Below are 288,358 nucleotides of genomic sequence, written 5' to 3'. Positions count from 1 at the left end.
TCATTTTCTCTGTCGTGAACCATCTTTACAAATTAGGTTCTTAGAAAATCATAACCCTTTGTAAGTTATAGGTCAAATCTATAGATCTACTACCCCACAACCAAATTCACTTAGGTTTCTACATGATCCAATCACCACAAGGATGAACCTTAGCTTTGATATCACTAACGCAAGGAGATGTGAGTAACTAAGGCCAATTGGCACCCTCAACTACCCAAACCACCATGCAAGAGTTAACACAAGCAAACACAAAAGAGAACAACACCATAGAGAGAGAGAGAGAGAGAGAGAGAGAGAGAGAGAGAGAGAGAGACAGCAATATTATTTATTGATTCATGAAAATATCATCATACATGCTCAACTATAATGCCTTCTAGGTTACTGCCAGATACAAAATACATTCAAATCAAAGATCCAGCTTCAAGTTTGGATTTCCAAACACATGTCCTTTCAATTTCCTATCCTCCTCCTATCATCTCCTATCAAAATTATGATTAAGACTCTACCCAAGATCCTCTACTTATAGAAATCTAAGCAACAAGTCAGCCTAGAATGCTGAAAACTAAATATACCTAGCATTAAATACATGAAGAGCCACAAGTTGGCCTCCAACAAAAATTAAATGTCCAAAAATTGATATCCAAGAAATGTTGTGATATCTCCTAGCTCCTATTGAATTAGAACTTTTTCTTCAAACTAAAGATAGAAATTTAGGTCCTCTACCACCCCTTAAGCTTTCTAAGCCTAATTCATTAAGGATATCTTTGGATTCATCTTAGAAGCCACACACAGAAACCCATTGCACAAACTACCAAAAATTGATACTCTAGGAGAATTTCTATATCTCCCAACTTATAATGAATATGGACTTGAAACCTCAATCAAAGATATTACTATAGGCCCTCTTCAATTCATAAACTTTCAATCTTCTAAATCATTGCATAAAATTAGTTACACGGCCCACAACAGGCACCCAAAAACCAAAAAATGTAGTTCCAACAGCAAGGGAAGACAACTCAAACTTCAACTCAATCCATCCAATCTCTATGAAATCATTAGGGAAAGGTTCTCTAGTGTGTCTCCAATGCTTGTTAATGCAATACATTACAACTCAAAAAAACAAGGAAAGAAAATATGCTCAAACATGCAGGATAGCAGTGCAACCCAAGATGCTCCTACATCAAAATTTGTGACAAAATTTTTTTGTCTGAAAAATACAAAAATTATTTATAGGATTTAATTAAACATTTTGACACCTTTTCAATCACTTGGATAGATAGAGGTAATAATTATCTAGCTAATTTTATGGCTAATATAGTTGTTAAACAAAATGATATATCATTACAAGATAGAATCTAGGTGGAAATAAAAAATGGGCCATTTGTACCAAATAATATTCATAATTGAAAAGTTTTTGAAGATGACAAGGACGTGTTAAATTTTTTGACATGTCAAGAAAATTTCCAAGATTTTGAAATTGACTAGAATGGATTAGTTTGAAATTAAGGATGGAAAAGATGTTGATCTCTAAGCCTATGTTGTCTATTAGTGTTTAAACACATAGTCATTTACTAGGGAAGTATGAACAATCATCATTGTGACCAAGTAATCTAATAAAGGCCAAGCATAATGAAGGACTTGTTTAATTTGCATTACATGCCAAACAAGTTAGTGGTTGCCAAGCACCCCTATTAAGATCGAGCATATAAGTAAGTTGAGTTATTTTATTAGATATCGAGTAGATTGGAAAGATAATTTTTGTCAAGCAAATAGATAAGAATATTCATATAGAAGTCAAGTTCTAGTATCAATATCAATGATGATTGAGTGTTAGCATATTTAGATGCTTAGTAGTTCATTTTTGTTATATGAGTTTGTAATTGAAAAAAAACTATGTAAAGCATTTTAGCCAAATTCTAGATGATATTTAATATTTGTAGATATAGTTAAGATGGAGATTACATGTATTACATAAGGTAATGATCGAAAGGAATGCAAATCAACCAATCAAAAAATTAGAAAGAAATGACAAAAGATGGTGAATTATAAACCATCAATTGGGGTCTAGAATTTTCATAGAACATCTATTTAAGGAGGATTGTAACCTTGGACTCAAGGAGAGCAAGTGAGAAAGTGGAAAAAGGGTGTATGAATTCACAAGTGAAGAAACAAACAAGGAAAGAAAATAGTAGAAATGTTGAGTCTAGAATCAGTTCAGACAAGGGCAGTCAAGTACTGAAGGACTAAAAAGAGACATCAAATTAAGAGATCAAATAAGACATTGTATAGAGGAGATCCAAAAATAGCTCATAGAAAAAATTGAGGGTTAGGTAACAAATCTCTTAATCAAGTGATCCTAATAGGTCTATGTAAACCTCCTAACAAAGTCCTTACTTAATTGTAATTGTAATGGGGTAGACCCCTCACAGGGTGGATCATATATTATGATCAAACATTGTAACCCTAATAGGTTAACTTTATTGTTGCAATAATGAAGATTTGTGGGTTTCAACCCCACGCTAGTTTTACCTTTACATTAAAGTGTTTTTGGATAACCAAATAATTTGTGCTATGTGTTGAATCTTTCATGGATGTGATGTATGCATTTATATTTCAGCATTACATTTTTTATATTAGATCTAAGATATGAGATGAATTAGGTGTTAATTTGGTTTTTAAGTTAAATTTTAAGATCTTTCTTCACTCCCCCCACCTTCTTAGTATCTTGTTTCCCAATAATCCTTCCAACAAAAGATACTATTTTGGGTGAGGAAATAGTTTAACTTAATTCCAACAAGATACCTAAAGGATTGGTCACACTAGAAAGAGTTTTTAGTGAGCATAAAATGCTCAAGACATATACTCCTATGATGAAAAAAGATCAAGTTTAGTAGATCAATTTAGGTAATGAATGTTCACCAAGAGAGGTGTTTATCGCTAAAAGATTTCTTGAGAAAATTAGGATGGATTTGATTTCCTTACTAAGAAAATATAGACATGTCTTTGTCTAGTCATATGATGACTTTAAGGCATATAGGTAGGATCATGAAATCCTTCTAAAACTAGATGCAAAACCATTTAGGAAAAAGCAACATCCCATAAACCCAATGTTGGCACCAAAAATGAAAGAAGAACTGATTAAAATGAGGGATGCTAGATTCATAAACAATCAGATATTCTACATAGGTCTCTAACTTGGTTTCAATAAGAAAAAAGAATGGTGATATAAGGTTATGTGATAATTTTAGGAATTTAAATATATCTTCATTGAAAGAAAACTATTCTTTTCAAAACATGGAGGCTCTATTACAAGAGGTTATGGGAAATGAATTGCTATCTATGATGGATGGTTTCTCTAACTATAATCAAGTGAAAGTTAAAGAAACTAAATAATATAAAGCAAAATTCACTACCCTTTGGGGGGCATATGTGTATGCTAAGATGCCTTTTGTATTAACCAGTGTAGGAGGAATTTTTTAGAGGGCTATGGATGTCATATTTGATGGTCTAATTGACCACATTTTGGCTATCTATCAAAATGACTTGATAGCTTATTCAAAACAAGTAGGAGATCATTGTAATCACTTAGAAAAAATCTTCAAGATAGCTCTTGAATATGAAATATCTCTCAATCCAAAAAAGTGTCAATTTGGAGTTACATAAGGTAAATTATTAGGCCACATAGTTTCTAGAGGAGGAGTCAGAATAGACCTTGATAGAGCGAAGGCTATTGACAATATTAAAATTCCAAAGATAGTTAAAATAATACAATTATTCTTTGATCAGATTAACTTTGTCAGAAGATTTGTACCTAATTTTGTTGAGATCATTAAGTTGATGTCAAAAATGTTAAAAGAGGGGGCTAACTTAGTTTGGGATGATGAGGCCTTACAAGAATTTTCAAATATAAAAAGAGCTATCAAAGAAGCACCTGTACTTAAAGCTCCAAATTTCAGTAAACCATTTCAAGTTTTTTCTATTGCATCTTATCATAAAATTGTTGTTATTATGCTTCAAAATAACAAATGACATGAGAAACCTATTTCTTTCTTTAGTAGAAGCTTACAAAATTCAGAGTTAAATTATGATATCAATGAGAAGAAAGCTTATTCTTTGGTTAAAGTAGTCAAAGATTTTGACCATATTTAGTTGGTGCTAGTGTTATTGCCTATGTTCCCAATGCTGAAGTCAAAGACATATTAAGACAAACCAAAACTACTAGAAGGAGATGCAGGTGGATTAATCAGATCCAACAATTTGACATTGACATCTAGATAACCAAACTAGTCTAAGGACAAGGATTAGCAAAACTTATATATGATAGATGTTAATCTAGAAGCATCACAAATTAATCAAGTGGAAGCAGACTATACTATAGTTATCATAGAGAAATGCCCATGGTATATAGATGTTGTTTATTATTTAAAAAACATGAAAGGTCATGATAATTAGAGTGAAAGTAAAAAAAGGATAGTCAAATTATATGTAGTAGAATATGTTCTTATTGAAGGAGATTTATATTTGAAAAATAGAGATGACATATTACATTTCTTTCTTGACACTCATCAGGCACTAATCATTCTAAAACAATTGCATGAAGGATTTTGTGGAGCACATTTTTGTGCCCAAACTACTACATACAAAATCCTAAGAGCTTGATATTATTGGCCTCATCTCTTTAGCAATTGTTGCAACTATGTAAGAAAATGTGAAGCATGCCAAAGGTTTTAAGGTAAATTGAAATATGATGGAGTTTTTCCCCTTAGGAAATTACAAGCACAAGAACCATTTTAGATGTGGATAATAGACTTCATAAGTGAAATTACTAAGTCAAGTAGTGGATTGAGTTGGATTTTAGTTACTATGGATTATTTCTTTAAATAGGTTGAAGCCATCCCAACTAGAAGGACCACTAGTACAATTGTTATAGGATTTTTTATGATTAATATATTAACAAGATTTGGTGTTCCTAAAAATTTTATTATTGACAATGAGATGTGTTTTAGATAAGAAGAGTTTACAAACTTTTGCACAAAATATGGGATAACAATGTTATACTCATCCCCTTACCATCCACAAGGAAATGGTCAAATAGAATCAAGTAATAAGAGTATCCTCAAAATTATAAAAAGGACATTGGATAATAATAAAAGAGTTTGGGATTCAAAGCTATATTTGGTTTTCTGGAAAGATAAAATAATAAGAAAGAAGTCAATTGGTTCTCACTATTTGAACTTGTATATGGTCAAGAAGAAAGAATCCCCAAAAATCATTTATTACCAATGTATAGATTCATCAAAACTAAATAGTTTGAGGATATTGATTTTATGGATGAAATTATTATGGCTTTAGTAGAATTAGATCACAAAAGGAGATCAGTATTAGAACACAACATTGAAAGACAAAAGGATGTGAAATACTTACATGACAAGAATGCCACAATAAGAATCTTCAAGGTAGGAGATTAGGTGTTAAAATGGAATGTTAAGAACCAAGAAAAAAGGAAAACATTAAAAACTTGATCCTTTATGATTAGGGCCTTATATTATATCTAATAAACTCAAAGAACATTCCTTTCTTCTTCAAGAAACTAATGAGCACATTTTGGAAATTCCTATTCATGGACAATACCTTAAACCTTTTTTTCTCTTAGATGTTTATCCATTCGTTGTTGCTTGTTATGTAGGACTAATGTTTTATGTTTTATGTTCTCTTGTCTATATTTTTTTCCTAGAGATAGTTGGATTCTTTCTACATCCTAGAGGAATATGTATCCCCATAAAGATCCACTGATAGAACCTCAAAATGTAAGAGTTGCTAAATTTTGCAAATCCAAAGAGCAGTTTTTAGCCACATTTAGATTTCGTGATTTTGGGATATATGGAACTCTCAATCTCTAATTTTGTGATTTTGGAAGTAAGCCTTCTATTGCATTTCAATTTCACAATTTTTGAACTAGAGATTAGTTGTGTTCCAATTTTATGGTTTTGGTGGATGAGACATCTTTGTTTAGCAATTTCATGATGATGATTCAATTCTAGTTTTTTGACATTCCACAGTTCCAAGAATCATTAAGGGTCATCAATCTCATTAATTTATTGATAGAAGAGGTTATTTTAAGGATTTTTTCTATTCATCCAATTTCCTTCCAATATGGCATTCACCGAGGATGGCTTGTCCTAAGGATTTGAAGGAAATTTGGTCACTTAATACATTCTACGTCATTCATAGATATAAAGACACATGATAGGTTTCTTCATTTCATAGAAAAAACATTCTTTTTCATTTTTCTATGTTATTTTTTGTAGATTAGGAGATATTGGTTTTCTAGTGCAATCACATGATGAAAATGAAGTGCCACAACTAGTTATGCAAGTAGGATTGGCACTAGCTCAAGATTATCAATTTGATATCATCAAAAATATGTATGCAACTGCATGGGATTTGTGGATAACATATGCCCAGTACTAAAGAAACTACAAAAATCTTGATGGACAAAGAAATTGGGGAGGCCCTGGACATGCTAATGGGAGTGTTAGATGAAGAAATTTCTAAGTGTTTGAAGGAAATTCTTGATATGATTCAATAATTGTGATTTTCTCTTATTTTCTCTTTTTTTTATTGTAATTATTTGTAACATGTTGCAGTTAGTTTCTAGGTAGTTAGGATGGAAAGGTCTGAAGTTTTTTGCATCCTTCCATGTTTTGTAAGGAAGGGTACCAGGTCTTATACAAAGATACAAAAATATAAAACAAAAAAAATATTATAGATACTCATATTTATAGTGAATGTTAGATACTACAACTTGTTACATCTCAATTGTACTTCATTTTTGAATTAATAATATATATTGTGTTCTTTTCTAGAAGATTAGGAATCAGTCATTGATTTTGTTGGATCAAAGTCAAAAAATTTATCAACACTATTTGCAAAGTGAAATTGGGGCTAGCCATTGAAAGAAAAACTCACAATCTTATATATGTTTTGTATAATTAGTCTTCATCTAGAAGTTAAATTCAATTATTCAAGGTTTGTTAAATTCTCTCAATTTGTCTACTCATTAGTTAATGGCGGTGCACCTATCTCCAAGAAATTAAATTTATTTAGGAATTATCAAAGTTGATTCTCTTCTCTATTTCTTAAGGCACTGGTCTAATTATAATTTGAAGATTAAGAGAAAATTTGTGGAAGGTGAACAATCAATATAATCCCACTTTCATGTGTTATAGTATATAGTTATATATTTTGTTTAAAATAGTCCCCCATTTTACAAATATTTTTTATTAAAATCAATTTAGACTTGAGAACTTTTGCTAATTCAAGAGTATTATCAAGTCTACATATTATAAATCATTAATCAAAGGTACAACCACCTAGGTATTGTAGAGCCTGAAGTGTGGAGGTTGAAGGAGTAAAGATTCAACCTCCTTTGTTGACCAAAATTGTGTTGAGTTTCCCAACATAAAGTAGGAAAGCTTGTAGGAAGTCAACCAAAAATTTTGTGCACCAACACTTGCTAGAAAGAAGAATGGAGATATAAAATTGTTCTGATTTTAGAAATCTGAATATATCATCATTCAAAGATAATTGTGCTTTTCCAAACATGGAGCTTTTATTACAAAAAGTTGCATGAAATGGACTTTTATTTATGATGGATGGTTTTTCTAGTTACAACCAAGTTAAATTCAAGGAAGTAGAACAATATAAAATGTCATTTACTAGTCCATGGGGAACATATATTTATGCCAGAATGTCATTTGGATTCACAAATATTGGAGAAATGTTTCAAATAGCAATGGATGCCCTATTTGAAGGAATTATTAATTACATCTTGGTGGTCTATCAAGATGACTCTACAAAATATTCAAAGAAGGCAAAAGATCACTTTGATCATTTAGAAAAAATATTTAGGAGAGCCATTGAATATGAGACATCACTTAACCCAAAAAGGTGTCAGTCTAGAGCCATAGAAGGAAAATTATTGGGACATATTGTATCCAAAGAAAGTGTAAGAATAGATCTTGATAGAGTTGCTGCTATTGATAACATAAAAATTCCTAAAACTACTAAAGCTATTCAATCATTTTTTTAGCAGATTAATTTTGTAAGGAGATATGTATCTAATTTTACAAAGAATATCAATCCCATGTCCAAAAAGTTAAAGAAAGGAGCTCATTTGGTTTGGGATGATAAAGCTTCACAAGCCTTTGTAAATAGAAAGAAATAAATAAAAGAAGCTTCAGTTCTGAATGCACCAAATTTCAAGAAACCTTTTCAAATATTCTCCTTTGCATCATACCATACAATTAGTTAGTCATGTTCCAGAAAAATGGACATGAACAACAAATTGCCTTTTTAAGTAGAAGTTTGCAAAACTCAAAGTTGAACTATGACATCAATGAGAAACAAGCATATGCTTTGGTAAAGGTAGTTAAAGATTCCAAACTTTTTTTAGGTGTTGGTGTTGTAACATTTGTACCTAATATAGTAGTTGAAGATAACTTTAAACAAACAAAGACTATGAGAAGAAGGTGTTGATGGATTAATAAAATCCAAGAATTAAATATCAATATTCAAATAACTAAGTTAGTAAGAGGTCAAAGATTAACTAAGATCATGGATGATTATAACTTGGAAGCAACAAAAATAAATCAAGTGGAAGAAGAAAACTTTCAAGTAAGTATTAAAAGAAACCCTTGATGCTTTGATATTTTATATTATCTAAGGTGTATAAATTATCATGAGGTTTTGAATGAGAATAATAATAGAACTATATTAAAGTTGCAAGCAAAAAAATACACCATTATCCAAGGAGATCTTTATTGGGAAAAAAAGAGATGGAATATTACAATTTTTTTCCTAGATATTGATCAAGCATTTATATTCCTACAAGAAATGCATGAAGGATCATGGTGGATATCTTTCTACCAAAAAAACTACTCACAAGATTCTACAATTGGGCTATTACTGGCCACATCTTTTTTAGTGACTTTTATGCTTATATTAGAAGGTGTACAACACAGAAGAAATTTTTAGGAAAATTGAGATACAATGGATCTTTTCCTCTTAGAAACTTGCAAGAAAAAGAACCATTCCAAATATGGGGGATTGAATTTATAGGGTAGATCAATAATAAATCAAGTAGTAGGCATAGGTGGATCCTGGTTGCCACCGATTATTTCACTAAATGAGTAGAAGCTTATACCAACTAGATGTTTCACTAGCATGGTTGTTACAAACTTTGTAGTAAATATGGTATATCTATTTCCTAATCTTCTCCTTATCATTCAAGGGAATGGCTAGGCTGAATCTAGTAATAAGATTGTACTTAAGATCATCAAAAGAATGGTGGGTAATAATAAAAGGGCCAAGGATTCAAAGTTGTATCTTGTCATATGTACAAATAGGATTACAAGACAAAAGGCCAATGGATTCACACCATTTGAACTTGTATATAGAAAAGAAGGTAGGATTCTTGAGAATAATCTATTACCATTGTATAGATTCATTAAGAAAGAGAAAATTTAAGATATTAAATTTATGGGTGAAAGGACTAGTGCATTGGAAAAATTAGATGAGAATTGGAGAACAACATTAGAGCATAACATTGAAAAGAAGAAAAGGGTCAAATATCTTTACGAAAAAAGATCAATGGACATAACATTTAATGTTGATGATTGAGTACTAAAATGGAATGTAAAATATGAAGATAAAGGAAAACATGGAAAATTTGATATTTTTTGGATAGGTCCTTTTATTATATCTAAGAAAGAAAGAGAGCACTCATTCTTTTTATATGATACCAATGGAACATACATGAATTTTTTGTTCATGCCCAATATCTTAAAGCCTATTTCTTTTAATATGACATGTTCATTACTTATAAATTATTAGAATTTGACTGATTTTTTAAATTTTATTTTATAGAGATAACTAGATTCCCATCATATTCTATCGAAGTAAAATGCATCCCTAGGAAGAGCCACTAATGGTACTCAATAAAGGTTTCCTTCATGATGAGTGATTTCTCATTTTTGGAGGTTAGAACTAAACAAGGTTATCAAATAATGATTTTTTTTCTATTTCACAAATACAACATTTATAGGATATTAAAAAATTGAAAAATTTAGAATATCGGGCAAGTGATATAAAGTTGTCCCCAATTTTACGATTTTAGAGTTGGCATAATCTTCTCTATCTAATTTTGTGGTTTTGTTGAGCATTGAATTGCAATCATCTAATTTTGTGATTTCATACAAGGCACAATATTGATTGTCTAATTTCAAGATTCTATAGCTTATGATTTCCTAATAGCCTGATTTTACAATTTCTTGAGTTATGAAATGGTGTTGCCTCGATTTTGTGTTTTCATTGATTCTTCAAGGTTGTAATTGTGAAAATCAGCGTTAAAGGAAAATATGCATACTATCTCTTCAAATTCATGATAGGAATAGTGTGCAAAATAGCTATGTATATTTTTTGGTCTTAAATTTTCACTAAATTAGATATGATAAAAACTTTATGTTGGTGCATGTGGAAGGATGGTTGAAGTTAATGCACTTATGACCATTGTTAAAAGGACACTACGAGGTCACTCATCAGAAACATTCTTATAATATATAATTTATTTTTTATTTGTAGGTTCCAAAGATACATATCTATGGGATTACCAATTCAAGATTACAATGTTAAGGATGACCCAAGGCCTTTTATGCAACCAGATTTGACTTTATTTAAAGATGACCTATTGAAAGAACTTATCAATAGTGTATACACTACTGCTTGGGAATTGTGAACCAATTATGCAATATTTACTTTTGACAACCATGAATTGGATCTCAAGGAGGATAAGGCCAAGGTTCATTTCATTCTTGTAGATTTTCAAGATCTTTAGGGGAACCAACACTTTGATGAAATCCTCAACATGATACGACAATTATGATTTTCTTAAACTATTTAATTTTTATTATTGTAAATTTTGGTGAATGGAAATACTATTTATTTGTTAGTTTATCTTTGTGAATATTTGAAGATTTTGAACCCTTTTTTATCAGAAAGGGTACTAGGACCTTAGGATAGAGATAAAGTAAGAGATAAATAGAAATAGTGATAAATATATTTGTATGCAACATATGATAGATATTGAAACCAATCACAACCCAATTATACTTTTCTTTCTAGAATTAATAAAAATACTCTATTTCTATTTCAAATCTAGGGAATTTATCATAATATTATTATATATGAATTATCTCTTGGACTAATATTTTTGTTGATAGATTGAAATTTGGGCAAACCCTCGAATAAGAAAAGCTCATATGCTTGTGTGTGTTTTGTGTAATTGGTCTTCATCTTGTGAAGTTAAATACAATTAATCATGATTTTATGACTTCAAGTGATTTTTCTAGTAATTGATGCTAGTGTGCCCATCTCCAAGAAGTTTGATATTTTTTGTCAATATTTAAGTTGACTCTGTAGGTGGTTTTTTTTTTCTAGAAATAAGTACAATTTTGTGGAAGGTGATATTACTTATCATATCTTCCTATATACATCATATAAATATTTTATTACTTGATAAAATTCATTCACATTTAAAGAATTCACATATTTGATTTCTCCTTGAGAAGATTCTTTCCAACTCAAGAGTATTAGTCATAAAGTCCGCAATAGAAAACTTCAATCTCATTTCAAGGGTTGAGATCAAGGTACAACTACCTAGGTCTATGGAGGTTAAAGTGTGGAGATTGAATCATTAAGTTTCTATATCCAAATTTGGCCAAGATTTTTTTGAGATTCCTAGCATTAAGCAGGGAAGGCTTGTAGAGATTAACCAACTATTTTGAGAACCAACAAACTGAATACCTTTTCTTAAAATCTCTTGACTTCTCGCTAAAGAAATATATAAGCGATCCTATTTGAATCAAAATAGTTCCAATGGCACTTCTACTATTATTACAGTCAACTTGAAAAACTTTATCAAAATCAGGTAAAGAAAGCATAGGTAATTTTGTAACCTTTTTTTTTTTAATATTTTAAAACTCTTATTAACTCCAAGCATCTACTTGAAATCCTTTTGATATCCTCTCATAGTTTTAGTCATGTAATTACATAATGAACTGAAATTTTTGATGAACTTCCTATAAAAACTTGAAAATCCATTAAATTCTCTAACTTCTCAACTATTTTTAAGTGTAAGATAATCAAGAATAACTTTATCCTTTTCATCCATATTCAAACCCATGAGCTAAAATCATAAAACCAAGGCACACAATTTCCTCTTTCAAGAATGAATATTTCTTCAACTTAATTAGCAATTTTTCTTTCTTCAATCTTTGCAATAGTTGTCTAATATGCTCAAGGTATTCTTCCTTTGTCTTACTAAATATCAAAAAGTCATCAAGATATACAATAAAAAACTTACCCGAGAATTTCTTCAAAACCTCATTCATCAACCTCGTGAAACTGCTAGGTGTATTAGTTAAACCAAAAGCAATAACCTATTACTCATACAAACCTTCATTAGTTTTATAAGAAACTTTCCATTCATCTCCTCCTTTGATTTTGATATGATTATAGTCACTTTTCAAATCAATATGGTAAAATACTTCTCTCCACTTAGATAATCCATTATGTCATCCATCCTAGAAAGAGGAAACACATACTTCATTGTCATCCTATTTATAGCTCTAGAATCACTACACATTCTCTATCATCCCTTCTTCTAAGTTGCTAATACAACATATACAACACAAGAACTCAAAAATTCTTTGATCAGGCCCCTCTCAAGAAATTCTTGCACTTCTCTATTTAATTCAACATTTTAAGTGGGTGCCAACCTATGTGGTTCTTTATTAAGAAAACTAGCTCTATCTATCATATCTATACAATGAATTATACTTCTCATGGGAGGTAAACCATCATGTATCTTCTCAAAAATGAAATATTTAAATTCAACAAACCAAGATTCAATCTTAGGTCCATGCTCAATTTCATCTCATATCTAAGTCTTTCTAGGAATCAAGGCAAAAAAACATTCTACTCCTTTACATCTTTAACAAAATGATTTCCTCCAACCAAACATACCCTTACTATGGTACAATTATTCTCATCAATTTTTTTTTATCAAAGGCAACAAAACTTGTTTCTTCCCATCAACCCAAATAGTATACTAATTGAATCTACCATCATGCAAAGCTTGTCTATCATACTGTCAAGGTCTCTACCCAAAAGAATGAGACAATAATACATAGGAATAATATCATACAAGACTTCATCATAATAATTTCTTGTAATTCCACACCAAGGAACCCAAAAGAAATTAACCTATTATGTCACCAAATTTTTAATTTTTATTTTTTGAAAGATTACAATGACAAGAGATAAAATAGTAGAAAAAATAACTCACATGCATAAATAAGAAATACATTAAAAATTACATCTCTTAAGGGTTTCATGACATCAAATCATATACATAAGTTTTATTAAGATTAAATTTGATACATAACAAAGTCCACACCATAGGATAACCATAAGTACAAAATCAAATGAAATAAAATACAAGTACATAAGATACCGCATGACATAATCAAAATGCATAATCATCCTCTATACAAGTCATAGGGTATGAAATGTTAAAAGAATATACACCATGATAAGATACACCATCGAATAGGATCTTGGATAATCAAAGTACAATATACTAGAATATGACCATAGAACATAATCACAAGACAAGTAGAATAGAACAATTGTATAAGGCATATCTATCATTGACATCCAACTTTTGGGTCTTAATGATATAATAACACTACCACTCGACCTCATGGAATCTAAATGGCCCACTCCCAATGTGATGAGGAAATAGCCTGAAGTCCCAAATAGATAAAATCCAAAAGTTATAATAAGGATCTAATTCAAGGATCCTATATAGCAATTTATCTCAAAGGTACCAAGTACACAAGTAACATCTAATCCTAGAGGCAACAAAGAGACGTAGGAAACCTAATATTCATGTGGGAAAGTGTCATTGCATGATTTAACTCTAAGGTTACCTTGGTAGTCTCTCTAGACTCTAGTGCCCTAGTGACTCTATGCAGCATTGATATCCTTTCTTACAGAAAAGGCATACTAATGAGGCAAGGTCACAACCAAGCATCCTCTCCACTCCTATCCTAGCCTGTACTAGCACTCAAGGCATGGGAAAGGTAAAACACTTGTCACTAACTCTTGTTAATTTATTTTAACCTGTTAAATGAAATGTTATCACTTATTAATAAAACTTACAATGGGTTACTGAGGTAGCATCTTTAGGGCTCTGACCTCCATTATAAGCCACTTCCTAGCATACACATAGATAACCTACCCTAAGCTCATAAAAGTATATCTTATAAAACTACAATATTCACCTTAGTCCTATACAAACAACTAGAAAGCAACAATATATAAATCACAATATTCACCTCAATCCTATATAGGCAACTAGAAAGTGCCAATAAATAACTAACCAAAAATCTCATAGGTTACACCAAGAAAATTATAATGCATGAGCTTACAGAAAAGAACTTGATCTCATCACACAAACATCTGAATATAGTACATGGGTTGAGAATAAAATAGTCATGACAAAACAACATTACATAAAAGCATCACAAAAAAATCACTTCCCAAGCCTCTGGTAAACATGCCTATGTAGTCAAACTACTAGGTTTCCCCCAAACTCACCACAAAATAAAACATGACATCTCAAAATGCATTTAAGACAAGTGTAGTTATTTAGTATTAAATTTTTTTGTATTTATAATTCTATAAAAATTATTTTGCGTCAAATTTAAGTTTACATTTCATAATTGTATCACAATTGGATAAAGGTTATCAATCATGCAATATTATCATGTTATTAATTAAAATAATCTTGAATCATGAATGATTTAATTAATAACATAAATATATATTATTAGATTAAATATTAATATCAATTTCATTTCCAAAATACTAATTTGACTTTTATTTAAGTCTAATATTAATATTTATTTTTCCTTTAATTCATAATGCAACTCAAGATAACTCAAACTTGAAATTATAATTATAATTAAACTATTTACAACTTCTCTCATAATATTTAAATATTCATAACTAGATGATTATAAAGTTAACTCAACTATAACTCTTCCTAAAATATAGCCACATCACAAATATATATTTATTAACTTATAACTCAACTTGCATTAATAAAAATATAACAAGTTATAACCCACTTAGAGTTTTTAAAAAGAATTCATATTAAAACCCCACTTATAAGAAAATAAGTAGTATTTACTTATTTAATTTCTAAAATATTTTTTTAAATAAAATTAATAAAAAATAATTTTTTAAATAAAATTAATAAAAATCATTTTTTAAATAAAATTAATAAAAATATTTTTTTAAAAATTAATAATTAATCATAAAAAAGTTTTTTTTTTAAATAAATAAATCCAAAAATTAAATTAGTATTTTTGCATGAATTTGAACTCTCAAATCATGCAACCATAATATACTTAGTTTTCTATATTTAGTATATTTGTTTTCACATGCATGTATAAGTTTAGCTACAACATGCTTTTTTCTCAATTAATCTTTTGCTTTTCCAATAAATTTTGCAATTATATAAGAAGAATGTTTATCTTTATTTAGAAAATTTATAATAATCACATGACAAATTTAAAATTCAAACCCTACCTATTTAATTTGTTGTTTTCTTCCAATTTTCTATAATCAAAAGTTCCCTATATTAGAAAATGTTTTAAAACAATACAATAATAGTAATTTTATAAAAAAAATTACAGTTTTCTTCAGTCACATTTTCTTGATTGATAAATTTTTCTTTTCAAAATCTATAACATAATTTATCCATAATTAATTTTTTTTGAAAAAAGGGGGTAAAACCTTTATTGAAGATCATAAAGCATTATTACAAAGAAAGCAAGGACCTAACGTCTTGAGAAAACCAAAGCACTGCCTCACATAGAGATAAAACAACCATCACCATCATCTGTCACCATTCTCAACCCCATCCACATCCAAAATATTCATTAAATGAAGATGGATCTCTTAAGGGACCAACTCCCACTCCTCAATTCTCCATCCCTCAGCATGCTCAGAAGCCCATTTCACCAAACAATCAGCTACCCTATTCCACTCCCTTGGAATATGGACAAAAGTCACCATTTCCATTAAAGAGATAATCCATAGAATTTGTTGCACAATCATAGCCAACTACCAGCTAACATTAGCCACTTTTTGTTCAATAAGAAGATTGATCAAAACCTAGGAGTTAGATTCACAAACTATCCTTCTCCACCCTAAAGCATGAGCTCTCTCAAGAGCAACAAGAATAGCCAGGCCTTCCACCAAGTTGATGGTCTGTACCCCTTCATAGATCAAAAAAATAAAGATCACTAAGCCCAGAGAATCTTAACCAATCCTGCCAATACCGGTTGGACCTAGATTGCCGCTTGAAGATCCATCAGTGTTGATCTTCAAAGCTCCAAAGGAAAAAGCCTTCCATTTGACAACCTTGTCAATTTTTTTCTTCTCATGATGTCATCTCTTAGCCCTAGTCAAGGCCATAGAAGACCCTAGAATTCCTAATATTTCAACCAACTTTGTTTCTCTCTTCCCCAAAGGGAATTCCACTTCACACTTAGCCTCTACTATCTTTTGAACCATGCCCAATATCCTCTGCCAAATTTGTTGCACTAGTCTCTGTTCCCCACAAAATATCCTTTGATTGTGCTCCAGCCAAATCTGCCACAATAAGAAGATAGGCCCCACAAACCACACCTCCTATAGAAAGGGAACCACAAAAGGGGGGTCAAACAAACCATCCTCTGCCAAAACTCAATCAAGGAAGAAGCGTGCACACAAAGAGTTAACCAAACACCCCACCAAAAGTGCCAAAGTTGAAGGGCAAAAGAGCATTGAAAGAACAAGTGGGCTAAATCCTTCTCATTAGCCCCACACATAACACACATAGGAGGCCCAAGAAATCCTCTCTTCCAAATATTATCCCAAGTCAAACACTTATTCCAAGCCAACATCAAAACAAAATAATTATATTTTGGCCAAGAAATCTTGTTCCAAACCTTTTTCCACCACTCCATTTCAAGCCCAACTAACTTATGAGACAACAACCTGCTATAACAGGAGGCTACAATATAGGTCCCATTAGGATTGGGAAACTAGGCAAGCATGTCATCTTCCTGAAGAGAGTAACATCTTCTACTCGAGAGGATATTTTGAAACACATCGCATTCCTCCTGTGACCCAACAACTGACCATTCATCTAAGGCCTTCCATTTAGCCATCTCCATCTAATCACTGAGGAAGAATGACTTAAAGTCCCTCACCTATGACCAACCAGCCTCCTGAAATTGCTAACAAAGAATCCCTAGATTGGGAAACTAAGAAGTGATGGGAAGATAACCATTCCAAGAATTTGACCAGAATTGGGCTTCCTCCCTTCTCTTGCAAATCCAAAATAATCCATCCTTGATAAGCATAACCCCTTTCTTAAGGGTGTCCTAGATCATAGATCCCTTTCCCACAAGGGGGTACCTAGAGATATCGAGAGGAGGGATCCGTGGAAGACACTTCTAAGAAAGAACCTTGGCCCAACTCTTATCTTGCTCATTACACCACCTCTAGTAAAGTTTAGCAGCAAAAGCTTCCCTAGTCAAACTCGACTACCTCAAGCCTAATCCACCATATTGTTTTAGACTACACACCACTTACCATCTAACCAAACTCCATTTGGAGGACTCCAAGAAACCAACCCATAAAAATTGATGCACCACAGAATCAAGATCCTTAAGAAAGCTCATAGGAGCAAGTTGGAGCATGCATCTATAAATGGGCAAAGCCTACACAAATGACTTAATCATCTGGACACAACTAGAAAAGGATAGCTAGTGATGAGTCCAATGATTAACTTTTCCCCCTAAATTTATCCAAAATAATATGCCAAGAATCTTTGGGAAGTCTACTCACCGAGATGGGAACACCTAGATACGTCAGTGGAAGAATCTTGATCTAAAATCTCAAAGTTTGAGCAATCCTTTACTGAATAGGGGCCAAAGTGTTGAAGAAGAAAATAGAAGATTTTCCTTCATTAATCTACTGACCAAAAATAGCTAGGTACACATTTAAGACTCTTCATAGCTTAGAGGCCTCCCTCATAGTAGCCATCCCCATCAAAGCAGTGTCATCTACAAATTACAGGTGAGTTTGCAGAGGTAAGGCACCACCCCACTTCCAACCCTGAATAAGACTAGATTCCACATTTTGTTTAATCAACCTCCCCAAGCCTTCAGCTAGAAGAATGAATAAATAAGGGGAGAGAGGATCTCCCTAATGAAGCCCCCTCAAAGCCCCAAAGAGCTCAGACTAACTCCCATTGATGAGCATTAAGAAATAAACTAAAGTAACACAACTCCAAACCCATTGAATCCAATCTTTTGCAAAGCCAAAAGCACTAAGAACCCACTAAAGGTAGGGCCACCTATCTCTATCATAAGCCTTAGCCGTATCTAGTTTGATAAACATCGCTTTTTCTTTTGATCTGGCCATAGAATGGATGACCTTAGTTGCAATGACAATCCCATCCAAATTTTCCTACTAGCAACATAAAAACCACTTTTCTCTTCAGAGATCAAATCCACAAGCCCCCTCTTCAACTTTTCAACTATAAGTTTAGAGATAATTTTATAGATAACATTGCATAAAGAGATGGGCTAAAATTGGCTCAATAGATTAACCCCCTCAATTTTGGGGATAAGAGCAAGAAAAGTAGCATTTAGAGCCCTTAACATCTGCTTATTATGTTGAGACTCATGAACCACTTCCAAGAGATCAAATTTGATGATTTCCCAAAATTCTTGAAAAAACTCAATGGGGAAACCATCTTGACCTAGTGCCTTCCCCTTCTTTATATTGAACACAATCCCTTCAAGCTCTTCTGGCAAGATATCTCTCATGAGCTGCTGATTCATATCTTCAAAAACAAGAGAAGGGGCACAAGAAAGCATTTTCACTTCTTTAGGAGACCCCCCTTGTGAGTCCTCATGAAAGAGAGATTCAAAGTACTGCACTGCCTCACTGGAGATCTTCGAGAAGGAAGAAAGATGGTCTCCCCTATCATTTACCAATCTAGAAATAAAATTGCCTTGGTATCTAGCTTTCACAGAGTTAAAGAAAAAAATAGTGTTTTTGTCCCCTTTCTGGAGCCACTCAATCCGAGCCTTTTTTTTTCAGTACAATTCCTCCCACAATTCCCATTCTTCCAACATTTTCACAGCCTAAGCCTCATCCTGAAGTAAATCAGCTATGAGCCCCTCTTGCCTTATTCTCCTTATAATGTCATCTAGATCTACCTGGGCCAACACCTTTTCCTAGAAGATATTCCCAAAATATAGACAATTCTACTATTTGAGCTTAAACTTAACATATTGAAGTAGTTTAGCAAAGACATACATTGATGTGTCGTATGTAGGTCTCCCCTTCCTCAACCAATCAGAAACCAAATCCTTCAATGATGGGTCCTATAACCACATGAGTTGGAACTTAAAAGAAGGCTTACGAAGCACACAAGTTGACTCCATAATCAACTTTATAGGCAAATGGTCCAAACATCTCCAATCCAAGATCTTAGAGCAAGATGACCACATCCCTGCAACCCAATAACATGAAACCAAAACCAAACTAACCTTTCTGCAATACAAGCCTCACCAACCCAACAGTTGTTCCAAGTAAACCGTCTATTGTTTGGTTTGATATCAACAAGATTCAAGGTATTGATATTGTCTCTAAACAACACTATAGAGGGCTCCAACCTTCTAGTACCACCTCGCTTCTTAGCCAACTCACAAATAGCATTGAATTCTCCATCCAAAATCCAAGGATGGAAAGGCATCATACTACAAACCAATCTAATGTGAAACCACAAACCTTTTTTACCCTAGAAATCAGTAGGAGCACAAATATTGGAAAATAATATGACTTCCCCTATCTCAAGGCTAGTAGCAATCATAGACATGTAGGACTTAGAGGAAATCCACCAAAGAGGCTAGACTCTTCGAGGATTCCATAAACAAGCCAAAGCCCTAGAAGTGCCATGAGCTCCAATGCACTAGCTCTCTCCATTTCTCCACAACTAAGGCATCAAACCTTCCATACTCTCAATAGATAACTTAGTTTCCTGTAAAAATATGACATCAGGACCTTGCCTTTTGATTAACTCCTGAACCACTTTTTGTCTAGGGTTGATGTTCGAGCCCCTTACATTCCATGATAGGAAAATCATTTCAAGGGGCTTGAATAAATAGAATCCAAAGGCATAACTACCCCTGACTCTACCAAATTCTCACCAGCTAGTTTAATCTTTTCCATATCCTTTTTTCTGCCAGGTTTACCAAATTTCTCTATCCCACCCTTCTTAATGTCTCTTTGCAAAATGCCCAATTTAGGTGAAGGCTTAGGCTTTGTGGTCAAGTTTGAACCATTTTTCCCCTTGCATAGATGAATAATCCACTCTTGTTGTTGTAGTAGTGGCCAAGGGTTCTTATATCTTAGGAACTCCTCTTTGCTGATCTATTTACAAGTGCTGACAAGCATTCCCTTGCAGGTCCATAGAAGCATCAAGAATAGGATCCTCCTAGACTAAGTCCACAAGCCCTTGATCCAAGTTGATCAAACCTAGGTTTACCTCCTATTGGCTAAGCTCATCCAAAACCTCAAACTTGTTGAATGTACCATCATCATGCTTTTCATTAAAAGGCCTCTTTTGACCCCTATTCTGATTTTGAGACTTGAATGGTACAAAACCATCAGAAGCTCTTGCCTCCTCTGGAGAAATAATTTTTCCCTTATCTGATACAAGAAGGTTATTCATGGGTTGTGAAGGTTGGGACTCCCTAGACTTGTACCTTGTCCATTTCTACTATAAATAGCCATATTCTTGGTAGAGCCGACATTAGAAAGGAAGGGTTTCATAGTCCAATTGTTGCACCCAAGAATAAGAACCCATACACATCTCTATTGCATCTGGTAAAGGCCTCCTTAGATCAATTTCAACACAAATGCATGCAAAATTCATTATCTTTTTGCCCAAGGTTTGCAATGACGTCCCTATAGGGTTACCAAGCACAGAGGCCAAAAGATGCAATACATCCTCTCGACAGCATTCCACCAGGAATCGTGGTAAACAAACCCATACTGGGACACGATTTGGAAGCTCCTCTATAGGGTTAAATCTAGCATGTCATGGCTTGATAAATAGTAGTACAGTTAAAGGTAACCATGAAATAATTGTTTGCCAGTAACATAATCTCCATTTCCCCCTCCATCTCCCAAGTCCTTTGAGCCTAAACCTCCAAAAATTGCAAGGACACCCTCATCCCTAAAAACTTATAGTATAAGGAGTGATGCAAAAAATACTCAACATCTTCAACAATCATCGCAACTGGGATAACTAGTTTTGGCCTCTCGTTGTACCTCTCGAGACATCCATTAGTCTTCATAATCCTTAAGCCATTAGATGGCTCCAAATCAGCATTCCCAGAGTTTGGTGCAAATAAAATATTATCAAAGGTTTTCATCCCTTGATTCAAAGATTTTGAGCCTATCGCTACCCAAAAGTCCAAGTGAGTGTTCCTCACCGACATGTCTCATCCTTAGACTCTGCCATTATGCCAGGACAATAAGCAATCACCAAGGAGAAGAAGAGGAAATCCTCCCCTCACCCTAAATCAGGACCCACCAAACCCTCACTAGCCATCCTCCTTCTCCACACAACAGAGAAGACCATACAAAGAAGACACATAGGCCACCAATAGCAAAAATCTCTCACCTCCTATACGTAGCAACCGATATTGCACCTAGAGCAGGCCGCACCTCGTGCACCCTCCAAAATCTCACACTCTCATAGCTCAGTCAGATTCCAAGTGTAAAAGAATGAGTTGACCCAACTCTCAACCCCACAACCTCCAAACATCCACCAAAGCAGTGCCCAGAAGATCAAAGAGAAAATGGAGCTAGGGCACAAATGCCCTAGCTCAGGATGCAGAGCCTAGCCATCGCCAATCAATCTACCCATAATTTATCCATAAATTAATATAATAAATTAATAAGCATTATGCAAGCACCCAATAAGACATAGAGTAGACAAATCTTTCAATAAAATTCAAAAATGGGGTTTCAAAACCTACCTCAAAACAACAGTTAAAATCTGAGACAACCTGTGAATGCATGCACATCCAAACCCTTTGAAACATTCAATAATTCTTTTGCTCCAAGTAAAATTTTTCTCCCCAAGACCTATTTGTCTAGGAATGAGCTCAAATCTTTTAATAACCTAGGGTTTCAATTTTATGAACATGCAAAAGTCTTCTCTTTTATTATTTTAATATATTTAATTATTTGTGCATACTTTTGTGTTTTAATTAAAATAAAGTTTATTTAAATTATTCTCATTTTCTTTTTATTAAATAATAAGATGTATTTAGAAAGTATATTTATTAATTTAACTAATAATAATATTTATTGTTCATTATTAAAATGAAACTTCTAAATTAATCATTATTAAATTAAATAAATATAATTACACCAAATTTGGACTTTAAATTTATTTCCTCTACTTAATTAATTAAATATAATTAAAATTTTATTTTTCTTTATAAATGTTTTGTTAAACTAAATCATTTCATAATATCTTTATTTGATTTAATTATAACTAAAAATCACAGTAGACCCACAAACTTAATAATAAATCTCATTTAAAAGACAAAGTACAAATTCAAACTCAAGGGTCAAAATCTTGAATTTATGTCACTTAACGAATTCAGAAGGGTACATATCTCAAATATACTTATCCTATATTCTAGGACAATTGCCTCATATTTAGGATTTGAACTCAAGAACTATCTCCCATCTTTACCATTGAGATACTACAATAGGGCATGCTCATCCTGGCAATTCAGGGAAGTCAATGATCGGTACCTGCAATATGCATAAAAGCCAAAAATATACATATGCATATAAATATAAACTAAACATGCAATGGCAGGTAGTGGTACATCGTGTAGGTCCTAACTAGTAGGTGACTATGACTGCCTCCTCAACCACACTAGAAATGCCAAACATAAATGTACACCATACACATGCAAGTATAGGGTAAGTAACCATAAAAACACATATAAATCACTCATATAATTATAATTTCAAAAGCAACTCAAATCACTATATGCAACATACAATGCATTATCATTGAAAGAATAACCATGAACATGTGAAATAATTGAGTATCAAGTAGCTCATCAAATATATTAAATAAGTATGAAATAACATCAATCAAATATGTAACCAAGTATCACTAAATCATAACACATAACCATGAAAACTAGCCTAAAAGAATTTGGCAATATATTTATTTATAAATTTTTTTTAAAAACTAGGGGTAGGCACTACATCCCCCCCCCCCCCCCCCAGACTTAGGCTTACTTCTAGAAGCCGATTATTGCTACTAAGTTAACAAAAAATGAAATATACAATCACAAAATAACATTTGAAACACCAAGTGTTATGAATCCAAGTTTTATTTTCACAGTTCTATTGTTTCCAATTTTTTTGTTTATAATTTTGGTTGATAGGTTTTGTTGTTTAATTTTGTTGCAAATTTAACTATTTTTTAACTGATGGCACACAATATGCCTAGAGTTTCCAATGTTGAAACTTGAGTTTTCATACTAGATGTAAGTATCACAAAAATAACCACTTCCCAAGCCTCTAAGATTAGATGTTACTGGTGTACTAGGTACACCTTTGAGATAGATTGCTATTGGGATTCCTTGACCTAGATTCTTATTATGAGTTTTGGATTGTTATCCATCATGGACTTTAGATTATCTCCTCAACACAGTGGGAGTGTGCTAGTTAGGTTCCATGAGGTCACATGATAGTGTTTCTTATACCATTGAGATCTGACAGCTAGACATGAATGTTGGATATTTTTGTGCAGTTGTTCTATTCTTTTGATCTTGTGATTATGTTCTATGGTCATATTTTTATTTATTGTACTTTGATTATTTGGGATCCTATGAGACGTTGTATCTTATCATTATGTATATGCTTTTAGCATTTCATACATGTGACTTGTACAAAGAATGATTTTTCATTTTGGGTAATGCCATGTGACATCTTATGTACTTGTATATTATATTATTTTATTTTGTACTTATGGTTATTCTATGATGTAGACTTTGTTATGTATCTAATTTAATCTTAATAAAACTTATGTATGTGATTCAACGTCATGGAACCCTTAAGAGATGTAACTGTTAATGTATTGCTTATTTATGTATATATGTGAGTTATTACTTCTGCTTTGTTATCTTTTATTATTTTAATCTTTCAAAAAAAATGTTTAGCAAACTTAGTGGAGCATTACATTTCCAATCTTGAATTTAACAAGGCATTTCTCACTAACTAGTAACTTATGCTCCTTCTAGATCTAAGAAACATGATAAAGCTTAGGATGTCTCAATATCTACAACTGCAACTTATTAACCAACTCCTTTGATTCATAGTTACCTAAATTCCCACTATTAATTACTACTTTGCAATATTTTCCAATGATCTTACACTTAGTCTTGAACAAAATCTTTCTCAAAATATTTGCTTCACCAATACCCTCATTCCACAAGATTCTTCATAACATTAAGTTCTCATCATGCTCAGGTTCATTAAGAGATTCAAAATCTTCTTCACAAGCCAAAGTATTTTTGCTACTATCTCCAATATTTTTCCAAAATAAATAATTTAAAGTTTGTATGTCCTTCTTACTCGCACTTGAAATAAGTGCACTTAAACCAAAACCTTTCTTCTCTCTTACCACAACTATTGTTCGCGGAGTAACCAATATAGATACCTCTAGTATAGTTACATCTTGTACCAGTACATTCTTCTTTCCATTTGGCCTTCCCCTTATCATACATTGCATTGTTAGATCTACTACTTTCTCTATAGGTTTTACCTCTACTTCTTTTAAATCTGCCACCTCTTCCTCTTTGTCTTTGATCAAGTTTCTTTGTCAATCTTTCTTCAACCTTCAAAGAATATTGATATTCTTCTTCCACACTATCCATCTTAACATATCTAGTCTCATCTTGAATTGATTTCCTCAAGCCATTAAATTATTTAGCCACCTTCTCAAATTCATCATCTACATGTCTAGATCTAATATATAACTTGTATTATTCCTCACTACATTCTTTCATAGTTATGTTTTTTTATCTCATATTTTGCATTCTCCTCAATAGATTAACATAGTAATATACAAGAAAAAAATTTGTCTTCATCTTGGCAATCATCTTTTCCCCTGTACTGATCTTTTCATTTCCTATTTTCTACCTTTTAATCTACAAATAATCCCACCAAATTAAAACATGACCTTTCAACTTAGTGATTTCTATCTTGAGATTTTTAATTATTAGGGGCACTCTCATACTCATAGTACTCATCCATCTCATATATCCAATCCAATCCACTATTAATTTCAAGTCTTCCATCATAACAAGAAACTTCAATAGGAGCTCTAGAGCTAGCCCTAGATAAAACTCTTAGAAGCCTTTCCTCATCTTATTCTACCTTAGGTTTAAGATTAGGATTAGGTACTACTTCTTCATCATCACTAATATCTTGAAGATGTACACCTCTTCTATGGGTTATCTCGATAACTTCAAGTCTTGTTGCAATCTTCCTCAATATATCCATTATAGAATTATCTGCATTCCCTCTACCTCAAACTATATTAACAATAGTTCTTGCAAGATCATAACCTTCTACAAGTTATACGTTAGATTCTAGATTTTCCACCCTACAACTAATCCAATTAAGGTTCTCCATGATATCAACTTACAAGGAAATAAAATTTGGCTCTGATACCATCTGTTGAAAGGATAGTTGGGAAAAGGAAGCCAATTAAAGACTAGATGCAATCACCTAATAGCTAAGAGTGCACATAAAATAAAAAAGAAAATAATTATAGAAAAGATATCATAGAATTCATAGATTTACTAATGATAAAATATGCCTTCAACAAGAAACCAACATGCCTCATTGTAAGGCCTTCTAGGTTGCATCCATAACAATGAATTTAAAACACCAAAGTTTAAAGTTTGTAATCTCAAACTTTTTCTATCTCTTTATATAATCATCATCATCATGCTCCTTCCTGCATCAAATCCAAGTTCCTATATAGCCAGCTAGACCACAAGTCAATATGTCAAGCATACAATAATTATATAGGTCCTACCTTGGATGGGTAAACAAAAAAATCAAACAATGGACATAAATTCTTCCTGTGCTCTTAAAGGTAGCTCCAAACACAATCAAGGATTCAACACCTAACAATGCAAGGTTCTATGTTAAAATAGAAAATTTTTCCAAAAGAAATATTATGTCACGTTGGATAAAATCACATGAAACAATGAGTGAAGAGAATGGTCCATAGCTTAAAGTGCATGACACATAAACTTATGCACTCATAGGATAAGGATATTAAAAAAGCTCAATATGATGTCAACCACACTCAACTCAAAACAAAAAGTAGAAATAGTTATACCATGAACAACAAACTAGTACAAAAACAAAGCAATATCTTTGGTTGATGCAAGATTTTTCATTAACCCGAAATGCTCCTACATAATTTTCATAAACTCCTAGGAAATCCATTTAATCATCATCATTAGGAAAGAAATCCATTTTACCTTTTTTATTGTCAAAATCCAAAAGATCTTGGTTAATTAGTTTGAGACGTCCATTGCAAATGTGATTATCATTTATAGGAAATTGTGAATATTTTTTATCATCATTAGATCCCAATCCAAATATATGTTCACAAAATCCACTATCCAAAGGAACTCCTATTCCTTTATCAAAATTTTCACAACCTTTACCATTAAATCTTTTTTTTTTTATTAAAGCATATCTAGGACCATAAAAATCATCCATGTCCTTAGGAGCTAAATGTGCTCCAAAGGTTTGTATGTCATATAAATCAAGCTTAATAGGTTCCATAGTTTTTGATGTAGAAGCATGCACAACATCTTTCTCAAATCACTTCAAAGTAGAGAGGAGACGATTTCTTTTTAGGTTTATCTTTTTTTTTTTGTAAAGTTTAAATTAGACATTTTGTATTCTCCAATGAATGTAGGATTAAAATCTAGAGTACCCCAATAATCTTTAGAAAGAGAAGAATGATTTTCATTCTTTTTGGGTTCTTTAGTTTTAGTTTTTCTATAATCTTATGTAGAATAAGTTTTAACATATTCTACATTTAAACAAGGGTGGAGTGGATTATCTACATGAAGTGTACACATGAGACTATTGTAAAAAAAATCACCTTCCTATAAAAAGTATAAGGAATAACATGGATATTATTAAACTAAGGTCTTCCTAAAAGAAGATTGTAATTCAAAGGACCAGACATAATATGCATAAAAGTATCCAAGATGATAGATCCAACCTTAAAGGGTAATGCAATAATCCCCAAAGTGTGTTTTGAAATGTTATCAAATCCATGAATAGGTACATAATCAAGTTGAATAGTTGATAGATCGACTCTTATAGCTTTTTTAACATATCCATGATACAAACATTCAAGCTCAAGCCATTAACAACTAAAGTATGATGTATGGTGTTCATATTAATAAACATAGCTACCATAAGAGAATCATCTATTCTCACTTCTAGAGGAGGAAGATCATCTTTAGTGAACAATAGGAGGAATAAATGGAACTTTATATATATAATATAAAAAGGAATTATTAGTATCTCTATTAGGTGAAGGAATTCAAAGAGTAGATAAAGCCTTTTGTAAAGCTTCATGATATTTAGGTGAAGTTTAAAGAAAATCCTAAGAAAAAATACTAGCAGGACTAGCTTGTAATTCCTCCACCAAATCATACTCATTCAAATAAGTAGTTGGTAATCGAGGTGATTAAAGAAGCATGGGTTGAGAAGTTGGTAAAGAAATTAGAATAGTTGGTTGAGGGTTATTCTAAGTGCAATAAGAATGAGAAACTTAATCTAGATATATGAAATAGTTCAAAGGGTCTATAGGTTTATCCTTAACAGTAAGATTAGGATTATTCTTAATAGTCATCAAAGTTTTTTCACACTATATATCAATAGAACAAATAGTAGCAAAAAGAGGTAACCATACACACAAGTTATCATAAATATTGGTTAAAAAAGAGGTAGAAAAGTGTGGAAGTGTATCATGAGACAATGCCTCCAACACATCCATCTTCTTTACAAGGAAGATCACCATCTAGAGTACTATCCATAAATTTATTAACAAAGCATTCATAAAAGAAGTCAAAGATCTTGAAAGCTACATAAAATACAATGATTTTTTTGTATTTTTGTAATAAGGAAATATAAGAACATATAAGAAAATAATATACATGAAATATGTACTATGGAATACAATATTAAATCTAATATCATAAAATAAATAATTATAAAGTAAGATCTAATACCAAGATCAAAGGAATATCTTAATGACTTTCGATTGGAGTATGTCTGCACTGGGTGTCTACGTGTGGTCGATGAGCTAGGGCAGCCATGCCCTAGCTCCTTTCAGTGATTTCTATGTGTGCACCAGAGTGGGGAGGTGTTTCATCCTACGTGGGGGAAGGCGTCTTGTCTTAAACATTTTTTTCGCAGGTAGATCTCTGCTGTTGAGTAGGTCTGTAGGCAGTGGGGTTGGTGGTCTGTGTGATGCTTGGTGAGTGGTCCCCTGCGGTGATCACTCCAGGCCAATGGAAGAATGTCGAGGGGTGAGCCGTCAGGGGTTACACCTGATATCATTTTGCATGATGTGGAGGACACGCATCTGCCAAATCAAGGGGTGAGGGTGTTTGATAATGCCCTTTTTTCTTAGAGCTCAAGAGTTACAGCATCAAATCCATCAGCAGTTCTCGGATCACAAAGATTAACGGGTGCTTGGAGCAATGCAAAGAAAGACCTAAATTGGTAATCCCTTACGAGATGATTGCTGAGGATGTGGAATACTATTCAAAGCATTCGTTGTACTGTAAATTTTTGGGTTTAAGAGTGTCCCTTCAATTTCTAGAATGTTGGGCTCATAGAATTTGGGAGCCAGAGGGAGAAATGGAAGTCACGTTGCTTGCAAACAACTTCTTCATGGTTACGTTCACTTGCATGGAAGATTGTAATAGGGTATTTGAGGGCGGGCCCTATTTTTACAACCAAGTAGGGCTATTTGTTAAGTCATGGCATGCAAGATTTAACCCCTCTAAGGAGCTTCCAAATCGGGTCCCAGTGTGGGTTCGACTACCCAGATTTCCAATAGAGTGTTGTCGGGAGGATGTTTTCCATATGCTCACTTCGATGTTGGGGAAATCGGTAGGGTCCTCAACCCAAACCCTTGGTAAGAGGGTTATGACTTTTGCTCAAATTTGTGTGGAGCTTGATTTGAGTAGACCACTACCAGATGAAGTTGAAATGTGTGCAAGACCACATTCTTGGGTGCAGCAACTCGATTATGAGACTCTTCCCTTCCGGTGTTGACTTTGTCATGAATATGGCCACTTGTTACGTAGGTTCCTGAAGGCCAAGTCAGTGGATCAACAGCCTCCACCCCCTTCTCATAACAGTCTTGGTGCTAATAAAGGGAAGAAGCCAAATTCAAGAGAGGAAAAGGATGCTGAGGGCTTTGTACAAGTCAAGGCTCGCAATCGTAATAGAGGTCAAAAGAGGACTTTGATGGAGAGACAAGAGGAGGATACCTTTAATAGATTTGAAGTCCTAGATGAACTAGGGTAGCAAGAAGTTATTCCAGGATTTAGTAGCATGGATCAATTGGTTGCGGAGCCCGATCAAGAGATTGTCTCTTCCAACCCTCCTCCTGCTCCACAGGTTAAACCTGCTATGCCTATGGTCACTGATGGGCAAGCAGGGGCTCAGGTGACTTTGGGGTTAAATGCTGATCAGGGATAGGAAGCAGTGGGTGCTGCCCTTCCTGCACAAAGTGTTGTTTTAGATATGGATAAGCATGGCAAGTCTTCTCCTCACTTGGGTATTCTTCAGAAGGATGGCAAGAAGGGGGTCTTTGAGAAAAATGGTAAAAGTAGGCGTAAGAAGGACATAGAGAAGATTAAGATGATTGGGGAGATTTTGGTGGAGTCAGGAGCTGTCAAGACCTTGGATTCTCATTTCTCAGCTCCCCAAAAATGATCATTATTTCATGGAATGCAAGGGGCTTGAACAGCGGCCCTAGACAAAAAGTTGTTTGAGAACTGGTTAGAATTCATTCTCCTGATGTTCTTTTTCTTCAGGAGACCAAAGTTTCTATTGAGAGTATGATGATTATAGCTCCTAAATTATGGAAGAATGGTCAATGTCAGTGCATTGGAACTCAGGGATCTTCACGGGGGGTAGCATGCCCCTGGAACCCATGAAAGATCCAACCTATGTGGTGGATATCCTTTAGATCATCTATTTCCCTGGTCTCTCTATGCTATGAGTCGGGAGAGTCTATTCTTCTCTCCAACATCTATGCCCCTATTGAGCTCCAAGGTAAGATCCTTAAGGGAAAAATATTCATTTTGTTCGTGGATTATTTCCTTATTTGCCATGGATTATTGCTAGAGACTTTGATGCTATTTTAGATCTCTCTAACAAATGGGGGGGTATTCCAAGACTTGAGCCCTCCTCTGAGCTTCTTCAGGATAACATTTCGGCATTCAATCTTGTAGATATCAAGCCTTATAATGGCCAATTCACCTAGAATAATAGAAGAATAGGAGACAATCGCATTGCTGAAAGATTAGATCATTTCATGGTATCCTATTTTTGGGTGGGTGGATTGTGGTCATCCAAGTCTGAGATATTAGACTGGAGAGGATTGGATCACTGGCCCATTAAGTTAGTTATCTCCTCCAACCAGTTGCCTCAGAAGCCACCTTTTAAATTCTATCTTATGTGGTTAAGGGACCTAGATCTATACGGCTATGTTGCTGAGTGGTGGAAGGATGGTAGACCTGCCTTTGGTAAAACTATGCATATTTTTGCTAAACTCCTACAATATGTTAAATATCAGCTTAAAAGATGGAACAGGTATTGCTTTGGTAATATTTTCCAAGAAAAATATGCAACCCAGGCTGAGTTGAATGATATTACCAGGTTGTTAAGGGAAGGTGAGGTGTCAGAATATTTGTTGCAGGAGGAAGCTAGGGCTCTGAAAAATTTGGAGGAGTGGGAACTGAGAGAGGAAATCTATTGGAAACAAAAAGCTCGAATTGAATGGCTTCAAGAGGGTGATAAGAATACTACTTTCTTCTTGAATTCAGTTAAGGCCAAACAACATGGTAACTCCATATCAACCTTGGTGAATGGTAGGGGGGAGACACTCTCTTCTTCTCAAGATATTTTCAGTGAAGCCGTACAATATTTTGAGTCTTTATTTGGGGAGGTTTCACAGGGAGACTCGATTGAAGAGGCCCAGGTCCTCTCTTGTATTCCTTCTTTAGTCTCTTTGGAAATGAAAGAGCATCTTATGAGTGCCATCTCTATGGAGGAATTAGAGGGGACTATTTTCTAGATGAAAAAAGGAAAAGCTCCAGGTTCAGACGGCTTTTCGATTGAGTTCTTCCAAGAATTTTGGGATATTATCAACATAGATTTACTGGCAGTTGTTTAAGAATCTTAGAGGAACAAGTAAATGCTTCAAGCTCTGAATTCTACTTTCCTTGCTCTCATCCCCAAGGGGGAAGGGGCTGACCGGTTAAGTCAATTTCACCCTATCTCTCTTTGCAATGTTATTTATAAAATCATATCTAAGTTGATAGCTAACAAGTTAAAAAAGTGGCTTCCAATGTTAATTTCTGAAGAACAGAGTGGCTTTGTGATGGGGTGCCAAATCCTGGATGGGGTGGTTGTGGTGACTGAGACTATTCATTCTATGGCCAATTCTAAAGACAAGGCTATGTTCATTAAGTTGGATATGGCTAAGGCATATGACAGAGTTCGTTGGTCATTTCTCCAAAGGGTTTTGGGTACCTTTGGTTTTGAGGAGGAATGGATTCGGTGGGTTATGAGTTGTGTGAATTTGACTTCTTTCTCAGTCTTGATTAATGGGGAACACTCTAATCTCTTTGGTGCTTCTCGGGGATTACGGCAAGGCGATCCCCTATCTCCTTATTTGTTTCTTCTTTTGGCAAAAGGTCTGGGGCAGTTGATAAAAAATAATGGTGAAGGGGGCTTTATTTAGGGCTGGCAATGGGGAGGAGGTCTTCTTGTGCAATCTCACCTACAGTTTGTGGATGATACAGCTTTGATGGGCATGGCTACTATTCAGGAGGCTTCTAATATATGCAAAGTGTTGGATGTTTATCTTGCTGCTTCAAGTCAGTTGATTAATGAGGACAAATCTTCCATTTTTTTCTTAATACTCCACCTTCTATTTAGAGGAGAATCGCTCGTATTCTCAGATTCCAAATTGGAAGTCTTCCTGTGTTCTACCTCACCATTCCTATCTTTGGGGGTAGGCAGTCTAAGGAATCATGGCAGGTCATTCTTGACAAGTTTCGGGCCAAAGTTACTCATTGGACCCACTATTGGCTATCCTTTGCTGGTCGGGTCCAACTGATTCAATCTGTGGTTCAAGCTCTTCCTCTCTATAGGAGTATGGTTCAGGTGGTGCCGTTGAGCTTTGTTAGGGAACTAGACTTCTTAGCAAGACAATTTTTATGGGCTAGTAATCTATCTTCTACCAAGTGGAGTCTTGTCAAATGGGAGGTTGTTTGTAGCCCAAAATAGTTTGGTGGTCTTGGTTTACGGCAATCAGTGCTAACTGGTACTGCTTTGGCTGCCAAATTGTATTGGCGTTGGTGTGTGGAAAAGGATCAGGTTTGGGCTAGAATTTTGTTTCTAAAGTACCTTCCAAGGATCCCCCATATTGATATCCCTCAGTATAGCTTGTGCGAGAAGGGCTCTGTGATTTGGAGTACTCTCAAGAAAGGGGTTGCACTCAGTAAGGGTGGCTTACATTGGATCTGCAAAAGTGGCTCAGAGGCTCAGTTCTAGCATGATGCTTGGGATGGGTATCCTCCCCTGGTTGTTCAGTATCCTCATTTGCACATGTTGGCCCAGAGTTTCTATGATGCTGTATGGTCAAGAGTGTGCGACTTTAAATCCTTTTCCCCTCAAGGTCAGCTAGTGGAGGCAAGGTGGAAGAATCCGGAGGAATGGCCTATTTTTGGTTCAGAAGTGGAGTGGGCTAAGCTCCAGTTCATTCTTTTAGGGCAGAACTGTAATGCCCTTAGGGGTGATGATGTGTTGGCCTAGTCCCCTAATCCCAAGGGCATTTATACTATTTCCTCTGGTTATCAGGAGTTGCTCTCCCAACAACTGGTGGGAGGGGAGGTTCAATGGTGGAAGAAAGTTTGGAGTCAGTTTTCTTGGCCAAAATGTAACTGCTTTACTTGGACCTTGGTTTGGAACAGGTGCCTGACTTGGGACAATATTCAAAAGAGGGGTTTTTTTGGCCCATCGAGATGTATCCTTTGTAGTAGTGAGGAGAAAGACTTTGTGCATTTGTTCTTCCATTGCTCTTTCACTCTACAGTTATGGCATTTCTAGTGGGATGTTTGGAAATGCCCGTGCACTCACACTTCCTCTCTGGCAAATTTTTGGTTAAGACTGGGGAGGCCACCATCCTTGGCTCCCTTCTTGCAGGATGTCTGGTATGCTAGACCTACCTTTTTGCTATGGCAAGTCTGGCTGGAACGAAATCTAAGAATATTCTGGGGAGAAGCTTTGGGGATTCAGCAGGTTTGGATTAGAATTTTGGGAATGATTCAGGACACTGTCTTAGCTAAGAGTGAGGTGGTGATGCCTCTTGAGAGGGATGATGCTGTAATGGTTGACAGGTTTGGAATACAAGAAATTTCTCTAGACTCTGCCTATGCTAGGAGAGGTAGAAGGGCGAAACATAAAGTCCAAAGGATAGGGAAATGGATGACCCCTCCGGCTGGCATTTTAAAAGTTAATACTGATGGTTCGTCTAGGGGAAATCCAGGGCCTACTGGTATAGGTGGGATTAGTAGGGACTCTTCTGGAAAGGTGGTTTTTATTTTCTCAGTCAATAAAGGGATGCAAACTATTAATAGGATGGAAGGGTTGGTTATTCTTTATGTTTTTGCAGAGGGCATATGCTCTTGGGTGGCATAAGGTGATTTGTGAATCTGACTCTCAGGTTATTATGAATCTTCTCCTTGAGAGAAAGTGTTCAGATGTTAGCTGGGAGTTGTCTTTGATAGTGCAATAGATTTTATAGGTTAGTTCTATGATGGATTCAGTGTCTTATACCCATATTCCAAGGGAGTGGAATAGGGCTACTGATAGTTTGGCAAAATGGGCATCTGGAAATATAGATGGTTGGTGAATTGATGAGTGGGAACAGCTACCAGGTGAGTTACATCAAGACTTGGAGAGGACGTTGACAGAGGATGTAGGTGGAATCAGGGAGAGTTGATTTTGCTTCTTCAATTTTTCTGTGGTTTCTAGTGTCTCCTGGGGTTTAGGCCCTATTCTGTTTTGTACTACTTTGCTCTCTTTTTCAAGAAAGTTTTGACCCCTCTTTTTTCAAAAAAAAAAAACCAAGATCAAAAGTGGAAATTTCATAGGTTGGCTTCACCAAAAATGTGCAGGGAGAAATGTGAATCAAAGAAACTATCCCTAAGTTCATTGTATAACCATGCACACCTCAAATAGATTGACTTGAAGTGAAGATATTCTTTCAAATCAACCCTAAAAGATGTTAAACCTTAGTAGGATAATGCAATCAAGGTGATAAATGAGCATTGACACAAACCAAGATCTAAAAATTATGAAGGTGAGTAAAAGAATACACAGTTCCCTTGATATCCTAGTTAATTATTTTTACATTTATATAAGATATGCAATGTAAAGTAGAGAAATGTGATAGTGCTTAATATATGAGATATAAAAAATGACCAAGAGAAATAAAGAAACTTATTTTAGAAAATTAAATCTCAATTTCCATGTGATGTGTTACTTCCAGGGATGAACAGAGTTGGACCTATGCATAAAACTATGAGATAGACAAAACTCACAAATTGTTCAGTGATTTATTAGGGCCAAACTAAATGATCAAGGCTGATGTGGTCAACCTTGTGTGTCAAGGGTGACCTGGTTGACCTTACAAGAATGAGTGTGATGTTGATTTAGATTTAGAAGTTTTGATAAATGATGAAAATAGTATTTTGAAATGTGACTAATTATTTATTTCAATATCTATTGATATCTAAATGTTAGTTTTTTAGATGGCTATGTAGGGGCTTCCTTAGTCAACCCCACATATTTGTGGTTTCCACCTCCATGAATAATTATTATGTCAATTATAATATGTATTGATGTTCGTGTATGATCTTTTAATTTTCAATGCAAGGATCCAAATCCTTAGATCCAAACCCTAGCACGTAGTTTTATGCTTGCATGTAGATGAAGCCAGTTCATTTATTTAAGGATGTCGTGCCCAAAATACAAGACAAAAATACACGTAATTTTTTTTTAAAAAGATTAATTAAATTGCTATGTTAAAATTGGTTGACTAAAAGACATACATAAGTCACATTAAGTTTGATATAATATGATAGGTCGAATTCACAAGTTAAACTATGGTATGTTACACTGCAGAACATATGTTTCCCGCTACACATTACCTTAATACTGCAACTCAATTTATAATCAATGTGTAGGAATAGGTTGTTAAATTGAACTTTTGTTATTAATCAATTATTTATATTAAACAACCCAAATACGATTAATTTAAAGACCCAATCATTAGACTTATGAATAATTTGGAATTTAAGCATACTAACTCATCCCCTTAAAATCAGCCTTAGATTTCACTATGTTAATAATAATTAAATCTATTATGGAAAAAGAATATATATATTTTAATTAACTTAAATTGATCTAAAACAATATATTATTTTTAATTACTTTTCAAATAATCCATATGAAACTCAGTATTATACTATAGCTACTAGTAAAACATAAGTTTAAAACTAAACTAATTTAAAACAATATCAACATAACCAAATCACTCTAGTGACCATTTTAAAAAAAATTAAATCTAATTAATCAAAATATTAAAATTTCAACATAATAACCAACTACACTAATATTCACATTTAAAATACAACTTATCTTGAAATTTTAACATAATAAAAATAAATAAAACAAATAATTCTAACATTAATATTTAACAACTTTCTTTAACTTACTAATTTTTAAAAAAATAGATAAAATAATAAAGCTATCTAACTTTAATTACTTAAACAAATTAAAAGTTAATTATTAGCTCACTAACTAAATTTAACTAATACTAAATAAAATCTATTACATAATATGCAACTAACTTTAAGTTTTACTAAAATATTTTAAATAACAACAAAAAACACACTATCTAATTTCTAAAATCATTACATTCTAACCTATTCTAACTCTAACTAAAACTTTTTTAAAAATATAATATTATAAAACAATTTAACTTTTACTAACACCTAACATGAACTAATCTAACCTTTATCATCTACCCCACAATAAACTCCACGCCTAACTACCTGCCCCCATGCTACCCACGTTAAATGCTGACCCAAAAAGGTGGGTCTGAAAAAACATTGCAAGAGATGGAAAAAGAGGTTTTTTTAAATTTATTTCATTGACTTTGTAAAAAGGTAAATCATGGCTTAGTACTTGGCCGCCTATCCCATGCACGTTTTGAAGATAGGGAAAGAAAAAGAATAACAAACTTTATTGTACTTGTCATAGGCAATGTACTATTGCATTCAGTTCAACTCAATTAATCAATAGTTTTGCACTTCTCGATCAATCATAGATAAACATGTGTTTCTTATTTACATATTTCTAAAGTTTCTATAAATATTTATTAATTAGAAGTATTATATAAATGACTTATTTGAATTATGATTGGCTTAATCAATTTGGTCTTATAAGACCCCTTTTTTCAGAGTCATACTCCTTATTCATTTTTTTTGGCAAGATTTTAGGATTATAATCTTAAGATCAAATTTAAATATTTTACAAACTATTTATCTAATTTTTTCATCAATGTTTCAATTAATATGGGCTTTATTTTAATTTCAAGATATTTAATTCTTCTCAATGACACAAATTCTATTATATTTTTAAGTTTTATTTCTCTATTTCAATTTTACAATTTAATGAATATAATCTATTTCTTAAATTCATTTATAATTTTAATTTTATTTTACAAAAAAATCACAACTCAATTCAAATTAAATTTAAAATAAAATATTATTTTATAATTTATTCTTTTATAATCCATTTTATAATATTAAAATTATATATTATATAATGGAAAAATTATTATTATTCCTCTAATTAATTACTACAATATTTAACAACTATTTCTATTACAATTATTTTACACCAAGTACATGCCACTATGTGGCACTTGTTTAATGTGAATTCAAAACAACTATTCCCTCTTGTCATGTCACGTGAGGTGAGATGAGATTTTTTTCAGGGGGGAAGGGTAGTTATTTCAAAAGTTTTATTGGTAGGATATTTTGGAATTATATTTTTATGTAATTTTTTTATTGTTTATTTAATTTTTTTGATATTAAATAAATGAAATAAAGGATTTTAAATAGGATATCAAACAAAGAATATTCTCTATCATCATTAGGGAATTATTTATTTTTCCCATACAAGTTCCAGAGAGTTTTTTGCTCTAGGGAGGTTAATTTTTTTTTTACAAATCCATTTTTTTTTGTCTTAGTATAGATTTTCAAAATTTATTAAATTAGCCAAAGAGGATTTTTTCCCCTAAGTATTAGATTGTGCAATATATATCTATTTAACCAAGGGGATTTTTTTTTTTTAAGTCAATTCTATCATAGGTTTAAATGTAATGCTTGATACAATATCGTAGGAATGTTTTTCTTTCTAATAATCATGAAAATATCAATGGAGTACCAATCGTAACATCAAATTTCTTAACGTAATTTGGTATTGAATTACATAACTTTATACATTATTAATTTGTCTAATTTACGATTTGATCCATAAATATGATTTTGAACTTTAAGAATGTCACAAAAAGGGTAGAACATTATTGCATTCATTTTCCATTAACATGTGCATATAAATCAAATTACAAGAAAGATCATATGAGAGGAAGGTACCCCATTTTTTTTCTTTCATCTGATTCAAGGACTCCCTCAAGAAAGAACTAGGGAAGAAAACCTGAGATCATAATCATTTCAACAATACATTTAACAATAACATTTTTACAATAGGATCTTAATCTTGAGAAGAAAACTCCCAAACACATTTGAACTTAAGTAACAACTCTAAATTTCCTGCTTGGCTCCAAAACAAGGTAGTCATAACGAAATCTGCAACACTTCAAGGTAATCATGGAGATAACGAAACTAATCAGGGGACAAACATATTTAACACAAAGATACATTCAACCCATTTACTCCCATCTCAAGTTTGCACAGTAAGTTCATTCATCAAACTAGACTAGGGAGAAGGTGGATTTTTTCAGGTAGGAGAAGTCACTCACAACACCATAACAAATACTCTTTGTATGGGAAAATCAATTAATTCTTTTGTGAATAGAGCATCTCCTTCAAGATTCTTTTTAAAATTCCTTTTATTTATTTTATAAGTGACATAAAGTACATTGAAACAAAAAATAATAAATATCTAACTATCCTATGTCTATCTTAAGATTTCACCTAAACTTTACTACCATAACTTTACTCATAGTCAAGGCATTGAAGAAGGTGATGTCATCACATGTGGAGGTGGAAATTATTACTCTCTTTTTTTATTGATTTAAAAATGTCAACTTCAAGAGTTATGTCTAAAGTTTTATGGGTGAGGATTTTTGTATAGAGGAGAAATTAAAATAGAAGGTATTTATATTTACTTTTATTTTATTAATATTTTTAGTAATGAGTGGTAGTTAATTGTAGTAAATGATAAAATAAGAAATCTGGAAATATCTTAGAATTAGATTGTTAGTTGTTATTTATTTAATTTAATTGTGGTGTCAAATTAGTATTTTCTTGATTAATATTGTTTTAGGTAATAAAATTAAAATATAATGATACCATTAAATAGATTTAGTAATTTATTAAGAATATTTTATTTTATTTTTATTGTTTCTTCTATCATTAATATGCAAAGTATAAATTTTTTAGTTAGTTTTTAGTTAGTTGTTTGTTAGATTTAGTAAATTAAGTAAATAAAGTTAAGTTAGAAATAGTTTAGTTTAATTTAGATTTAGGTTTAATTTATGTTTTTAGTAGTTCGTTTGTTAGTAGATATAGTATATTGTTGTTTATGGGTATAATATTTATAAAGGTAAATAAAAATAATATTATTTTAGATTAATTTAATTTAATTAAAATATATTTTTTTTTGTCATGAAAGATTTAATTAATATTAGTAATGTTTAGAAAACAATTGATAAACATTAAATTAATTGATATTAAGATAGTGAGATTTAAGATTGATTTTTTAAAAATGAGATAGTATGTTAGTTGAGTATTAATTGGATTAGTTAATGTTTGATTTGTAGTTAGTATTACTTAATGTCATTTCTTTATATATATAAAAAGGTGGTAATATTGTTCCTTTATAGTTATTAATGTTTTAACAAAGAGGTAAATAACAACTTTAATTAAATAGGAATTTTAATTTCTATGACTAGATAGATTTGATAACATTAAATTTAAAACTAGGAAGACTAATCTATTAGAATAAGACAAAGTCATATTTATATTCATACGTTGATTTAACCTATGAAATGGAAGCCATCAATAATTTATTATTCAAATGGTTAATGATTTTAATTAGTTAAGAAGTCCTTTTTAATATTGGGAACAAGTAACATGGTATCTTAACAAACATTTTGAAATGTTATAATGTGGCTCAACTAGGAGATTGAACCAAGACACGAAATGAAATATGGAACCTTAGAAAACCTAATGTGTCTTGTGTGTCTTCAGTCAAACATGTATTAACTTAGTGGATTAATTAACTTTGAAAAAAAAAATCCGTGTGTTTTTGCCCTGTTATTTTGGGTATGACAAAGGATAAATTAGAAAGAATACTAAGCCCCTAAGGCTAAAGTACTCTAAGACATACTCATGATCCATATTTTCTAATCTATGATTGGATATTGACTACTTGATTGATAGATAAGAAGAAGAAGATGAAGAACTCTCTTACTTTAAAGGATATTTCTAAGCCTCCTTGCTTCCACCTTACAGATGTACTTAAATTCGGATTTCCATAATGGATTTTTCACATGAGGTATGATTGTGCTTTCTTGCTTGATCTTACTTAAGCATTCTTGGATATGTTTACTTGATTCATTCATTCATGCCAAATGAAGCAATTGATGGTGTTTATAAAGGATTCTAAATCAACTTTCTTGTGTAGGTTGACCAAGCTCAAAAACCTAGTTCTAGACTAGACCCCAAGAGAAACCAATGCTTGGGACCCAAAATGAGACCTCTAGAGGTATGCATTACATCCCTAGTTGGTCATGTAGAGACACAATACATCCCTAATCAGGCAAGGATGCACTATGTCCCTAACAACCAGGTGCAAAAAGCCATGGAGTAGTCTTGGAACCCTAAAATAGGTCTCAAAATCTAGAAATCAAGTCCATATTCTAAGGAAATTCCATTTTAGTGTAGACAAAGAGTTATGTCGATTAAATAAAAGGAAATGGGATGACCTAAGGAAATAAATTCTACCTTGATTTTTGCATTGTAAGACAAGATTGTCAAGGAGGACTTATTAGGTCCTACCTAGATCTCATTTAAGAAGAAGACAAGAGAGAGGTGCAAATAAATCTAAAATGGAAATTTAATCTTAAATTACATTGTAGGTGCTAAAAAATCATAAATCAAAGTGCTTCTAATTTAGGATGGAAGATTGTACAATCAAAACCATAGTCAACACAAATAAGAAGATTTGTAAAAAGTTCACCTTTTGTAGTAGCAAGTTCACCTACAATGAATTTGTAAGAAAGATTATGGAAGAAAAAATAGAGGAAGAACCTAATAAATATAAGATAGTAAAGGGAAATGGCTCAAGGACTAGGTGTAGGAATAGAAAAAGAGTGAGAATGCATAAATGAGAGAACCAAAAATCTCATAAAAGAATATGCAAACCTTTTGATCCCTAAGTCATGTTGTCTGTTAGTTTCAAACACTTAGACATCCACAAGGTAGGGTTGTTCTATCATCACTCTAACTGAGAAACCCTATATAGGCCAAGATAAGTATTGAAGATTTGTATCTATCTTAAGTTATGCATTAAGTAGTAGTTACTCCCAAGCAAGGTAAAGGTAGCTGAGTACTGTAATGATTGTCAAGTTTATAGGGAAAATAGTTAATGCTGAGTGATTTAGACAATGACTAATTTAGTTTATCCTGAGGATAGTTAAGGTTGAGGGACATCATGATGAATAGTTATGTTGAGCATTAGTTTGGTGTAAATGTCTAGTAACACAGTTTCATATATTTGTTTGGAATGACACAAAATCTATGTAAACCATTTTATTTAATCTGGAAGCATGGTTTGAATATTTTGGAGGTAATCAAGGAGTTTATTATTACCCATTAAATGGATGGTCATCAATCCATATGTGAGGCAATCCACCAAATATAAAATTGCAAGGAGTAAGCAGAAAAAAATGAATCTAGATCGTTGGTTGGAATCTAGAAGGTTTACCCAAACAATTGTGTGTGTGACTATGTAAGGATGAAGAGTGAAATTTTGGAATTGAATAAGAGGGTTAAAGATAGAAGAGACTAAGAAGTGAAATGAATAACATTGAGTAGAGATATAGAAGATCAATCATAGTAAGGTGATAATACATTGCATAGAGGAGATATATTATCAAGCATTGAGTGATAACCAAAGGGATAGATACTAAACATTCTAACATGTAATTTAGGATTTAAATCTATTAACATAGTAGCTTTAACTTGGTTTTGTAAATATATTAGTAGAGTAGTCACTTAGCTATGATGTAAAATCCTTTAATCAAGGTAAAACCTAGTAGTTTCTTTAGCATCTAACAAGGAAGACCCCTCATTGGGTAGATCATCATAAGTGATCAAATCATTTTAGTCTTAATAGGTACAACTTTATTTTTGTAGTAGTAAAGATTTCATGAGTTTCATCCCCACTATAGTTTTACCTTCACCTTGGAGGGCTTCTACATTACCAAGTTAGTGTGTTAATGTGTTATGTGTTTATGAGATTTCATTCATGTAGTTAGAAGGTAGATATAATATTATATTGATGTGAATGTTTACATTGATAAGAAATAAATGTTCAAATGAGGGTATATCTGATGATATCAAATATGTTTCATGTTTGAAGTGTTAATTTTTTATAGATCCTGATTCACTCCCTCCCCCACCTCAGTATCTCACTTTCCCTATTAGATTTTCAATAATTAGTATCAGAGTATATAGTCTTGGTAGAAGTCTAACCACTTGGGAGTTAAAGATCATGAAGATGGAAGCCTACAAACTAGGAAAGATCATTAAGAACTAGAAGATTTATGTTCAACCTTGCATACGAATAAGTCAAGGGTGCAAAGGTGACCTTAAGGAAATCCTTGAAGAGAACGAAGGAGATGGAAGTTCAAAAAAATGATACACAATACAAAAAAGAGACTCTTGAAGAACTATTTGAAGAAGTTCCAACTAATCTAATGCAACAATAGTAGATATGTTAGAGAGGAACAAAATTTGAATGAGGAAGTCAAAGAATTGAAAAGAGAACAAGAGATACAAGTAGTAAGGCTATGTGAAGTGACTAAACAAAACAAAAAAGATGAGGAAGACAAAGAAAATGTTGAACAAGACAAAGTAATGATAAAAGAAGACAAAAGATAGATGGCTACAAGGATTGATGAAAGGATAAAAGAAGTACAAAATCCAATCCACAATCAATTTGACATGGTTAATCAGTTACTAAGTAAAAATCATTAGATTGAAAGAAAGGAGTTAGAGATTGTAAATTTGAAATCTGAGAATGACATATTGGTGAATGAATTGAAAGCTGAAAAGGAATTCATTGTGAGGTTTTTTCAACCTAAAGAGGCTATAAATGAATAGATGAATGTACCACAGAGACCTCATGACATGTCTAGACTAGGTTATGTCAAGTTCATATCAAGTGTCGAGTAAGGAGAATCATCAAAGCAAAGAGAGAAAAGGAATGTGAATGGAAAACCAAAGAACAAGAAACCTACATGCTAAGTACTATGGAGAACTAGGCCATACAAAAAATATTTGCAAGAGAAAGATTGGTAACTCAAATCCTAAACCTAAATTCAATGGTTATTGGTTTACTTGCAATAAACAAGGTCAGCAAGAACATGAGTGTAGATCAAAAGGAAACCAGATAGAAATTACTTCTATATTTGAAGATTAGTGCTATATATGTCAAAAGTATAGTCATAATGCATAGGATTGCAGGTCCAAGGAAAAACCTGATTGAACACCTAAAAGTCAAGCCAAAGCACCTAAGCAAGATAATACCATAAATTGGGATTATAATACTTGGGAAAAATTCAGTATTGTGGAAAATATGGACATATTGTAACAAATTGTGCTAGGATACATTTTAGAGAAAGATCTGGAAATTGGATTTTTTTTTGGACCAGTATGTTTCAATTGTTAGAAGGTCAATCACCTAAGCAAGGATTATATGAACCGAGCATAAACACTCAATATTAAGGAGAACAATAGAAAAAAAAAGGTCAATGTTGAAGAAGTAAGAAATGAAATGAATTAAACATGGAGGAAGAAGTCTGATGGAAGCAACATTTCTGATGGTGAAGTTGTGATCATTGAATCCAATAAATTATGTGGTCCCCTCACCTTGAACTAAATCAAATAAGTGTGTATGGAAGTATGTTTCAAATTTATATATCATACACTAGTTCCTAATATTATATACACATAAGTCCAAATAAGCATAACGATAGATCTATAAGGGAAGAAATGAATTGTGATAATAAAATTAAAAATTAACATGGCATGACCAAGCTATGGCATGAACCAAGCTACTATATGACTGAGTGAATATTAGAGTGACAAGTAGAAGTCTAGTACAAACTAAGTCAAGGTAATGACCAAGGAAAAGGAGTGGTAATGTGAGTGTCAAATTTCATAGAATTGGTCGAGACAGTTGTATGTCATCTACTATTTGTATAGAGTATTTACTAGTTATATGTCATCTAGTATTGAATTTCTTAGGTATATAGTAATTTTTTGAAATCATTTTGAGAACCAAACAATCAAGTTTTTAGAGCACATAGTGAATTCAAGCATCTATTGAGCTTTTAACAAAGATTGCAAAGAGATCCAAAGCATGTTATTGACAATTATTTTGAAGTGTGAGGAAGTTGTAGTTTGTCAAGCTATGCAGGAATTCAAAGTTCAAACCCTAAATTGAGAAATGACATCGTCTACATCTACAAGTGAGAAGAAAGTTGTGTTGAAGGGAAGCAATGATCAAATTGTTCAGAATGAAGCTTTCCCTCTACCAAAATTTAATGCATACCTTGACATCGCATTGAAAGGTGATTCATTAGGTGCATTATCTTTGATTCTACCTATGAATAATTATGGTACATGATGTAAGGTCATGTTATATGTGCAAGATAGGAGAAATTATTGACTTTAATATACTCAATGCATATGACAAATTATGTAAAAATGGTAGACTAAAAGATGAATATAAGGTAGTGGCCAAGAAAGGGTTAACACATGCCCTATATTTTTTGAGGAATTTCAAAGTGGAATGGATCAAGATTTTTATGAGTTGTATTCATGATATGAAGTTATGTCTTGAGAATTGACTAATAAATATCACCAAGATAGTTGTGCAATATGTACAAGATACCCTATTAAAGATAGGGTTAAAACTATTTGATGCCAAGGAAAATATGTAATTCAAGTTGATACAAATGTGAAGTGGAATGACAAGGGAATGTGATGTAAGGGAAGATGAACACCTAAGGATAAATGCACACCCAACTATCCAACCACCTCACTAGGTAAACACAATGGAAGAAAAACATAGAGAGCAACACCAAGGAGAGATGAAAATAAATACTTCTATCGATTCATTAATTATACATCATAAATATATTTAGTTGTAAGGCCTTCTAGGTTACAACTAGATACAACACATAACCTCAAGATCTATAATCTGGCTCCTAATCATCACAATTCTAGAACATTTCTTTTCTCCTCTAAGTCCCTCTACTCTCTCTCCCTCTCTAACCTAAGCTTAAGAACCCTATTTATACTTGCCAAAATAGCTTACAAAAGATTTTAGATCATTACATAATAGAAAAGGCTGACCTTAAAATTTTCTACACATGTCCCAAGACAAGATATAAACATAAATTCATCATAAAAATTAAATACACCAATCAGCTCAAACTAAGACCAATCATGACAAACTTAGTCAAAGAAGGAATCTGGTGCAGGAGCACCTAGGTAGGCTAGTTTGTACCTAGTGCTTCTTTCTTGTCATTTTGGCTTGTATTGATGCTAGCCACATCACTAGTGGTTTAATAAGACCTAATAGGTCCTTAGGTAAGGTTTCATTAGTTGCTAAGTGGGTTTTTGCTCCTAAGTTGTTGTTATGCCAAAAAGTTGCTCAATAGGGGTTAGGTTGACCAAATTGGTAGGAAAGTTGAACAAGGGTCAAAAACCATCTTGGAATGTCTAAATAAACCTAATATTAACCCTTACCAATTTTGGTGAACTCATTTGTTAAGAATTTTAAGTTATGGCAAAAATTGCTCAAAATTGCAAAAGTTGCAAAATTGCAATTTTGCAACTTTTCGCAACTTTTCTTGCAAAGTTGAAAATGAGTGAAAAGAGTTAGTTAGGGGTTTTAGCATGACCAAAATAGGTTGGAAACACCTATATAAGTCCATTCTTGATCAGTTTTAGGGGTTGGCAAGTTTAGTGGCCATACATGTACGGATTTTGTGAGCATTTTTTCATGGCAACCACTTGGTAAATGAGCATTTTGGTGTTGAATATGGTTGGAAGTCTGATTTTTATTCTTTGGAATAGTTATATGCATTAGTTTTAATATTTTTCACGTGCTCAAGTTGATAGTACAAGCTTTGTTAATACTGTACATAAGTTTTTTGAAGTTTTTGCCAGTTTTCTAGTTTATAGCAGTAGTTTGAATTAAATGGACTCTTTCTCCATTTTCCACCATTGAAACCTCATGATGCTGTGGGATTTGGAGGAATATACAATTTATATTATGTTACAAAAATAAGGGCTCTTAAATATGAAGGAAAACAATTGTTTGTTGATGCCCTAGGCAAGAAAAGTGTCTTGGCTAGTGGAAATATCGTTGTAACCAGAAACATATCACGTGTTGGGTGATTGAAAATGTGAAACCAAGTATGGGAAGTTGTAGGTAATGTTCCCACAGTACTCTTGGTGCAATTGGAGGTGATGGTGTGCTCTAGAAAGAAAGTTATGCAAGATTTTGCAAAACCGGGTTCAAAAACTACTTCTAGCTTTAGTTTTTAGCATTTTTGTGTTTTGGGTGTTTGGCATATGGTGGAGGCCTAAAAGTGGTGGAATAATCTCTATTTTTGAAAAGGGTATTCATATCCCTAATTTTTTTTAGGATTTTTATGTAGGTTTTGTGAGCAGCACACAATTTTAAGTGTTGAAACCCTCTTTTCTTGGTTGTATGACAGCAGCATTTGTAAAGGTCTTTGTGTGAAATTGTAAGATCTTCTATTGAAAGTTGTTTCTTGGCTTGATAATGTCAATATGAACATGTTAAGGTAGTAGAAAGGTCTTCAAAGATGAAGGAAGTTGGAAAAACACAAGGTCTATGTTCTAGCCTTGTTTTGGCAACATTATAGCAACACTTTGCCAACTTGTTTGTAAAGTTAGAAAATCTTTCTAAAGTGTTTTATTTTGGTTTTAAAATGATTAAAAAAATCTTGATGAAGCATGGGAAGACCACCAAGAACCTCAAGAAAGGCTGGAGAGCATATTGTGGCCAGTTACCTAGGAAGCACCTGGCAAGCCATGTGGTGAATGAAAATTTCAGTCACCTATGAAGTTGTACTTTGTTTCAATTGGTGTCACAAGGTGAATGGAGTGGATCTTGGATTGATCCAAGGTTGGTGAGTGGGTAATCACCATCAAGGTCAAAAGAATGACCTATAAGCCCTAGGAAAGGACTACGTAGCAACAGCAAACCTTGTGGTTACATCAGAATCAAGCATCAACAAATAATGGGTTCACTTGGCACATGAAGGAATGCTCGGCCAACACTAGATAACTTAGCCAACACTCAAAAAATTGTCCAACAATGGATAGCTCGACCAATACTAAACAATTACTGGCACTCGACAATGATTGCAACTCAACAATGACTCCAACTCAGTAGTAACTTGCAAAATGAACAAAGATGAGTAGACTAACACGTTAACCTAGGATGCTCCTACATCAAACAACTAGGGTAGAAAGAAATGATTCTCCTAAATCATGCAAGTGGCACAACTTGATATGAATCCAACTCTGATTGAGAAATCCATGTAGCATCTTTAGTTGGTCTATTCTTCCACTTCACTAAATACTCATAATAATCTTTTCCTCATGTGCTCTTACCAAATCTCCACTCTAGTACCTATTCAACCTCTTTAATTTTATTCTTAGAATAATCATTTGATACAATAAATTCATCATCTAATTCATGATACTTATACAAATCAGCAACATTGAATATAGGAGATATATCCATGTTATTAGGTAACTCAACCTCATAAGCATTTCCACTGTCAAACTTCCTCAAGATCTTACAAGGTCCAAACTTCTTCATCTTCAACTTACTGTATGTTCCAATAGAAAATCTTCCTTTCTTCAAATGAATCATCTTATCATCACCAACTATGATGTCTTCTACACTTATCAAATTTCTCCTTATACTTATGATTACTTTGTTCCAATCTCAACTTCACTTCCTTATGTAAAGACTCCATAAAGCTAGCAAATTCTTCCCCTACGACACTTCTCTTCTCTTCACTAGAAATATCCCTAAAATCTGATATTGCTCTAAGTTGCATTCCAGTAACAATCTCAAAAGGTATTTTCCCTGTACTCTTATTCTCACAATTATTATATGCAAACTCAGCTTGTGCCAATACCATCTCCCAATTATTTGGTTTGTCTCCAACTAAGCATCTCAACAAATTACCCAAACTTTTATTGACAACCTCTGTCTATCCATCTATCTATGGATGGAATGTAGAACTAAATCTCAATTTAGTACCCATATTCTTCCACAAAATCCTCAAAAATAACCAAAAAACTTATTGTCTCTATCAAGAATAACATATCTTGGTAATCCATGCAATCTAATCATCTCTTTGAAAAAAAACTTAGCAACATTCTTAGCATCTAAAGTCTTCTTACATGGTATGAAATGAGCCATTTTAGAAAATCTATCCACAACAACAAATATAGAATCATACCCTTTTACTATCTTAGGTAATCCAAGAACAAAATTCATATTGATGTCACTCCAAGGTTTCTCAAGAACATAAATGGAAGTATACAATCCAATATTCTAGCTTACTCCTTTTGCAACTTGACAAATTCTACAACTCTCACAAACTTTTGAGCATCCTTATATATATGTGGCCAGTAATACTTTTCCTTTAGTAAACTCAATGTCTTATCAATTCCAAAATGTCCAACCAATCCTTCACAATGCTTCGCCTTAATCAAATTAATTCTCATAAAACTTTTTGGTATACATAATTGAATTCCTTTGAGCATCATACCTTCTTGAATAAAATACTCATCATACTTACTCATGTGATCTAATAGATTTTGTTCTCTACACTCTCCTCGCACCTTAGAAAAATCATGGTCAGTATCATACAACTCTTATATTTCATCAAAACCAATAAATTCAACCTTCATCTTGATCAACAAAGAACATCTTCTGCTTAGTGCATTAGAAACTCAATTAGTAACTCCACTATTATGCTTAATCACAAATTTGAAACTCTACAAGTACTTAATCCATTTCATATGTCTCTAATTCAATTTATGTTAAATTCTTAAGTACTCTAAAGATTTATGATTAGTATACAACACAAAATCTTTAGGAATCAAATAATGTCTCCACTTCTTCAAGGCTTAAACAATAGCATAAAACTCTTGATCATACAAAAAATACTTCCTTTAAGCATAATTCAAATTCTCACTAAAGAAAGCAATAGGTTTACCTTCTTGACTCAATATAGCTCCTATTGCACTACCACTTGCATCACATTCAACTTGAAATACCTTATTGAAATCAAGCAAAGCTAATATAGGTAACTCAACAACCTTTTGTTTAAAAGTCTCAAAACTCTTATTAGATCCATGTGTCCACTTAAAATCATTTTTATCTCTTCTCATTGTCTTAGTCATAGCATAACAAAAATAATTGAAATTTTTTATAAAGTTTTTGTAGAAACTAGGAAAACCATGAAATGATCTTACCTCACCCACATTCTTAGGTGTAAGCCATTCCAAAATTTCTTTAACCTTCTTAGGATATATCTTCATACCATCATTTGAAATCACAAATCCTAAATACACAATCTCCTCTTGCATAAAAGAATATTTTTTCAAGTTAATCATCAACTTCTCCTCTTTCAACCTCCTTAATGCTTTTCTTACATGCTCAATATATTCTTCCGTAGTCTTACTGAATATCAGGATATCATCCAAATAAACAATCACAAATTGTTGGTGTAAATAAGTATTTACTATTTACACTTTACTTAAGTTTAATTAGGTTAATGAATTATTATATTATTTATTTAGGGGAGACACTTAAGATTTTGTGCACTCTTATGAGTTGTCATGTTGACAACACTAGGGTAAGAAACTCTAATTCAGCACATGGTGTCTACAACATTATTTTGCATGCTACACCATCATAGGCTTATCCTCTTTTCATTGCACTTACTTTCATGCTTAATAGAGGATAACCCATATCTGGTGGAGATGTGCCTAGTTGTATGACTTATCATGATGTTGACTTCTATGCATTTGAGAAACTTTCCAGAGGCCTTTATATACAAGCACTCCTAGTGTACTTTCAATCAATATTAAATGAATATATTATCATTTTGATCATACTCTTTTTGGTTTACTATTGTGCTTGTGTTTGACTTCCTTGGTCTTGGGTGAATTTTTCCCTAAGAAAAATTCTTACATGGTATCAGAGCCACGAGAGATTCTCTTCACATGGCCATTCAAGACCATTCTTGCTTCAACACCTTGACCTAAATCTAGAGAATATGCAAAAATTAAGAGCGTCGAGGGCCAAATTAGACCTTGCCATTGCATCTAAAACATCAATTTGGTGAAAATTGACTATAAATTTGCTTATGCTAGGCCAAAGTTGATCGTGAGGCAAAAAAAATTTGCAAACGTACACTTGAAAGCCCGATTTGCAAACAAGGTATGGTCATTTAATTAATCTGGTAATCAATTGTTCAAATATGCAATTAATTTATTCTCTATTATTTTTTGATTTTATAATTATTTTAAGAATTTTTTTAGCCCTACAGGCCCTTGCAGAGAATTTTTTTTTGCAGAACTAGGTAGTGAGACCCTGGCCCTACAAAGAATATTTGACAAAATATTCTTTTAAATCTAGTAGTTTCAATTCATTTGGTGGACAACAATATCTTGTGCACAAAATTCCAAATCTAGTGATTCAAAATCTGACCCTCACATAAACTTTTGGGAAAACACAAATCTGGCATGTACCCTCATAGCTGGCAGCTTTGTTATTTACTCTATGTGGCCAAAGGTTTAAATCCACATTGAGACTCACCACTCCCACCAATGTGGGATAAATGGTAAAGTTCCCAGCACTCGAAAATCCCTTTTTCAGCACTGACTTTTATAAAACTAGCACTTGTAGTTAACCTTTCGGTGCCAAATTATAGGCCACACAGACAAGTCACGTGGTGTCATTTCATTTGATGCCCTCCACATCACTAGGTGCATAGTCACCACAGGATAGTTGTTATGCCACATCCGTATACAATCAACTGACATGTCAGCTTCTACATTAGCCAATTTGTACCTACCTCATCAGTGTCATCTGTACACATCTATAAAAATTTGTACTGCTAATGTCATCATTATATCATTGCTGACATCATCACAGGGCTTGGCTATGCTGATGTGTTTAGTTCACAAGCCTAAATTTGATGGCCATATGACCATCATTCAAGGGAAAAATAGAATTACTACAATTCTAGTATGATCGTCAAATTTAACCTCGTCTTTTGCTAATCCAATCTCTCTCCAGGTTGATTTTTGATTTTGCAATCCAACTTTAGGAGGCCATATCTCAGTCATTCGAACTCCAAATTAGGTGCAATTTTTTTTGATTTTGGGTAGATTTTCCTAAAATTTTCAATAGTGTAGCTCTTTTCTAGTTTTAGTGCACAAATTTGTCAAAAATTATATCTTTTGGTGATTCTACCTATCCAATCCTGCATTTTGCAACTTCAAATGCTTTGTACGGGCTCATCTGGACACAAAAATAGGTTCTATTTTTTTTTAAGTGCTTTATTTTTCATCTGCTTTCTGGATCTACAATTAGATTATTGGGTTGTGTGGACAAAAGTGTCACTTTCATAATTAGGTCCTTTTCTGTATTGTAATACTTTGATATTTCTTCAGAATTGTTGAATATCTAAGACACATTGTAATGATTAAATTTTGAACTCCATAAGGAGGTTGTAAAAAGAAAAATTAGAAGTCTACTAAGGCCAAAATTAGCAAGTGGCCATTGTAAACACACTACATATAAAGTGCCAAAAGCATCTTTTTTGGGGGGTTTTTTGATTGAGTGAAAAGGGTGGGGACGGGGGGGGGGGGGGGTGGGGTTGTTCTTGGTGTTGTGTTCCTCTCTTTTTTACAGTTTTCTTTCATTTTCTACATTATGGGAAATTTTAAGTTTCCAAAATTAACTCCACAAAACTATGCTACATGGTCCATTAAAATGTGGTGTCATTTAATGCATAAAGGAGTTTCTTAATATGTAGACAGTACCCTTCCTAAACCAATAGGTGATCAAGTATCTGCCAGTGAAATCATTGATTGGAAAATAATGGATAGGAAAGCCTTAGGTGATATTTGTTTGGGGGTTGAAGACAAGATCATATATTAGATTCAAAAGTCTTGTACATCCAAGCAAGCTTGGGATACCCTCCAAAACCTATATGGTGAAGTGTTTGAGGAAGATGTTTTCAAAATTGAAGATGGGCTTGTATCCTTAGATCCTAAGGCATTTGATTCCATACAGGATTTTATCATAAAGGTGAATGAATTAAGAATGAAACTAGATGATTGTGGGAGTCTTATTAAATATGATAAATTAATCTATCTCATTCATAATAAGTTTCCATCTCCAGGGTATATTTTAGTGGCTAATATTCGTAAATTGGCTAATTTTAGATTTTTTTGGTTAGTTATTCAGCTAATAATTTAAGATTTGATACAACCTAAATCACCATAGTTTTATAAAATTTAGTTCCTGAATATTTAAAATTGCTCAATAATTTATTTTATTGAAAATTTTTAACTCAAATATTCGCCACAATATTCATTACTTGATTAGATTTGAGTCACCTAAATATAATATATTATTAGAGAAAATAAATTGAACTAGACAATAATTATCGTAATTATTAGTTATTTTAGGGATATATCACCAATATTTAGTTTTCACTATTGATTTAAAGTCTATTAACGGTCCTCATATATTCCATTAGGTAAAAAAATGTTCAATTTTGATTTGTAATATTCCATGGTGATTAATGAACTTTCTATTATTATTGAGATTCGTCAATATTTTATATAAAAAAATTATGATTTGAAAATAATAGCCAATATTAATCATATTTAGAATAAAAAATTGAGAGATTTGCTAATGAAAATAATTTTTTTTTTTCAACATAATGAAAAATTCGCCAATATTTTATATCTTCTTTTGGAGGCAACTTTCTTAAAGTTTACCCTGTCCATCTCTATCACTATGCCAAACTATTGGATAAAGAAGAAAAGAAGTTGAAATCAATGGGGATTCTCAATTCACCAAAGTCTAAGGCATTCGTAGCAAATAATGAGAGTTCTCAAAATTTAGCTACTCAATCTTCAAATAAAGGAAAGGGCAAGAATAAGAAATGGAAGAATAACAAATCAAAGGATGTAGAAAAGGCAACACCACAATCAAATCAACAAGGCAAGTCTTTCTCCTATTCAAGTAAGAAGGGGGATAATAATAAGGACACAAAAAAGTGTGCTCATTGTAAGAAATTGGGTCATGAAGAACATGAGTGTTATCATAAAAAGATTGATGAGTTGATGACTATCATGAAGAAACATAATGTTCCACTACCTAATGCTTACAAAATAGAAAGGATCTTCTTCAGATTCAAAGGGAAAAGGGCAAGCACTCATGGAAAATTCAAATTCTTCATTGAAATAGATTCTTGACTTAGGTGCCTCATATCATATGGGTTCTTCAAAAGGAGATTTTTTTTCATTGAAGCAATCTAAGGTACCACACATCTTTGTGGGAGATGATACAAAAATGGAAGTTGAAGGGAAAGGAAATGTGGAGATGGAAAATGGAGAGTTCAAAGATGTTCTCTATGTTCCAAACCTAAGTTCTAATCTCCTCTCAATTTACCAAATCACTCACCTTGGAGATGGCCATAAAGTTGAGTTCCTTCCTAACTTAGTAAAGTTACACAATCTAAAAGATGATTCCTTGATTGTAGTGGGCAAAGTTAAACATGAAAAAAGGTTATATTCTTTCTCCCACTTTGTGCCCAAGTCTCCTTCACAAGCCTTGTTGACACAATCCAATTCACAAATCAAATTATGGCATAAGTAGTATGGCCATCTTGCCTTCCACTATCTTTAGCAACTTTGCTCAATCAATATGGTCAAAGGTCTACCTACAATCAACTTTTCCACAAGTGAATGTTCAACATATTTAATGGATATGCATCTAGAGGAGAAGTTACATAAAGGAAAGTCTTCAAGAGCACTAGTTGTGCTTCAGTTGGTTCATATGGTACTAGCAGGTCCTTTTGCAATGACATCAGTCAACTAGGGTCACTACATACTTACTTTCATTGATGACTTTTCACATTACACATGGATCTACTTTCTTCATCACAAGAATGAAGTGTTGGATAAATTTCTAGCCTTCAAGACTCATGTTGAACAAAAATCAAGGAAAGCCATCAAAGTTCTAAGGATGGACAATGAAAGAAAATATTTAAACAAAAGACTTAAAGACTTTTGCAAACTTGAGGGTATTGATCTTCAAAATCAATGGAAAGTTGCATGATACAAGCCAAGTCTCTAGATCCATCACTTGAAGTTGAAGCAATCAGTAGTGTCAATCACATACTTAACAAGTCTCCTCATCCTGCCTTAGATGGCAAAACTCCTTTTGAGGTATGGTGTGGCAGAAAACCAATTGTGACACACTTTAGAGTCTTTGGTTGTCCAGCATGGGCAAACATATCTTCCAGGAGATGCAAGACACCATCACCTAGGCTTTGTACTTTCATCAAATATGAAGATGGTGTGAAGGCATGTAGACTTATGGATCCAGAGAGACATGAGATCTTTGTGGAGAAGGATGTTCACTTTGAGGAAAGTTCACCCAACTTATCCTCTCATCCTCTCCGCACTTCATACATTGTGGAAACTGATAGTGACACCAATTATAGTGCTTTAATAGATTTAGATATGTGGGGTTCTATCAAAAGTTGTAGCAAGAAGTCATGGCATTAGTATAGTCCACATGCTTACATTGCCATAGTGATAGGTCTAGCACACTAGGGTACACCTTGTCTTCCAGCTATAGCAACAAGGGATGACTACATGGTAGACATTGCAAGTTTGTTCATGGAGTCACACATAGAAGACTTGGGAGACATCCTTGATAATTTACATCTTCTCTTTGATGAAGATAATCCTTCTATAGTTGTTGCAATGGCTCACTTTGATCCTCATGTCCATTCTCTACATGATTGATCTTTATAGGTTGACATGATTGTGGATACTTATGTACAGTAGTTGTAGGAGGTATCTTTATCATTTAAGGAGACAGTAGGCTCTTTCAGATAGGTTCTACATTCATCCTTGATAGGGATGGTTGAATAGGTTTCAGATGCATCGATGATCATTGGGATTCTTTCCACATACAATAGAACCATCTCACTTGTACCTATGGTATTGTTTCTTCCAAAGGGGAGGAACATTATTTTGCAATCTTGAATCAGCTTCTACATCAGAGTAGCTATTATTGATCAGCATTCTTCATTTTAGAGGGGGGTGGGGGGGGAGGCTACCTTGTCTCTCTTCTTCTTCTTTGTTGTGGGGGGCACCTTTTCCTTTTTGGGATAGTGTTCTGCTCACATTTCTCTATTGCATATACTTGATGTATGTCGTATAGGGGGTCTTGATTACTCCATCCATCCATGCATCTAGTTTTTTCATCTCTCTTTTTGGGGGAGGGTTTTTCCCATGAGGTTTTCCCTCTTTCTCCACTTTATGAGAGATTGCATTTCATTCTGTACATGGGTATCTAACATGGTGTAGTGGTCGGAACCCATCATGCATTTCATCCTAGATTTTGTGAACTTAAGTGCATTCCCCTATGTTGCACTTAAGGGGGGGTGTTGGTGTAAATAAGTATTTACTATTTACACTTTACTTAAGTTTACTTAGGTTAATGCATTATTTTATTATTTATTTAGGTGAGACACTTAGGAGTTTGTGCACTTTTATGAGTTGTCATGTTGACAATACTGGAGTTTGCATCATTAACTAAGTTGTCATGTAGAAAATTTAGTTATTCACACTCCTAATTTAGCACATGATGTCTACAATATTATTTTGTGTGCTACACCATTATAAGCTTATCCTCTCATCATTGCACTTACTCTCGTGCTTAATGGAGGATAACCCATATTTGGTGGACATGTGCCTAGTTGCATGACTTATCATGATGCTAACTTCTATGCATTCTAGAAGCTTTCCAAAGGCCTTTATATATAGGCACTCCTAGTGTACTTTCAATAAATATTAAATGAATATATCATCATTCTAATCATACTCTTTCTAGTCTACTATTGTGCTTGTCTTTGAGTTCCTTGGTCTTAGGTGAATGTTTCCCTAAGGAAAATTCTTACACAAACTTATCCAAGAATCTCTTGAGAACTTCATTCATCAACCTCATGAAAGTACTAGGTGCATTAGTCAAACCAAAAGGCATAACCAACCATTCATACAAACCATATTTTTTCTTTAAAGTAGTCTCTCATTCATCACCTTCTCTTCTTTTGATGTGATGATAACAACTCTTTAAATCAATCTTGGTAAAATAATTTGCTCCACTCAAACAATCCCTTATGTCATTAATCCTCATCATAGGAAACCTATACTTCACTATATCTTGTTAATATCTCTAGAATAAATACACATCCTCCCTTCTCCATTCTTCTTAGGTGCTAATACAATAGGTACAACACATGGACTCCCTTGTACAAAAATTCATGTTTTTGTCTATTAAGTTCTTCATTCTCTATAGGTGTCAATCTATACAAATCTTTATTTGGAAAACTAGCTCCATGAATTAGGTTCATACAATGGCTTATACTCTACACTAATGTTAAACCATTCAATATATCCTCTACAACAATGTCTTTATACTCATTCAGAAAACTTGCAATTTCTTCTGGTACTCGATCAATACTATTAGCTTTTGTTGTCACTCGATTGCCACTATTGTCTATCACTCGATAATTACTAGCATAACTTGGTCTCCTAGGAATTATGGAAAAAAAAACTTGGTTCTTTTTTATTTATTTTTCAAATTTCTTTCCATTAACCATGCAAATTCTTATAGTAGTACAATTGACCTCATCTTAACTTTCAATCAAAGGCAACAATATCTGCTTTCTCCTATTCACCCAAAGAGTATATTAATTCAATCTTCCATCATCTATAGAATATCTATCATATTTCCAAGGTCTTCCCAACAAAATATGACAATAATCCATAGGCATAATATCACATAGAACTTCATCAAAGTAATGTCTAATCTTGAACTTCACAATACATTGTTCACTTACCAATACCTTATGCTTATCTTTGATCCATGGATCATGATAGGGCTTAGGATGCTTTATCCTTTGCAACTAAAAATTTATAACTAGCTACTCTGATGCCAAATTTTTTGAACTTTCACTATAAATGATCACTTTGCAACATTTTTTATCTATCTTACATCTAGTTTTGAAAAGACTTCTCTTTAGAACAAGTTCCTCATCAATTCCCTTGTTACAAGAAATTCTTCTCACCATCAGATTTTCTACAACCTTAGGTTCACTTTGTGAACCCTCAATGTCTCTTTGAATCACAAAATTTTTGTTACCTTGATCATTCTTAGAGGACCTACACTCAAAGGACATCTAAAACAATTACCACAAAAATCAGCTCTAGAATAAGAATTACCTCTTCCTTGATAAGAACTAGTACCACCTTGGTAAGAATTACCACCTTTCCATCTAGTATTACTTTTTTTTATCACCTTTGCATTTAGATTTCCCTTTATCTTGCATAGAATTGTCAAATGTGCCACCTTCTCCATAAGGTCTACCTCTGCCTCTCTAGAATTTACCACTTCTACCTCTTTGTCTTTGTTCATTCTCCTTTGTCAAGATCTCCTCAACTTTCAAGGAATTTTAATATGCTTCTTCCACACTTTCGAATTTCACATAATATATCTCATCTTGAATTTTATATCTCAATCCATTTAGATGCCTTAAAAGTTTCTCAACATCATCATCTACATGTTTAGATATGATGTCCAATTAATAGAATTCCTCAGTATACTCCTTCACAATCATGTCTCTTTGCCTCAAATTTTGCATCTTTCTCAAGAAGCTAACTTGGTAATAAGTTGGAAGGAACTTGTTCTTCACCTTGTTCACCATTTTCAACCAAGTCCTAATCTTCTCCTTTCCTTTGCTTTGTCTATTAGTTTGCAAATGCTCCCATGACAGTGAGGCATGACCTTTCAACCTAGTAATTGCAATTTTCACCTTCCTATTATCAGGACTATTTTCAAACTCAAAGAACTTCTCCATATCAGAGATATAATCCAACACAACATTGGTGTCCAATTTTCCATCATAAGGAATAAATTCTATAGAAGACTTTGAATGTGCCCTAGACCATACTCTCAACAATCATTCCTCATCTTGATCTTATTCAGGTTTTGGATTAGGATTTGGTGCTATTTCTTCATCATCACTCACATCATCAAGATTTTCTCCTCTCCGCTAAGGTGTCTCCACAACATCTAATCTAGCTGAAATTTATCTCAATGTATCCAATATGGCATTGTCAACACTTCCTCTACCTTGAACCATCTTAATAATCATGTTCCTAAAAGATCGTAGCCCTCTACAAGTTATACATCAAATTCTTAGACTTACCACCCTAAAACCAAATTCAACTTAGGGTTCTACACGATCCATCTCCACAAGGATAAACCTTAATGCTCTGATACCACCTGATGCAAGGGAAGATGAACACCTAGGGCCAAAGGCACACCCAACTGTCCAACTACCTCGCTAAGTAAACATCGAGGAAGAAAAACACATAGAACAACACCAAGGAGAGATGAAAAAAAAAACTTTTATTGATTCATCAAATATTCAACATACATGCCCAACTTTAAGGCCTTCTAGGTTATGACTGGATACAAAACATAACCTCAAGATCTATAATCCATCTTCTAATAATCAAAATTCCAAAAAATTGTTTCTCTTCTCTAAGTCACTTTAATCTCTCTCTCACTCTAACCTTATCCTAAGAACCCTATTTATACTTGCCAAAATGGATTACAAAAGATTCTAGATTATTTTTTAATAGAAAAATTAGACCATAGAGTGGTTTGCGCACATCCCAAGACAAGATCCAAACATAAATTCACAATCAAAATTAAAAACATCAATCAACTCAAAATAAGAACCAATCATGACAAACTTGGTCAAAGAAGGAATTGAGCATCAAAAAATAATGGGTTCACTCAGCACATGAAGGAACACTCGACCAACACTGGATAAATTGGCCAACACTAGAAAACTTAGCCAACATTAGATAGCTCAGCCAATACTGAATAATTATTGGCACTCAAAAATGACTACAACTCAGTAATAACTAGAAGAATGAACAAAAATGAGTAGGCTAATATGTCAACCCAAGATGCTCCTACATCAGAATGTCAATAAATACCATTAAAGGTCATGTGATTGAGTTTACTTTAAGATTCATTGTACATAAGTTCTACCACTCAAGTCAACTGAATAGTCATGTGTTGTGTGTTGTAATTAATGTAGGATACAAGTTGGTAAAGAAGGATCACAACTATGATTTGACAGATCTTCAACTAAATCAACTTTCAAAGAACCTAGAAGCAATAAGAAAGGTTAAAAATAACTCTTGTAAGTTTGATTCCCTAATTGTTTATATTTTCTCTTATGTACAAAATTCATTCCCAACCATAGGAGATGTTTCATGGGATAGAAAAAGGTTAATAACCTAGAAAAAAAGTGAATATATCTATCAAATGGATGAAAATTGTGAAATCATTAAGGATAGTTATTTTGACAACTCCAAACAGAAGATGAGAAACATATTTTGAATCCCTCTAATATACCTCCTTTTTTATCATTGTAGACTTCATTGTTAAATTTCTATATGAATCTTTTATAGATGTGTAACCCCTTAGTTGATATTTGAAATGGAATATTTTGATATGTTGAGTAATTTTATTATATCAAGTTGTAACAATTTCGTACTAGTAGTGATGATACTTTAATTTCTCTTAGTTAGTTAATGAAATTACTTTAATGATGATGTCATATGGTGTGTCTTAGAAAGATGCTTAGCATTTCCTCACAAGAATGAGATATTCATGTGTCTCTATTTTACATTTATGTTTGATGTTCTTGATATGGTTGGGTGAGGGAGTCATAGTCACTTGCTAGTCGACATCTACATGATGTACCACTGCCTACCATTATCTATTTATCTTAGATAAATATACACATGTACATGTGTTTATTTTTATACAAATTTGCAAGTATCAAGCATCAACTTCCCTGAATTACCAGGATGAGAATGCCCTATTACAACAACTAAATGGTAAGAATGGGGAGATCATGTTTAGGCCCAATCCTAACCATAGCCTAGTTCCTTGTCCTAAGAAGGGGAACATGTATTTGATTTTTCACCCTTTTTAAACCCGTGAGTTTATCTTTGTTTGTGTTGTTTAATTTTGAGTTTTGGTTAGTTTTGTTAATTTTTCTTTTATGTGCTTTTGACTATGTGATTTATTTGATAAATTATTTAATTATAATATTTGGGTTCCTGAGTGGGGCACTACAATCCCTTAGTTGATTGTTGATCAATATTATGATCACATGTATTTTTTGGTCGACACTAATTACACTTATGTTCAAGGTGTGATTCCAATAATGCCAAGGTTAAGACCTCTTCAACATGAAGTGAATATCAATGAAGTATTAGCTACTATAACAATATTGTTAGCAAAGGAGATAGATAGGAGTGTCAAACCTTTCAACACATATGAGCCAAAAAAGATTAAAATAATGATGCAAAAAAAGGTTCCTAACATGGATAGGAAAAATAAGAAAATGATTCAAGACTTAGAAGGTAAACTTGGTGATGCACAATAGATGATATTAGAAGGAAAAGGAGAATATTTTAGCAATAATAAAAATGAATATGAAGATGAAAAAGACGAAGAAGAAGAAAGTAAAGGTAAAGAGCTAGTCATTGATGAGCCCAAGGAAACCAATGGAAAAGAAATTATTATTATTGACCTAAAGGTGAAGAGAAATCTAAAGAAGATGAATTAATCAAGCCTACTCCTACACCACCAAGGGTACCTAGATAGAGAACTAGGGCTACCATCACTCCATTTTCTAAGCCACCAAAGAAATGGGTTGTAAAAACTATAAGGCCCAATAAAGGAAAAAGTCCTAGGAAGAGGACATCTAATACAACAGGGGACAAGTACAACCAACAGAAGAAGAAATTGAAAGGAATATTGATAGTAAATATCAATGATGATCATGAGGTAGAATGAACCAAGTCTAAGGACTTTAGTAAATTCTATATTTTTCCACAAAAAGAGAAAAGTATGTGAAAATTTGAGAAGTTTAGTAGGTTTCAAGTATATTAAATATTATAACTTGGACAAGATTGATAAAGAAAAGGTAGAATGGGTTGTTATTGAGATGATAGTGAATTTAAAGTGTACACCAATTGATTAGGCCAAGGATTCCCTAAAGAACTATATAATAAGGTTTATGTTAAATGAAAATGGGCATTAAAAATAGAAAGATAGATGAAGTAAGCTAAATTAGCCCAAGTAATGCATGATTTAGGAAAACAACATATGTCAATAGCATTAAAGGATCATGCTAAAAAATTTTTTCAGGAAAAAGAATACCATATATGATTTTTAAAAATAAAATAAAGAAGTTGTATAGGAGAGTGAGATGACATCGAAGAAGCTTTTTGGTCTTATCCCTGCTGATGAGGAGAAGGAAGATAAGGAAGAGAACGATGCAAGGGAAATAGAATTGGATAATAAAGAAGATATTTATGATGATGTCAAGAAATTAGTGGAGACCATACATCAAATGACATGTGATAATGAGAAGAAAAAAAATGTAGTCACTATAGAGGATGAAACATGAGAAAATTCAGTGTCAATTGTGACTATTATTGAACAAGAGTCAGAAAATATTAGAAAGGTTGACAAAGGAAAGGAGAAAGATCCTAATTCTAAATCAAAAAAAAAAGAATTGATGGAAACCAACCCAACATTTGTGCAAATCAAAGAATATCCTAAGATCAGTGAGAAACAACAATATTAATAAGTGATAGTGAGTATAACTGATACATCTACAGTTACTGTTGATTATAATGTACAAATTTTAGGAGTAAAAGATGATGTTGTTATTATTAGGCAATAGAGTGTGCAAACAAATGAAGGGATAGATGCACAAGAACTTGATCAAATAGATAATGCCAAAAAGGGAAACCAAGATGACAATAAGGAGGAATAAAGACATAATGTACAAATAGAGAAATCTACTACTAGCAATGATAGGAAAAATGTCTCAAGACTTCATATTTAGGGGAAGAAGGAGACATTTTAGTTGAGTTCTACTATTGAACTCAAACCAACCGACAAGAAGAAATCAATAGAAGAGACAAATGGTATTTTCCAAGAACCTTTTGATATGGAAAACCTTAATGTGCAAGCACCTATGGCTAAATTATTTTAGATTTTAGAGAAGATAAATGACTCAGATATTGATGAAAATGAAAAATTGATACAATGTTTAGAAAATAAATTTGAGAAAAGAGTCATGGAAAAGGTAGCAGTAAGAATTGTTGTAAGACAGGTTTTAAATAATTTGGAACAAGTTTTAAATAATGCACATATAATTTTTATAAATTTATGTGATAGTTAAACATATATTAAGGACATAAAATAAAGGATGTATAAGTTGGAAGTTGATTTTGAATATAGTACCAATGCACTAACTATGGATGCTAGTTCAAGTGAAGTTCACTTATCCAAGTTCAAATTTAGCAACCAAGGCTTACAAAGTTGAATGTAGAATACAATAGAGTAAGAGAAAAAATTATTTCAATTCAAGCCTTGATGATACCTCCTCTTAAGCTAATGAAGATGCATTTGAAGATTGCAAATGAGTTAGTCCAAGTAGATCCAAAAATATTATTTGTTGATAGTTTGGTGGATCTTGCAGCAAAATTAGAAATAGGGATTCATGCCAATGAATCCATACAAACTAACTATGATAATACATTGAGAATTTTTTGGAAAATACACAAACCTTTTTAAGATAAGTATGGTTTTTTTGGATACAATTTATTAATTGTGTATTGTCCTTGATGTTACACAAATGTCATATCATTATTCGTTAGTGCATACTGAGCTCATTTTGGCAGTGAAGACAATTTTTTGTGTCTACCAAGCATTCATGTGTTTACTTGGCTCAAAAGGTAGTGTTTACTAAGTTCACTCAGGTGTCAAAGGAAAGGTTGCAGAAGATGAGTGCTAACCAATCTCACTCAGTTAATGAAGGAAATGTTGCATGGAACTAGTGTTAATCAAACAAGTTTTAAATAATGTACAATTTGGAACAAGTTTTAAGCTAATGAAGATGCATTTGAAGATTGCAAATGAGTTATTCCAAGTAGATCCAAATTTTTCATTTGTTAATAGTTTGGTGGATCTTGTAGAAAAATTAGAAATAGAGATTCATGCCATTGAATCCATACAAATTAACTATGATAATAAATTGAGAAATTTATTGCAAATACACAAACCATTTTAAGATAACTATAGTTTTGTTAGATACAATTGATTAATAGTGTATTTTCCTTGATGTAACACAAATGTCATATCATTATCAATCAATGCATGCTGAGCTCACTCGGGCAATGAATATAGTTTTTTGTGTCTATTGAGTGTTCCTGTGTTTGCCTAGCTTAAAAGGTAGTGTCTACCAAGTTCACCTGGGCATCAAAGGTAAGTCTACAGAAGATGAGTGTTAACTGAGCTCACTTAGTTACAAAAGGAACTTTATGAATATGTAGTGTTAACTGAGTTCACTTGGTTAACATAGGAAAATCATTTCTGAGTTAGTGTCTACCGAGTTGGGTCAGCTATCAAAGGGTTTTCTTATTTTGGCATATTGAGTTTAATTGATTTATCTATTAGTTCTAGCCAACTGAGGAGATGAATATTAATTATTCTAAATTGTATATGAGTTGACTTGAAAATATGAATGATATAAGTATAAGGTCAAGTTGAGAATTTGAAAGTGTGTGTAAGAATGTGAATGCATGGAAAATTTTGAAGATCTAATATTGCAATAAGGAAGCGAATCAAAAACATAAGCAGAATAGCTGAAAAGATATATTCAATCAAGAAGGATCAAGTACAAGCTAGAATAGAGATATGTAATTAGCAATTTAGTAACATCATAAATTAGGTCATCTCATTGTTACTCTATAACAATTGTAGCAGTGATCTAAATCTCTTAACAAAGTTGGCTTAATAGCTATTTGTAAAACCTCTAACAAGGTGGCAATTCTATTGAATTGTATAAAGACCTCTAATAAGGTCACTCCTAATAGGGTGATTAAATCCTTTAACAAGGTCACACCTAATAGTGTTTTTTGTAACTTTTAATAGGGTTGACTCCTAACAGGGCTCACTTCAAAAGAGTGAAAATAGTAACTAGTTGCAATTGGTGGTTTTCCCAAATTAGGATTCCACTTTAAATCTTGGTGTCAAATGTGTTCATGTTATTTTCTTTTATATTCTTGCATCTAAGTTAAGATAATGGTAATCAAAAATGACGTCTCAGATTTTCATATCCAGTATTTACTGAGTTACAACATTTTATGTGTGTTTGTTGAGAATCAGTAGTATTCAATTTTCAGAGTTTATTTTGTATTGACATCTAAGGGATCTATGATATATTTTTGTGGTAACTAATTCACCCCTCCACTATCCTCTTATATTTCCAACAATTGGCATCAGAGCTTTTGGTGCTTGCAGAGAAGGTTTCAAGGACCTAAGTTAAAGATTAGGATGTCTTACAGAAGAGAAATTCCCAAGTTGAATAGAGATAATTTCGTAGCATGGCATGGACTTATGAGGTTACATTTTACTATCATCAATGATTCAAGTTGCAAATATCTTGATGTTGAATATAAGACTCCCACTGGAACATTATTAGTTAAAGATATTGCTGAAAAGAAAAATCATAACATCATGATGATTGATATTGCATCTTCTCTCAGTTATGTTGAATTTGATGAAGTAAAAGATTGTAAAACTTATCATGAAATGTGTACCAAGCTAAAAGACATATATGGAGGAGATGAAAATGTAAGAAGAGCTAAGGCTAAAAGTCTAAGAGGTCATTTTGATTAGATGAAAATGAGAAAAGATGAGAACATTGTAAAATATGTGGAAAAAATCAAAGCAGGTGTGAGCACAATCAAAGCATATGGAGGAGACATTGAAGAAAAGATAGTTGTAACCAAGGTACTTAGAACTCTTCTTCATATTTATGAAATTAGAGTATCTACTATTCAAGAGATGATATGTGATCCAAATAATAAAATATCTTTGGATGCTCTAGTTGGAAGATTGATAGCTTTTGAGTTATACAACTTTGATAACTATGTTCCTAGCTCAAAAGGTATTGAGTTTGCATTTGAAGCTAAACTCACACTCAAAAAAAAGAAAAAGAAATCAGAGTCTAGTCAAATAGGAAGTGAAGAAGAAGAAATAGAAGAAATCTTAGACAACAATCTTGAAGTTGTTGAAGCCCTACTTGCAAGAAAGTATTCCAAAGGTAGAGGAAAGTACAAAGGTAAAGTTCCTCTAATCTATTTTTCTTGTAAAGAAGTTGGTCAAATTTCCATAAGATGTCCAAACAAAGAAAAAAAAAAGATGAAAAGAAAATAAATAAGCACAAAGGAAAGAAGGATTCCAAAAACTACAAGAACTACAAGTTCAAAGGTAAGAAATCTTGTTTTATAGCTAAAGATTCTGATAACAGTGAAAGTTCATATTTTATTGCTCAAGTAGAAGAAGTTTGGTTATGGCACAAAATATTATATTATGTAAACTTTGATAATCTGGTTAAGATAAGCAAACATAAAAGAGTAAGAGGTATTCCTAGTTTGAAGAAGACTGATATGGGTCTATGCAAAAATTGCCAAACTGGTAAGATGGGAAATACTAGTTTTAAAAGAAAAACTATTAGTCAGGAGAAGTCTTAGAACTTGTGCATACAAACTTATGTGGACCTATTAGAATCGAGTGTTATAGTGGAGAAAATTTTTTCATTCTTTTTCTTGATGATTATTCTATAATGATGACTATAATGTGTCTAAAAGAAAATTTGAAGCTTTTCAAAAATTCAAGTGGTATCTGGCAAGAGTAAAAAAAGAAACTGGAAATAGATTGAAATGTTTAAGATCAAACAAAGGTGGTGAATTCATCTCTAATGAATTCAATAATTTCTATATTTAAAGAGGGATCAAGAGACAAGTATCAACCCCTAGTACTCCATAGCAAAATGGTATAGCTAAAAGAAGAAACAAATCCATCATAGATTGCACAAGAACCCTAATGATTGAAAATAATGTTGATATCTGTTGGCATTATGTTGTATTTTTCATTAGTGACAACACTTATTCAATTTTGAATGCTTACCAAGCTCATCACTCAGTATACAGTTTATACCCAACATTCAGTGGTTACCTTGTAAGTTCACCAGTTAATTAGTTCACATCAAGCATTCCTGAAGCTACCAAGTAAATGGGCAATTCAGCAGTGTATACCAAGCTTACAATATTCATCAAGTAGGCAGTGGTCACCAAGCTTCATAGTGTCTACCGAGTTATCAGTTTGTGTGATATGAAGTCAGTTTCTACTAAGTGATGGATGCATAGTGTTTACCAAGTGACAGTAAGGTAAATGAAGGTTTCAGTATTTATCGCGTGACACTATATCTATCGAGTCTCCAACAGTTACCGAGTTCCCAACTACATTGTGTGATTAGTATGGACTGTGCTTCTACCTCTACCAAGTGCATGATGATGCCAAGTAATGCAGTGGATGCCAAGTATCAGAAGGTCACCAAGTCAGCTTGAAGAGCTCGAGTTTTCTACTGTTTGGGCAACTCAATAATGCTTTTTTTACTTGTGTTTTAGTCGACCTTGCAATTTTAATTATTAAAATGGTATATATGTAATGTATTGTATCATTTGGAAGAAGATAATAATAAGTATATTAAGGAATGGAGATGTAATGTTTGAGAAGAGTGAATGCGAATCAATAGCAAAGCAGAGTATTCAACAAGGTCATTAAGGAGCAACAAAGACATATCAGTCACAAGAGGTGATCTATACTTCAAGATCTATTCAACAATCAAGTTGTAAGTTAGATCTATTGTTTCATCCTGATAGGTGAATCAATTTTCTAAACCCTTTAATAGGGTAGACTTAACAGTCTTTATGTAAATCTCCTAATAGAGTGCATACTTCATTGTATGTTTATAAAACCTCTAACAAGGTGGACCTAGTAGTCCAAATTGCTCTTAACAGGGTAGATCATCATAAGTGATCAATGTAAGCCCTAACAGGCCAAATTTATACTGTAATAGTGAAGTTTTGTGGGTATCATCCCCACCCTAGTTTTACTTTCTATTTGGAAGGTTTTTGGGTCACCAAAATACTATGTTCATGTGTTATGTATGTTTATCTTTTCTCATGCATGCAGTAGATTAGAAGAATGAATGGTGAATGATTTATATGGTTAAGTGCTAAATTAATTTAAAACTTTTTGAGGTTACTAATTCACCCCTCCCATCCCAATAACCTAGCTAGTTTTTATTATTTCCAACAATTGGTATTAGAGATTTGTGGTTCTTAGGATAAAGTTTGATAGCTTGAGCAAAGATCAAGGACAATGGAGATATTTAGACTTGACAAAGCTATTGAGAATGAGAAGTTAGATCCAAAAATGGCCATAGCTCAACTCAAGGAAGCAAAAGAGCATCTTTCCCAATCCCTAAAAAGAAGGAAGGAACTTGCAAGAAAAATGAATGACCATTAGTATGTTGAAGAAAAGATTGAAGACTTTTTTCCATCAAGCAGTTCAGATGAAGCTAATGAGGTAATCAAAGAACTCCTAGCAAAGAATGGCTCTCTACAAGAAGAGGTAAGAAAATTGAAAAGAGAACAAGAAGTTCAATCAATAAGAATGTGTGAAATCTTGGAGCAAAGGAATAAGGCAAGTGAAGACTTGGAGGCAAGGAACAATGCAAATCAAAACCAATCCCTTCAGCAAGAAAGTCTTACCAATCAACTCTCCAATGCAAATGAGGAAATCATGAATTTGAGATCTAAAAATGAAAGTTTAAGGAATAATCTAAACATTGAAAGACAAATCAATGAAAGATTGAAAGTTGATCTAATCTCTAAAAAGAAACTCAATGAAAGGATGATGAAATCCCAAGAAGACATGGATCAATTGACTCAACAAAATGAGCAAAATCTTCATAGGCAAAAAGGTAAAGCAAGACTTGGTTACAAAGAAGAAGGTGAATCTTCCAAACAAGGTGCCCAAAGGATTCAAAGACCTACTTGCAATCATTGTGGTAAGTTGGGTCATACATCAAACAAATGTTGGAGCAATGGAAAAAAAAATTCAATAGAAAATGTTAAAATTGCAGTAAACATGGTCATAAAGCTAATGAGTGCAAGGAGAAACCAAAATTTGAAGGTAAATTTCACAAATGCAAGAAACAAGGCTACAAGGCATCTGAATGCAGATCCAAACCATTCAATTGAGCTGAACAAATTGTCAAAGAAATATTTGGTTGGGATTAAAATACTTAGTGTAGATGTCACTATTGTGGAGAATATGGACACATTGGCATAGACTGCACAAGGCATCACTTAAGAAAGAGAGATTCAATAGTAAGATGTTGTACATGCACTAAAATTGGTCACATAGCTAAAAACTGCATGAACATAGGAAAAGTTGAAGATGAAAAGAAAGCTAAAGCTGATAATATTAGGAAGTAGATGATATAATAGTGGATTCCTAAATCTACCAAGAAAAATGGTATAAACGATGGAAATGTCACTCAAGAAGTGGGTGACTCCACCATTTCCAATTAGATTCTTCAAGAAGGGACTGGAATTGTATCTTCAAGCTAAATCTTGAGTAGTTCCAAATGGAAGAAGGTAGAAGATCCAAATTAGTATATCAGATATAAAAGGATCACATGAGTTTAGTTCATACCGAGCAAGGTTAGCCACAGATTCAACCGAGCTAGGTTGGGAGAAGTAAAGTTTTGTTTGATCGTCAAGTCATAAATTTTTATCAAGCTAGTGAGTGGATGATGGTTTGTCATGCACTACGTCAGTATGGTACCTAGCATTAATGGTGAATTTTCATCAAAAAGGGTAGAATTTGACTCCATTTTTCATCGCATCTTTAGTATTCACAGAGTAAAGAGATTTCCAGGTGCACTCAAGCAATTCCAAGTGATTTTGAGAAAATTTGTAGCTAACCAATTTGTTTAAAATTTTATTTCACTTACCAAGCAGCGATGGCATCTGAAGGCACCAGCAGTAGCAAAGTGAAGAGTGGTTCAGAGACGTTGGTTAAGGGTGTGGAGTGTAAAATGTTAAATTTCAAGCTAGTTCTAGCAGTGGCAGAGGCACTCGACCCTAATGGTGTGCAATCTCAAATTCCACTAAAGGTACTATTAATAAATGATATCTACACTCATTTTAAGTGTTCTATTCAAGAGATACGAACCCTAGAAATGGATAGTGCTTTAGAGGAAATGCATGTTGATGGCTCATCGAAACTTGAGCATAAGCACTTAGAAACAAAAGGTTTGACACATATCTCAAACCTGCCAGGGAGTTTTTAGATAAAATGGATTAGGTATATTCTTAGTCAAGTACACAATGGCCAATTATGGTTAGAACAGCCTATGTTGATTATCAAAAAGATGATTCACAAGATTATTGGCCTTCTCATGCTAAGAAAAGAAAAATCTACCAAAACCCTAGGTCAGGTTGAACTCCAGAAGAAAACCCTAGTCGAGTGGGATGGTAGAGGTTTGAAAATTAGCATTATTTCTGATGTGGACTTAAGATTTGGTATTCATGTAATCGCTCGCAAGATTTATAACTCTAGTTGATTGAACAATGTGCCATGTGAGGTAGTGAACTTAGCATTTAGAGTTGTGAAGAAAAACATGGAATTTGACCTATTAGAGTTACTGCTCAAACAATTAAACAAGAATATGGATAGCATCCGAACATCAAAGAACACCCCTTGCAAATTTGGTTCTTTTTTGATGTGTCTGCTCTTCTATGTGCAAAAATTCTTTCCATCCAAAGGTTCTATTGTGTGGAGAAAGGATGTTCCCATTTTATACCAGATAAATGAGTTTATTGCAAAAATAGGTGCAAATTTTGACAGTATAATGGACAATTATTTTGAAGATTTTAAGGAAAGAATGAACAATAGGTTGAGTATTCCTCCTACAATTGTTGAGGATTATAAAGATGATGTGTGTTTTATGGTAGACTATGATAGAGTATACATTCAGCCAGTTAGGCCTCGAGTTGCATGGGTAAAACCTCTTCCTTATGAGGTCAATATTGATGAAACCAAGGACATCATTGAAGTACTGGTAAATGAACCTGTAGACCCTAAGCAACCAATTTTTGGCACTTATGATGAGGCAAAAGCTAGAATTGAACTAGAGATAAAGCTAACCCAAGGGATCAGCAAAGGCAAGAGGAAAGTTGCAAAGATGAAAACTTCTACTAGCCCTCTAATGCTTACCAAGGGAAAAGGAGAGGATGAAGAAGAAGAAGAAGAAGGAGAAGGAGAAGAGCAAGAATCAGAGAAGGAGGTAGAATTAGCCAAGAAGAAAGGGAGGGTTATCATTACAAAACCTCCAAAGGCCTCCACAACTATTTTCACTAGGAGAGTCAAAGGCAAAGGCAAAGGTGAAGTTATGTTCAGCAAGCCCCAACTTACCTTTTAGGAAAGGCTAAAACAAATGGAAGAAGGAGTTGGCATTACAAACTTCAAGGCTCTAAAGTTTGAAACAAGAATTGATGCCAAGAAGATGTAGATTGAGGAACTGGTACTCACCAAAATGGGAAAGTGGAAGTATTCCCCAGACTAGATTGCTACCCAAATCTCAAAAGAATTGTTAGTGATGTAGCCAAGATGGGAGTCAGCTACACAAAAAACCAAGGATATTTATGAACAATCCTTGAAGAAATTATTGCCTAACCTTACTAATGCAGAAGTGAAGACAACCATGAAGAAAAATGAAGGTAAAATGATGATCAGATTCCACACATGTTTGATTTTAATCAAAGATATTGAGCATGCTGTAAGAGATGTAACAAACATGTGGAGAAACATCTATCATTTGCATAAGCCTATTGATGATCTAGTTGAGATCAAGGTTGATGATGGTGATAGTGATGATGAAGAAGATGATAACACTCCATGTGCTACTGTTGATGTTGAAGACTATCAAGAACTAAGGGCTGATGATGAAGAGAAATAGGAATAAGCTGATGAGGAAGATAAGGAAGAAAATGAAGAAGATAATCCAATGAAAATTGTAGCAGAAGTCATTGCTTCCCTTCCTCACTCTCCACTTAAGCTAGTAACATCATTAGGGTTGGAGTTAGCTTCAACGGGAATGATTGCAACTACATCAGAAATATCACCTACACCTGCTACCTCACACCTCTAGTTATCTTCAATGGAATTGTTAGACACTTCATCTATGGAGTTGTAGCCCTCTTCATCAACTCCTGAGAAATCTACTTCAGCAATATGCATAGCTACCAGTTCACAAATTGTGTCAACTTTTTCTGCTCCTTGTTCAATAAATTTTCCAGTTTGTTCTACAATTTTATCTTCTATAGCTTTATTAGCACCAATTTTTTCTAGTTAGCTCTTCAGTTGTAAATATTCTAGTTTGTACATTACCTATTGGTACATCATTTTTGGGAAGCACATCAATTTTGGACTCAGTTGGTACTTCTTTTAGTTTTCCTTTAGTCGGACCCATTCAAGTCTTTTATGCTAGTCCAGCTACTTCAACTATTATTTCTATTTCTAAGTCTAAGGAAGAAAGCATAGAAGTAAAACCAAAGACTCCTCTAAAACTTCTACCTACTAGCAAGACAATTGATGAAGACATAGATTTGGACAAAGAAATTGTTATTCCCAAGATAGATCTGGACACTGCCACAGCTAATGAAATGAGATTAGTCAGTCAACTTTTAGAGCAAAAAGCAAGGCAGAAGTAGCTTAGAGAAGAGAGAGACAAAGAATTTACTATAATTGAGAATGCTAAAAATATAATCACTGAGGCTATAGATGTTGATGTTGACTCCTCTCAACACATTTTTTTACAATTAGAAGAGGCTATGAATAAGTTCAATGAGGACACTTCTAGCCAAGAGAAGGTCATTGAGAAGGCAGAGAAGAAATTTGATGATAAGGTGCTTGAGCACATTGCTCAGCACATTGCAGTAAATCAAGTAGAATTATCTACAATTTTGAGGAACCTTGATCAGTCCTTCACAAATGTAACATCACTTTTTGGCAAGCTTTGTGATGTTACCAAGTACACCAAGGATATAAAAGAGAAATTGAATAAGATTGATGTAGACATGAAGGCTAGTGCTCAAAGGTTACAGCTTGACCCAAATTCAAGCTTAGCACATCACATGAAGGTGAAATTTTTGTGAGAAATGTAGGTAGAGTTACTTAGAGAGGAAGCTAGGATCAGGTCTACACTAATTGGCATCCAAAATATGATCCTTCCAGTTATGGAACCAATGCAGAAACATATTGCATATTCAAAAACATTGGTCCAAGATAACAATTTTTCGATAGTAGATCATATGATTAAACTTTTTGCAAAAGTTCAAGTGACCTCTCCGCCTATAAAATTCTGCAAGATAATTAGGATAAGAAATTGGCTCTTATTCTCAATGTATAGTCCAAATTTCTCTCACATTTTGATGTCTCTATTTGAATATATTGTAAATACCCTTTGGCATTATTGTCAAAAAGGGGGAGTATGAGATGAACAAGGGGAGAGAACAGGGGGAGTAAAGAGACTTGTGGAGAAATCAAGGAAGAAAATAGATTGATATATGTATAGATAAAAGCTATGTATACATTATGCCATATGTATGAGGGAGATATGTAAGATATGTATATACAATAGCTTTACAAAGATCAATTTTGAAAAATTAAAAATCAGTATGTCAGTGTACATAAGTTTTGGCTCATAAGTGTTTTTGTCACTAATGTCAAAGGGGGAGATTGTTGGCATTATGTTGTATTTTCCATTAGTGAAAACACTTATTCGATTCTGAATGCTTACTGAGCTCATCACTCAGTATATAGTTTATACCGAGCATTCAATGGTTACCTTGTAAGTTCAACAGTTAAGCAGTTCACACCGGGCATTCTTGAAGCTACCGAGTGAATGGGCAATTTAGTAGTGTATACCAAGCTTATAGTCTTAATCAAATAGGTAGTGGTCACTGAGCTTCATAGTGTCTACTGAGTTATCTATTTGTGTGATATGAAGTCAGTTTCTACCGAGTGATGGATGTGTAGTGTTTACTAAGTGATAGTAAGGTAAATGAAGGTTTCAATATTTATCGAGTGACACTATATCTACCAAGTCTCCAATGGTTACTGAGTTCCAAACTATGTTGTTTAATTAGTATGGACCATGCTTCTACCTCTACCGAGTGCATGATGATGCCAAGTAATGCAGTGGATGCTGAGTATTAGAAGGTCACCAAGTCAGCTTGAAGAGCCCGAGTTTTCTACTATTTGGTTGACTCAGTAATGTTTTGTTTACTTGTGTTTTAGTTGACCTTGCAATTGTAATTATTGAAATGGTATATATGTAATGTATTATATCATTTGCAAGAAGATAATAAGAAGTATGTTAAGGAATGGAGATGTAATGTTTGAGAAGAGTGAATGTGAATCAGCAATAGAGTAGAGTATTCAACAAGGTCATTAAGGAGCAGCAAAGACATATCAGTCACAAGAGGTGATCTGTACTTCAAGATCTATTCAGCAATCAAGTTGTAAGTTAGATCTACTATTTCATCCTAACAGGTGAATCAGTTTTCCAAATCTTTTAATAGGGTAGACTTAACAGTCTTTGTGTAAATCTCCTAATAGAGGGCATACTTCATTGTATGTTTATAAAACCTCTAACAAGGTGGACCTAGTAGTCCAAATTGCTCTTAACAAGGTAGATTGTGAAAAAGTGATCAATGTAAGCCCTAACAAGCCAACTTTATACTATAGTAGTGAAGTTTTCTAGGTATCATCCCACCCTAGTTTTAATTTCTATTTTGAAGGTTTCTGGGTCACCAAAATATTGTGTCCATGTGTTATGTATGTTTATCTTTTCTCATGCATGCAATAGATTAGAAGAATGAATGGTGAATGATTTATATGGTTAAGTTCTGAATTGATTTAAAAGTTTTTGAGGTTACTGATTCACCCCTCCCCTCTCAATAACCTAGCTAGTTTTGATTATTTCCAATAGATATCAAATACTGGAAGAAAACTACTAGCACTATAGTTCATACCTTGAACAGAGTACAGTTGAAGAAAGATTCAAAATAAACTTCTTATTAACTACGGTATGGCTACAAACCTAATGTAAGTTACTTGAAAATATTTGGAAGCAGATGTTATATCTTGAAAGAATCTAGAAAAGGAAAATTTGATGTCAAGCGTGATGAAGGCATATTCTTAGGATACTCTTTCAGAAGTAAACCATACAAATGTTTGAATCTATCTACTCATAAAATCATAGAAAGTGCACATGTGAGAATTGACGAGTTTGCAGAAAAGAGTGAAGAAGAAAGTAGCAAGGACCTAGAGGATTACAAAAGATTTGTTTACTATGAACCTGATACCTTTCCAAATCTATCTAAAAGAAACCAAGCTTCACCCCTTGAGTCCCCAAAATTTCCAATAGTTACTAAGTTGCAGACAATGCAACCTAAGTCATAGTTTGAAGAACCCGATTCACAATTAGAGGCTATTGAGCTAGTTCAAACCAAGTCTAATAGACCTAAGTCATAGATAGTGGGACTTAAGCTTGATATTCAAGATGAAATAAGTGGAACTCATTCTAAATCCAAATAATCTATGTTAGAAAGATATGTCAGAAGGCATCATACACCTGATCAGATTTGTTGGTGTTTGAAAACATTACCAATTTCCAATTACCCTGGTGAGAAAAAAACACATCTAGGGGAAACTAACTCCCATTTTCAACATGCCCATTCAGACACCAAGCCAACTATAAGGCTAGACCCTTCTTCTTCTTTGGGCTTTGCAAAACCTAGGTGGGTGGACCTATAAATTCTTTATATGGTACCAGTTATCAAAGCATACACTAAATCTAATATAAAGTAGATAAAACCCTTATTTCTCCTATTAGCTCATGTAATAACACAGATCTATAGTAGCAAATTGAAACTCTATGGTATTCACAAGCTGAGTGAGGGCATCACATTTAGGTTCCTCAACATGAAAGGGAAATACAATTGATTATTGATGTTGATTTTCAACAAATCCTCAAACATGCAGCAATAAGAACGAATTGATCCTACAAATGATCAATGCCTAATCCATTGGGCAATTCCATGAATTGAATACATACATCTATGATATCTAGGACATATTTCATACACCAAGATATCAAATCCATCCTATCACTTTGTGATTCAGACATCAGTGTTCATTTAGACCTCATTCTTATGAAATATCCTTCTCAAAATAACTAGCAACCCTGTCAAACACATCAAGCATTTACTTGGACCTTTGTTCCAACAGCAAAACATATGTGACATAAAACTTTAAAGGGATGCAAATGGGTCTCAGCTCTTTGTTCCTAGACCACATAAGACTGCAAATTACTGAGATAGGAGATGAGAATCAAAATGAAACTAAAGAAATTCTAGCTCACTTGTATTCATTTCCTTAAAATTATACATTCAAATGCATGAAGTTCAAAACACACAAACACCTAACAGATCTGAAACTAACTGAATTAACTTCACTACTAATGTTCATACAAAAGAGAAATTGTTGAATGAATGGTGTCTCAATATTGGGAATACATCAAAATTGGAACCAGAATATGGTCTCACAGTAATGTGCAATTTTTTTTTCAAAGAACTAGAACCTATACAATGAGAAAGAAAGGGAATGATATAGGAAGAAGTGAATTCTCAGATCTATTCTACAACTGACAAGTGTCCACTCAAAATTCCTTCCCAAGAAGATGAAAAAACCTCTTTCTACCCTCTCTCTTCAACTGCATATCAAATCCCATCATTTGGCCTCTACAAGGTAGAAGTATCTCAGAAATCTCATGATAAAAGAATGTAACTAATTCTGATGTTAAAATGAATTCAACGTAAAAAGTGAAAATTAGTTGAACATAACCTTCAGAATGTAATATTTTCTTTTCCAGCTTATTTTTACCAGAATCAGGCTTCAAAAGGTCTTCAAATATGCTCTTTAACAAACTTTGATGCTCAGTGATCAAATTTGCTTGTTTTACCACCAATGCCCCAAATTTTACAAATTGGCCTACAGTGCGAACCGGTGAGGACCTATGCAAAAACTAAGTTCAAATTTGAAAAGTTCATCTTGTTCTAGTTCTGGTGATATATAACATTGCTATATTTGCCTACCAGAAACCCCTCCAAAGTCAATTTGAAAAAATATCCCTCTCTGGTATGAAACTCAGGTCTACAACTTAATTTGCAAAAATTTTAAAATTCTATAAAGTTTGATTTTAGAAAATACCCACTTATGCATAAAAAAAAATGCACGGGAGCCCTTAATATAAATAAAATATTAAAAATTAATATTTCATTTAAAATCCTCTTCCTCACTGGGCTCACTAGGTGCCACATGGCAGCTCCTAATAGGCCAGCCTCTACCATATACTCACCTGCATGGTGCCACATAATCACCACCTTTGCATCCACTCACTACCACCTAAGTGCCACCTATCATTGCCACCTTAGTGTCGCTACCTCACTATGGTTATCCCATGAGCATCTTCGCTTGGCAAGATAATGAGGACCGTCGGTTGTGCCACATGTCATGATCTCCTCATTCAGTCTGTGATCTTGCCATCATGTTATTGACCAAAGACCTCAACCTTGGTGCCATGTGTCACGATCTTAGCAACCCTCGCTATGTCACTATGGTTATCTCATGAGAATTTTTTCTTGGTGAGATAGCGATGATCATTAGATCATCCACGTGGTGCCATCTTGATGTTCCATCGCCACATCAGCGTATGTATTTGTTTGTTCAAAATTAAGCCTCCATCACCATCCAGCTAATGTCATCCACGGGCCCCCACACATCCAGCTTGCGGCTTCTAAAAAGCTCATGCCTTTATTACAAAATGACCTCTATGTGTTTGAGTACTTAAAGAACTCAAAAGTTTGCGATGGCATCAATGTGGGATATTTGTATTTTGTTTTCTCCCCATACTCTACGTTGTGTGGCTTCCTCCTCAGACCAGAGATTTTCCTTGGTTGCTGCAGCTTTCAACCTTCATGTCCCTCCTTTACATGCTGATGACTAGACCATTCATGGCATCTTTTCCTTGCAATAGGCTTCCTCCTTATTTTAGTGTATAATATTCTTCTAGCGTGGATTTTTGAAGTCTTATTTGATGTCTTTGAATGTATTTTCTACAATTTTTCCTGTCACCAAGAATCTTTCCCTCTTATGCTGCATTTATGTTGTCTTCCTACTTGTTGGAAAATTCTTCCTCTTTGTTTCAACGGCTTCCATGACTTCTCCATCTTAGTAGCAAGCCCATTCACAATAAGCCTATACTTTGGCTCATATTTCTTAGCACTCTCGAGGCTATCATAGATCAAGCTAAATCTAGTAGATTTTTCATCTCCAAATTGGGTTCTGAACCCAAACACAAATATTGTCTACAGATCTCTCACTTTATACAACTTTGCAAGTTTATCCTTGAGCTCAACCTTAGAGACATTGGGTCTTCCAGAGTGAAGAACACAGATTACAAACTGCTTCCCTTTTTATTTAGCACTGAGCTTCTTCATCCCTCTTATTGCGTCATGTGTCCTTTTACAACATTTCCTTACATTTTGAAAATCACCCCATTTTCCCATGCATGGTCAGGGTTGGTTTTGGATTGCTTCATCAGTTCAAAAAGACTGAAGGCATCCTTGCTAAAGTTGTGCATTGCATATCTAGCAATCATCACAGTCCACAAGAACACAGTTTGGTTATGCATTTCATCGAATAATTTATGTGCCTTCTATATGCATCCACATTTAGCTTACATATCCATCAGGGAATTTGCAATTACATCATCTAACAGGAATCCATTTTCAATTATTTTTAGATGGATCTCTATGCCCTGTTCCAAAGCTCCAAGTTCAGCATAAGCAGGAAAGATACTAACAAAGGTCACTGATGTTGGCTTTACACCTATAAGTTGTATTTGCTTAAAGTTCTCCAAAGCTTTTTCAACGAATCCATTTTGTGTATATCCAATGATTATTGTATTCAGTGAGACTGCATTGCGTTATGTCAGTGTTTCAGACAATGCGCATGCCTTATTTATTCTCTCACATTTTGCATTCATGTCTAGTAGAGCAGTCACAACTACAACAATCCACTTTCAGTTATTTTTTCATGGATCTCTACACTCTTGTCCAAAGCTCCAAGTTTGGCACAAGTTGGGAGGAGGCTGGTAAAGGTTGATGAATCTGCCTTTATACCTTCCACATGCATGTGGTTAAATAATAACAAAGCTTATAAAACACATCCATTTTGTGCTTATCTAGCAATTATTGCAGTCCATGAGACTACATTTTGTCCATTTATTTCCTTGAAAAGCTTCATGCTCTCAATTTCGTGGTAGAACTTGTAAATATCCTCCACATACTCAACCACTGCAAGCTGATTCCCAAGGTCTCCTTCATCAATGTTTTGGCAAGAAGTTTTCTAGAGTCTGTTCAGCATCCCTAATGCCACAAAATGCCTGTGGTACTTCTCATGGTGCAACATTTGCTTGGGTTATCACTATGGCATTTGACATTGAAGCCTCCTGTGACAAAAAGAAGAGAAAAGGTCTTTCTCTTTCTCCATAAAGTTAATGCACATCAATCCCCCTGTCTCAATTTCCCAAGTAAACATCTCCATTTTTTGAATATACTACTTAGGCCCCTTTGGCACTCCTTGATTCTATGAACCTTTATAACAATCCCAATTTGGATACTTTTCTTCTCCAATTCATTTTTTGACATTCAAACTCTAGTTGTGAAAACTATAATAGGCACATTGATGGTATATTTAAAAGTTTCTTCAAGGTAGTTAGCATGGCCAATAAGATCAACCCTCTTAGCAATTTGTTGTAGATTAGTCAAAATTAGTTGGGCCCCAAAGTGGGTCCAGCTAAAAAAATTTGTTTTCGGACAATTGAAACCTCAAATTGATCTATTCATTATCTCAAACTAATTAGAATCATATTTGACCACTGAAAACAACTTTTAAAACGCATTTTACCACTTATCTACAAACTGTGAATTTGGTGCCAAGAAGTCCTTTGACTAGCCTTAAAAACTAATCCAAACTTATGACCAAGCTCTAAAAATTGGGGCATTGGTTCTTTGTCATGAGGATATCTGCGATTTGGGCTCATGACAAATAATAGGATGCATATGGTGGGCGGTCAAAGTGGGCTACTTAGAATTTTGCAGATTGCAATAATGGTAGAAAAGGATTTTTTGCAAATGGAATTGACCTGGAAAAGTGTGCAATGGATTTTTCATGACTTGCAAATTGGCACACAATAAGTATTTTTAGAGGAAAACATAGTAGTACAATCCATTCGATCTTATCAATCATAGATCTCAAGATATAACATCATAAATAGGGGTACCAAACAATCTGCAAATATTGACATAGTAAAAAGATAGAAATTACGTTTGGAATTGTGTTTGAAAACTGATCAAACAGATTCATCATAAGTTGAAACTTGAAATATAATAAGTCTCTAACGTCTATAATGCAACACAAAAGGAATTTCAACATTTGGGTCAACTGGTCAAAAGTTATAACTCATCAAACAAGGCTTCCTAGAATTATGTGCAATGTGCATCGACATGAAATATTTAAATGACCAACTTTGAGGGATTCAAAACCTAGTCAAACGAACTCAAAACAACTCAAAATCTGAAACATAAGCTCTCAAGTATGGACACTAGACACTCCCAAAGAAGAAAATCACAAAACATTTCTGGGTGCAAGATATTCAGATGCAAACAAAGCCTCCTGTCACTATTTGACACTTAGGGTAAAATGTAGATTTACAACTAGCTCAAAAAGAGACTTTACGAAATGGCTCAGAATCTCAATTTAACTTCATGGAATAGGTAGGCACACTAAATGGAAGGTGTTAGAAGCATTGAACACCTCTTAAGCCTCAAATGGGTAGCCAAGTACATATGCACTTAAAAGCATTTATAGGGGTTGATTTTCTCAACGGTGCTCAAAATCAGGGCTACAATTTTGAGCACCAATAGTGGCTCTATCTGGGGATGCATGCCCCTTGTGGGCATGGCAAGATTTCAAATATTTGGAAGAAGTAGACCACACACCTGACTTCAAAAACTCTCTCGAATAGCTTTATTGAAAACAAGAAACTACTACAACTACTATGTACACACGATGATCTCAGGCCACTGAAACCTTTACAAAACTTCTTACCTCTGTCAAAAACTTGATTCTCATTTACATCTCTCTGAGGTAAGCTGGAATTATCTTTCTCAATTTTACCAATCAGATTAGCATCTTGGATCATATCACTTGGAAAAATGAAATATTTCTCTTTATTCTCATAGTGCATATACAAATCAGCATTAACTCCTACATCATGCTCACTATGAAAATGTATATCAGCATGCTCTTGATTATACAAACTAAACTAAGGATCAAAATCCAACAATGATTCATGCATGCTGATTGGAAACACAAAAACTTCATAATCTACACCATTCCCAAAGTTGCATGTACTAAAAACTTGCAACTCACCTTGTGTCTCCAGCTATGAAAAGTATGTGAAATCTAATTGTTGCCTACTCACAATCATATCATTCACTAAATTAGATTTATTCTCTGCTAAAACCTCTTCACACTCAAACAACTGATTAGTCACCAAAATTGAAAACTCATTCTAAAAGTGTTGGTCTAACCTATGCTAATCATAATCATTTTATTCATCTAACCGAAAGTTGGAATAAACCTTGAACTTATCTCTACAAGAATTATTAGCATATGAAGAAAATCCATATTCAGATTGACAATATTCATTGTTTTCCTCTTCATCACATGAAACATCAAAACAAATTTCTGCAAGATCAGCATGATAAGAATTTGAAATAGTATTAAACTTCCCTTCACTAACATGCTCCACATCCAAAAATTCATCATATGCAAAGACATTTGAGGTACTGTCATCTACACCTACAAAATTAGATAAGGATTGTTCGAATTCCACATCTCTTTCTACATCAAACTTTGGGGAAGTAACTTGAATGAATGAAGAAGCATTATGATGGAAAATATGAAGATCCTTAGATACACTTACTTTCTTTTCAAAATCATGAGCCAAAAAAACAAAGATTTCATCAATGCTCAAGAAGACTACCTCACAAATCTTCTCCCGGCTGTGATTATCATTCGGATAACATGAAGAACTTACAACAACAAGATCATTAGTATAACCATCTGGACAATCAAAATTGTTACAACATTCATTCTTATCATAGCAATCACTACCTTTACTACTGTTACATAATTCCTCAACTTCATATTTACTGTAACTAAGTTTATTTTCACTTTCAGATCCATCTTCCTTATATTGATTACAATTACCTGATTCAGTTGCATTTGAATCCTTCTCTTCACATTCGAAAGATAGATTATCTTTATATACAGATTCATTTTATTCATTACTACCTTGACTTTCAGCATACTCATTATGATAATTAGGAGATATATCATGAACTTTATAATCACTACTTTCCATCTCTTCAATGAATCTTTCAATTTGTAAAAACCTTTGTAATCTTATGGGTGCTAACCAATTGACTAAATCAGGTACTAGAACATCAAGGAAAACACTAGGTAGGGAAGATTCCTTAGGTCTACAATGAAAAGGCATCTTACTGATTATTGATTTAAGCCTTAAATAACATTGTTCGACACTTAAACCTTGAGTACTTCCTACTTCAATTCTTATAAGATTGACAATCCTTTTGTAGACCAGTCTATTCAACATAGCAATTTTATTATTCACAGTTTCTAAACTCTCAAAATTTGGGAAACAAATCTTAGATCTAAGATTTGACTCCATTATAAGGAAAAAATTTTACCTCTTCTTTCTAGTGTTGAAAATCACTAAATAGAGGCACTGATTCTAACATTTGACTTCCATGAAAAGAAAACATGAAAACCAAAATACCTCAAGTGTTGATGCAAACTTTGATTTGCTGATTTGGTACAGGTGCAAGACTAAAATTCTTTCACACCACTGATCAAACTTTGTAGAGTGGCCACCTCCTTTCAAGAGGATAAAGAAATCACAACTGTGATTTACTTTTTACAATTCACTTTCTTATAACAGAAGATTGCAAACAACACTTAAAAACTTATCAAGAAGTTAAAACTTCCTTTTCAAAAAACTACCAAAAGCTTCAGATCTGCCCATACAACTGAAAATCTTACAAAATTTTGCAGTGAAATCAACTAGGAACAAACTGGTATAGAGATGTGAGAGTCACCACTCACTCATATGAGAAATAAAAAAAATCCATTTTGTGCTTATCCAACAATTATTGTAGTCCATGAGACTACATTTCATCCATTTATTTCCTTGAAAAGCTTCGTGCTCTCAATTTTGTGGTAGAACTTGTAAATATCCTCCACATACTCAACCATTGCAAGTTGATTCCCAAGGTCTCCTTCATCAATGTTTTGGCAAGAATTTTTCTAGAGTCTATTCAACATCCCTAATGCCACAAAATGCCTATGGTACTTCTCATGGTGCAACAGTTGCTTGGGTTATCACTATGGCATTTGACATTGAAGCCTCTTGCAACAAAAAGAAGAGAAAAGGTCTTTCTCTTTCTCCATAAAGTTAATGCACATCAATCCCCCCGTCTCAATTTCCCAAGTAAACATCTCCATTTTTTGAATATACTACTCAAGCCCCTTTGGCACTCCTTGATTCTATGAACCTTTATAACAATCCCAATTTGGATACTTTTCTTCTCCAATTCATTTTTTGACATTCAAACTCCAGTTGTGAAAACTATAATAGGCACATTGATGGTATATTTAAAATTTTCTTCAAGGTAGTTAGCATGGCCAATAAGATCAACCCTCTTAGCAATCTGATGTAGATTAGTCAAAATTAGTTGGGCCCCAAAGTGGGTCCAGCTAAAAAAATTTGTTTTTGGACAACTGAAACCTCAAATTGATCTATTCATTATCTCAAACTGATTAGAATCAAATTTGACCACTAAAAAAAACTTTTAAAACTCATTTTACCTCTTATCTGCAAACTGTGAATTTGGTGCCAAGAAGTCCTTTGACTGGCCTTAAAAACTAAGCCAAACTTATGACCAAGCTCTGAAAATTGGGGCATTGGTTCTTTGTCACGAGGATATTATGGATATATGATTTGGGCTCATGACAAATAACAAGATGCATATGGTGGGCCGTCAAAGTGGGCTACTCAAAATTTTGCAAATTGCAATAATGGCAGAAAAGGATTTTTTGCAAATGGAATTGGCCTAGAAAAGTGTGCAAATGGATTTTTCATGACTTGCAAACTGGAAAGCTTAAAGTATTTTCAGAGGAAAACACAGTGGTACAATCCATTTGATCTTACCAATCACAGATCTCAAGATATAACATCACGAACAGGGGTACCAAACAATCTACAAATATTGACACCAATAAAAAGATAGAAATTGTGTTTGGAATCGCATTTGAAAACTGATCAAACGGATTTGTCATAAGTTGAAACTTGAAACATATTAAGCCTTTGACATCTATAATGCAACACAAAAGAAATTTCAACATTTGGGTCAACTGGTCAAAAGTTATAACTCGTCAAACAAGGCTTCCCATAATTATTTGCAATGTGCATTAGCATGAAAAATTTAAATGACCAACTTTGAGGGATTCAAAACCTAGTCAAATAGACTCGAAATGACTCAAAATCTAAAACAAAATCTCTCAGGTATGGACACTAGACAGTCCCAAAGTGAAAAATAACAAAAAAAATTTGGGTGCGAGATATTCAAATGCAAACAAGGCCTCCTATCACTATTTGACACATAGGGGAAAATGCAAATTTGCAACTAGCTCAAAACTAGACTTCACAAAATGGCTCGTAATCTCAATTTAACTTCATGAAATAGGTAAGCGCACTAAATGGAAGGTGTTAGAAGAATTGAACACCTCTTAAGCCTCAAAGGGATAGCCAGGTACATATGCACTTAAAAGCATTCATAGGGGTTGATTTTCTCAACGGTGCTCAAAATCAGGGCTATAATTTTGAGCGCCAACAAGATCATTGGAGACAAATCTGATGGAACAATGAAAAGAATCAAATTAAAAGGTACATGTTTACCTACTAAATTTGAACCTAGAAATGTTAAAGATGATCTAAATAATGAAAGTTGGGTTGAAGAAATGAATGAAGAAATAGAACAAATATAGAAGAACAAAACCTAAACCCCATTCCTAGACCTAAGGATAAAAATGTAACTAGCACAAAATGGGTGTTTAGAAGAAAACTAAATGAAGATGGAAATGTTACCAGAAATAAAGCAAGATTAGTTTGAAAAGGCTATTCTCAAGAAGAAAGTATTGATTATGGTGAGACTTTTGCTCCTATTGCAAGATTAGAAGGTGTTAGAACTCTACTAGCATATGCAGCACACAAAAGATTTAAAGTGTATCAAATGGATGTTAAATATGCATTCTTAAATGGAATTATTGATGAGGAAGTCTACATTGAACAACTAGAAGGTTTTGTAGATCTTAACAAAAGAGTCATGGTTTGCAAATTACAAAAAGCATTATATGGTGTCAAACAAGCTCCCAAAGCTTGGTATGAAAGACTTCATAATTACTTGATGCAGATTGACTTTCAAAGAACAAATGATAACACTAGTCTATATATCAAAGAAGGACTAGACAAGAAGATTGTGTTAGCAAAAATATTTGTTGATGATACCTTATCCATAGGAAATGATGACTTATGCAAAGCATTCTCAAAAGAAATGAGTAAAGAATTTGAGATGTCTATGTTTGGAGAGATAAAATTCTTTGTTGGATTATAGATTCAACAGAACAAAAATGGTATATATATCACTCAATCCAAATATATCAAGGAGATACTAAAGAAATGTGGAATGAAAGATTCAAGACTAGTTGGAACCCCTATGTCTATTGGACATAAGATTTTTAAAAATGATGAGTCAAAAGAGGTAGATCAGACCACATACAAATCAATGATTGGAAAATTGTAGTATGTAGTGCATACAAGGCCTAATATTGCATTAGCAATTGGTATGGTGGCAAGATTCTTAGCAAATCCTAGAGAAAATCATATGATGTAAATCAAGAGAATCATGAGATACCTGAAAGGTACTAAAGACTATGGCTTATGGTATAAACTTGGAGGCAATCTAGACTTAAAAGTGTTCACTGACACTGATTGGGCAGGAAGTATTGATGATAGAAAAAACACTAGTGGTGGAGCATTATTTCTTGGTAAAAGACTATTGTCTTGGATAAGCAAGAAACAAAATTGCATCTCTCAATCCACGGCAGAAGCAAAATATGTGGTAGTAGTAGTTAATTGTTCTAACATTGTTTGGTTCAAACAACTGTTGGAATGAATGAAGATAGAGATCAAAGATCTGGTAGTCATATACCGTGAGAACACTAGTGCAATCAATATATCAAAGAACCCAATGATGCATACCAAAATAAAGCACATTGCTATAAAATATCACTTCTTAAGAGAATTGGTGCAAGATAAAGAAGTCAGATTGGAATATGTAAATACAAAAGAACAAATTGCAGACATATTCACCAAGCCATTACCTAAGGATGCATTTATGTATCTAAGAGGTAAGGTAGGGTTCATTCCTCTATCTGAAGCTCAGTAAATGAAGTTTAGTGATGCATCAACTAGAACCTATTGAAGATCAATCAGTTGGTGTAGTATTGACAAGGGCATATTGGAAATGAATCAGTACTTAAGGTACATTGATATTAATAGAATTGTTGTCTTTGGCATGTGCTACTGAAGAGAGAGAATTTTATTGTCATATCTCAAAATAAAATTTTAACTAGAAGAAATTTGTTGTAAGACAGAGAAGCATGCTATCATAGAGATGTCTAAGAGGTAGAATGAACTTGGCAGAGGTTTTTGTAGATATAAGTTTCCTGATAGAGGGAGAAACCAAAGGCAGAAAGAATTCATACTAACAGAGAAAGTTCTCATAGATGTGAATCAAAATGAAAGGATATGTTCCTTACTTTATTCTTGTTCCAAAATTTCATTATGTTATGACATGTTGTTTTTCCATCAATGCCAAAGAGGGATATTGTTGGATAGAATTGATTAATTGTGAATTGTCCTTGATGTTACGCAAATGTCATATCATTATTAGTTAGTGCATGTTGAACTCACTCAAGTAGTGAAGACAATTTTTTTGTGTCTACTGAGCATTCCTATGTTTGCTTAGTTCAAAAGGCAATGTCTGCCAAGCTCACTCAGGCATCAAAGGAAAGTCTGCAGAAGATGAGTGTTAACTGAGCTCACTTAGTTAATGAAGGAAATGTTGCATGGAACCAATGTTAACCAAGTTAACTTAGTTACCAAAGGATCTTCACAAATATGCAATGTTAACCGAGTTCACTTGGTTTGCAAAGGAAAATCGTTTCTAAGTTAGTGTCTACCAAGTTGGGTTAGCTACGGAAGGATTTTCTTTTTTTGACATATTGAGTTTAATTGATTTATCTATTGGTTCTAGCTGACTGAGGAGATGAATATTAATTATTTTAATTTTTATATGAGCCAACTTGACAATATGAATGATATGAGTATAAGGTCAAGTTGAGAATTTGAAAGTGTGTGTAAGAATGTGAATGCATGGAAGATTTTGAAGATCTAATGAAGTAGTGAGGAAGAAAATCAAAAGGATAAGAAAAATATCCTTGTGAAGCTGAAAAGATATATTCGATCAGGAAGGATCAAGTACAATCCAAAATAGAGATCTATAATCAGTGATTCAGTTTTATTAAAAATCATGTCATCTCATTGTTACTCTCTAACCATTTTAGCAGTGATCTAAATCTCTTAATAGAGTTGGTTTAATGATGCAGGAGCATCCAGAGGTATAAGGGCAATCCTATGTCACCCAAAAAAATGTACTTAGACTTAGTTTCTATTTCATGTCTTTTCATTTTTGGATACCCATTTGGGTCAAATAAAGGTTCCAACTCTCACAGTTCCACTATCGGTGCGTTTGAAAATCCCAAAAAAATAGGAGCATGTAATTGGGCCATCATTTTGGTAAACTAGAAGGTGTGAATTGGCCAAATGGATGTAATCATGATTTAGAGCATTCCAAAAAAAGAATCAGGTCAATAGGCCCCACGGTTTGAAAGTTATTGCAGTTTTTCAGGTTTTGGAGACCTCCTAAGAATGCTTCAAAGTTAGGTTAGGGGCTTTAAATGACCTCAAAAAGAGTCAAAAAATGGGAGACAAGCAAAGCTTGTCCATAGGGCTATAGAGCGCTTCCAGAGCTTTTCAAAAATGTAAATGGTTCGTCAATCGGAGCTACGATTCAAAAGTTACGCCTCTCGAAAGTTCGGTTATCGTTTATGGATTCTTCTAAATTTGTGTCGACTTCTAGCACAGCTTCTGGAACCTTCTATTTGGTCGGTGGATGCCTACTAACACTTTCTAGAATGTACTCCTAGTCCTTAACCCTTTGAGGTCTATTTAAGGAGATTTTTGGCGTTGTAAAAGGCAGTTCGGAGTGGAGTTTGAGAGGAGGTACTGAAAGGAGAAATTATCTCTAGATTTATGCTATTGTAAGCCCTTAGGGCATGTTTTGAAGTTTATTTTCTCTGTACTTTTATGCCCATTCTGTTCTTGGGTTGTGTCCCCATCAAGTGGTATCAGAGCGAGTTTTCCTGAGTGTGTAGACAGAGCGCTGACTGTGAGGCAGTTTGCACCAGGACTATGTGGTTGTGGGTTCAAGTTAGAAGATGCCTCCATGAAGAGAGTGTGGTGGAAGGGCCAGAGCTATTAATCCTGAGGAGGTTAGAGCCCTCCAAAGGCAGGTGCAAGCATTGTAAGAGGAGCTTCGTAGAGGAGCAAATGTTGCCGCAGGTGACAATAGTGAGGATGACAATGAAGAAGAAGTAATGGGACCAGAAGAGGAATTTGACGGGAAAGTTCTAAATCATGCAAAGGAAAGGCTTTTTAGGGCCATTACTAAGTTTGGGAAAAGACCCACAATTGAAGTGGGTGTATTTTCAGGAAATCTGAAACCAGATGAGTTGATCGATTGGATCAATGAACTGGAAGAATACTTTGAGTATGAGGATATCAGGGACCTAGATAGGGTTAAGTTTGCAAAGGCCAAACTGAAAGGCCATGCCAAAATTTGGTGGCAAGAGGTTCAATTGGAAAGAAACAGAAGAGGAAAGGAGAAGATCACAAGATGGGATCGCATGGTGGACAAATTGAAGAAGCAGTTCATTCTTGTGGACTACGAGCTTGATTTGTTTAAGAAGATGCATGGGTTAAAGAAAGCAGGAAGATCAGTCCAAGAATATATAGAGGAATTTATTGACTCTTGATTAGAGCGAGTCATGTAGAAGCAAATAAGGAGAAGTTTGCTCGTTATATCAATGGGTTGCGACCTAGCATACAGGAGGAATTAAGTCTGGTAAGAATGACTAGCATTGAAGAGGTGTACCAGTTTTCCCTACGAGTTGAAGAGAAGCTAAATAAAATGTTTGAAGGAAGACAAAGAGGGCGCGGTCAAGGAGGAAGGGGAAGCGGTAGGTCATCTGGAGGCTACAATGAAACCCAAAAGAAAAATGAAGATGAGGGTACTAGCAGGAACCAGAGGAATGAGGGTTTCAACCGCTCCCTTGACCAAGACTTTGGAAATAAGAGAGGAAGAGGTAGAGGATGTGGACAAGGAAGAGGAGGCTTTCGTGGTACCTGTTTCCATTGCAATGAAGAAGGTCATCATTCCTTTGAATGCCCTCAACGACAAGGAAGGACAGATAGGAGAGTTGAGGGCCAAGATAGGGTTGCTCATGTGGATGAGGATGCAGAATCATCACATTCAGAGGATGCAGAAAGAGGAGAGACCTTGGTAAATGAAGAGTCCTACTAAGTGGTGAGATTGAACCAGGACAATGAAGGAGTTTGTTCTGTACCAGATGCAAGTGTGAGGATAAGTGTTGTGATGTGATCATTGATGGAGGTAGCACTGATAACTTGGTATCAGAAGAGATGGTCTCTAAGCTGAAGCTCAAGAGGGAGAAACATCCCCAGCCCTATCGGATTGCTTGGGTAAAAGATGATCATAAGGTCCTGGTAAGTGAACAATGTTTAGTGAAATTTAAAATTGGGAGTTACCATGATGAAGTTCTCTGTGATGTTATTTCGATGGATGTTTGCCATCTATTGTTGGGTAGACCATGCCAATTTGATAGACATGCAGTGCATGATGGACATGCAAACACATACTCTCTAAAAAAGGATGGAGTTCGCCAAAAATTGAAGCCCATGAAAAAGGAAGGTGAAAAGGTATGTAGCAGTGCTAGGATTTTTCTTGTTGATGGAAGAAAGTTTTTAGAAGGCATGAAACATCAGCATATGTGCTATGCTTTGATTCCTAGGAAAGATAAAGAAGGTAGTAGTGAAATACCACTTGAAGTTTCAGATTTACTAGGGGAGTTTGGAGATATTATCTCTGATAATGTTCCAAATGGATTTCCACCAATAAGGCAAATCAGTCATCAGATAGATCTGATTCTAGGAGCTAGTTTGCCTAACAAGGCTGCTCACAGGATGACTCCTACTGAAACAGAGGAGCTAAATAGACAGGTTCAAGAGCTGTTGAGGAAGGGCTTTATTCGAGAGAGCCTGAGTCCATGTGCAGTACCTGCAGTACTCACACCAAAGAAGGATGGAGAGTGGAGGATGTGTACAGATTCTCAAGCTATAAATAGGATAACCATCAAGTACCGGTCTCCTTTGCCAAGGATGGATGATCTTATGGACTGCTTGAGTGGAGCTCAGTACTTCACAAAGATAGATCTGAAGAGTGGTTATCATCAGATATGGATTCAAGAAGGAGATGAGTGGAAAATAGCCTTCAAGACCAAGGAGGGTCTTTATGAGTGGTTAGTCATGCCCTTTGGATTGACGAACGCCCCAAGCACCTTCATGTGGCTCATGAATGAGGTACTTAAGAAGTTCTTGGGAAAATTTGTTATTGTTTATTTGGATGATATTTTAATTTTCAGCAAGATTTTGGAAGAACATTTACTACATATTCGTAGTATCCTTGAAAGGCTAAGGGAAGAGAAATTGTTAATTAATCTGAAGAAGTGTATCTTTGCAAAAAGGGAGTTAGTCTATTTGGGGTTTGTTATATCACCTGAAGGTCTCAAAATGGATCCAGAGAAGGTAAAAGCCATCTTGGAATGGCCTACTCTGAGGTCTGCTACTGAGGTAAGATCATTTCATGGTCTGGTTAGTTTTTATAGGAAGTTTATTAAGAATTTCAGTGGCATATGTGCACCCCTAACTGATACAATAAGAGGGGATAGAAAAAAGTTCAAATGGACTGCAGCAGCTGCGAGAAGTTTTGAATTGCTAAAGAAGAAGGTGAAAGAACAGCCTGTGTTGGCACTTCCAGATTTTAGAAAGGTTTTCCAGGTGGATTGTGATGCCAGTGGCAGTGCTATTGGGGCTGTATTAAGCCAAGAAGTAAGCCTATTGCATATTTTAGTGAAAAAATGAATGATGCAAAGAAGAAGTATTCTGTTTATGATCAAGAGTTCTATGCAATAGTTCAGGCCTTAAAGAAATGGAGGCATTATTTATTGCCAAAGGAATTTTTTTTGTATACCAATCATTAGGCATTACAGTACCTAAATAGCCAAGGTAAATTGAATCAGAGGCATATGAAGTGGGTAGAATTCTTGCAGAGTTATACATTTGTGTTGAAGCATAGAAGTGGAAAATCTAACAGGGTTGCAGATGCACTAAGTAGGAGATAGTCATTGCTTACAGTAATGCAAGTTGAAGTAGTTGGGTTTGATGAACTCAAGAATTTGTACCCCAAGGATCCTAATTTTGTTGAAGCATGGAAAGCTTGTAAAGAACCTGTTGTTGTAGATAGAACCAAGTGGTTAGACTATTTGATTTAGGATGGCATGTTGTTCAAGGGTAGTCAATTGTGCATTCCAAGGAGTTCCATGAGGGAAAATCTGATTAAGGAGAAACACAGTGGAGGGATGGCAGGACATTTTGGTCGAGATAAGACCATCGCCATTCTTAGAGAACATTATTTTTGGCCTAAAATTTCATAGGATGTGAAGAAGTTTGTACAGAGTTGCCAGATTTGTCAAGTTGCCAAGGGGTTTAGTCACAATACTGGCCTATATCAGCCATTGCCTGTTCCATCAAGGCCATGGGAGGACATAAGTATGGATTTTGTTCTTGGATTGCCAAGGACACAAAGGGGTAATGATTCAGTATTCGTGGTGGTTGACAAGTTCTCCAAAATGGCACATTTCATTCCATGCCACAAAACTCATGATGTTGTCCATATTGCAGACTTGGTTTTCAAAGAGGTGGTAAGACTACATGGTCTTCCAAGGAGTATAGTTTCTGACAGAGATACTAAATTTGTGGGGTATTTTTGGAGGACATTGTGGAAGAAGTTGAGAACGGACCTAAAATTTAGTTCCACGCATCACCCACAGACTGATGGCCAAACAGAAGTGGTAAATGGAAGTCTGGGCAATTTGCTGAGATGTTTAGTTGGGGATAAGCCCAAGGGATGGGATTTGATTCTACCACAGGTAGAGTTTGCTTATAATAACTCTATAAATAGGAGTACTGGAAAATCACCATTCCAAATTGTATATGGGAGTAGCCCAAGGACTGCACCAGAGCTGAGGAAGATAGAACAAGGGGAGAGGACAAGTGCCAAAGCTGAGGAATTTGTGGAACATATCAGGTGTCTACATGAGGAGGTTCACGCACACATTACTAAGATGAATCAAGAGTATAAAGCTAGGGCTGATCAAAGGAGAAGACATAAGGAATTTCAAGTAGGAGATCTAGTCATGGTGCACTTACGAAAAGAAATATTTCCAGCCGGTACTTACAACAAGCTGAAAATGAAGAAATTTGGCCCTTTCAAAATTTTGAAGAAACATGACTCAGGAAATGCATATGAGGTGGAGTTTCCAGATGGTATTCACATTTCTCCCATTTTCAACATTGCAGATTTAACAGAGTATCATGATGATGGTGCAAATGAGGAGCTGGTGTTAGAGCCATGTCCGATTCCTACTTTTTAGAAGGAGGAGATAGAAGACATTCTAGATCATCGTGTGGGTAGGAGTACCAAAAACAGGCAGTATGAAGAGTATTTGGTCAAGTGGAAAGGACGGCCGATCAAGGACTCAACTTGGATTTCAGCAGCAGAGGTTTTCCATTTGGGATTTCCTCTACCATCCAGAAAGTGACAGGGTCACTTTTCAATCTACCCTGGGTGTCTGATGTAGGAGCATCCAGAGGTATAAGGGCAATCCTATGTCACCCAAAAAAATGTACTTAGACTTAGTTTCTATTTCATGTCTTTTCATTTTTGGATACCCATTTGGGTCAAATAAAGGTTCTAACTCTCACAGTTCCACTATCGATGCGTTTGAAAATCTTGAAAAAATAGGAGCATGTAATTGGGCCATCATTTTGGTAAACTAGAAGGTGTGAATTGGCTAGATGGATGTAATCATGATTTAGAGCATTCCAAAAAAAGAATCAGGTCAATAGGCCCCACGGTTTGAAAGTTATTGCAATTTTTTGAGTTTTGGAGACCTCCTAAGAATGCTTCAAAGTCAAGTTAGGGGCATTAAATGACCTCAAAAAGGGTCAAAAAATGGGGGAGGATCAAATCTCATCCATAGGGCTATAGAGTTCTTCAAGAGCTTTCCAAAAATGTAAACGGTTCGTCAATCAGAGCTACAGCTCAAAAGTTATGCCTCTCGAAAGTTCGATTGTCGTTTTTGGATTCTTCTAAATTTGTGCCAACTTCTAACGCAGCTTCTAGAACCTTCTTTTTGGTCGGTGGATTCCTACTAACACTTTCTAGAATTTACTCCTAGTCCTTAACCCTCTGAGGTCTATTTAAGGAGATTTTTGGCATTGTAAAAGGCAGTTTGAAGTGGAGTTTGAGAGGAGGTACTGAAAGGAGAAATTATCTCTAGATTTATGCTATTGTAAGCCCTTAGGGCATGTTTTGAAGTTTATTTTCTCTGTACTATTGTACTAGCTTATTTTCTCAATTAATATATTTTCCCCTTTTTTCTGTTGTGTCTATTCTGTTCTTGGGTTGTGTCCCCATCATTTAACAACTATTTATAAAACTTCTAACAAGGTGGCAATTCTATTGAATTTTTTAAAGACCTTTAACAAGGTCACTCCTAATAGGGTGATTAAATCTTTTAATAGGGTCACACCTAAAAGTGTTCTTGGGTTGTGTCCCCATCATTTAACAACTATTTATAAAACTTCTAACAAGGTGGCAATTCTATTGAATTTTGTAAAGACCTTTAACAAGGTCACTCCTAATAGGGTGATTAAATATTTTAATAGGGTCACAACCTTTAATAGGATTGGCTCCTAACAGGGCTCACTTCAGAAGAGTAAAAGTAGTAACTAGTTGCAATTGGTGGTTTTTTCAAAATTGGGTTTCCACATTAAATTCTGATTTCAAATGTGTTCATATTATTTTCTTTTATGTTCTTGCATTAAGTTAAGATAATGGTAATCATAGATAACATCTAAGATTTTCATATTCAATGTTTACTGAGTTACAACATTTTATGTGTATTTGTTGAGCATCAGCAGTAATCAATTTTTAGAGTTTATTTTGTACTGATATCTAAGGGATTTGGAATTTATTTTTGCGATAACTGATTCACCCCTCCCCTCTCAATTACTCCTCTTATATTTCCAATAGGTTTGATCCCTACACCCTAGTATCCATGAGTGACAAAAACAAGAGATAAATGTATGTATGTATACAAGGGGGATAGATGGTGATAGATAATGGATATGATCAAGGATGAAAAAACTTTCTTTATATGTACTGAGTGTAGCGTTAGACCATGTATAATGTATATGGGTTAAGATATATGGATTATATTGTAAGTGAGAGTACTTGTAGTTCATTTTTGTAATGATTTTGTTTTATCATCACAAAGTATTTTTGACACTAATGTCAAAGTGGGAGATTGTCAATCCCTAGGTCATGTTGTCTATTAGTAACACTTAGTCATTCACAAGGCTCATCATAGTGACCAAGAAACCCTATATAGGTCAATCTAAGTATTGAATACTTGTATATATTTCAATTAATGTGCTGAGAAGTAGTGATTATTGAGAAAGATACAAGTCACTGAATCAAAATATTTTTGGAGGTGAATCAAAATATTAAAGATAGAAGAGACTGAGTAGTGCAATGAATAGTATTGAGAAGAGCTATGAAAGATCAATCATAGTAAGGTGATAATATATTGCATGGAGGAGATACATTATCAAGAATTGAAGTGCTAACTGAAGGTTCAGGTACTAAAGATTCTAATAGGTGTTTCATGGTTCAAATATCTTAACAGGGTAGCTTTAACATGCTTTTTTAAATCTCTTAATAGATAGTCACTTAGCTATGATGTAAAATGCTTTAATCAAGATAGAACCTAGCAGATATTTTAGTGTTTAACATGATAGATCCCTCACAAGGTAGATAATATGAAGTGGTCAAATCATCATAACCTTAATATGTAACACTTTATTACTACATCATTAAATATTTTATGGGTTTCATCCCCACCATAGTTTTTTCTTCACGTTGGAGGGTTTATGCATTACCAAATAAGTGTGTTGATGTGTTATGTGTTAATGAGATTTCATTCATGTAATTAGAAGGTAGATCTAATATTATGTTGATGTGAATATTTACATAGATATGAGATAAATGTTCAAATGAGGATTTATGTGATGATATCAAATATGTTTCATGTTTGAAGTGTTAATTTTTAAGATTCTAATTCACCCCCCATCCCCAGTATCTCAGTTTCCCTATTAGATTATCCAACAAAACTATCCTAGTCTACTATGAAATCCATTTGAAATTAAAAAAAAATTCAAACACAAAACTCCCTTTAAATTTAGCTACCATGCTCTCCTTTCTTCTCAAAGATTTAAAGTTGATGTAGCTCTTGATGTTGACAAGATGTACCTATAAAATGATAGCAAGATGATAATGATAAAATGACAAGATACTAATAATATTAGGAGAATGTAGTTAACTAAACAAGTACAAAGGGGCTCAATCTATAGGATTTGAGAGCCAAAATGCATAATTTGGAAGGAAAGTGTGCCATTAGAAATTTTTCATAGTTAAATTTCACAAATTGGAAAATTGCTATGATTTGATTTAAATTAGAAAAAAAGTGTCATAAAATAGCACATTATGACAAATTGTAAGAGATGTGCATAGAAACATGTAAAAACATTTGGTAGAAATAGAGAATAAAAGGGAAGGTGTAAGAAAATGAATGGAAAGTGTAAGAGTTTGAAAAAAGGAAGGTATAAGAGTGGAAGCTAGAAGTAGAAGCATGATTAGTGGGAATGTAAGCGTTAAGATTTTGGAATTTAAAAACTCATAAATCCCTCACAAAATGGAAATTAGAATTTAGGAAATTAAAATAATCTCCAAAATTATGAGAAATGAAACAATTAATTAATAAATATTAATTAATTAAGAATAATTAATAAAAAAGAATGAATTAATAAGATGGGATGAAATTAAATGATTAAGACATAGGAATAGACCATGGGTTATCTAATCCCATTGGGAGAAATCAATAAATTGATTGGCCAATATGATGAAATAAATTAGACCATATTGATTAATAAAAAATGATGACTAGTCAAGAACACATGACAAGGATTGATGAAACATGACATTTAAAGGACTCTGCAAATGCCATAGGTTGACCAAAATTGATTGACAAAATTTATCATAATAACATCAATAGGCATAGTCAATACTATTAAAATGATCAAATAAGGACATGATAAGACACTGAAGGAATCAACAATGTCAAGGTTCAAATATTAAAAAATAATGAAAAGTCATTGAGGAACATGACAATACCAAATATTGTATTGATAAAATGATGATATGCCAAGGACACATGATATGAAGTGATGAATTTTGATAAGACACTAAAGGATGTAACAATGCCTAAAAGAAATGATGATGATAAGATGATGGCATTGACATAGTTTTGAATTGACTTGGAAATAATATGCATTTGACTAAAAAAGGTTACAAATGATGAAAAATGTATTAAAAGATGTTGAAGAATGAGTCGAAATGATGATCAAGTTGGCCAAAAAATCAAAGTTAGTGAAATGAGAAAATGGGACAAGTTAGGATGCAAAAGTGATGAAAGAATAGGAAAAAACTATTTTTTAGTGTCTACATTTTCCCCCTCTCTGATACAATGTAATTATGAGTGTTGTGTCAAAGAAAATTAATAAATGCCCCAATAGAATTGAAAGAAGAGAGATAGGATGCCCCTTCAAAAAAATGGGCAAGAAATTGACTCAATGATAAAACTTTTAAAAGACAAAATGATGAGAAATATTGATGGATAGAGGAAATATTAGTAGGAAGAGAGAATAAGAATGAAAAGAGGTAGTAAATGGAAAATCTCGATTTCATAAGTACACTTTATGTCATGAGAGCTTTATTTTGTTATGGAAAATAGAATGAAACACATCATTTCATAGAGAGCCAAAGCAATAATGCAATCCTTTTGCGTTAAAAATAACACATTGTTGACAAGGAATATTTTCATCCATCCTGAAACATAGAGTCATGCCTTAGGTAATCAAAGGAACATTTAAGAAATTGACAAAAAATGACAATGAACCATCCTTACCACTCATAAATCAGTTTATATCATTGAGTAGCATAGGAACATAATGAAAAAAAAAGCAAAAATAAAACACTCACTAAACTACGCGAGCCAATACACATTATGTTCTATTATTACTTGCTTTATCAAGTGTTGTTGGTATTTCAAAGTGTGCTTGATTGATGTTTTAACAAGGTGATTGTTAAAGGTGTTGTTATCATAGTGTGAAATCAAAGTGATTGTTGGTTCAAGTGGTTCAATGTGTATTAGGTCAAAGCATGATTTCATTGAAGAGCAATGTTTAAGTTTGAGTTTCCATACACTAGTGTTTAACAAAAGGAGTGATTATTTACAATAATTATATACAAGATTTATTAAAAGTTTTTGGTGGGTTTTGGTAATTTTTTTTGTTTTTTTTTCAAGTTCATATTTGACTTTTAGGGTTTTTTTTAAAGATATTTTATGATTTTTATTGATTTTTTTAGGATTTTTTTTTTTTATCAAGCATTTCAAGATATTTTATGATCTATATTGAGTTTTTCAAGATATTTTATTTTTTTTACTATTTTTTTAAAGTTTTTAAATGTTGTTTCAAGATCATATGTGATTTTTTGGATTTTTTCAAGATCATATTTGATTTTTTTTTCAAGATCATATGCGATTTTTGTATTTTTTTAGGATCATATTTAATTTTTTTTTTTAAATTAGGATTCAATATGATTTATTTTTATTTTTGAAGATCATATTTGACTTTTTTTTTGAAATTTCTGAAGTCTTAAAGTATGTACAAAGAAAATTTTGCCCCTAGTGTCAAGCAAGGCAAACGAATTATCTATAGAATGGGAGGACATGTTTATGGAAGCTCAAGGAATGGACATGAAAATTATAGGCTATTGAAACTCTTTTGTCCTTAATTTCATTAATTTCATTAAGACCAAGAGTGATAGAAAATTATGGACATGATTTTGCACTCTTTTGTCCTTAATTTCATTAAGACCAAGAGTGATAGAAAAATGATAGGATATGAAGGGGATACAAAAGATCAATAATGGAAATGGGAGTAGGGACTAGAGGTTACAATAGGATAGGAAAATATGAACCAAAGGGATTAGGATAATAGAAGGTCAATAGGACATAAGGTTCTTCTAAGGGAGATCTATATCCTTATCAATATTAAAGTGCAAAAAAGAAATGTGCAAGCTGATGGGATAAGGGTATAAGGGACATGGGATATTGGAGGAAATAATAGGGGTATGATAGGATGGCAATGATAGGGTAATATTGATAAAAATTACCCCCAAGTACAAAATACAATATGTTCATAGACTACACATGGCACATGTTTGTTAGGTTTTCATCGTGGTACTTTCCCAAAGTGCCTATTTTCTAGGTTTTCACTATTAGATGAAATAATTTCTCTTTATTCTTTTTTTTCATGCCAAGACACCTATTTGTTAGGTTTTCATCAAGGGAAATATATTTTTTTACATTCTCTTGACTTTTTAGACACTTTTCAAAAGATAATAGACAAAACATAATATGGATGAAGGACTCAAGCACTTGGTTTTTTGAATTATTATTTTGAAAGGTATGCAAGGATGGACCAAAACTATGATAGTAGGCTTAGAGACATTGGGAGGGGTATGAATGATTGAGATAAAATAGATTAGGAAATAGATTGGATAGGTTCAATGAAAGGATTGGAAAAGTATGTAGGAGGATGGGTGTGGAAGAAGGATTGATGTTTGGTAGATGGAAAGGGATGCAAGAACAACAATGAAACACATTGAAGGAGCCCAAAAAAAATTTCCTTCATTTATGAAATAATATTGGAGATATAAATTTAATCGTAGATGTCAAAGAATTCTTTACAGCATGAAGGGGCAGAGCTTGAAGTCATGTATATATGTTATTAGAGTATATCAATAAGAAGAGTTCACCTTATAGTTGGAGATGTTCTAAAAGAAATGTACAAAACATGTTTTAGAGTTTGTCATTATAATAAATTTGTGATGACTTGATCTATGCAAAGGTGGTATTTATGTGATGCTTATTTCCTTCTCTTAATCGAGCCTGGTAGTGAAAAGTCTTCAATACTCTCAGTATTCCACATGAAGCAATACTATCAATTTGTATCAGTTGAAGTCCATCTCCTTGTCCCACACATGAAGAAATTGAGACAACTCATCACTAGTAATTGCCATTGATTCATATCCCATGTCAACATGTGTCATCCATGGCTAAGAATGAAGTTTTTCCTAATTAAAGAAGCATTGTTGATGTTGTGCAACAAGCACTTCTTCCTACACATTGAAATTAATGACATTGTTTTAAATATTAATTCTTGGGAACCTGATAAACATAAAACTCCAAAATGTCAAAAATCTTCGTATACAATTAGTCAAGTGTATTAGGACCATCTGTGAAGGATATAGAAGTTGTATCAATGAGGAAATTTAGCGATTCCAATATTCACAAACAACACCAGATATCATTCGTAAATGATATTATTAAGAGTCTTGATCATATTACATTGGCGTATATTGGTATAAATAAATTTTGAGTTAAAGTTATCACCAAAAAACAAATATCAAAGATATGATAATAATATTGTCTTATGAGAAAAGGTATAATTTGTTGAGGAAATGATGAACTAAAGAAAAGGACATGTCATTTGAAATAAGGGGATATGCCTTTTCATATTAGGGCATGGTATAAAAGTAATATCAAACTTTGCTATAAAAAAAAGACATATTCTAAGCAATTAGAAGAAGAACATGGGTAAGGAGCTTTGTAATATGAATTCAAATATTTTATAATAAAATAAAAGATATTTTATTTATTTTAAAGGCATGGAGATTTAAATTGCAGTTGATTCATCCTTTGTAATTATTTTTTAAATTTTGTAAAAAAAATTATGTTAGATAAGTGGGTGAGGTCTTCTATGACATTTAAACTTGATCATTGCAGATACTGTGAAATATTTAATTGTTTCAAAATTTGTGTCATGTTTGTCTCCTCGACCTTAGGAGTTAAAGTGCAATTTGGACTAGTTTAGAATTGTGTATATATATTTGATCTATCCCATCTTGATTATTAAATTTTTTATAGTTTATGTGCATAGAACATTATAATTTTGTACATTATAATCTTTATTGTAGTTGACTCTATTGCCCGAATAAGCTAAACCACTGGTATTTTATAATTCAAGTATTTGATTCATATTTGAAGTCAAAAAATCTATAACTTCCTTCTTACAAACTTCAAATCCATTGTTGAAATCTTATACAAAAAATTTGATTATTTCAAATACTCAACATTTAGTTTGATTTCATTTTGATTGATTTCAAAGACCTTGCCAATTGAGAACTCCCAAGCTTAAATTTTCTATAGAAAAACTTTGAACTAGGTAGACAACATTTGAGATGAAGGTATACCCACCTAGGTATAGAAAAGCCTAAAGTGCAGGAGAATCAAGACAATTCTTGTTTGTTGACCAAAACTAATTGTGAAATCCTATTAGAGAAGTGGCAGGCTCTTGGATTTCTAATTTGTAATTTTGGGAACCAACAGATTGGCGAATCTACTAGAGAGAATTTCTCACTATATATATATATATATATATATATATATATATATATATATATATACACACACACATATATATATACATATAGATGTATGTATATATATATATATGTATATGTATATATGTATGTATATATGTATATATGTATATATACATATATACATATATACATACATATACATACATATATACATATACATATATATATATACACATATATAGATATATATATACATATATACATATATACATACATATACATATATACATACATATGTACATATATACATATACATATATATTATATATATATACATATATAATATATATATGTATATATATATATATGTATATGTATATATATATATGTATATATGTACATATGTATGTATATATGTATATATGTATATATATGTATATATATGTATATATGTATATATGTATACATATGTATGTATATATGTATACATATGTATGTATATATATATATACATGTATATACATATGTATATACATGTATATACATATGTATATACATGTATATACATATGTATATACATGTATATACATATGTATATATATATATATATATATATATATATATATATATATATATATATATATATATATATACATATATATGTGTGTGTGTGTGTGTGTGTGTGTGTGTTGGAAGTAAGAACTCAAAGGATCAACAAGTTTAATACATTCCTTGAAAGAGGTGGCAACTCTATTTAAAATGATTTCAATTGGTAGCTTTGATGAGGGAGAAGATTCAAAAGAAAATCATTTGATTACCTAAATGTACTATGATCAGGAAGCATATCTATGTTACACCATGGAGGAAGCACACATACATCCCTTTGATGCATTTTCAATTTGGAAAGATATAAAGGTGAGACATTGACACTTTTATTCATAAGGATGGTGAATTTTTTTGGGAAGTACATTAAGAAATCATGCCACCACACAAGGATTTGATAAGAAATTTTCATGAGTTGGGAATATTGCCATATGACCCTGATTTGAAGCTTCTCTTTCAAATATTAGAAGAAGATGATGAAAGCCCAAGTTTTATATCTCCTTTGGGTACATTTTTTAACTTAGAAAAGTAATAAGAAGAAACTACAGTACAATTCTTCACGAGGATATTTAATGCCTATCAAGAAATACCTTTAAAATGTAGACCTCCATCCTCTAAAATTCTCAACAAAATATGAGAACTAGATCTCTTATATGATCAACGTTTTGTTATATTTTAAACTTATGGATAATGAACTTGTTTTAGAAGAGAATGAATGCAAGATTAAAGTAACATATGAGTGAGACGATCTTTTAGACTTGAATGGAGAATAAATTTGTGGACACTCTAAGGAGGAATCCAATTATGATGATGTTTGTATGACAACAAATGACAACAAATTTAGAAATGAAGAAAATGATTCTCTTAATGTGGAAGAAATTTCATCCTTGTTAGATCTAGAATATTAGAAATATGTTGAAAGAAGTGGTTCAAATTTTTTCTCAATTCACCATGGTGAGAAAGTTGATGGATCACTACATTCTCAAGGGGTAGGAGATGAAAGAGATATAAATTCATAGGAATCATATAGTGAAGATGAAATATAATTGCATACAATGTATGTCCATAAAGAAGTTTTAGGAGATAAAGAAGATATTAGTCTTGTTGATGAACATCTGATGATCTGGATGAAAGCTCTCATAAAGGCGTGCCTAAATTCTCTATGTTCTTGAACCCATTATTCAAAGAGGAATAAAATGGAGATATACACGAGTTCTCTATGTTCTTGAATCCATTGTTTGAATAATATCTTCTATCTAATCAAATATATCAGCATCACGATGAAGATAACAGGCTTAATTTTGAAGTTGATGAAACTCATGAAGTTTACTCAGAAGGTAAGGTGTCTTTCAGTTTGTCCTATGAGTAGGATTTGTGTAATGAGATGGAATCATCCAAGCATGGTGAGGAAGATAGATCAAAGGATAGTTTTGATGATTTCTCATCCTATCATACCCTTAAAATATATGAAGTGGCATCTTTTAAATGTGGATCATTGTCAAAGTCAAACTACATAAAGGATGTGCATTCAGAGTGTGGAAATGTAATAGATTGTGCACATGAAGTACTCAAGAAGAATAGTTTAATCTAGATGCTAATATGATTAATCAAATGCAAAAGGACCATAGTACACATTATGATTTCTCAAAGGCGAAACATGAGATGAACACCAAAGAAAATATTGATGAAGTGATGCGCATTATCTATAAGAATAATGTGACTAATACATAAATATTAAAAGTTTTGTATGATCAGAATCAAGTATTTGATAGAGGAAAGAATCAATGTTCAATTTTTTGGGGGCTTGGGGCCACCCAATTTCACCATGCATCATGTTAAGCATGGATACTTGGTCTTCTTGGATTCTCATTATGCCCAAAAGGATCACATGTCCCCAAAAAAAGCCACTAATGGAGCCTAAAATTCTTGCCTCCATTTATGAAATAATATTGGAGATAGAAATATAATCATAGATATCGAATAATGCTTTACAACATGAAGGGGCAAAGCTTGAAGTCATGTATAGATGTTATTAGAGTATATAGATAAAGAGATTTCAACTAATATTACTATTGGAGATGTTCTAAAAGAAATTTAGAAAACATGTGTTACAGTTTTTCATTACAAAAAAAATTGTGATGACTTCATCTATACAAAGGTGGTATGTATGTGATGCCTATTTTGAGCGATACATGTTTCCTTCTCATAATTAAACATGGAAGTAAAAAGTCTTCAATACTCTTGTGGCTACTGAGTTGGTTCTTCATATGCAATACCAGCAATGTTCATTAGTTGGCATCCATCTCCCTATCCCACATTGAAGACATGAAGAAATTGAGAAAACTCGTCACTAGTAATTACCATCAATTCATATCCCATGTCAACATGTGTTGTCCATGGCTAAGAATTTAGATTTTTAGAATCAAAGAAGCACCGTTGATATTTTATGATGAACAATTCTTCCTACACATTGTCATCAAAGCCACTATTTTAAATATCAATTCCTAGGAACCTGATAGACATAAATTTCAAAAATGGAAAAAAATCTACATATATAGACCATCTATAATTATTAGTCAAGTGTATCAGGACCATCAGTAAAGGATATAGAGGTTGTATCAGTGAGGAAATTTAGCAATTCCAATATTCACAAACAACACCAGATATCACCATAAATGATATTATTAATAGGCTCAATCATATTAAATTAGTGTATATTGGTATAACAAAATTTATTGAGCTTATTTTTTGAGTTAAAGTTATCGCTAAAAAACAAATATCAAAGATATGATAATAATATCATCTTAAGTGAAAAGGTGTGATTTTTTTATGGAAAGGATGGACCAAAGAAAATTACATATCATTTGAAATAAGGGGATATGTCTTTTCGTATTAGGGCATGGTATAAAAGTAATATCAAACTTTGATATAGAAAATAACAAGACATTAAAAATAAGCAATTAGAAGAAGAACATTTGTGAGGAATAAAGAGTTTTAAATTATGGCTTTGTAATATGAATTCAAATATTTTATAATAAAATAAAATTCCCTTTGTTTATTTTAAAGGCATGGAGATTTAAACTACAGTTGATTTGTCCTTTGTAATTATTTTTTAAATTCTATAAATAATTTATGTTAGATAAGTGGACGAGGTCATCTATGACTTTTTAAACTCGATTATCACAGATATTGTGAAATATTTAATTGTTTCCAAATTTGTGTTTAGTTTGTCTCCCCAACTTAGCTATTAAAGTGCAATCTAGCTAGTGACTTGATTATTAAATTGTTTATAGTTTATGTGCATATTACATTATAAAGTTTTATGTTTTAATCTTCATTGTAGTTGACTTTGTTGCCTGAATAAGCTAAAGCATTGGTCTTTTATCATTTAAGTATTGAATTCATATTTGAAGTCAGAAAATATATAACTTCCTTCTTACAAACCTCAAATCCATTGTTACAACCATATACAAAATATTCAATTATTTCAAATACTCACCATTTAGTTTGATTTTATTTTGATCGAGTTCAAAGACCTTGCTAGTCAGAGTACTCCCAAGCTTAAATTTTCTATAGAAAAAGTCTTGAACTAGACACTCAACATTTGAGGTGAAGATATACTTGCCTAGGTATAGTGAAGCCTAAAGTGTAGGGTAAATAAGGTGATTTTTGTTCATTGGCCAAAATTAATTATTGAATCCTATTGGAGAAGTGGAAAGCTCTTGGATTTCCAATCTGTAGTTTTTGGAACCAACACTCACCTTGAACGGTGATGTAATGATGGATAAAAATGAGGTGTTGAAGAAAAGGATGGGGGTTTTGGGACACAAAGACCCAAAATGGATATGGAAAATGGAAGGTTTTTAGGAGGGATAGAAAGTTTGGATTCTATCTTTGATCTTTCTTTAGGACTTTGTGCTTCAAGAAGCTTCTTAGGATTCCACATGTATTTTGATTTTTCATTCCTTTGTGGGTCTTTTGATTGCATTGTTTGAAAAAGAAATTTTGGATACCATATTGCATTTGACTTTACTTTTTGATAAATGGGCTATTATGGTATTTTTAATATTTTTTTTTTCTTTTGGCTCTTATTTTGTTGTGTCTTCATGTTGTTGGTAAATAATGTGTAGCCGATGAGTTGATGTTGTCAGTAAATACTGTGTAGCCGATGGCCCCTTCGAGAAGGTTCTTGTTATATAGCTGACAAACCCCTTTAGGAAGGTTCTTTGAAAAGTATATATACACCCTTCGAGATCATTGTAATCATCATAAGCATAATGTAATGTCTTTAGCATATGTAAATAATAAAAGGAGTACTGTTGTTACATATTCTTGTTTCATTGTATGCATGCATTAATCTATTTACCCATACAATAAACATTTGGCACTGTTGCATTAATCTATTTACTAAGATCTTCATAGGTTTTGGAGAGTGTATAAGCTCAACGGCTTAAGGTGAGCACTGAAACTCTGTTTGGAGTTAGTATTCCAAGGCATTCATTCTAGAAATCATTTGGAGGAAGAATTGTGTTTGCACACACAAGAAGGTTTGTGTTCGTATGCACAGAAGGTCATGCATTAGGCCATACCAAACAAGGGAAAATATATGTATGATGCTCCTAATAGCAAACAAGCAAGGATAACCGTATGATCATACGACGTATAGGGAAGGGAATTTTTGTAGTAGATAACTATATGATAAAAGTAACTAACCTAACGATAATCTATCCAAAAAATTGACAAAGGAGTAATAGGTCTGTAGTCATCCGAAAAAAGGGCTCGGAGGAAGAAACTTGATCACAATTCACCCATGAGTCAAAATACACAAACAAGGCCTTCAAGAGTGCAGCCAGCCAAAAAAGACAAGGGAAAACAAAGGGCCATAGTGTAGAACTACCTAGATGTATAGATAACACCATAGAATGTAGCATTCAAAGGGTTGAATGAGCTAGAATGCAAGAAATGGTGGAATGAAAATCTGGATGATCACCTTGTCAAAGCAAGCATATGAAAGGCACAAGTAAAGTGGGCAATCTAGATGCCAATTTTTTGTATCTAGGATTTCAAAGGTGTTTTTCATATCATGATTGAGGCATACGACAGGCACTTCTGTAAAAGTTTAGTTCCATACTTGTGGCATGATGTGGTGATATCATTCTGGCAAACAGATTTTACTAGGGTATTCGACATACCAAGAATGGCACAAGGAGGAAAGAAAATTGATAGTAAGCCAAGAATGATGGACAAGGAAATAAAATTGAAGCTAGTGGAATTAGTGTGCAAGGATCAAGTACAGCAGAAGAAAGATGCCCTTACTGACACCTTGAAGGGAATAGGGTTGCAAAAATTTGACATCAGAGAAGGTCATTGGAGGTGCCTCATGGACATAATAAAGAGTCGACTTATAGGGTCTAGTAGGGTGTCAGACATCTTCTTTTCATTGGTCAGTATGATGAACAAACTCATGAATGGGAGGGTTTATGACTGGGCTTCTATATTGGCCACACACATGGATGAGTTCATGACATTGTAGCATTAAACATTTTACATGTCACACTATGCCATCAAATTCTTTTTGGAGGCAACTATGAGGATGATACACAAAGAAAAGTTGGAAATCCATCTAAGTTTGACAGTACCTAGGGAGAATCCAATAATGTAGTGGAGGCATTTAGACACACCTGGAGGATAGAAACGTGTTGGCCAAAAGAGGATACGACAAGAGATGAAAGAATCCAAAAACATAGATAGTGGCCAGTAGGATACATCTTGTGAGGAGGATGACTTAGAAGAAATGGAGGAGACGGAGTAGGATGAGGAGGAAGATGATGAGGAAGATGGGGTGATTTCAGCTACCCCACTTTGCTTTCCTTGGAAACTAATGACTGCACCGGTAACAACTACACCATCTTTTTCAGCACTGCATGTACACACTATGGTAGATGTTCATATCCTAGGGTTTGGGTAGTTTAGATAGCTAGTGGTGATGACCCCAATCACCCTAAACCCTAGATCATGGATGATAGCAAGAGTAATAGGATGAGTTTCACATTCAGTGGCTACCCAACCTTTAGGAAGCTGAAGGACAGCATCACCAACGGACACACCTATGAGAACGCAACCTCAGCTAGTAGTTCAAGGGGCAAAGAATTGACCTTCATACCTCAAAAGTAGGGATCACTTCAGTTAGTAGTAGTAAGTCTACCTAAGCCACATCCAGTAGCAGAGTTGATAGCCATGGAGGGAGGAGATAGTCAAGGAAGGGCACTGGAGCAAGTTTGATTAGAGGTGATTAGGATGGATGCAGTAGTCATGATAGTCGACACACTGTTGGATGATGGAGTCAATCAAGGTGCTGATTTGGGCATGCTAGAAGCTAAACAATGAGGGCTAGTAGCTACATAGATTAACTCAGTGAGTCAAGTGAGTGAGTATCTAAGATGAAGACTACTTGCCCCTATTACTAGAGGTCATTCCATTTAGTCTCCCCATGTGAGAGGATCTTTAGCTAGAAGTGATTTGGTTGAATAGCGAGGTTGTTGAGGTCCCCACAGTACCAAAAGTAGGAGATTAGAGTGCAGTGGCACAAAAAAAGGTAGAAGGAAGGGTACAGACACAAGATCCTATACCAATAGTGGAAGAAAAGGATAAGGATATCCATTCATGCCTTAGTGACATCATCGAAAGAAGAAATTTCATGGTAGAGTTGGCGCTCACAGAGAGATGACGAGAAGAGGCTAGGAAAGAAGCTCAAGAGGCTCCAGAGAAGGCTCAGGAGGAGATGGCTGATTGAATTGCCACCTAGTAGATTGCATGGGAAACAGGGCAGATAACATTGTTAGCACAACTCAAGGAAATTGCATGAGGGAAGTAAGAGGTAGATCAGTAACTTACAACAGCACTATAGGAGAAGGAAACAGAAAAGAAAGCACATGATTAGAAATAAGTTGAATGCCATGAGGTCACATTGATGCTGAAGGAGCTAGTGGAAGAGAACTCACAGATCAAGCTAATTTAAAGGTCTAGAAGGATCAAGTGTATCAGCTACGACAGAACTAGTCTACACAATCAGAGACATGACCTTCAAGTTCATGATGTTTATGTTTCTTTTTATCTATGCATTAATGTAATTAGTTGTTTTTTATTTTGGTTGTGTGTCATCCATATACAACTTTTCTTTTTGAGGGGATGATGTCATCGGTAAATATTGTGTAGCCGATAGGTTGATATCGTCGGTAAATAGCATGTAGCCAACAACCCCTTCAGGAAGGTTCTTGTTATGTAGCTAACGAATCCCTTCGGGAAGGTTCTTCAGAAAGTATATATACACCCTCTAAGATCATTTTAATCATCATAAGCATAATGTAATGTCTTTGGCATATGCAAATAATAAAAGGAGTACTATTGTTACATATTCTTGTTCTATTGTCTGTATGCATTCATCTATTTACCCATACAATAAATGCCTCACATATCAATTGGACTCTACATATTTATCCTTTTGTGCATGTGGATTGATTAACTTATACACCTTATGCTTGGAATCTAAATTACTTGGAAAGGAAATGAAATTAAAGGATGGAGGGTAATGACATGGAGGAGTTTTGAATGGGTGGAAGGTTCACCAAGATGTGTCTTTGTTGACTTGAATATGGGAAAGGGTAAGTAGATTGTGAACTAGTGGATGGAGGAACATATGGACCTAAAATGGATGGATGGGGTGATGGAGGAGGTATATCTTTGGATTTAGATTTGGAAGGGATACCAATACCTTGAGAGAAAACTTTAGGATTAAGATCATGACCTTTAATAATTTTCTTTATTATGAGAGGGTTTTGATGTACTTTTCTCTTTAATGTTGGACCCTTTGACTTGATAACGCTTATGACTAGGGTGATACTTGCTCCTAGATGTGATTCTATGTTTAGGTGTATATAATATAGAATATTTCATAGGACCATTATTTGGACTATACTTGATAGAAATAAGGGAAACCATTTGAAGTGTAAGGGGTTAATGAGAATCTTGCATAAATGTGTTTAAATAATTAGAGGACTCGAGAAGAATAATGGGATCCTATAATGGAATAAGAGAAATGATAGGATCATTTAGTAGGATAGTGTCTTGTAGAGGATCTAAAGGGATGGTGGGATCTTGTGGTGGATTAGAAGGGATAATAGGATCTTTTGGGGGATCTAGGAGAGAAGGGATAATGTGATCTTGACTTGGATTTGGTTTATTAGGAGATATGGTAGGGTAATCTTAATCTTTCAGGAAGTGAAAGGTCCATAGGACATGGAAGGAAAGTTTGGTCTTGATATGGAAGGATATCATCATGTATAAAGGTAATGGGGTCACCATGAGTCTCAATAGAAATAACATCTTGGTCAAATATTGGATGGGATTTTTCATTCATAGGATCTTGATATTGATTTATTTTAGGACTCATTTCTATGCTTATTAAATCATCATCTTGACATAAGGTATGAAAGTTTGAAAAGGGGTTAGTGTTTGGATATGATGGATCTAGATTTTGAGTTGGACACATTGAAATGAGATTGCATGGATATGGAGGACATAATTTTATTGGATCTAGCATTTTGGACTCATAAAGTGGACTTGTTTCAAGAATGGGACTAGTTAGAATTTTTTTATGGATAGCCCTTGGGAGGTTTCATCACTGGAAGTGAAACTAGAGGGCACATGAAGGAAAATGCTCTTGTGTAGGTTTGGGTGATGAGGGTTAGGAGGGAGACATGGATTTTTCTTGAAGCTACATTTCATGAATAGAAATATGTATTGCATCACTGTGAATATTTTGGGATGAGCCATTACTAGACATGGGCAAATCATTATCCTTTTCAAATAACCTTTGAAAGATTTGCTTCAAAGTATATGAATTGGATTTCCTTTTCTTGGTTGATTATTTTAGTGATGTAGAATTGATATTTACATGTTTTAAAAGTTTGTCGGGTTCAACTTGTTCCTCAAAAGGATTCTCATTGATCATGTTTGTTTGATGTGGAAAAGTTGACATATTTCATTTGGAGTTTGTTTGAGACAAACTTATTGGATTTGTCAACATAAAGTGTTCTTGATTTATTTACAATGTTGTTGAAATCCAAGTTGTTTGTGGTTGAGTTATTTGGACAAGAGGTTATTGCATTATTGGAGGTTCTCTTGATTCTAATGGAATAGGATTGCATTGAAAATATTTATGGTCTTTGTTGAGAAGTATTTTGTTGAATTTCTTCTTTGCCTCTATGAGTTGTGCAATAAGTTTTGAAATTTTTTATGTGTCCATGAGGTATTTTATGTGAGCTTCATAAAAATCATGTACTAGATAGTTATAAAGTTTAGCCATGTCATAGTCTTGTTTCAAAATGGATTCAATTGGTTTTTGAACCTTTTTGGCTTCCTTATCCAATTTATTTTGCAGCCTTTCGATAAGGAGTATGTGAGATTCAAGTGATTGACCATAATTTTTTGTAGGTGTTTTTTGTCTTGAGTCAAAATAGCTAACACCATGTGAAGTGTATGTCATATTGGGGTCAAAGTAAGGTATTGAATCAAAAGGTGTTTGTGAAGTATCCATGACATTTGATTCAAAGACTTTTTGTTGCAAAGGCATTCACTATGTTGGTTCAAAGAATTTTTGTGGGTTATTATTGGTTGAAAGATACATGGAATGATATGAGTCTTGTTTCCTTGTGGAAGTTTGCAACCTTGAAAGGATTGGAATGATGTATAAATCAAAATTCACTGAAGTATGATCGGTGTATGCAAAATGCAATTTTTTAATTGTATTTTTGAAATACAAGTACAAAAAATGCACACAAAGGTTTTATGTATGCAAATATGCAAGGGGTTAATGATGTTTAGGACATGTAAGGTTTGAAGTGCAATGTAAGGGTATGCAAATATTAACTAGGTAAAGAAATATTGGGTTCACAAAATATTGGTAGACTTGTACAAAGTTTGTGTTTGATAGTACTCCTTAGAATTTGGAGTCTTTTGGTGTTTGGGAAATATTTTTGGACTATGATGAAAATTGTTTGGCATATAATATACAAATGTTTGAAAATGATAATGCAAAATCCAACTATTGTTTTTGGATTTTTGGGATAAATTAATGATATGAAAATCAAGGTAATGCAACTATGGTTTATACGAACTAGGATCATGCAAGGACAAGGTTATCTAACCTAGTGTTATGAAAAATGAGGATTGTAAGGACATTCAAAAGGATGTTTGAAATTTGAGAAAAATCAATGGAAAATACAAGGCTAAGAGTCTAACCTTACAAGGATGAATATTGGATCTTGACCAAGATAGAAAAAGGACAAATTTGATATCTTTAAAAAGACTAAGTCAAATCCATCAAGACATAGATAAAATTTGACTCAAAGAATTTGATAAAAGTACAAAGGACAAAAAGACCAAGGTCAAGATCCTTTATTCATCTAAATAATGGAATACTCTAAGACTCATTTTTTTTTTGGGTTTTCAACTAAACTAAAGGGTTATAAGTTCAAAATGATGGTTAGGATAGGATCAAAATGAGGATTAGGATATACAAAATGAGGATAATGTAATGTATGCTAAGTGCAAATCGAGTATAATGTAGGGATAAGGACAAGGACTTGGGAATATGCAAAAAAGATCTTAACTGCAAAATGACAATTATGCAAGGACTATGATATGAAAAATGCAAGATGGATATGCAAAATTATTTCTAAGAGACATGCCATAAGATCCTAACACAAAAAGTTTGACAAGTGTATGTTTTGCAAATATTGTGAAGGTTTTTATAAGTATTTGACAGTTTGTCAATTTGCATGAAAGGATTGAATCCACTAAATTTTCACTTGAACTGAAGTTCACGTGTGCTTATCTAGAGAGGAAAACCTAGAATCTTGGTAGCACAGACTCCCCCTTATAGTGCACTCACTTCTTGAGCATACAAAGATCCACTTTCTAAGGGGAATCACTTCCCAAGGAACTATTTTCTCTACTAAGGACCAAAAAAGTGTGGGATATCTTCATGGGCATGGTCTACCCTTGAGCCACTAGATAGAATGTTTTTGGTTGCTAAAACATGAATTTTAGTATGGGAGACTCTATTGAGGAGGTGGATGATAAACTCCCAAGGGAGGTCTCCCAACCCTAAGAACTAGGGTTTGACACACCTCTAAGGGTACTAGAGGAGAGATATCACCCAACCATGTCACTAACTGGACATTACCCACAATCAATCCTTCATATGGAGATTATAGTGAGGACCTGGCTTTGGCCTATTACTGCTCTAAATGTTTCCCTTGGTGCACCCAATATTGGATACCTTGGTCCAAGGGAGGCTTCTATAAAATAATTACATGGATTTATCTTACACCCAAGATCTAGGAAGGTGAGGGGAGAGGATACATTGGTATAATCCTTTGGGATTTAAACACTATAGACACACCAAGAAGAATCAAAAAAGTTCATTTTAAGTACCAAACAAAGTGCTTGCTAATTTACTAAAACACACACATAGAGTTATGACAAACACACAAGGTCTTCATCAAACGTCCTACATGAAACTCATTAGTAGTTTTTAGTAATTTTTCTTGTCCTTGTAATTTTTACAATCTAAAAAGAAACCATTAGTAACAAAAAAATGTCACTCCAAAATAACACCATAGGTTTCACTTCACCCAAGTTCCACAAATGTGAGGACAGACAATACGTCTATGTAGCCTTTTGAGATTACAAATGATAAGACACACCAAACACTCGAAAAAAAAAATGTTTCATGGTTCTTTATCTAATTAGAAATGAAATATGATCAAAAACATGATTTATATTTCTTTTACTTCATAATTAAATTTGCATGATATTTGTTGTTCATTAAGCCATTAAGAAAGGAAATTTGATGACATATGGAAAAAAAAAATTGTTCTTTCCTTCCTAATCAAATCTAAGTGATAATTATAGAGTTCTTTGGTCCTCCTAATTAGGCTATGTGATATTTGTTGTTCAATCACCTTCAATTAGACTATGTGACTTTGTTGTTTATTTTATACCAAGTACAAGAAATTGGAAAATGAACAAAATTAGACTCTAAAATTTCTACAAGATTCCTCTTTACACCTACAAGCACACAAGAAAAAGAAATCACATTAGTATAGCATATTCATTTTAGGTTCACCAAATGTAGGACTAGAACAATATTGAGAATACATAAATGAGACAACCACAAATCTCATAAAATATTATGCAAACTATCCTAGTCTACCATGAAATCCATTTGAAATAAAAGAATTCAAATAGAAAACACCCTTCAAATGTAACTCTCATGCTCTCCTTTCTTCTCAAAGATTTGAAGTTGATGTAGTTCTTGATCTTGACAAGATGTGCGTACAAAATAATAGAAAGATGACAATGATATGATAATAACAAATTGAAAAGATAATGAGAATACTAGGAGAATGGGTTAACAAAACAAGTGCAAAGACACTCAAGTTATAGGATTTGAGAGCCAAAATGAAAAATTGGAAGGAAAATGTGCAATTAGAAAATTTTCATAGTTAAATTGTACAATTCAAAAATTTCTATGGTTGAAAGATTTAAATTAGAAAAGAGTGTCATAAAATGGGACATTATGACAAATTATAAGAGATGTGCATAGAAACATGTAAAAACATTTGGTAGAAAAGGAAAATGAAAATGGAAGGTGTAAGAAAAGGAATGGGAACTATAGGAGTTGGAATAAATGAAGGTGTAAGAGTGGAAGCTAGAAAATAGGAAGTGGAAGCACAATTAGTGGGAATGTGTAAGAGTTAGGATTTTTGAATTTAAAAATGCATAAATCCCTCACAAAATGGAAATTAGTATTTAGGAAATTAAAATAATCTCCAAATTCATGAGAAATAGATTAATTAGTTAATTAATTAATATTAATTAGAAATAATTAATAAAAGATCATTAATTAATTAATGAGATTAAATCAAATGATTAAGACATAGGAATAGACCATAGATTATCTAATTCCTATGGGAGAAATTATTAAATTGATTGGCCAAGATGATGAAATAAACTCAAAAATTATCCCTTTTGAAATATTGTGATTAAAATGCAAATCAAATGTGATGGCATTGGAAAGGATCAAGGACATGATTGAATTGATGAAATAAATGACACAAGATCAATTGACAAAAATTAAGGACTTGTCAAGGACACATGATAAGGATTGATAACACATGAAATTTAAAGGATTCTACAAATGTCATGCAGGTTGATAGAAACCTATTGAAAAAATTTATCATAATACATACATAGCCAATGCTATTAAATTGATCAGATAAGGACATGATCAGACACTAAAGGAATCAACAATATCAAGGATCAAATTGATGAAAAATGATGAAAAGGCATTAAGGGACATGATAATGCCGAAGGTCAAATTGATATAATTATGACATGCAAAGGATATATGACATGAACTAATCAATGTTGATAAGGAATTGAAGGATGTAACAATGCCTAAAAGTAATGATGGTGATAAGATGATGACAATGAAATGGTTTTAAATTAACATGGAATTGATATGCATTTAACTGAAAAGGGTTACAATTGATGAAAATATATAAAAATATATTGAGAAACAATTCAAAATGGTAATCAAGTTGTCCAAAAGATCAAAGTTAGTGACATTATAAAATGAGACAAGTTAGAATGTAAAAGTGATGAAAGAGTAGGTGCAAACAATTTTTGAGCATCTACACTAGACCCTACAAAATTCTAAAATTGTGATTTTTTACAAAGGTAGAAAGAATAAAAGTGAATCCAAGGTTGTAACCATGGAGAAGCTTAACATGAGAGGGAAGATAACAAAACCACAAGATAATCCTGAATGTAATAGTGGGAAGAAGAGAAAAAGTTGGAGGCCTAAAATTGACAAAATGAATAACATGATTATGATGATGGTAATCTTGAGCAATTGAAGAAATATTATGATAACTATGATCTGAATCAAAAAATGAATCTTGATATTTAAATTGTAAAGTATATGTTAAAACTTAAGAAATACCTTAGTAACATGCATGGTACTTTACTAGATTAAATGTACAATAGATTAAATAACTAAAGACTTGGAGTAATTGAAGAAGATAAGATGTTCAGAGAGGCAACAATGCATAAATATTTTGCAATTGAGAATAAAGAGAAGATGAATGATATTCTTAAAAGGGTAGAACCACTTTTGAAGAAGAATATGAGAGAAATATAGATTATGGGTGGATTGTATAAAGAGGTTAAAGCTAAAACAAAGGAAGCAATACAAAAATTACTAAATGAACCTTGTATTTTGACTAAATCATCAAAAGACACATAAGTTGAAGATAATACCACTTTGTCTACTAATGATACCATTACACAATAGTATGCACCTTCACAAAAGATTAATAACACTTTTATGTGTATAGATGGAATTTAGATTATATTTGACACATAAAAGGACCCTTTCAATGATCAACCAGATCTCATTGTTGGCAATTTGGTAATATTATCAATAATAGGGATGATGAAAAAGAGAAAGAAAGAGAAGTTCACTAGGACCTAGACATTTAGTAGGGTAAGAAAACACCTATAGGAATTCTATTGGCTTGAATACACCCAAGTATATCTACCTTGCCACCTAGTTTTAAGAGTGTGGACTCTAGTTTATTAGGACAAAGGAAAGAGGAGAAGCTAAAATATATCACAATTACTAAATAGAGGTCTAGTTTAGAATTATTAGTGCAACCATTATAGATAGAGGCAAAAAAAGGATAAAATAAATGGGAGAGGGAAGATGTAGCCATAGAATAGAGTCATGAAATAGGGTAGAGGATAAATAAGGCCATCCAAGATATACAAATATAAATCTTGCAAACCCTTGCAAAGGAGATTAGAAACGATACTCCAAGCATTTCAAAATCACCATTTGAAGCCTTATTTTCTAGTATGAAAAGTGACATGGAAAGCTTTAAAAAAGAGGACATAGAATTGGATAAATACATTCATATAACATATTTTTTAATCTCCATGATAGTAGAGAAGTCTGGCGAATTGAGTCAAAATGCTCAAAATGTGTTAGAGAAAGAAACATTCAGCTAAAAGAGAAAGACATTGAGAAGAATAAGAAAGATTCATTAAGGAATTTGATAATCATTTTTTAACTCTTGAGGATGTATAAAATATCAAAGTGAAAACCACACATGATGCAAAAAAAATCAGAATAGTATGTAACAACATAAGAAATGATTTAGGAGCATTGGATGTTTGCATTCAAGATATGAGAAAGTGTATTTTAGAGAGTAAGAACTTATATGTTTAATGTGCCTTAGCACACAAGCATACCCATGCCATTTCTAAATCCATTGAGAGAAAAATGAATGAACTTGAAAAGTTAGAAGAAGAATTAAAGAAGAAAGATGCCAAGATTATTGAAATGGATCAAAGGATTAGTAAGGAATATGATGAGTTAAGGATGTTGAAGAATGGAAAAGAGATAATCTTGGAAAGATTCAATATACTTAGAGACCATTTAAGTCTAAAAATAGTATTGGAAGATAGTTCATCATATAATAAATTTGGTTTTACTAATCTTAGTTCAACATAGTTAGCATCTTATGCATTATGCAAATTTTTTAGTATTGTAGAAGCAGTTAGAACTTCATGGGACGTTGAATTTGCAAACTTGAAGCATAATTTTTTGATTGTATGAAACTATTGGGAAAATATTCACCTTGAGGGAAGAATAATAAGACACCAAATTTTTGGCTTGTATATAGATTTTGACTCATATTTTTCATTTATGTCAAAGGGAGAGTAATGGGCAAAAAAATTGTAAGTACTATATAGTAAATATATATAATGAATCTATTGTAAGGGGGGTCAACACCAGATAGAGACAAAAACTAATATAAAGGAGAGCATAGTAGATATGAATGATTTTATAATTATAATAATCATCCACAAATTTTGACAAGGCCATTGTGAATGCTTCACAAATTTTGAATACATAGCTAATTTTTCCCCTATGAGGCCTTCAGTGCCAAAGGTGGGGATTGTTAGTGATTTTGGCTATGGGTAGTTGTTAGGGTTGTAATTTATGGAAAAAAATTACCTAATTTGAGATAGAAAAACATAAGGATAAGTTTGAATTTGGCATACTTAGAAAATTGTCTAAGTATAATTCTAGAAAACTAGGAACATGTAGATAGTTGTATTTAGTGAGCTTCACTAGAAGCATATCATCTTATGTGGGCCTAGAAGAAGATAGTATAGAATATGTGGTTAAGACCTTTGAATGTTTTTTTGAGTTTTGGATAAGTTTTGAAGGGATTTTCAAAATTAGGTATGACAATGCAAAATAGGATAACTAATAGTATATTACATTTTTTGTTAAGAAATTATTTTGGCTTTACAAGATAATTACTTAATAAGGTAGTGATGACATCCTAGATATTAATCCTCACATGGAATAAATTAATTTGAAAATATGGTAATGTGCAAGGAAGCACAAAGTTGATAAAATAAAGTTTTGAGCATAAAAAAGAATTGTTTTGTTTAGTGAAGTGTGGCATTATATCTTAATGGTATAATGTTTATATGTGCTCTTTGTATGATCAATATAGATGTGAACTTATATGCTAGAGAAGAGTAGAGATTTTGTGATGCATGAATAAGAACTATAAGGACATATCAAATATTGAAGATATCAACACGATCAAATTTTTATATCAATTACATATAACTAGTGAAGTAACCAGGTCTATAGATAGTTAGGGGCTTATCATGCATGCCTACCCCTTCAAAATAGTAGGGGGCATTCAATAAAGATGGTTCTAATATATATATGCACGTTTAGGAAGTGAGCACAAGTTTTGTTTTGTATTGTAATAACAACTCATAGGCCTAGTCCTCAAACAAGGATAGATACACTATACACTTGTAATAGACTCCTAACAGGATCAATATCTTTTACAAGATACTTTTGATTAGTTGACCATTTTTTGGGTGCCATCCCAACCGAGATTTTTCCTCGGCCAAGGTTTCCTTAATAAAATATGGTGTTATGAGTTCCTTTGTATTGCACGTGGTTTTACTTTTATGTTTATTAGAATTCACAATCTTAAAATGTGTAATTGATATCCATAGTAGGGCAGAAAGTTCAAAGAATATAACATATTCAATACTATCCCCCCCTCTCTAAGTTACATTGGAAGACTTTACTTCCTAACATACATGTATACCTTAATGAGGTCCTATAGAATCATTATTTATTGGATAACCCTTAACAAGATAACCTAATTATTTAGTTTTTTGGATAGGGTACAAAGGAAAGATATTTTCCTTGGATCTTATAATCACATTGTGTTATATTAATATGGATGTGATTTTTGGATGTGAATTTGATCAAAGTAGAGCATTGACATAGTTAAATGTTGGATTTGGAGTTCAAAGAAAATGTATTGACAATTGAGTTTGAATTTCAAAATTAGTTTAGCTATTAAATTTGTTATCCAATAGATATACTTATTATTGTTGATTGAAGAAATTTGAACAATGGGTTCAGTTGTCTTATTACAAGTCTTTAACATGGCTGAACCTTATAAAAAGGGTTTAAGGTCTCCTAGTAGGGATCTTTCCTTTAACCAAAACTCTTCTATTGATTGATTTATATTTGGCTCCTAAAAAAGCCACATCCTTTCACAAGGAACATATATATTAGTAAACTATCTTGGGGTACCATCCCCACTAGGGTTTTCCTCTGATCAAGGGTTTCCCTGATCATTAGTGTGTTACTATGTATGGTTCATCTCTTGTTATGGTCCACTATTTTGGTTATTAAAGTTAGATTTAATAAGTTTGATGTAAGTTTAATTTTCTCACAACTGACTCACCCCCTCCCTCTAGTTGTGTGGATTTTCTCTAATAGAAAGATAATGAATACATTGAGACAATTTCAACTTAGAAGGAAAAACCTAATGACATTTAAAATAAGGAGGAAATTTTGGGTCAAGAATCCCTATGTAATGAGAATTATATTGAAATAGATATCGATAGATTTGATGATAAGAATAATGTATTTTTAGTATAGAATGAATTTTAGTTTTTTAGATAAGGAATATCAAATACATATACTAATACAAATGGTCAATTTTTTTCTTGAAGGATAAATAGAGTAATGTCTCAATAAATTAAATTCAAGAGTTATTTTTTGGTTAGGAGGAAATTCTAGAAAATTATTCTCAAGAGGATGAAGGGCTTAGAGGTGATCTCAAATATTTTATAAATCCCTTGTATAATGGAATATCATAAGAGTCAAAGGAAAGGTTGTGTCGAGCTATGTATGAATTTTTTGTGTTTGTGAATCGATTATTCAAGGAGGTTATAGAGAGTGCATTTTAGTAATTAACTTCATTTTTTTTTTCAAACCTACTATATAATAAAAATGTAAAAGAAAACAATGTTAATTTTTATAAAATATCCACCTTTTGATATAGTCAAAAAGGAAGATAAAATACAAATATATGATGTTGTGAGAAAAAATGACTATCATGAATGCTCTAATCAACTACATAAGAATAACAAAGTATTCTCAAAAAATTACAAGATGAAATAAATAAATAATACACAATATGATTTGGAAGGAGTTAATGATGTGCAATAGAATAGAAGGGGTTATGTGGAGCCCTCTTTAAAAAATATGGTTAAGGACATGAAAATCATAAGAGAAAAGATTTTTGAGAAAAAAATTGGCAAATTATTTTTTTTCCAAAAGTAATGCACAAATGAATTGTAAAAAACAAGGCGAAAAGAATCATGAAAGTGATATTAAAAAATTTTAAATGTCTCTATGAGGTAAAAAATTTATGTGACACTAAAGTTTATTTTTCGAAAATATGCAATGAAAATTAAAGGTTTCTAAGTGATGATGAGAAATAAATACAAATAACTAATCCATCACAAAGGTTGATAAAAGGTTTTGGAGCCATGGGTGAAGGAGAATGAAAACATAAGAATTTGTTTTAATGATTTACATGTTCAAAAGGCAATTAGTTAATTAAGAGAGGAAAGATGGGAAACCAAATTATGGTGTCATATGGAATATTCAAGGTGCTTTATGATTAGAACAAAAAGATGATAGATGCAAGGAATAATTTTCATTTTGGGAGTCTAGAACACAAAATGAAATTTTTATAGTGATTTGAAAAGAGGTAAAACATCATGTGATCTACTTCTCCAGAGATAACTATGAGCTTTCTATTCTCACAAGGAGCATACATCCCTAGAAAAAGCCACTATTGGAACTCTACTTTTTTCAAAACTATGAGTTCTAGATCCATTCTCAAAAGGGGATTTATCTATAAAATCATGCACTTCACCCATGATCAATATTTCTCTTACATTACCAACCTCCAAGAACTCATTCTAATACATGTTTCAAGTCATCGAGATTTATGTGTTTTACAATGTAGAACAACTCTAGATAGGTAATTTTGGATCTATAAATTTCTTCACATAAGAGAATTCTTCTATCAATATGATTGTTCATATGCATTGTATGTTCATACACTTTGGTACCAATTTATAGGTACCTATAATATAATTTTCTATTTTTCATATAGATAATTCGCATGCATTCTCTTAAAGTATATCATCAGAAGTAAAATTTTATTAAAATGGTCATATATGGGCAATAATAGATTTTTCCCATCATGACCATACATCAAAAAATTTGTGTCAAAATGATTCATTATACCAAATCTTATGACTTTGAGGCTACACTCGTTATATTTATGAGGTCTAATCCATTTGCAATATTCTTAATTTTCTATTTGTTCTATGGAATTTGGGTTAAAGTGGACATTTATTAGCAATAATAAATTTTTCATATGGAGGTCCTATATAAAATTGATTGCCCGTGATTTTTTTTACCATAATGATTCTTAGTGTCAATTTTTGGAACCACGAGATTTCATTTACTATTTTTAGTTAAGAAATTCTATTTGCATTTTTGGATTTCTCCTACATTGTAAAATTTTCCTAAATAGCCCCTTTTCATTGGTGAATTTTTGCACTTCAAAAACAAATCGTACGATAAAATAATTTATCCTTTCATTTTTCGTGTCATACAGACACCCTATGCAATATTTTTGGATGACTAATAAAAATTATAGGTTTAATAAGTTTGTAGTTGAAAAATTAATAAAGTAATAGGGGAATCTCTTTGATGGTGAATATCTTACACTTCATTATGAGTTTCACACCTCTAATAATTCTCCATATTCACATATTAGAAAATTACACGTCTCAATTTTCACAATCTTGTGAGATGATTTGATCAATATTTTAGGCTTATTCTAGGTAAGATTTATTTAATTTGATTAGTTTCCTAATAGTATTGAAAGTTGCATTATTTTATTCTTTAAATAAAATAAAATAAATGTTAGAAATTAAAGCCCACCAAGATAACTAGGGGGGGGGGGGTGTGTATGAATCAGTTATACATTCAAAACATCTCTCAATATCTTTATTAATTCTAAAATATGTAAATAGTAGATGCAACAACCATAGAAAGATAACCATATATAAGAACATCAGATATGTTAACTAGGGAAGCCCTTGATCAAAGGGAAAACCCCAATGGGGATGAAGCCCAAAAGATGATGTACTAATATAAAATTTCCTTGTAAAAGGATAGACCCTATTAGGAGTTAATGAAATAAAATCAGCTCATAGAGTCCCTATCAGGAGACTTTGAATCCCTGTTACGAGATTCCAACCCTATTAGGAGTTATATCAGCCTTGTTAGGAGTTGTAAGGAGGGAAACCAAACTCACTGTTAGGACATTTAGAATAATAATTACCAAGTTCTTTACATGTCCAACAAACAAGAATTTTGCTACCTATAGGTTCTCTCTTCATAAGAAAGGCAAGTCCTTCATTAATCTTCTTGTCTTCAACTTCTTTTTCTTAGTTCCTACTAGAATAATCTCCACTTGTATTCACACTTCTTGTGAACATAGGTTTGTCCACCTATGTACTGAAATCTATTTCTACTCTATGAAGTTCATTATTCTATTTCATCCATGATTCAAATTGTTGCAATCTCATAAAAAGAGTCTCCTTTACAAAGTTTTGGTGTATAGGGAATAACTTGTTCAATCATTTGTTTCCTTTGAAGATCAAAAGGTGTCAAATTTTTCAATATTTTGTATAGAATTTTATCTTCTATTTTAGATCCTCCATAATTTTTTATTCCAACAAAAATCTCTAATATTATAGAAAAATAACCTCTTATAGTTTCATCTTCCACCATTTTAGCATCTTAAAACATACATATCCAACTTTGCAATCTAGCCCTATTGGCATGTTCATTTCCTTCAAATGTACTTTCTAAAGAAAGTCAAATTTCATTTACAAGTCTTAAATATTTTACCTTTGTTCCCTTGAGTTTTTGGGACAACGACAAAAGGGAACAACAAAATAAGTTTCTAGGACAACAAATTTTTTTGGCAATTTTGGGGATGGGGGAGGGATGACAAATGGGGATGACTGTGTGTGTGTGTGTGTGTGTGTGTGTGTGTAGGAAAAATTGTAAACATACTCTAAAATTTGTAAATATATAGGTCATTCATATGAAACTAAGCACAAATCTTCTCATTGAAATATTATAGAACCTTAACATACACCATTGGAATTCCATCTAGGAAACAATAAATGATTTCAATACTCAATTGTTAGTATACTTATCAATATGTGAACAAAAATATTTAAATATAAGTTTAGCACCAAACAATATCATAAAAATTTGGAAACCTAAATATGCCCAAAGGCTATAGGTTGTCATAAAGTTTCATCATAATGTTCAAGTTCAACTATTCAACCTAGAAAATGAAATATAGAAAAATGAAGCAAGTTGCAACATACTCCAACTTCACACGAAAAACCAAAAAAATTCCAAACCAACCATGATGTGGTCATTTTCGACATTTTAGGGCATTTGGAGGGGTGGGGCCCACTGGATCACCATGTTGGGACAAATTAACTAATTTTTTTGTTTTAATTTTTTTTAAGACTTAGAAAAAAGGGTACGGCCATCCATCCCTGGTATAGTTGGAGGACATCTAGACATCGCCTTTTCGTACCAAGGCTGGCTAGTTGCCCCATGTTGTTTGTTGAATGTCCCCAAGTACTGGGGAAGTCTCCTACACTTTTTGCAAATATAGGGATAGTGGGGGAACATCCCGTACCCGTCCCCCCATCCTGAGGGTGTTTTCATCTTGGAAACCTTGGAATTTTTGGTGGGGATGCATCCCTAAGGTATGTAGGATTTTACCTCTCCATATTCTATCTTAGGAAGAGTTTTTAGTGGTGGTTCTCTAGCAAAATAAAGCTTTCTGAGCTTCTTCAAACTTGTCTTCTTCAATCACATCCTTCTTTTTCATTATAACCAACTAAAAATTTGGATCCATTCATAGCATATGTGTCTTAATCATTTCCTTCCAACTATCATAGTTAATTCCATCAAACTTTGAGATTTATTTTCTAAAATGCACCATAGATCTTCCAAGCTATTAAATTTTTCCTTCTAGTGCATGATGCTCTAATTTTAATTGTTAGAAAGTAAAGTCTACTCTGATAACTAATAACTTGGGGGAGGGTGTGGAGAAGGGAGGGTGGTGGATATTGATTTTGAAACATGTAAATAGTAGATAAAACAACCATAGAAAAGTAACCATACACAACAACACCAGACAAGTTAACTAGGGAAACCCTTGATCAAAGGGAAAACCTTAGTGGGAATGATGACCACAAGATGATGTACTAATATAAAAGCTCCTTGTGAAAGGATATACCATGTTAAGAGTCAATGAAATACAATCAATACATAGAGTCCCTATTAAGAAAATTTGAATCCATGTTGAGAGATTCCAACCATGTTAGGAGTTGTAAAGAGGGAATCTAAACTCATTATCAAAATAGCCATAGCCTTCACTAGACAACCTTTAGGATATGTTTATACAAGATCTTTTCAACTAACTAGATAATAACTCCTTTTCCAATACAGTTCCTTTGAAGATCATAATACATCCTCAACATCAATCTCTACTTTGATCAAAAGATATTTGTATTCAAGATATCTCAATCAAACATCATAGTGCATATGACCACATATAATCACCACTACATCTTACAACTAAGGAAACAATATTTCCTTTATACTAGGTCCCAAAAGTGAGTATTTAGCCCAAAGGATTTCCCAATTTATAATTATAGTATAAGACATCATTAAGATATTACAATATATGTTACATCATAATTAAACTCTTTTTTCCAAGAATATACACTAATTGTCATCTCACAATTCTCATAACTTCTCACACACCAATCATCTAATTATGCCTTTTAAACATAGGCATATCTAACATGTCTTCAACCCCCATCTAAGATCACTCAAACCAATTCCATCCCAATGAATACATAGAATCAAAACATTAGTACTTTCTTTCTAGAAATGTTGTCTGAAAGATGCCTTTAGTAAATCCTTCATAACTCAACCAATCTTCATATTTCCATATGCACTCTCAATTGTAGCATCTAGATATATAGTTGAATGTATCCTAAAGTAAGCATAAGTTGATCTTCAATCTTGGAACTACATTGAACACTTCTTCCTCTGTAACTTTGTCAGTCTTCATAGAATAAATTGTATGTTGACATCAATGACAAAATCTACCATAAATGCAACATATAAGCTCTAAATTATTTCTCCAAAAATGTTAATATACTCCCCCATAGTAATACCATCAACATCCATACTAATAGAAAGGATGATAATACTAACATCTATTTTTTTTATGAAAAATGCAAGAGGGTAAGTGCACCAAGTTGTGGTGCCAAAAGGGGGGTATAAGTGGACACCTTTTTCCTAAAATCAGCAAATTCTAGAATTCAACAAGAATTTGAAGATAGTTATGCTCAAAATTTTAAGATATGACAAAAACAAAAGTTGTAGTCCTTTGAATCTAGTTTCTAAACTACTAATTTTTTTTCAAAATGGTTTAGTTTTAGGTCCTCAAAAAAGGGGGCCACAGAAAGTGGTACTGTTTATTCCAAAAAAACATAACATAGTACAAAGTGTGGCCCCCATAAAATTTTAACTTTTTTTTTGAAATTCTTTAATCGCTCTAGTCAAAAGTTACCTAACACTATGTAGTTTATCCTAGATTTTTCGGGTAATTTTATAATGTGTATTTTTTTTAAATGAATTTCTAAATTAGACCCATCCCAAAAATATGAAATATCTGTGTGCTCCCCCTAGAAATGATTGAAAACTAATCTAAAATCAAAACTTCTTTTTTCAAAGTGTGTAGAATGGAGTCTAGTTTTTAAAAAACTAAGTTGTTACAAAATTCGATGAATGAGCTAAAATCTACAACCCAATTAGTACATGGTGGTTTCTGACAAAAAATGAACATACATTCAAAAGAAATTATAGATGAAAGACTTAAAATAGTTCAAATTAAAAATAAATTATATGGTTAGATAGCTAACACACAAACCTATAATGTTATGTAACCTGATCTTATCGATACCCAACCACGAGGAATCTTGAAGGGAAGCACACAAGAAAAATCAATCATTTTTTGTATGTTTGCTGGAAAACATGTCTCAGACCTGTTTATAAACTCCAAACCTTTGGGTTGGATCTCCAAGGCAAAACCAAGCCTTAGGCTTGGTTTTAATGCAAAGCTTTGAATAGCGTGTGCGCCCTATAGCGCGCACACGCTATTAAAATGCTAGTGAATTCGAGGTAGTGCGCACGTACTATTGAGACCTAAATTGCAAACCAAAACCAAGAGAGAGCTAGGGGGGTGGGGCAAGGGAATGGCTATTTGTGTGTGAGAGAGAGATAGAGAGAAAGTAGGGGATGGGAGAGGGGAGAGAGGAAATGAGAAAGAGTAGGGGTGGCAGAGAGAGTATAAGATGGGAGATAGAGGAAATGTGAGAGAGTAGGGGTGGCAAAGAGAGTACAAGATGAAAGAGAGAGGAAGTGTGAGAGAGAGAGAGTAGAGGTGGAAAAGAGAGAGTACGGGATGGGGGAGAGAGATTGAAAGTAGGGGATGGGAGAGAGAGGAAGTGTGAGAGAGAGTACAAGTTGGGAGAGAGAGATTGAGAGTAGGGGATGGGGGAGAGAGAGAGTAGGTGGTGGGAGACAGAGTGGGAGAGGAAGAGCGAGAGAGAGGAGGATGAGAGTGCATGTGTGTGAAAGAGAGAGAGTAGGGAATGGGAGAGGGGGAAGATAGAGTAGCTTGAGAGAGAGTAGGGGATGGAAGAGAGAGTAGGTGATGGGAGAGGGAGTGGGAGAGGGAGAGAGAGAGGGGGGATGGAAATGTGTGTAAGAGAGAAAGAGAGAGAGTGTGTGAAAATGTGAGAGAGGGTAGGGGGTAGCAGAGAGAGAGTAGAGAGGGAGAGAGAGAGAGAGTGTGTGTGTGTGTGAGAGAGAGTGAGAGTAGGCAGTGGGAGAGGGAGAGTGAGTGAGAGAAAAAGAAGAGGATGGGAGAGGAGAGAGGGGGGATGGGTGTGTGTGAAAGAGAGAGAGTAGGGAATGAGAGAGGGGAGAGAGAGATAGAGAGAGTAGGGGATGGGATAGAAAGAGAGTAGGAAATGGCAAAGGGAGTGGGAGAGGGAGAGAGAGGGTGGATGGAAGAGAAAGAGATTAGGCAATGGTAGAGGGAGTGGGAGAGGGAGAGAGAGGGGGGATGGAAGTGTGTGTAAGAGAGAAAGTATGGGATGGGAGAGAGTGTAAGAGTGTGAGAGAGAGTAGGGGTGGCAAAGAGAGAGACTGAGAGTAGGGGATGGGAGAGAGAGGGAGAGAGAGAGAGAGAGAGAGAGATAGTAGGCGATGGGAGAGGGAGTGGGAGGGAGAGAGAGAGGGGGAATGGAAGTTTGTAAGAGAGATAGAGTTGGGGATGGGAGAGAGTAGGCAATGGGAGAGGGAGTGTGAGAGAGAGAGAGGGGGGGAATGGGAATGTGTATAAGAGAGATAGAGTAGGGGATGGGAGAGAGTGTGAGAGTTTGAGAGAGAGTAGGGGGTGGTAGAGAGAGCTTGTACAGGATGGGGGTGAGAGAGAGAGAGAGAGAGAGTAGGGGATGGAAGAGAGCGAGTGAGAGTAGGGGATGGGAGAGAGAAAGTAAAGAGGGAAAGAGAGTACTTGAGAGAGAGAGAGAGATAGTAGGTGGTGCAAGAGGGAGTGGGAGAGGGAGAGAGAGGGGGGATGGGAGTGTGTGCGAAAAATCTAGAGAGTAGGGGATGGGAGAGGAGAGAGAGAGGGGGGGGGATGGGAGTGTGTGTCTATGAAAGAGAGAGTAGGGGATGGGAGAGGGGAGAGAGAGAGCAGGGGATGGGGGAGAGAAAGTAGGCAGTGGGAGAGGGAGTGGGAGAGGGAGAGAGAGAGAGGGGGAATGGGAATGTGTGTAAGAGAGACAGAGTAGGGGATGGGAGAGAGTGAGAGTGTGAGAGAGAGTAGGTGGTGGCGGAGAGAGCTCATACGGGATGGGAGAGAGAGAGTGAGATTAGGGGATGGGAGTGTGAGAGAGAGTATGGGATGGGAGAGAGAGAGAGTGAGAGTAAGGGATGGGATGGGAGAGAGAGAGAGTGGAGAGGGAGAGAGAGAACTTGAGAGAGAGAGATCTAGTAGGCAGTAGGAGAGGGAGAGGGAGAGAGATAGGGGGGATGGGAGTGTGCGTGACAGATGTAGAGAGTAGGGGATGGGAGAGAAGAGAGTGGGGGGATAAGAGTGTGTGTGTCTATGAAAGAGAGAGAGTAGGGGATGGGAGAGAGTGTGAGAGAGAGTAGGGGGTGGTAGAGAGAGAGTACGGGATGGGAGAGACAGAGTGAAAGGATGGGAGAGATAGAGTGAAAGGATGGGAGAGAGTGAGAGAGAGAGTAGGGGGTGGCAGAGAGAGAGAGAGTACGGGATGGGAGAGACAGAGTGAAAGGATGGGAGAGAGTGTGAGAGAGAGTAGGGGATGGGAGAGAGTGTGACAGAGAGTTGGGAATGGGAGAGACAGAGAGTAAGAGTAGGGGATGGGAGAGAGAGAGTAGAGAGAGAGAACTTGAGAGAGAGAAATAGTAGGTGACCTGGGAGAGGGAGTGGGAGAGGAAGAGAGAGAGGGATGGGAGTGTGTGTGAAAAATCTAGAGAGTAGGGGATGGGAAAGAAGAGAGAGGGGGGATGGGAGTGTGTGTGTGTGTGTGTGTGTCTATGAAAGAGAGAGAGTAGGGGATAGGAGAGAGTGTGAGAGTGTGAGAGAGAGTAGGGGGTGGCAAAGAGAGAGTACGAGATGGGAGAGACAGAGTGAAAGGATAGGAAAGAGTGTGAGAGAGAGTAGGAGGTGGCAGAGAGAGAGAGAGTACGAGATGAGAGAGACAGAGTGAAAGGATGAGAGAGAGTGTCAGAGAGAGTAGGGGATGGGAGAGAGTTTGAGAGAGAATTGGGGATTGGAGAGAGAGAAAGAGTAAGAGTAGGGGATGGGAGAGAGAGAGAGAGAGAGAGTAGAGAGGGAGAGAGAGAGAGATATTAGGTGGTGGGAGAGGGAGTGGGAGAGGAGGAGAGAGAGGGATGGGAGTGCATGTGAGCAATCTAGAGAGTAAGGGATGGGAGAGGGGAGAGAGAGAGAGAGAGGCGAATGGGAGTGTGTATCTGTAAAAGAGAGAGTTTAGGGGATGGGAGAGGGGAGAGAGAGAGTATCCCAAGAGAGAGAGAGAGTAGCGGATGGGAGAGAGGGGCGGATGGGAGTGTGTGTAAGAGAGAGTAGGGGATGGGAGAGAGTGTGAGAGAGAGTAGGAGGTGGCAGAGAGAGAGAGAGTAAGAAGTGGGAGAGGGAGGATGGGAGTGTGTGTGAGAGATCTAAAGAGTAGGGGATGGGAGAGGAGAGAGGGTGAGAGAGATAGAGAGAGTAGGCGGTGGGAGAGGGAGAGCGAGAGAGAGTAAAGGATGGGAGAGGGGAGAGAGAGAGAGTGTAGGGGATGGGAGAGGGGAGAGAGAGTAGGAAGAGAGAGAGAGTACGGAGGATGGAGAGTGATGTGTTCTCATATAGTGTGTACAAGCTATAGCACGTACACACTATGTGAAATCACCTAAAAATGGTCAAAAAGCAACTTTGGGGCCCGTTTCATTCATTCTCTGCTTTTGTTCTATTCTGCACTTTGTTATCCCGACAGAAATTGCAAGTTTCAACACAGCAAACACTCTTTCAAGGTGGCAAACACTATTTCAAGCTAACAAAAACTATTTCAAGGTGGCAAACACTTTTGGAAGCTAGCAAACACCAAATTCAATCATTGGATACACGATTTGAAGACTTTTTGAATATTCCTTGTATAGAAAAGGTTAGTGCAATCTATTTTAAATTTTTTTGTTGATATATAGATACAAATTTGATTATAATTTGACATATTGTTTAATATATAGTGAATTCATTGAAATTTGTATGTTTCAATGAAATGTTATTTCAAAATGGTTAAAAATTTGACAAGCCATTTTATATATATATTGTGTATTCATTCAAATAATTATAATTTTTATATGTATTTGAATAATTTGTAATTTACACATTTTAAGTAATTCAAATGTTTGAATAATTTGACATGTAGAAATCATCATCATGCCAAGGAAGAAACCAAAAAATTAAACAAATGAAGATAGGGAGAGAGATTTGGCAATTAAAAGAGATAAAATAAAATTACTACGTGAGCAAAGAAAATTGCAAAGCAATAATGAAGAATTGACTTTTGAAGAGGATCAAGAACCACCGGTACCAAGAAACAAAGAGGAAGAATTGGAAAGACAAAGAGAACGAATGAGACTATTACGCTCAAGAAGACAATTGAATTGTGAAGCTACACCATCTTCTAATGTTGGAGTCATATCGTCCGCTACACCATCTTCCAATGTTGAAGTCATATCGTCCTCTCATGTTGAAGAGATGTCGATTTGTAGATACGACAATATACACACTCCATCATGTCATGTTGAAGGCACAACATCAACACATCAAGTAGGTGATATTCCATCTTTTGCATCTTATTGCCAAGGCACATCATCTTTGGTTCAAGGTACGCAATACACTCAACCTTATGTTGATGTTCAAAATGTTGAGAGAATTGAAGAGATTATAACACCTTCTAGAATTCATTTTAGAAGACCAAAATATTTGATTGATATTGATAGTAACATTTTGAAATCAATGCCTAACAAGATTAGCAAGCGTACTTGTCAAAGAAAAGTTAATCGTATGTGGAGATTATTTTTTGATGAATTAAATATTACAAGTCAATGCCAATTATTTGTTGAAATGATGAGGAATTTAAAATTTAGGCCTATCATGAAGATTCTTGGGCTAAGAACGATGGATGATTCAAATGAAAAAAACATTGTAAAGAATCTAATGAATTCTTATGACAAAGTGGGTTCTAAATCATGCACCAAAGATAGTAATATTGCAAGACAAGTACTTACATTGACAATAGTAAGTAGCCAAATGAAGAAAGCTCGACTCATGAGAAAGACAAGCAAAACATTAAAAATTGGTAGAGGTACTCTAAGGAGAGCCATGCTAAGGCGTGAGAGATTGGAAGATCCAACAAAAATTGAGTTATGGACATTTAGCAGTAGACTACTGCAAAAGGATAAAGAAATTAGTGAACCCTTGAAATCATTGATCGAAAATTTTTGAAAAAATAACACACGTGTTTCCCCTAATCAAAGAGATGTTGTAAGAAGGAGGATTGGTAGCCAAAATCGCGAGCCACATGCGAAACATTTTTGGGACACAACTCAAACACAATTTTTTGCAAAATTTATTGGTATGTATCCTCAAATTTGAATAAGTCAAAGAGTTTTTGAGATGGGTAAACCTTTTTATGTGAAGATAAATCACACACACACAACTTGTTGTTGTAGGATACATATTGAATTTTCTAACCATTTTGATGTTTTTAGGCATATATGCGTAATTTTGCATTCTCAATTTGTTTTGCAGGATTGTGACATAAATGAGCCACCAAGATCTTCAAGGGAATTCATATCCAACATTTTATGTGAAATAAGGGACGGCCAACAATTTTACAAGATATCATGCTTGGATGGTACGTGCTTATTTTGTGGTTCTTTGCAATTTTTATCAACTTGTCAACATATGGATAGTACACATGCAATTGGAAATGAAATAGTAGATTATGGAAAATTTAAGACAATGACATATGCTCTAAAAGATGGGAAACATGGTAAAAGATGTGATTTAGTCATTGAAAAGATTCCAGTGTATAAGTTGATGAAGATTTTTCGTGAAAACATTATTTACGAGTATGCAAGGCATACCCATAGAGCTCAATGGCTGGATTTGCAATTCAAGTTGTGCAAGGATACGTTTCCACTGGATACCATTGTTTTGGTTGTAGATTTCGTAGAGAACTACACACTACAACCACAAAATGAGGTGCAAGTAAATTATTATACTTCTCAATAGGTTTCCATATTTGTTCACATAACATTCATGCATTCACCTACAAGTACAGAGGATGATAGGAAGATTTTGAGAGAGTACCATTTTTACATCGGCGATGATCGATCACATTCTACGAAGTTCGTACATGGTTGTTTTCAACTATTTTATGGAGATTTGGCTAACAGGGGCATCACATATCGTTAGCACATTATTTGGTTAGAAAATTGTGCATCTCAATTCAAGAATGCATGGATGTTCTATTGGTTGAGCAGGATACACAAGTTGTGTAGAATTCAATACATGTGGAATTTCACAGAGGCTGGTCATGGAAAGGGAGAGCACGATGGTGCAGGCGCATGCATCAAAAGAGCCTTAGCTCATGAAGAATTAAAGTACAAAGATGGAGCAATATTGACAGATGCAAAATCCATCGTCCAGTGGTGTAATGCTACAATGGGTCCAGATAAGGAAGGTGAGTCTACGGTTTGTAGATTGTTTTGGTTGATAGATAATACTAACATTGCACCATATCAGGATTGTTGCACACTAACAGGATCCAGTGAGTTGCACTCTTTTAGAAGCTCTGATGAAGGTTCATGGAGTATCCACACACGAAAAATGGCATGCTATTTTCCATCATGTGCAGAGGAAAATTGGGATGATTGTGAGTCGACTGAATGGGTGGACAAATGGGATATACGGGTTTTGGACCCAATTGACACCTATCGTCCCCCACAAGCACTGGAAATGGTATAGATGGAATCGTCTATTAACTTTGACCGCTTGTCTGATCTAGTGCAACCTAGTAATATATATATTTATATATCTTTGTAATTTCAATATGTAACTTTATAACTTTTACGCAAGTATTTTCTGAATTAATGACCGCATTTTGTACATTTGTCACTGCAGGCCATGTTTTTGTTGTTATTGCACCTGAAGACAATGAAGAAGGGACAGATTATTATTTGTGTCGTTGTGTTCAAGCCAAACAAAAATTGGATCACTCGGTTATAGATGGTGAAGTTTTAGAGTACCATGTCGGTGCGGTGGTTGTAACCGACACATGGCTTAGACGATATTCTATGAAGAACCCCAACTTGTGGTTATTTGAGGATTGGCAAACAGAGAGGAAGATTCTTCATTATTCAAATCTTGTTGTCGCATCAAATGTCCACTTGATAAAATATGGTGGAAAACCACATAATAAGAATCTTTGGAGAGTTCGCGAGTCAGACCACGAGGCAATACTTGAGACATTAAAATGTTGAACATATCCAGTTGGCTCATTAGATTGAATACAGAGAGAGGGAGAGAGAGAAAGAGTGATCAATTGGATCCAAATACATTGTTGCAACCTCTTCCCCAAGACTATCCTCATCAAAAATGAAGCACTTTCTTGGGCCTATATCATTCACTAAAACCTCCCTATTCAAAGACCATATCCCTATCCTATGGAAACCACTCATTATATTATTGGGTGTAAGTGCCAAATTGGAGGCTTTGTTGGATAACATTCCTAACTCCTCATGACCAATATTGATTTGAGGGTTCCTAGCCAACCACACATTCCAAATATGTTTTAAGTAAGATTTTAATGGTGAGAAAAAACTAACATCCAATGATTGACACCTATAGATGGTATATGCTACAAGTGACACACAATCTATGCCCAACTTCTTTGCTTTATCAATTATTTTCCATGTCATATGGATTCCATGATCATCAAATACTAGAAGACACCTTTTTGAGAGAAACACCCCACATGGAATTGTTCTTACAAAGTGGTCTAGCCAATTCAAGAATAACTATTTCATCATCCATCCATGTACTTGGACTTCCATTCAGGCCTTGAGATCATAATTGAAAATGTAGTTTTTTATATGTCTCTTAGCCTTGAACAAATAAAAATTGGAATTCTCTGACCAACAGTAATGTAAGGAGACCCACCCTGCTAGTTTAGGCCATTATGCCCAAACTAACCAATGATCCTATAGGGTTTCTTCTTGACCCTATTCCCAAGAGGATATCTCCCAACTATCCCCTTCCCTAGGATCTATGCACACCAATTGACTATGTGACAAAGAACTCATGGTGGATAAATCTGAAGGAATTTCGTAGGAATACCTTTCTTTCCAAAATCACTCTCATCTATCCATGTTACTTCAGATTCTGGTTGATCCTTCCATTTGATAAGATGCTCCATATAGGTTCCATGACAAGTCTTCTTCTTGATTCTTGAATCCATAACCTTTTCAGCTTTTGGCTGAGATTATAATGGGATAGTGACTTCTTCAACCTTTGATTTTGTTTGTCCTTCTATGAATGTAGGCCCTTTATATTGAACTTAGTCCTTGACATTAAAGATAAGGTAAATTTCCAAGTTTGGTGGGAGTTATATTTTGTCGGCATTAGAACCATAATTTGCAAGTACCTTACAAGGTCCTATCCTATGCATTTGTAGCTTGGTTGGAACACCCTATGCAAGTACCAAAACTTGTCCTTGGCATCATATCATGGCCTCAACACCTTGGATCATCTCAAAACATCTCATCTAACATGTTCCAACTCCTTGCACACTCTCAGCAACTCATCTCTTACACTTTCTCAATTTTGCCTCTTCTAGGCTTGTTCCAACTAGCCCTTGCCAGTCACTAATTTGTTGTTTTCTCCAAAATTTTCCATAGAACTACCTAAAATATTGGGTGATTAAAATACCCTTTTCCTCACTCTAAAATATACTCCAAAACCAACTACACTTGTTTTGTAAAATATCACTCAAAACTGGCTATTTCAGTCTACTAACTAGGCCTAGTTTGAGGCCATTTACAAAGCAACTCACAATCCCTTGACTTTTGGAACTCCCATGACCCAAAAAATTCTTAAGACACGACTCAAATGCAAGGATTCTTCTATTTTTTTGGTCTCATGATCAACTTCACAATGGTTTTTACAAAACCCTCCTTTCTTGCCCCTTTACCCTAGGGCTTTCTAGAACTCTTACTTTGCAACGTCTCTAGAACCCCAAAATGGTTCAAACACCTTCACTTTGTTTATATTAGATGACTTCAAACATAAAATGCAACTCTTGTTTGGAGAAAACACTAAATCCACCTTGGGAGCAATCACATACCCCTTTTTATGCACTCAAATTTTAGGGAAAACTATGCAAATACTTCTTAAATGGTTTCAACACTCAACTTTTCAGATGGAAATGGTTATTATAGACTCAAACCAACAAGAAAAATCCTAAACTTGAGGTTTCTCAACACTCAACAATCAAATTTCAAAACTGTTACCAGCACTTACTACTAGGACAATTTCTAGTTTTAATGGTCAAACTCCCAAACCATACAAAGGACCCCCCGCTGTTTTTGCATTTTTAAACACTTTTTTTGGAGACCTATAATAAACTCTCTCACTTTTTGGAGATCACACTCCGTTTTCATTTTATGATGCCATCTCGGGTGATGTTGAAACTTGCAATGTCGGCTAGTACAAAGTTGCCAACTGCCAAATCTCTCTCACCTTTCCTCGTGGGATCGAACTGTCTACTCCGTTAGCTCCACGTGGTCGGGTAAACCCTATCCCCAACCTCATCCTATCCCCTTCAGTGCTCGAATGTTCTCAGGCACGCCAATCCAGAATGTCCCTAAGGGTCACTAAATGCCATAGGGCTGCGATCTTTGACGGGGCATATTTCGGAGCTCGTGCAAGGTATGGATGCAATTCTAGTTCCTACAGGATCGTGTTGTGGAGACCTACAATAACCTTTCTCACTTTTTGGAGATCACACTCCATTTTTGTTTTACAATGCCATCTTGGGTGATGCTGAAACTTGCAGTGTGGGCTAGTACAAAGTTGCCAACTGCCAAATCTCTCTCACCTTTCGTCATGGGATTGAACTGTCTGCTCCGTTAGCTCTGAGTGGCCAGGTAAACCCTATCCCCAACCTCATCCTATCCCCTTCAGTGCTCGAACGTTCTCAGGCATGCCAATCCGGAATGTCCCCAAGGGTCACTAAATGCCATAGGGCTGTGATCTTTGACGGGACATATCTCGGAGCTCGTGCGAGGTATGGATGTGATTCTAGTTCCTACAAGACCATGTTGTAGAGACCTACAATAACCTCTCTCACTTTTTGGAGATCACATTTTGTTTTCATTTTACAATGCCATCTCGGGTGATGCTGAAACTTGTAGTGTTAGCCAGTACAAAGTTGCCAACTGCCAAATCTCTCTCATCTTTTGTTGTGGGATCAAACTGTTTGCTCCATTAGCTCCAAGTGGCCGGGTAAACCCTATCCCCAACCTTGTCTTGTCCCCTTCAGTGCTCGAACGTTCTCAGGCACGTCGAACCAGAATGTCCTTAAGGGTCACTAAATGCCACAGGGTTGCGATCTTTGATGGGGCATATCTCGGAGCTCGTGTGAGATATGGATGAGATTCCAATTCCTATAGGACTGTGTTGCAGAGACCTACAATAACCTCTCTCACTTTTTGGAGATCACATTCTGTTTTCATTCTACAATGCCATCTCGGGTGATGCTGAAACTTGTATTGTTGGTCAGTACAAAGTTGCCAACTGCCAAATCTCTCTCATCTTTCGTCGTGGGATCAAACTGTCTGCTCCATTAGCTCTGAGTGGCCGGGTAAACCCTATCCCCAACCTCTTCCTGTCCCCTTTAGTGCTCAAACGTTCTCAGGCACACTGAACCAGAATGTCCCTAAGGGTCACTAAATGCCATAGGGCTGTGATCTTTGATGGGGCATATCTCGAAGCTCGTGCGAGGTATGGATGTGATTCTAGTTCCTATAGGACCATGTTGTAGAGACCTACAATAACCTCTCTCACTTTTTGGAGATCACATTCCATTTTCATTTTACGACGCCATCTTGGGTGATGCTGAAACTTGTAGTGTTGGCCAGTACAAAGTTGCCAACTGCCAAATCTCTCTCATCTTTCGTCATGGGATCAAACTGTCTGCTCCATTAGCTCTGGGTGGCTGGGTAAACTCTATCCCCAACCTCTTCCTATCCCCTTTAGTGCTCGAACATTCTCAGGCACACTGAACCAGAATGTCCCTAAGGGTCACTAAATGCCATAGGGCTGCGATCTTTGATGGGGCATATCTCGAAGCTCGTGCAAGGTATGGATGCAATTCTAGTTCCTACAGGATCGTGTTGTAGAGACCTACAATAACCTCTCTCTCTTTTTGGAGATCACATTCTGTTTTCATTTTACAATGCCATCTCGGGTGATGCTGAAACTTGTAGTGTTGGCCAGTACAAAGTTGCCAACTGCCAAATCTCTCTCATCTTTCGTCGTGGGATCAAACTGTCTACTCCATTAGCTCCGGGTGGCTGGGTAAACCCTATCCCCAACCTTGTCTTGTCCCCTTCAGTGCTCGAACGTACTCAGGCATGCCAAACCAGAATGTCCCTAAGGGTCACTAAATGCCACAGGGTTGCGATCTTTGATGGGGCATATCTCAGAGCTCGTGCGAGATATGGATGAGATTCCAATTCCTACAAGACTATGTTGCAGAGACCTACAATAACCTCTCTTTCTTTTTCAAGACCACATTTCGTTTTCATTCTACAATGCCATCTCGGGTGATGCTGAAACTTGTAGTGTTGGCCAGTACAAAGTTGCCAACTACCAAATCTCTCTCATCTTTCGTCGTGGGATCAAACTGTCTGCTCCATTAGCTCCGGGTGGCCAGGTAAACTCTATCCCCAACCTCTTCTTGTCCCCTTCAGTGCTCGAACGTTCTCAGGCACACTGAACCAGAATGTCCCTAAGGGTCACTAAATGCCATAGGGCTGCGATCTTTGATGGGGCATATCTCGAAGCTCGTGTGAGGTATGGATGAGATTCTAGTTCCTATAGAACCATGTTGCAAAGACCTACAATACTCTCGCTTTTTGGAGATCACATTTTGTTTTCATTTTACAACGCCATCTTGGGTGATGCTGAAACTTGTAGTGTTGGCCAGTACAAAGTTGCCAACTGCCAAATCTCTCTCATCTTTTGTCGTGGGATCAAACTGTCTACTCCATTAGCTCCGGGTGGCTGGGTAAACCCTATCCCCAACCTTGTCTTGTCCCTTTCAGTGCTCGAACGTTCTCAGGCACACCAAACCAGAATGTCCCTAAGGGTCACTAAATGCCACAGGGCTGCGATCTTTGACGAGGCATATTTCGAAGCTCGTGTGAGATATGGATGAGATTCCAATTCCTACAAGACTATTTTGCAGATACCTACAATAACCTCTCTCACTTTTTGGAGATCACATTCCGTTTTCATTCTACAATGCCATCTCGGGTGATGCTGAAACTTGTAGTGTTGGCCAGTACAAAGTTGCCAACTGCCAAATCTCTCTCATCTTTCATCGTGGGATCAAACTGTCTGCTCCATTAGCTCCGGGTGGCTGGGTAAACCCTATCCCCAACCTCTTCCTGTCCCCTTCAGTGCTCGAACGTTCTCAGGCACGCTGAACCAGAATGTCTGTAAGGGTCACTAAATGCCACAGGGCTGCGATCTTTGACGGGGCATATCTATGGGTTGTCAATACTTCAACTATACTTTAAGTCAATGATTATCAATATGTGAAAAAATGGAACTCGTCGTATTTTGAAGTACTGAGAAGATGGCCTTGCCCTTCCCCAGGAGTTTCAGAAATGGGAGACATTAGGTAAGAGAGTGAAAATGTTACTATCACTTCAATGCACATGACGCAATTGGAAATGCAAATTTTGATGGTAATCATTTTGTGATAAGGGAGAGACTAGGGATGATCATTGTTACTATCTCTTTAGTAGTGGAATTTTGTTTTCTCTTGAATTTGGTGGTGGGGGATCAGTGGTAAGACTCCTTGGATATTCCTTCTTATGATGTTAGTGACAAGTGTTGCTCTTTGAAAACACTTGTACAATCTTTTTTAAATTATTAGATAAAAATAGAGAATTGTAAGTATTAAACATGATTAGCCTTTAGTTCCTAGAAGATCTTTATTTCCCCATCAATGCATTTAGAAGGTTAAGTTTTAAGAAGATCATAAATAGAAAAAATTAGAGAAGTGATTTAAACATTTATATTGATTGGAAACATGTGAGTCTTGAGTTTCCTCTACCTTTTAAAGAACGTTCCTTAGCTAGCAGACCTAATTCCACATTCCATAAGACTATCATTACGCTAAAGATTTAGGAAACCAACTGCTCTAAGATAAAGCTTCCCGGTCAATAATAATCTAGCCTATTGAGGTACATAATACTTCTCAATTAAACTTGTGTTAATTCAGTATTAATTTTGTAATTAACTTCAATTTCAGTATCTCTGTACAGGGGGTGACTGAGAAAACTATTTGAGGTCCAATTTGAAAATATATTTGTAAGGATCTTGACCAAGGTTCACAACTTCGATGATTAATACATTCATTCAGGCCAGAACCTCACTACAAAAAAATAATATATAAAAAAGGTAGTGAATAACGTCATGTCTAGACCCAAATCAGCCAATGAAAGTCAAATTAGCATAATGTGGAACAATAATATATGCATTGAGTGGGTTGTCATAAAAAAGCTTCATAATAAAATTCATGTCTAGAATCAAAAGACCTTAAAGAACATTTATGCTTGTAACACAAATGGCCATTCAAAACTAAATATGATTACAATATGTGAAATAGCATTACAAGAACTTGTAATGCTCTTGTGAACATCGTGTTAATTCTTGTAAGAATCCCTAAGATGCTTGTTATACTTAAAATTTTGTTGAAATTGAATTAATTTTTATCCTGTTGGTTAATTGGCTTAGGGTGATATATGCTTCTTGGATGGAATAATGAGTTCGTGATTAAATCTGTATTAAGATTCATAGCATCTTCTAGTTATTTGCAAAGGAAATTTATAAATTACTTGCTAATGTCATATGGCTTGCTTGAGAAAGATGTTTGTGTTCTTATTGATGGGTACTAATGACTATCCACATTTAGTTCTTCAATATCCTATTTGACAAGCTTTCCATAGACATTTCTTTGCCATACTAAGTATTTTTTAAAACATATTTGAGTAGAAGGACTATAGTAGATACTACATGATGTTTTAACAAATAAAGTAATGGGTTAAAGACTATTATTTCCAAGGTATTATGTCATAGTATTTTAATTGTAATGATCTTAGACTAATGATATTCTTGAAGGTAACTTCGACATGCAGCAAGAAAGACAACCTACAGCCAAGGCTATATTGTGTCTACAACCAAAGCCATAAATGCTCACAGCCAAAGCCACTAGTGCACATAGCCAAAGCCATGGATGCTTATAGCCAAAGTTACAAGTGTTCGCAGTCAAAGCCATGAGTACATGAAGTCGATGATCACAATTGTTTAAAACTATTCACCAGAAACAGCTTCTTTGCAGTTTTTGAGAAATACTAATAAAGCAAAAAAGAACATCTACTAGTTGGTAGACATAATGGAAACTCTCTAGAAATTGAATTTAATTTCATACATGCACATATCTAATTTAATGTCATACACGAACATATCTAATTTAACGTCATACATGAACAAACATATAATATAAAATGATAACCAATAATGTCATATACATTAACAAACACATAATATATTATGATAACCAATAATGTCGTATATGAACAAACATATAATATATTAACCAATAATGTCATACATCAAATATGTCATACATCAAATATAGAATGTCATATGTACATCAAATGTGTATCGAATATGTCTCTCAGATGCCTATATATATACATGGGGAAGGAAACAAGTCTCTATATATATGTATCAAATATCTCAACTACATCTTTTCCTTCCCACAAGGGGAAGGAAACAAGTCTCTCGACGTCCTCTGTCGTCGTGTGGAGGGAGACAGTAGAGATGACGGGGCCCTCCTGACACGCTCACTTGACCTCTTGTTGAGGCTCTTCTCCAGGTCCAACTGATACAAAGAAAGTAGATATGAATCAATATTTATTATACATTGAAATCAAATATATGTACTCACAAAATCAATTATTTTCTTACCGCCAACAAATAGTCACTCTGTAAGTCCACCTCAAATGCTCGTGGACGATCAGGCGTGACAAGACCCTACAACAATTCAATAAATATAATCACTTATAAATAACATTAGAAATTTTGAGATTAACTATTATAAAAAACAACTAAAACGAAGAAAATTCTTTCATACCTCCGTCAGTGGCTGTGAGCTAGCCACAGCTGCAGCCACTCCACTATCAACAGACTGTCGCAGATGAGGAGGTGTGTTCGACATCATGAGCTACATGTCATACAATACATGTTATATCTAACATGAAACATGGAATAAATATAATCAAATGAATTAAATTAACATGAAACAACTGTACCTGTGTGAAGCTCATATGATGTCTCTGCTCTGCGTCTGTGGTAAAGGTTGAGGGTCCTGTGGAGAACTGATGCACATGCATTTTTTTTTTGGTCAATCCTTAATATGATTACGTAATAAATATATGTATTGTATAAAAAGGATTAAATTGATACATACCTCAGGACTCGTCGAAGGGACAAAAAATGGGCCTGGAGGATCGCTGCTATGCCTAGGAACACTTTGACCCTAAATTTTGAATAATGTCAATAAATCCTAATTAATTAATCATTCACTATATGTATGAAATGTGATCAAATTAGTAATTTACCTATGTGTCAATGCCAAATGTCTCGTTCAGGAACTGATCAGTGACGAGCCCATCATCTGCACCATCTCCGACATGAGTGCCAAATGTGCATAGGGATCCGCATGAAGTGCACATGTGACCACGACGTATAGAAGGCTCCCCCTCAACTAATGGGCTCGTGGAATGGATGAGGGTCTGCGTCAAAGCATTAATGGTCCCTAGAGTGCTGGCCTCTACATGTTCCTTCACAACTGAAGGAATAATCACATGCTCACGCTGTGGATGGACCACGGGTGCCCTAACTACATTAGGGTCACGACATGCTCCGGGCCTCTCAAATGATGACCCCCCACCTCTACCTTGGGAGTCTAACATATCAAAATAATTGGGGATCTCCCCAAGGACAAACGCACAATATAATTTCTTCAAAAAATACATGGGGACCTCGTGATTGTTGCAAGGAGGGGCATCAAAAACCATCCACCATCTATCCCAAAAATTATTTCTAATAGCATCATGTATGCACCAATGGATGGGGAATTGTTTAGTACCCTCTCTAACAGTATTTTGCTCACCGGGTTTTCTAAATAATGCACATATACTACCTTTTGGTATTTCCTTTTTTCTAACATCTTCATATGACAATTTATTTGCATAAAATCTTTTTTGTTCATCCCTCTTAGCCCGCCAAATATCTAGCTGACCACTAACTGAGGCTATCTAAGTGTTAATGGATTCAAGGGATGATGCCAATTGAGCCCTCATTGGATTGGTTTGTCCAGATTCTTTCAACCAAGCAATTATTCCTTCTAATTGAGTTTTGCCTCTCTCTATTTCATTTCTTATATTTTCTTGTGTGCCTGTTGGAGGTCTTGCAATTGTTTCAGGTTGTGGAATTTGTTCTTCTTCTTGAGGAGGGTTTTGGTTTTGGGGTTCTTGAGAGTTTTGATGTTCTTGTGGATTTTCTGGTTGATTATGAGCATTTCCTGATAAAAAATAATTGAAATTCAAATAAATAAACAAATCTAAATGAAATTTGTAAAAACCCTACAAAAGAATATAAAAAACTTACAAAACAATATGAAAAATATATCAAACAATGCAAAGTTAGGTTTATATCACTTACGGCGTCGTCGTGGGTGCGCTTGTGGTCTTGGATTTCGTTGACGAGGAGGCATTTTGGAAAATGGTGGTGCAAATGTTGAGTCTTCAACTCGCGTACGCGCTGCTCGTTGTAGGAGTAGAAAAAAATGCTGATGAAAATGATGGGTTGCAGGTTTGCAACCCATCATATATACTTTTTTATTTTTTTAAAAGCATGTACGCACTATAGCGCGCATGCGCTATGGCTTGGGTTGCCCAAGCCATAGCGCGTGTGCGCTATAGCGCGTACGCACTTTTTAAAATAGGAAAAAAAAAAATGTTATCACCTTTTTGGCACCACAACTCGGTGCATATACCCAAGAGTGAGATTATTTAGAGTTTTTTTTTTTTTTTTTCAAAAAAAAATGAAATATATAGTTTCTTCTCAAATATACTTTTCTTATAAACTTCAAATATTTTAAAATAAGAAGAGGAAAATGATAACTTTATATGTGAGACCCAAACAAATTCTGTTAAAAATCATTTTTGAAGAGATGGGCCCATGCAAATTGGGAAAGGGAATAATATTCATAAAAGGCTGCATGCAATCTTACACATAAGAAAGTCTCCAAATTTGAAGTATGGAGTATGTTATTTATTAATGAAACATATTCTATTTAATGAATTATATTTTCCTTCAATGTGGCATGGTGATGGGTCCTGGTTAATAAATATAAATATAATCATTGTGTTGGCCACAAGTGATGATGTTATTAATGTATATGAAAGATTCATATGAGTTTTTATGTTGTCATTGATGTCAAGCCTTAATTGGTTTGACATTATGGAAACTCAGTAGAGTTCTATATCATTTTATTGATGAAGAGGATTCAAAGAAATTATGATGATGATGATGTAAGTGTTGATAATTTTATAGTATTAAATGGACACTTGAATGAGTTAGACTCTAAGAATATAATGTTGGTTTGATTTTTTTAACTGGCTTGGTTAAGTATAGAGATCATGTATAAGAAATAGAGTTTGGTTGGTGAATGAAGAACCATAGTACTAACCAAGCTACTACAGTTGTCACTATGAACCTAAGCAAAGAAGGAAAGGAATCCTAGTATTGATTGAGTGAGATGTAATGTTAACCAAGAAAGGAACAAAGTAAGAAGATGGAATCCAAGGAAAACATTTGATGGAAATAAAGAATGTTCGATAAGTTTCAAGGATAAGGATAAAGTTAGTTATGAGATCAGTGACCAAAGAAATTCAAAGAATATTTGATGAAGGTTATTTCATGATTTGAATCAAAGCACAAATCTTAAGGCGAAGGTGTGATAAGTAACCAAGTATTAAGATTCAATGAATCTGAGTTGGATGAAGATCTACAATTGTGATTAAGTTGAAAAAGCTAGAAGATTCTTAAAGAGTGGAAAAAATTATATTAAGGGATGACCATGATGTTCATCATTGATGATAAAGTGAAGAAATAAATTGATAGCTAGAAGGAGAACTAAGTCGAACTACATTGTGAAGATCAAGCAAAGAGAGTGCTAATTTGATGTGATAGTCTGTGGACCATCTAGATAGAAGGGGGAAGAAGAAGGAAGGAAAAAATAAAGAGATTGAGCAAAACAAGTATTTGAACAAGCAAGTAGTGCTAAACCTAACATATCATTTTACCATTACTCTAATCATTGTGGCAGAATATTTATAGTTGAGTGGACCTACCATCTTTTGAAATCTCTATGATAGCATTCTATTGAATATTTTGTAAGTCCTCTAAAGAAAGCCACTCTTTAAAAGTTCTAAAGAGTGATAAGGTCTAGATGATCTTTGATGAAAATCCTCTAAAAAGGTCACATGTAATGATGTGTATGTAACTTTAAAAAATGTTGACCCTAATAGAGCTCACTTTAGAAGAGTGAAATTTTGGGTTGCTAGTCCATGAGTTGTTTTTTCCTTGACAAGGTTTCCACATTAGGTACTATCTCAATTGTGTGATTGCTTATTATGTTGTAATTTTATTTCATGTTGAATGTTTATTATTGCAACCTAGTAAAAGATAAAAGTTTACTCTAATACTTTGTATATGATGTTAACAGTTTGATAAAAGTTTGTATCATGATGCTAGATCATGTTACCAATTTAATGATCTAAAAGTTTAGAGTTATTCAGTTGGAGAAAAGTGTTTTAAGGACTATAGAATAAATGGTTATAATTGATTCAACCCCCCCACCCCCTCCCCAAGTTATCTAATAATTGGTGTTTGGTCTGAGTAAAAAAAGTTTATAGGGACTTGATGACGAGGACACAACACAAGAAAACATGAACACAATAGGAAAAGGAGAATGTTATTATTGGAAATGATATGATATTACATTCAGTACAAAAAAAGAAAGAAAAAAGACTCAACTACATCCACCACCAAACAAGAAGGTTCTATAAGACACATCAAAAGTTGGTGCAAAAGTTGAAGAATCTAGAAATGGTAGTCCAACTTCTAGGAGGCGTAACTTTTGATCTAGGACTCTAATTGGCGAACCGTTTACATTTTCAGAAAGGTCTATGAGATCTCTATAGCCCTATAGGTAACCTTCACTTGTTCTCCATTTTTTGTGCCCATATGAGGTCATTTAATTTCTCAAATATGACTTTGAAGCATTCTTAGGGGGTCTCCAAGCAACTTAAAATTTCAATAACTTTCAAACCGTAAAGCCTTTTGACCTGATTTTTTTTTTGGAGTTCCTAAAATTACATGTACAATCATCCCTCCAACTTAAACCCTCTAAATGGTCATAATTATGGCACAATTACAAAATAACCCATTTTTTGCATTGGCACATATCCTAAGGTGTTGAAAAACACTAACCCCAAAAACCAATAGTGAAACTATGAGAGTTGGAATATCTATTTGGCCCAAATGGGTATCCAAAAATACAAACATATTAAACATAAACTAACACTAAACATATCTTTGGGTGATACAAGATTGCCCTTACACCATTGGATGCTCTTCCATCAACCACCCAGGGTAAATTTAAAAGTGACCCTGTCACTTTGCAGTTGGTTGTAGAAAACCCAAATAAGCAACCTCCATCTTGGATAACTAGGTAGAATCTTCCACTAGTCCCTTCCACTTCACCAGGTACTCCTCATACTACATGTTTCTACTACTCTAGCCCACATGGCTATCTAGAATTTCTTCAATCTCCTTCTCAAAAGTAGGAATGGGACATGGCTTCAGTATCAACTCCTCATTTGCACCATCTTCATGATATTTTGTTAGGACTACAATATTGAAAATAGGATAAATATGGATCCCATCTGGAAGCTCTACTTCATATGTATTCTTTGAATCTTGTTTCTTCAAAATCTTACAAGGAACAAATTTCGTCATCTTCAGCTTGTTGTAGGTTCCCACTGGAAATTGTTCCTTCCTCAAGTACATCATGACCAAATCCCCAACTTGGAACTCCTTACATCTCCTCTTTTGATTTGCTCTAGCCTTATATTGTAGGGACATGATAATGCCAAAGGTCAAATTGACAAAATTATGACATGCCAAGGATATATGACATGAACTAATGGATGTTGATAAGGCATTGAAGGACGTAACAATGCCTAAAAGTAATGATGGTGATAAGATGATGACAATGAAATGGTTTTAAATTAACTTGGAAATGATATGCATTCAACTGAAAATGGTTACAAGTGATGAAAAATATATAAAAATATGTTGAGAAACAATTCAAAATGATGATCAAGATGGCCAAAAGATCAAAGTTAGTGAGATTAGAAAATGGTACAAGTTAGAATGTAAAAGTGATGAAAGAGTAGGCACAAACAATTTTTGAGCGTCTACACTAGACCCTAAAAAATTCTAAAAATGTGATTATCTACAAAGGTAGAAAGAATAAAAGTGAAGCCAAGGTTGTAACCATGGAGAAGCTTAAGATGAGAGGTAAGATTACAAAACCACAAGATAATCCTAAATGTAGTAGTGGGAAGAAGAGAAAAGGTTGGAGACCTAAGATTGACATAATGAATAACATGATTATGATGATGGTAATCTTGAGCAGATGAAGAAATATTATGCGCAAAACTCTACAATAAATGTATTAAATGGGAATATTAATTTAAATTTTGTTGATATATAGATATTACATAACTATGTAAGATTCTATATTAAATAAAATACAACATATACTGTCACTATGGAAGTGAAAGAACATATATGTTGGAATATTAAACAAATATGGCAATGGAATTTTGACCAAGAGTGGTAAAGGGACACCCAATCAATATTATTTAAGTATAATATACAATGGATTTTTCATACATTTTAATAAATATGACGTTATGCATGTTATGATGGTAGAAAATAAATATGTTAACTTCATTAATCTTAAATTATTATTATTTTTTTACTCTCTCTTTTTTTTAAAATGTATATTGATAATTAATCAATAATGTCATTGATAATCTCGAAAATAAATCGAGTATACTATATATCATGATTATAGATACATGCATATAATGTTTTCTAAAATATGTCTAATCGATTTTGTGCATAAATTGAAAGATAAAACTATTAGTGAACTAGAAGAAAATCATTTTTGTGTATTGCATAATGGATAGCGAGTGTGCACAAGGTGAGGAGTAAATCGCTCACGTTGGGGCAAGAGAACCTAATGTCAATCATGTTCAAACTCAAGCAACTATAAATCTATCATTCATTATGGAATTTGATAAATAGGGAATATTGACATTACCTAGAATTGCTAATAGAATTTAGTATCTTTTTGTGTTTAAATTCATGTTAGATAGGGAGTGGGTACAAGGGGAGGAGTGAATCGATCACGTTAGGGCAAGAGAATCCCAATATGGATAAAGATATGAGGGAGCCTCAAGTTGAGCATGTCCAAATTCGAGCAACAGTAAATCTACCATCCACCATGGAATTAAATATGTACCTAGGGGGTTAGGAGTGTGTAAGGCGGGGGGGGGGGAGAGTAAATCAGTTACATTGGGGCAAGAGACCCCAATATGGATAAAGATCTGAGGGAGCCCCAAGATAAGCGTGTCGAAACCCAAGCAACAATCAATCTATCATCCACTAGGGAATCAAACACCCTATTGTAGTACTAGATAAAAGAAAGTTGTTAAAATGTGTATCTCTAAGAACTATTGATTTTTAAAACAAGGGAATGGAGTGAGGTATCTACGATCAAAGTTTGTAGCATCATTTCTTTAAACTTTTTTCATTTCAATTTGTAAAAAAGAATCTAACAAAGTTTTAACCTATAAACTATGTGTCTACATTGTGTCTTTGTGCATTAATATGTTTTCTCTGACTTCTTTGTGTCTTAATGCATTTGTGTGTCTACATCGTGTTTGTATTGTGTCTTCATGCATTGATGTGTCTACTTTGTGTATGCTTTATGGCTTCATTCATATGTGCTTGCACAGACTATCATAAACTAACATGTGTACATTACAAGTGTTTAATGTACATATGTAGGAAAGATTATAAATTCGAGTTACAAATTAATTAAGATCAAATCAATTGTTTGAGGACAAGCAAACTCGAGAGGGGAGAATTATGACATCCCCACTAAAATAAGATTTAATAACAAAAAATTAAAATATAATAATATAAGTAATATATAATAATTATATTATAAATAACTAATGTATATAGTAAATATAAATAAACAAATAAGATCATAATAAACTATTATTAAAATTTAAATATATTATATAAATATATAAATACAAAATATAATTAGTTTAATAAGAATAATAAATATAATTCTAAATATATAATCACACTCTTAATATAATTGGATTGCTAATAATGAATCGATATATTAAGCAATTATATATGTTAATAAATTTAATATTTAATAAACTAATATTTAATCATATTCTAATATTTAATAGTCTAATCTAATGATGGGCAATGAGGGAAAAACCAAATGATGTCTTGAATAGTCGTGCCTTATTTCTTAGGATTGTGTAAATTGCAAAATACATTAGGGATCAGAGGCACGGAAAAAAAGACGTGTTTATTAAAGAATATATGAACAATCTTTTCTCTACTGTGAAAGGCAGCAGCAGTCCCTCTCAGAAGATTGAATCACTCCTGCATTGTATTTTCTTACTCCTGCATTGCATATTGGATATTGTTTGCACCATTCACTATAGGAAGCAACCACACAACTGATAACTTTGAGAAGGGGTCATTACAATAGTGTCCTATTTCAAAGCCTTCTTTTATCTACGTACCAATCAAGTTGAACTAAAATTGATTACTTTTCTTTCCAAACATCCCATTAGCACCATAGTTTTTGTATACATGTCTTCGTAAATTATAATAATATGACGACTTTCAACACATTTTACTTGCATCCGGTGGAGCTGGATGGTTTTTCATTTTTTTCTCTTGATACGAGAACAACTTTAATATTCAAGAATATGAGCATTAGTTTAGGACATGAAGGATGTTATTCTAGAGTTCAAATGTAAAAGGGTGAATCATATTGAATGGATTACAAATGTGTGGTACATATTTCTCGCAGAAATGCTTGTCTGGCATCTTGTGATTTATTATGATTGATGACACAACTTTAGTGGATTTTGATATGATTTTCTATTTATATGTATTTCTTACTTTTTGTGCATGCAGGTTTGTTTGACAGGTAAATCAATTGATCTCCATACAACAAATGTGCATTCCTCTGTTGAATGGATGAAAGTACTTGTCTCTCGGAGACAACCACTAACATGGTACAAGGTATGATCCTGATGTTAAATGTCAAATGTACGATTATGTTAGCAACCGTGGGAAGAATGAAAAGGTTTGCACATTACAATTTGTGCACTTTATTTTGACATTTTTCATGCAAATTATAATTATTATCGTACAGGGAATATTTGACACACCAGCTCGTAGAGATCCGGTAGAATTGGATTTGAGCGCGATGGGTAAAGGCCAAGCTTGGGTAAATATTTAGAATATTGGATGGTACTGGCCTTCTTTACATGTCAGTGGTGTCTACTCAAATCGATGCAACTATCAAGGACTTTTCATCCAAAGAAATGTGCTAAAAATTGTGGCCAACTATCTCAAAGCTGGTGAAATTTCATATATTTCTTGTGTTCAACTTTCTACTTGATACCAATTATGGATGATAGATTGTAGCTTTTCTCAATCCTTTCGTGATAAAATTTGAATTTAAGAGCTTTAAGAACAATGGTAAAGATATTAAGAGGAATATGATAAACGCCAATTTTTTTCCTTTCAGGTATCATATTCCTCAATCCTGGTTGCAACCAATTGGAAACCTGTTGGTGCTTTTTAAAGAAACGGGAGGTGACATTTCAAGGGTTTCATTTGTCACAAGATCAAAAAAGGGTGTTTGTGCTCATATGGTTGAATTATATGCCCAACCTATTAATTATTGGCACCTTGAGATTATTGACATAGTGCATAAATTACACATGCCAAGACATCATCTCCGGTGCGATGGAGGACAACATTTACCATTAAGTCTGCTAGTTTTGGAACTCCTTGGGGAGAGTGTGGTACTAGTTTTCAGCAAGGGGCTTGTCATTCTCCAAATTCATTTGCAGCTATAGAGAAGGTTAGCATTTCATAACTTGAAAAGTTTACTTGAATTTGTTGATTTATTTGATTATAGACTAATACAAAGGCAAGCGATTTTGTGCTTACCGGTTCAAATCTGTTCCGAGTACACAAAATGAAGATTAAAGAGGCGGTTGGTAGACTCGAGAGAAATGCATGTGGACAAATTGTGTATTTCATAATTTTCTATAAATGAAAGAAAGAAAAATTATCATGTTAACAAATTATTAGAGGTAATCAAAATTGCAAAATAAGTTCACTTTCATTAGAGAAGTAATATGTAGAAAGAGTTAGGCAAGAGCCTATAACACAATGCTAACTTGTGAGCCTCTCATGTAAGAGGTCTTGGGTTTGAGTCTACTTGAACTTAACATATAATAATAATTAATTACAACAAATAATAATTAATTTAGGCCCCGACACATTAAACCAATAACAATTGTAAATAGCCTTATGAAAAATGAATTGATCACTATGAAACACAGTGAATGTACAAGAAAACTAAGCACTAAGCACTAAGCACTAATGATTGATTTTTCTCTCAAAATATTGAGAAACTCCCTTAGTTGAAATAGATTCATATGCTTCTTCAGTAATTACAAAACCCCAATTGTTACATTGTGACATCTAGTTCAATTTTAAATGTGAGTTGAACCTAGTTGATTGGGTGACTTGAACCTAGTTCAATGTGCCACACTTCTTTGTATAGAGATGGGTTATTCAACTTCCTTCTCATGTTGATGTACTGCCTTATTTTTATTGACTTAATATTTATTAATGAAAGATTAGTGTATCTGGTCATGCTGATAAGGGAGATGGCTTGTTGTTGCCCTGGGTTTAAGCTGTTGCCTTAAAGAAATTTCAGTAAAGTATTTGGATTCTCCTCAGAACAATTTATAACATCGTATGTTCATTTTTCATGCATCGTGTCTTTATATCACCACCTTTTAGGGAATTTGAACTGGAGCGATTTTTTGTTAAATTTGGTGAATTGAAACATGTTTATTATTGGAAAAAAAACTAAATTTTATTAATGGAGAACAACTCCCCAGCATGCAAGAACCAAGATTTTAATGGTGCTTACAGTTTGTTGGAGATAGGTGTGAGCCATGCATTTTTATATAAGCCAATGGAAAAACATCTAATCCGTCATTTCAACTACTGTTTGATGTAGCAGTGGTTGTTTCTATAGTAGATCTAGAAGTTGGAGTAGAAGTAGGCATACCTATTGGCTTTGCACCAGGGTTTGGAACATCCTTCCTCTCATCATTATGGATGTTTAAAGTCTTTACCACATCTGTGATTTCTTTGACTGTATTGACATTAGAAACAATGATAGTGTTGAGCATGATGGTTTCTCAACAGGTTAAGTGGTTGGAATGGAAGAGAAGGTAGAAGACTATAGAGCCTTATCTCTTCGGCTACCCCCAACAAAAAAATGGACCTGTCTTTGTTCTTTTTGCCAGATCTTCATTCATTCACATATAATTGTTACAATTATTGCCTCAAATGGCCTACTTCTATGTTGTTTGTGAGCATAGTTAAGTACTATGGAGTCTGAGCTTGATGAAGCCTTAAACACATTGGCTATTTGCAATTTATCACTGGTGTATGTTCATGTGGCACTGTAATAAAGAGGGTAAGCTCTCTTGAGAATGATCCAAAAATGATTCCCTTGGTGGTCATAAAGTAGTGATTTGACTATCCCAAGATCAAAATATTGTTTATCAATTCAAGACGAAAATAATGTACATCAATGCAAATCATGTGTTTTTCTATCTATGCATGCCCAATTATTGTCCTTTTGTGTGAAATGTAATCATATTGGCGTTGGCTAATAGGAGAGATGCATACATGGCTGTGTATATTATAAGAAAAATGGATAGCTTGATAACCAATGAAATCGTTAGATGAATTGATTAAAAGGGAAGGAATGGAGGGAGTAAGATAATCTTAAATTGTATGTTACGGAGGTGACCTTTCTGTTTTGGGCAAAGATGGCATTTAAACTTGAATGAGTTTCAGCTATCTCAATCTTAGTATATGAGTGTAGTTTACGATCTGGTATGGTGTGGGCAGGTTTCAAGCAAGATAGTTATCAACGAACAAACCATTCCACATTAAGGATTCAAATTGCCATCATTAGAAGGTACACAAAGTTATCGATGCCTCCTTATATTGTTGTTATTTTGTATAAGAAATTGATGCATCTGAACTTTTGTGTTCCTGTATACAAATAATCTTACAGTATTATTGTGTCTGTGTGACAAACCTAGTGTTCCGAGTGTTGAATCAGGTTTGCAATTGCCACATGCTTTAGTTGCCATTCTTTATTTCACGAATCTATTAGCCCAAATCGTTCCTTTATATAACCATCTTTTATGAGTGCAATAAATTCTACCCAAAATTTTGAGGAATAAAAGATCGCTTCTAGAAATGTTGTCAAATCATACTCTTCAATTGTTTTTTGAAAAAGTTACCTATTTATGCAATATGAATTTCTCTTTGACCTTTGTTACAAATCCTTCTTCCACGTTTGTGATATATAAGATATAAATGATCTGTTTATGTAAAATTGCTCTAAAGTAAAATAAATTCACTATTGAATTCTTAACATATAGTTTCATATTCTATACTACTATATCCCTTTTGAAATAGTTTTTATGTTTCTTTCTATTATGAACATTACCACTAGCATTCATATTATAGCTCATAACTATAAGTAAATGACAAACTCTGCTGAGTTTCTCAGTGACTTTCAATCAACAATTTCTACATGAATGTTTAACGATCTTTAACTAACAAATTAATATATGAAGTTCAAAGAACCTCAAGTGTGCCCTTACTTAGGGATTATATGCACTCGTTATATTAGATTGTCTAGGCTATCAATATTTAAAGCTTCATGCAAATCACTTAACAAAAATTGGTCGTTTTTACGATTTATTAAACTAATTGATCCCATTTACTCATACTCATAGTTTTGCTTGTCACTAATCCTTGTTTAGGAAGAATAGAGAGTTATTCTTTCTAAATTTTTAAGAACACAACTTAGAGAATTAGGAATATAAGTTGAAACACAAATGTTCTATCATTAAACAACAGACTTGATCATGGAGGCAAGCGTGAACAAGTCACACAACATAAATGTTGATGGATGATAGGCAACCTGTTAAACTGTAACATATTTGCAAATATGTAGAATCATAATCTCGTCAAATCACTTTTCATATCTATCTTTTTGTATGCTTGTTAGCAGTCTGGAATTACGTGTAAAGCAAAATTTTGTTTTTGGCTTCGATAGTGTGTTTTTTTAGCATCACATTCGAATCAACAAACAAAATTTTGCATCAGAAATGGCTTGTGGGAATCAGACAATGATAATATGTAAAGTACGACAAAAGTTAGTTGGGGTAAAATAACCAAAAGTGTGCAAGATATACCATATGAAAAGGTACTTAAGAAAATATAAGATTTTAGAAAAAGAAAATAAGCATTGGTTAGGTTGCCTTTATAATGACAATGTAATCCTTACTTTTAATTACTTATATGTACACTGCAGGGAAGAAAAACCCTTGAAAAGAAAAATCTCTAAACAACCTTCTGGAAATAACATATCTCAAAAATAGGAATTGACATAGCCCTTTTGTTTTAATGTTTATATGATTTGATAATAAACTTTGATTCTAAGATTCAGCAGCTCTCTCTACCTCATAAGTTATTTTCAGAGAGAAAAATTTATCTTTACATTGCGCATTAACCAGGATAAAAAAAATTACAACATTAACAGAACTGTTATTGCATATATTGCTCTCTCTACATGGAGTCATTTAACAAAGAATGAATATATTCTTACCATATTTTATAGATCTATACAGTATGTTAGTCCCAAAAGAAGGGTTATCTATTTCTAGCTGTCATAAAATCCCTTCTCAGCAATACCTCTCTCGCCAATAATGCAGGTCAAATATGAAAACTTATTTGCTACCAAAATATGTTCTCAGGAAGTTTGAACCAGATTAAGTTTGAACCAGATTTGGGCACTTGCATTCCAAATGCCAGTCAATTTCCTACTACATCTAAAATGCTCTTGCACCAAAATCATGTGTTCAATACAGAAGAATAAATCTTAAAACAATATGTAGCATTGCAAATAGAAATTCTCATTAGTGTTGAAGCCGCTGTTACCATCAAAACAATGATTGTGTCATTCTTGCCACAGTTGCAGAATACGCTACAGGGAAATGCGGTTTTTGTTTGCCTTGGAAACAACCCTTTAAAGCTTTCAGATTCTGCAAACAAGACAATAAGAAAAATATAAAACAAGTCTCAATATTAAAAATCTACTCCAAAAACACTTGTTTGTATTGAATTGAATAGGTCCTATTTGTCCAGAACTTTGCCCCTAGAAAAGAAAAGTAACCGAATGTGGTAGAAAAGAAAAATGTTAGGATATTGATTCGTCCTAATCTGGGTTGGTTTCTGTACCAAAGCAAACGGATGTGTGATACTTGAGGAAGCCCTGTGGAAGCTGGTCCAAAAACACTTATTTACTTGTTTGTATTGAATTGAATAGGTCCTATTTGTCCATAACTTTGCCCCTAGAAAAGAAAAGTAACCAAATATGGTAGAAAAGAAAAATATTAGGATATTGATTCATCCTAATCTGGATTGGTTTCTGCACTGAAGCAAACGGATGTGTGATACTTGAAGAAGCCCTTTGAAAGCTGGTCGGAAGCCAGCCACAAGCTTCTAGATGCGAGTGGAAGCCAGTCTCTAGCTTCCATGCGCATTCGGAAGTCTATGGCTGGCTTCCATGCGCATCCAGAAGTCTGTGGCTGGCTTCTAACCAGCTTCCAAAGGGCTTCATCACATATCTAGAAGCACCCGCGAGCCCAATGACCAAAAACACTTTTAAAAAAATCATAAAAAACTTAAGTTCCCCATTATGCATGTGCCTAAATTGGTTTTTTTGGGTTATTTTTTCCTATTAAACCCTAAAACAACCCTAAAGGTGAATTTTGAAGCATTCACAAATTTTTTGGAACTTGGTTTGCACCTACAACCACATCTCATTTGGTCTCTACTTTGCATTGCCATTGTGTAGCCAAGTTCAACATTTTCGAAGAGGATCGATCGAAGGGTGAGAGATAGGTTTCTCAAAGGAGTTTAAATCATTCAAGGTAAGTGATCAATTCCATTCCTGAGTATTTTGATGAATTTTTTAAGTTCTTGAAATTTTTTTCAAGTTTTTTTTTTTTTTAAACATATAAAGAAGTTTTGATATCTATTTTAGTAGTTTTTTTCACTTCTTTCCACTTGTATGCATGATGTTCATAGTTGTTAGGACCTAAGTAAAATTTATTTATTTTCTTATAGACTAGGTTGCAAAAAACTAGGCAAGAATGGAGGCCAGCGGTAGTGCTAGTCAAAGTTCAATGGGGGACCAAGGAGGGCAAGGGGCTGATAATTTCAAAATTGGTAGAGGTTCTCATTTGTGGAGACATACAACATAGATATCATAGGTTTCACGAGGTGGCTCATACCATTGGAAGTGCAATTATTATCAAAACAACAAAGGTAAACCTTTCAATAGCTCATATTCTCAGGTGAAGCTTCATTTTATGGGACTTGCTAGCAAAGGATTTGGAATGTGCAAAGGCAAAAATGGTAATGGGGATGACTAGTGCAAAAAAACTTTCATTTGTAAGAGAACAAGAAGTTGATGATGAATTGGTCAATAGATCAAAAAAAGCTACTATCAAGGTCCATCCTCAAAGAGCAAGATACATGCACCCACTGAACCAATTGTATCCTCCCAACACCCACTCTTGCAAGTACCTGTACCAAGAGAGTGTAATATCTCCATCTTGACATATGGTCAATAATAAATAACTATTAGATATTATATTTATATTATTAAAAGGATAAATAACATATATGAAAATAATAACATAATTATATTAAAATATAAATATCAATAATAACAAATATAAATAAATAGAATCTCCTTCCCTTACTACTTGGCGAATTCTCTCTTTACTGGGCTTAAAGCCCATAAGCTTAAGGATTTTAGACCTATCATCCATGAGGGTCTCATCCTGCTTATCACTGAGTTTTGCCGAGATAGTACCCTTGTTCACTATGTTTCTAGCAGCAAACGAAAAAGGGAAGCAGAAGGCATGCCCAGCAAAAAGGAAAATGTTGGTTACTCTTTGATGAAAAACAAAAGTAGCAGCAAGCAAGCTCTGGCGATGGAAACAGACTCTAATTAGAGCTCCAAACATTTGGAGGTTGTCGAAGCTCCCCTGGATGATGACATGGCCCAGACTGCGAGTGGCGGTTGTTCTTTTGAGAACAAGGGTTTCGCTCTCAACCTGGATGATATCTCGGCCCATGATTCTCCACTTTCTTCCCCTAGTACTGTTAGCAAGCAAGGTAAGCACTCTTCTAATAAGGGTAAAGTTATGGATAATGTCCCTTCCTCAAAGCGTAAAAGAATGAAAAGAAACAATTCTAGTCTTGAGAACAAGGGTGTTATCATCAAAGAGGATAGAGGAAAGATGGTGAATAAGGAGGTCTTGAATGATAACAAAATTAGGAAGGAGACCAATACTAATGACAAAGATGGGTTAATCAATCTGATTACCCAAACACTGGACTTGGAGCGTGTTGAGAACTCCCCTATTAATACTACCCTTTCCCTTGATCCAATGCATGCTACTAATTCTCTAGCCAAATGTGGCCATGAAGATACTAATCCTGCTATAGATAATGAGCCAAGGACCCAAACCCAGGACTTTACGAAAAAGCCTCAATAGATTGATGATTCTGAGGATGCCCAGGCTTTAAAGGGTGATGATAATGTTCTAGAATTTCTGAATAAAGCCAAAGACAAAGCTAATATTGGGATGGAGATGGACAACTGGATGTACAATAAAATTTAAAAACTTCACTTATCTATTTCTTCCTTACAGGAAAAGTCCCTATTTTTACAGGTGATATTGGGATGGAGATGGACAACTGGATGTACAATAAAATTTAAAAACTTCACTTATCTATTTCTTCCTTACAGGAAAAGTCCCTATTTTTACAGGTGATATTGGGATGGAGATGGACAACTGGATGTACAATGAAATTTAAAAACTTCATTTATCTATTTCTTCCTTGTAGGAAAAGTCCCTATTTTTACAGGTGAAGTTGGATGAGGAATGTAAGAAGCAGAGGGAGCTGGAATCTTTGGTTGGGAACATCCCGACCAAACTTCAGGACTATGAAGCTTCCCTTAAAAAACTGATTAAGGATAGTGAGATGGGTATGCAGGATGTTACTTCATCCATCCTAGCTGCTACTGCTTCTATTGGGAAAGCTTCTCTGGATGAAGCTAATTCGACCAGTCATGCTTCATTGTTGGCTGGTGGTCCGAGCAGAAGAACCAAACAAAGTACTAAGAAAGCGGACCTCCAGCTTCCTGTGAAGAATATTCAAGACTCTCTCAAAGAGGTTGTTGTCTTAGGCACATCTATTACTGGTACCATTAAAAATATGGTCTAAGGTTTTTGACTAGGTTTTTTCTGGATTTGTGGTCCCTGCTGTTTTGTTTACTTATGTTGGTTGCTGGTCCCTATAAAACCAGCTTGACTTGGTTGCGGGTCCCTGTAAAACCAACCTTTGAATTCTACTTTGATATTCTGGGTTGCTGGTCCCTGTAAAACTTGCTCCTGACTTTGGTTCCTTTTTGTTTGGGGTTTTGGGTCCCCTTCAAACTTGCTTTTACCTAATCAAAAATAATATAAATTGTAATATATTATATATCATATCACTATAGCTATATACATATATGTAATAGCAATACATCAACTATTATTATGATATACAATTGAAATTATGATAATATTATTATATAAACTAAATAATTAATATTATTAGAAATGGTATAATAAATAAATATAGCGGTTTAACTACTGTTAAATTATAATATAGTAGGATCAATACTCAACTATGGTCATTGAAGAGTCACACACTTTCAAGCATAATAAGTTTATAAGCAATATCAAAAGTATTCTCTTGGATTATCGGAGATGTGCCAAAAAAAGATATATACAAGATTGATATGATTAGATAGGAGACATTACAAGTGGTATCAGAGCATGATCTTGCTAGCCTTCAAATTAAAGATAAAAAAGCAATCAACATATAATCTTGAGATCAATATAGAAATTATTTTTGAACAATATAATCCAAACTCAATAATAACACAGGAATGTATATTGAGATCAATATAAAATTTATTAGATCAACTATAGTTGATTAACATGAAACCAATGAACTATATAGTTAGATCAATATCCTCTCCCTAGTACAAGTATTCAGAGTTTATCCATGGGACAATACAAGGACTATCGAAGGGACAATAAAATTATAAGATTAGAGACTTACAGATGTTGCCCAACATAAGGGTTGTTGAATTACAACCAATCAGATAGTAAACAATGACCAGATAGGAAGTATTTAGTGTATCAATCATATATAAAGACATTACTATCATAAGAAACAATAAATTTTGCTTTGTGTCAATAAATTCACGAAAAAAGAAGAATACTTTATCATTGCACATAAAGAACTAGTTAAGGTTCAATCTAAATTTTAAATTAGCAAGTAGCAACTATTTTTTTCTCCAATAGATGTTGATTATGTAGCTAGGTAGAAAACAATTAGAATAAGGGATATTGCCACTCAACAAGCCCCTTTGTGGATAACTCTAGAATAAAATATAAGTTTTAAACATTGGTCAATGAGTTTGACTCAAAATCACACAGTTAAATCCTAATAGCAATATCACAATTTGATGGTAATCAAAGAACATTGTCCATGTTGATCCTACTAGCACCACTAAGTAAGGATACATACAATAAAAAGAGTTGGAAGAATTAATAATACTCTTACATCACTTCTAGGTAAAAAAATAATTAAATATCAATACTATTATATAGATCAAATGGAAAATAGTAATAAAAATAAGGACATCGATAAATAAGGAGAAATCGATGAAAAGGCCAATTCAACAAATCAAAAAGTGGATAAGACAATACATGTGCTAACATTTTAGAGGAATCTCCATTTTGATATAAAAATAATATAGCAAAGAAGGGCGTACGTGGATCATAAAGCACCCGATAAGGACCATGAAGGATAAGTAAACATTGGAAACAAACAAGGATTACTTTAGCAGGGATACAATAGCCAACTAAGGTCAAAAAAGGAAAAAATAAATAAACATAGAAGCCTTTGAAAGAGGTATAAAACCATAAGGCGTAAGAAAATATAATAATTAAAATATTAAGAAGTGAATTGTGTATTGCAATATGCTTCCAACAACCCACGTGTAGTAATTATTTGCACAACTACTCTTACCATTTCAATTTCACAAATTTGCACAATTTGAATATAGTGGTTTGTTCAATTTACACCATATATTATCTCTCAATTGTTTATGGTGACATTGTTGGAGAGACTTCCAAGATTGTTTTGATACGATTTAGCTAATTCACTAAAGTACAATCAATTTTTGGTGCTACTTTTTCTTCATCTTCTCGAACATTGTCTTCTTCATCTCTTCCTCTTCCTCTTCCTCTTGTTCATGTTCCTCTTCCCCTTCCTCATATTCTCCTCCTCCTCCACCTCCTACTTCTCCTATTTCTCTTTTTCCTCCTCCTTGTTGTTCTTCTCCTCCTCCTCCATCTCATGTTTCCCCTCCTCATTGTCTCCTCCTCTTCTTCTTCCACCTTCCTCCCTCTATCCTTCTCTTTCTCGTCTTTTTTTCTAGTCCTCCCCCTCTTCTTCGTCTTCCTCCTCTCCATCTCATCCTCCTCTTAATATCAAAACTTATCACCATTTTTTAAAAATAAAAGATATGTACAATATTTTTTAACTAATTATTTATTTTAAAAATCTTTATTTAAAGTATTATTCGTAATATTTTCAAAGTTAGAAAGATTAATATTTTTATATTATAGTGCTAATAGTTGTAACTTTAAAGTTGTTAGGTAAACTTGTGCACTTTCTATGTAATTACCAATCTACTTTTGTTTGGGATCATTTTAGATACCTAACAACAATTTATTGAGAATTTGATGTCATTTTACTTAAAATAATCAATAAATATTTACAATATTGAAAAAAATATTACCATATAGTTTTCCATTAAATCATAGATTTAACTTATATATATATATATATATATATATATATATATATATATATATATATATATATATATATATATATATATATATATATATATATATATATATATATATATATATATATATAACCTTTTTTTTAAAAATTAATTTTATCTATCGATTCCATATTTTCAAAAAGACATCCTACTATTTATAATAAGAGTAAATTTAATTATTTTTGAAGCTAACTTATCAATTAAAAGTATATAATTAAAATCTAATATTAGGATTGGAATTTTTTTAATTTTTTTATTACTAGTGTTGAGTTTTTAATTTAGGATTATATTTAAAGTAGAAATTAGTTTTACTATTTTTTACATTAACTTATTGTATTATATTATACTACTTTATTGTTAACAATAAAATATTTTAAGATTATTAAAAAATCTAAGTTATAGAAATATTGACTATTTCATTTATGAATTTATGCAATGACAACAATTATTTACTTCAAATATTTTTGCTAATACAAATATAATAAAAATTACATTTTTACTATAAATTTTTAGAATGTTGGCTAAATTTGTTATTCATCACATGTTTTTAAATAGAGTTGTTCTTATTTCAAAATAATTGTATAAGAAATTAGATTTATTAAAAATGGTATTATGATTTTAAAGGGAAGACGAAAAATATGTTTATTAAAAAAGAAATTCCCAATACTATTATTTCATTTTGTTTCTATTTTTTAAATTATTTTACTATTGCAGGTCAATTTTACCATCAATAATTCAACAATGATACACTTGCTTCAATTATATTTCCCTTTTTGGGGTCCTAATGCTTTTTCAGGACATATAAATTGTTCTCTTAGGCTTACTTTATAGTGTTAGTAGTTATTGGGTGTTTTGTTATAGTGCACATTAAATCTAAATTGTTCACATGAAAATGAAAAGTCAATTTAGATATAGATTATATAGTTAGCGTATTTTTTTATAATTATAAGTAGAATATTTTTAATACTATTTATTGCTTTATTTTTTATTTTATTTCTTTGATATGTTAAAGGCCATGATGCCCAATATTGTGTTTAGATTTAATAAACCATCTCAATGGCACCAAAGATCAAAGATGGATAGGTATCCTTCGTATAGCCCTAACATAAATATCTCAAATTGATTTATCCAATTTTAGTAGCTTTTTTAATTTTCAAATTTATAACATTGCTCTTGTACTTCATTGTGAATATAACCTAAAAATTAAACTTAGCTACGATCAAGTTGTTAGAACGAAAAAAAGTATGCTTAATACTCAAACATCCATGATATAAACTAAGTTTAACATGTTTATTTTGACAGTAAGAGTTCTAAACAAATTTCGCTTCAAGAACAAGTGTCTAACTTATCATATTGGCTTGTCTTATTAGAATCTCTTCTCCATCTACTCCATCGTTAGCAAGATTATTTGCTTCTTTATTACCTTCCCCATAAATATGTTTTATGATTGTTTCTTAGAATTGATCAATGATGGCTAGGGCATATTCAAGTTTAGAATTAAGGATCTAATTTATTTTTCTTAACGCATTTAGGATAATTTGCAAGTCTCCTTCAATAACTAATTTGTTAATACCTACCTCTCTACTTAGAGCTCAACCTTCTATCAATACCTCTAATTCAGCTAAGTTATTAGACATTGCTCCTAAAGGTTTGGTGCATTTAGTTAGGCATGATCCATTATTTGAACAAATAATACATCCTAAGCTTGTTGGACCTGGATTACCTCTAAACGCCCCATCAAAATTTAACTTCGACCATCCTGTAGGAGGAGTTTCCCATTTACTTTTTTATCTAGCAATCTTGTTGGACTTTACATATATTATTGGTGGGTTAATTAGTTTAAACTAATTTTGACGCATATCTGCATCCCAATCTAAAACGGAACCTTCCTCCTTATATGAGTTTCTACGATTATTGTTAACTACCTCAATAATGCAAGCCTTTAATATATTAAAAACTGATATTAAATCCATCGTTTCATTAGGAAAAAATCTTCTATTCCTTTCTTTCCATAATTTCCATAGGAGTATGGAAGAGGATATTTTCCATAAATTACTATAAACCTTTTAGAACAACCATGCTTCGGCCAAAGTTTTAAAAAATTAAATTAAGTAGGTTATCAAGGAATGCACTTTGCCAATTTAATTTCATACATAACCAATACCAACAATTTTTAACAAAGGGACAATCATAAAGCAAGTGTTCAGATGTTTTTTATTCTTTTTCGCAATAGGGCATCTAAATGGTCTTTGAAAACCCATCTTGGTGAACATATTTGGTGTTAGAATTCTCTTTTGAAGAGTCCCCCAAAGGAAGATGCTTTTTAAAGGGATGTCAATCTTATCCCATTGTTGAGAAATTGTTATCTATTCATATCCTAGCTAGACTTTCAAATTTTGGTCTTTTGAGGCTCCCAAACTAATTTATCTTTCCTATCTTTATAATTTCTCTGCCTACTTTTTAAAAATTGATTAAAAATGCACTTTTCCTGTGATGAAAGTGAAGTTTCATCTAGGGATTTCCATTATCATCCTACATACTAATTATCGTTACTTTTCATTTTATAATCACTTACATTCTTACCCCAAAGAGCTGAAAGAGTGTTTTTTTTATGTTTATAGGTAGATTTACACTATCCGGAGATGGGAGCTCATCCCATGAATCTTCCCAAAATAAAGTGATAGGCCAACGCTGAGGCAAATAATTAAGAAATAATTAACAATTTATGATAAAATTCAGCTTGGTTTATTCGTGTCAATCTAAGAGCGTAAGCTTGCAAAAGGTGTCCGAACAATATGCCATCAAGGGATGTTGCTTATGATATGAGGGATTATGAATGCATCTAGAACATACAAGAATAAATCTGCAGCAAACTAAAGTAATTCTGGCGACAGGAAATGTCACTTCCTGGCGACAGGAACTATAATTTTATGGCAATAACAGTTTCAATAAATCTAATAATCTAAAAACAAAACTCTCAAATACAAACCAAACTGATCTACAAACTATAAATGTGCATAAGATATGGATGGTTAATTTGATAACATAATTTCTTAATGCACAATTATTTCTCTTCTAATTTTGTGATTAAAATTCTACAGAAACTACAATACAGGAATGCGACAGGAACTATGGTACAAAAATTAAGACAAATTATAATACAAATCAAATCTGAAAGCCATATCAATTAGATCTGCAACATTGAAATAAAAATAGATTATTAACAATCGTCATTGAATATAGAAATATAATATTAACTAACAAAAATTATTAAACTATCAAACATAACAATATAAAACATAATAAACAAATGTCAAACACACTAGAATAAATTATTTACAGTCTATCAGCTGCTGGAGAGTGGGCGCCCTTCCTCCCAACAAACTGATTGAAGAAAATGCTCAAAGAACTCTTAAATCAACTCAGCACAATAATATATTTCTAATCTTATGATTCATACATTCTTCTCCTCTCTTGAATATGTGATGGCTAATATAGCCTTTTACATATAAAACAAACAATTCCATTTTTATCATGGAAGTTCAATCTTTATGGCTGAAACTTATTGTTTTACTTTTAATAGTGTTAAATATATGACCACTCTTTCTATAACACAATAAACTAATTTCTTAACAATATACTAATTATTTGCAAACTAATTTTCTAATAATATAACAAATAAACAATATGAAAATCTGGCCGAAATGGTAAATCTATAATTTTGGCCTTTAGAAAACCACTCATAACTCCTTTGTCATTCACTTTCTGAAGATTTTGCCACGTCAGAACCAAATTGGCTCTATTCTGGACAAAACCCATATCTCGGATTTTTCAGATTCTTCTTCATTTTCTCAGAAACTGCCACGCAATATTGACTATAGAAAATGTTTGAATTGTGATTTCTTGCAAAATTCTAATGAATATAATAATATCATTATATCTTCTTCAACATATTCCTTAGTCAATATTGTTGGAATAGAAAATACTCCAAATAAATACCAATAAGAGTCTTGCATAGAAGGTGAAGAAGGCGACAGGAGTTGCAGTCCCAACTGACAGGTGACAAGAGGTTGTAAATAATAGGAAGATCTATAACAATGAATCAACATGATGCAATAGTAAAGATTAGTAAAACATAATCAATAATGAATTTTCCATATTTTAATCCCAAAACAATATTAAATACTACTTAATTATATTAAACTATATGCAACATTATAATGGTAAAATGGAATGAAATGGGATACAAATAGAATAGAGAAGTATGTAGGAAAGTGCATAAGATAGATCAAAATAGAGCATTAAATAGGTTATAACTGCCTCTCATCATTCCCCCCAACTTAGCATATTGCATGCCCTTGTGCAATTAATATTATCAAGGGGTTTCTGGTTTGAACTAGAAGTACTTTGGATTTATCGTTTTGGCCTTCTCTCTACGCCGAACCATGATAATCCATATATAAACACAAATCCCTTTCTTTGCTTCACATGACAAGTTTTCTTAGTTTTTCTTCTTCAAATAGGGATATTTCTTTTAACTTTTCATAAATTGTTTCTCTTTCTCTTTCTTGTTCTTTTTTTTTAACTTTTTATAGCATCATGGTTCAAAATGTTACATATAGGGGAAATTTATCTCAATTTGCACAAGAGGAATTTAAATGGGTGAAATAGAAGAGATGAGATAAAGGTTATTGTATGATGGATATAATGGATAGCATGATGGAATTATTAAGGGAGGTGGATGGAAGATAATAGGATGACATTCCTCCCCCCAACTTAAAGGTTGACCGTCCACGAGAAACAAGGAGAGGGTATGTAGGTGTGTTGTATAGTGATCAATATAATAAGCAATACAAATAAAGTTAAGAGATAAATTAAGGAAAAGAAAACAAAATCGATTGTTTTACCAACATGCATGGGTAGAAAGACCAAGGTGGGAAGATGGAGTAACTCAGCAACTGTCGCCACCAAAAGTGATGAATCAACCAAAAATGAACGAAGAAAGGCACCCAAAATTGTATTGCAACACCACAAAAGACCACCATCTGACTGAAAGCAGCAAAGAGAAGACCACTAGAAGCAATCATAAAACATGGGACAAAGAGGGCAATCTGTGGGGCCACCATTATCAAATGAAGCACTGGAGATCATACACTACGTAACAAAATCCACTGAAACACCTGAACAGATCATGCAACATATACTAGGGGTGATCAAAGATGTGAGGATCATGTTGAAGAGGAGAAGAGTTGTAGAAGTGAGCGACAGGAGGTGAAAAGAACCACTAAAACCAATGAGTGTTCCTGAAAAGAATGATTAGTAGAAAAACCAAGAACACCAATTATTGCTTTTTTTTCCCTTTTTTTTTTTGAATAAATTTTGCTAATGATAAGTGACCGCTAGCAAGCCAGTTTTCATCACTCACTGCTTAATGGCATTGTAAAAACAGTTTTCACCATTAAGGATTTATTTTGCAGGTAACATCCGCAAGAAACTGGTTTTCGAATATTAACTGGCCAACAACGCCCGAAGGTATTCATTGTTGGATCTTTTATTGTTTTTTTCTTTTTCTTTTTCTTTTTCTTTTTTTTCATTTTTTAAATTTTTCATTTTATTTTTCTTTTGGATTTTTTCCAATTTTTCAATAACTCCATAGAATGACCAAAGAAATGAAATCCTGACATAGATGATGAAAAATGATACCATCCAAATCTTGATTTTTTACCATGACCACATAGAAGGCACTGTTGAAACTTGATTGCATAATGAACTTGAAATGATCACCAAGAATAACCTCATCAGAACTGGAACCACAAACCACTGCACTAGAAACATTTTTTATCTATGTATCTCTCACCACTGAATCTGAAAACTGATTGTAGAGCTTCAAAACATACTTGGACACTTGGGTAAGAGTATTACTCACAAGGATGATGATTCTCATATTTTTCTATGCTGACTAAATAAGAAGACATCTCTTGAAGATATAAAACCCTATTCTTGTGAAGCTTGTGAAATATCCATGGTAGAAAAATTTAATGTTGCAAGTAACACACCTTCATTACCAAATATACGAGTATGGAGTGAAAACCAATAGTAGTCACCAATGTATCCATAGAACTCCAGAGAGACACAACTCGAGGAAGGAGTGTAGTGGCTAGCATTGTATTCAAAGTATTGTAAGATGTGTTGCTGAATAATCATGAACCTCATAGACCATGTTTCACACTTTCCTCCATTGAATTAATCACCAAAGAAAGGAAATCTTGTCTCAAAGTGGTGAACACCCTATGCCAAAAATTTCATGTGATCTTGAATAGTGAAGCACCAGTGAAATGGGTATGCACTAGATAGTTAGCAAGCCCACACAATGTGAACAAAGCCAACATAGTGTGTTATGGAATGCTTGTGTAGAGAAGTATCATCAACTGGTATTGATTCTAACATTATCACACCACAACAAGAGACCTATAACCACATTCTCTAAACCAAGCATATCAAGTATAGTAAATAAATATCATCCATTCAATAACTCTATCATTAAGTAGGTTATTTAGTTTTACAAATGCTAGATAGAGTTATTACTATGAATAGATACTTGATAGAATGGATAAATACAAAGAAATTCTTGTGGAGACATCACATGTGGAGGTTTGCTAAAAGGACCAACAAAACAATCAATGAAGCTTGATTTGAAATCATCCAAGAACCACAAGATTTGAGGGATTCCACCCAACTTAACTTAATGCTACAAGGTCATGAAATCATTAGGATAACCAAAGAAATTAGGTAACCCAAAGAGAGTAACACATCTTTAGAATTCCTGATCAAGACCAGGGGGACCAAAGGGTGCAACAGCTGGAAGCGGAGGAGAATCAACTGGCCTTCGAGACTGCTCAAGTTATGCAAGAGATGGAGCGAAAGAGCGAGGAATAACTCTCGCCTGTTCTTTTGATTTTCTCTGTCTTTTGGCTTTTGTTTTGGCTTTAGGTCGTGGTATTACTTGTCTTTTTTCCTGGTCTTTTCTCAGAACTCTACTTTTTGGTTGGGCTTTTTGCTTATTATCAGCCTCTGAACTTATACTATTTTGGCTAGGCTTTCACACTTATTATTAGCCTTACATGTTTTAACTATTGGCTTTCAGGATCCTTGTAAAACCTGTTTATCTAAACAAAAACACATCTTTAGAATTTTATGAGCCTTATTGAATGATAGATAAATCAAATATTTCAATAATTCGATGGATGGATTCCCAAATAAACTATAGGCTATAAAAGCAAAGGGAAGTCACCTCATGCAAGGAATCAAGAAATTAGCATGTATAATCAATGAATGATCATTATAAGATACAAGAACCAAGAATAAAGAAAATATGGATATTAATACTTTGATCCTTGTTAAATAAATGAATCATCCATAGTTTATTTGGTCTTCTTAGGACAATGGGAAGAATCAACAATGAAGATTAACAATCATCTAGGTTTTAACATTTTGACCATTAATGCATAGAATCCCTTATGATAATGCTTAATCAATTATTGGTCCTAGATCAACAAGTATATGAGGAATGCACAGTTTAATCATACGCCTCCAAATATCAATATGTGTAAGTACAAAAGTAATAGAATATAGATCTTGGAGGATCTGGGAACACATTTGTGGAATATGGAATACATATGGTTTAATATTACTTTGTGCGTGATTGATATTAATACACCTACTCATGAGTCCATTAATTAAAATTGATGCAATTTGAAGTATGGGCTCATTTGTAGGTATTTGGAATTCACTAAGTAGAAAAGAAGAACAAAGTTGATTATATTTCAATAAATAATAATACTGTTCTTCTAATTTAATTAAACCAAAATCCCATTCCTTAAGTCCATCGATATATTCCAATGTTGATTTATCAATTTCAAGCACATCATTATATGGTAAAGGGATTCGTGAAAGTTTATTAACCACCTTATTATGAAGTCTTGTATGAGGCAATATAGTTTCATTTGGTGGATATGGTGGAGTGGGTAGAATATGATATGAATGAGATAATGAATATGGTAAGAAGTGTGAAGGAGATAAGGTAGATGGGAATAAGGATGGTTGAAATGTAGATAGTAAGGATGGATATGGTGGAATATAAGAGGGATATACGGGTTGTTGTGAGCATGCATGATTACATTCGTTGTACATGCTAGGTGGAGAAGTCCATTTTGAAGAAATATGTTGAATTTGTAATGAATTAGAGTGACAATACATGTTACCAACATAATGCATACCTTGATCTTCTTGGGTTGGTGCTTGAGATTGTTCATCCATTATAAGGAATACTTGGTCACTTCCACCCTTATCATGGTAAGGATCAGAAATAGCTTGTACCTCATTCACCGTGTTCTCATGATTGTTTGAGCATATACATTGGGCATCTTTCCTGTAGCAGTTAGAACAACAAGTTGTTAGATTTTCATCATCAAAATCACATTGTTCTAAGAATTCATCAATGATATTTTCTTGGTCATATATAAAGATACCATTTGTACATACCTGTGATAATGGAAGATCGAGAACATTTAAGTTACATTCATCAGGTAGAGAGGGTTTTAAAATCTCACCTTTGGTCAATGTGATTTCCCCACCAATTTCTTCTTTTGTTTTGAAATTTGAAGGTGTGAGTTTGGGGGCGGCAACCACCAATGGGGTCAAGGGGCAACACCTTGGGGCAGTGCCCAAGCACATTTTTCCTCATGTTCCCTTCAAATTTTGCATTTTTAAAACATTTTGCACCTAAAATTGATGTACTTGAACAACCTTGAAAATGCACTATTTTTAACATTGTTTTCTTCAAAATAGCTTCTTCTCTTTACCAACAATAACTCACAACAACTAGTGATAATGTTAAATTGAAATTGACTTCTAAAACCTACTTGCAAACTCTAAAACAATGCATCTATATGATTTAAGCAACACAAATTAAGATTAATTACTTAAGCAAGGCTAGCAATTGCAAAAGCTTTCATCCTAACGCATTGTTCCTAACTCAACTCATCAAGCTAAAATGCCTTTGACACCTTTCCCCGGCAACGGCACCAAAATGATAGGCCAACATTGGGGCAAATAATTAAGAAATAATTAACAATTTATGATAAAATTCAGCTTGGTCTATTCGTGTCAATCCGAGAGCATAAGCTTGCGAAAGGTATCCGAGCAATATGCCATCAAGGGATCTTGCTTATGATATGAGGGAGTATGAATGCATCTAGAACACAAGAATAAATCTGCAACAAACTAAAGTAATTTTGGCGACAAGAACTGTCACTTCCTAGTGACAAGAACTATAATTTCTGACAATAACAGTTTCAATAAATCTAATAATCTAAAAACAAAACTCTCAAATACAAACCAAACTGATCTACAAACCATAAACGTGCATAAGATATGGATAGTTAATCTGATAACATAATTTCTTAATGCACAATTATTTCTCTTCTAATTTTTGGGATTAAAATTCTACAAAAACTACAATACAGGAACTACAGTACAGAAATTAAGACAAATTATAATAGAAATCAAATCTGAAAGCCATATCAACTAGATCTGCAACATTGAAATAAAAATAGATTATTAAGAGTCATTGAATATAGAAATATAATATTAACTAACAAAAATTATTAAACTATCAAACATAACAATATAAAACATAATAAACAAATGACAAACACACTAGAATAAATTATTTACAATCTATCAACTACTGGAGAGTGGGCGCCCTTCCTCCCAACAAACCGATTGAAGAAAATGCTCAAAGAACTCTTAAATCAACTCAGCACAATAATATATTTCTGATATTATGATTCATACATTCTTCTCCTCCTCTCTTGAATATGTGATGGCTTATATAGCCTTTTACATATAAAACAAACAATTCCATTTTTATCATGGAAGTTCAGTCTTTATGGCTGAAACTTATTGTTTTATTTTTAATAGAGTGTTAAATATATGATCACTCTTTCTATAACACAATAAACTAATTTCTTAACAATATACTAATTATTTGCAAACTAATTTTCTAATAATATAACAAATAAACAATATGAAAATCTGGCCGAAATGGTAAATCTATAATTTTGGCCTTTAGAAAACCACTCATAACTCCTTTGTTGTTCACTTTCTCAAAATTTTGCTACGTGAGAACCGTATTGGCTCTATTCTGGGCAAAACCCATATCTTGACTTTTTCAGATTCTTCTTCATTTTCTCAAAAACTGCCATGCAATATTGACTTAGAAAATGTTTGAATTGTGATTTCTTGCAAAATTCTAATAAATATAATAATATCATTATATTTTCTTCAACATATTCCTTAGTCAATATTGTTGAAATAGAAAATACTCCAAATAAATACCAATAAGAGTCTTGCATAGAAGGTGAAGAAGGCAACAGGAAGTTGCGGTCCCGACTGACAGGGGACAAGAGGTTGTTAAATAATAGGAAGATCTACAACAACGAATCAACATGTTGCAGTAGTAAAGATTAGTAAAACATAATCAATAATGAATTTTCCATATTTTAATCCCAAAACAATATTAAATACTACTTAATATTAAACTATATGCAACATTATAATGGTAAAATGGAATGAAATGGGATACAAATGGAATAGAGAAGTATGTAGGAAAGTGCATAAGATAGATTAAAATAGAGCATTAAATAGGTTATAATTGACTCTCATCATAAAGCATCATGTCCTAAACTGATATCCCAAGTTAAGTTATTATCTATTAATGGGTAGCAATTCAACATAAAGTTCTGAATTCTCGAACCTTTTGCTACAATGATCAATGGTTACAAAGTCTACCAGTCCAGTGAATCAAACATGTACCAAGTAGTGTTATGCATGCAGCCTACAAAATAGCCAAATAGGACAAAGTTTATGACTTGGCAGACATGATTATAAAATAACTATTTGCGAACATGAAGCATTTATAGAGAGATTGTAAACAAGAAGTTATGTATCGATCACTACTTATATGTTTATACTTTTATGTTAAGAATTTTTTTCCTAGTATAGGACATGTAAATTGGAGTGCAAATAGACCTATCATCTATAAAATAAATGATTATATTGCGCAATTAGGAGAAGAGTTCAATCAAGTTGTGTGGGGTTATTTCAAGGAATTTCAAGTCAAAATGCAAATACACTATCGGATAACCCCATCAGTTGTAGAAAGATAAAAAGATTCTATTTGTTTTCTCATTGATACTGATACATGCAAGATCCAACTTGTGGAACCAAGGACATCTTGGGTACCAACTTTTGGAAATAGTCACTGGAAAAGGATATTATAGGTTGTGTTGATTACATTTTGAAACAACCAAATGACACAATAGAGAAGAGATTTGGTATATATGATGAAGCGTATGAAAGGATTACATTGGAGATCAAGAAGCCAAAGATCTTGAAGAATTTGACAGTTAAATATGAAAGCTGTGAAGGAGCTAGAAGCGTTAAAATAGGAAGAAGAAAAGCCACTAGAGATACCTTCCACACCAGCCAAGGAGAAACAAAGCACGGAGAAAAATCTACAGAGGCACATGCCCTACCAGCTATTTAAGAGGTTGAGGAAAGTACAAAAGAGGAAATAAAGTTGAAGACATGGATAACTATCGATAGGAAAGAAAAAGAAGAAATGAAGGATGAGGAAACTCTAAAAAAGAAAATAATCAGAAGAAGGCAACCGCAACCTCAAGAACATGAACCAAGAGCTACCAAGAGTTAGCCAAGGACTCCACTAGCCAAAAGGAAACAAATTGAAGTTGAGTCAGAGGAGACCAAAGTAGGAAAAAAAAAATTGAAATGGGGGAAGATATTAGGAAGAAAACAGTTTAAATACAAACAAACCCTATTGAAATGGCATAATACATAACGGAAACAAGATTAGTTGGGAGAATCAATCCCACTGCCTTTGCAAAATTATTTGAAGACAAGAAAATGATTGAAGCTACCATTGTAAAAATATTCAAACATACAATAAATATCTTGAAGATATTAAGGATAAAGTTCCCAAAGAATTGTGTGAGATACTATTAGTTAGATAGAATTTGGCATATCATAGAGTCAAGGAATTAAGAACAAAGATATTCAAGAATTTGTTACCACAAAAATGATGTTGTAGTGTATATGGAGGAGCATAAGAAAGAATTTAGAACAAAGACACTAACAACTGTGCTTCTAGTGAATGAGAAATATATATTAGAGCAAAGATCTTGTGGAATTGTGGAAGAAAGTGCTACATGAAGAATAGAATAAAGCCTAGTTAGAGGTAGGCCCTTCTACTATTGATGACACATTCACAGTCAATGAATTAATCAACAATGCGCCTAGTGTAACTAATATGCCAACAAATAAGGATGAAATTATTGATGATATTATTAAAGAAACTAAGAAGGCAACTAAGGAAACTAAGCAACAAGAAGCCCCATTACAAACCACTGTAGAAAAAGAAGTAAAAAAGGTGCACATATTTGTCAACTTATCTATTGAGCAAAGAGAAGAGACCATCAACAAGGATAAAGAGGGTTGACAAAGTCGAGAACAAGTGAATATATCGGCAACATGGCCCATGGAACTGCCAAACCCGACATTGCAAAGTACAGAAGAGGTACTAGAATAAATGAAGAAGCAAGAGGAAGTACTGGATACAAATGAGTAGACTACCATATTAGTTGAACTGCAGTGCTCACCCCCAAAACAACCAAAAGATACAAACACTAATCACACCAACAAGCAGAAAGACACTAGAGATACTGGCGACAAGCGAAAAGAAACTGTTCAAATAGGCAAAGATTGTCAAGCTTCACATATACCAGAAGACTCAGGAAAAGGAGAACCTAGCATGATGATAAAGACAAAGATAAAGAAAAGGATATTGATAAGAATGACGAGTAGCAGAAAGCCAAAAAAGGAAAGCAGAAAAGAGAATAAGAAGAAAATAAAGAAGAAGATGAAGATGTGGATAGTGACAATCCTCAGTTGGAGATTTTCAAACAAGATCTGAAAAAATTAAAGAAAAATAAGGACGAAGAAGAATATGATCAAGTCTTGAATATAAAGGCTAAGTTGGACAATGCAAAAACAAAGAAGTTCCAGAGAAGAGTTCTAAATAGAACACTTAATCTATTTGAGGAACTTATGCCTGATATTATCGTAGGAGAAGAGGACTCATTGGAAAACAATTAAAGGTATATATTGATCAAAAAAGTGATTCTACAACTGACTTAGAGCAGCAATTGGTCAAAGAAGTGGCAAAGAAAATGAATAAACAAATTGTACAAAAATTAGTGACAAAAATAGCCGTTTTAAAAGTAGAATTATTGAAAATTATTGACACTTTGAAAGAAATTTTGAAAAAGGCTACAACAATGTATGGTAGATTGTGTAATTTTGCAGAGTCTATAGGAGAGGTTGATACTAATATTATAGAAGCTCATAATGAATTAGTGCAACATATTGGCACTTTACAACCTACAATGACAAATTTTATGGAATATCCAGTGAGGATGAGAGAAATTCTCTTAAAGGCACAAGAACTAGCAGCAAAGAAAGAGCACCTGCATATGAGAATTTTTGAATTACAAGGTAATCATAACACCTCATATTGACATTATAAGAGATAATGTTGATACAACAAATCAAGCAGTGCAAACACCAAACTTAAGCATCGTCAACAATTTAGAAGAGCAAGCTTCAAATTTGAATAGTCACATGATTAGTTTGAAAGCCCTATAGGACTCGTGGGATTCAATTTTTGAATAATGTAGGAGATAGGTACACGTTTAGTCTAGATAAACAAAAGGAAGTTTGAACCCTGATAAACATGAACATGTCATTTGGCATTGATTGCGAAAAAGGGGGAGAAAATAAGGAGAAGGCAACGATAAGGAAAATGAGGAGATGAAGATGAAAACAAAACAAAAAACATAATACATTTTGAAAACGATTTTGCAAACAAAAGGAATGACTATTATCATAGAGTAAATATATCGGCATATGCGAGACTTATGGACAGACCAATTTTGCAATTCTAAATGACAAAGTTTTTGCTATCAATGCTAAAGGGTGAGATTGTTGAAGATTATTGGCATATGATGATGTGTATAGTAAGTTTTGTCATTGATGTCAAAGATCCAAGTTAAAAAACGTACTGATAAACATATCTATACTGTCAACGAGGACACTATCAGAAAGAAGGAAGAGTTATCAGAGAATGTGAGGAGTTATCAGAATAAGGGAGTCAATTATTGGAAGATAGCACATATTGGTCAAAGGGAAAATCATTGAGCAGTAAATAGAAGTAAGAATAGGAAAAAGGTTTAAGATTGAGATTAAGAAACCCTAAGATCTAAGGTCAAGATACCCTGAGATCTAAGGTCAAGATTGCAGATATCAATGAACAAGAAGTACGATCGAGGATAAAATGATTAGAGGAACAGATCACACAGAGAGAGAGAGAGAGAGAGAGAGAGTAATGAAGACGAATAAAGCAGAAAAGAAAACCGAGAAGTAGAGAAGGATTGAGGTCAGAGATAAAGAGCATAAGGGATCTGATGAGCTTTGGAAGAAGTGCACATAGGTCAATTACTATCTGGTAAAGACTCTAACAAATTCTACAAGGCATTGTAAATCCCTTAACTGAGTAGTCTCTGACAAGACTCCTAAGTTCATTATACGAGCTTTTTGATAAATCCTTTAACATCGTGAATGTCGTATAGGCAAGATTAAATCTCTTAGTGCAAAAGTCCTAATAAGACTACAGATACATTTCACATTACAGCAGCCATTCCTAACCAAGTGAGTCACTCAAAAGGTGACACATTGTAAGCCTTGTCTAACAACCTCTTTCTACTGTAGTGAAGAGTTGAGGTACCATCCTCACAGCAGTTTTCCCTCTGACTGAAGGTTTTTTGTGAGACAAAAAATCTACTTGTTATGGGTGTGTGAATCTTTTATGTGTTACTATTATTTACTTGATTATTTTCAGTTACAACATATCAATAATACACTGAATACTATTTGGGTAATTACAAACGAAGTTGTATGTTTATGATTGAAATTATGAATTGTTAGGAACCTGTTAGTACTGATTCACCCCCCTCTCTTAGTACCTGACCTTTCCAATCAACACAATCTTCAATGACTTGTTTAGGAGGGGTCTAGATGGTATCTGCTTAGATGTTGTTGGTGCACTTTAGGTCTTCCCAACTTTGAGCTCCTACGTGAATAGTAATCCAACACAAAATATGTCAAGTCAAGTCTAGACGGCCATTAGGATGGTTTTTCTTCTCATCTACCCATGTGAGCCTACCCATGCAAGAAATGGAGCAAGTCAAGCACTATCAGTCAGCTAGGTGATTCTAGGATGGGTGGACAATTGTCAAGCTTTTCCTTAGATGAGAAGAAAGCTAAATGAGCTCTATCGATACATCTATCCATGCTCAGAACTTGCTTGAAGTGAAGAATCAATTCTATGTTCATCAAAGGAAAAGTTTCGATGAAGATCTCGAGCTAAAGTGATGAAGAAGCAACCAGTTGAACGAAGAGATCATGGAAAGCATAGACAAGTTGGTGATGCATTTTGGGTCGTTGATGTGATCAAAGCAACAGTCCAAATCAAATCCTCATCAACCACGTCGGGAGGAAGAAAAGTCAAATATAATATAAGGATTCGTGTGACTAAGCATTGAAGAGTCAAATCTCTAGTCATAAAGATCCACGTGGCACCAAACCCACAACGAGCCAAGTGAAGTGGTTAATGAGAGATTGAATCCAACAGCCCTCGCTTTGCTGCTTTAGCCTAATGCAAACTTTTTAATCTTTACGATGTAGCAAGAGTCGTAGATCTCCTTCCACCTAGTAAGTTGCGAGCCCAGATCATCAATTCATCCTAATCGTCCAACAAAGCTAAGATCGAATGGCCCTAGTCGTGTTTCTGGGCTAAATGTTTAAGGACAAAACAGTTTTGGAGAAGGTCTCCGGAATAATGACACTTGTCCAAACTCAAATCCATTTCAGGCCAAAAAATTAAAAGCATCAAAATTGACTTGTAAACGGTAGCCATAGATTCAGATTATAAAGGCAAGCGGCTCGCGTGATCGTGGTCGTAAATTTTGAGGAAATCAACAACAGCCGCGAAACAGTTGAAAAGATAAATGCGGGGACCCAGAGCAAATAGAGTAATGCCACATAGGGGTGCGAACCCAACTTATTAACATGCAATTTCCAGTGAAAGCGAGAAGACTCAATCACAATCGTTGCTCTGAATTAATCGCAATCATCCATTTTCTCAGCGAAGGATAAAGTTAAACGCCCAGTCAAAGCATGAAGACCAATCTTGATCGTCAATTTGGTAACTGAAGATGGTACATTGACGACAGAGATTTAAATTCAGCGAAACAGCTAGAAATATGAAATGGAAAAGGTGGCGCAAAGGGTTTTGTTGAACCAATAAGGGAAAATGAAGCATTTTCGACCATATTTCAAAATGACAGTGAACTACAGAAGCCATGGAGGATGCCAAAGGTTGACAAGGAATATCAGGTTATCAAATCCAGAGTCAGGAACGTTACCGAAACCATGTAATGATGCCAAACCATTAGGGTTTTGAGGGTTTCTAACCATTTTTGCTTTCTTTCTTTCTTTCTAACCCTAGATATTGTTGATCTACTAAAAACAATATTCATTACAAATCTTTGCACACAAGGGAGTTGTACCTTTTAATTCAGAGGTCCTTGATAGAACACCTACATTGACCCATTCTATTGCTAACTACATTGTTTTTCACTACATTGGGCACATTAAGAGTTAGAGTATAAACCAAAATCCAAGGAAGACAAATAGTTAACCAACAAATGTTTAGAATGAGAGGAGTTGGAGCGTATGTTAGTTGAAGTCCATGAAGGCATGTGGGCCCCACTCAAATGGTCTCATGCTCACTTAGAAACTAATTAGAGATAGCTACTATTGGCCCACCATGGAAAAGGATGTAGTTAAGTATGTCAAAACATGCAAGAAATGCCAAATGCATGAAAATATGACAAATGCTCCAGCTAGGGAGTTTATTCCTTTTATCACCCACTAGCTCTTTCAGCAACGGGCATTTGACCTTATAGGTCAAATATATCCTAATTTATTTGGAGGAGAAAAATTCATCATTATAGTCATTGAGTACTCTATGAAGTGGGTCAAAGCTATCCCACTCTCTGCAACAACTGGGAAGCAAGTGTTTGTGTTTATCTTGAACTACAAGCACTTCATGATCAAGTAGCATTGGTCTTTAATCTACAACCCTTTGGGTAAGAAAAAGTTGAGGCTTCTAACAAGATCATCCTAAAGATTCTACAAAGAACAATTAGTAAGTCTGTTAGAGATTGGCACCTCTAGCTCATCCCTACTTTTTGGGCTTATAGAATAAGCATCAAAACACCAATAGGACCTACTCCATTTGTCTATGGCGCTGAGGTAGTCTTGCCCATCGAGGTAGAGATACCTTTACTCAAAGTATCCTTGAAAGGGCTCAAACAAGGATTATCACATAACTAGAGTCCAAGAACTAGAACTACTAGATGAACACAAAAAAGTCACATTTGATCACCTATAGGTCTATCAAAATAGTATGTCGAAAGGATACAACAAAAGGTATGACACGTATTCTTCGAGGTTGGGGGTTTGGTACTATGAGAGAACCCTAAAAATCAATAGAACGGTGCTCAAATGGGGAAGTTTGAACCCATATAGTTGGGTCCCTACATTATCATAGCTTTATTTGGCTCAGGAGCGTATCATCTCTTAATACTACAGGGAGAACAACTGCCATAATCGAGAAACACCATCCACCTGAAGAAGTTCTACACCTAATATCCCTCATCCAAGGTTTTTGTACAATATATATATCATCCTAAGAAGATACCAAGATAAACATAAAAAAGCCTTGAAATTTTATTATCATAGTGAAAACCTGGCAAACAGGCACTTTGATGGGCACTTTGATGCATCCAAAAAAATTGAAAAGCTCAAAATAAAAAATAAAAAAATAAATATCAAAAAATTTGAAGCAAGGATAGAAGAGCAAAAAAAATCAACAAAAAAAGTGTCTTGGCAAAAACCTGGTAAGTCTCTAGACAAAATAGGTGTTTCTCAACACCACCCCAAACTAGCGTTTCTTTACACTACCCTTGAACATCAGTGTTTCCCAACACTTATCAGACAAACTATCTTGAAAATTCATATTGATATTGGTCAAATGTGTCTCTCGAAATGACCTATCTACCTACTCTCACAAGCACACATTTCTGAAATACCTATGAAGACTTCAACACAATGCTTAAAGAAAAATGACTGAGCTATGCTTGATCACACCTCCTTCACAAAAGAATAGATCATGAATCTTCTGTGTGTTGTCTATCATTTTAGATTTTTTATTATGCTCCCTGCTTAATCTCTCTAGGATGTCACTCCCTTGAGGACTGGGGCATAGTACATAATATTTTCTTTGACTTCTTGCAGGCGTGGTTTCGATGATCTTGCATTTTTTATGCATCAAGTTTATATGGTAAGAGCTTCCATCATGATTGGGATACCATATATAACTCGACCCGGTTCATTTGAACACTTAGGTTAGTTTGGAGCTATCTCAGGTTTCTATGCTAAGAGCTTCCATCATGATTGGGATACCATATATACCTCGACCCGGTTCATTTGAACACTTAGGTGAGTTAAGAGCTATCTCCATGACTACTATCAATGTGTTTGTTCATGCAAGACTGTACTCATGGTTATCTTGTCTCTACATGCCTTAATGTTGGTGTAACCTCACAATATCAACTAGAAACTTAACCAAGGTCAACTTGGTGTCTATGCATTGAAGCATATGTTAGTTTCCTATATCTTATCTAATACATATCATATCCATACCCTCATGGTCACAGTAGAACCATTGATGGTTGTATGGTCCCACAATGTCCCAATATAAAGAGCTCGATGATGATACTAAACAACAATGAGACCAGTCCTAGTGTCTGCATTTGCATTTTCATCCTAGGCTTGCATGGTAGTCTTTGCATTTTGCATGAACTAAGGTACACCTTCATTTTAAAGATTAATCAAACAAATGTGATTCTCATCATTTCTAGTGGTCAACTACACATGTCATCTCCCAAGCATCTCTGATCAAAACATCTTCAATCTCAACCTCTTGCATCCTATGATCAAGGGGTTAATCAACATATTCATCACATCTATCTACTCAAAGGCTAAGTTCTCAAATCATTTGAACAAACATCAAAGAAGAACCCATTAAATCTAATAAGTACAGTAATGAGACATACATACTTCACACGATACTTAAAGGAAAAACAAGTACATACATTGACATCACATATGCTGAAAGGAAAAGTACAAAAATTAAATTGCATTCATGATGTACATATCAAACATCATGAAAATGAGGTATGCAGAGATACCAAGATAATCGTGAATCCAACCATATCTCATAAATATGTATAGTCAGAATGAGATCCCAATATCTGGAGCAATGAGTCAAAAAACTGTTAAAATGCGTCTATAGATCATGAGTACATCAACAAAATGGAGACATGAAGGTCTCATGTTTGTACCACCCTCCTAGCCACCATGCGGGGGAGGAAGTGGTACATCTGCTTGGGTTGGCAGTAGGAGAAAAACTCCCTTTGACTTGGCAGAAACCTATGTATAGGAAGCCTCTCGTATCACTGCTCTAATATATAACCCATAGTAGTAATGGAGACTAAATTTTACTCTTCATTTCCTTGTGAAAAATGAGCAAAGATAGAGAGTTAGTATGAGCATATGAAATATAGCAGCAATATTGTACCACTGAAAATAATATGCAAGATGGGGAATCGACAAAGACTATTATATGGAAGATTGCAAGCAAGTTGAAAATGATTCTATAATAGAGCAACAGCAAGATGAACACATTGGAAGGATCGTGATAAAAGAAAGAGTTTTCCATTTCATCATAAGTTCAAAGTGGATTGTGAAGGATGAGTTAACTGAAAATGAGTTGTCAACTCAGTAAATCCTGAAACAAGGAGCTCTTCCAAACCAACACTGGTATCACCAATCAGAATATAATCTGTTGAATCTGTATAAGACTTCTGATGTAAAATTGATTATTCTGATATTATAAATCCTGACTACAAGAGTTCAGAAGTTCATTACTAGTCATAAGGGTCTTTATTACTTTTTGCAAGCCAAGATATTCCATCCAAAGATCTCCAGCCACTTCAAAAGTTCATCTACAGTTCTCTTTCAAAATCCTTCATTAAAATCTCCTTCAACAATTTCCAATGTTCAGTCACACCTTTCGAATGAAACACGAGGTTATATTCATAACCAATATGAACAACGGTTTGTGCTTGAGTTAAAAGCAGCAACAATGTTCAAATAATCACACACAGGGATAGCAATGGAATCAACGGTGAAACAAACAAGTTAAAGACTGGTATTTTATTTTACTATTAAAGAAGGAAGTCACGCAAAAACAATAAAGGATTGGTGCTTTTGGCAGCAGCGTCGTGTAGGTCACAAGAGAACGGCAATTGGCATCGGGTGCATATGAAGGCATTAGTAAACCAGCGAATGAGCACTATAATCCTCCAGAATGTCCATCGGATGGTAGTGACTTCTGTGAAAACAAGCAACCTTCCTATAAGGTGTCGTCGGGAGTTAGGAGATTAAATAATTCATAATGAGCAAAACCATGCAACAATAAGGGTATGGGAATGAATTGATCTCTTAACGAGCAAATCGCAAGTATTATAAAGCCCAAGCCAGCGATAATAAAGCTTTAATAAGATAATGCAATATGAAGCCCACCGATTAATGTTTTTAAGCAATAATAATAAAAGGATGTGCCTCTTATACTGGATAGATGTGTTACAAAAAATAAAGTCATTTAAAGATCTTGTAAAAGGAACCAATTGTGTTATGAAAAGGTGCAGTTTTAATCAAAGAGAGTGATGATATATTTTTTAACAAATATGACTTTTTGAAAAGTCACATCCCCTGTTTCATAAGAATATATATAAGGGGTATTTTATTTGAAAGGGAGACATTCAAAAAAAGATATATTTGCAGGAGAAACAAAAACTAGTAAGAAGGAATGTGAGATATAAAGTATGGCCTGTCTTATATGAATTCATATATAAAATATTTTAATGATTAATAAAAAATCTTCTTTTGTTTATTTATATCTGAGGCAAAGAAATTACTATCACACTTAAGGTTTGTCCTTCATGATCAATAAAGAGATTAATGAATTATTCCGACAAGGCTTTTTTGCATTGGATATTTTACACATTCTTTGTTCGATAATCAAGGATATTATGAAATAAATAGGTGTTTTCTTGTCTCTATCTAATTGGACTTCCCCTGAAGAAGATAGGACCCCTTTTGGACTGACATAGAATTGCAAATAAGATTTGTCTTTTGTAGAGCTTAGGAGTTAGGAGTAACTGATGATATTTTAAATAAATATTGTCCCATCAAATTGTATGTAGTAATCTTCATTGTGGTAGACTCTATTGCTTGAATAAGCAAAGGCACTAGTCTTTTGAATCATTGAAGTACAACTATTGAATTTATAATTAAGGTCAATAATCTATGCATTTCCTTCTTGCAAGCATCAAATCAATTATTGAAAACCTTACACAAACATTCAGTCATTTCAAGCATTCATTTAAAATCATTTGGATGGAGTTTGAGGATTTTGCCAACCAAAGAACTCACAAGTTTAAAATCTCTATAAAAGCTTTGAACCAAGTCACAAGGTTCAAAGTGAAGGTTTACCCACTTAGGTGTAGCGAAGCCAAAAGTAGATGGGGATCGATGTCATTTCCATTTTTCAGCAAAACTGATTGAGGAATCCTACTAGAGAATCGGCAAACCTCTTGGATTTCCAATCTGCAGTTTTGGTAACCAACAAGTAGTACGCTGCCCTATACCCATGGTGTGTGGCACCATACTGTGCCTCAATATGTGGGGTCTCCAAAGTTTGGATCTATGTGTGTCTCTCTGCCACCTGTGTTTGGGAAATGGCTAACTAGATCCTCATAGGCACAAGTATTGTATGGTCCCTCTACTATGGTTGCTCTGGGCCCCCCTCCCAAGGCGGCTTAATAAGCTCTTGACCAGACGACTGGACATGAATTGTGCTTATGTCTCCCTCAATCAGTATCTTCTCCTAAGGACATGCATCCTCCTCCATACGGGCCTCACCAACAAGGTGACCCTAATGATCCTTACGACCAAGATGACCTTGGTCCACTCTTCGATGCACTAGACACTCACTCTCTAGAACATTGCCCTCTTACTCATTATCTAAGTGGCAGTAGTAAGGCTTGTTTCACCAAATGTACCCATCTCCCTCTGACATCTCTGTTGTAGTGGTGCTTTGCTAGTGCTAGGGGCACTATATCCAACCTCTAATCTCGGCCTTGACCTCTACCTCTCCCACCTTGCCCTTTGCTTCCTCCTAGGGATCCACCATTACCATCGTCAAGTAATGGGATATGCTCTGTTGGATTAGTGATTAGGGGAATGGGTAGGTAATCATGTGCTACCTGTAAAATACAGTAACTCAAACATCATGTACATCTGGTAAAGTCTCCCATATCGCCCCTTGGAGGCCTTGTACCTCCTACACTACCACCTGATAATCAATAATGGGACCCATCCTTGGTCCACCTTATAAGGATATTGGGTACGCAGTGAATTTTTGTACTTACATCCTGCCTTCAGCCAAAGTATCTCCATTTCTGTGTAATACAAAACCTCTCCATGATTGGGGCAACCTAACCAATCAATGGTCTACTAGTGAACATTATAGCATACTCACGAGTCTACATATCCCAATGCTCACAATTAAGATATGACCTCCACACAACAATTGACTAGTCATCTCTCTCCTCCAATATGCTAGCTTGTCCAAATTGGGTTGATGGAGGCTTCCTAAATATCTAAAAATGTAAGGCTTTCTAGCCTCTCTCTGACCATCAAATATAGGTCAAGCAATGAAGATATGGTCCCATGCCCAAATCTAAAACACAAGAACATTAGCAGCCCAATTCTAGACAGGTCCGCACATAATCTCATGCAACTCCCAGAATAGATGACATAGGAGTGCAGAACCCCACACAAATCTGAGTGGCTTGGTCTAGATATCCCTTAATAACTAGCCCCATCCACAAAGGAGTCCCTATTGGCCTTGATCAAGAGCCACTATGCAACCAATAATGTAGGCAAGCATACAAGTAAGTGGGTACACATCTCCATATTGATGAATCTTGGACTCTCAAGTGATGTGGCAAGTTATGATGGTATCATCATCAAAGATCTCTCTCAATGCCACAATGCCCTCCCTTAGCTATGAATCATAGTATATCTATTCTCTAAACATGGCAGCCTTAGGATCCTATATACATCCTCTAGTGCAACAGTGATATCCTCGATTGGAAGATGGAAATTTTTGTACTCACTATGTAATATCTTAGCACGAATAATGAGGAGCTTGTGGTTTACATAGATATCAAGAATAATCAAGAGATGCCTTAAACCCCAGTCATCAATAATTGCCATGGCCTCATCTACCAACTGCCACACTAGATTATGCATCTATGTATATGAATGACAACCTTGTGGCGGCGTGAGTCTCACTTGCATGATAATCAAAAGATAGAACATCAAGTATCTCATCAAGGAAATTAGGAAATCAAGCAATATATCAATATGACAAGTATCAAATCAGTCATTTGTCTAATCGATAAAATAGCACAAACAATTACATTATGACAAAAGGAGTAACTGTTAGGATTACTTAAACATAAAATAATAGTACATGCAAATATAACCAATATCACAAGGGAACAAAGTGCACATAAATGAACTAAAAACACATTGATTAAACATAGTTCACCCAATCCTGAGCTAAATTCAACAAACAGGGAGTCCACTATTATTATCTAGTAAGTTCAACTTGTTACAATCTTCAAACTCCCTTAAAGCTCAATACCATTGCAAGAAGCTTACAAAACCCTAAACCTAAGCCAATATTAAATGACTTATATTGGCTTAACAAGTTAACCCTAAACATACTTGACAAGTTAACCTTGGGAAATGGTTGATGAGTCAACTCAAAAATGCTTGACAAGTTAACCATTTGTTTTATTTTAGGTGGGATGGGTTTGGAAAAGATGCATACAAATGGCAATCCAGAAGACACGTTTAGAAAGGTGGTGCCAAGGGAGAAGATGAACTCTTCTTCAACTTTGGTAACCCATATACAAATAATTTCTAATCTGAGTGTCCCAACTCTTCCATGAAAGATTGTAGCCATATCATCTCCTTGGTTGCCTCTATAGTAGAAAAATAGTTTGCGTCTATAGTGGGTAAAATATTCACCTTTTGTAATCAAGAAATCCAACTGATTGTTGTCCCACCAATAGTAAATACATATCATACTGTACTTCACCTCATACCTAGATCCCCTACCAAATCTGAGTCAACATAGCCTTGTAAATCAGTAATAGAGGTCCCAAAATGTAAATATTCACTGGACGTATCTCTCATATATCTGAGAATACATTTGACTGCATTCCAATGCTATTTTCTAGGATGACTCATATACCTACTAACGACTCCCACAACATGTACAATATCTAGCATAGAGCATACATTAAACTATCTACTACTTAAGCATAAGGTACCTTGGACATTTTATCCTCCTCTTCTTGTATCTTTGGACACGTATTCTTAGTCAATTTCAAATGACTAGGCAAAGGTGTGTTGACAGCTTTTACATTTGCCATATAAAATCTTTGCAACACCTTTTTCAACATAACCAACCCGAGATAGAATCAATTTTTCATTCTTCATATCTCTACAAATTTTCATACCAAGGATTTGTTTTGGTGGCCCCAAATCCTTTATCGCAAAAGCATTTTCTAACTGTTGTTTCAACTCCTTTGAAACGTACCATTTTTCATAAAATGGAAAATAGAGAACATATTCTAAGAATAATTGATTTTCATAACAAAATGACAAAAAGGTGGTTATATGCGTTACTTCATTCATAAAGAGAGCTATCAACTGATTTCAATTTACAAGAATAAGTAAGCTAAAATAGAGCAACATCCTCTTTAAATTTACATGAAGGAAACTATTATAATTTTGATAACTAACTTCAACAATCACGCTAGATAGGAACATTATGATGAACCACATATATATACATACATCTCAAGGGGTAGCATGAAATTAAAGTAAGAGACAAGCAAAGGATCAAGAATCATACATGTGTCAAAATAATTGTCAATGCGTTGTGCAAGCCTCGGCATTTGGTGAAGAGGAGAAGCATTGACATAGGCTTAACCTCCCAACCACGGATCTTAACTTATCCCCACACATTCTCATATGAGAAAGGCCCTCCCTACCCTGGGATTAGGCTTGGAGCACCACAGACCTGCCACCCGAGCATCCAAGTGATAGAGTGTCGACTAAGCAACAAACAGGTCAGTGGAATTCCTCCAACAACCTCCCCTTTGTCAGCTAGCACCTTGACCTCTAGTGATCAATTTTGGCAAGTATGCCTCTAACCTACCTTGGCCAAGGATTTAGATGGGCATTGTATAAGCCCGATTACCCACCGCTCAACTTGAAAACCAAAATTTACGTTGGATAACCATGAGCTGACTTGGTCTAAGCAGTTTTTAATTATTCATTTACTTTCATTACTGACACTCAATTTGTTCTTGTAGGAATACAATTCCTCTCTACCCTTTCATGCTTGACCTTACTGGCCTTGGGTGTATCCTGGGAGATTTCTGGGTGTATATGCATTCAAGTTATCAATTAGAAATTGCTTCTTCAATTTGATTCTTATCTCAATGGTATATGGATAATACCACTATAAAAGTCAGATTGGTGCCTCGTGAAATATAACGGAACCAACCCCATATTTAATGTACACGATATGCATTTGTAAAAAAAGAAAAGATTTCTAAACAATTTCAATGGTGTTATACTATACATGATTGTGTGGGTCTATATTATTACCAGCCCCTGATGTGCATGAATAAAAATATAACGAGTTGGGATAGTTCGTATGCTTTTCAAATCGACATACTTAAAGCATTTGGTCATAGCCAGTACGCTTATCCATGATCGTGGATGGATAATAATGCTAGTCATTCATTATCATTGTGTAAAGTCATCTTGAATCAATTAGAAAAGACAGAGAACATATGAAAAATAAGTTGAGAATGGTAATTATGTTTGGTTTTCACGGCCTGATAACACAAGCTTCAACACGAGAAAAAGTTTTGTTTGTTGGCAATCGCATGACTGATCCAACAGCTTGAGGTACCGTGATGAGTAATAGGTAATAACAATGTATCCCCGGAAGGAGTTGTAGAAATGGGGTAGATTCTTTGCTAGTTAAAACGCAGAGCAATTATGTGTGATAAGAAAATATGAGAGAAAGCCTTTCTCCAACAGCAGGGAGTGTAAAAATAAACCTCCTGCGCACTCCATTAGTTACAAGAAAGGAGTAACGTGCATGGTCATCATCAGTCACAAGAAACTCTTCAAATCTTTTCAAAATTTAAAAGGAATAATGCCAATATAAAGGTGGCATTCACTCAATGACATGGAGTCAATTAAAGACAAAGATTAGATTTCTCAAGATTTATGCAACTAATATATATTGGCATCATGCTATTTGGTATTACCTATAGTTGTACATAGTATGTATGTATATGTATATACTATATATATATAGAATGTATGTATGTATATATATATATAGAATGTTTGTATTATGTATGTATATGTATATATATATATATACATACATACTATATATATATATATACATACTATATATATATATAGTATGTATATATATATATAGTATGTATATATATGTATGTATATGTATATATGCATGTGCAATTTTGAAAGCACATATAATTCCTTTTATCAATATACATACAAACATTCTATATATATATAGTATATACATACACATACATACTATGTACAACTATAGGTAATACCAAATAGCATGATGATATAGATAGATAGATATACGTATATGTGTGCGTGCACAATCAATATATTGATAAAAGGAATTATATGTGCTTTCAAAATTGCACACGCATATATACACATACATACATACATACATACATATATATGTATGTATATATATATATACATACATACATACATATGTATGTATGTATATATATATATACATACATATATATGTATGTATGTATGTATGTATGTGTATATATGCGTGTGCAATTTTGAAAGCACATATAATTCCTTTTATCAATATATATATAGTATGTATGTATGTATATGTATATATATATATATATATATATATATACATACATACTATATATATATATATATATATATGTATGTATGTATGTATGTATGTATGTATGTGTATGTATGTATGTGTATATATGCATGTGCAATTTGAAAGCACATATAATTCTTTTTATCAATATATTGATCGTGCACGCATACATATACGTATATCTATCTATCTATATCTATATATATAAATGTAGATACAATTATAAATGTTAGCAAAAATAACATGGTGTCAACACATAGAGTTACATTATGACGACCACACAACAGTCTCAAGATAGAAAAGGTAACAAATTCTTTTAAGTTATTAAATGATTAATGTTTCTCTTGCATTAAGAACCAATCGGGTAGCTCATGATTGTCCAAGGTATAGTCTATGTTGCCTAGCCATTAAATCCTTCACCAAGATAGTTAGAACCCATACCTGATGGTCTGACAATGGACCTTTTTGGTGCCCTATTCCTTAAATCTCGTAAAGCAATGCTTCTCCCTATCGTCTACTCTCACATCCAAAAGAGTATTTCTATGATAATAACATATTTCTCAATTATAATCAAAAGTATTTCATAATTATCATAATAGTTAACCACCAATATCAATGATAACTATTTTTATAACTTCTTGAGGAGAAAAAATAGAATTAATAATAATAATCGTTGTCAATTATTTTGTAACTAACAACTAACAAGTCATCTTCATGTGAATCAAACAATCAACCAAGATTTTCCATTTCTCATGATCATAACATTCAACTGATTTTAATTGTTTAATTGCCACTCACATGAAATGTATACGACAACATGATTATTTTTAAGAGGCAAAAATTTGGGATGTAACAAATCCTCCCCCTTTTATTTCATCGTCCCCAATGAACTTTACATTATAAAGAAAACAATATTCTACTTAAGTAAATAATGCATAGTTTTAAATGATAGTCCACAAAATTTTATGGTTCAAATCCTAGAGAAAAGATGGGGAAATTTCTAGAAGATCTCATCGTAATCTTCCCACATAGTATTTTCCTCAATGTACTAGTCCCACTGGACCTTGCACTGGGTTATGTCTCAATTATGTAAGCGAAGCTTACGCACCTCAAGTATTTTGAGTGGCTCTATTTCCACCACCCCTAGGTTTCGTATCTGCAAAAGGTTTCAATCACTTATATGCTCATGATGAGTGATATACTTCTTAAGATAAGATACATAGAATACATCATGCATCATGGCAAGGGCTAGAGGTAGTGCAATCCTGTAGGCTACCCGGTTTCTGACTTCTGACACCTCAAAGGGTCCGCGTATCTTGGGGCTAGCTTGGCATTCTTTCCAAATTTGATAGTGCTCTTTTGTGGTTTTACCATTAATAGAACCTTTTCTCCCCCCGAGAGCTCTCGAGGTATTCTTTTAGCATCTGCATAACTCTTTTGTTTGTCATTTGCCTCTTTCAATCTTTGACAGATTTGAACTACCTCTTCTTCCATTTCTATTAGCATCTCCAGCCCAATGATAATTCTAGCTTCAATTTGGTTTCAACTTATAGGAGTTCTGCATTTATGGCCATATAGGGCCTCAAATGGTGCCATCTTGATAGCGGATTGATAAGAATTGTTATAGGCAAATTCTACTAAGGGAAGAGACATTTCCCACTAGTATTGTCGATCCATACAATACACTCTTAGGAGATCTTCTGAAACTTGATTTACTCTCTCTATCTAGCCATCGATTTCTCAATGGTAAGAAGAATTGATATTTAACTTGGTTCCCAAAGCTGAAAATAAAGTTTGCCAACACCTAGATGTTATCCTAACATCTCTGTTGAATATAATCTTTTCTACAACTCCATGACGTCTGAAAATTTTTTTGTCGAATTTCTGAGTGATCTCTGGTGCTCCATCTGTTAAATTACTTGGTATGAAGTGGGCTACTTTGGTTAATCTATCTACAACTACTAAAATGATGTTGTATACGTTTCGGGTAATGGGTAGCCCTTGAATAAATCCATGGTAATTATCTACCACTTCCATTCTATTTTCGAACCTCATTTGAATGTAATAATCCCACTGGATAACAGTGTTTTGCTTTGACCCTCTGACACTCGAGGCATCTTACCATGTATTTAGCTACTTCTCTCTTTATCCCTTTCCAAAAATACAAGGGTTTTATATCTGCCAACATCTGGGTCACTCGAGATGTCCTGAATATGGGGTTGTGTGGAATACCCCTAAAATCATCCTTCAGACTTCTAGAACCTTAGGTATATACATCCTATCTTTGTATCTCAAAATTCCATCCTCTTCTAGTTGGTAATCTCCATACCTGAGGTCTTGAGGGTCTCCGAGAAGTGCTTGGCTAAGCTCATTATAGAAGTCGTCTCTAAGTAGGTGTTGTAATACTTGCTCCCTAAGCCAGATATTTATTACTACTAAAGCTGATTTATGTCTTCGTTGGCTCAAAGCATCTGCTAACTTGTTTTCCTTGCCCTTAATATAACTGATCTCAAAACCATAATCCACTAGAAATTATAACCATCTTCTTTGTTGAGTGTTAAGGTTAGACTGAGTAAATATATATTTTAGGTCGTGATGATCTGACGAGAGTTCAAATGGTTTTCCAATCAAATAGTGCCTCCACATATGAATGGCATGAATGATGGTTGCTAATTCCAAATCATGCAGAGCATAATTTTGCTCATAAACTTTTAGCTTCCTGGATTCATAGGCAATAACTTGATCTCCCTGCATCAATACACCTCCTAACTCCTCCTCAAATGCATCTGTTATAACTACAAATTGGCCGTGTGAATCACATACTCTAAGTATCGATACAATAGTTAATTTCTCCTTCAAATATTTAAAAGTTGCTTGACAATTTTCAATCCACGTGAACTTCTTTCCTTTCCTTTGGAGTGAAGTAAGGGTATGCTATCCTGGAAAAAATTCTGACTTTCTATAAAATCCTACTAGGCCCATAAAGCTTCTGACCTCTGTCACTGTCTAGGTACAGGCCAATCTCTGATAGCCTTGATTGTAGTGGGATCTATGGCTATTCCTTGAGCTGATATAATGTGTCCCAATTACTGAATCTCCTTTTGGTAAAAAGAGCATTTGGATAGTTTTTCGTACAACCTATGCTCTTGCAGTCTCTGCAAAACTATTTTCAAGTGGTTTTTATGTTCTTCCTCATTTTGAGAGTAGATGAGAATGTCATCAATGAAGACTAATACAAATTTATCCAGACAATCCTGAAAAATGTTATTCATAAGGTTCATGAAAGTTGTCGGGGCATTGGTTAGCCCGAAGGGAAGTACGGTGAATTCACAATGGCCAGATTGAGTTTACAAAGTAGTTTTATGGATGTCATCATCCTTCATGCAAAGCTAATGAAAGCCAGATCTTAAATCGATCTCAGAGAATACAATTGCACCTCTCATCAGGTCAAATAAATCATCAATTTTTGGAAGTAAATACCTATTTTTGATAGTAACCTTGTTAAGCATCCTATAATCTATGCACAACCTCATGGTCTCATTCTTCTTCTTGACAACAAATACTGGAGCTCCTTAAGGTGAGACCATAGTAACGAAAATTGCCTAAAAATCGCGTGAATCGGCGATTCACCGATCAGATTCACCCTACGTGATTTTTTTTTAATAAGAAATCGCCATAGTCGATTTTTCCTGGGTGAATCGCATGAATCGGCTCAAAAAATCGCTAGGAAATCGGCCGCAACATGTAAAGTATGGAGTTGGAAATTTTTTTAAAATAACTTGTTTTTTTAACTTTCTTTTTGACCTATTCTCTTTGTTATAACCCTAAAGGGCCTTCTATTTGTTAAGCATGAGTAGAAAAGAGGAAAAGTGAGAGAGAAGAAGAGAAAAGAAAAGCCATAGGTTTCTAACCGACAAGAAGGAAGAGCACCAAAGAGATCAGCAGGCCATTTGGGGAGCCCATCAATTGCATTGGGAGCATTAAGGAGCCAATATCAACACTCAACTCATTTGCAAGAGGTAAGTGCTCATTTTTTTCTTGCATGTTAGTGTATTATGCATTTTTTGTTAAATTTTTAGTGCATTATGCTTTTTTTGTTAAATTTCTATAGTTTTCAAGATTTTTAGTGTAAATCTTGAATGTTCTTTATTTTTACTAAGTTGCAAATTAGGGTTTTTTGTTTTGTAGTTTTTATTAGCTTCAAACTTTGATATTTAACATTAAAAAAATTATTGCAGCAGCCTTTGCTCTCATTTTTCGCAAATTCGCAATGGGTAAAAAAGATGAATGTCGAAAATATAACGAAGAGTTTCCTGGAAGAACCAAATATCAAACAAAATGTATGTTTTGTAAAGAAAAAATAACTTCTGAGGGTATTTATAGATTGAAATTCCACATTGTTGGTATACCTAGACACAATGTTACAGTTTGCACTCACCAAACTCCTGAGGCAAAACGCAATTGCTTAATGGCATTAGAAAAAATTGAAAAAGACAAAGCAAATAGGAAAATGCAAGTTGAAGGGTTAAGGGGTATTGGCCCCCATGTTCTCACATCCGCAGCCGCATCCACATCTGCATCTACATCAGCTTTCGCATCCGTAGGTTGTGTTGGAGAGGGTTTTTCTAGGCCTCCTTTTTATCTTAGTTCTTCTGCTCGTGCTAGTGCTAGTGCTAGTCGGTCACATACTGAGACAGAGTCCCACACCAACCTATTGCAGCCTAGAGTGCGAAAAAACAAAATGGATAGTTACTTTGTGCCCCGCACTACTCCTGGTTCCCAACCCATGCTTGAGGGCATAGGTTTGAACAAGGAGATTCATGATGCTGCCAGAAAGGAGATATGCAAATTTTGGTACTTTTGCAACATTCCATTTATTGCAGCCAGGTAATTGATTCTTTTTTCTTTGTTTTCTTTAAAGTTAAAATTAAAAGTAAAAGTAAAACTTTAATTATATCTACTTGTTTTATAATTTGAGTCTTTGACATCTAAATTTTTATTTGTGACGGGGCTCCTTATTGGCAGAATATGATAGATGCAGTTGCTATTTGTGGTCCAAGGTTTAAAGCCTCAACTGAGGCTGAGTTGAGCGGATACCTCTTGGATGAGATGGTAGAGGACATAAGGGTTGACCTCGAGGAGAACCGAAAGGAGTGGATTGCAAAGGGTTGCACCATCATGATTGATGGTTGGACAGATAGGAAGAATCGAACACTCCTCAATTTTCTTGTATCATGTGGAGGTGATTGATCATTCTACTTTCCTACATACATAATTGTAAATTTTGATTTGTTGAATGCTAATTTGTTGATGATCCATTTAATATTATAATTCGTTGTTTTGTTACTTGTTGGATATACAATGTTCATCAAATCCATTGATGCTTCCGCACATGTAAAAAATGCTACATACTTATGTGAGGCTATCGACGAAGTCATAGCAGAGGTGGGGGAACAAAATGTGATCCAGGTGGTGACGGATAATGCAGCAAGTTATGTTGTTGCAGGTAAACTTCTAACTTTTCAAGTTTTGAAAATAAATTTATTTGAATTTTGAAATTTGAATTTCTAATTGACTTAAAATTGTTGTAGGTAAACTTTTGATGGAGAGGCACCCCACCATATTTTGGTCCCCTTGTGTGGCACACTGCATTGACCTCATGTTGGAGGAAATTGGCAAACTTGAGTTTGTCAAGTGTGGAAAGGGCAAAAAACATATGCAAGTTCATTTATAATCATTCATTTGTCCTTAGCACAATGAGAAAGTAAACAAGAGGCAAGGAGTTAGCTCGCCCAGGTATCACAAGGTTTGCCTCGAATTTCATCACCTTGCAGTCCTAGCTGACATCAAGGGATGGATTGAGGAGCATGTCTGTTGGGCAAAAGTGGATTTTCTCTTCCTATGCTACGACCACTGTAGGGTTAGACGTAGCGGATTGCATATTTGATGAGGATGGTTTTTGGAAACCCGCTAGAGAAATCCTTGAGGTAAATTTATTGCAATTTAACATTTAGTATTTTACTTTTACTTTAAGTTATATTATTTTATATTTAGGTTTTGGCTCAAATTTTTCGTTTTACTTTATATGTAGGTCACTGAGCCCCTTGTAGCTTTGCTATGAACTGCTAATGGGGAGAAGCCCTCTATGGGCTACATTTATGAGGGCATGGATAGGGCCAAGGAGGCCATCAGAGCCCAATATGCAAAAGTGCAGGAGAGGTATGGCCCTATTTGGGACATCATTGATAGGAGATGGCAGAATCAGCTCCATTGACCTATCCATGCAGCAGCTTACTATCTGAATCCAGCATTTCGTTTCCGTCCTGAGTTCAAGGCGGATACGGAGGTTCTCACTGGCTTATACACAGTGATTCAGACGTTGAGTAGCGATGAAAATAGCGCTGCTACAATTGTTGAGCTAGACCAGTTCAACAATAAAGAGGGGCCACTTTTCTCTAGCAGGATGGCCATAAATGCTTAGACAACACTACAGCCAGGTAAAAATTAAATAATATATTCAACGTTCATGAATCTAGATTCTAAACTTAAAGTTGATTATATAATGCATTAATTTTAGAGTTGTAATTTGTAAATGAGACTAATTGTTTTTGTTTTTCCTTATTTCAGATAGATGGTGGCAAATGTTTGGGGCCACAACCCCAAAACTTCAAAAAATTGCCATCCGTATTTTGAGTCAGTCGAGCAGCACTTCTGGATGTGAGCACAGTTGGTCCATGTTCGAGCACATCCACTCGAAGAGGAGAAACAGGTTGATAGTGCAAAGGTTGAATGATCTTGTCTTCATTCATTACAACCTTTGTCTTAGGATCAAACAGATTTTGGGCACTAACTCCTCTCCGATCATTCTGGAGGAGATTGATCCAGAATCAGAGTGGATCACAGAGACCGTGGAACCAGTCTTCACTGAGGAAGACTGCGCGTGGGTTGACCAGGTGGATGTAGAGGCTGAGGCTATGGCCATGGCAGAGGAGGCAGCTAGAGCACGTTCAGGCATTGGTAGACGCACACACGCATGCACAGACGCAGGCCCTAGCGACGTTGTTCGTGAGCCCATTGCCCATGCAGGGGACATGGCTCGGTGGTCCTCTAGGACCTACCTTAGACATCTTTCTCATAGGCACACTGGATACTCAGAGGCTGAGGTTGAGGCTGCAGCAGAGCTAGAGGATGATGATGAGGATGATGAGGTTTGAGCTGGAGCCTTGTTTTTATATTTTGTTTACACTGTATACATCTTGATAGTGATACTAAATCACTGATAAACATACGTTTCAAACTTTCATGGATCTTCATGTTAGATTTATACATACATTTATGATTTGATGTCTTATAGATCTTCATGATTTTATCTTACATACATTCTATGATTTGAATCATTATGATCATTTGATTTTTATTTACTTCAGCTAGCCTACAATTTACATTTTAGTACATAATGATAACATAGTTACGTATGTGATGGATTTTATGTTTCATGTTTATATATGTTAAGTTTTAACTTCTGTTTGATGATGTTATAGTGTGTTTAAGTTATATTCAATAGAAGGTGCATGAAATAAGTCTTAAATTGTTAAAATCTCTACATTTAAAGGGTTTTTTCAAATTTATCGATTCATCGCCAATTCACCGGCGATTCACCCCTGATTCACATTTCGATTCGGCCGTGCTGATTCCGATTCTCGTTACTATGGGTGAGACACTAGGTCAAATAAGTTTCTTATCTAATAGTTCCTAGAGCTGCATTTGAAGTTCCATTTATTTAGTAGTGGTCATCCAGTAGGGTGCTCTTGATATAGGTTATGCCCCAAGTATCAAATCTATATGGAAATCAAACACCCTAGATGGTGGTAGACTAGGGAGCTCTTATGGGAACACATCCTGAAAATTCCTAAGATATGGATACTTGTTCTCGAAGGATTCCTCCAAGTTCCCTCCAATTTCGCCATCCTCTAGAGTGTGGGAACTATGGTAAATATTCTTTTCCGATTCCTTTAAATTTTCTGACTTGACTGCAAAGGTTTTACACCCTTTCCTACTACATCTCTTAAATTGCATAGCCGAGATCTCGTGAGATTTAATCCCATGCAAAATTTCTTTAATGCTCAGGGAATTTCCTCAGTCATCAAGACATTCTATTGTCTTGGAAAAATAATCCACCTTAGCCATATGTTCACTAAGCCAATATATACCCATGATGATGTCATAGGAACCAAGAGGTGCTACATGCAAATTCACATCTGTAGGAAAGTTTGGAAAATCAATCTGAACCTCAAATAAGCATTGCTCTACCTTAGCCCTTGATTGGTTCACATGTTCAACAGTCCACGGTCTTGGCATAAAACTAGTTCTCTAAGGAAATCTACTCAACAATTTTGGGGACATAAAACATTCAGTCGCCCCTGTATCAATTAGTATAGAAATAGGGTTTCCGTAGATCTTACTCGGAGTTTCGATTGGACCCAGCTACTGCTCTGCCTGTCGGTTATCTAGTGTTGCATGAACCCTCTATCAATAGACGAGCTATTGTGGTGGTAATGGGGATCGGGGTGGCTGGCTGGATTTTTGGCTTGCTAGGGCACTTGTTGGCATAGTGCTCCCCACCACATGTGAAACACCCAGAAGGTGGTCCTTTCTTTTCATTTCCTTTATTACCCCCATTAAAGTTACCCTTGAACACCTTGCCAACATTTCCCTTAAGTTATGGTTTATCGGTCTTGAAATTCTTAAAATGCTTTTTGTGTGGCCCTAAATCTAATCCTTCTATGTTCCACCTAGCTTTCCTCTTATTATCCCGGATAGAGTCATTCCTTTTTATTTTGTGTTCTTGATGGACAGCTCTCGAGAGAGCTTCTTCCATAGTTTGTGGAGCGAAGACGTCCATTGCTCCCCCGATTCTACTATTCAAACCCATAACAAACTTGATGACTTTTAAGTTCTTATTCTGTTGGTACAAGGGTACATACTTCAATAGTCGAGTGAACCTTTCCTAGTACTTGTGTACAGTCAATTCTGCTTGCTTAAGGTTCTGAAAGTCTAACAGTTTCTAATCGTCGAAATTCTAGGGTAACCATCGGTTCTTTAAAATGGAGATGAACTTGTCCCATGTAACTTCAGTTGTCTTAATGTTAAGCTCTATCTTAGTGTTTCCCCACCAAGTAGTTGCTTCACCTAAAAGGTGGTATATTCCCCATACTGCTTTGGAAGTTTCGGAAAACCTAATGATTTCAAAAACTGTTCCATTTCAGTCAACCAAGCCTCTACATCCTCCCTAGATTCAGAGCCCGAGAACCTAGGGAGGTTGATCTTCTTAAGATCTAAGAACAAGGCACTCACTATCTCTCATTTCTTTTGTTTCTCAGCTTGGGTGGGGGAGACTTGAGTACCTCTTTTGCTGTGACAAGAATTTTCAAGTCTAGGTGGAAGTGAGGAGTGTGTCTCCTCTTGGCCTCGCCTGACCTAGGCTGGCAGTTCATTCATTTTCTTTTCCATGGTTTCCAATGTCGTCTGTGTGTCTCGCAAGACCTGAAGCAATAGACCCGAGTGAATCTGAGGATTGACATCATTGGTCACTTCATTGTCTACAATGTTTCCATTGCTGTTCAAGTTTCCTAAGTGTTGTTTTTTTTTTTAAAGTTTCTTGTAATGCACAGAATTTTCTTAAGTCAATGCAAAGACAACCAAAGACATTTTGCTAATTGCTTATTTTATTATGTTCATCAAAATTTTCTGGTTACATCCATAACAACTTTATTTACAACAAAATCTCCTCTTCAGAAGACACAACAAAATGAATTATTAAATACAATTTTCAGATACCCTATTCTTGAGCATTTTGTTCAGTTTCAATCTTGGGCTTATCCAGCCCTGTACATCTTTGATGAAGCCTAACAACAAACTGAAGAAACTAGACCATACTACAAAGCAGGAAGAAATGCAAATATCTTTTAAATTATGGATTCTATGTATTATTTTGTGAAACTATGATGGAGGGTGAGCAAGAATATATTAAATTGGATGGTCCTAGGACTCAATTGAGAGGAAAAGTGAAGTTTATCCCAAAGCCTTTCAATATGGTTTTTTGCTTACCATTCCGAACCCTATCTCCTAAATATCCCTGGTGATTGCTCATTTCTAATCATCAATATATCATCCAAAGACGAACTTTTGAAAGTTCTTAAGATCATTGAGGAAGCAATGGATACGTGACATGTTTTCTTTTTATCAGCAGATACATGACATATGTTGCTAGACAAGGTTTATATCAAAATTACTAGTTTTAAATTGGTAAATTACCTTTGAGAAGAACATTGGATATCAGACCTACAACATCAAGAAGCACGAAAAATGAATCTTGAAGAATTGGAAAATGATTTCTAATATGGGGAAACTTTTATCCATAGTTGCTACGACAAAGAATGGCGACCATATATTTGTTATAAATAATTGGAAAAAGAATTATATACACAAAGTATCTAACCTAAAAAAGGAGCTAACGATGATTAAGAATAGCCTCAACAAGGTCATTCAAGTCAGTTATATTCAAAACAATGCCTTGCATTCAAATTTTAATATGCAGTTGAAACATTTAGATAAGGTCATGATGTCCATTATCTAGATAAGAAAAAGAATACTCTTGTTATGATGATCATGGAAGAACCTAGAACTATAACTAGATGTAGAAAAATGAAATTTAATGTAGAAGAAAAGAAAGATCTCTCAGAATTTCTGAAAATGCACAAGAAGTTCTACAAATTCGTGATAGAGGCTACTAATATTTTGACGCACTTGTACTTGGGTCTATGTGGTTTCCTATTTTTCTCTTGCATTATAGTTCATTGATAGGATATTTTGTTATTGCCGTGTAGGCTTGTGGGCTGCAAATTTTTTGTTGCTTTTATGTTATTTTTACATTGTTATTTGGGCAAATGAAAATGATTCTAAGGCATCTTTAAAACATGTTTTATCTTTGAATTAAAGAAAAAACTAATCCTAATGAAATTGCAAAACAAATTAAGTAAAATTTTAATCACAGTTCAAACACAAAATAAATATGGGCATAGAAACAACTTATGAATTTATAGATTGCCATAACATTGTAATCATGTAATTAATAAAATATCTACATGCAACAATGAAAGTCAAAGAAATATAAATCAAAGAGGTTAATAACCTCGGATATCAAAATAACTCAAGAAAAGTACATTATATAAAGAAACTAAGAAACTACATATCATAATCAATCCATAGGAATCCTCATAATTTTCTTACCAAAAGGTTGTTGTAGTGTAGTTACAAGATTTGTGTGTAAGCTTTAGCTATCTTAATGCAATCCCTAACAGAGCAATTGGTCTTGATTACATTTGCTGTAATATGTGATCGACTTGCAACATACCCCTCCTACAAAAACGATCAGGAAAAAATAGAGAAAGAAATCAATCTACACAAAGTTTATGGAAACACCTGAGGTATTAATTTCTCACCATTAATGATTTAAAATAAGAAGTATGTACTTTTGATTATAATTTAAATAAAAACCATTATATTATATAACTTAATCATGGATACATGTTTATGCTACCGTTAGATTCCAAGAAAACAAGTCACTATTTAGTGTCTTTTATCATCCATAACTATTATCATATTTTTTCTATGTTCATATCACAATAACTAGAATTCTTTACATGTAAATGAGGCAAAACAAAAAAGAATATGTTTATCTTCTAAGTTCTTGGGATAGTATATGACAACTACTAGAGCTATACAATATTTTAGAGACAACCAATTGTCTATGTATAGCTTGTCCTATCCCCCTACCTTGTTGGCCAATATTTTAGTTTGCCAAAAATAGCTTATGCAACTTTCACTAGCTACTGGTTATTGCAATGCACATTGATAAAGTGTGGAAATCAAGTCATCACAACTCTATGGATAAAATTATAAGCATAAACTCTACTTGAAAAATTTGATTGCTCTCCTAAATTTATTTGTATGAGTAAACTCATCTCCACAATGAAATATGGTATGTCTTAAAGTTCTAGGAAGATGCAGTTAAAGTTAAGCCTTGCTCTAAATGGGAGCTTGTTCAAGCAAGGCAGCAAGGGGTAAAAGCCTACACGTTGAAGAAGTAGGGCTTTTTCATATGAGATAGCAGAATCCCACTCAACACATACGCAAACAAATGAAAGCATTATATGTATAAAAATATAGTTTCATTGTTAGTTTAGCAAGGGTCACCTTCCCCCTTTAACAATGAGCACAAATGATTCAAATCATATCCAAAGAGGGGGTCAGCCTGCAATAACAAGTCCTGCTTTCTGGCCAAATTAGAACAATAATATGAACAGTTTTCACAGGATCTTCACTTTCAGACTCCTATAACATCTAAACCATTTAAAATTTGAAGGTGACGCAAAATAGTGATTTGTAAAATTTCATGTGTGATTCCTAAAATGTTGTTTTAAAATTTGAAAGACACGATTCTTTTACGTAGCAGGCAACATTTTTAAAAAGTAGTGTTTTATATCGCCATGCATAACTTTGTTCCCATAAAAGATAAAAGTTGAACTTTTATACTATATGTTTGTAGCACTAATATATAATACATCAATATTTTTTCATTATTCTTTACTACATATATATTTTGTAATTATTATTCTAAATCAGAATAATTGCAATTTGTGATGAGGTGTATCTATTGGCAACTAAGTGTTGGATGAGAGTACAAACGTTACATATTGTTGGCAACATATCTTATTGGCACAGTCGATTGGTTAGAAAATCAATTTTTTTGGAGTTAGAACATGAAAAATGTCTAAATCTAGAGAAGGGATTCAAAATACAAACAAACAATTTTCGTCAATGACAATAGCAAAACTATCAGATGCGCCTACAATTTTGGATATGTGGAATATATAGTGTATATATGCTTCAGGCATGGTCACATATGTTTACGTGATAATTGGCATATGTTTTCATAGAGCAGAGTGTAACTAGCATAGTATGATAGTAGTACATAACATTTTGGTGTGATCAGGCAAATTGGCCTAGCAATTTGAATGGTTTCAACAATTCAATTGCTTGGGAATGTAATGACAACACGATATCCTAGATGTTGACCCTATAATGGTGATTCGATGTTGTAGTTGTATTAAACAAAGGAGATGAAAGCTCCTTATGTAGATTTACAAAGACAATGTTTCTAGAAAACAATCGAGAACTAAGACAAAAATAGAAATTACCTAATAAACTAAAGACTAACTAAGATGACCATTAAAGAAACATAATAATATTCTAATACCCTCCCTTAATGATCATTGTCTAACTAATATCTTTTGGTCACAAATTCTTCAAAACATTTTGCTGTTGGTCAAACCCTCCCTATATCTGCAAATGTTAATGACCAAGTAGCCAAAATTGACCCATGAAAGAACAAAAAAGGGTGCTCCCTTCTTCAAAATGCTTCGCAACAACAAACGAGCCTACCACTAAGCTGAGGCTGCCACTAACCAACCCAGAATCAGAAAAACATCTGACTAGAAATCATCACAAAATACTCAACCTAATGTTGGATAATGAAGCTGCTCTTCCTTGGAGACAAAGACGAACATTGTGGACAGCTAGCACGATTTTGAGGAAAAATTGGCAAGCCCTCCAAACTTTGTAGGTGAGCATGACGCTCCAAAACAAACTAAAAAAAGCCACAATTTTTTAGGAGAAGAATAGATGAAAATCAAACACAATTTTTGAGGTGAAAAATCAATCAAAACCAAACAAAATATTAGACACAGATAATAGAATACAAAGCTTTGTTATAGAGGAAAAACAGTAAAACCCAACAGATAATTTTTTAGGAAAAAATTATAAAACCACCGGATAATTTATGATGAAATAATTTAAAATTATAAACCCACAAAGGAACCCCACACAACTTTGCCAATTACAAAATCAGATCAGATGCAAGCTTCATTGCAGACTAATCAGACATTGTGATGTCAAGTATAGTCTCTTATTATTCTGATGCTTTCATTGTAATCTGACAAAGTGTAGAAGGTGGAATTAACCTTCATTCTTGAGCTTGTGTGCTCTTCTTCTTTTTTATACTCCTAACAAGGTTGAAGACCACTAACAAGGTCTAGTTCTCCAACAAGGACTAATGTACTAAATGTGATGTATTGACTCCTAACAGGGTTAGACCTCTTAACAAAGAACTTTTGTATTAGCGCATAGTTATATGTACCATGCACATCAGAGTTTTCCCTTGGCAAGGGTTTCCTCAGAAAAAAATCATCGTGTTATGAGATCTTTATTGTTCTATTTTTTACTTTCTTGTACTGTGATGTGTAGATGTTTATGGTTAAGTTGCAAAGTAATAAATTGTTTTGAAAGTGCTGCAGAACTAATTCACCCCCCACCCCCTAGTGTGTTTTGATCCTAACAAGTGTCTCTTGTCACAAATATGAGTTTCTATGCATTTGAACTGACTTAATTTTTGTTGTTATGATCTCTTGTTATCCATGTCCTAAATAACATTAAGATATTGAGCTATTGATCTCAGTTGTTGTGATTTCTCCGATAACCTTTTTGGCCAGCTTTGTGTGTCTATGGATGAGTGGGTGGGTGTGTTTGGGTGTGTGTGTGTGTTGGGGGGGGGGGGGGGGGGGCAGAGGAGGTACATGTGTATGCATGCACACACATGGGTGTAGGGGTGTGTGCACGCTTGTTTGTGTGTGTGTGTGCATGTGTGGGCAGGTGCAGTTGTGTGTGCATGTTTGTGTGTGCGTGTGTAGGTATACAAAAAATACATGTACGAAGTGTGTGAATAAATATAAAAGGAAGATAATAAGTGCAAGCAATAGGTGGTGTAGACTGTATGGTAGAGGTGGGTTGTGATCAAGTTGCAGAGTTGATAGATTACATCAAGGAAGTGTTGATAGATTCATGTTGCTATGTGTTTGGCCAAATTTGTGTGTATGTGGTTGGGTGGGTGGGTGTGTTTGGGTGCGTGTGTGTGCATGTGTGCATTTTCGTGTATGGGGGGTACATGTGTGTGCACATGCGTGGGTGCAAGGGTGTGCGTATGTATGTATGTGTATGCGTGCATGTGTGAGTGGGCACATGTGTGCATGTGTAGGTATACAAAAAATACATGTACGAAGTGTGTGAAAACATATAAAAGGAAGATATAAGTGCAAGCAATATGTGGTCTAGACTGTATGGTAGAAGTGGGTTGTGATCAAGTTGCAGAGTTGATAGATTACATCAAGGAAGCGTTGATAGATTCGTGTTGTTGTATGATAACTACTAGTTGTCTCATATACATAGTGTTGAAGACATCTGTTGGCTACATTAGTTACACTTCGCTTTATCTCTCAAGGGCTGCACTAAGTTAGTACAAGTTGGCATTCTTCGATATCTACATAGTTGGTGACAAGTTCGGAATTGCATCACTCTGCAACAAATTGGAGAATCATTATTATTGTTGAGATTCGAAAACATAGCCCAGGTTTGCATTATTGTATGCATTGTTTACCATGTTACTCATTATCCTAGAAATATAAGACTGCTTATATATTATCAGCATTTGAAATTCTATGTTATATTCAAAAAGAAATCTGGGATTGCTTATAGGTTACCAACATTGATATTCTGGGTGTATTGCATAAACCTTGTCTTGTATTGTTTCTATATCTAATGTGAGCTTAAAATCAGTTTTTACATCTACATCAAGAACCAAACAAACTTAGAACCACTTTGCAAGAAACTATTCAAAAGAATTACACTCATTGAAAATCAAGAAAAATAGACACTAAAAAGGGGCAGCCTCTTACAGTGGTATCAGAGCTAAAAATCTTATCATCCTTAAGGGTATGAAGTCAAATGCATCATTAATATTACTTAAGAAGAAATAGGTCAAATCTTAAACTCGACAACCAACTCAAAATTGAACAAGGGTACAATTCATTTATGACTGAAAATGCCCCATAGGGATGGAGAAAGAGCATAACAAAGTACCAAAAAAATTATAAATGAATTAGCTAGAGGACAATGAGAGCTCAAAACACTTTAAAGTTGATGGCAGCTCTTATCACACAGCACTTGGTTCGAACTAGATCGAACCAGCAGGCAAAAATTGGAACCCTGGTCGAACCAAGATCAAACTGGACCAGAACTTCGAACCGGTTCGAACTTCTGCAGGTCCGGGGGGGTAGAGGTATCCGTGCAACTTAGCTTTTTACAAATCACGATTTTGCTAAAAATGCCTAGAAAATTAGGGTTTAAATCCACTTTTATGCATTTTGAAGCCACTTTTTTGTATTTTGATCTATGAATATGCATTTGGGGAAGTCGTTTTTGCATTCACAAGTCAAAAATGACTCAAAAAATGCATTTTTTGGCCACGTTTTTGCAAAAACAGCTCAAATTTTTGCATTAAAAAGTCATGTTTTTGTTCAAAAAACTCAAAAAAAATGCATTTCCAGCCCATACCTTTGATCAAGAGGGATTGTTTTTGAGTTTTAGATGCATGATATTGTCTTTGGAGACCATGCATTTGGCACTTTCATGTCAAATTCGACCCTTCATTGCTCATTAATTTTTGTTAAATGCAAGTATAGACAAAGTCAAGAAGTTGTTTGAAAAATCGGATTTGAGAAAGAATTGGTCTTCAAGTCTATAAAACTTGTTATTTTGGCTCTTTAACCTCCAAGTAAGTGGGCATTTTCAAACATGCTCATCAATCCATGCTTAACTTGCTATTTGCATGCATATTTTAGCTTGAAATTGCACATTTGTCCATATATATGCCATGAAAAGTGCATTTTTCCTTTTAAAATGATGAAATCTCTCATTTTAATACTTTTGGAATTTTCCCAGATTCCAAATTCGAATTTGTATGTTGAAGTGGCTTGCTTGTTGACATGTTTGAGTCTTTTGCCAAAGGTATGTGTTTGTTTTGTGCTCATTTTTGTGCTTTGTGCTTGCTTGTTAGTTTTCTCCACTTTGGAGAAGTTACAAGTTCTTTCTCAAGAACTTGTTTTTGCTTCACTTCATGCGAAAGCATCATCACGTTTCACTTCCATTTTCCATGTCACAACACATCGCATCTCATCCGACAAATGCGATTACATGTTTTCCATCTCATTCACCACTCACACATGCATGTAATCCCATTTTCACTTCCATTTTCACTCATCTCACTTTCCGCATCCATTCGCACGACATGATTACACGAAATGCCTTACATGTAATTGCATCTCAAAGGTTCGATTTTGATTAAAAGTCACTTTTTGAAAAGTCAAAAAGATGTCATGTGCATGTTTTCGCATGTACTTTGACCTTACTTTTTCTCAAAGGCATCTATAAAGTTCATTTTACCTCAAACTTGATTAATCCCATTTTTCATTCTCGCCTCTCCAAATGCATTTGCGCCTTCCATGAGCAAATACATGTTTTTCCACTTCCCATGTCATTACATGTTTTGCATCTCTTCCATTTGCACTTGCATGTAAAAGCTCTTCCACCATTCGCCTTCACTTTTCATCTCATCCTTCATCACTTGTTGCATGTTGCATTTACATGTAATCCATTTTCTGTGCAATGACATCTTGAAAGCCCAAGTCACATTTTGGAAATCAGTAATCTCCATTTGCACGCATTCCCATGCACCAAGCACTTTACTTCAAAAAAAAAAAAATTAAAAGTGCTGATGGAAAGTTGTTTCAAGTTTACATCTAGACATCGTCAAGAAGGTTTTCAAAGTGTCAGAGAATCCAGTTTGTGTTGATCTATAAAAGAGAATTCACGACCACTTGAGCACAAAAAGCTGGATCACATCAAGTTTTCTAATGACAACGGATAGTTCATCAAAGAGAGTCAGAGGTTATCAAAAAACGCATCACCAAGTACAAGGCTCTTCAGAACAATCCCTAGGATTGTTTCAATTCTCTTTCCTCTTTCTTCTTCTTTTTGTTTCATATTTGTAATTGAAGAGGATGTATTACATGAAAATGTATAATTACATGTAATGCAAGTTACATGTGTATGTAAAACATGTAATGCAAGTTGCATGTGCAATTGCATGTAACCCTATATTTTCTCTTTTAGTTAGACTAGGTCAAAGTTGATTGAGTTGCTCCCACTTTTTCCTCCACCTTTTCTCAACTTCTTTGTCTATATAAAGGAGTGCCCCCTCATTGTAAAAATCATCTTTTGTTGAATGCAAGAAAGCTCTGCCAAATTTGTGCAAGCATAACTTTGATTGTGTAGTACAAATTTGGGAGAAAAATGAATAAAAGAAGCAATTGGATTCGAAGCTTTGACTAGAAGCAATTGTGATAGAGCAAATTAGAAGCTTTGACTGAAATTTGTGCCTATTGTCTTGATTCATGTTATTATTGTGTGTTCAATAAAAGAGCATAGTGATTTAAGAAGCAATTGGAGCCAAAGCTTTAACTGGGAGCAATTGTGGAAATATATAGCTAGAAGCTTTGTCTGTAGCTTATACTTCTTGCTTCATTCGCAAAATAGTTTTCTTACTTTTAGGAGTCTTTGTGCCCTAGTTGTAAAGCTTTTCATATAGAAGTAGGACCGGGCATAGAGCCAAATCGATACATTTTCAGCTAACCTTTGAGTTAGTGAAGGTTTATCCGTATCACTATTTCCAGCTCTTGATAGAAGTGTAGTTAGAGATTTACCCTGCCCATTACTCGCTCCACAAGTAAGTGGATTCTTTCTTGAAAGATAAGAAAGGATATTGGTAACACCCATTTTACAAAATCTCTCGACTTCTTGCTTACCTTGAGTTGCTCCAAGGAACAGTGAGAAGAGGGAGCCTTCCCTTTAAGGTAGCAGAGACTGTCTCACACGTTATGGCTGGTCATTCTATTTTGCAACTAGATTTTTACTCAAAACTGTCGGTTGCAAAATATCCACCCAACAGGTGTCACAAAGATCTTACAAGATTCCTCCCACTGGACAAAATGCATGAAAAAGTGAGGGAAGAATTAGAGAATTGGATTACATGCTCCTTTATCCATTTAGTGAGACGCAACCGGTTGGGCTCCAAGAAAGTTGAGGACTTGGTCTTTGTCCACACCAACTTGCATCTTTTGTCACATAAGAATGATCATTACAAGAAAGGGGCAACAAAGCTTTGGGATGTAGCCCCTAAGTGTCCAGATTTGGATGCAACACTTCATAAGCTTTCTACACGTCAGAGATAGTGATGATGATAGTGTGGCATGTGATGCATCTAGCATAATTAGAACCATGTTTGGTTCAAATGATCTTTCAGCAGTTGGTAATGATGATGAGAATGTGGATTTTCTTGTGAATCCTTATGATTCAGACTCTGATGCAAATTAGTTGATTGAATCTTCAATCATTAACTAAGTTTCTATTTTATTGAAATGGACAAGCACATATTGATATCATATGAATTTTGAGATATCTTAAATTTTGATAAAGAGTGAAGTATCAGTCATTGTTATTGAATAGCGTCGGTCAGAGACTGCAGTTTGCATATGTATGTGCGTGTATGTTTTACATGCACTCACATACATATACAAACCAATCTGATAATATATCTTAAATCTGATCATGCACTTCATATCAAACTAAGATGAAAATCTGTACATGTACATACATTCGATACCAAAACATGATGGTCTTATAGATCGATCCAATATGCCTCTTTAAATGAATAACATATCAGTCACAATTAGTTAGTACTAACTAATCTGATCCTGTAGAAGATCAGATTAATTAGTTAATACTAACTAATCATATTGGAAAATCATGACTCTTGATATTGAAAGATTGTGACCTATTTTGGAAGGCGTCCATTGGAATCAATCTATATGTGCACCGATGGTTGTAGTATTGACATCGAAATTAATAAATGCTCAATACCTTCAGCAGCAGATCAACATATATCATATTGCTCATTATCATTTGTATTCAATCTGATATTATATCTTATCTATATTGCATTTGCAATCTACAGAGATTAACATATTGCAGATCGAGACACGGAGATTAACATATTACAGATCGAGAACCAGAGATCAACATCATTGCAGATTGGGCTCTTACATATAGGGTGAATCACACATACTGAAGGTATTAAAGATTGAATATATTATTCAGTATTGATAAAGGTACATCTGCTCTTATACCTACAAATAAGAGTGCAAACATTATTAGTAAAATGTGATTAAAAGTAAAGAAACATATAGTCTGATAGAAGTTTAATTCATTTACAGTCATACTATCAAATGATTTGTTTTTGTATATTTCTTGCATTTCTTTGCATATATATCCACTTCTAGAATATGCTTTGGAATCGGTATCTGAATCGATAAATTTAGTTTGAGAGTAAAAAATTGAGAGGGGTGGAGAAGAGCTATTCCATTTATGATCAGGAGATGTTGGCCACCATTCATGCATTGGCCAAGTTCAAATCTTATTTGGTAAGGTGCAAATTTGTGATTAAATTGGATCATAATAGCATTAAGTATTTCATGACCCAAAGAGATCTCAATGATAGGACACAGAAAGGAATTACTAAACTACAAGCCTGTGCCATTGACATTGAATACATCAAAGGGAAGAAGAATGTGGTGGTCAATGAACTCTCACAGAGACCACCTGTATCCACTGATAAAGATATCGACTGATTTGAGGGAGATGATTATAACAGGGTATGCAAAGGATCAGTGGGAAACAGGCTTGATTGAAGGTGGATGGCGAATGATGATCTCATATTTTATAAAGGCATAATTTATCTAGTGCCCTCTTCACACATCAAGGAAGTGATCCTAAGAACTTTTCATGATGCTCCATTGGTTGGTCACCCAAGCTTTGAGTGCTACTGGATCTATAATCTAATCCAAGCACAACTTAACAGTTAGAATACTACTGGAAACTCTACCCGAAAATTTTATACATGCCCACTAGAATTGGATGCATAAATTAGAATTGGGTATTTGTTATTAGTATTACTTTACAAATTTACCATGTATAGTTACATGACTAGAACTTCATAAACCGATTTTAAATTTGGCGCAAAAACTCAACAAAGACTTTGCAAATTCAAAAATTAAATAAATTTAGAGATTTTTAGAAGATTTAACACTTATATTGTGTATTCTTAAATAAATAAGTCTTTAAGACAATAACATCTTCAAATAGAAGCTACTTTCACCACATAAATATAAACAGAAGACACTTAGTAAATGCAATTTATAGGTGAAGCGAATAAGACACTCATGGAATAAGAAATCCATGGCATCAAAACAAATATTAATACTAGAATTATAAGACTGGCTCAGAGGAGGTTACATCACTCGTCTGAACATCATGATAAGTCATGCACTGGCATCTAAGATGGGCCCTAGATGATAATGTAGCCATGATATTTGCTTGTATCTCAATGACGTGTGTGTATATGTGTATATTCAACTGAGGAATTTATCTGTAATTTGTTTTTAAGCCTTTAATGTTGAGAAGCTCATTAACAAAGAGTGTTAAAGTATCATGATAAATGGTAGTACTCTATTTTGACTTTAGCTAGGATACTAATAGACGTGATTCTTCTATAAATGGTCTATGCAAGGCATGATTGACACATTGGCATTATGAAAATTGCTTTTCTTGCCAACTATGACATAACTTGCATTTAGCGTTACAAGGACTATAGCATGCCTACTTTATTTGTGGCCATCCTTGTAAACAAGTTGTCCAAAGTACTAAACAACATAACCTTTAACTGCGGCTTTGACTATAAATATGCGGAGATTTGCAAAAAGGATATGTATTATGTAAATTTTTATGATCATGAATCATTATTGGCCTATTGCTTGCTTAGACTTTTAGTTTGATGGGGGTTTTGAGGCAATGCCAAAATCAGGTCGAGGGTAGCATGCCTTGCAAGGGAACTTAGAGGCAACACTCCCAGCGGGATATACTAGAATAAATCACACAGAATTTGTTTGAGCTGTGGACTTCTAGTTTGAAATAATAACTAATTGTAAATCTGTTTGTCAAATCCAATTAGCTATCAAGACTCAAGCTACCTATCCATCTTCTTCAATGTGTTTTCCTTTATCTACAATTTAGTGTCGATATTCAGAAGTTAATTGTCAGTTTCTCTAGCAGATTTCCAGGGAAGTAGTTTTTATCTTCACAGCTGTATAAATACAATTTGATCAGTAATGACTAGCATAAAATTCTTCTGTTTTCACTGTTTTATTTCTACTGCAATTCTGTTTTATTTATGCTGCTCTGTTTTAATTTGGTATCAGAGCAAGGTTTGAAATCTCTATGGTGCTGCAAACAAAGAAGTTTGGAGAATGTTGAAGCTGCAAAAATATTGCAAAAGGAGGTATGGCCTGATAGAAGTTGCTACTACAGTCAAACACCAGCTGAAGTGCTGGTCTCATTGGTGAACTTTGAGGGCAAGGAGGCAAAGATAAGCCTTAATGCAAGACAGAAGAGTGTTGATTGCACCAGTGGTCCCCAAGGTGTAATAAACTGGTAAAAGTTTCTCTTTTTTATTTTTTGTGATGGCCAATCTCACAAATTCTTATCTAACTGAATCAAATAAGTTAGATGGTTCAAATTATATTAATTGGATGTTCAAGATGCAGACTTCAATGAAAAGGGTACAATGCGTGAAACATTGTAAATGATACTAAGGCCAAACCTACAACATTACCAGCTGTTGTTTAAGATTGGAAGAAAACAGAATCCAAAGCTAAGATTCTCTTGCACATGACAGTAAAGGATTCAATAATCCTTCATATGAGAGACATTACCACCACTTCTGCAGGTACATGGATACAAATACAAACCAGAACTCTGTTTTTAAAGAGAAAATTACTTTCAAGTGAAATGGTAGTAAATGAAAGAATTAACGATTATTCATCCAGACTTAAGGAATTAAGGGATAAATTAACTAATATTGGTGAACAGGTCTCTAGTATTGATGTAGTAATAGTCACATTGAATGTAATGATTAGTGATTATCAGGTTTTCACTACTAGTTTGCACCTTCTTTTGAGAACTTGGCAAGTATCATTCTAAGAGGAGAGGAAGAAGCATACAGACAGGAGACTTCAAAGTGCAGATTCCGCTATGATGGTGAAAGGCAAGAAGCTATCTAAAGGAAAGCAATGGTCAAAGAACAAAGGAAGAGGTAAATTTGACAACCAAGGAAATAAAGAAGACAAAAGGTATCATAACGAGGCAGCATCCAAATCAAATTTAAAGAAAAATAGAAATTGTATTATTGTGGTAGATTTGGGCATTATGCTTATGAATGTTGAAGAAAGAAGTATGATGAGTCCAAAAACAACAAATTTGAAGGTAATTATATGAATGGTGCGGATGAGTATTATGTCCCCAACTATAATAATTTATGTTTGGGACAAATTACTAATGATTTAGGTCATAAGAGACTTCTTTGTGCTAAATTTATACGCTACATGAATCTGGATAGAAATCGCATACACTATTATCAAACACTTCTGGCTAGTAACTCAAATGTAACAAATGCTAAAGATTATCTTGAGTGTTGTAATCATTACACTCAAGTGCTAATATAAGTATAGTGAGCACATGTATGAGATATTGTACAGTTCTCAATGTCTTGTCTAACTTATAGATATTAGAGCACTTGTATGAATAAATAATGAGTTGATGATTTGTCAACTTCCCACATCCTTGCCTATCGATTCTCAATCTTGAGCTACCATACATCTCCCATAATAATGAATCTGACTCCTTATTTGGTGTCTCTTATTCTCGTATATTTTCATAGAATATTAATGCAGGCTTCTTGACATATGTCAACCCATATCAAAAATATTGAATGATATGTAATAATGAAAATGATCCTTTTTCTAATTCAAATGAATATTGTAGACTTGGGGATCTCTAGATGTTCTTTAACAAAAAACTGCTTGATTATTTATTGATAATATAATTTAGTTTACCCCATACAAAATTAATTATTTAATTAAATATCATTTTAAACTCCATATTTCCTTCGCATTCAATACATATCTTATGTCAATATATATCCTCCACTTAGTCGATACTAATATTCTCGGTATCTTGAAAGGGATATCGGGTAATCAATAAGCTTAATAATTATGATTATCTGTCACTTCTCTAAGTTGTTGTATTTTCAAACTCCCCGTCTTCAATGCATTGTTGTGCAACCATAAGTATCAAACTATATCACCAAAATCCTCAGTATTTAGCATTTAACCATAGTAATTGATAAGTAGGACTCAACCATACTCAGAAATCTTTATTGAACAATTACTTGATATTAGTTGATACTACCAATAGATGATTCGACATGAGTCTTCATTGTTTCTTCCACTATCGCAGATTGCATCCTTTGAGCAGTATCATTTCTCATATCTTCTTGTGTTCAAGGTTGACTGCTATTTCCCTTTTGCTAACATATTATTATTCTACCTTTCTCCTCTAATTATCCTCAAAGTTCTTTGTCATTTCTGTTCTTTGATTCAGAATATCATAGAGAGAGAATAATTTATTAAATCACTTTAGTTTCGAATGATAAAGTCTATAGTGGATTGATTAAAATCTGGAATGAATATGAAATTTTCTGAACAGTGCCCTCGTATTTCCTTTCTCTCATCATTTGTATCCTCCCGAGGTCTTTTCCCAACACTGACAATATTAATTGATAACGTGTACTTATAGAATAATCTTTCCTCCTTCCTTGCATATGCCTTTATATCTTAGTTGGAATGAACAGGCACATTGGAAGAGGTGTGACTCATGCCTATTCCTAGTCGCACAAGCTTTACCAAGGAGTTACCTTTTACTATTATGCTTGCTGATAGTATTAGTGTCATACTTGCTAATCCTAAACTTTACATTGTAGTTCTCAGCATGTTTATTGTCGGCAGCTTAACTGTCTGGGTCAAGGATATATCTGCCATTATATCTTGTTTAAATATACAATGCTTAGTTGCCTTATTAATGGTCTATATTATTAATATATTTATATATTTATATATTGAACATACACTAATATATATTATATACATACGCATATATACTAATGTATATTAATATATCATTGTATTCATGTAATAATGCTTCTAATCTTGATCAATTATATATATATATATATATAAATATATATCAATTATTATTATTATTTCAATGATATTTTATATTATTCCCTTAATTATTTGTTACATACATTATTCTCTTTTTCCTTAATTACTATTTTATTTAACTTTATCAGTGTGATTCATTACTCCATTCTACTCTAGATAAGGGACATTACAGTCCACCCTGATCGAGCCTAATTTTGCCTCGGTTTATGAAATAATATTGGATAAGTGATGAAACATTAACAATGGTATTATAGAATATGAAAGCTGAAACTCCTCTCCCTGAATCCTGCTTGTTTGAACAAACGCCTTTACACATCTGTTCTAGTATGCCTAACATACCTCTCCCTTCCCTCGTGAACTATCATATTCCTAATCTGACTTATTCCTCATGTTTCACCCCTCTTACTATAATTTCTGTTTGTGAAGCTAACATCCAATAGATCAAAATATGCAAAGTAATGAGAAAGCATCTAAACCTCGCTGAACTTATTCATCAAACCTGAAGAAATGAAGTCAACCACATATGATTCATCAAATAAATAAATATACATAAAAGCTAATCAATAAGAAGAGTCCGCTAAGCATAAGATGGGAGCTAGTATGTATTGAATAAACGATGATAGGGAGCAGGTTAAAGTTTCAATGACAGCAGAGATAATGGATATCTGGAGAATTAATATCAGAAACCCTTCTTCAGCTGGAAGTCATCGAAGATCAAAGGTCTCAAAGTATTTAGAACGTCAATACAAAGTTTAATAATAATAAACAAATCTATATACGGTAACCCGCACGAGTAAATAGAGATGTTTTAAATTTAAAAATACATGATGATGGACTGAGAGGTTTGAAAGCGTAAATACATGTGTTGAGAGATTTTTAATTTAAAAATACTCGTGCCTAACACTTATCTGCTATTAACAGTAATAAGTATCGAACAATATCTCTAATTTGGGTATCGTTATGGTTTGAGAATACAATGCATGACAGTATGAAGTTTGCAAGCATGCCTTTCCATGAGATTAAACAAGGGAACATGTCAGTGGATCAGTAAGAGATCAGATTATTTGAATTCAGGCAGTACTCATGCTATAATGATGATGATATACTCCTTACTCAGCATTTTGTCCGAGGTCTGAAGGACTCCATAATAGGAGAGGTTCAAATGCATCAACCTAGGACACTTATCCTTGCTGTGGAAAAGGCCCGGATCGCAGAGAGTAATTTGGCTAGGGGGTCCAGTGGTAAATCAGATTCTCAGAACCATAGTGCATGAACTTCAGGACAAGATGCACAGTTTACTCAGTCCTCTGAAAAGGGCCAAACCCAGTCAGCACCCTCGTAGGGCGGTCATGGTCACCAGAAGTGATAGAACCGTAATCAGTGGGCTAAGAGTGGACAAAATTCAGGTGCCTCATGGAGGAAAGGGGAGGACCAGAACCGTGGCCAGAAGTCTCAGTAGGATCGCCCATCTTAGAGTAGTCAGCATAACTCTAGCAAGGGAAGTGCACCCTATTATGGTGCTTCTCACAGTGGACGTAGGCAAGGTTCCTTCTCAAAAGGAGCATTTTTCTCATGCAGTCAGCTTGGCCATAGAGTAGTGGAGTGTACCTCGAAGATTCCTCCAGGACCTAATACAGGTGCAACCAGATCGGAGCCTACAGTGGGAGATACGGGTAGAGCTCATTGAGTTTTTGTGGCGGTTGATAACCGTCAAGCTGAGCACCAGGGTACCGTAGTAGAGGCTACAAGTACGTTGCATGGTATTTCATCTTTAGTATTATTTGACTCAGGTGCTTAAGATTTTTTTTATTTCACCATCTCTTATTCAACGATGTGGGCTAGTGGCAGCACATTAGGTCGATAGGTGGAAAGTCGAGCTAGCCACCAGATCCAAAGTTGCTATGGACTCCTTGGTCAGTGGCTATGTTTTGGATTGGGATACCCTATCCACCACAGCGGACCTTCACATCCTACCTTTAGGATAGTATGACATTGTGTTGGGAATGGATTGGTTAGCCACCCTTCAGGCAAATATAGATTGTCAGCATAAGTCAGTGCTTTGTGTTGACAACTCAGGTGGGCAGGTGGAGTTTTTAGGGGTCCAGAGACCAGTCTCACTTAGGATGATCTCAGCTAACCAGCTGAAGTGGAGTGTGCAGAAGGGACGTCAGATGTTTGTAGTCTCTCTCAGTGATCTTCTCTCCTATCTATGTCGACAATACCCCAGCAAGGTTACTTTTTGCAGAAGTTTTTTCGCAATACAACAATGAAAGCATTGCGCAGCTTGCACTTCTTTTTTTGACTTTCCATTGTGTTTTTTGTATGGCTTCTGTTCATGCTGTTCATAACTTTCTGGATCTGGCGGCTCTCATTTGTGAAGAGTTTATGGAAGCTAGGAAACCGTTTATAAGTCGAACATCTTCTGATGGCTGGCTTCATTTTTCTCCTACAATACTTCTTACAGATTGTTTACATGGACTCCTATCTACTGGAATTGTGTTCATATTTTGGGCGCAATGTCCATACGGAAATACTTCAAACATTTGGGGGAAAGGCAGAATTTAGAGAGAACATGATGGGAAGCTAATGCAAAAATCGGAAAGTGATTCATAAGAGTATAGCGATGAAGAATAACTACAAACGCATGTATCACAAACCAAACAGAAGAAACAATTGGTGAAAAAATTGAAGTGCTAATTAATACAAAGTTCCAAAGGATATGCCACAAATGATAAATCTAATCGTTAAAAGCTTATGTTAAAAAGTTACGCTAATATTAGTAAAAGGAAATTTTAAGGTGCAATTACAATAAGAGGTTCGATTATTAGTCGTTCTATTTACATGCACGGAATTAGCTCCAAGTTAATTAATTTTTCAAGGAAAAAAACTGAATGGTATGATTTATTTTTAAAATCTATTTTTATACATTAATTTCGAATTTCTGATTGGTTAGACTTAATTTTGCTAGAGGTTAATTATTTTAAATTAACCAAAATCACAACAAAATTCTAGAATCTTCTCTGCCACTTCATTTCCCTCTTCATTCTGAAAATTTTAGATTCTTCTCGGCCACTTCATTGCAGATAGTATGCACTCTTGTTTGCTTCTGAGTGTCACTAATCTCATTGAAATTTCATTAGAGGAAGGTTGTATACATCTCAGAAACACTTTGGGTTACTTCCTGATAATTTTTTGGTATTAGACATGTTTCTGCTTTATGTGTTCTTGGAGCTCATTCGCATTTTGTAACTTGAGGGTTCTTAGTCCTCCTCCATACTCATTTCAATGATTTTCTGTCAATGGTCATCTATTTAGATTTCTCTGCTGGGAAAATTCCCTGTGAATGGTTGCCTATTTGGATTTCTCTATTGGGAAAGTTTCCTCTTGAATCAAAACTCTTGCAACCACAAACCCTTGTGTCTTTTAACTATCAAGGCAACGGGCGTCAGGATTCAGAGTATAAAAAATGGAGATGGCAGCCTACACATTGTGATCTTCCCAGGTATGATATTTGATATGACTTGTCTTGATTGTGGGTATTTTGGTTTAATCTTGTTAATGTATGGACTGAATCAGGTTGAATGTCACAGATTTGTTGGAGACAGTGAGGGGGAAATAGTGATGTTTGTTGGGGATTCTATCAATTGAAACCAGTGGGAATCCATGCTCTGCATTCTCAACACAGTGTAGTCTCAAAAAAGACAATCCTTTGGTCATTCCAAACATGGCGACGCCACTTCTTTTGTAGCTCAGGCAAGTGCGTTTTTGAATTTTTTTCAAGAAATTGAATTTGTGTATGGCCTTTTTTTTATTTAGTTGCTGATTGAGTTCTTCCTCGTGCCTTAATTGAAAATTCAAAAAGCAGTTATGGCGGCCAATCTATGCAGGATTACAATTGTTTGTTTGAATTTTTCTGGACACCCTTTTTGATCGAACAAGGCATCATCAACAGTGGGAATAGCACCAAGAAGATACTGAAGCTCTAGTAACTTTAACTGCTGCAATACCCACAATCGCACTTACGAGTTTCTATTTCCTCAATCCTCTCTATTTATCTCATGTGCTTGATGAAAGAGCTAAAATATAAAATGACTCAATTTATTGACTCAAATTTTCTGGATACATTTGGATACATACAGAGTTGATACTGAAATGATACGAACAACTTTATATAGCCTTATTTTTCCTTACAACAACTACTTCCGGGAATAACTTCCCAACAACTATAATGAACTAATTTATTTATTTAATCTAATCTTAGAAACTAACCTAATTTAATGTAATAAATCTAACATTCCCCCCTTATTACATTAATCCAACAAATCTAACATTCCCCCTTATTAGAAACTAACCTAATTAATGTAATAAGTCCAACATTCCCCCTTATTACATTAATCCAATAAAAGTGAAAGCCTTCACCAATATTATTCCTCTGGAAACTTTGATGAAGCTCTTTCACCAATCTTTGAAAGTAGATGTTCTCTCTACAACTTCAGGTTGCAAATCCTCATCCTGAAGTTGACTTCATATCCCAACTTCAGACTGCAAATCCTGAAGTTGTCTTCATAATAAGATTGTTTCCACCTCCCTTACACAACAAGACATAGTTCCTCTAAAATTTCACATCTCCATGGAGTGTGCCTAATGCCTCCTTTGGTGTTGCACATGAGACATCTTTCCTCCGATTGTGTCTAATGCCTCCTCAAGTGCCATAGAAACAATCACCACTAATATGTTTGCACATGGACACCTTTCCTCCGAAAGTTAACATCTCCAAGTGTCTCTAATGCCATTCTTCAAATCCCGCCCCCCCCCCCCCCACACTCCATAGAAGGACAATCACACAACCAAGCCCCCTCTTTTCTTCACAGACACAAATCTATCAAGTCCCCTCTTCTCTTCAAGGATGAATCTGCCAAGCACCAGCTTTACGGGACACAAATAGTTGCTTCCCATGTGACAATCATCTCTAAGCGAAAAGCTAGCTCGAGATGATAAAAATCCACCAACCTCCATTGCCTCCAACCTCCTATCTTCAATAAAAAATTGTAGAAGATCTCATCTACAAAAGCTAGGGCCTGGTCATCTAAAATCCATTAAAAGAACTCTTCTCCCCATTGATCAACAAGCTCTGATACCAAACGAAAGAGATAAAATATAAAATGACTCAAGTTATTGACTTAGATTTTTTGGATGCATTTGGATACATACAGACTTGATAGTAAAATGATACTAAATGTTTCACATTGATATGTGAACAACTTTATATAGCCTCATTTTCCCTTACAACAACTACTTACGGGAATAACTTCCCAGCAACTATATTGAACTAATTTATTGTTTAATCTAATCTTAGAAACTAACCTAATTTAATGTAATAAATCTAACACTTGAGAGTTTCCTAGTGGGCCTGGTACTACTTTTATCTATAGAAGCGATCAATACAGGTCTGTCAACTGTAAAAGGTCAATATTTTCATCCCCGTCTACCTAGGAGGGTCCTAAATTAGTTGGGCACTTGCTCAATGATCGAAGCTTCTCTAGTTTTATGGTAGGATGCAAAAAGAAGACAAATATTACAGTTTGGTTTTATGTTTATATTCAGATCATACATTTCCCTCTCTGGAGGATCAAGAAGCAATGAAAGATCTAGAATTTTCCAGCAAATATTTTCACTTTTTCTAAAAAAATTATAGAACTGTATGTTAGGACTTCAGCAAAAATGTAAAACTTATTCTCCATGTTCACAACACTTATATTAATGAAATTTATATAAAATTACAAATTTTGAAATGAGATTAATACTTTAATTGTTTATAAGTTATAATATGTCTAATAACAACTATTTGAATATTCACCATAGTATGATTCTATTTCTATGAATTTAAAACTCGTCTCAAAAATAAATCTAAATCGATTGTTAAACTATTTTTATTAAGAACCATTATTTATAATTTCTTTATTAACAATAAATAAATAAAATATTTTATTTATAGCTTTCATAGGGAATTTGAAATTTTATTATTATTTTATTAGAAATTATAATTTAAAAATACTTTAAAATAGAAATTAGAAGACAAATTATGGTTTTTAATAAATATAAATGAACTTAAATAAAATATTTTATTTATAGCTTTCATATTGAATTTGAAATTTTATTATTATTTTATTAGAAATTATAATTTAAAAATACTTTAAAATAGAAATTAGAAGACAAATTATGGTTTTTAATAAATATAAATGAACTTAAAACTTGAAATAAATAAATTAAAGTGAATAATAAGATAATTTGTTTTTTTCCCTAGTAAGCTGAAAGTCGAGAAAGGAGGCGAGGGAATGTCTACGAGCAAGCGCTATAGCAGGGAGGGCAAGGGGAAAGGACCGGTGGAAGATTAAATCAGAATCAAGACCCATCTTTTGCAACAATGGGTACAATTTTGGAGCTTTTTTGATAAGCATGGGGAATACCCTGTTAGTGTCAGTATTTCGTAGTTAAATTTTTAGAAGAATAGGGTATAGTCTAGGCTTTAGGCTGGAATAACAGTAAAAAACAATTAGTCTGTATAGAAAACTTTGTTATAACTCCCCCAAAGTTAAGCCGACAGGATAGCTTTTGTTTCAGGCTGTATACCTTTTAAAAATAATATTTCAGTTGTTTAGAGATAATTTTATGGAGGAAGTACTTTCCTGATACCTTCTATCTTTAAGTTATGCATGATACTTTCATCACTACAGAGGATCTAATATTAAAATTATAGACTGATTTAGTAAATGACAAGTGTGGATTATTAGTAAATTTTCTTCTTCTGATTCATGAGAATATTACTGTTTGTTTGATGAATATTTTCTATTTGAATGACTACCTCAGCATTTTCCTTCCCCATAATGAGATCTCAGATTGAAGCTTATGGACTCAACTGAATTACTAATCTTGTTATCTGATCTAATTTCAGTATGATAAATGGCTCATTTATATTCCAATTGGTAGCAAGAACATCTAAGTGAAGGGCTTAGAAGGATAATGTAATCCCTTTAACTTTACCACCCCCACTGTTTTCTGTAATATTCTTGGTGTTTTTATCCACACTAAGAAGACCAAAAGTCATGAGATATTTATCGCCAGAAGGCAGCCAAAAAGCCATGTCATAGTATTTAAATAAATAGAAACCCAGGTTTTCTTAGGCGGGCCTCAAAATGGACACCATCATCAAACTAAAGGGTCCCCCTTCCCAAGTAGCTTTTGATGAACCTATTACTAGTTTCCATCTTTAAAAAGTCCTCCTCGGTACACATTTTTTAGTAGTCCGGGTTGTTTTCAGAATTGGGCAAGGAATTTATCTTGAATACTGATTAACATCAAGTCTCTAGTGATATCTCGGCGATGTTTATAGCCATGGCAAGCCTGGTGGAAATAGACAAGGGTAGCATGAATACAATCGTCAGGCATCTCTTTAAACCTGAGTATTTTGGGTAACCTGGAGAAAGTCATTGCTAACTTGAGAGAAGATCTCCTGATATGCAGACCATGCAACTATGGCTTACCCCAACACAGTAGACAGTTGGTCCCTCTCTTTCCAATCTTGTCCTCCTTTGATCCAGCCAGGGTTATCGAATGGTTTCTAATTATCCAAAGGAATGTGTGTTTTCTTCTTTGTTTTCTGCATGTATCGAGAACTAGGCTTAGCAACTGGTTGGAACAATATGTGGCTGAGGAACACACTGGCGCATGGGAAAATGATAATGAAGTGAGCTTGAATGCCTGGAATTCCAGTTGCCAGAAGAGAAAGAGGACTCGGAGACTCCACCCCACATTCCGGTGTACTAATTGATCATCTCTGTCTTAATCCCCCTGTTACCAAACTGCTAAATGCCCTTAGTTCAGAATTGGGATGTATGTATGCATGAAACGGCTATAGCTTGGACTGTTTTGTAATTAACTTTGTTACAATTTCCATTTACATCAGGTTCTTAATATATTTCTCTTCTGAAAAAGCAATATCAGTCGGATATTTGTTAGTTTTATTAACCTTGTATGCTGGTTTCCTTCTTAATTAATCCATTTAAGATCTGACATGTTTTAGTCATTACGCTACTCTCTTATTAAGTATTCTGATACCATTTAGTAGCATAGAAATTATTTGTTTGGATGGAAGTTTCTTTGTGTTTTCAAATCCTTTCCAGGTAATTTTGTTTGGATTGGCGGTTTCTATATCCTTATTCGAGAACAACGTTGTTATGGAGCAGATTATATTCATCCAGTTATTTCCTAATTAAGACTGATTAGAGAGGATTCTATTATTTTAAGAGATTGGACAAAACCGAAGGACTATTACCTAACACCGTCCTTTCAGTGCCCTTCGAGTTGGGTTGTATATTTTTTCAATTTTATATATGGCTTCGGCCTCTTGTTTATCAAAAAAAAAAAAAAGCAATTTTTTATTTTTTTTTTAGTAAATATGATTTGTAAAATAATAATTAAATTATTTTTAAAATTGTTAAAAATTAAATTTAATAAATACTTTTAATTTTTATAAAATATTTAAATAAAAAAATTATACACTATATATGCAATAATTAAAATTATTTTTTTTGTACTGTTAATTATGTCATTGATTACATATATACAAATTTAATATGATTGGAATCTACGAAAATAGTTAGCAATTTATACAAATTTAAGTTTTGAGGATATTTTCAAACTACATATTATTAATGCTTAACAATATATTTAAGAGTTCTAATAATTAATTATATGTTTACAATTTAAAATTTTATTTAATAGATATTGGTAATCATTATATCATAACACATATAATATATAAATAAATGATTTTAATAATATAAGGTGAAAAATAATTATAACATTTGGTTGTTAATATAAAGATTAATAATAATATTTTTCAATAAATATGATTTCCAATTATATATTAAAAGTATTTTTAATATTTTGATAAAATTTCTAAAAATAAGACAACATAAAGAAGATCAAATATTTACAAACAAAGAAAAATTGTCCCCAAATCAAAATAGCCAATACAGATGCAAGCCTTAAATCAAAATAGCAAGATACTAGAGACAGAGGAAAACGGACAACCAAAATAAATACAAATGCTACAGACACTACATACTAAGCATAGAATAATTTCTATTTTCTACAAACGCAAATCCATATTCTATTTCCCACAAAAGATAAAGACTCTAAATTTAAAAAAAGACATGACCCTCTCTATATTTGAAATATAGAGAGGGATAATAAGGAATAGAACAGGAGATATTGGAAAAGACGAGAGGCAGAGATAATAAAAGAGAAATTTGTAAGGAAGATGGCAGACATGACTTGTATATAAGTCCAAATATTATATTTCAAAGTTTTAAAAAATGATATATTTTTTAAATTTTTTTCAGAAATTAATTTTTTATTCTTGATGGGCTGATCTGCATTTTTCTAAGAGTAAAATTAATTTATCGATAAAAAAATTATCAGAAATTAAATTCTAGAAACTTCCACCTGCAATCACAATCATGACCATCACAACATTATGGTTATGGCCGTTGTTCAATATGCTCATTTTGACAGCAAATTCTACAGGATGAATTTGAAGATCGATTACAATTCACTAATTGCCGACATCAATTTGGAGAAATCAAATAGAGCAGATTGGGCTCAATCTTTGCCCAGAACAAAAGCTCTTTTATATTCAAAGATATCCAACAATGGGGATTTGGCAATCAGAAGCTTGTAACCATGGAAACACCTTTATTTTAGGCTTGATTTAAGATTTAAAACCAATTTTTGCCCAGAAACGGCAATTCATGAAAATTTGTGAACTTGCAAATGGTTTTAAGAACCCATTCATATAGGGCAGTGAAGGCACCATATGAATAGTTCTTGGCTTGTAATTAGGCTACATGTCAGAATTAATTACAGGCTGATTTTCAAATTAGTTTGATATACGTTATTCTTTCAAAATTTGCAACCCTTCTCCTGTCTGAATCAATACATTTCGATCCCAGAGTGGATTCTATGGAATACACCATAGTAAAAGAGAAATCTCTTTAGAATGAAAAAGCTCTGAACGGACAACATAACTATTGCTCATAGAAATAGACTTGGGCATGTGGAATGAATAGGGTGAATAAAACAGTATACTCTTACCTACCAAAGATTACCGTTTAACGCTTTGATTCCGCGCAAATTGTGATTCATTTGGAAAATAACATGGCGTGAGTGTTCTCGACTTCTCTAGATTTCTTATTAATTTCTTATATTATAGTATTTGAATACTTTTATATAGTTGTAAAAAAGCATATCCAGCTGTGAAATAACAAAATATCCATCTACAGTAATCAATTTCAATTTCACTATAGTATTTTACATAAAGTCTTGAGAAGAAAGAGTTTGCACGTTTTGCAATTCTGGAAAGGTGGAGACCGAGCAACACTTTACATTAGAATGTGAGGCATACAAAGATATCAGATTCAAATTTTTGGATATTATATCTCGCAGCTCTTGGCACAACTTATTCAGCAAGGAGAATATTGAGAAGTTAGGTGAGCTCATCATCAGCTTGCATAAAAAAAAAAAAGAATTGCTAAAGTTGGTTTAGTTGGAACGTTGTCCCATAGGCTATGTTTAGCCTTGTGGATGTTAAAAATCATCTATCTATCTATCTATCATACTTCATGGTTGAGTACGACCAGTGAATCTGTTTCTTTCATTTGATTTCATTTGATTTATAAAGAGCGAAAGATTTTCCGATGAATCTGCCTCATTTGTTTGATTTGTAAAATGTCAAGAGTGTACAATAGACATAATTCAAATGCTTTTTAATGGTATGATATGACTATCACTTAGGTAACAAGAATTTTATTAATCCCTTCCTTATATAAGACAGAGAAGTAATGATCCTGGTTGCACCATTCGATATTAAATTTTTTTAAAGATAAAAGCAATAAATCGAAATTCCTAAGATTTGATTTTAAAAACAATTAACATGTATTATTTTTTGCTTTTTTATTGGCTTCTTTCTAATTTCCTAGAGTATATATTCATTTTAATAAATATAAAAAATAGGTAAAATTAGAAAGACTGTTGTTCCATACAATTAATTTATACTTTCTGTCTTTTGGAGCATACTTTCTGTCCTTCCGAGCAATCTTTTGGAAGCGTAATCTTGCCCAGCTATCACTTTTCTCTCTTTTTCTTCATTTGATTTTATTTTGAGTAGTGTACATATTTTTATTTTAGAGTTCTTAAAGAAGAATTATATATATGCTAATAGTATTTTTCAATAAATCATATTAAAGAAGATACAGTAGTATATTGTTTTTGTATTTTACTGGTGAGGCTTTGTTGAATAGATTCTATTAAAAGAATATTTGTTTAAACTTCAATCATATTTATTTAGATCTAAATAATTTTTTTTTAATAATTTTTTTCTAGGTGTAAATTATATATTTTTAAAAACTAATTTTAAAATTTAAGAATACTTATTAATATAATTTCACCTATATGAATTTATATTTCTAACTTAATTTACAAAAATTTGTAAATTTTACTTAGAAATTTAATAACATAAATAAATTAAAATGTATCTTTAAAAGTTATGTTGCCTTCCAAACTATAAAAGATCCATATTATTCAAAGCTTATTCAATTTGTTTCTAAGATAATATAGCAATAGATAATCTTAGCATAATGTAGTTACCAACTTTAACTTTTCTATACTTAATAAAATTTTAATAATTTGATAAAAGAAATATTTTATAATATGCTGAAAGGTTATCTTAATTTGGAGCAATAATTTTGTTGATTATATACAATGCAGCATAAGAACAATCAACAAAATTACTAAATAAACTTGTGCACTTAGAGAGTGTCTATAGAAGCAAATAGAACTATCAACAAAATTACTACATAAACTTGTGTAATTGGAGATTGTCTATAGAAGAAAATACTAGATTAAATCATAGCATTAAAACAAGTTAACAATTGTGTACTATCGAATTCAACTTCTACTCAAAGAACATGGACATATTACTAAAAAAAATTAATATGAAAAAAATAATTTTGGATTGGTACATTTCCTTTTTTTAATACTTTATTGAACTTGCTCGCTTCCATATAATAGAATATTTGATTTATGATTTTAACTTCAATTTAGTTATGCTTCTCAACTGCATCCTCGTTTTTACATTTAATTAAGTCCTATAGCTAAATCTTTTCAATTGTTGAAATGATTGAAATAGGAATTTGTGACATGATAATAGAGAAGTAGTATATAGATATATATATTTTAAGTATATTATTTTTAGAATTGGGAAAAATGTTAGTTTTACATATTTATTTATTTTATGTAAAACATTAAGCTAATACATTTAGAATTAAGGTGAATTTTTATTTAATTTTGTAGAGGTATGACTTGTAAAATTATTCTTAAACAATTTAAATATAATACTTTTAAATAGAATTTAATAAATAAATAAAATTAGAAAAATTTAACAGAGGTTTTTTGTTTTTTTTGCATTATATATAATTTTATTTTTTTTTAATATTGACAAATATATATATATATAAATAATAATTAGAATATTTTTTGCTGTACTATTTATTCTTTTATTATATAATTAGTTATCTATCTTCTATGTTCCAATTCAAGTCTGATAGTGTAGAGAAAATTGCAAATATAAACTGTCAAAGAAACTTCTTGACTTTAAGAGATAACAATATCCACCTGTAAGTTGAAGAATCTGCTAACTAGATTTTAGTCGCGTTTATTGAATAATTGCAAATACTTCAACAAAGCTCTCTAATTAAAAGTAGTATGTTTGATGTCCATTTTAGAAGTTGTGACATGTTTCTTAGGATCTTGACATGGATCTATTGCCCTACCCTTGCAAAAGCCAGGGACTCAAGCTCTCCCAGAACTCTTGTTTAAAAGGCAAAGAGATTAAAATCATGATTTGGATTCGTCCCTTATGATTAATAAGAAGACTATTAAATTATCTCTAGTAAAGCTCATGTATTAGATATGTTCTGCATTCTTTGTTCGCCAATCAAGGATATTGTGAAGTAAATAGGTGTTTCCTTGTCCCCGTCTAATTGGAATTTTGCCGAAGAAGATAATACCCCTTTTGGACTAACAGAGAATTGCATATATAATGTGTCTTAGAGCACAGGAGTAATTGATGACATTTTAAAAATATTGTCTCATAAGGTTGTCTTTAATAATCCTTGTTGTAGTTGACTTTGTTGCCCGAATAAGCGAAGGCACTGGTCTTTCAAATCATTGAAGTTTAGTTATTGGATTATAATCAAAGTCACTAATCTACATATTTCTTTCCTACAAGCATCATCTCAGTCATCACATCATATCAAAGCATTCATATAAATTTGTGCAAGTTTGATGATTTTTGCTCACCTAAAGAATTCACCAAATTCACTATAGAAAAGCTTTGACCAGGTGATCAAGTTTAGAGTGAAGGTTTACTCGCCTAGGTGTAGCAAAGCCTAAAGTGCAGGGGAATTTGGATTATTCCCGTCCGCTGGTCAGAACAGATTGAGGAATTTTATTGGAGAATTGGCAAAGCTCTTGGATTTCCAATCTGTGATTTTAGAAACCAACATACCCTTTCCAAAATCACTTGCCCTCAAGTAATGTGAACCTTGGGGTTGAATAGGGTTCATTATGTAACTTTGAAATCCAATCCAATGACCCTGAAATGACAACTTAACTTAAAGTAAGAGCTGCAATACATTAATAAACATAAAACTCATCAACTTGAAAATATTTCATCATATTATTCAATTTAAATTTTAAGAACTCAATATTAAAACTTATATTGATTTACAATGGGACTCCTCCCTTAATAAGTGTTGCTTGTTTCTTATGAATAAGCTTCTGACATACAGAATCTCAAGAATGCCCTCTGCCAATAATGGCAACATTCTCCAATAATGCCCTCTGCCAAGAGTGGTGATGCTCACTAAGAGCGCCCTCTACCAAGCATGGTGACACTCACTAGGAACACCCTCTACTAGGAATGACGACGCTCATTAAGCATACCCTCTACCAAGAATGGCGACACTCACTAAGAACATCCTCTACCAATAATGGCCACACTCACTAAGAACGGCCTCTGCCAAGAATGGCCACACTCACTAAAATGGCCTCTGCCAAGAATGGCCATGCTCACTAAGAACGCCCTCTACCAAGAACGGAAACACCACTGAGAAAGCCCGCTGCCAAGAATGGTGACTCTAACCAAGAGCACCCTCTACCAAGCATTTCAATGTTCACCTAAAATGTCCTCTGTGGCCAAGCATGGTGACGCTCACTAGGAACACTCTCTGCTAAGAATGACAACACTCACTAAGAATGGAATGGCCACGCTCTCTAAGAACGTCCTCTACCAACAATGGCCACGCTCACTAAGAACGCCCTCTACGAAGAATGACCATGCTCACTAAAAACACCCTCTACCAAGCATGGTGACACTCATTAAGAACGCCCTGTAATGAAATAACTTGAACCTCCAAATATCTCCAATTAGAACACACTTCACAATATGATCTTGAAATAAGACTCACAACCTCCTATATATACCTAATTATGCTTAGGTTGAATAGACACAATCCTATATAACACCTAGGCCGACCTAGCTACCTAAATAATAATATAATAATAATAACATGACTTAATTAAGTTTGTCGATTATCTATGCATTGGGGAGTATACTATGCTTGAATTCTCATCCTAAATTGTATCCACTGCAAAATAGGGGTTATCTGTTGCAAAAAAGGGGTTATCCGTTGTTGATGTTTGGTTATCGGTTGCATTCTAAGGGCCCGGTTGTTCAAATGTGAGGATGTTACATCTAGAATCTAGAAAGGTGCCCTACTATTTGAAGGATTAAGATAGCCACAAGATGACTATTCATAACCCTATATATACCAATATTAAGGGCATAGCATACCCCCTCTCTTCAAAGAAGCATTGTCCTCAATGCTAACCAAGTGTGGATTCTTTTGAATGAACTCCTCATCCTCCCATGTGGCATCTTCAACTAGTAAATTCTTCCATTGGATGAGATACTGGGTTAGGGTTCTATTCCTCAGCTTCTTCGTGCGTGTTTGAAGAATGCACTTTGGTTCCAAAATTATTCTTCCTTCTTCATCAAGCTCTGGTAGTACTGCTTGAGTAGGAACATTTTGCCCAATTACCAGTGTAACACGGGGACGCGTCCCCCCCCCCCCAAAATTGGGCCGTTTCGGAGACGGGGACGTCCCCGGGACGGGGGGGCGGCGTCTCGGCGTTTCGGGCGGCGCCACTTAGAGCGCCACCGCCGCCGGAGACGGCGAGACATCTCCGAGACGGTTAGAGGTCTCCGAAACGGCTAGAGGTCTCTGAGTGTGGGGGTGCGGGGGGACGCCAAGGAGTCTCCTTCATTGAGAGGGGACGCCAAGAAGTCTCCTTCATTGTGGGGGGACGCCAAGGAGTCTCCATTGATTTGACATTTTGATTTGGACTCTAGGAGACTTGTAGTTTTTGTTTGCATTATATACTTATTTTGATATCATGATTCATGGCACATGATACTTATTGTAATCATCTTTATGTCATGACTCATATGATCATTGATTACTATTAGATAGTAGAATCTAGATACTCATACTATTGATTTGAAGGCTGATATATAGAGTTTAGACTAATATTTATTATTTGCTGATGTTCAATGTTTAATGTTCATTGTTTGTTTGTCATTTGATCATGAATCATGATATTCCAGTTGATATGGTATATGCTATACCATATGTATAGTACATACACCCCTACTCCTTCCGCCACCCCCCCATCCCCCGCCGCCGTCCCCCCGCCGTCCCCAAATCAAGGCCCCTCTGTCCCCCCGTCTCGGAAACTTGTCCCCCCGTCTCCCAGGGCGGTGTAACTATGCCAATTACCTTCTTCAAACAAGAAACATGAAAAACTGGATGTAACTTTATTGTTGGTGGCAACTCTAGCTTGAAGGCAACAATACCAATCTTTTGCATGATTAGGTATGGTCTATAATATCTTGGAGACAACTTATTATTCTTTTGTTGTTGCTTCATTGAGATTTGTTTATAAGGCTATAATCAAAAGATGACCCAATCCCCAACTTTAGAATTTCTTTCACTATGATGTTAGTCCACCTGTTGTTTCATTCAATTTTGTGCCATAGCTAAATTGTCCTTAAGTCTTGAAAGTACCTATTGTTGATGAAGCAAGTGGTCCTCTATTGCCTGAATTGTTGGTGACACCTTTAATGATGATGTAATGGAAGGAGGATGATATCCATAAAGTGCCAAAAAAGGAGACATTTTTAATGAGCTATGAAAAGAAGTATTGTACCACCATTTTGCAAGAGATAGCCAATCTACCCATTGAGATTGTTTTTGTGAAGTGAAACAACATAGATATCCTTCCAAACATTTATTAACAACCTCAGTTTGCCCATCCAATTGAGGATGGTATGAAGAACTATGAGCCAATTGAGTACCCAAACATGAGAATAAATCTTTCCAAAAGTGACTAGTAAAGATAGGATCATGATCACTAATAATAACCTTAAGTGTACCATATGGCTTTTGGATATTCTCCGAGAAAACTTTTGCCATTTGTACTTGTAAAATGATGTGATAATGCAATGAGATGTGCATATTTAGTGAGGTGATCAACTACTACCATGATGGCATTATGACCTTTGGATTTGGGAAGTCATGTGATGAAGTCCATAGATACATCTTCCCAACGCTGGCTAGGAATAGATAAGGGTTGCAAGAGACCTGGTGTCTTAATTGTCTCCTCTTTATTTCTTTGACAAACCAAACGTTCAGCCACAAATTTTTGAACATCACCTTTTAGCCCTTCCAAAAAACAAATTTGCTTGACCCAATGAAGTCCATGGATACCTCTTCCTAACGTTGGCTAGGAATAGATAAGGGTTGCAAGAGACCCGGTGTCTTAATTGTCTCCCCCTTATTTCTTTGACAAACCAAACATTCAGCCACAAATTTTTGAACATCACCTTTTAGCCCTTTCCAAAAAAAATCTTGCTTGACCCGATGATATGTCTTCAAAAATCTTGAATGACCACCAATTGGGGACTCATGTAGCTCTGTAAGAATCTTGTGTTTAAAAGTGGAATTCTTGCAAAGACACAAGCACTTTTTATACCAAAGAATATCCCCCTTCAAACAAAACTTATCTGAACTTCTAGGATCACTTTTTACTTGTTGGATGAGATTACGTGTTGCAACATCATTTTGCCACTTTTCTTTGGCTTCTACCACCCAATTTTCTTGTAATATTTAAAGGGCACACAATAAGGCTTCATCTTTTTCATCCTTCCTGGAAAGTGCATTAGCCACAATATTTTCCTTCACTTTCTTATATACAATCTCAAAGTCATATCCCAACATCTTAGTGACCCATTTTTATTGCTCTTCCGAAGATAGTCTTTGTTCCAAAAAATATTTTAGGCTATCATGATCTGTCTTAACCTTGAAGTGTCGACCTATCAAATAAGGCCTCCATTGTTTAACTACGTGAAGGATTGCTAGCATTTCCTTCTCATAAATAGGTTTGAGCTGATTTTTACTTTTTAATTGATGACTCTCAAAAGCAATTGGTCGACCTTCTTGCATGAGAATTGCTCCTATCCCATTTCCAAAAGCATTGTAGTGTTCCAATCCTCTTTATGATTAGATGAATGGATGAAATGGTTTACTTGTGCGGAAGAGTACGGATGATGAATGATATGGATACAAATCTACTTAGGAAGGTCTGTATGGACGGCCACAAGAGACCATACGAGATGCAAAAGAGGTCGTACGGATGCCAAGAAGGTCGTACAGCAACCTAGTCTATGCCACCCAATGGAAAGTGACCATACGGGAGGAATACTTCGTCGTACAGTGTCAAGAGAGGGTCGTACGGTGGAAGGGATGGCCGTATGGTGGGACAAACCAAGGTGGTCGTACAACAAGCCGTACGGTGGGTAAAAGGGGAGGGAGTAAAGAAGGTAAGGGGTGAGGAAAAAGGCTGTATAGTGGCAAAAAGGGCATAAGCCGTACAATGCTAAGTTAAATGATATAGATGGCGGAGGAATGAGGGTTGTACGGTTAAGGTATGAGCAGTATGGAAAATGACAGGAAGCCACATGGATAGGTATCAAGGACTAAAACGGAATACACCCTTGTTCATACACAAACACAATAGATCCTGATGAAAACCACACAATAATAGAGATCCGAATGCGAATAATAATTGCCAAAAGATAATGCTCTAATCCAAGCGAAGTATTACATGCAACAACGGAATAGGGCAAGGGTTGAATCCCACCGAAACCGCACAAGCCAAATAGAGAAGATCTTTCACTTCCGAAATGAGGAACAATCCCGAACTCCAATAGGAATTCTTAGTACAGAGAAATTAATCCAAAAACATGCCTATAAACTACCTACAAGTCGTGCTTAAATATCCATTCGAAAACTTCCCAAGGGTGTACAAAGATAGCTGACAGTGACACAAACTTCGAAAACAAAATTAAAATGTGTTTGAGATACATTAAATCAATCGACCCGTTACAAAAGTTTGATTTATTATTTATTTAATAACAGGAACATTACAGTCCTCCCATCCCAAAATTTGCTTGTCCTCAAGAAAATGTAAACCTGGTTCTAGGAAACCTTCCGTAATCAGCTCCTTTAGTTCTGAGTCAAGCACTAAGTAGATCTTCCCGTCAAAGTAAATGATGTCATCAATAACCTTGTATTTTTCATCGTGTACATAACCATCCATCAACTCACATGCAAAAGTGTTCTTGGAATACTCGGCCAATAGATGAGCCTGCCAATTATCCAAGGAAAGCGATGAGGTGTTGACTATCTTGTTTTTACTTGCCACGTCTGGGGCCAAATCCTATTTAAAAATTGCCTCCATCTTCTTGATTGTGACTTCCCTTGATCCTTTATTCGACATTCCTTTTAGCAACACCTTCTTGCCATCTGTCTCGAATGAAAAGTCCATCCTTTTGAAACTTTGAGTGTACTGGTCAAGAGTTTCCAACCACTGGATGCCCAAAATGATATCAGTATCAACCAAATCTATGACAAAGAAATCATCTACTCGGGTATAGATTCCTATGGAAATTTGTAGCCGTGGGATCACATGAGTGCAAGGTAACAAGGTTCCTCTTGCAACCTTAACCTCAAATCCTCCATGCTCAACTGCGTGCAGGCCTTTACTAGTGACCAAAAATGAATTGATGAAATTGAGTGTAGTGCCACTATCAATCATGATTGGGACTCATTTTCCGTGAAGTGTGCCGCGAACTCTGAAGATACCACTTCTAGTCGATGTAGTGAGGGTAGCAATGGAACCCTCTTTTTGTATCAAGGCATTTATTCTCTCCTGCTAGGTAATTTCTTCATCAGTCGCTACAGGTATTTGTTCTTCGTCGTCATCAGGCACAACCTCAATGTCGTGAATCTTTCCCTTTCCGAGGCAGTAATGACCAAGACCCCATGGTTCTTTGCATGTGAAACAGAGCTTTTTCCTTCAGAGTTCTTATCGAGAATCTTCATCAAACTGAGGTTTTTTCTGAGTTAGCTCCTTGTCTTTGTCTTCTTGTGGGGATGGTGTTGGTGTAACTGTGTGAGTTTTGGAGGAAGATGTGGCCATGTCACGCACCTTCTTAATAGCTTCGTTGAGTGTACATGGGTTGAACCCTTTGATCTAGCCTTTCAAAGGCTCTCTTAGCCCATCCATGAATAACACAATTCAACATCTTTTAGAGATGTCTGTCACTAATACTAATAGCCTTTGGAACTCAGTGACATAGTTGTCTACCGTGCCCATTTGCTTTTGCTGAGCTAGATCTTTGAAGTTTAGCTCAAGATTCTTCCCATCGAGACGATCAATGAGTCTCTTAGTAAACTCAACATAAGAGGTCACTTGGTCGTGACTGAGAGTGACCAATCCATGATGCCACCACTCATGCGCCACTCCTTCCAAATGAAGTGCTACGAACTTGATTGCTTCCTCTTCGGGCATTGGATTGAGTTGGAAATAGGTATCTACCTTTAGGACCCACGACTGTGCGGTAATGACTCCAAATCCATCAAATGGTGATAAGTTCACCTTTCCAATCTTTCTCCTAAGATCATTATTAAAATAACCGCGATTTCCTCCGCTAGAATATCTCATTTTTAGATCAACATAGTCTCTGTAAGATATATCACCTTCCGTATTTGCATTCCGCCAATCTTCCCGAAGTTTTTCTTTCATTTCCTCAAAAGTGGGCTCTCTTCCTTTGTGTGGTGCTTCCGTCCTTGGAAGGAAGATGGGAATCGAGGGTTGAGAACGAGAGGGTTGAAAGTTTGTCCTTCTGGAACCAAAACCGTCGCTATGCCCATTTTGTTCACCTGTTGTCTTTCCCTCGACCAATTTTTGTAGAGTTTCCTGCATAAGCCTTTGGGTTTCGTTGATTTGCATTTGATTTTTGTTCAGCTCTCTTAAAAGATTCATGAGTTCTGCCGTAGGATCTAGATGATCTTCCATTCTATCAATAGGGTTATTTCGTCTTCTCCTCCAATTATAAACTTTCATTCACTTCTATAGGCAAGCAAGATCAAAAGCTTTGATACCACTGTAGTGTTCCAATCCTCTTTATGATCAGACGAATGGATGGAATGGTTTACTTGTGCAAAAGAGTACAGATGATGGACGATATGGATACAAATCTGCTTAGGAAAGTCTATACAGACGGCCACAGGAGGCCGTACAGGATGCAAAAGAGGTCGTACGGATGCCAGGAAGGCCATACAGCAGTCTAGTCTATGCCACCGGATGGAGAAGTGACCGTACGGGAGGAATACTTGGACGTACAGTGTCAAGAGAGGGTTGTACGGTGGGACAGACCAAGGTGGTCGTACAGCAATCCGTACGGTGGGTAAAAGGGGAGGGAGTAAAGAAGGTAAGGGGTGAGGAAAAGGGTTGTACAGTGGCAAAAAGGGCATAAGCCATACAATGCAGAGTTAAATGATATGGATGGTGGAGGGATGAGGGCTGTATAGTCAAGGTATGAGCAGTATGGAAAATGACAAGAAGCCACACGGATAGGTATCGGGGACCAAAATGAAATACACCCTTGTTCATACACAAACACAATAGATCGTGATGAAAACCACACAATAATAGAGATTTGAATGTGAATAATAATTGCCAGAAGATAATGCTTAGATTCGAGCGAAGTATTACATGCAACAACGGAATAGGGCGAGGGTTGAATCCCAACGAAACCACACGAGCCAAATAGGGAAGATCTTTCACTTCCGAATTGGCAAACAATCTCAAACTCCAACAAGAATTCGCAGTACAGAGAAATTAATCCAAAAGCATGCCTACAAACTACCTACAAGCCGTGCTTAAATACCAGTCGGAAAACTTTCCGAGGGTGTACAAAAATAGCCAACGGCGACACAAACTTCGGAAACAAAATTAAAATGGGTTTGAGATGCATTAAATCAATCGGCCCGTTACAAAAGTTCTATTTATTATTTATTTTATAATGGGAACATTACAAGCATCACATTCCACAATGAATTCCTTGGTGAAGTTTGGGGTGGCAAGCACTAGAATTGTACACGTAGCCTCATTCAATTGCTCAAATGCTACATTAGCGGATTCATTCCAATGAAAAGAATCCTTCTTCAATAGAGTGGTGAGGGGTGCTGCTATATGACCATAATTCTTCACAAATCTTCTATAGTGCCCTATCGATCCCAAGAAACCCTTCAACTTCTTAATGGTTTTTGGAATAGGCCATTCCATGATAACCTTAATTTTGTTAGGGTCCACCTCTACTCCTTCATGCGAGGCTATGTGTCCCAAATACTCCACCTCCTTAAGACCAAAAGCACACTTATATGGCTTAGCGTAGAGTTGATGATCTTCGAGTAATTGTAATGCTTGATCTACATGCTGCAAATGTTCTTCCCAAGTCTCGCTATAAATCAATATATCATCAAAGAACACTAACACAAACTTTCTCAAGAACTTCTTAAAAATGGATTCATCAAACTTCGGAATGTAGATGGTGCATTGGTAAGACCAAATGGCATCACCAAAAATTCATAATGGCCCTCATGAGTTCAAAATGTTGTCTTACAAATATCTTCCTCCTTAATCCGAATTTAGTGACAACCCGATCTAAGATCTAACTTGGTAAAATACATAACTCCATTTGATTCATCTAGCAAATCATCAATGACTGCGGTGGACCCCAAATTTTTGGCCTCTATTTATGATGTTGAATACTTGAAAGAAGTATGGTCATGGCAAATGGCTGATACTGAGAAAAATCCTATTGGAACCAACCCAAAATGCAAAATGAGGAAGATAAAAAAGTTCAGATCTATCATTCACCTATTTGGATTTCATCAGCAATCTCTGGAAGTAAATATGTGCTGAAGCTATTTTTGAGGGCCTGACATTAGGGTCACAGCAGAATGGATAATGAACAGTTTCGGAAGAAAAAAAAATTTAGTCTGTTCAGATGCTGATGCCTGTCATTGATGATGCCAATTCCTAACTGTATTTAAGACAAGCATAGCTCGATGAGAAAATTAAAGGGCTGGAGAATACATTAAGGAAGATAAGCAGGTTTGAGAACCTATGCTGAACAAAGTATTCAAGTCAAAATGACAGTCCATTCTCTCATGGCATCCACAATGATTCTCGATAAACTGAGATGATCTATATAATCTCTAGGGATTCACATTGCCAAGTCATCTACAATATAGTGCTACTATATTCCCAGCAATAGTATATATGCAGTCATGAATGAATAAAGCACTCATGACTTGGTAAGGGATAAGGACATTGATGAATATTTAATCCACATAAACCAACGGTTCATACTTGTACAGTGACGGTGATAGAATCTAGGCCTCAACAAGAAGGAGAGTTCATTGATCAAATATTGAAGTCAAAAAGGGTAAGTGCTAATATATATCTGATGCAGCCAATCTGTTCATTAGTCAAAGGAAATTTTAGTAATACCAGTCAAAGACAGTGCAAATGAATGAAGTAACGAATGGGCCTTGTTTAAGATTCTTACAACACGTAATTGTTGAAGTTCCTAAAGTCTGTTATTCAGATATAGAGATCAGATGTAAGTACTGGTCATATAATATTAGAAGTACAGGAATACAAAGCAAGGCACTAATGTTTACATAACAGGCTATGGCATCAGATCTTACCTTATGCTATAAAGGTCATTAGGACAAAAGTATCAAGCATGGTTTCTAGATTTTGATGGAGAGCAAATATCAGTATTAAGCAGCGTAAATACAATACCATTGTTGATAACCAGTAATTTGACTCTTCATGTCACACATGGGGTATATATGTCATAACCAAATGTTAAATGTAAATCTTTAGCTTCTTAACTTGTCCCTGAAGAAAGATGAATGCATTCATGTAAACTTCAAACGTTTGAATATACCTGATGTTTTTTAAGGCCAATAGTAATTAACGGCAAAGGTTAGGTTACCTGCCATATGGAGAAATGGAAGCCAAGCGTCTATGGCTTTGGTCTCTCAGCGAGGTACACCAGTACGGGGACAAGGAATTTAAGCCATAAATTTATTCAAATACTCCATCTACAACCACAGACAGTTGCTGAAGAAAGCATGGGTCTTTTTATTTTGGATATCGAATGAGGAATATATTTTTGGTCACTATTTGATAATGTATACATATCTAACTCTGTGTTTTTGTGGCAGGTGTACATGCGTTTGAAGGAGAAGGCGCTTATGTGATGTGGAGCATATGAGTTGACAAGTGAAAAGCCAGGCATACTTCATGTCCACAAGCAGGAATCACCATTGTCCTCTTTCAAAGTCAATAATCAACAGATTCGAGGGCAGGGGTATCAGTGCCACAACGCATATACCTGAATATTGTTCAGGATGATGTTAGCATGGGCGATCATGGAGTTTAAAGATTCAACAATGAATTGATCAGTATGCAGAGCCGTAGACATTAGGATTATTATCACATGGACGAGTTACTGCTTGAGAAACCCATTTCGTATGCTTAGTCATACAGTTATAACAATGAATTGATCAGTATGCAGAGCCATAGACATCAGGATTATTATCACATGGACGAGTCACCGCTTGAGCAACCCATTTCGTATGCTTAGTCATACAGTTATATATTCACTTACTCATTTACGTTAGTAATTGAGATTAGGTGTGGTGAAATGATATGTCCATTCCTCACGCACCTTTTGGTGTTTTATAAATAGGAGATGTAGGAATCAAAATGGAGACAATTCATTATTTATATTTTAAAATTTTACATATACTATATGCTCAATGATATACTTTTATTTTGGTAAATAAATGAAGTTTTTTGAACGAAGCCTGTGGATGGTGGATTATGGAATAAATTCTTGTGTGATTCTAGAGTCGAAATGTATTGGATAGATCATCCGTAAGGAGTGTCTCCAGTACGATTTTATTTTTGGATCAGTAAGAAATATTTATTTTAATTTGTTTGCATTAGAGTTTTAAATTATTATTAAGTTGTGTCCTTTATAAATGTTTCTTTATTTATTTCTATAAATATTTTAATATTCGAATAAGTGGCCTGGATCATTATTGCATTTTAAATTTGATAAACATAAATATTGTGAAATATTTAATTATTCTTGTATTTATGTCTAATTTGTCTCCGCAGGAGTTAAAGTGCATTTTAGACTAGTTTAAATTGTGTTTATATAATCGATCCGTCGCGTTTGAATTATTAAAATTGTTTATAGTTTAAATATATTAAACTTTATAAAGTTGTACGTCTCAACTTATAATATTGACTATGATTGCCCATTTAATTAAGCATTGGTCTTTTCCTCTTGATTCATAATCCATAAGCTAACAATTATTGCATTTCTTTCCTTCGAAGAATTAATATATTCATTTGTTGCATTAATCCATATTTATCCTTATTTTAAAAAGCATTCATACAATTATTTAATTTTATTCTCATAAATCGCAAGTTTAAAGCTTTCGATAATTCTTGCCATTTTGGAAGCTTTCATTACATTCACATTCTAATTTATTTGCTATAAGCATCTTGGATTTAAGGTTGTTGTCCAGGATTAGGTACACCCGCCTAGGTTTTGCAGAGCCAAAAGCACAGGGGATTTGGATCACATCGATTAATCCCATCAAGTTGGCCTTAAACCGGTTGGATATCCCAGCATCGAGCAGGGAAGGCTCATAGGATTCCAATTTGCGGTTTTGGGAACCAACAGACTGGAATAGGAAACTTATCTTTACTGGTGTACTTGTTGAGCACTCTATAATTTGGACACGTGCGCCAAGTTTCATCCTTCTTGTGCACCATCACCACAAGCGAGGAGTAAGCACTTTGGTTATGCCTGATAATTCCTGCCTCTAGCATTTCCTCAACAATTTTTTTTATCTCACGGTTTTGTATGTGTGGGTACCTATTGTAATCACCTAAAAATGGTCATTTAGACTATTAGCCCCCTTCTCAGCATTTTGGCTAAACCAATTAATAATCTACCTAAGCCAAATTGCTAGAAATCAATTAATTTGAATATAGCCTATAGTTTGACTATACTATCCTAAGTTCATTATTTGATTAAAAGAGCATGTTCCCTTTTAATTAAATAAAAGACCCTATTCTTCTAACCCACTTTAAGTGCACACAAAGTGTTTTTTCTATTTTTCAAATTAAAAGAAAAAGCTTTGTGACTTTTGTCCTATATGGAAAGTCAACTTCTATTTTATTGGTTGACTTGCTTGTGCACATGGATCACTCCTATTTTCAGACTCCACCCTTGATCTTCCATCATCTTCATCTTGATCTCCACCGTCCGTACGACTTTAAAAGAAAGAGTTAATTCCTTGTCAAAGGATCCACACTCTTGAGTATTGTTATGTTGTAGGTTTATCATTCGAATTCTTGAAGAGCTATTGTGGAGAACTTCTACTTCTCATCTCATTCTCTCATCCATCACGTGCTAGCTTGGAATCATATTGCATAGTAGTTTAGTTTCTTTGCAATAGCTTAAATCACTTAGTAATTAGAATGGATCTTGTAATACCCTCATTTTCTTTAACATAGCTGCACTTTACATATTCATATAGTTTAATCTACATTTACATTACATCCTTGAGGACCTCCTTGTGGACATTTGCATTCTTGCATCTCGTCTTTAAAACCTCCCATTGCATGATTTACTAGCAAGAAGAGTATCTCTAAGGCTCAGCCGAGAGCCTTCATATTTGAATCATACTCTCTTACACTTCGTGGATAGGGAGCTCTAAGCTGGCATCTAAGCATTCCGAACTCATAGAATCACTTGGATAGAAGGGTTTAGAGTGTGACACAAATCGAGTGTACATTTTTGGCACCCACTGTGGGACTAGAACCAAGTTTTTAGCTCCATTTTCTTGCTTGCATTTTGGTTACATTATCATTTATGGTTTTTTACAGCAATTTCTTGGATCTAGTCAAGTGGTTTTGCAAGTTTCTTACCTAGGTTTTAAAGCTAACCCTTGTGCATATTTGTTTGAAGGCCAAAACCCTAGTTTTTGAAAGATTTGAGCATATCTTCCAAACCACTTTGAGTTCGGATCTGAATTTTTTTTGCAGGTTGGAGATGCATCCGAAAACTTTCAGTCCAATTTTCAAATCGTTTTGATTTGGTTTGTGTCCGTTATGATTTTTCCTTGTTTTTCATAAAAAGTCATTCCTAGTCGCAAATCGACTACTATTTCAAAAATATTTATATTTTCAGAAAGTTCTTGGAATTCTACAAAGGGTTAGTTCTTTGTGTTTTGAATTTAAAGGTCATATTAAGGATCAATAACACGATTTGATAAATCTGGTCTATTTTGACAAAATGGGTCCCTAGGGCACATATGAAGAGATATTGCTAAATTTCTTGCATTTTTGAAAAGCTCTCTGGTTTTTAACAAGGGTCTCTTCCTTTCATTTTTGTTTTTGGAGCCGAAATAATAGCAAACAAATCAAATATTGATGACTAGGTCAAAAGCAGAGAGTAAAATGAGATCATTTTGTGATTAGCTTGCACTTTCTTTGCATACACTTGATTGGAAGATAACTTAGATTTTTCTTTGGCAACTAACTACTTTATGTTGCATGTCTTACTTATTTTTGCTGCCTTAACCTTGTTGTTTCGTAGGGTTTGCACACTTAATTGCCAAAACAAAACAAAAAAGAACGCACGTCAAAGCTTCAAATGCACAAGGGCTACTAATAAATTGTTTGCAGGGCTGCCTAAGGCATAAAGACCAAACACTTGTTTGTATTTCTTTCATTCCATGTGTGGCATTATACTAGTTGCTTTCATTTCCTAGGCACATTAAACTTGTGATTGAGATTCTTTGGTGATAGGAGAGTATGCTCTTCACCCTTGTGGTGAATCAAAAATCTTGACTTGCATTTGAATTTCGAAAGCAAGGGGATAATTAAAACTTCTTGGCATGTTTGAGGGAAACAATCAAACTAGTAGAGTATGCTCTTCACCCACGTGGTGAATCAGAAATCTTGACTCTTGAAAATGGATCAAATCTATGGTAGTTAGAATCCTTCACTGAGCCTGCTCTTGAGCAATCAAGAAGAACAACCCAAGTGGGGACAAGCGAACCCGACTATTCCAACCCACTATAATCTCAAGGCTATCGAGGACACAAAACCTCGATAGACATAGCACTTGTCCTACCTAGTGTGATTGCTTGTGGGATTGCGACCATGAGGAGATCACTAGAGAGGAATACTTGAGGTACTCTTCTAGTCATGAGACCAATTACTCACCGCAAAGTGAGGTTGCCTGTATCAAGAGCAAGAGGAGTGCTAAGAACAGAAATCCTTTCTAAACACCCTAGGTTAGTAGCTACCTTATTTTGCCGCTCAACTTCTTGGTACAAAGATCAATCCTAGTGGATTACCTGGATCACCCCAAGATTTTACACTCACCATTTGTGTTCCCTTGGTTATGCCTATGGCATTTCCATGACAAAATCAATATCTCTTCTGGGAAACCACTTGGTGTGACGCGAAGGAGCACTTAGCGTGGGCCAAATTGTTGAGTAATGAACTGTGTCCTGTAGGTAGAATATTCTTGATGTGTCTTCGAATGTGCTAGACCTTTGAAAATCTTTTGAACATACACATGACGATAGTTCTAGGTATTTCTTTTGAGACCTCACATATGCTTGTATCATGTAAGGTTGTTTTGTCCCTTGCTTGATTGTTTGAAGACTACTCCATGTGTCACTATCTTGCTTGGAAAGAAATTGCTTTTGAACATCAAACTTGCTATGCTATCAACTATTGTCAAACTTTGTCAACCAAGTCAAAACATCAAGTGCAAACATTTGCTTGTGTTGCTTACTAAGGGGAGTTTCATCATTTGACTTTGATTTGCTATGTCTCTAGTTTTTGAACATGCTTAAAGTGGCTCTTTGGCCTTAGCACTCTTGGTCTTTCTATCTTATGGTCTATGTCTGCTTGCTAGTTATCTTTTTGCTGAAATGGTTACTTGATTTCTTGACTACACTCTTAGGTTGGGAAGTTTGTTCACTTGTTCTTACTTGCTCTATCTACTTGGCTATTTGGGTTTCTTGCCTAGTTATTGACTTGAGTAATTCATGTCGTAAGTTTCTTGGACACGTTGTTTGACAAGTCATTTTCTCATTGCTACCCTCTATTTGACAAGTGAACACTCTACCTCCTATAATTTGAACATCAAGTTACCTTCTAGTCTCTTTCATGCTTGGCTTTTCATCTACAACTATGGGATCTAAATCTTGTGCTATCAAATTTCAACCAATTCTAGATGATCCTGAGTTGCTTGAGCTCTTTAGGGAATTACAAACCCTATGCACTCAATACAATAAACTTGAAGAGACCCTTGACCCTACTTGATTTCTTGACTACACTCTTAGGTTGGGAAGTTTGTTCACTTGTTCTTACTTGCTCTATCTACTTGGCTATTTGGGTTTCTTGCCTAGTTATTGACTTGAGTAATTCATGTCGTAAGTTTCTTGGACACGTTGTTTGACAAGTCATTTTCTCATTGCTACCCTCTATTTGACAAGTGAACACTCTACCTCCTATAATTTGAACATCAAGTTACCTTCTAGTCTCTTTCATGCTTGGCTTTTCATCTACAACTATGGGATCTAAATCTTGTGCTATCAAATTTCAACCAATTCTAGATGATCCTGAGTTGCTTGAGCTCTTTAGGGAATTACAAACCCTATGCACTCAATACAATAAACTTGAAGAGACCCTTGACCCTACTTACACTAGTCTCACTAAGGGCATGATAAAAACATATGCTAGATTTGAGTAATTTGTTAAGGAACAAACATCATCATCAGATGATTCTCTTTCTAGTTCTCTATATGTACACAAGTCACCCTCTTTAAGGTCATCCTCTTCTTCTATGTCTACATGCTCTACTTCAAGACATCAATTGTCTTTGCCTACTAGATCTAAAGGCCTTTTTAGAGAGCTAGAAAATGATACATCCTTGGAGCATATGCCAAAATTTCATGACAAGCCTATCTTTGACCAATATGATGAAGACATGAAAGCTTGTTATTTGCTTGAGGAACAACAAAAGGACTCTAGGCATACTTTTGATAGAACTTTTACTCCCTTGGAATATTCTTATGATGACACTTTGCAGACACTTATTAGCACCAAGCTCATCACGTTGCCTTAGTCTATCTCATATGGAAACCCATTCTTGGATATCTATTGTGCTTATCATCGACATAATGAGCATAGTACTTCAGATTGCATTGAGCAGAAACATAAAATCCAAGATTTTATTGATGATGTTATTGTTGATACCTCTAATGACTCATGTGATGAGGATACTTCTCTAGAGCAAGGTCATGTTGACGAACCTATGTCTAGTGATGGCCTTCTTGACACCTTCACTTCTCCCAACACTTTGAAGCTTTCCAACATGCCTCCATCAAAAAAAGAACCTAATTCTTTCCACATTGACTATGCCTATCCTCAAGGGCTACCTCTAAAAGAAACTGAAGCTAATCTTCACTTGGCTGCAAACTTTTTCCATGCTACTAAGCCTAAAGATCCTCAACTTTCATGTGATGCTATGCTTACTATACCCACTTCATCTAATTCCCTATTACCTCTTCAAGAGCCTATCATGCAAACCTCAAATTTTCCCGTGTCTTTAGAAGTGGTTCCATGTCAAGAGGACTCAAAAAAATCTAAAGATATAAATGTCAAGAAAGATCAAGATCAAGCACCCTTTCATCTTCTTCATAATTTCACCCCTTTGTATCCTATGTCTTTTCCATCTCCTAAGTATGATGAAGATACCACTTCCATTATCTCCCTTGAGCTTACTGAAAATTATGAGAAAAGTTCTCTTCCTATGCTATCCAAAGCTACTTGTCAAGATCAAAGCATCCCCTCATGTTCTACTTCTCCATATCCACTTCAAAATTGTCCTCAAGCTTCAAGTGCTCCTATTAAAAATGTTGCTCCTATCAAAGCTACTCATGAGTCTATTGATGGCTTTGACCACATTGCTCACTCTAAAGATGTCAATATCCCTTTCCACTATCCATTTGCATCTCCTAAGTCTATCCTTGGTCCTTATCCATCTAAGCTAACGCCTTGAGAACTTCCTTCCATATTAGGACCTTATGTTCATCTCTATTTTCCACTTCTAGCTCATCGCCCATTTCTCCTATCTTACTATTTCTCACCTCTCCTCTTACACCTCAAGGTCAACGAAGACACATATACTTGAACTCTTCACATTCACCTTTCCATCTAAACTAGTCATATTGGCCTTGTTCATCCACAAGTCCCAAATCTTTTGGAAGCAATTTAGAGATCGACTCAAACACAAAGGCATGAATCCATCTTCAAAAGTTCACCCTGTCTCCTCTAATCGACATGTGAATGCTAAGAAAGAAAATGCGCAAAAGAGACTACAAAGGTCCGCTACTCAAAGAGCTAAACCAAAGAAAGTATGAGTTCCTAAATCCATTACTAAAGAAATGCGCTCTAAAACATCCAATGAAGACTCTAAATCTATATGGATTCCCAAGTCTTTCTTTAAGGAATTGAATATTGAAAATACTTCAAAGTTGACATTTGTAACCAACAGTTTTTCATAACTAATCTATGACATTTAAAACTAACAATCCCCAACGTTCATAAAAGTAATTGATTCCATTTCACATGACAATGACTTCTTTTAACAACAACAGAAGGTAACTACATTAATATTCAAGATCAATTATTAACTAATCTAACTGTCATTTCATGGTCGGCTGAAAATAATAGAATAATGACTATCTATCATGAGAATAAACATAAACATATTCAATGTAAACAATTTAACCATTCCTAACTGTAATCATGTTCCGCTGAAAATAGAATAACGACTATCTATCTAAACTGTTATCATGCTTAACTGATTATATACATATTTCTATTCAATTTAAGTGACAATTAACTATTCTAACTGAAATAAAACGAATATCTAACATGTAAGTAATCCATGATAAACAATTAACAATAAGTAACAAGCGGATTGAAAGCATACAAGTATTACCGAAGGATTTTTTATCTGGTTGTGCAAGCCTTGGCATTGGTGAGAGAAGCATTGACATAGGCTTAACCTCCCAACCTCGGACCATACTTATCCCCACACGTTCTTACATATTAGAATGGCTCTCCCTACCTCGAGATCGAGCTTGGGATATTCTTCAGTCCAGCCATCCGAGCTACCGGGTGTTTTTTGAGTGCCCACCCAGTTATATCTATATAACTAAGTCATGGACATCAAGTGATCATTGGATGGCACATATGCCTACGAACTACCTTGGCCAAGGAATTTTTATGGGTACATTGACCCGATCAACACCACTCGTTTTGACAACAAATTCCATTACAAGGATAAGCATGAGTTATTAAGTATTTCACTATTAAGATATTCATATATGATTTCATCCCTGTTTCCTTGCAGGTTCATTTCACCTCTTCACCATTTCTTGGCTTTCAGCCGGTGAATCCTAGGTGCATTAGATTTTATGAGCTCACTGCCCCTTGTTCACCTCTTCACCATTGTGGATTTACTGTCGGTGATTCCCAGGTGCACTGGATGAGCATACTGTTCATATTATGCATTTATCATGGTTTAGGAATAGAATAGCTATTGTTGTTGATATTCATATTGTTTGGGACGGTTCATACATCATTTTGATCTCCTAAAGTTACCATCAACTTCTTTACTGATAAATTGAGATTACAATATATAAAATACATACAAGGAAAATAATTATGGAAGACTGTAATTTGATGGTGACCAACAGCATTACTACATATGATAATCTCTGTCCACAAACTGATTATCATGCCTAGCCGGCTGCAATATGTATTACATTCAGGGAAAAAACAGTAAATAAAAACATTTGAAGCATTTCGTAACTTGGTTTATGGAAGACCCTGGCTTGGACTTGGCACCCTCATGACTTCCAACTAGAACTCTTGCACGGCTTAGTTGAACACCCAAAATCGAGCAAGCTGATTACAGAAATGGCAGGGTACGGGCAGATATAGGTAAGAATGTTGTTATAATATGGAACTCGGCTTGTTGCAATGTATACGGAAATGATCACAGGAGATTATAAGGCTGGGAGTTGTGTTTTTTGGCTTCTATTATGGCTCTATATAAAATACTAGCCGTGGCTTCTCGGCTTCCAGCAGTTACAAAGAAGTCCATTCGAATCCAATCAATAATTCGATTTGAAAAAGAAAGAAAATGAAAAAGGAAAATAAATAAAGAAAAGTTGTGAAGAGAAGTTGAAAGGATTATAATTTCATTTATTATAATAATATATTCTTATATACATTCACGTAAGTATATCAATGAAGTGACATCATTAAATTATGTTATTATAATTTATTGGTGCCATTTCATTTTTATATTTATGTGTTCATACATAAGTTTTTATAATAACGATATGATAAATATTAATTTAAAATCTCTTGAAGTATGTATTATATTTTAAATTAGATTATTTTATGTTTTTCCTATATTGTTTTTCTTAATAGCTCATGTGGGTCTCGTAATGTAACTTGTGGTCAAGTCATCATATCCCTTCCAAGCAAGTCTAAGGTCATACCTGTCGATCCTGATGACTAAGCTAAGCGAACATCCCATTCCGATGATCTCGTTTAGCAATGCTTCCCCTCTCTTCAATCTTCTCTTGCAATCACCCATAAAAAAAACACTTTCGCCATAATAATAATTCCATAGTGATTCAAAAATATATTAATCGTTATTTTAAATCAACAACTGCTAATTATCTAATAACAATTATAGGTTAATGACCATTTCATCAACAATTAATACAACATATATAAATAACTAACTATTACACATGATCCTGAAAAATAATTCGTTAAATCCATAAATTATGAACAATTTTAAAATTAGGGCAAAATTTGGGATGTAACAACATTCAAGCTTCCAAAAGCTTCCACTTTATCTTCTTCTAAACATGTTCATAACAATCTTTTGAAGCCTTCCATTCCATCTTCATCCAAAATTACTCTGCTACTTCATACATCTCAACCTCAAGCTATTTCATCCATAACTTCTCAATCATTCCACTACCCTTCGAGGTCTGTCTTTGATGACCTTTCCCGCTTTCACACCTACCCTTCTACAATCTTTTGAAGCCTACACTTTCTTATTATCCATCCTTCGTCTATCTATTCAAAATCTACAACCTTGTCCTCCATCTACCTCTCTTCTTCCTACAATCTCCCTTCCATTACCCTATCAACATCTTTGAGTGTACCTTTCTATGGTATTTTCTTATGATGACTTATCTTACCTACAGTCTCGAATGTCACGATATTTCTCACTAACTTGAAAAAGATTGAGCTCTTTCTGAAAATTCCAAAAAAAAAGATAGAAAAAAGAAAAAAATGAAAATGTGCCTTGGTGAGAACCACTTCTTGTGGCACCTTGGTAGAAAAAGTAAAGAGATAAAATTCATCATATGGTGAAAACTACTTCTTGTGGCACCTTGGATAAGTACCATAATGAAAACCTGGCAAACGGGCATCATGCGTATTTTCATAATTCATATATTCCCTCTTCCTCTTTGTTCTTAACATTGTCGAGCTATCCAAGCGCCATGGCTATCTTATCTATCACTCACCCCATCCTTCTCATTTGCTCATATCATTCATATCTAACTTTATCCCTATTGTTATCTTATCGCTATCCTATCTAGTTGACCCCTTGTTCTTGATCACAATAAAGAAAAACATGGTTCTCATAGGTCTCTTGGCATGCCTACTCTTTTGGACTACACACTTCATGCTATCTTGCTTATTGTCTTCCACTACTTATGCCATATGCTATCTCACTTGTTGGCTTTCTTGGCTTATCCAAAACCTAATTTGTAAGGCTATCTTTCCCTAGCTTGGGTACTCTTGAGGAGTCAATCCTTGAGGATCACTTTCACTTACTTCATACTCTTTTCTTATCCATCCTTGCTTATCCACCGGCTTGTTGCTCCATCATGTCCTATACCTTGCTAGACATTGGGAGAAAGTGATGTGATCTTGCTTGAGAACTAGTGACCTCTAAATCATTCTAAAAAATTCAAAAAAAATCATATATGATATTGAAAAAATCCTAAAAAGAAAAAAATGTCCTTAAAAAAATGATCATCTTAGTGAAAACCGAGCAATAGGCACTTTGATGTATCACCAAAAAAAAAAATCAAAAATTCAAGAAATGCAAAAAAAATTGAAAAAAATAAAAAAAATCTGCCAAGTGGTGAAAACTTGAAAACGGGTGCTACTTGAGACCCTTGCACCTATGTCTATCAGTCTCAATCACCCACTCTGCAACACATTTTCCTAGCTTGGAATTGTTCCTTGTCCTCGTCTCAAGGGCACAACTGCTTATCCTATTAAGGTATCCTTGTGCATCAGGGTTTCTTTGGCAACTCACAAAACAATGTTTCTCAACACTACCTCCTTTGACATCAAAGTGTTTCTCAACACTTTTCAAATAGTTTATTTATAGTCTCGGATGTCGCGATATTTCTCACTATCAAAATCAAGTCTTGAAGAAATGGCCAAGTGACTTACACACATGCACTTAAGCATTTAACCAACTGAGCTATGATGAACTTTATCTACTTTTGTGTGTTGTCTATGACAATTTCTTTTCTATGTGTTCCCTCCCTAATAGTCCTTCGAGGATGTCATGGACTAGAAGATTGGGGGCATCGGGCATGTTTTTCTTGCTTTCTGCTTGTGGGTATACTTTGTTCATCTATAGTGTTTAAAGCATTCAGGCTTGTCCTATTTGACACTTTGACTCACAAACGTATCATCCTTGACTGTTTTCACAAGACAACACTCACGGATTATCCTAGCACTTATGTCTTGATACAGGTGAAATCTTGCTATATTAAACTTAGGGAATCTAATCACGTAGCCATCTTGACTTACATATCTTTGATGCTTAGACTAGATTTCCACATTTCTATCTAATATCAATCATATTCATATCTTCATAGTTATACTAGTGATGGTTGTATGATCTCGTGATGTCCCTAATAAATGCTCAATGATGAAATTAGAGTCTAAATGTTATGCGTTTCTTGCTAGTAAACCACTTTGCATATTAGTTTGCATTATAGGTTCATTCTTGCATTCTTGCATATGGGGAAAGCTCTCTCTTCATCCTTTCTCGGATATTGTTGGCTAACTGCTTTCATATCTTCTTTGCTTTCTTCTTGATCATGTCTTTTCACCTTCTTGATCTTTCACTTCATCTCTTTGCTACCATATCATCACATCTATATAAAAAATTTCACCTATAGCTAATTTTGATGTCTTGGATCCATTTTCCGGATCAAAATCGAAATCCGAGTTCATTTTGATAGTCAAAATCGCATTTTAAAATTCTACCTTCTATGCAGTTAACTGACCTCTTAAGGTCTAATCTTTGAATCATCGCTAGGGCATCTTCATTTCTTCATGTCTTCATCATTTCTTCATTTCATATATTCTTCAATTCACCTTTTCATGTATAAAATCACCTTTCTACTCGATTTGACCTAATTTTCATGCTTTATCCTTTGTGGTCAACTCTAGTCAAAACTGGGGCATTCCATCATTTCCTTATGGTCACTCTTTGGTTCTAATCATCTATTTGTCATCATGGACTTTTCTATATCTCGATTTACTCATATCTAGCTCCTTTCTGCATCTCCCTTGCCTCATTTCGATTTTGATCCTGAGGGGGCAGAAATACTCTATTATCATTTGCTACAACTATATATTTCTTAGGAGCATATGTTTGATCTTATCATTTGCTCTTTGATCTATCCGCTTTGCTTGGTGTTAGCATTCTTCTTGAGTTCTGACATCGTCTCTTTCCTAAGTGTTCAGTACTACCGCTATCAGACTGTGCATTCAGGATTTGCTATCTCTCTCTGCATTTCGTTCTTCGGAATCAGATATCTCCATTGTTGCCTACTTGCCTTCTGTTTTCTTTGACGTAATGTGTTCCCAAATCGATCACGCATTAGTCAAAGGGGGGCAAATGTAATCACCTAAAAATTGTCATTTAGACTATTAGTCCCCTTCTCAGCATGTTGGCTAAACCAATTAATAATTTACCTAAGCCAAATTGCTAGAAATCAATTAATTTGATTATAACCTATAGTTTGACTATACTATCCTAAGTTCATTATATGATTAAAAGAACATGTCCCTTTTTAATTAAATAAAAGACCCCATTCCTCTAACCCACTTAAAGTGCACACATAAAGTCCTTTCTCTATTTTTCAAATTAAAAAAAAAGGCTTTGTGACTTTTGTCCTATATGGAAAGTCAACTTCTATTTTATTGGTTGACTTGCTTGTGCACATGGATCACTCCTATTTTCAAACTCCACCCTTGATCTTCCATCATCTTCATCTTGATCTCGATCTCTACTGTCCGTACGACTTTAAAAGAATGAGCTCTCTCCTTGTCAAGGGATCTACACTCCTGAGTATTGTTGTGTTGCAGATTTATCATTCGAATTCTTGAAGAGTTGTTGTGGAGAACTTCTACTTCTCATCTCATTCTCTCATCCATCACATGCTAGCTTGGAATCATATTGCATAGTAGTTTAGTTTCATTGCAATAGCTTAAATCACTTAGTAATTAGCTTGGATCTTGTAATACCCTCATCTTGTTTAACATAGCTGCACTTTGCATATTCATATAGTTTAATCTAAATTTGCATTACATCCTTGAGGAACTCCTTGTGGACAATTGCATTCTTGCATCTCGTCTTTAGAACCTCCCATTGCGTGGTTTACTAGAAAGAAGAGTATCTCTAAGGCTTAGCTGAGAGCCTTCATACTTGAATTATACTCTCTTACACTTCATAGATAGAGAGCTCTTAGTCGGCATCCAAGCATTCCAAACTCATAGAATCACTTGGACAGAAGGGTTTAGAGTGTGACAAAAATTGAGTGTACACCTATAAGGCCTAATGTTTGGTGGTTGTCTCCCTGATCTCTCTTAGGAGGAAGTCCTTTAGGCATATCTCCAAGAATCACTGAGTAACGATCAAATATTGCTTGTAAATCTGGATGAGTAAGAGCATTAGATTAAGAGACTTCTAATTAAGATAGTTGGGCCGCAAATCCATCCACTACTTTCTTAAGCAACTTTTGCATTTGATGAGAGCTTACCATATGTGGGGATTTTGTCTTCAACCCCCTTAGCTCCGCTACCTTTCCTTTTGATTGAAATCTCATGAATAGTTCTTGGAAGCTCATCTCAATTGTTCCCAATGTAGTAAGCCATTGTACTTCCAAAACAATATTTGTCACACCCATGGATATCGCATACATTGAGGTATCAAGTTAAAAATCTCCCATGGATAATTTGATGCCATGACACTTCCCTGAACAACTAATTGTAACCCCATTTGCAATCAAAACTTGAAGCTCTAGGACTGGATATATAAGACAATTTAGAAGAGTTGTCAACTTTTTGTTGATTATATTATGAGTACTACCTAAGTCGATCAACATTGTTACTTTCTGCTTCTTTAAGAAACCCACTACCTTGAGAGTTTGTGGTACACTAAAACCTGAAAGTGCATGAAAAGAAATGATTGGTTGAGAACCGTGTGATTCCTCACCTGACTCCCTATCCTCCTCTAATATGGCTTCATCCTCTTCTTCCTCACTTGGACCTTCAATATAAAACAATTTCTTTTCACTACATTTATGTCCTCAATTGTATTTGTTATCACAATTGAAACACAACCCCTTTGCTCTTTTCTCCTCAATTTGTTGTGGAGTCAACCTAGTAGGTTGAGGAAGAGAAGGTGTTGAGTATCCTTTTTCTCTTGTCACATTAGCCCCTTGCTTTCTAGGAATCAAGAACTTCTACTCTACCCTGTGTGCCAATATAAAAGACTCATTTACTGAGCTAGGACTAAACATGTGTACCTCGTGTTGAATGTGATCCTTGAGACCACCCAAGAATAAATCATTCAAGTTCTCCTTTGTAATTGTATCCACTCTTAAGGATAGATTTTATAATTTTTGAATATAATCCTTAACTGATCTTGTTTGTTGAAGCTTAGCAAGCTGGCTAAAGAAGTTGTCTATCAAACTATTGCTATATTGTACTTGGAGTTCTATAAAAATTGACCATGATCAGTGAGACCCTTTTCCTCCGATGAGTACAAAGCCAATGATACCAAATGAATTGATCTACTTCTAGATATAAGGAAGCCATCGTGACCTTTTGTCCATAGGGAGTTTGATGTACTTCAAAAACATTCTCCATTTGGTTTATACATGTTAGAGGATCCTTACCATCAAACTTGCACATATCCACCTTTGGAAAAAAATTCCTAGATCCCACGAGAGTATTAAAATGTATTATTATCAGTTGACTTGAAGGTTTCATCTTGATTGCTTGAGTACTCCTTCCTTGGTTCATTCATATAGGCGCTTAACATGCTTCGTATATCTGATATATCTCCTCGTAGGTCACACATATCCCTCTTAACCTCTTCCTTGAACTTACTTATTTCCTCATTGGGATTATAATCCTCTGTTATTTCCCAATCCTTACCAGAGGATTTCCCCGATGTAGTAGCATTCTTTTTGCCTCTTGTTGGAGGCCCCGTCATGCTGGAAACCAATATTTTTGAAATAAATCACACAAACGAAATGTAAATTCTCTGATTTTTTTTATTTTTTTAATTTACAGTAAGTTACTAGGGCCAAGATACTGTTACTTAGAAAAAATCCAAAAAATTAGCAAATTTGCTGCCATGAGAGCGAATTTTCCTAATTTTGCAATAACCCGCGCATTTTTGCTTCAATCTCTCCAAGCTTTGAAATGTAGGCTCCTCTACTATGTATTCAAAAACCAATACAAGTTATACTCCAATTCGGCAGGATGTGAGAGATATGTAGATCTCAATAAATTGTGTAGAAATAGTAATTCTGCAATAATTTGCTCCAATTCCTCTGGAATTTGGACTATAGCTTCTTTATTATGGTCTTCAAAAACCCTTTAAAAATCTTCAAAAAAGTCGCTAAAATCTGAATGTCATGCTCTTCCCAAAATCGCCTCTGATGTTGAGAAAAAATCTTGCCTCTATGGTGCCAAGATCATGCTCTGATACCACTTGTAATAAAATAACTTGCACAATAGAAGAGAAAATATGAAATATTCTACAAATACTTGATAATATCTGAGATTAATAGGCCACTTCGAGGGGGCAACCTCCAAATATCTCCAATGAGAACACATTTCAAAATATGATCTTGAAATAAGACTCACAACCTCCAATATATACCTAATTATGCTTAGGCTGAATACACAACCCTATATAACACCTAGGCCGACCTACCTACCTAAATAATAATATAATAATAACATGACTTAACTAAGGATTAAGATAGCCACAAGTTGACTATTCGTAACCCTGTATACACCAATATTAAGGGCATAGCACGCCCTCTACCAAGAATGGCAACAACACCAAGAAAGCCCACTACCAAGAATGGTGACTCTAACCAAGAGCGCCTTCTACCAAGCATGACAGTGTTCACCAAGAATGTCCTCTGTGGCCAACATTCAAGAATGCCCTCTCTCACCAACACACAAATGCCCTTCAAGAATGCCCTCAACAGCCAACATTCATGAATAATGCCCTTTGTGGCTGACATTTATCACATTCAAGAATGCCCTTTGTGGCTGACATTTATCAAGAATGCCCTTTGTGGCCAACATTCATGAATAATGCCCTTTGTGGCTGACATTCAAGAATGCCCTCAACAGCCGACACTCATGAAGAACTCCCCATGTGGCCAACATTCAAGAATGCCCTCTACGGCCAACATGCATGAAGAACGCCCCATGTGGCCAACATTCAAGAATGCCCTCTGACCTCTATGAGTTCTCATAAGAGAAACTCAACATTCTCAATGAATGCGCTTTACCAAGATCGATCTTAGTCTATGAAAACTATAAAGTTCTCAACTCATATGTGATTATCAATCATTGATTGTTTTTTCTTTACTGTATAATTTACAATTGTTTCTGACATATAAACAAATAAAGTATACCTCTAGCCTCTTTTGACCTAGAACTGGATTCTCTTCTCAATAATATTCTTTGTTCTCTACTTCCTCTTAATAAGAGTGGTTCTGCAATGTAAGTTTGGAGTATAACCCTGTGGTAATTATAACTTCTGACTGATTACTATTCCTTTGGTCTTTATATTTGTTATCTCCCACTATCTTGGCACTTAATGGGGGTTTGATAACTTAGTGGATTGATATGTCTTTGTACTCTATGTATCGTTATTGGTGTTAACTAATTATCATCAATGTTTGTATCCTTATTGCTGGCTCAATACTTGTCATTCATGTGATCTTAGAGCTTAAGTTCTAGATTGCTTCTTTTTTTTCGCTTTGCTGTCATTTTAATTTATTAAGGCTACACTTGTATTGTCGTTGCTTTTACTTTATTTACTGCTTTATCTTTTACCCTGCTTATCTTTTACCCTACAAGATGGCAAGATCATGCTCTAATACCATTGTAATGTCCCCAACTATTATGACTTACGCTTGGGACGAATTCCTAATGAGTTAGGTCAAAAGAAACTTCTTTGTGATAAATTTATATGCCCCATGAATCTGAAAAGAAAATGCATGCACTGTTTGCAAACATTTCTGGCTAGTAACTCAAATGTAACAAATGCTAAAGATAATCTTGAGGGTTGTAATTGTTACACTCAAGTGCTAATATAAGTATAGTGAGCATAGATATGAGATATTGTACAGTTCTCAATGTCTTGAGTCTTGACTTTCAGATATTAGAGCATTTGGATGAATAAATAATGAGTTGATGATTTGTCAACTTCCCACATCCTTGCCTATCAATTCTCAAGCTTGAGCTGCCATACATCTCCCATAATAATGAATCTTACTCCTTATTTGGTGTCTTTTATTCTCATATAGTTCCGTAGAATATTAATTCAGGCTTCTTGACATATGTCAACCCATAAGAAAAGTACAGAATGATGTACACCCACAGAGGGACCTTCATACCCAACATCTTGAGGGAAGAAATGCTGAGAAAATGGCTCCAGTCAGTTGTTTGTGATGTCCTTTTGTTTGTTTGTAATGGCGTATTGTTCCTGCCCAATTTTGTTCCTTTGAGCATAGTTTTTTGTAGTATTGATACAATGGAAGTTTGTGAGCTTGGAAGGGGAGGGTAATGATCTAATGGCTAATGGATAGCTGATTGATGGTCGAATGTATGTAACAGCTCAAGAGGCTTAGGAAAGAAGAAATCATGCAGATTGCGAGTAAATGCTAGGTGGGCATGCTGAATCTGCAAATCAAAGTTTTTTTGCAAATTGATAAAATATATCAAATCACCAATCAAAAAAATCAACAACTGGTCATGCATTCAGCATAGAATCATGTGTTATTTCTTGACGCAACGAGAAGCAGCCAACTAGTCCCCTCTCATCTACTGAAGATAAGGTGAATTCTTGAAAATATGGGGCAAACACAATGACTAACTCCAATCAAGTATGACAATCAAAGTACAATCAAGCTTGCAAACAATCATGTTTATCATGCAACATCAAAGCATATAGAAACTCAACATCATTTTGTAAAGGGAGAAATTCAGTCTCGAGAGATAGAGTTGCATTATTGTAACACCAATTGACAATATGGGTGATATATTGACTAAGTCATTGGGCAAAATAAAATTTCAAACACGCATAAATATGTTAGTCAAAATTCTCTTGTTCCTTAAAGCGGGGTGTTAGAACATGCCAAACAGAATTTGTTTGACCTGTAAACATCTATTTTGAAATATGACTAACTTTGATCTGTTCCTCAGATCCAATTACCTGTCAAGATTCAAGTTAACTGTCCATATTCATCAGTGTGCTGTCTATTATCTACAGTTACCAATATTCAGCAGTTAGCTGTCAGTTTCTTTAGCAAATTTAAAGGGAAGTACTTTGTCTTTGTTTCTGTATAAATATGTTCATTTGATCAATAACAAGTAGCATCAAACTCCTCAGCTTTCTCTGTTTTAATTTTTATATCTTCTGCAATTCTGTTTGACATGTTTTATTTCTGCTGATCTGTTTTTAATTGGGTTGAGGGGAAGCATCCCAAATGAAGGCCTCCAAAACCATACAAACCTTCATGATGCACACCGTTTCCATATTGTTTTAAAATCCTAGATTGGCATTTCATAAACCAAAGCAGCAATAAAATTTTATAAGTTTTAGAAAACTAATAGATATGTCTTACTCTTGAGGCCCAAACTCACCTAGACTGGGAAAGTCTGACAAGCCCAGACTTGGCAAGTTTGGGAAAGACTTGGCTGAGTTTGAGTCAAGGTCCCCAACTCATTGAACCTAACTTGCCGTGTACTTACTGAGCTTTAGCGTGTCTAGACAAGTCTTGTTACACCAGACAATTTTTTATGGTAATCAATCACTGTTAATGCCACAACAATCACCCTAGAAAACTAGTTAATGAAGTTATAAGAATGTCCAACAAGCCATAGAAGTGAAAATAGAATGCTTGCACACCACAAGTAAGATTTCTTTTGGATTTTATAATGCCGTGCAATGAGATGGGCTTGTTTCCATTCTTAGACTTTCCTAGAAGCAGTTCAAACACGTAATTCTCATTAGCCTAGTCCTGCTTAGCTTTGTAACAAGTAAATTGAACATAATGTTGAGCACATCAGCCAGTAAGCTGAATATCCTCACATCCATAAATTAAGCCTTTCCACACTCACTAGAAAAACAACTCGTTACTACGTAGAAACTTCTTGATTATTCTACCTTATCTCCAATTTGGGTTGCAGTTGCACCTACCATCTCTATCATTAGGTTGCAGATGAAAAAGTATTCTTGCTCTGGGGAAAAGCTATCATCCGTACTTAAGTAAGTCATTTTGTTTGATATTAATATTGGTGTATATTTCTTATTTTCTTGGATATTAATATTAGTGCAAATTTCTCATTCTCCATTTCGTATCATTATGATATAATTGTGATTCAGGATCTCACAATTATTGTCTACGCCATAGAAAAATATTTCACTTCATTTTGATCATCTTAACATACAATTTGCAGACTTACTATGATATCAACACAAAGATTTCGAAATCCACATACCTTCTTTAAGTTATCAATCAATACATCCCTACGAGGACTATTTATTTTTCCTCGACGTGCTATCTGCAAGATATTTGTGTCTTTTAGCATTAAAATTTGGGATTAAGTATTTACATAGAATTGAAGATTTGCCTGAGCAAGAATAGAATTATTTATCATCCCAATGCTCAAAGACAACATACCTCATCTAGTTTGATGTACCCGGATGGTAAACCTGGAGTGCTTTCTTCTAACATAATTGTAAGCAATTTTTTCAAGTCTGCATTTTTACCAGTGGAGGAACATTTTTCTTTCATTGTCCAGCCCCATTCCTCTGCTAATTCTAACATTTCACGAATCTCGATACCACTATGAAGAGGACCGATCCACAAGGGTCCCGAAACAACCAGAGAGCGCAACTTATCCTTCATTGATACAATTAAAAATCATTAGGGAAAAAAACACAAGTGATGACTCAAACAACCAGTTCAATAACAGCAGTTTTACAGATCATTAATCTCTAGTTATGTTTCTCCGAGAATAGCCACACTAGCTGGCATCTTTTTCCACACGCATTTTCAACCACATGAACTCAATAGGAGTGTTGCAAAGGACGGTAGTTAAACATTAGCAAAAGGCTACAATATTACAGAAGGAAGAAGTCTTCTAGACATACAATAGAATATGGAACTCTATAATCGAGGCACTTTCTGCTGGATGCCTTAGGCAACCATGTAAAATCCTTCATCCATATTTTCCTAAAGGATTCTAAGGTCCTTTTAGGTGCTCACTATGTGAGACGGCTGGAGAAATTCATGACTATTTAGTGCTTCTTCCTGATTATTGGCTAGATTTGGATATGGTTCTGGGAAATCCAAATAATATAGATGTTTCCCATCAATGTGAACAGTTTAACAGACCAGCTCTCAAAATCAATTATCTAGATACATAGTTGATCATACCCTCATTGATATGCTGTTAAGTTGGAGAGCAATAGGTGAATCTTTTAAGATAGGAGGTTTGAACTTACCAGGGTAATTGCCTAAATTTATAAGCCTGAGTTAGTGAAACTATAGTTGCCATACTGACATCGCATCATTCTCACTTGACAAGCTTTGCTAAGTTCCAGATAATGAAAATGGTAGAAAAGGTAAGTGTCAATAATGAAAATGGTAGAAAAGGTAAGTGTCAACAAGTTTGTGAGAGGACCCCCGCCATGTTGTTTTCCTTGGATAAAATTAAATTTAGAAGATTCTACTAACAAGAATCCAGGTAAGGTTGAGATATTTTCAGAAAACAATATGGAAAATAGGTTGCACCATTGTCAAAATACTGAGATCGCAAGACAAATAACCAGGAGGAAGGAAGAAAGGTGTTCAGAGGAATTCAGATTGAAAAACAGCAGAGTTGCAATGGAGAGCAGATATGTGATATTAATAATGATTCATAGTACTTACTAGTTACTAAAGGTTAGGCCAGGAACTGGAACACTTTCAGAAACACATCAGAAGAGGTGGATATATAGTTTCTGACAAAGTGGCAAACCTATCGGTTGAGTTGCTGAGCTTGTGAAATCACCAAGCTTCTTAAAACTCCCACGTATTCCTCGGTTGCCAAGGAGGCACTCTAAGGATCTAAGGAAAAAGCTACCAAATTTCTGAAAACTGTGAGGATGATAAAGTCCAACAATCGGTGACAGGTGCATCCACGCAGGTTGTTCTTTTATTACTCTATTGGTGACATTGAAAAAGCTTAACTAGACCTGATTAATAATGAGTCAAATCAGAGTATCTTGTAGAGAAGGAAGCCTCACAAAGGACCTCAAAATCTGAATCAGAGCAGTGACTTAAAGTGTACAGAGCCAAAGTTACTCAAAGAGCCTCTGTACTTGACTTCATGAAAGCCTGAGTGAATCTGCTTCTATTGATGTTGTGCTAATTACAATGGAGAACCCAGAAAACTCAAAACCTCAATTTACCATGATAAAGGTGGCTTCAGTAAAAGTGTTGAGCTACTGCTCATAGATCAGCCACTACTCAAATTTAGGACCTTTTATTCATTGCTGGAGTACCTACCGCTGAGCTTCTGGTCTATTTGTGACCAATCCATCACTGGTCCAAGTGTGGCTTATTTTCAACACACCCATAGGCCACAATGCAGGTGCTTGGGAAGTCCTAGTTTATCCCGACTCTGATAACATATTGATTTCTTATTTATGAACTAACTAGAAACTGAAACTAAGACCTTCCATTTGTTGCTGAATGCTCTACCAATAAGCTACTGGCTACTTTATGGCCAGTCCTTATTTCCAACAAATTGGAGCATAAATTATAATTGACGTGTTCAAACTTAGCAACACACTGGCATTACACAAGGAAATCTGGAAGCAGGAGGGAAACTGTTCTCCGAGCATAGGCAATTTTGGAAGCTGATGAAAGCAGTGTCAATATGTTATCAGGATAACTTGCACCTGAACAAAGCCATTAACTATCATGGACTGTTTCTTAATAGATGGTTTAAAATGGTAGTCCCCTATGTGAATCTGGGAAAATACATGGCACTGATTAGTTGATGGCTCTTATGATAAATGTACTTGACAGTAGCCAGTTGGTGTATCAGACCGGTGTATTAGACTCTCTTAAGATAATAGACTTCTCTTTGATAAGAATTTAGGACATGATGGAGTCCCCACTTGTGAGCCTTTTTTCACCCTTTTGCACTATTAATTTTCTTACACTGTTAAGATAAAAAAAAATCCTGTAACATTTTACAATACTATTCTGTATAGACCAGTTGAAATGATTTCATCTCTCGGTGTTTTAATAATTCAAATTATTTATTCTATTTTACTATGTTGCAGAGATTCATTATCCATACTGAAATCAGTTTGTTGAGTTGGAATACCAAACAGAGATGGCAATCTCAATTTCTCAAATGTAGCTTTAAATGACTGTCAGTGGATTTTATTGTGATGAAGAGGTTTCATGGGATATAGTTGGATGAGAATGAGTGATATGGTTGCAAAGAATATGTGTATAATGGGAAGACTAATGTCAGAAACGTAATAGTAATGATGATGTCAGCAGCTAGCACAAATAAACAGAATTTGTGACAGAGAACTAAATCTGTACAAAGACAGAATATTGTTTCCAAAATTATTTATGAGGTCTGTGGAAAGATTGGGATTATGCCAGCCTGATAGGTGTCTGAGGATGCCAACAAGATGTTTTATTTCATATGATTTTTGGGTCTGTCCATGGAAGCCAGTAAACCTATGCCTTTTCAGGCTGGAATCTGAAATGAAGGAGCTCTGAGAGGTTTGAAGGTGACCGACCATTAATCATAGAATTATGAGAAAAAGGTACTGTGCTGGGACTTACTTCAGAACCTATCGATGAAGTCGGGTCCAGAAATAATAATGGAGAGGAGTTACATTGAAAGCTACAGGAAGAAAATATGTGAGACCATGGAACAAGGAAATATTATCTCGAGTATATGACCAGATCAAAGGAACCATGTTATAAAAAAAAAGCCATTCATAATAAGCTCCAGTATTAACAGGCAACTAAATTATTGACACAATATCCATAAAATATATATATTGTTCACATTTGCTGTGTGAATATTCCTGTGAGCTCGTTGCCAAATATTCTTAAGAGGAATTATAAGCAGCGGTTGCAGACATTACAACTAAGGAACATACTCAAAATCCCGATGGCAATAGAGTTAATCAATATGCAAATCATGAGCCTTTTAACAGTGATATGCAAATGAAGATTTTAAGGCAATTACCTATGCTCCACGGAGTTTCTGGGACAGGGACGTTTTAGGGGACAAGAACGTGTTTCCAGTACGAGTAGAGGTTGAAGCCAAAATTTAAGGGACGGCTATAAAATATAGGGGATTTTTTAAATTTTTATATATGGAGTATTAGACTTTAGAAATATATTTCAAATATGCATATCATAACATTGATAAACCATTCACCATAGAATACATGGAAATTGAAAACTATCAAGATTAAAATCAAAATGAGAATATGATATGATGATATATCTGAATATCGCATACAATTAGCAAAAATGCCCAAAGGCTCCCAGTATCAATGTATCATCATCATGCATGAAATCAAAATGACATAAGGAAAGTAAATACTAAAAGTGTAAATGAGATGTCCAACTCCATAATAATCAAAAGCAATAATGTATCTAAGTATCTGCAAAGTGGAAAGCCAAATATATGGCTATCCTCTAGGAATCTAAATCTATATCTAAATCAAGATCAATGCCAGTCTCTTCCTCTGAATAACTGGCAAGGGTAGGCAAAGGGTCCTCATCCAATGGAACACCAAGCAACCCAAGAGGTGTGTTATCCTCATCAATTTGCAATGCATCCTCGGGATTAACATCACAACATAGTGCTGGAGTCTATCGATACTCAAGACTCTGTCGCTCCTATAGTCACAATACACTGTGAACAACCACAAGCTTCTCCGATCGTCTAGAGGTAAGGTTGTTCCTCCTGACCGATTGGAGGAAGCTATATGTAGACCAATTCTTCTCTGTAGCAGAGGAACTCGCAACTTGTGAGAGAAGACGGATGGCAAGATCTTTCAGCTCAGGTGCGTCTCTACCATGCCATGTCCACCATCCAATCGGGTCCCTTTGAGCTAATGTAGGTCTATCAGTCCTCGCCTCTGATCTACCAAATGTTGGACCACAAAGATTGGCAAAGTCAAACCATTGCCCTCGAATTTTTGCAGCATCCTCTACATTATACAATTTTGAAAGGGCCTTGAAGAAGCCCTCCTTCACCTATATTGAGCAAACAAAAATTTAGAAGTTAGAGTTTATAATTTATAAACTTTACAAATAAAATCAAAATTTTACAAACATATTATAAAATTAGAAATCTTAAACATAAATTAAACTCACCTCCTCATCACTAGAGGGAGGCACTCTCCTAGGCCTTGGTGCATATCATTTCGGATTGACTGTATAGGCTGCCATATGAAGTGGGGTGTTCATAGTGTTCCACCTTTTCATTACAATGGGCTTAAGATGCTCCTCATAGAACTCCAAAGTAGGTCCCTTCTCTTTAATAGCTTGCTTGATCTGCCCAAGCATGTTATTAAAGGTCTCATAAATCTCTCCAAGGCTAGGAGAGTCAGTATCAACATATCTAATGACCTGCCCAATAGGGTCAATGAAGAAGCAAATGTATCTACAAATGAAAGACAAGTGAGAAACATCATATGTTCAAAAAATCAGCAAGTGCTTTAATCAGAAATATTTTTATAATTTTATTAAATCAGCAATGACAATTATGATGTCAATTATTTAAGTTTCTTACCTCATTGTGGTCCACCAGTTCTCATCTAGGATTCTTCGTCTGACAAATCTTCCATCCGGGGTGCTTGATTCATGCCATGACAAACATGGATTGTAAGGCCTCTTGGACCTCAAGTATCCTCTCCAATATAATTAAGTAGCTAGTATATCGAGTCTCCATAGGCTTGAGGAATTTTTTTTGGAAAATGTCCTAAATAATGAAAGAGATGGGTGATGATTACAAATAAATATTTGCACGTCTCTAGCCTCAGACACCATAGTCTTTATCCAATCAATTTTCCTAAAGTCCTTCAAGGTGTTATTCAATGCATGTACGCAAATGGGGTCCAAAAAAAGTGTCTATAGGTGCTCTCTACTATCAATTCAGCTGATTTACACACTCGAGCTGAATTAGTGATTATTTGCACAACATTTGAAAACTCTACCTCTTCTATAGCATCCTTCAAAATCTGAAATTGGAAAGATGCATCCTTCTTTTTTCCCAAACAATTAATGGCTCTAAGAAAATAGGCCCCTTCTGTACTAGTGATAATAAGATTGATGAGTGGTCGATGTTTGATCGCTCCAATCATCCATGATGATAAAACATCCATCATTCATCCATGTTTGTCTCATATCCTCCATCAAAATGTTTACCTTTTTGTACTCTTTGTCAAGGATAGTGGTGCGTAATTTAGTCTCTCCTAGTGGTACAAATGAGGGACCAGCAACATAAATATCTTTGTACATTTGTTTATAGAATGAGGAACAAGAAACATGGTATGGTATGCCAGCAACAACAAATCTGCCAGTGGACTCTTCAGCTCTCTCTTTTGCTTGTATGTTAAATAAATCAGCCACATTGGTATCTCTCTTGGCCTTTCCCTTCCCTTTAATAGCACTACTAGTAGGAGTGAGTGTGGGAATGAATGAGGGTGTGGTGTGCTACCTATAGGACCCCAGATTTCAATAACTCCCCCTCCACATACAACCTATTGCCTTCAAGTTTTTCATCATCCTTAATTTTTTTGCAACCTTTCACCCCTTGCCCACCTATCCATAAAAGATGACAATACACTCTTGTGTAGCTCCAAAAGAATGTTTCTTACATATATGGCACTCTTATTCCCTACTACCCTTTGAATTTTTTTTCTGATTGTTGTCTATTTTTGTGGCAAATTGTAGGAGAGGTTTCTTAGGGTTGAATGGATCTTTGGCATATTTTTTAGGGCTTTAGAAGGGCACTCAAACGGATTAGGCATTGCATCTTCCGCAGGGATATTTTGATTTATGTTATGCTCAAACGAAGAATCATCCATGGCTGCCCTAGGTCTTTTTCTTGGTCTTTGTAAATGTGACACTTGAGTTTCTTGCATGGCAACATCCATGCTATCACTACTTCCCTCACTCTCACTGCTGTTCATGTTTTTGCCTTTGGATTATATAATGTATTATACAGCTGCAAGTTGTGGGAAAAAAAACATTTCAATGTTCCATTCAACATGCCCTCTCTATGTCATTAGAAAAAATGAAAAATGGCAACAAATAATAATAAAGTTTGATTCAAACAGAAAGAAAATAAAAAATATACCTAGAATGAAGAAGAAATGAAGGCAAAACCTCCTCTTGCATCCAAAATGCACTCCTCTTTGGCTGCTACTGTTTTCCTCTTCCTCTTCCCAACTTGCCAAATAACTCAAATGAACAAAGACTCGACTCTTTTTGTGTTTTAAAGCCAAAGTAGGGTTTACAATATTTTATAAATACCTAACGTCCATGTGGGGACCGCATGGATGGGAGACAAAGCCAAAAAAAAAAAAAATTTAACTTTATTCAACGCTGACCATGTGCTGGGAAAAAGGGGACGGGATGGGGTTTCGAGGATGCTCGAGGGACAGGAATGGCTTCCCTAGTACGAATTTTCGTACCCACGTTTTCAGCAAAACAGGAAACGATGTTTCAGGGACGATACCCAAAATTGCCCATTTAGCATGGCACAGGGGACTGCCAAAAGGGGTACCCGCATCCCCATTTTGTACCCGGTACAAGTACGAGCGTAAAATCCCAAGAAATGCGTCCCCGTGGAATAAACAAGCAACAAAGACTAATTATCCCATCTTCATCATTACATATAGGATGAGGTTGAGGACATCGCATGTTGAAGATGGGCGAACTAGAGTCATGACATGTGCATGGTGTTGAAACAAATAACTTCACTTATGAGTTGTTGAATTCTCTAGCCAGAACAATTAGAAGAATATCGTGCCCAAAAATCCACCGCAAAAAACCCTATGAAGAATTGCTTTTACAAATTATGGTTCTCAAACAAAGAATGTTTGGAAGACATGTTTTTGGTGATTCTAGAAGCCGTCGGAGACCACCCTTCATCCATGAAAGCCACGAGTCATGTTGGTAGCAACTCTTCAATGATTTATATCTAATGATATGTCATGTCTATTGTAGGTATGAAGAATATACGGGAGAGAGAAAAAGCAGATATATGGTTGGAAGAGCCCAAGCAGACTAGGAGATTGGATGTTGTGTAGCCCGATGATGAAGGGTGCTCCCCTTGATACCATAAACACATAACATAAACAAAGAAACAATAGTAATTGCGAGAACAAAATATGGGCATCTTATTATTGCCGCAAATGCAAATTTACAGAATTCACAATTACAATATGCTAACCCACATGGGCGCCTTTATTACAGTAATCTGCAAGACAAAGCTGCGAACTATCACCCAAAGCTATCCTAGACAATGTTTGAGCATTTCTTAAATAGGCAATTTTATGTCACCCGGAAAGGTTCTAGACATTCAAACTTAATACCTAGGGCTGACTAACCCTAACAATACATACATATAAAGTCAACCAAATACATTTTTGACATTTATTTTGGACGTTTTGGTTGGCCCAACTTCGAAAGACCATAACTCTTGAACTGTTGCTCTTATTGGCTATTATAACTACTTTTTGGAAACCCCAACTCCTGATTTACAAACCCGTACTAGCGCATGTATCCATCTGTCGAGTTTTCAAACCTCATCCAAGCACTTTAAGGCCTCCAATGGTGACCCTGAAATTTATTTACCAAGCAAACCAAAATCCGCAATAAATCCATTAATACGCATGATATGGCACTAAGCTTCAATTGGTAGGCTAATATATCCAAGATAAATATCCACCTCTGAAATTAAGACATCCCGAGCTCATATGACAAACTTACTAAAAATAGTAAGTTCCCAGAAATAGTAACCCCCCTATCTACTAGTCCTTGTTAAAATAGAAAAGACTGAAAATAAAAAATATTTTTGGGTGATGCAAGATTGCTCTTACACCCAGGATGCTCCTGCATCATCCGACTTGACTATCTCCAGAGTGAGGAATTCAAATCCCCTGTGTTACTTGTGTCATGCAATGTATGCCCCTGTTTATGTCATGGCTCCAAACATTTGAGGATGATTACTCAACATTAGTTTTAATCCCTTAAAATAAAACCAAATTATATTACATGATATAACAAGCGCTCGCAGTATATAACAAAGAATTAGTTATTTGTTATAAACGGGAAAGTATTTTTGAGAAAGGATTCGCATCCTTTGGTTTGCTATAAATATGTAATGAAAAACCAAAGGACAGACAATAGATACAATTCATATTCATATACAAATTTTTACTTATCTTATGCACTTTGATATATTTTATTCTTTCAATGGTAAAGAGATGGATTTTTGAACTAAGCTCGTGAATTCCAGATTATTGGGTAAATACATTTATATGCGATTTTGGAGTCAAACTGCATTGGATGGATCATTCATAAGGAGTGTCTCCAGTGCAATTTTATTTCTGGCATGATCAGTAAGAAGTATTTATTTTATTTTATTTGCATAAAGCTTTAAAATTGAAATTTTATATAGTTTCATCCTTTATAATTATTTTTTAAAATTCTATAAATAATTTATATGATAGATAAGTAGACAGGATCAATTATAGCATTTTAAAATCGAACATCATAGATATAGTGAAATATTTAATTGTTTCTATATCTACTTCTAGTTTGTCTCCGAACCATAGGAATTAAAATACATTCTAGACTATTTTAAAATTGCATCCATATATTTGATCCATTGCATCTTGATTACTAAATTGTTTATAATTGATGTGCGTGCAATTTTATAAAGTTGTATATTTTAAACTTATAATACTGACTCTATCGCCCTTCGACACTGGTCTTTATGTTATTCATAATTCATAATCCGTATGCTGGCAATTATTTCATATCTTTCCTTTGAATAATTAATATATTCATTTGTTGCAATCATCTATAATAATTTTTTTTATTTAAAACATTCTCACATCTATACAATCATTTACTTTTGTTATTAATTCATAATTTGCAAGTTACAAGCTTTCTATAATTCTTGTCATTTTGGAAGCTTTCATTATATTTGTATTCTAACCAATCTGCTATAAAGATCTTGGACTTAAGTCATTTGTTAAGGATAAGTATACCACCTTGGCCTTGTAGAGCTAGAAGTGCAAGGAACTCGGATTATATTATTCAATTCCGTCAAGTTGGCCATAGCCGATTGGATATTCCAACATCGAATTGGCAAGACTCGTAGGATTCCAATCTGTGGTTTCGAGAACCAACAAGACGGTTGACTGCTATGGCTTGGCTGAGTTGGACCTTCGGTGAATTGATTCAATTCTTTAAAATTATAGAGCTGGAAATTAACTTTTTTTGATATACCAATCAATAAGTATACCACCTTGGCCTTATAGAGCCAGAAGTGCAAGCAACTCGAATTATATTATTCAATTCCGTCAAGTTGGCCATAGCCGGTTGGATATTCCAGCATCGAATTGGCAAGACTCGTAGGATTCCAATCTGTGGTTTCGAGAACCAACAAGACGGTTGACTGCTATGGCTTGGCTGAGTTGGACCTTCGGTGAATTGATTCAATTCTTTAAAATTATAGAGCTGGAAATTAACTTTTTTTGATATACTTTTTTTGATATATTATTCAATTCCGTCAAGTTGGCCATAGCTGGTTGGATATTCCAGCATCGAATTGGCAAGACTCGTAGGATTCCAATCTGTGGTTTCGAGAAGCAACAAGACGGTTGACTGCTATGGCTTGGCTGAGTTGGACCTTCAGTGAATTGATTCAATTCTTTAAAATTATAGAGCTGGAAATTAACCTTTTTTTGATATACCAATCAAGAAAAATACCTACATTATTGAGAATATTTCCAATCCAGCAAGAACATCTATTATTGGCTACATTGTTCCAAACATAGCATTCTTGTACAAGTCTTCTAACAGCATTGGATTGAGTAAAAGAATCCACCTTTCTTTCAGAGCAAGGGCAAAACATTTGACCCATATTTTCCCAAGAAAATGCATGCGAATCTCCACATATCCTGCAATAGCCAATGAATCCATAGTGTCTGCAACAAACAATAGAACCTGAAAATTATCTTCTTACCAAGTAGACTGTACCAAATCTCGATGAAAAAAAATAGTCCTTCCGTCACCTCAAAGATAGATTAGAAAGACAATGAAGTCAATGGAACAGAAGAAAATAAAATTTAATACCTATTTTTTAGAGGCTTTCCATGAGCCACTTGAAGCATTACTCTGAATACTGGTCCATGATAGGAATACAATGAAAATACAGGTTTTGCATTCATGTTCCTTGTAGCAGCTTCTCGCACAGCTCCTCCTATCAGCATACGCAAACCAATCTCATTGGCATATGGCATGGGCCTTATAAATGCGCCGTATGAGGTCAATGCACTAATACAGTGAAATGCCAGCATTAATTAGGCAATTACTATTGGAGATGACAATTTTTTTAGCCAGCAATGTTTCAAAGAAATATGTTTCTTTCATTCCAAAACCACTAATATAAGAATAAATTTGCAAGTACTCTTACAACTTTGCATTTGCAAAAGGTTCAATTCTGGATTCTTCTTAAAACATGCCAACAAAAACTATTTTTTGTGTAATTCATTAGTTACGAAGCCATTGCAGATAGCAGTTTTCTAAGAAAACCTTACATACTTGCTGATACATTAAGGGAGTTTGTTTAAAAAAGTTAGTGATATAGAATGTGTACTTAATTTTGATATTACTCCTCCATGTATTAGTATAAGAGAAATATATATATATATATATATATATATATATATATAATTTCTATTCCAGCAGCCAAGAGCATTGTTCATATTCACATATAATTCAAAATCAGTTTTGATTGTTATTTTTATTTCTTACATTAACTGTTCAACCATATAAGTTACAATCAATATGTTCGATTCAAAAATAATAATTATACACGACCATCCCAAAACACTTGTCATACCAACTCCAACAAAAAATATTTCAATTACAATATACAAATTAATCTTAAATATTATAGAAGGGTTTCTTCTCAATAGAGTGCGGTAATATCAGAATTTATAAGATTGTACTAAGCTTATATGAGATTAATGTGACCCTTATTTTTTTTATTAGCTACATTTGAGCTCAATTAAACACGGCCCGGGATTATGAGATCTAATACAACACAGAGAGAAAAATATAGCTTCAGTTTTGTGTCAAAACTGACGGTATGAATAGATTTCCTTTAGTAAATCTAAATAGAATGAATTTTAAAAGATTCGACGTGTGAATTATGAAACTCCAACTCCATTTGAACATGCTTCCCAACTCCAGTGAATATGTATAATGTATATTACATTAATTAAATTACTCCTTCCCCTTTCATACTCAAACAATTACTCCAGTGACTATCTGTATTACATTGATTAAATTAAATTAATTTTTTTCCCTTTTCTACTCGAACAATATATCGAATCAAATTTTATTTTATTTTTTATGTTTGGAGCTGTGTACACATGATTATATTGGTTTAAATAACGCTGTTCTTCTATACTTCTACAATCTTACAGAATATGTCCATACAGGTTTATTAACTTGAAAACATTTTAATTATGTCTATATTTTTTTCAAATACGTAATTAACAGAGCGCTTTAGAATGTCGGTAAATCAAATCTGCCATAGCGTAAAGTGCCCACCATAGTTAACTAACTATTTTTATGTGCATCTTTCCATATCAAATAAAATGCACTCCACATTGTAACTTGTAGCAGAAGTACTTGATAACACGTAAAAACGTATAAAAACCCACAAGATAATTCGTAGTTGTGCAGATTTTTTTAGCACATTATACTGTAAGCTGAAAATCTGTGCAAAAAGGTGTGAAACGTACTTGTGAGGGCGATGACCACCAGAAGAAAAGCCATCAGTGGAAGTTAAATAGAGAAGGCCGTCGTGGCGGATGGCGGAAAGAGCAGAGGCGAAGAAGGAAGAGGAGCTGCCGAAAGAGTCGATGTCAATTAAGTCATAGTAGTCGTCGAGAAGATAGCGGTGGCAGAGGAGTCTGTTGGCGTCCTGGTGAGAGAGGAACCAGTTAGAGGTGGGAATGTTTGAGAGGTTGGAGAGGATGGTGGAGGACGTGTCTTCGTTGGCATCGTTGGCCCACACAAAATCAGCATTGGCCTGAGTGAGGTATCGCAGGGCTCGCACTCCGCAGCCACACATGGCGTCAATCACTCGCAGCCTCCCACTTCTCCTCCTGTAAACAGCGGCCGCCAGAACCCCCATGTCTCTCCCTTCCCTGCTCTCCTTCCTGAAGAACCCTCCTCCCACCAAAAACCTCACTCCCCTCTCCTCCTCCTCCTCCTCCTCCTCCTCCTCCGCCCCTTCCCCACTGCACTCTACCATCCCCCTCACCCCCACCACTCCCCTTCCCCTTCCCCTGCAGGGCGACAGGTTGAGGACCCTCATTCTCCTTCCCCCACCTCTTCTGCCTCCGCCATGCAATACTAGCAGCTGATTGGATTGTGAGTGTCTCTGTTCTCTGATCCAAAAGTAAATTTCACGTTGTTTTTTAACTTATATTTATGATTTCTCTCCCTATAGCCCCCTTTCTCTCCACCCCATCTCTCCCTTCCCTTCATTCTTTTACCTCATCTCTCTCCCTCCCCCTCATTCTTTTATTGACTTAATCATATCAACTTAGTTATATTTTACTCTTAAGATAAGAGACTCATATCAATACTAGCATGCAAGGAGATATCTCAAAAAACTTTCCCCTATAAGACATTTCTCTCAAAAACTCTCTTCCCCCTTAAGACATTTCTCTCTCACTCTCTTTCATATTGACTTAATCATATCAACTTAATTATATTTTATTCTAAGTAAGATAAGAGACCCATATCTATACTAGCATGCAAGGAGATCTCTCAAAATTTATTTTCCCCAATAAGACATTTCTCTCAAAAACTATCTTCCCCTTACGGCATATCTCTCAAAAACTAACTATCTTCCCCTTACGACATATCTCTCAAAAACTATCTTCCCCTTAAGACATTTCTCTCTCACTCTCTTTCCTACTCTCTCTCCACCCCATATGTCTCAACAACAATATTTGATTCCTGAGATAATTTGATTAATTAAATAAAACTATAATAATGTCATATATATTGGGAATGCTATAGACTATTCTTAAAGTATTATTAGTTAAGCTAGCAAAGTATTATTTGAACTAGAATGTCATTATGATCTACTACTATTATTAAAATTTATTTTAATAATACATACAAAAAATTAAATTAAATATTCAATAAGTATTCTTCAAATATTTTAATATACATTTTCTATTGAACAAACCCTTGCAAAAATCACAAAAAATCTATAAAATTCAGACTAAATTTATTGTGTACACATCAATAGTTCTATAACCTTTATTTTAATAAAATATTTTACAACTTTAAAAAAAGTTTAACAACTAAAACTAAAAACTAAAAAAATAAACAAACTATATTAACAAAATAAAAGATAATTCTCAATCCTATATGCATTTGATTTTTTTACTTCATGGTCAGTTCTATTATGATCACTACTAAAAAATGGATTAGAGTTGTACTATTTTTTCACAAATCTAAAAAGAATAATAAAATAAAATTGATAAATTTATGCCTCCACAAATGTATTGTTGGTTAACAGATTGTCTACCTCGAATACTTGTTTTACCTTTTCTCTTTGTGCCTAAAATCATAGAAAACAAATGTTCCCAACAGTTAGGAAGTTGGCTTACATCATTCATAACTTCCCTCTAAATTGCAAGGTACATCTAACAGGGGTATGCTCTTGAGATGAGAGCATGAGAGGTAATAATCAAACCTTCCATATCTAAGAAAATCTCGGGCATAAAATTAGACTACAAACCATGAATGTGTGAACTTCTACTTCTCCTCCTTCATACCTCTATATGCAACTAACCACACTTATACTTGAAGGATTCACACGATGTGATCAATTTATTCTTAAGAAAATAACAAAGCAATGAAAGTAAAGATAAATGAATTACAATAACACTTAGATTACTTGTTGATTTTCGAATTTTAGAAAAGGCTTCTACTTTGCCAAACTCCAACAACCACACAATTCAATTAACATTCCATCCATCATGTGTAAGACAAATAACCACTATAGCTAATGAACAACAAATTCCAATAAGAATCCTTGAGACTCACTCAGTTGTCTTAGCAACAGGGTGAGAATCCACACCAAAAAATTGTCAATACTTTCTATTAGATTTCAAAATGGTACATATAGGCCCTTGAACTTCCAGTCGTTACAAAATTACATTTCATCAAGAAGAAGAGAGAGAGAGAGAGAGAGAGAGAGAGAGAGAGAGAGAGAGAGAGAGAGAGAGAGAGAGAGAGAGAGAGAGAGAGAGAGTTGCCATTTTGATAGGACAATGATTATAAAAGGTCAGGAAGAGGAAGCGTCAACATTCCCTTCACTAGCCTTTTTAGCATTTTCTTGGCTTGATTGATGGGCTTTCGTAGCTACCAAGATACCTACCAAGCCATCACCATTAGGGACGAGCACGTTGTTCAAACAAATCATCTAGTATCTGTGATCTCTCACCAATTTTTTGAGTGCGTCGGACTGCACTTGCATCTTCTCTAAAGCCTTAGCCAACATCTCATCCAAAGTAGTTAACTTGTGGAGTTCAAAAACTTGGAAATTATAGGGGAGAAGTGCTTTGTCAATAAATTCTTGGTATGAGGTCTTCATGTGCTCGATGTCAACGGCATCTCCACTCTTGCTTATATGAGACTCTATATGTAGGTCATTGAGTTATTTGTAGACAATTCCTCTTCCTTCTTCATAGTTTCATGCACTTTCGTCAAATGCTTTGGCCCTAAGGATGTTTTCCTTCTTAAATTTGAGGGACTACATCCAATGCTTCAAGGGCTCTTGGCATGTCTTCAATATCCCCAAACTAACAGCGACTATAAAACACAAAGCAAAAACAAAAAAATAGCTATAATAATGAAATAAAAGATAATTCTCAATCCTATGTGCATTTGATTTTTACTTCAAAGACAATTCTATTATGATCACCATAAAAAATGGATTAGAGTCATACTATTTTTCCACACATCTGAAAAGAATAATAAAAGAAAAATGATAGACTTATGCACTTAATCGTATATAATATAATACCAATAAAAAAAATTGTATGTAATAAAATAATTTAATTTCCTCTCTTCCACATAAGCATCGATCTAATAATGTAAACAATAAATGCTCGCTTAATAAGGTAATGCCTTGACTTGCTTAATTTGGTAAGTAATACATTAAACAATAGATGCACCTGTCTTTGTGCCAACATTTTCTTATGTTTAATTAAGATAGAAACCATTTTGGCTATGACATGACAATTCTTGCAAACTAATAGCCTATCGACTAAATATACATTTGATAATATAAAGATACAAATTAACAAATCTAAAAAGTGTTAGTTAAATATTGACATATGGTCTTCATTTTGAAAGAGTAACTGCATAGATATAATTTTTAACTCAATATCATAAAATAAGAGAATTATATATATATATATATATATATATATATATATATATATATATATATATATATATATATATATATATATATATATATATATATATATATATATATATATATATATATATATATATATATATATATATATATATATCATTAGCATTATAAAACCTTTTTTATAGTCTAGGTTCAATGTGAACACCAGTGGAAAAAACTTGGCAAAGAAAACCTAGGGTCTTGCTTAAAAAATAAATAGAAAAGGAAGTTTCCCCTTATTTACAATCAACAACCCTAACTAGGGAGTTTGAGGTTAATTTTCTATTACAATAATTTATTTTGATTACATAAAAATAGGTTTTAAATGACCCAGAACCTTGTACAAAGTATCATAGAAACAAGAGCATAGAAGTTCAAACAACAAAAGGTCTCATAACCAAAAGAGAACACACAAATCAAGCCAAAAACAAGAGGCCAAAACACAACTATGCATAAAAAGATAGCAAAAGAAAAGCAAAAAGATAGCCCTAGGATAGCTACAGAGTCTTCAGAAGGTCTGTTGCTTGGTCTGCCAGGATGTTCATATTATTGCAAATGCTTTCATGTCATCCAACTTTTTTGCTTCCGCACCTTAATTCTTCTTGGAATTAGCCCTTGTGCACTTGCTCAAGCCCTGGTCCTCTTTCATAGCATTAGAGTCTTGGCTTTTGCTCTATTCCAGCTTGTTCATCAAGGTGTTAAAGTTGTCAGCCATGGTCTTCAATATATTGCAGTTCTAATCTACTAATTTCTTAACTATTTTTTCCAAGTTACCCACTCTAGTATCCAACTCACCCATCCTTTTTTGAAGGTCTTTGCCCAACTAGTCTAAATTTCTGTTCTTGGCTTCAAGTGGTGGCATGCACTTCATCAAATTCCTTACCTCTTCTACATTGCCTATAACCTAAGAAAGTTTGTCTATGTGTTGACCGAATATTCTCTCCCCCTTGCCGTCTTGCTAAGCTAATCCAAATCCCTTGATATGTCCTACATTTGTTGCTTTAGGGTACCAATATCCTTCATCATTATCCTTAGGTTCCCTAATATTCCCTTTAGAAACCCCTGATCATCCTCATCTTTGTTACCCTCAAGGAAGTCCTTGTGCTCCCCTTGTTTGTTTCTATCCAACTCCATCTCCTTGAGATCTCTCTTGATATCCACATCCTAAGCAAATGCTTTTTTCCTTTTTCTTTCCACCCTCTTAATTAAGAGTTCATCATCAAAGGGGACAGAATCTCTTTCAACATTCTTTCCCTTGTTTTTTGTAGCCTTGCCCAAATTTCCTCTCTTCTCAATACCCTTTTTCTGCCCCTCCTCAAAATCACTATCTTGTTTCAATTTCATCTCATTTTCCTTCCTGTTCTTCCTAGATGAGCTCCCAGGATCACCTTTCTTTCTCTTCTTCATTTCAATCTCAGCCATTTCGTCCTCTGTATCCTCATCAAATTCCTCCTCCATTTCACTTCCCTTTGTCTCACAATCTAAAGATTTATTGCTTTGTCAAGGCCTATCCACCTTTTTGGATTTCGAAAGGTTCATTATTAAAACCATTAACCCCTCATTACAGGTGTGATCACCCCAAGATCATTTTGAATGGCTAGAATAGAATTACCCAAAGATTGTATGACGTAAAAGGGTAAATTTATCCTAACCCTATGCCTAAAATGGTTAACCAACATGAAATGGTGTCCATATATCTTAGTAAAGTGGTCATCTAAACTAAGATACTCTATCACCACAAACATAACAAATCTCCAGGGGCAAGAAATGGAGCCAGGGATAAAGTAAGAATTAGCAATTTTTACCAACCTGTTGCATTCCTTGATCGAGTCCACAAAATCTTCAACTACCTGATTTGAAAGCTTCTTGTCCTGGTAGAAGTTAATTTACCCTCCATGTCGAGCCCTGTAGCTTTAGCAATGATATCTTTAGAAACCTCCATGCTCTGATTCCCCACTAGGATACTCTCATCTTTCCATGTTTTGATAAATTGTTGGATAATGGTAGCATTACTACCTTTCAATTTCTCCATATAGTCTGTAAAATTCCCTTGCTCCAGTACGTCCCAAATCTCACTCTTCTTCTTCTTCCACTCTTTATAGCTTGCTAGTTCAATTCTCTTTCTCCTTCTTCCCATCTTCTTCGCACTAAAATGATGGCTCTCGCTTCTAAAAAAAAAAAACCTCTACAAAAGAAGACCAGAGTTAAAATCGTAGCCAAGGATTTTAGTGGGAAAAAAGACCCACAATCCGTGTGGTATTGAATGATAATAAACTGTCCTTCTCATAATAACTCGTCGCTTCTCAATCCTGCCCATATCATTATTACTCTTTGGTGGCATATTCATCATTCATAAAACAATTTTGTTTACTTCTAGCTTTGTCATGCTCAATCAATAAAATCCCCTCAATAGGGATGATATCACTTTGATTATAAATTAGCTTTTCATCAATCTTGCATGCCACATTAGCCACCCAATCAACAACTTGATTGGTTTCTCTATAGTTGTGAGTGACAACACAATTTTCAAAGGAATTAATATGATCAATGGCCTTGCCTATAATATTAATAATAGTCCAAGAAGGATTAGTAACTTTATTAAGACAATTAATTATATTAAGAGAATCCCCCTCAAGCCAGATATTCTTCAAATTCAAACTTTTTGCATGGTTAAGACCATAGAGGGCCGCACTTGCTTCTGCCACATTGTTACTTTGAACCCTAATAGGAATGGCCATTCCACCCACTTTATCCCCATTCATATTCCTAATGATGATACCACAACCTGCTATTCTTGGGTTGCCCTTTAAGGCCCCATCAAAGTTAATTTTATACCAATCCTCTGGAGGACAATCCCATCTTGCTAGATCCCTGAGGTTGGGACCATTTTGCATCAAACTAAAATCATTCAAATTCCAATTCTGAACCACTGCTTCTTCCCAAGCATTCTGAGCTTGGTGCCCTTTTCCACAAGATCTGATATTCTCAAACACCATATTCTTAATCTTGTAGAACAGTTGACCTGGATTAGTTTCCTTACCCCTAAACACCCTATCATTTTGTTCCTTCCAAATGCCCCAACAAAGGAATGGAAGTGAAAAATCCCACAACCTAATAACAAAAGTATTAGTAGAGGGAGACTTCCAACCATTGAAAAAATCTTGAGTTGTAAGGGGGAAAACCCTGGTAATATTCGGCAATCCACAAACCTTTCCCATAATCTTCTAGTATAAGAATAATGAATAGTCAAATGATTAACCAATTCATCAACTTCCTTATAGAAATAACATCTGTTGACAATGTTAAACCCTCTCTTCAACAAGTTGTCAATAGTCAAAATTGTATCCTGCAAAAGAATCCAAAAAAATATGTTAACTTTAGGAGTCATACCTTTAAACCAAGCTTTGGCCTAGCAAGGTTCTTGATGTTCTTCAAAAGTATTAGCATACACCAGACACACAAAAAATAACCCATTGGGATTATATTTCCATATTAGAGTATCCTACTCTTGGCTTAAAAAGATAGCATTCATAATCTTGTTGAGATCATTAACATTTTTATCCACTCGATTGAGATTAACCCAATTATTCTCCTCCCAATAGTTTTCAACAAAAAATCCGAAGAGATTCTTGCACTACTCCATAAATTTGTTCCATTTTTTATCAGAACTGAGGGGATGATCAAGAATCCAAATATCATCCCAAAAAAGAACAGTCCTCCCATTTCCCACCTTCCATCTAAACCCTTTATTAACAATCTACTTATTCTTTTGAGCATGTTTCCAAATCATTGAACCCCCTTGTAAAGTCTCATTGTTAAGGAAGAGATTAAGATCTTGATTCTCCCTATTATATTTGTCATTCCAAATATCTCGCCATTATCCTTCCTCTTTATGCCATCTCCATATCAATTTGGCTAGCAAAGAATCATTCATAGAAGCAACTCTTCTAAGCCCAAGGCCACCTTTATTGAAAGGCATGCAAACTTTCTCCCATGTAATCAATGCCAATCTTTTCTTTTTTTCCATACCCATCCATAAGAAAAGCTTTTGAATTTTTTCAATTGCCAAAGCAAACTTTCTAGGGATCTTAAAAACACTCAAAGCATACAACGAAACATTATGTAAGGTGGATTTGAGAACAATAACCTTACCAACTTGACTGAGGAGGGACCCTTTCCATCTAGCTAACTTCGAATGGATTTTATCAATCAACAAACTCCACAATATCTCAGGTGGATTCAGACAAAAGGGTAAACCTAGATAAGAGCCTAGCAATAAAGTACCAATCTCACAACCAATAATTCTTTTAATTTTATTCTACCGGGCTCTTATCTAGGTTTACCCCTTTGTCTGGGTCCACCTGAGATATTTTGGAAAATGTTGATTGATAAAATCCATTTGAAGTTAGCTAGATGGAAAGGGTCCATCCTCAGTCAGGTTGGTAAGGTTATTGTTCTCAAATCCACCTTACAGAATGTTTCGCTGTATGCTTTGAGTGTTTTTAAGATCCCTAGAAAGTTTGCTTTGGAAATTGAAATTTTTTTGAAGCTTTTCTTATGCACGGGTATGGAAAAAAAGAAAAGATTGGCATTGATTGCATGGGAGAAATTTTGCATGCCTTTCAATAAAGGTGTCCTTGGGCTTAGAAGAGTTGCTTCTATGAATGATTCTTTGCTAGCCAAATTGATATGGAGATGGCATAAAGAGGAAGGATAATGGCAAGATATTTGGAATGACAAATATAATAGAGAGAATCAAGATCTTAATCTCTTCCTTAACAATGAGACTTTACAAGGGGGTTCAATGATTTGCAAACATGCTCAAAAGAATAAGTAGATTATTAATAAAGGGGTCACATGGAAGGTGGGAAATGGGAGGACTGTTCTTTTTTGGGATGATATTTGGATTCTTGATCATCCCCTCAGTTCTGATCAAAGATGGAATGAATTTATGGAGCAATGCGAGAATCTCTTTAGATTTTTTTTTGAAAACTATTAAGAGGAGAATAGTTAGGTTAATCTCAATCAAGTGGATAAAAATCTTAATGATCTCAATTAAAACCCTGAGCAAGAAGAGCCCTAGAGGACACGGGTCTAAATCTTTAGGCCAGGGAGATGAAGAGCACAATGAGGAAGGGGAGGATATGAAAACTAATGAAGAGGATTATGAGGAAGCGAAAACTAAGAAAGAGGAGTTGATGGCTAAAAAATAGAGGAGGTCTAAAGAGGAGGATGTAGAGGGGATTTTGGATTTTGGGCCAGAGATCTCTGTCATTTCTCTTTCCCCTATTCATCCTCAGGAATAGGACAAGGAGAAGAAAGATGCTGAGGGAGGAGAGGTGGTAATTAAGGATAGGCACATGGCCTAGAGAAATTTTAATGTAAGAACTTCCAAAATGGGTATTGTTAGAGAGGCTATGAACCCCAAAATTATAGAAGAAAAACAGGGTCAGCTCAAGTTGGAAGATCTCATTGATCCACCAACGGTGGCTATTACGGATAATGCAAGGGAAACTAGCATGAGTTTTCTTAATAATGCTAGAAATAGTATGATTGAGAATTTCAAGTCAATCAAATGGCTTTACCATGAATTGGAGGAGTTCAGAGAAAAAATAGGCTAGCTGGAAAACAAAAGGAAGATGCTAGATTGTGGAAACTTGAATGAACAAGGGGATTGACTCAATTTGGTTGAAAAGAGAATCTAGAATTTGGAAAACTACAATCATAATCTAGCAAATCAGATGATATCCATTCTGACTTCTATCGATGATAATATCTCGTCCCTTACTAGAATGTTGAAAGCCAGAGGTTTTCCAGATGAAAATGAGGAAAAGGACAAAGAAAGAGCTAGAATGGAAGAGGACATGACAACTGACATTACCTTTAGTAGCATGGATTGGGATGGTTAGAAGAAGTAGGAGCAGATGGCTGAGGAGATTAACAAAGCCCATGAAGAAATGAAAACAATGCAGGAGCTTGAGAGAAAGACAAAGGATTAACTTTGGTTTTTCTTTTCCTGTCTTTTGGACTATAAGACTGCTGTAGGTTTTTGGTTTGTTGGCTTTTTGTTTATCTATTGTATTGGCCCTTTGGTTGGCTTTCGTTCTTTGGTTGGGCTTTAACTACTTATTATTAGCCTTTTGATATGTTTAACTTTCGGGTTTGAGGATCCCTGTAAAACTTGTTTTTCTTATAAAAAACATTAATGAATTATATCACACTTTTATTCTAGTTGATAAATTGACTAGAAGCTTGCCCATAATCCTTAAGATCTTTCCTGATATTTCTTGCATTCCTAACCAAAGCTTCTCCCATCACTATAGAGTCATCCACAAATTGTTGATGAGAACAAGTCAGTTCTTTAGATAAAGGTTTGAGCCCAACAAAATCCCCAACAGACACCATTTTCTCCAAAAATCTACCTGAACATTCAGCCATGAGGATGAAGAGGATAGGTGAAAGTGGATCCCCTTGCCTCAAACCACGAGAAGCCCAGAAAAAAGGAGTTGAACCATTAACCAGAACAGAGAAGGTGGCAAAAGAAACTAGCATAAGGACCAACTCCCTAAATATCTTATTAAACCCAAAAGCTTCCAACCCTCTTTGTAAAAAAGCCCAATCCACCCTGTCATAAGCTTTAGACAAATCAAGTTTAAGAAGGAACCCCTCTTTCTTAGACATGGCAAGGGAATAAATGTTCTCATGCACTGAGATGATAGACTCCAAAATCTACCTACTAGGAACAAAACCATTTTGTTGTTTGGAAATCAGATTAGGAAGAAAATATAGAATTTTGAGAGTTAGCACTTTAGATATAACTTTATAAAAAGAGTTACAAAGACTAATTGGTCTAAATTGATCCATACAATCAACACCAAGATTTTTAGGAATCAAAGCAAGGAAAGTACCATTCAGCTCCTTGAGAATTTTTCTTGATCCAAAAAACTCCTTAACCCCATTACAAATATCATCTTGGATAATAAACCAATATTTGCAGATGAAAAGGAAAGGGAACCCATCTGGCCCTAGTTCCTTGTCTACATCAAAGGAGAAGATAGCCTTGGTAATTTCATCATTAGACAAAATAGCAATAAGGAATTTATTATAATCCTCTGAAATACAATTTGGGATGAAGTCCAGAAACATATCCTTATCTAGATTGGGATCACCTTTCAAAAGATTACTGAAAAAATCCTTGGCTTCCCTTTTTATAATCTCCTCATCCTTAGTGGGAACCCCATTAGCAATAAGTTTGGAAATTTTATTGGCCATTCTATGCTTCAAGGTAGTCATGTGAAAGTACTCAGTATTCTGATCTCCTTCCTTCAAAAAAAACTTTTCTAGACCATTGTCTCCAATACATCTCCTCCTTAGTGATAATATCATGCACCTTAGTTAATTTCACACTTTCCTCTTCCCTGGATACAATCCCATAACCATCAACCTGAATACTATCCTGGATCTCTTTAAGTTCCTCAATAACCTTCCTTTTTTTGTTAAAAATGTTCCCAAAGGTTTCCCTATTCCATCTTTTGATGTTCCTTTTAACATTTGTTGTAACGCCCCACCAAGGGATCCAAAAGAAATAACCTAACGTTTTACTAAGTTGGTAGCATTCTTTTTTAATTTTAAAACATGAAAGATAAACCATTCACATCAAACACATAGTAGCGGAAGCAATAACATACATACAACTAAGAAAACATGCATAACAGGTTACCTTCCTTAAGGATCCCATGACGTTGAATCACATTTAAATCTAATCTAATACTAAGTCCATCAAATACCACATACATATAAAAGAATAGTGAAAAGTCCAATGTCCAATTAATATACATTTGTTCTGAGTGCCTCTTGGCAAATTAATTCATAATGCTCATTCATCCATTGTACATGTCACATGGTATGAAAGGCTTAAAAGAATATACATATGTAAAAATAGAAATATGTCATCCTCTTTGGATCCATGATACAAGAATAATAAAGTAAATGAAACCATCCACCATACATGATACATTCATCCATCAATAAAGATATAACATCCATCATAAAAGATATAACCACACATCATAATGAACCATGAACAAAATGAAGATCAATGCCAACAAAGAATGCTCTAGCCATGGTGTCTCAAACAGATATCAGTGGTAAGAGTGAAAAAGCACTACCACCCGACTGTGTGGGACCTAAATGGCCCACTCCTACTGCGCTGAGGAGATAGTCTCAAGTCCCAAATAAGATATCAAACCACATAAAATAGATACTCTCTAAGTCTAGGAATCCTAAAAGTATACTAACTCAAAGGTTCCAACATAGATCGACATCTAGACCCAGAGGCACACAAAGACACGTAGGAAACCTACTATGCAAGCAGGAAAGTGTCATCGCACAAATCATGTTGGAAGTTACCCAAGCAATCTCCTAGGAATCCCAAGTCCCTAGTGATCCTTGAAGCCACTAGTATCCTCTCGTACTGATGAGGCATACTATGGAATGCAAGGTTGTAACCAAGCATTCTCCCTACTCCCATCCTAGTCTGTACTAGCACTCGAGGCATGGGCGAGAACATAAAATTATCTTATTAGGTTCATTTAAGTCAATATTTAGGTGAGATGTTTTCACTTATTAAACAACTTACAATTGGTTTACTCTAGCAACCTCTTAGGGCCCGGACCCCCATTGCAAGCCACTTCCTGACACTACACATAAATAACCTACCCTAGGCTCATGAAATCAAAATTCAAAGAATCGTAATAAAATCACCTCAACCCTATATGAGTGATGAAAAAGCAACAAAAGATAATCCACAATATCCATCGGTTCCCAATGAGCAACCAGAAAGCATCCCAAAATAACACTGATGAAGACTCCACAATGGTCAAGTCAAGCATGTCACAACATGAAATCATCAAGAACAAATCACTCAAAACACCTTAGTCTTCTCAAGTGACTGGAAAGCAAATCAAATATGATTGATCAATGACTCAAAAATGGTCAAGTTAGGTATCTCAAATACATACACCTCAGTTTCATGTAAGAAAAACTGGAAAGCAATAACAACCAGTAAATACATCCATCATAGAGCATATCAACACAACACCATGGTTGGGTTTAGAAAGATTGAGAACAAACCATCATAACATCACAATCACATAACCCCCGAGCCTCTAGTAACAACCTAAACTGGTCAACGCTAGAACAAACCCCAAAACCCCAAAACATAGACAACAGAATAGTCACATAGAAAACAAAATCATCACACAGTTGGGTATGAATGATAATATATTGCTTAGTTAATATAAAGTTTAAGTTCCAGTTTCATGTATGTCTTAAGTAATAAGTTTTCGCAATTAACCCATTTCTATATTTAAATGATTGTAGAATTACCCTATAAATAATCTAAGGATAATCTTTTATTTTATTAAGTTATAAAAATAATCCTTAATGATTTAAATAAAATAATTACGACTTTATTAAAATCATTAATTTGTTTTTTTTTTTAACATCATTCATTAAACCCTCATTAATAACTTCCATTATTAATAAATCTTATTTAAAACATATTAAATTAATTAATAATTTACTTAAATATATTATATTATATTATATTAATTAATGTTTTATTTGAATATATTACATTTATTATTATTATATCCAATTATAAAATATTAATAAAGTTTAATAATAAATGATATCATAAATTTAATATGATAAAAATTTAATACAATTTTAAAATATTAAAATTTAATCACATAAAAAAATTGAATTCAAACTATATTAAAAAGAGGATCATATATATTAATTTTTTTTTAAAAAAAAGTTTAAAGCGATTTAATCGCCGCTGCGTTTAATGCAGTGCAGGGGCTGTTGTTGTAGTCATCCTACATCAGCAGGTACAACTGCGTAGAACAGTCGCCTGTTCAATATATATGAAGGGGGGTAGGGGGTGGTTAAACCTCCCCTCTCCAAATTCAATTTTTTTTTTTTATAAATAAAACTTTATTAATATTATCATGTTATATTAACATTTAAATTAAAATTTATTTATTTTATAAAAATTATAAATAAATAAATTCATTAAACAATTTACTTTTTTTTAATAAAAAAAATTGATTTCATCTATACACTGATGGAGAAAATATTATTAACCATCCAAATTTAACTTTTCAACCCCTTCTCGATTAAATCCTATGTTCTTTAATTTAGAAAACAAGGGTTTTTTCGATTTCTTTTTCTAATCCCTACATATAGAGTAGTTAATTGACAAGCATCTAATAATAATTCACAATATTGAAATGTTTAAACTTTCATCATAGAGAATTTGGATTCACAATCCATAGACACGAAGAAGATAGGAAAGGATAATTGCGTAATTAATCAGTGATCAAAACACAAGACCCTACCTGAGCCTGATGCTAATTCGCAATGCTTGAAAAACTGAGAGAATTCGCTCCTCTTCAAGAACCTTTCACTAAAAACTTTCCCAGAATTCTCCCTCTGAAATTCACTTCCAAAATTCGCCTCCAAAATTCGTGTCCCAAAATTCATGTTCAAATTCCTCTTTTAGAACTTTCTCCTTTCTGAAAATTTCTCCCTTCTCCAAAATTCGCAGTCCCTTGAAAATGAACCCCCAAATTGTGATAAGGAGTTTTCTTCCTAAAATCGGGGCACTAATTGTGCGTTCACCCCAGAGAACTCTTTGCTCACAACCTTTTAACTCTTTATTATCCTTTATTTGCCTTTCTTTTATCTTTTCCATGCACATACATACATTAATTAAATTACTTTATTTGATTTTTACTTGACCTCTTTTAAATTGATTTATTTAATTTAGTCTCATGCACGTATCATGCAATCATGAAACTTTTAATAAATTAATTTCTTTTCCCACTTCTAAATTTATTTTTTGAACATTAATTTTGATAACTATCTATTAATTTAAATAATATTATTATTTAGCATTTTTTTAAAATGCACTCTAAATATATTATTATTAAATTAACTAAATATTATCACGTTCCAAATTTAAACTTATAAATTTTTCCTCAAATTTAATTCTTTTTATTTAATTAATTTCTCAATTAATAAAATAAAATAAAATATTAACATATCATATAAATTTTCTATTAAATTAAATCATTAATTAAATCTTTTAATTAGACTTAATTAACAAAAAATTCACCAAAAACTCATAAAGTAAAATACGAAACCCATCATAGTAAAACACATACCAAATCAAACTAAGGGGTTAAAATCATGAATTAATGTCATCCGACGCATTCAGAAGGTACATGACTCAGATAGTTGTCCTAATTGTCAATTAGGACAAATGGCTCAAAGGTTCAGGATTTGGACTTAAGAATTTATCTCCCTTCTCTTACCATTGAGATAATGCGATAAGGTACGCTCATCCTAGCAATTCAGGGAAGTCGATACCCGGTACCTGCAACCTGCATAAAATCCACACATGTACATACACACAATATATACTAAGCTAAACAAGCAATGGAAAGAAGTGGTGCATCGTGTAGATCCTGACTAGCAGGTACTGTGAATCCCTTCCTTAACCACATCATAAATGCCATACATAAAGAAAACAAACACGCACACCATACACATGCAGTATGGGGTAAGTATCCATAAGAAAACACATACGATAATCCATCTAACTAAACATCATCAATAATTTAATAGCATTGTAATAATAATCATGCACACATGAAGTATAGAGTACCAAGTAATCTCATCATATATCACTGAGTCTGAAACAATATCTAATAATCTCAAGATAATGCTACTAATCATCAAACATAAAATTGGCCTAAAAGAGTTCGACAATAATAGCAGAAATGTAAACTAGGAAAATGTAGACTAGGGGCAGGCACTACATTTTTCAACTTATTTGCAACTTTGAACATGACAATACCCTCCACTTGAATGCTCCACCATTCCTTAACAAGGTTTTCCAATCTTGGATGAAGGGTCCACTTTTTTTCAAACCTAAAGGGATAATTCTTTTGAAAAGTTAAAGGATTAGCTATAAGGAAAATGGGGTACTGATCTGATCCAACTCAAACTTGAGCAGAAAGAGAACATTTATACTTTAAAAACCAATGACTACTAATAAGGGCTCGATCCAATTGATCCTCAAAATTCTTTCTCTGAATGGTAATTGCTTCTAATAGTGCCTTTCTGCCGCATTTAGAATTGAAAGTGTAAACATTAGTGAGCACCCAAGTAGAGCCATCCTTAAAATTGGTAAATCTAATGTTCATCGTATTTTTATTCTGAGAGATAACTTCCCCATTAATACATTTGTCATTCCAATAAACTGCCATACCACCTAAGGCTCCATCAGAATCATTCCCAATAATCTTACCTCTGCAAAAAACTAAAAGACCTTCAACTTTATCCTTTTCCATTTTTGTTTCTTGAATAAGAACAATATCCAGATTGTTATCCCTAACCATATTTTTCATTATATCTTGCTTGTGAGGATTATTTAATCCTCTGATATTCCATGATATAAACTTCATTTCTTATGAAAATATTTTGAATCTAAGATAGTCCTTGGACTATCATCTTCTATACTCCTATTAGTCTCCACTATTATTCTCTGCACATTGGAGGGTCTTCCTACAGAAGAAGGAGAAAGACCAACATCTCTAGCTTTGATGCCTTTACCAAACGGTGTAGAAGGTAAACAAAAATCCCTAGCCTTACTGCTCTTAAATTCACCTTTTTTAAAGCCTTTACCAAATGGTGTGCTGGGGATATCTCCATTCTTATTACTACTAGTTTTTAACAGAGCATTCTCTTTATTCTTTTTAGAAGATAAAACCTCCATTTTCTTTTTTGATTTAGAGGTTTTTTTAGCCCCCACTTTCTTTTAGTTAGCACCAGATTCATCATTCTCTCCTTGCAAAGCTTTAGAGATTTCCTCAGCATCCCCCCACTTTTGATTACTCTGTATGGCTGTAACATCTAAAAGAGGTCTAACCAGATTTTGAGTTTCCTTCCTAACAATGATACAGTCATGTTTCTCATGAGATTCAAAAATGTCTTCAATAATATCTTCAATAATAGAAGGAACAAATAATGACCTCATAATTGTAATATAATTTTCTAATTGGATATCTATCCATATTTGATATTACTAATTTATGAGACCCATCTGATATTTTTATCAGTCTTACTAGATGATAGCAACCCAAACTATAATCTGACCATCCCTAATCATCTCATACAATTTGAATGAGATATAATAATCTCATTCAATATATTGAGTGAAAACAAAACCACTATTTAGAATCCAAAATTATCAAGTAGTCATGTCCATCACTCCTAATTTCATTAATCATAGTGAGAAATCTACCAATTTTAGTTATTGCTTCAAGCAAGTAATAAAGATCCATCTTTACCAAAAAATTATTTCATAACTATATTCTCTAGGGATCATAAACTATACAAGAGATTATAATTGCATGTGACTGCAGAGTAGAATAATGGTTAGATGATGAGGTTTATAACCATAAAGACCAACCAATCTTAAATTATGAATATTTGTGTGTGTGTTGGATAAATATATAATCATAAAATGAATATAGGACCCTCATTCTCCTTCTCCCACCTCTTTTGCCTATGCCATGCAATACTAGCACCTAATTGGATTGTGAGTGAGTTTCTCTATTCTCTGATCCAAAAGTAAAATTCACTTTCTTTTTTTTCCTTATGTTTACTTAATCATATGAACTCTCTCCCTATAGCCCCCTTTCTCTCCACCTCATCTCTCTCCCTCCCCCTCATTCTTTTATTGACTTAATCATATGAACTTAATTATATTTTATTCTTAAGTAAGATAAGAGACCCATATCTATACTAGCATGCAAGGAGATCTCTCAAAAACTATCTTCCCCCTTAAGACATTTCTCTCTCACTCTCTTTCCTACTCTCTCTCCACCCTATTTGTCTCAACAATATTTGATTCCTAAGTTAATTTGATTAATTAAATAAAAATATAATAATTTCATATATATTGGGAATACTATAGACTATTCATAAAGTATTATTAGTTAAGCCAAAAAATTATTATTTGAGTTGGAATCTCATTATGATCTACTACTATTCTTAAAATTCATTTTAATAATGCATGTAGAAAAAAATTAAATATTCAATAAGTATTCTTCAAATATTTTAATATACATTTTCTATTGAACAAACCCTTGCAAAACTCACAAAAAATCTTAAAAATTTAGACTAAATTTATTGTGTACACGTCAATAGATCTATAACTTTTATTTTAATAAAATATTTTACAACTTTAAAAAAATTTTAACAACTAAAACAAAAAACCAAAAAAAAAAAAACAACTATATTAATGAAATAAAAGATAATTCTCAATCCTCTGTGCATTAGATTTTTTTACTTCATCGTTAGTTCTATTATGATCACTATAAAAAAATGGATTAGAGTCGTACTATTTTTTAACAAATCTAAAAAGAATGATAAAATAAAATTGATAAATTTATGCCCCCAGAAATGTATTGTTGGTTAACATATTGTCTACCTCGAATACTTATTTTATCTTTTCTCTTTGTGCCTAAAATCATAAAAAAAAAATTCCCAGCAATTAGGAAGTTGGGTTACCTCATTCATAACTTCCCTCTAAATTGCAAGATACATCTAATAGGGGTATGCTCTTGAGA

At 34.4% G+C, this 288,358-nt stretch overlaps 1 protein-coding gene and 2 long non-coding RNA genes across 27 annotated transcripts; 1 reads left to right on the top strand and 2 right to left on the bottom strand.

Annotated features, from left to right (window-relative positions):
* Nucleotides 1-154,409: 154,409 nt before the first annotated feature.
* LOC149534980 (tRNA (guanine(26)-N(2))-dimethyltransferase-like) lies at nt 154,410-270,591 on the bottom strand. Of its 25 annotated transcripts, XR_016357757.1 has the most exons (9): nt 269,944-270,591; nt 268,265-268,465; nt 268,017-268,116; nt 257,534-257,755; nt 257,352-257,414; nt 199,570-199,698; nt 171,637-171,717; nt 171,219-171,310; nt 170,628-171,078 (listed from the first exon to the last, which is right to left on the bottom strand). XR_016357757.1 is itself a non-coding variant. In XM_089806547.1 (7 exons), the coding sequence occupies exons 1-6, from the start codon at nt 270,519-270,521 to the stop codon at nt 199,591-199,593; spliced, it is 1,272 nt and encodes a 423-aa protein (XP_089662673.1). In that variant the 5' UTR covers nt 270,522-270,587; the 3' UTR covers nt 154,410-154,872; nt 199,570-199,590. The 25 variants fall into 25 exon arrangements, 15 of the variants coding, with proteins under 15 accessions (XP_089662673.1, XP_089662679.1, XP_089662683.1 ...); XR_016357754.1 differs by lacking the exons at nt 170,628-171,078; nt 171,219-171,310; nt 171,637-171,717 and adding exons at nt 154,410-154,872; nt 169,097-169,248 and having other exon boundaries at nt 269,944-270,587; XR_016357753.1 differs by lacking the exons at nt 170,628-171,078; nt 171,219-171,310; nt 171,637-171,717 and adding exons at nt 164,233-164,909; nt 169,097-169,248 and having other exon boundaries at nt 269,944-270,587.
* Nucleotides 219,749-237,932, top strand: LOC149534982 (uncharacterized). The gene is made up of 2 exons (XR_016357765.1): nt 219,749-219,889; nt 237,290-237,932. It is a non-coding gene; the product is annotated as an uncharacterized LOC149534982 (long non-coding RNA).
* LOC149534981 (uncharacterized) lies at nt 263,492-266,563 on the bottom strand. Its single transcript, XR_016357766.1, has 2 exons — nt 265,999-266,563; nt 263,492-265,738 (listed from the first exon to the last, which is right to left on the bottom strand). It is a non-coding gene; the product is annotated as an uncharacterized LOC149534981 (long non-coding RNA).
* Nucleotides 270,592-288,358: the final 17,767 nt, after the last annotated feature.

The sequence above is a fragment of the Cupressus sempervirens genome, chromosome 10 (genome assembly GCF_028749045.1).
Source record: "Cupressus sempervirens isolate cs-2001-9-10 chromosome 10, ASM2874904v1, whole genome shotgun sequence".
NCBI lineage: Eukaryota > Viridiplantae > Streptophyta > Pinopsida > Cupressales > Cupressaceae > Cupressus > Cupressus sempervirens.
The sequence above is the reverse complement of the archived record's forward strand: the minus strand, read 5'-3'. Positions and strand labels throughout refer to the sequence as shown.

Excerpts from the sequence above, each read along its gene's own strand:
- LOC149534980 (XM_089806544.1), bottom strand. The coding sequence starts at position 270,521 with ATGAGGGTCCTCAACCTGTCGCCCTGCAGGGGAAGGGGAAGGGGAGTG. Across the intron at positions 268,117-268,264 it reads GGAAAGCCTCTAAAAAATAG|ACACTATGGATTCATTGGCT; the intron begins GTATTAAATTTT and ends TGTTTGTTGCAG. Across the intron at positions 257,756-268,016 it reads GCCCTTGCTCTGAAAGAAAG|GATAAGTTGCGCTCTCTGGT; the intron begins GTGGATTCTTTT and ends GTATCAATGAAG.